At 36.4% G+C, this 274,877-nt stretch overlaps 37 protein-coding genes, 1 long non-coding RNA gene, 4 other non-coding genes and 1 pseudogene across 67 annotated transcripts in view; 19 read left to right on the forward strand and 24 right to left on the reverse strand.

Annotated features, from left to right (window-relative positions):
• The first annotated feature begins 4,752 nt into the window (after window positions 1–4,752).
• Window positions 4,753–11,576, forward strand: LOC111793045 (transcription factor LHW-like). Its single transcript, XM_023674734.1, has 10 exons — window positions 4,753–5,519; window positions 5,800–5,997; window positions 6,081–6,162; window positions 6,283–6,324; window positions 6,415–6,474; window positions 7,614–9,320; window positions 9,395–9,496; window positions 9,624–9,764; window positions 9,864–9,989; window positions 10,964–11,576. The coding sequence occupies exons 1-10, from the start codon at window positions 5,425–5,427 to the stop codon at window positions 11,141–11,143; spliced, it is 2,733 nt and encodes a 910-aa protein (XP_023530502.1). The 5' UTR covers window positions 4,753–5,424; the 3' UTR covers window positions 11,144–11,576.
• A 6,649-nt stretch (window positions 11,577–18,225) lies between these two features.
• Window positions 18,226–21,832, forward strand: LOC111793972 (aluminum-activated malate transporter 2-like). The gene is made up of 6 exons (XM_023676066.1): window positions 18,226–18,505; window positions 19,404–19,544; window positions 20,003–20,275; window positions 20,673–20,770; window positions 20,846–20,992; window positions 21,310–21,832. The coding sequence occupies exons 1-6, from the start codon at window positions 18,226–18,228 to the stop codon at window positions 21,718–21,720; spliced, it is 1,350 nt and encodes a 449-aa protein (XP_023531834.1). The 3' UTR covers window positions 21,721–21,832.
• A 3,453-nt stretch (window positions 21,833–25,285) lies between these two features.
• On the forward strand, window positions 25,286–28,737 carry LOC111792951 (aluminum-activated malate transporter 2-like). The gene is made up of 6 exons (XM_023674585.1): window positions 25,286–25,559; window positions 26,251–26,391; window positions 26,511–26,783; window positions 26,887–26,993; window positions 28,082–28,228; window positions 28,327–28,737. The coding sequence occupies exons 1-6, from the start codon at window positions 25,286–25,288 to the stop codon at window positions 28,735–28,737; spliced, it is 1,353 nt and encodes a 450-aa protein (XP_023530353.1).
• Window positions 28,738–29,725: 988 nt separating this feature from the next.
• On the forward strand, window positions 29,726–31,679 carry LOC111793485 (chlorophyll a-b binding protein 8, chloroplastic). The gene is made up of 3 exons (XM_023675389.1): window positions 29,726–29,976; window positions 30,057–30,118; window positions 30,921–31,679. Exons 1-3 carry the CDS (start codon window positions 29,830–29,832, stop codon window positions 31,534–31,536), a joined length of 825 nt encoding a protein of 274 aa, XP_023531157.1. The 5' UTR covers window positions 29,726–29,829; the 3' UTR covers window positions 31,537–31,679.
• A 955-nt stretch (window positions 31,680–32,634) lies between these two features.
• Window positions 32,635–33,414, forward strand: LOC111793813. Its single transcript, XM_023675861.1, has one exon. It carries the CDS (start codon window positions 32,686–32,688, stop codon window positions 33,166–33,168), a length of 483 nt encoding a protein of 160 aa, XP_023531629.1. The 5' UTR covers window positions 32,635–32,685; the 3' UTR covers window positions 33,169–33,414.
• A 261-nt stretch (window positions 33,415–33,675) lies between these two features.
• TRNAG-UCC lies at window positions 33,676–33,747 on the reverse strand. The gene has a single exon. It is a non-coding gene; the product is annotated as a tRNA-Gly (tRNA).
• A 186-nt stretch (window positions 33,748–33,933) lies between these two features.
• On the reverse strand, window positions 33,934–34,005 carry TRNAG-UCC. The gene has a single exon. It is a non-coding gene; the product is annotated as a tRNA-Gly (tRNA).
• Window positions 34,006–36,865: 2,860 nt separating this feature from the next.
• On the forward strand, window positions 36,866–38,506 carry LOC111792118 (probable polyamine transporter At3g13620). The gene has a single exon (XM_023673452.1). It carries the CDS (start codon window positions 36,901–36,903, stop codon window positions 38,344–38,346), a length of 1,446 nt encoding a protein of 481 aa, XP_023529220.1. The 5' UTR covers window positions 36,866–36,900; the 3' UTR covers window positions 38,347–38,506.
• A 1,684-nt stretch (window positions 38,507–40,190) lies between these two features.
• LOC111793827 (glucan endo-1,3-beta-glucosidase 4-like) lies at window positions 40,191–45,070 on the reverse strand. 3 transcript variants are annotated; one of them, XR_002814980.1, is made up of 6 exons: window positions 44,845–45,070; window positions 43,672–43,843; window positions 42,166–43,410; window positions 40,896–40,923; window positions 40,523–40,783; window positions 40,191–40,436 (listed from the first exon to the last, which is right to left on the reverse strand). XR_002814980.1 is itself a non-coding variant. In XM_023675878.1 (5 exons), exons 2-5 carry the CDS (start codon window positions 43,733–43,735, stop codon window positions 40,633–40,635), a joined length of 1,488 nt encoding a protein of 495 aa, XP_023531646.1. In that variant the 5' UTR covers window positions 43,736–43,843; window positions 44,845–45,070; the 3' UTR covers window positions 40,242–40,632. The 3 variants fall into 3 exon arrangements, 2 of the variants coding, with proteins under 2 accessions (XP_023531646.1, XP_023531648.1); XM_023675878.1 differs by having other exon boundaries at window positions 40,242–40,783; XM_023675880.1 differs by lacking the exon at window positions 44,845–45,070 and adding an exon at window positions 44,682–44,838 and having other exon boundaries at window positions 40,242–40,783.
• Window positions 45,071–46,731: 1,661 nt separating this feature from the next.
• LOC111793736 (serine/arginine-rich SC35-like splicing factor SCL30A) lies at window positions 46,732–50,835 on the reverse strand. Of its 2 annotated transcripts, none has more exons than XM_023675763.1 (6): window positions 50,576–50,835; window positions 50,200–50,389; window positions 48,911–48,988; window positions 47,940–48,104; window positions 47,462–47,623; window positions 46,732–47,342 (listed from the first exon to the last, which is right to left on the reverse strand). In XM_023675763.1, the coding sequence occupies exons 2-6, from the start codon at window positions 50,343–50,345 to the stop codon at window positions 47,042–47,044; spliced, it is 852 nt and encodes a 283-aa protein (XP_023531531.1). In that variant the 5' UTR covers window positions 50,346–50,389; window positions 50,576–50,835; the 3' UTR covers window positions 46,732–47,041. The 2 variants fall into 2 exon arrangements, with proteins under 2 accessions (XP_023531531.1, XP_023531530.1); XM_023675762.1 differs by having other exon boundaries at window positions 50,200–50,395.
• Window positions 50,836–57,857: 7,022 nt separating this feature from the next.
• LOC111793445 (IQ domain-containing protein IQM2-like) lies at window positions 57,858–61,369 on the forward strand. The gene is made up of 9 exons (XM_023675325.1): window positions 57,858–58,039; window positions 58,601–59,118; window positions 59,194–59,308; window positions 59,399–59,464; window positions 59,563–59,651; window positions 59,733–59,823; window positions 59,918–60,157; window positions 60,246–60,347; window positions 60,431–61,369. Exons 2-9 carry the CDS (start codon window positions 58,649–58,651, stop codon window positions 61,142–61,144), a joined length of 1,887 nt encoding a protein of 628 aa, XP_023531093.1. The 5' UTR covers window positions 57,858–58,039; window positions 58,601–58,648; the 3' UTR covers window positions 61,145–61,369.
• A 1,241-nt stretch (window positions 61,370–62,610) lies between these two features.
• LOC111793446 lies at window positions 62,611–66,662 on the forward strand (annotated as a pseudogene).
• Window positions 66,663–67,206: 544 nt separating this feature from the next.
• LOC111793450 (succinate dehydrogenase subunit 6, mitochondrial-like) lies at window positions 67,207–69,618 on the forward strand. The gene is made up of 3 exons (XM_023675332.1): window positions 67,207–67,514; window positions 68,558–68,660; window positions 69,158–69,618. Exons 1-3 carry the CDS (start codon window positions 67,329–67,331, stop codon window positions 69,310–69,312), a joined length of 444 nt encoding a protein of 147 aa, XP_023531100.1. The 5' UTR covers window positions 67,207–67,328; the 3' UTR covers window positions 69,313–69,618.
• Window positions 69,619–70,642: 1,024 nt separating this feature from the next.
• Window positions 70,643–77,623, reverse strand: LOC111793447 (fasciclin-like arabinogalactan protein 17). 2 transcript variants are annotated; one of them, XM_023675326.1, is made up of 4 exons: window positions 77,006–77,623; window positions 72,492–73,341; window positions 71,303–71,408; window positions 70,643–70,726 (listed from the first exon to the last, which is right to left on the reverse strand). In XM_023675326.1, the coding sequence occupies exons 1-3, from the start codon at window positions 77,480–77,482 to the stop codon at window positions 71,335–71,337; spliced, it is 1,401 nt and encodes a 466-aa protein (XP_023531094.1). In that variant the 5' UTR covers window positions 77,483–77,623; the 3' UTR covers window positions 70,643–70,726; window positions 71,303–71,334. The 2 variants fall into 2 exon arrangements, with proteins under 2 accessions (XP_023531094.1, XP_023531095.1); XM_023675327.1 differs by lacking the exons at window positions 70,643–70,726; window positions 71,303–71,408; window positions 72,492–73,341 and adding an exon at window positions 74,780–75,072 and having other exon boundaries at window positions 76,156–77,623.
• Window positions 77,624–81,032: 3,409 nt separating this feature from the next.
• LOC111793448 (E3 ubiquitin-protein ligase RHF2A-like) lies at window positions 81,033–87,571 on the reverse strand. Of its 4 annotated transcripts, XM_023675329.1 has the most exons (9): window positions 86,967–87,103; window positions 86,637–86,777; window positions 86,509–86,555; window positions 83,688–83,750; window positions 83,492–83,600; window positions 83,023–83,405; window positions 82,792–82,956; window positions 82,334–82,689; window positions 81,033–81,312 (listed from the first exon to the last, which is right to left on the reverse strand). In XM_023675329.1, the coding sequence occupies exons 1-8, from the start codon at window positions 86,976–86,978 to the stop codon at window positions 82,377–82,379; spliced, it is 1,233 nt and encodes a 410-aa protein (XP_023531097.1). In that variant the 5' UTR covers window positions 86,979–87,103; the 3' UTR covers window positions 81,033–81,312; window positions 82,334–82,376. The 4 variants fall into 4 exon arrangements, with proteins under 4 accessions (XP_023531097.1, XP_023531098.1, XP_023531096.1 ...); XM_023675330.1 differs by lacking the exons at window positions 81,033–81,312; window positions 86,967–87,103 and adding an exon at window positions 87,361–87,571 and having other exon boundaries at window positions 82,254–82,689; XM_023675328.1 differs by lacking the exon at window positions 81,033–81,312 and having other exon boundaries at window positions 82,254–82,689; window positions 86,967–87,102.
• Window positions 87,572–89,285: 1,714 nt separating this feature from the next.
• On the forward strand, window positions 89,286–92,860 carry LOC111793764 (tubulin beta-6 chain-like). 2 transcript variants are annotated; one of them, XM_023675798.1, is made up of 4 exons: window positions 89,286–89,429; window positions 89,852–90,252; window positions 91,199–91,468; window positions 91,879–92,860. In XM_023675798.1, exons 2-4 carry the CDS (start codon window positions 89,859–89,861, stop codon window positions 92,553–92,555), a joined length of 1,341 nt encoding a protein of 446 aa, XP_023531566.1. In that variant the 5' UTR covers window positions 89,286–89,429; window positions 89,852–89,858; the 3' UTR covers window positions 92,556–92,860. The 2 variants fall into 2 exon arrangements, with proteins under 2 accessions (XP_023531566.1, XP_023531567.1); XM_023675799.1 differs by lacking the exon at window positions 89,286–89,429 and adding an exon at window positions 89,480–89,733.
• Window positions 92,861–97,557: 4,697 nt separating this feature from the next.
• LOC111793850 (heat stress transcription factor B-4b-like) lies at window positions 97,558–98,985 on the forward strand. Its single transcript, XM_023675912.1, has 2 exons — window positions 97,558–97,811; window positions 98,401–98,985. The coding sequence occupies exons 1-2, from the start codon at window positions 97,593–97,595 to the stop codon at window positions 98,890–98,892; spliced, it is 711 nt and encodes a 236-aa protein (XP_023531680.1). The 5' UTR covers window positions 97,558–97,592; the 3' UTR covers window positions 98,893–98,985.
• Window positions 98,986–99,639: 654 nt separating this feature from the next.
• On the reverse strand, window positions 99,640–112,656 carry LOC111793444 (histone deacetylase 15). 7 transcript variants are annotated; one of them, XM_023675320.1, is made up of 18 exons: window positions 112,549–112,656; window positions 109,749–110,055; window positions 109,476–109,661; window positions 109,274–109,385; window positions 108,044–108,120; window positions 106,969–107,044; window positions 106,724–106,788; window positions 106,037–106,092; window positions 105,090–105,213; window positions 104,851–104,976; window positions 104,689–104,739; window positions 104,256–104,324; window positions 103,245–103,353; window positions 101,783–101,862; window positions 101,559–101,641; window positions 101,413–101,458; window positions 101,024–101,192; window positions 99,640–99,976 (listed from the first exon to the last, which is right to left on the reverse strand). In XM_023675320.1, exons 2-18 carry the CDS (start codon window positions 109,989–109,991, stop codon window positions 99,855–99,857), a joined length of 1,794 nt encoding a protein of 597 aa, XP_023531088.1. In that variant the 5' UTR covers window positions 109,992–110,055; window positions 112,549–112,656; the 3' UTR covers window positions 99,640–99,854. The 7 variants fall into 7 exon arrangements, with proteins under 7 accessions (XP_023531088.1, XP_023531085.1, XP_023531090.1 ...); XM_023675317.1 differs by having other exon boundaries at window positions 109,476–109,664; XM_023675322.1 differs by having other exon boundaries at window positions 109,476–109,664; window positions 109,749–109,981; window positions 112,549–112,655.
• Window positions 112,657–113,148: 492 nt separating this feature from the next.
• On the reverse strand, window positions 113,149–113,220 carry TRNAD-GUC. The gene has a single exon. It is a non-coding gene; the product is annotated as a tRNA-Asp (tRNA).
• An 8,605-nt stretch (window positions 113,221–121,825) lies between these two features.
• On the reverse strand, window positions 121,826–126,508 carry LOC111793872 (pentatricopeptide repeat-containing protein At1g62350). 2 transcript variants are annotated; one of them, XM_023675938.1, is made up of 3 exons: window positions 126,053–126,508; window positions 123,255–123,688; window positions 121,826–122,743 (listed from the first exon to the last, which is right to left on the reverse strand). In XM_023675938.1, the coding sequence occupies exons 1-2, from the start codon at window positions 126,404–126,406 to the stop codon at window positions 123,275–123,277; spliced, it is 768 nt and encodes a 255-aa protein (XP_023531706.1). In that variant the 5' UTR covers window positions 126,407–126,508; the 3' UTR covers window positions 121,826–122,743; window positions 123,255–123,274. The 2 variants fall into 2 exon arrangements, with proteins under 2 accessions (XP_023531706.1, XP_023531705.1); XM_023675937.1 differs by having other exon boundaries at window positions 121,826–122,205; window positions 126,053–126,502.
• A 3,087-nt stretch (window positions 126,509–129,595) lies between these two features.
• On the forward strand, window positions 129,596–145,761 carry LOC111793115 (rho GTPase-activating protein 7-like). The gene is made up of 22 exons (XM_023674849.1): window positions 129,596–130,205; window positions 132,447–132,483; window positions 133,029–133,105; window positions 133,644–133,714; window positions 133,795–133,873; window positions 133,975–134,119; window positions 134,244–134,363; window positions 135,698–135,775; window positions 135,858–135,913; window positions 135,999–136,068; window positions 136,313–136,400; window positions 137,188–137,431; window positions 137,843–138,064; window positions 138,495–138,824; window positions 140,085–140,134; window positions 140,928–140,988; window positions 141,072–141,155; window positions 142,681–142,794; window positions 142,889–143,058; window positions 144,160–144,229; window positions 144,937–145,140; window positions 145,257–145,761. Exons 1-22 carry the CDS (start codon window positions 130,152–130,154, stop codon window positions 145,443–145,445), a joined length of 2,613 nt encoding a protein of 870 aa, XP_023530617.1. The 5' UTR covers window positions 129,596–130,151; the 3' UTR covers window positions 145,446–145,761.
• A 1,375-nt stretch (window positions 145,762–147,136) lies between these two features.
• On the forward strand, window positions 147,137–153,971 carry LOC111793983 (protein SMG7-like). Its single transcript, XM_023676077.1, has 8 exons — window positions 147,137–147,292; window positions 148,695–148,809; window positions 149,054–149,653; window positions 149,789–149,911; window positions 150,629–150,852; window positions 150,953–152,901; window positions 153,010–153,140; window positions 153,311–153,971. The coding sequence occupies exons 2-6, from the start codon at window positions 148,747–148,749 to the stop codon at window positions 152,877–152,879; spliced, it is 2,937 nt and encodes a 978-aa protein (XP_023531845.1). The 5' UTR covers window positions 147,137–147,292; window positions 148,695–148,746; the 3' UTR covers window positions 152,880–152,901; window positions 153,010–153,140; window positions 153,311–153,971.
• An 8,355-nt stretch (window positions 153,972–162,326) lies between these two features.
• Window positions 162,327–164,323, reverse strand: LOC111793984. Its single transcript, XM_023676078.1, has one exon. It carries the CDS (start codon window positions 164,051–164,053, stop codon window positions 162,731–162,733), a length of 1,323 nt encoding a protein of 440 aa, XP_023531846.1. The 5' UTR covers window positions 164,054–164,323; the 3' UTR covers window positions 162,327–162,730.
• A 1,970-nt stretch (window positions 164,324–166,293) lies between these two features.
• LOC111793985 (protein LATERAL ROOT PRIMORDIUM 1-like) lies at window positions 166,294–168,040 on the reverse strand. Of its 2 annotated transcripts, none has more exons than XM_023676080.1 (2): window positions 167,046–168,040; window positions 166,294–166,754 (listed from the first exon to the last, which is right to left on the reverse strand). In XM_023676080.1, exons 1-2 carry the CDS (start codon window positions 167,638–167,640, stop codon window positions 166,408–166,410), a joined length of 942 nt encoding a protein of 313 aa, XP_023531848.1. In that variant the 5' UTR covers window positions 167,641–168,040; the 3' UTR covers window positions 166,294–166,407. The 2 variants fall into 2 exon arrangements, with proteins under 2 accessions (XP_023531848.1, XP_023531847.1); XM_023676079.1 differs by having other exon boundaries at window positions 166,294–166,760.
• An 8,932-nt stretch (window positions 168,041–176,972) lies between these two features.
• Window positions 176,973–184,750, reverse strand: LOC111793926 (signal recognition particle subunit SRP68-like). Of its 2 annotated transcripts, none has more exons than XM_023676004.1 (14): window positions 184,584–184,750; window positions 184,320–184,416; window positions 184,084–184,150; window positions 183,814–183,924; window positions 183,298–183,493; window positions 183,064–183,149; window positions 182,060–182,255; window positions 180,981–181,092; window positions 179,969–180,093; window positions 179,661–179,867; window positions 179,413–179,522; window positions 178,098–178,227; window positions 177,845–177,991; window positions 176,973–177,562 (listed from the first exon to the last, which is right to left on the reverse strand). In XM_023676004.1, exons 2-14 carry the CDS (start codon window positions 184,390–184,392, stop codon window positions 177,341–177,343), a joined length of 1,782 nt encoding a protein of 593 aa, XP_023531772.1. In that variant the 5' UTR covers window positions 184,393–184,416; window positions 184,584–184,750; the 3' UTR covers window positions 176,973–177,340. The 2 variants fall into 2 exon arrangements, with proteins under 2 accessions (XP_023531772.1, XP_023531771.1); XM_023676003.1 differs by having other exon boundaries at window positions 177,845–177,994.
• A 2,584-nt stretch (window positions 184,751–187,334) lies between these two features.
• On the reverse strand, window positions 187,335–187,955 carry LOC111792952. Its single transcript, XM_023674586.1, has one exon. The coding sequence runs from the start codon at window positions 187,953–187,955 to the stop codon at window positions 187,335–187,337; it is 621 nt and encodes a 206-aa protein (XP_023530354.1).
• Window positions 187,956–189,545: 1,590 nt separating this feature from the next.
• LOC111794064 (olee1-like protein) lies at window positions 189,546–190,273 on the reverse strand. Its single transcript, XM_023676184.1, has 2 exons — window positions 190,114–190,273; window positions 189,546–190,023 (listed from the first exon to the last, which is right to left on the reverse strand). The coding sequence occupies exons 1-2, from the start codon at window positions 190,271–190,273 to the stop codon at window positions 189,680–189,682; spliced, it is 504 nt and encodes a 167-aa protein (XP_023531952.1). The 3' UTR covers window positions 189,546–189,679.
• A 1,734-nt stretch (window positions 190,274–192,007) lies between these two features.
• Window positions 192,008–192,691, reverse strand: LOC111794048 (olee1-like protein). The gene is made up of 2 exons (XM_023676162.1): window positions 192,535–192,691; window positions 192,008–192,449 (listed from the first exon to the last, which is right to left on the reverse strand). The coding sequence occupies exons 1-2, from the start codon at window positions 192,689–192,691 to the stop codon at window positions 192,106–192,108; spliced, it is 501 nt and encodes a 166-aa protein (XP_023531930.1). The 3' UTR covers window positions 192,008–192,105.
• A 3,177-nt stretch (window positions 192,692–195,868) lies between these two features.
• On the reverse strand, window positions 195,869–196,480 carry LOC111792953. The gene has a single exon (XM_023674587.1). It carries the CDS (start codon window positions 196,478–196,480, stop codon window positions 195,869–195,871), a length of 612 nt encoding a protein of 203 aa, XP_023530355.1.
• Window positions 196,481–199,569: 3,089 nt separating this feature from the next.
• On the forward strand, window positions 199,570–199,675 carry LOC111794158. Its single transcript, XR_002815049.1, has one exon. It is a non-coding gene; the product is annotated as a U6 spliceosomal RNA (small nuclear RNA).
• A 293-nt stretch (window positions 199,676–199,968) lies between these two features.
• LOC111793292 (pentatricopeptide repeat-containing protein At5g01110) lies at window positions 199,969–204,424 on the reverse strand. Of its 4 annotated transcripts, none has more exons than XR_002814915.1 (4): window positions 202,043–204,424; window positions 201,786–201,879; window positions 200,853–201,453; window positions 199,969–200,267 (listed from the first exon to the last, which is right to left on the reverse strand). XR_002814915.1 is itself a non-coding variant. In XM_023675116.1 (2 exons), the coding sequence occupies exon 1, from the start codon at window positions 204,351–204,353 to the stop codon at window positions 202,086–202,088; it is 2,268 nt and encodes a 755-aa protein (XP_023530884.1). In that variant the 5' UTR covers window positions 204,354–204,424; the 3' UTR covers window positions 201,785–201,879; window positions 202,043–202,085. The 4 variants fall into 4 exon arrangements, 1 of the variants encoding a protein (XP_023530884.1); XR_002814916.1 differs by lacking the exon at window positions 199,969–200,267 and adding an exon at window positions 200,712–200,729; XR_002814917.1 differs by lacking the exon at window positions 199,969–200,267 and having other exon boundaries at window positions 200,747–201,453; window positions 202,043–203,955; window positions 204,075–204,155.
• Window positions 204,425–205,131: 707 nt separating this feature from the next.
• LOC111793294 (PH, RCC1 and FYVE domains-containing protein 1-like) lies at window positions 205,132–217,557 on the forward strand. Its single transcript, XM_023675117.1, has 9 exons — window positions 205,132–205,786; window positions 209,994–210,080; window positions 210,945–211,034; window positions 212,484–212,564; window positions 212,651–212,845; window positions 212,925–215,063; window positions 215,545–215,691; window positions 215,946–216,325; window positions 217,119–217,557. The coding sequence occupies exons 1-9, from the start codon at window positions 205,727–205,729 to the stop codon at window positions 217,249–217,251; spliced, it is 3,312 nt and encodes a 1,103-aa protein (XP_023530885.1). The 5' UTR covers window positions 205,132–205,726; the 3' UTR covers window positions 217,252–217,557.
• A 938-nt stretch (window positions 217,558–218,495) lies between these two features.
• Window positions 218,496–221,800, reverse strand: LOC111793295 (protein PATRONUS 1-like). Of its 3 annotated transcripts, none has more exons than XM_023675118.1 (5): window positions 221,715–221,800; window positions 220,418–220,546; window positions 219,923–220,180; window positions 219,674–219,717; window positions 218,496–219,077 (listed from the first exon to the last, which is right to left on the reverse strand). In XM_023675118.1, exons 2-5 carry the CDS (start codon window positions 220,482–220,484, stop codon window positions 218,892–218,894), a joined length of 555 nt encoding a protein of 184 aa, XP_023530886.1. In that variant the 5' UTR covers window positions 220,485–220,546; window positions 221,715–221,800; the 3' UTR covers window positions 218,496–218,891. The 3 variants fall into 3 exon arrangements, with proteins under 3 accessions (XP_023530886.1, XP_023530889.1, XP_023530888.1); XM_023675121.1 differs by having other exon boundaries at window positions 220,418–220,518; window positions 221,715–221,779; XM_023675120.1 differs by having other exon boundaries at window positions 221,680–221,759.
• Window positions 221,801–221,987: 187 nt separating this feature from the next.
• Window positions 221,988–227,195, forward strand: LOC111793296 (integrator complex subunit 3 homolog). 3 transcript variants are annotated; one of them, XM_023675123.1, is made up of 4 exons: window positions 221,988–225,665; window positions 225,946–226,089; window positions 226,185–226,294; window positions 226,661–227,195. In XM_023675123.1, the coding sequence occupies exon 1, from the start codon at window positions 222,627–222,629 to the stop codon at window positions 225,639–225,641; it is 3,015 nt and encodes a 1,004-aa protein (XP_023530891.1). In that variant the 5' UTR covers window positions 221,988–222,626; the 3' UTR covers window positions 225,642–225,665; window positions 225,946–226,089; window positions 226,185–226,294; window positions 226,661–227,195. The 3 variants fall into 3 exon arrangements, with proteins under 3 accessions (XP_023530891.1, XP_023530890.1, XP_023530892.1); XM_023675122.1 differs by having other exon boundaries at window positions 226,708–227,195; XM_023675124.1 differs by lacking the exons at window positions 225,946–226,089; window positions 226,185–226,294; window positions 226,661–227,195 and having other exon boundaries at window positions 221,988–225,324; window positions 225,408–225,545.
• Window positions 227,196–227,624: 429 nt separating this feature from the next.
• LOC111793297 (annexin D8) lies at window positions 227,625–230,628 on the forward strand. Its single transcript, XM_023675125.1, has 6 exons — window positions 227,625–227,873; window positions 228,038–228,183; window positions 228,279–228,497; window positions 229,178–229,390; window positions 229,484–229,573; window positions 230,320–230,628. Exons 1-6 carry the CDS (start codon window positions 227,801–227,803, stop codon window positions 230,539–230,541), a joined length of 963 nt encoding a protein of 320 aa, XP_023530893.1. The 5' UTR covers window positions 227,625–227,800; the 3' UTR covers window positions 230,542–230,628.
• A 352-nt stretch (window positions 230,629–230,980) lies between these two features.
• LOC111793298 (probable magnesium transporter NIPA6) lies at window positions 230,981–235,858 on the reverse strand. The gene is made up of 10 exons (XM_023675126.1): window positions 235,770–235,858; window positions 235,220–235,669; window positions 235,057–235,113; window positions 234,720–234,810; window positions 234,454–234,614; window positions 234,240–234,367; window positions 233,715–233,852; window positions 232,074–232,166; window positions 231,657–231,777; window positions 230,981–231,572 (listed from the first exon to the last, which is right to left on the reverse strand). The coding sequence occupies exons 2-10, from the start codon at window positions 235,347–235,349 to the stop codon at window positions 231,442–231,444; spliced, it is 1,050 nt and encodes a 349-aa protein (XP_023530894.1). The 5' UTR covers window positions 235,350–235,669; window positions 235,770–235,858; the 3' UTR covers window positions 230,981–231,441.
• A 1,366-nt stretch (window positions 235,859–237,224) lies between these two features.
• Window positions 237,225–238,911, reverse strand: LOC111793092 (F-box protein At4g18380-like). The gene has a single exon (XM_023674823.1). It carries the CDS (start codon window positions 238,685–238,687, stop codon window positions 237,530–237,532), a length of 1,158 nt encoding a protein of 385 aa, XP_023530591.1. The 5' UTR covers window positions 238,688–238,911; the 3' UTR covers window positions 237,225–237,529.
• Window positions 238,912–241,580: 2,669 nt separating this feature from the next.
• On the forward strand, window positions 241,581–247,484 carry LOC111793091 (serine--glyoxylate aminotransferase). Of its 2 annotated transcripts, none has more exons than XM_023674822.1 (6): window positions 241,581–241,671; window positions 245,716–245,951; window positions 246,038–246,322; window positions 246,439–246,805; window positions 246,870–247,080; window positions 247,222–247,484. In XM_023674822.1, the coding sequence occupies exons 2-6, from the start codon at window positions 245,747–245,749 to the stop codon at window positions 247,357–247,359; spliced, it is 1,206 nt and encodes a 401-aa protein (XP_023530590.1). In that variant the 5' UTR covers window positions 241,581–241,671; window positions 245,716–245,746; the 3' UTR covers window positions 247,360–247,484. The 2 variants fall into 2 exon arrangements, with proteins under 2 accessions (XP_023530590.1, XP_023530589.1); XM_023674821.1 differs by lacking the exon at window positions 241,581–241,671 and adding an exon at window positions 244,561–244,708.
• Window positions 245,550–246,063, reverse strand: LOC111793094. Its single transcript, XR_002814874.1, has 2 exons — window positions 245,961–246,063; window positions 245,550–245,867 (listed from the first exon to the last, which is right to left on the reverse strand). It is a non-coding gene; the product is annotated as an uncharacterized LOC111793094 (long non-coding RNA).
• Window positions 247,485–248,420: 936 nt separating the features above from the next.
• LOC111793093 (uncharacterized protein At2g37660, chloroplastic) lies at window positions 248,421–254,241 on the reverse strand. Its single transcript, XM_023674824.1, has 10 exons — window positions 253,901–254,241; window positions 253,461–253,573; window positions 253,105–253,158; window positions 251,765–251,849; window positions 251,436–251,541; window positions 250,811–250,897; window positions 250,579–250,676; window positions 250,036–250,145; window positions 249,281–249,722; window positions 248,421–248,711 (listed from the first exon to the last, which is right to left on the reverse strand). Exons 1-9 carry the CDS (start codon window positions 254,187–254,189, stop codon window positions 249,660–249,662), a joined length of 1,005 nt encoding a protein of 334 aa, XP_023530592.1. The 5' UTR covers window positions 254,190–254,241; the 3' UTR covers window positions 248,421–248,711; window positions 249,281–249,659.
• Window positions 254,242–257,922: 3,681 nt separating this feature from the next.
• LOC111793090 (scarecrow-like protein 3) lies at window positions 257,923–260,282 on the forward strand. The gene has a single exon (XM_023674820.1). It carries the CDS (start codon window positions 258,637–258,639, stop codon window positions 260,050–260,052), a length of 1,416 nt encoding a protein of 471 aa, XP_023530588.1. The 5' UTR covers window positions 257,923–258,636; the 3' UTR covers window positions 260,053–260,282.
• Window positions 260,283–263,455: 3,173 nt separating this feature from the next.
• On the reverse strand, window positions 263,456–272,144 carry LOC111793089 (DDT domain-containing protein PTM). The gene is made up of 9 exons (XM_023674819.1): window positions 269,984–272,144; window positions 269,227–269,841; window positions 267,709–268,645; window positions 267,063–267,348; window positions 266,833–266,957; window positions 266,146–266,600; window positions 264,911–264,939; window positions 264,001–264,654; window positions 263,456–263,871 (listed from the first exon to the last, which is right to left on the reverse strand). Exons 1-9 carry the CDS (start codon window positions 271,729–271,731, stop codon window positions 263,669–263,671), a joined length of 5,052 nt encoding a protein of 1,683 aa, XP_023530587.1. The 5' UTR covers window positions 271,732–272,144; the 3' UTR covers window positions 263,456–263,668.
• A 1,450-nt stretch (window positions 272,145–273,594) lies between these two features.
• Window positions 273,595–274,877, reverse strand: part of LOC111793337 (nuclear cap-binding protein subunit 1-like) — a 12,688-nt gene continuing 11,405 nt past the window's right edge. Inside the window, exons 17-19 of the mRNA XM_023675175.1 lie at window positions 274,813–274,877; window positions 274,111–274,219; window positions 273,595–273,955 (exon numbers count right to left, since the gene is read on the reverse strand). The exon at window positions 274,813–274,877 is cut by the window's right edge and continues 120 nt beyond it. Of these exons, the coding sequence (XP_023530943.1) occupies window positions 273,842–273,955; window positions 274,111–274,219; window positions 274,813–274,877 (288 nt within the window). The 3' untranslated portion in view covers window positions 273,595–273,841. The remainder of the gene's footprint in view (window positions 273,956–274,110; window positions 274,220–274,812) is intronic.

Below are 274,877 nucleotides of genomic sequence, written 5' to 3' on the forward strand. Positions count from 1 at the left end.
TAATCGACGATGTTCGTCCCCTAAATTATATTATGAATAATTACCAAAGTTCTTTCCATTATATTATTTATTTCACTAATGGCCCCTAACTTAAATCTCGCTATAGTGGCTTAGAAACCTACCCTCAACATGATATATTGTCGTTCTAGACTTGAATATCGACTCAAGTGATTAGAAATTAGTGTCTCTTACCTAAGAAAGACTTAGCATTGAAAGTTATTACCTATACCAACGAGGTGCACCTTCCTTTTGTGTATGTGTTTGCTGAATCATAGGAACTTTGTAATTAAGCATGTTTTGGTTAGAGTACTACTATATTGGGTAATCTCCTAGAAATTTGCTTAGAATTCATGTGAGTGAAGACAAAACATGTAGGAAGGACCTTATCGGAGACACGAATGTTGATCAGATGCCAAATATGGATTCCAAATTTTGATTCGAATCCTAAACATGGGTCGTTACAACTGTATTCACAAAATAATGTTCGAGTTGACACATGACTATCCCTTAACGAATTTTAGATTCAAATATTCTCTCAGACCCACGAGGCTGGAGCTGTTCTCGATCCAGCACTTGCAAGTTTTCATTGGTTATGTTGGATGATGAAAGTTCCACATCGGCTAATTTAGGGAATGATCATGGGTTTATAATCAAGGAATACTCTCTCCATTGTTATGAGGTCTTTTGGGAAGCACAAAGCAAAACCATGAGGGCTTATGCTGAAAGTGGACAATATCATACTATTGTGAAGAGTCGTGTTTTTCTAACAGGTTAGAACTGCCATACACGAGTAAGTGGGAGTTCGAACGAAAATTGAGATGTTGACAACCCAATTTACGATTTGAACCGAATGGTTTTGGATAAAGTCGATGAAAGAAGTGAGAAATTGACTTTTTTTTGGCAATGTTGTGGGGTCAAAAATGTAATAATTTTGGGTTTTTGTTCATCATATTGGTGTCTAAGACAAATGAATCAATGGTGGACCCATAATAGACTGTTGATAAAGAAGATATTGCAATATCCTCTACAATTTCAACCCTATGTATCATACCCTTTTCCGACCCCTGAATAAAGTACGCCTCGCCTTAATCGAGGTTCGGCTCCTTTTCTTTTGAAGTCTTCGAACAAACTACACCCTTTGTTCGATACTTCAGTCATTTTTTACAATGCCTTTGTTCGACAGTTGAGAATTCTATTGACGTGACTAAGTTTAGGGCATAACTCTGATACCATGTTAGTTGAACACGACTCTCCACAATGATTTGATATTGTCTACTTTGAACATAAGTTCTCGTGACTTTGCTTTGGGCTTTCCCAAAAGGTCTCGTACGAATAAAGATAAATTTTTTTTATTATAAACCTATGATCATTCCCTCAATTAGTCGAGACTTTCATCCCAGAGTTAGAAGATGCAAAATCAATGGGTATTGGAGCTGCTCGATATTGAAAACGTGTTCAATTCTTTGGTTCATTATGTAGAATAAAATTCAACGCTCTTAAACGCGTATTTTTAAAAAGTTTTAGAATGACAATTTGTTATTTATTAATTTATTTTTTCTTTTAAATGTTGAAAAAGTGAAATAAGAATCAATCTCTCATGTTTCTCCCAACTACTGTTAGGCTACTTCTTTTGATGACCATAAAATAAAATAATATAATTTATATATTTAAAAAATAATAATTAAATTAAACTGACCGGTCAGTCACTCACCAACCCAATAAAAAACAATCAGTGCAAGTCTGACCAGTGTCTTGGGAGTTTGCGAATCTCTCATGCGTCATCTCAGCCGTTGATTCTCAAAGTACATTACCAATCAACGCTCAAAAACTCACCTTCACTTTTCACTTTTCACCAACATGTCCAGTTTTAAGCTTCAAATAGAGATGCTGAGTTGGCAAAGGGGATTTTTTGGGCCTTGGGTAATTCTTTTTAAAATAAATTCTGGGGTTAATATTTCGAGATTTTTATATAAATGAAGTAAATAAAATTTTAAAGATAATTTAATTAAAAATTAGGTAATATTAAAAAAAAAAAATTAAAATACGACAACCATATTGTCTAGAATCAAATAGGGAATTAGAGCGGAAGAATGAGCTTTTAAACAAATACGTTGCAGGACAGAGAGACACTCGTTAGGGTTAGCACGTGAAAATCTAACAAGGTGTTCTTGGACGAGAGAGAATTTGAGCTCAATGTCACGGTCATGCTCGTCCAAGGCGTGTTGCCCATAGCTGCATGCCCATGACAGGCCTACCCTTTATATTTTTTCATATTCGATAGTTTTACTTTTGTATTTCTAGAAAGTATGACGTTTCAGAAATATTATGTCTAGGTCTGTCAAACATGAAATGCCTTAGAAGGTACTATAGGGAGATACGACTAGTTGTCAACTTCTCCCTACCCAAGGTTATATACTGTTAGTCGTTGTTATTTCTCTCTTGCTTGCTTATACAATGTCTCTTTCAAAAATCTCTCTCTGCCCTCGTTTTCTAAAACCTTCTCTTAAAACCGAGGCTAGAGGCTCGAGCATACGTCGCTTGGCCGTAGGCGATGCAAGAGCGAGTTGGAAAATGAGTGTCACACAATTGCAAGTCCGCTGCCATCAAAAGTACGATTGTGACACTCAGCGTGCATCCAGTTCTATCAACAATAAAGTATAAAACGAGTTTCTTAAATGAGCTTGAAAATTCCATTATCGTTCGGTCGAATATCTCTACTAAATTTAGTGCACTTAGAAAGTTGCGATATTGTCGCTTAAATAAGTGAATTTTATTAAATTAAAAAATTAATAATAAATGCCTTAAAAACAAAATATTTTAAATTTAATTTCAATTTTTGACATAATTTTTTTAAAAAAGTACAAAGGAAAATAATAAAATATATAATATGAAAAGGAGAGCTAAGATTAGGTTAAAATATAGGTGCAACATGAACATACTTGATTAGGGTCTAGGCACACAATTTTTAATATATATATATATATATATATATATATAGATTCTTATTAAAATATCTTTTATTTTTCGTGTTTGATTATTTGATTATGATTTATTTTATTTGTTGTATAAATACGTACATATTTGAAGTTACGTGGAGTAGGTTAAGTATGACTGCAAAGCGTCGACTGTAACAACCCGTGATGTTGTCGCATAACAAAAATACAAAAAGAAATAAAAGTCAAAGATCACCCGTTATGTCCTCCATCACGATCTCGAATAAAACTATCCTTAAAATCGTGTGCCGGTGCTACTATGATGATAGTTAAGAGTTACCGAGACGAATGTTCTGCATGAAAGTTCTCTATATTGCACCATATCACTGAACTACTATTTTTTACATTGTGGAACTCCATGCATATAATGTGACCAAATCAATCACGATTCTTTTGCTTTCCTTTCATTTCAGCTACATTTGACTGCATAAACGTACACATGTTCAAAGTCAGGTTTACGGAGCGTGAAAGCGATGCTTGGTTAGTAGATCTATGTGCATGTGCATGAGTTGGGTGTATGGATGTACTGCACATCAACCCATGTCGAGAATGTAAAGTAGAGCTCAAGAACAGTCATATCTTAGGTCCCACTAGCTATGTGTTTTTCTCTTTCAACGATGGCATTAGTGACGGGAAAATTTTAAAAATTTGAAGAAATAAATAATATAATATAATATATTTATGGTTAGGCAAATGTAATTATGTTTGGTTAAGAAACCCAAAACACCATTCATTCACTTTATAGGGAGAGGAGTGGAATTTATGGGCTCAAAACAAAGGTATGACTATAAAATAAAATAAATCCAATTATATCCGCTCTAAAATTAAGCAATTCTATGATACGTTACATTGTAGCACCGGACATGAAAGCTTTCTTTATCAACATTCACACGTGTTTCATTCTCTATCGGAAATAACTCAAACTCACTGCTCGCAGAACTTATCTGCTTTAACCTATTACGTCTTATATTCTTTATGTGAAATAACTCAAACTCACCGCTCGCAGAACTTATCTGCTTTAACCCATTACGTCTTTTTTTAAACGCGTTTGCTAGGAAGAAGTTTTGACACGAGAGCTAGAATCTCACGGTATCATTTTAGAATCTCAACTAAATAAAAATAGAATTAATAAAATAATGAAATGGTGAATATTTTACTTAAAATGCACAAAGAAGGAATATGATTGGTGACACGTGTCATTTTTCGGTTGCCCCGTTGGTTTTTCCTCGAAAGCAATAAAGTAAACAAAGTAAGGTTTCATGATAAAAAAAAAAAGAAAAAAAAAAGAAAATAGTTTTTTTTAGGGGAGGGGACATAAAGGGTAATTAAACTGAAAAGGTAAGGGCAATCTGGTAGCTGACGTCACCGCGACAGCAACACGCACTACATCACAGCCCAACCATACCCCACCACCTGTCCACACAACGACAGTTACCACTCCCTCCACCTCTTCGATACCGACAAATTTATATATTTTTTCCCATTATCTAATTTATAATTTTAGTTTTTTAATTTTTATTTTTTGTAATATATTTTTGACTATTTTTTAATTATTTTATTTATTTAGTTAATCTATTTGGTGTTTATAGAAAATGTAAAAAAAAAAAAAAAAAGCGACAATTTTGAGAGGTTAAAATTGTAATTTTAACACAAAAAAAAAAAAGCCGTAGTGGTACTTTATGTAAATAATGGGATTTCTGAGGCTATTTTGGGAAACTCACATTTTCTCCTTGTCTTCTTTTTATGGCGGACATCACCGGAGCTGCTGCGCTTTTCTCGCAGAGAGTGATTACGAGAGAAAATTTGCAGAGGCGAAGTGAAAGAGAAAGAAGAAAGAAGAACAGAACATACCCACTTCCATATCCTTAAACAAATCCCATTTTCATCTCATTTCACTGAAAAAGAACCCATCAGGACTCACTCACTCTCCGATTCACAAACGGGCTTCCCCTGTTCTTCTCGGAGTTTGATTCCCACTTCATTTTTCCGTCTCTGGAGCTCAGAAATGGAGCAGATCATGGCAGTCTACAAGATTCAGACCTGTGGGATAGTGTAGGTTTTTCAGCAGAAACCGGTTTTCGCTGGTTCTGCTCTGTTTCACTTTCATTACACCCTTTTCTCCCTTTCTCTCAAGCTTTCGGCTCGCCGGAGCATGGCTTGCCGTAGAAAAATTGTGGGAAATCTTGACCCAGAAAGGAAAAGAAGTGGTGGTTTGAGAACGAAGCAGGCGGGGAGAGGATCGTGCCGGGGAAGTTAGAAATTACGAATGAAAAAATCGAAAATAGCTTGGGAAATGTTCTATCTCTCCGGCGCTTGACCATTTTAACTTCTTGGTCTCTACTGTTTCGTGCATGTTTCTATCGGATTTGGAAGAAATTTTCAAAGCTTTGAAGATAACAAAAGATTGGGTTCGAGCTCTGTTTTTGTAGCTATGGGGTTTCTTCTTAAAGAGACACTCAAAGCTCTTTGTGGTTCGAATCAATGGTCTTATGCTGTGTTCTGGAAGATCGGCTGCCAAAACCCCAAGTAAGATTCATTCTCTTCAACCCCATGAAATCCCATCTTTCCCTTTTAAGAATGATGGGATCTGGGTTTGTCAATCCCTAAAAGTGGGATGTTCATTAATTAGCTTTGGATTTATGTTTCTTTCATAGCTTTGGAAGTAGAATGGTAGTTAACTAGCTAGATCCACATGATTGGTTGAAGCAGACTGTTAGATATCTGTTCTTGTTCGGTTGTCACTGACTGAAGCATCATTTTCTCTTGTTCTTCTATGAATTGATAGCCAATTATTTTGGAGTTGCAGGCTTCTGATATGGGAAGAATGCCATTACCAGCTCTTGCCCAGCTTTGAGTCTTCTGGTAATGGGAGTTCCAAATTATTACCCCTTGAGGACTGGGAAGGATGTTCATCCATGCAACAGGCGAATCAAGTGGAGGGCAAACTTTTTTCACTAATGAAACAAATGATGTGTAGTAAACAGATCAGTCTAGTAGGTGAAGGGTAAGAAGCTTGCAGATCTCAGTTACTTTTTCTTTCAGTTCTAGTTTTATATGAACATGGTATGCACATTTGTTCGTTTTCAGGATTGTCGGGCGAGCTGCGTTTACGGGAAAGCATCAGTGGATTCTGTCGAGCGATTCTACAAGAGATGCCTATCCACCAGAGGTATATTCATTGTCTTGCTGCATCATTTGCTGTTCATGAAGTCATTGGAATCATGCAGAAATGGGATTCTTGGCGATTTCTTGTTTTTTAGGTTTTGATTGTTTTGGTATGTGTTTCCAGGTTCTTAATGAGTTGCACCAACAATTTCTTGCTGGGATGCAGGTTTGATCATTTTGTTACATTATCCTTTCCCTGTGAATGAAACTGTTTCCTCTAGTAGTTCTATGAACAGCTTTTGTGTCTTGTTTGCAGACCATTGCTGTTATTCCTGTTCTTCCTCATGGAGTGGTGCAACTGGGCTCGTTCTTTGCTGTGAGTACCTTTACCAATGCGCATGTTACCAAATTTTATGTACATGGTTCTAATAGTTTGAGAATTTATGTGTAATGGCCCGAGCCTACTCCTAGAAGATCTTGTCCTCTTTTGAGTTTTCCCTTTTGGGCTTCTCCTAAAGGGTTTTAAAACGCGTCGGCTAAGGAAAGGTTTCTACACCTCGTATAAAGAATGTTTCGTTCTCCTCCCCAACCAATGTGGGATCTCACAATCCACCGCCCTTCGGGGTCCAGCCTCCTCACTGACACTCGTTCCCTTTTCCAATCATTGTAGGACCCCCCAATCCGCCTCTGCCTTGTGTCCACCCCCTTCAAGGCTCAGCTTCCTTGTTGACACACCGCCTTGTGTCCACCCCCTTCGAGGCTCAGCCTCCTCACTGGCACACCGCCTTATGTCCACCCCTTTTGGGGCTCATGGCACACCGTCTCGTGTCCACCTCCTTCGGGGCTCAGTGTCCTCGTTGGCACACTGCCTCGTGTCCACTCCCTTCGGGGTCTAGCGTCCTTGCTGGCACACTGCCTCATGTCCACCCCCTTCGAGGCTCAACCTCCTAGCTGACACACCGCTTTGTGTCCACCCCCTTCGAGACTCAGCCTCCTCGCTGGCACACTGCCTTATGTCCACCCCTTTTGGGGCTCATGGCACACCGTCTAGTGTGCACCCCCTTCGGGGCTCAGTGTCCTCGTTGGCACACTGCCTCGTGTCCACCCCCTTCGGGGCTCAGCATCCTCCCTAGCACACCGCCTCGTGTCCACCTCCTTCGGGGCTCAACCTCCTTGTTGGCACACCGCCTCGTGTCCACCTCCTTCGGGGCTTAGCCTCCTCATTGGCACATTGCCCGGTGTCTGGCTCTGATACCATTTATAACGGCCTAAGCCCACCATTAGCAGATATTGTCCTCTATGGGCCATTTGGACTTCCCCTCAAAGTTTTTAAAACGCGTATGCTAGAGAGAGGTTTCCACACCCTTATAAAGAATGCTTCGTTCTCCTCCCAACCGATGTAGGATCTCACATTATCAGTCTTTTTTATTACATCTCGTATTAGCTTAATGTTTGTGTGTTTTACTCATCATATTTCCAAGTTCCTTTACTGATTTGCTCTAATTGCTCCTTCAGATCATGGAGAACTTGATGTTTATAAACAAAGTGAAGAGTTTGATACTGCATTTAGGATCTGTACCTGGTGCTCTTCTTTCTGAGAATTATAATGGAAAAGATCCAGTTGAGAAAATAGGTGTGCCTGTGACTTTAGGAATGGCTGGACGTACAGACCCTTCTCAAAGTTGCAGTGTGATTAAACCCTTGTTGGTGAATGAGAATTGCAACCTGCCAAACAACTCATTGCTACCTTCTACGTCTGGTCCGCCTTCTAATTTTCTGTTACGAGAGAATTGGCCTAATCATCTTGCTGCTTCTTCAACACCACAAAATCCATACTCGACCCAAGCTTTCGCCGTGTCTCATCAAAATCTCAGTCTGCCAAACGTTACTCAAGTGATGAAGTCGAATCTCCCTTCAAGCGACAATTTGGAGTATGGACGTGCTCGAGCTGAAGTGATTCTCCCAAATCCCGAGGCACGGATGAACCAGCAGGCTTCTTCTACTTCTTTTTATAGCTCCCAACATGGTGTCATTCCATCATCTGCTGGCCATAGCAGCCTGAAACTAGTTGGAAATCCGAATCGTTCTGCTGTTTATGTTCAGCAAGGTGCTTATAACTGCTTAAATCCATCAAATAGTTGTAACTTGTCTCAACTGGTGGCACATGAAAATAGTTCTCTGACCACCAATCATCCGTTAGTCGAAAGCAGACGGTCCAACGAAAAGAAAAATAGTTCTTCAAAGCCATTTTCAGTTTGTAATGACCGCCGAGCAACTGAGAAAAGTGTATATGGAGTTGAGCAAGCTGGAATAGAGGTACAAAATGCTCTCAAATCCAAGACTGAGGAGGTTTCTAAATCGGGTCGGGTAGATCGTTCAGTTACAACCGAGCGACTGTCACTCGAGAAGCTAGCTCCATCAGAGTCAAATAGAGATAATGATTTATTCGAAGCGCTTAATACTACATGGACTCAACTAGAGACTGCCATGTCCTTGAATGAGTACATGCCTTGTCTTGCTAATGAGTACTCAAGCCATTTTATTAGTGGATTTGAGAGCCCAAAACTCCCACAAATTAAGAACAAACAAACATGTTCTTTACCTTCTTCAGGTGATGACTTGTTTGATATTCTAGGTGTGGAGTATAAGAACAAATTACTCACTGGCAACTGGAATGAAGACAGGAAGAACTCTGATGCATCTCAGATAATGAACGCGCTCGAGGCTGGATCAAGTTCAAACGTCTCGTCTATGTGTGAAAAGATATCAAAATCTGGAATCAATCCCATGACAGCCTCTGACCATCTCTTGGATGCTGTAGTATCCAGAGGCCACTCTGCAGATGATAGCACTTCTTGTAGGACGACATTGACTAAAATCAGTAGCTCCTCTGGTCCGAGTAGCTCGGTTTATGGACAGCCAAATGCATCCAATCTCATGCAGGGGGGAGTTTTTGGCGTCCCCAAGTCCTTAGATATGGCAAATTGCTCTCAAAGTTCTTCAGTATATGGATCTCAAATCAGTTCATGGGTTGAACCAGGCGATAACTTGAAGCGTGACAGTAGTGTGTCGACAGCCTATTCTAAGAGGCCTGATGAAGTTAACAAATCGAGTCGTAAAAGGCTTAAACCTGGAGAGAATCCTAGACCGAGGCCGAAAGATCGCCAGATGATACAAGATCGTGTAAAGGAGTTGCGGGAGATCGTGCCAAATGGAGCAAAAGTAAATCCTTTTACATATATATATCTGTGATTCTAATGAACTGTCACTAATTTTGTGTCAATTTCTTTCAACAGTGTAGCATAGATGCATTACTTGAAAAAACCATCAAGCATATGCTTTTCCTGCAAAGTGTTACAAAGCATGCTGATAAGTTGAAACAGACCGGAGAGTCGAAGGTATCGGTATTGTTAACCGTTCTCTTATCGCCCGATATTATATTTTGTTTCTCTATGGAAATATTTTGACAGTTTTTTAGTGAAGAGTGTTGAGAGCTTGTAATCATGGTTGAGAGTTTTGTTACAGATCACGAGCAAAGAAGGCGGACTCTTTCTTAAAGACAACTTTGAGGGTGGGGCAACGTGGGCGTTTGAGGTTGGTTCGCAAACTATGGTTTGTCCTATCATAGTCGAGGATTTGAATCCGCCACGTCAGATGCTTGTGGAGGTAGGCCTTCCATTTGAACTATATATAATGTTGAAGCTCTCCAGTTAGTTTGTAATTTGTATGGTTTATAATGACATGTTCATGTTGTTTTTGTGGCAGATGCTTTGTGAGGAGAGGGGTTTCTTTTTGGAAATAGCTGATTTGATCCGTGGAATGGGATTGACCATACTGAAGGGAGTGATGGAGACACGAGATGACAAGATATGGGCGCGGTTTGCTGTCGAGGTATGTCAAGAACATGGTATTGGTGTTGTAGTAGTTGTGAAGTAATCCTCTGGGAGGTCCCATATCGGTTGGAGAGGGGAACGAAGCATTCCTTATAAGGGTGTGGAAACCTCTCTCCAGTAGACGCGTTTTAAAACCGTGAGGCTGATGGCGATACGTAATGGGCCAAAGCAAACAATATTTGCTAGTAATGGGCTTGGGTTGTTACAAATGGTATTGGTCCAAACAACGGGCGGGGTGCTAGTGAGGATGCTGGGCCCCAAGGGGGGTGGATTGTGAGGTCCTACATCGGTTGGAGAGGGAACGAAACATTCCTTATAAGGGTGTGGAAATCTCTCCCTAGTAGACACGTTTTAAAACCGTGAGGCTAACGGCGATACGTAACGGGCCAAAACAAACAATATCTTTTAGTAGTGGGCTTGGGTTGTTACAAATAGCATCAGTCCAAACATTGGGCAGGGTGCTAGCGAGGACGCTGGGCCCCAAGGGGGGTGGATTGTGAGGTCCTACATCGGTTGGAGAAGGTAACGAAACATTTCTTATAAGGGTGTGGAAACCTCTCCCTAGTAGACATGTTTTTAAATCGTGAGGTTGACGGCGATACATAACGGGCCATAGGAGACAATATCTGCTAGTAGTGGGCTTGGACTGTTACAAATGGTATCATATTTGACATCGGGCGGTGTGCCATCGAGGACGCTAGGCCTGAAGGGAGGTGGGCTAGGCCTGAAGGGAGGTGGATTGTGAGGTCCCATATCGGTTGGAGAGGGGAACGAAACATTCCTTACAAGAGTGTAGAAACTTCTCTCTAGTAGACGCGTTTTAAAACTGTAAGACTACTAGCGATACGTAACGGATTAAAGCAGTCAATATCTGTTAACAATTTTTTACTAAAGGGAGAGAACATGATTGTGTATATAGACAGCTAAAATCTTTAGTCAAAATAACTGAGCCAATTTGCTTTACTTTTACAGGCTAACAGGGACGTGACTCGAATGGAGATATTCATGTCGCTCGTTCACCTGTTAGAGCAGACGCTTAAAGGCAACGTGTCGATGGCAAACGCGATAGATAACAGCCATATGATCGTCCACAACTCCTTCCCCCAGTCGACCCCAATCGCTGCAACTGGCAGGCCTGGTAGCTTGCAGTGAGCAGCTTGCTGCCTGCCCTTCAAGTTCTCGTGGGGACGTTGAGAGTGAGCGGCGATATCGCTCGCTATGACTAACATGTTTCCAGTGTTCCAAGGTCTGTGGTTGTTCTAACCTTTTGGCTTGATCTATCACTCAACAGTTATTAAATCATAGTTGTAATTTGGCACTGAACTCAGTATTAGAAGGGAAGATTTGTTTAGTTTATTTTAGGAGTGTGTTATTTTCTCCATGAATGTATAATTGTTTTGATCAAATTGGGGCTGCTGTTCGCTCTTTCAAGCCATCTAGTAGGGGTAGAGTATTAGTCCTTTTATCCACTTGAAATGTTAATTGTAAAAGGTCATAAATTATGTTGTGGTTGAAACTTAGTAACGTGGGTTAAGCAACCGAGTTACGAGACATTTTTTTATAAAAGTATGGAAACCTCTCTCTAGTGGATACGTTTGAAGACCGTGAGACTGACGGCGATATGTAATGGGTTAAAGCGGATAATATCTGTTAATGATGATCAGGAGCTGTTACGAGAGACTAGCGACCAATATTTTATTAAATGCATGTAGTTAATCAACATGATCTAACAGGACATTCAATTTACTAGTACAACAAAGCGTTTGAATATGACATGATATAGTTTACAAATAGTTGACACAAAATGACAAAGGGTTCATGTAAAGCGTAAATATGGGAGACCAAGACACAGATTTATCTTGTCCCTATAGCCTCGCCTTGACCGTTCCATCTAGACTTCATCTGAAAAGATTAAAATACCATGGATGAGTATAAAAATACTTAATAAGTAGGTTACTTTCATGGTAGCTGAAGGAAGCAGGGTGACATCCAAGGGTGCGATCACGATGAGTGGCGTGAATGTCGTAGGAGTTGAGTCCGAAGATTCAAGGGAGCACTGGAACAACTCGCTGGTTACTAAAGGAAGCAGGGTGACTTTCATGGGTGCGACCACGATTAATGATTGTGAATGTCGTAGGAGTGGAGTTAGAAGATTCAAGGGAACATTGGAACAACTCGCTGGTTGCTAAAGGAAGCAGGGTGACTTCCATGGGTGTGACTCAGAAGACTTAAGGGAGCGCTGAAACAACTCAAAACTTTGAGCTTTAGAGACTACATCTGCAAAACAGGGGGAGGAGTGAGAGCCATTTGAGAAGTAGAAAAAGTTGAATAATCGGTGCTGAGTCCACCAAGAAACCAGTGCACCTTATTAATGTCCTCGACGAGTCTGTCAATGCATGAAGTCCGTCACATATTGTTTAAAGGTACGGGCATACTCAACAACAAGTTTGGTGTCGCATTCATCAGCTGCAAGTCATCCTTAAGTCTCAGTTCACGGGCTTTTGAATGACGGCTAAACGTAGTCTCCAACGTGAGCCAAACGTCACGTGCAGTGGAGAGACCAACAGCGACAATGACTTCCTCGGTAAGAGAGGAGAGTAGGAGACAGAGAAGTTGTTGATTAGTTGCTTTCCACGCAAAATATGTGGTGTTGGGTGTTCGAGAGGCTTGTGGTTCAAAGCGAGGTGGTGAAATAAAGTTCCATTAACGTAGCCTAGCATGTCTCGACTCTGAGAGCAGTTGACTTGGTAAATTAAAGGAGCACTCGTACCATGAGAATATTTGCTAAAACTATCGCACCTAAATGGTGCTGAACGGAAAGTTCTCTATTTATAATCATTTGATATTAGCAATCAAATATGATAAATCATAATTGAAAACTAAATATCCTTAAGATATATCAACAACCCTTAGGACGTAGCCCATGATTAATACACTATTTTTATCTGTATTACTAAAAGTAAGTTATTTTGTGCACATCACGACATGTGCGTTCTTTGGATGAGTATCGATGCGACTCCTTAGACATTGCTTACATTTTGGTGCTACCTTGGCTGAATGGTGTCGTACACATCAATTTCTTTGGCTTCAAATAGGCTCGTTCGAATTTTATGTTTCCAGCTCCAACTTGAACTTGATTCGATGACGATTAGACTCTACAATCCAACAACAAAAAAGAAGATTCTCACAGTAAAATATTTGAAGATGGAAAAGACATAAAGTAAAATTAGATTAACCATGTTCATGCTTTACAGTCATATAGATTGTTCCAAAATGAATTACATGAGGACATAAAATCATCTGTCAAAGTAGAGGTACATATTCAATCCAAACATATCAACATATTCTACTTCCAATGCCCTATCCATTGCTAACACTACATGCACCTCTCATCTCAATTTCAAACTAACCTAAGCTTCATTCTTTATTTTTATCTTTTGATATCTTTTGAAACGATTTTGAACCGTTACATAATTAAGGCTACTTGCATCACGCTCTCGACATTTCAACAATAATATGATATACGTGTAAAAACTTTAGTAGGAAGGCAAGCGTGAGAAATTTTACCAGCCAACTGTTATATTTTACTGAATTCTCAAATTTTATAGGGTGTAAACTAGAGGAGAAGTTTTATTCTTCTTCGTTTTACGATATCAAACTTCAAAATTTTTATTCCCACTCGTTCCTTCTTGGCCTTTGCCTAAATCAACTAGTAAGAGTGTTTGTAGGTTAGGTCGAGATATTTTTAGACCCAACTCAACCCAACTATGAATTTTTTGGGTTAGACTGGTTCGGGTTATCCAGGTCATTTATTCAACCCAACCCTACCCATACGATTGTACAAACGTTATTAAGTTGGGTTGATCAGATTTTTTAACACTTCTATCGACGAGTCTTTTTAAAAACTAATTTGGGCATGCATTGAGCGTTGGTGAATCGAGAATAAAGAGAGATTTATGCCAATGAATTTGGGGTAGATATTACATTATGCAATGAAAAAAAAAAAGAATCAAAATAGATATTTGATATCGTAAAGAATAAACAGATCAACCCTGATAAGCATGGAGACACTTGAGGGAAGTGACATTGTGATGTAGAAAAGTAAGAATGGTTTAGAACAAAATCAAGAGATGTGAAAGTTTTAGAACATTTGAATGATGGGGTTTCCATTCAATGGTTTAGATTGCCAAAGATTAAATAGGGAAAATCTTTATAGTTGAGTTGTTTGTATCAACATGACATAGACCGACTAGGATCGTCACCAAATTTATGCTATCGTCGTTTTAGAACTCCGAGAAAAGCCTACCCGGATTATATATGTATACATACACAATAAAATGTAATGTAGATTGGAGAGACCTAAACCTATTCAAAATTGGGTCATCTAGCTTGTGTCTGTTCGTGTGAGATCCCATATCGGTTGGAGAGGGGAACAGAGTATTGCTTATAAGGGTGTGGAAACATCTCCCTAATAGACGCGTTTTAAAACTGTCAGGCTAACAGTGATACGTAATGGGCCAAAGCGTATCTGCTAGCGGTGAGCTTAAGCTCTTACAAATGGTACTAGAGTCAGACACTGGACGGTGTGCCAGTGAGGACGCTAGGTGTCACAATCGTGTTTTCAAGCATGACCGTGGCACTGGGCCCTCAAGGGAGTGGATTGTGAGATTCCACATTGGTTGGAGAGAGGAATGAAGCATTGCGCTTATAAGGGTGTGGAAACCTCTCCCTAACAGACGCATTTTGAAATTGTGAGGCTAACGGCGATACGTAACGAGCCAAAGCATATCTACTAGCGGTGGGCTTGAGCTATTATAAATGGTATCAGAGTTAGACACTGAGCAGTGCGTCGTCAGTGAGGACGCTAGGCTCTCAAGGGAGTGGATTATGAGATCTCACATCGGTTGTAGAAGAGAACGAAAACATTGCTTATAAGGGTATGGAAACCTCTCCCTAACAGACGCGCTTTAAAACCATGAGACTGACGACAATACGTAACGAACCAAAGTGGACTAGCAGTGGGTTTAGACTGTTAGAGTCCGAAATATTGAACAATACTTATTAGAGGTGAACTTAGGCTATTACCGTCCGAAATATGATCATCCGATCATCTAGCATGTAACGTACATGTCTTTGAATGTGGGACAAACATTGTTAATTAGGTATGCATTTGAGATTTAAAAGAAATTTGACATCGAGGTGTAGAGCCATAATAAGAACAAGTTTAGCCAACAGTTAAAATCTGGTCGAGAATGTTTCCTCGTACTTCTCTTCAACATGTTCCTAATAAGTTTTGTTTTAATATAATCTTATATGAACAAATGTATAGGACAAAGTACAAAAGTGGAATATATTGTTAATACATACCAAAACATTGCTTCATAATTCATAAACTTAGTGCTCTTTGTAGCAAAAAAAAAACATTGTTGCAGTGAAGCTCTTCCCTTTCTTATATAAAAAGTAATTCCAGAGCTTCAAAACATAATTTTTGCTATAACTTTCAAATGGCATATTTTTGTAAGCCCTTTTCAACAACGCATGTGAGAAGATATTGTAGCTTGTTTCTCATTTGGCATCTTATTATTCTTACAAAATTCCAAAAAGGGTTGTATATATAAATATTATGACATCCGAGTAAAAGAAAGATTACATGAATGAGCTAAGATCTTATCCAAATGAGAGCGATCCTAAGGATAGTGTGTCTAAGAAAGACTTAAAAGAATGGGAAGTTAATTACTACATGTACTAACAACGTATACCTTCCTTTTCGATGATTTAATCATAAGAACTCCGAAGTTAAGTGTTGTGAGATCCCACGTCGGTTTGAGAGAGGAACAAAGCATTCCTTACAAGGGCGTGAAAACTTCTCCCTAATAGACTTACTTTAAAAACCTTGAGGGAAAGTCCAAAATGGAAAGCTTAAAGAGGACAATATCTACTGGCGGTGGGCTTGAGCTGTTACAAATGGTATAAGAGCCAGGCACCGGGAGGTGTGCCAGTGTTAATGTTTGGCCTCCAAGTGGGGTGGATTGTGAGATCCCACATCGGTTGGAGAGGGGAAACGAAACATTTCTTATAAGGTTGTGGAAAAATCTCTCTAGTATTTTAAAAATCCAAAAGGGAAAGCTTAGAGAGTACAATATCTGCTAGCTAGCGGTGGGCTTGAGCTGTTATAAATGATATCAAAGCCAGGCACCCGGAGGTGTGCCAATGTTGACATTGGACCTCCAAGGGGAGTGGATTGTGAGATCCCACATTGGTTGGAGAGGGGAACGAAACATTCCTTATAACGGTGTGTTTTAAAAACTTGGAGAGAAAGTCCAAAGAGGACAATGAAAATTTTCTTAGCAAACATGTGAGTGAAGACAAAGCACAGTAACCATGTTACAGAGGATGCAAGGCAATGTCAGGACATACCGAAGCCGAGTTCTTATCCAAATCGTGAATCGTGAATGTGAGATGTTACATATATAATACACTGTTGTTATTTATTAAGTTATATTTGAAAAAACAATTCCCAAGTATCCTTAGATCAACAAGTTAAATGAATGAAATATTTGAGAAAAGAGAACCTTGAAGGACATTATATAGAAGATGGACGGCCAAAAACAAAACCAGCTAAAAAGGACATTAGGAAAATGTGAAGGGAGGCATATAGACAAAGCTGGTTGGCAAAAGCAGCTGAGTTTTTGATGCCTCACCAGATTTTGCAGAGGGCAACATGATCGATCACCAAGTTTCATGGAATCAGAATATGTCAAATGTTTGATTCTTTCTTGCAAACTTGTAATGATTTTTGTTCTCTTTTTTTCCCCTTTCAAGTTGGGATTCATCTGATTTCAAACCTCCTTTGTTCTATTAATTAATTTCCAACACAGAATATGAAAAAGTAATATGGGTTGGAAAGAAAACGGTACGATATTATTTTATCGAGTGTTTTTCTAGTTTCATTCCCAAAAACATTTGAGCTATACTCATGTTGATTGTTATAACGATTTAAATTAAGCTCAAGCTCACCACTAGTAGACTGCATCGATCCGTTATGTATCACCGTTAGTCTCATAGTTTTAAACGTGCTTGTTAGGAAAAAGTTTCTACATCTTTATAAAGAATGCTTTGTTTTCCTTTCCAACCAACGTGGGATTTCACAATCCACTCCCCTTAGAGACTCAACGTACTTGTTGGCACAGCACACAGTGTCTGACTCTGATACCATTTGTAACAGCCCAAGCTCAGTGCTCGTAGATATTGTCCGTTTTGACCTGTTACGTATCAATGTCAACCTCACAGTCTTAAAATGTACTTGTTCGGGAGAGGTTTTCACACCCTTATAAGAAATGTTTGGTTCCCCTCTCTAATCAATATGGGATCTTGCATAATCTCGCTCGAGTCGATATCAAACTCATAGACATAGAAATGTGAATGTGCTTACAATATCATTGCATTGAGACCCCTTTTCTATATATGTGTGAACCCCTCCAAATCTTAAAGCATTTTGTAAATGCTCAATGTTTTTGGGAATGAATATGGGTTGATCTGTGACTCTGATTGATTGGTCAGTTGTGTGATTAAAATAGATATGATCAACTTTATAAAAGTTGAGTTTCAATGGCTGAAATTGATACCATATGGTTAAGGAATATATGCAATTGAACATAACCCTATAACCAACAGGAAGAGCCCCTCACTAATGGCTACAAAAATCTTAACTTTAACTTTGCCTTTACCAGTCTAGTGAACAAATCTTCACATGTTCNAAAAAAAAAAAAAAAAAAAAAAAAAAAAAAACATATTTTTAAGTAAAACAATCCAAGCCCACCGCTAACAGACATTGTTCTCTTTAAAACTTTTCATTTCAGGCTTCCCCTTAAGATTGTTAAAATGTGTATGCTAGGAAGAGGTTTTCATACTCTTATAAAGAATATTTTCTTACGCTTATATACGCACTTAAAAAAGACATATCAAACACATACTCGATAACGAGACGTTTATGGATGACAACAGTCCCCGAGCTAATTTTCAAAATAACCTTTCAATTTTGTTTGTTGTTTTTTACTTTTTAGGGTACAAAAGGAAGGAGACAACATAATTTTTTTTTTTTTTTTTGTATGTTATTATAAATAAGAGATATGCTCCAACACACAGTTGCCACAAAGCCATTGATTTCCATCTCTGATTAGCCAACACTTGTGCTTTTTTGTCTCTCTCTCTCTCTCTCTCTCTCTCAACAAGGCATGGAAATGGGGTCTGATGAAAAAGTAGGGCTAATGAGAAAAGGGTTTGAATGGGTGAAGAAATGGGTGAAGGGGTTGGTGGCAAAGTTAGTGGAAGTTAGAAGCAAGGCAATAGCTTTGGGTAAAGATGATCCAAGAAGGGTTATTCATTCACTAAAACTAGGGCTTGCACTCACCATTGTCTCAATACTTTACTATTACAACCCACTTTATGCCAACTTTGGAGTTTCTGCAATGTGGGCTGTCATGACTGTTGTTGTTGTCTTTGAATTCTCTGTAGGTATGATCACTATTAAAACTTTTTCCTTTTTCACTCTCTTCTTCTTGTTCTTCGCTTTCAATTTTGGGCGAGTGTTATCTCTTTTTACACTTCTTTTCTGAGATCCCATATTGGTGGGAGGAGAACGAAGCATTTTTTTTTATAAGAGCGTGAAAATCTCTCCCTAATAGATGCGTGTGGGAGGAGAACGAAGCATTCTTTATAAGAGCGTGAAAACCTCTCCCTAATGGGAGGAGAATGAAGCATTTTTTATAAGGGTGTAGAAACCTCTCCCTAGTAGATGCGTGTGAGAGGAAAATGAAGCATTTTTTATAAGGGTGTGAGAGGAGAACGAAGTTTACCTAGTAGATGCGTTTTAAAAACCTTGAGAGAAAGCTCGAAAGAGAATGTCGAAAGAAGACAAAATCTCTTAGCGGTGGGCTTAAATTGTTAGGTATGAAGCTTAGCTATGTGGGAAGATTTTTTTTTTTACCACCAAGAAAAGCAAAATTCAAGAATCTCCCCCTATCTAGCTAGATTTTAATGGTCAAAAAGCAAGTTTTATTGGATTTGTTCTAGTTAGCACACAGGTAAGTTTTAGCTTTAGACACACTTTTCAAGAAGAAAACCTAAAAAGTTGTGTTTGGGCTCTCTATGATCAAAATGTTTTTGAAAATGGACGAGCACCTAACGTGAAGTTCTGTAACAGATGAAGCTCACGGTCAGTAGATATTGTTTTTTTTTTCCTTTAAAATTTTTAAAACGTGTCTACTAGAGAGAGATTTCCACTCTTATTAAGAATGTTTCGTTATTTTCCCCAACTGACATGGAATCTCACCGTTTCTAATTCTTTTTTAATGGATAATGACACGAAAATATTAGCCATGGAAGGTTGCTTATTATGATTCAAAATCCTCAGGGGCAACACTACGAAAAGGGTTGAATAGGACATTTGCAACACTATTTGCTGGTGCTTTAGGAGCTGGAGCTCATTATTTGGCTGCCTTATCCGGACATGTTGGCCAGCCAATCATAACCAGTATCTTTGTCTTTCTACTAGGTAAGAACACTAAAACATGACACAGCTAAAGAAATTGGACAAAAGTGTTTTTTATTTTACTTGTGTTTAAAGTGCTTAGGAACAACTAAAAGTGTTTTTATTTTAAAACATTGGTTAACTTTGATTAAAGGTGCTTTTCACCCATGAAAAACCCACTCCCTTTTCATCATTAATCATCTTTCAAAACCCTAATTCCCAAACTCATCCCTTTCCGAGATCCCACGTTAATTAGAGAGGAGAACGAAACATTTTTTTTATAAATAAGAGTGTGGAAACTTCTCTCTAACAGACACGTTTTAAAATCGTGAGGTTGATAGCAATATGTAACTGGCCAAAACGGACAATATCTTCCGGTGGGCTTGAGCTGTTATACTACTCTTTCATAACATTTGACATAGAGTACTTTCGGAGAGATTCGATCAAATTACAAAGACTAAATTGTTTTGTGTGTTGAACAGCGTGCATATTGACGTTTATGAGGTTCGTTCCGAGTATCAAAGCGAAATATGATTATGGAATGATGATAGGCATTTTAACATTTGCTTTGGTATCCATATCTGGCATTCAAGATGATGAAGTAGTTTTGCTTTTTGAGAAGAGGATTTCAACCATCTTCCTTGGTGTCTGCGTTTGTGTGCTTATTTCTATTTCCATTTCCCCAGTTTGGGCTGGTCAAGATCTCCACAATCGCATTGCTCTCAACATTGAAAACTTGGCCATCTTCTTGGAAGGTATATACTCATAATGTCTCAACGTAACAATGTGACACGATTTCTTAAGAATTCGAGAGAAAAATAGAAGAAATTAGTCTCGGGATTAGGGTTTTTATACAACCATAGGAATACTGTTTCCTCGTTAATCTCTCGTAGACATTATACTCATGATCAAAAAAATTTCTCCGAAAACCCAATTCTCTCTCTCAAAGAGAATTCCCGCTATGATCCTAACAAAAATAAATGAAAATTTTCGCAAAAACGAATATTGAAATAGAAGGCATAAACGGGGACGGGAATGGAGACAGAAAAAGCTTACCCGTCTCCATCTCGTAGACATATCTAAGCATGTCATTTTAGTTCAAAAAATGGTTTGAATAGCAAGTAGTGAAGAAACTTTTGGAATATTTGACAGGATATGGATCAGTTGAATGCTTAAAAAGCTTACAAGATGAACAATTCACTCAAGAATATAAAAGTATTCTCAAATCAAGTGGCATTGAAGAGACATTGGTATATGCCTCTCTCTCTCACTCTCTCTCTCATTTCTCATATGTATTTATGAACTCATAGTGTCATTTTTTACAGTATAATTCTGCGCGATGGGAGCCCGGTCACGGATGTTTCCAGTTTCGTCATCCATGGAATCAGTACCTTAAAATCGGAGCTTTAACGTCCCAATGTGCCTTTAGAATTGATGCCCTTTGTCGCAATCTCTCTTCTTCTAATATTCAAGTAATCTCTCGCTCCTTTCGTAACTATTCTTTCTTAAAATATCGTTACGTAAAATTTTTAAATAGAGATGTTCATGGGTTAGATTGAATCAAGTTGAATTGAGACATTTTTTTAGACTCAGCTCAGTTATTAGGTCTGTAAATTTTTTCAATTCAAATAAGTCCATAATTGAACCTAACTCAACTCAAATAAATTTATACAAGCCGTGCTTGTTAAATTGGGTTGAAGTTTATACAGACCGTACTAGTTAAATTGAGTTGATTAGGTATTTTTTGGTCATCGAGTTTTATATCTCACCAGAGGCGCGATTGTGGCAGGTATCACAAAAGATTCAAACAGAAATCCAAGAGACATGCATGGAGATGAGCATGGAATCAGGGAAAGCACTGAGGCAGCTGGTTTCATCCATAAGGGAATTAACTCAACCAACTCAAGCACAAATCTACACACAAAACTCAAAATCAGCTGCCAAAAGGCTCAAAACCTCACTCAGATCATCACACTTCTGGGAAGATTGTGATTTCTTGACCCTCGTCCCGGCCGCCACGGTCGGGTTGCTGCTCATCGACGTGGTCGAATGTACCGAGAAAATCTCAGAAGCTGTTCAAGAACTAGCCTCTTTGGCTCATTTCAAGAGTGGGAAGGCTGAGCCAATGCAAATTGAGAAGGAAAAAGTGCAGCCCAATATTGGTGTTTCTTTTGTTACAATACCAATTAGTAGTGTGTGAATTTGAGAGTTGTAATTAGATGGAAATGAAACTAACATTAATCAGCTTGGATGAAGTTGATTTTGTTGGTTGATCTTCAAACAGAAGTAGAATGTTGTGTCAATTATTTTAATTTAAAAGTTCTCATTAGCCTTTACGTGGAAAAATGTTAACGAAACGAGTGAGCATTTTTTAAAATGTTCAGTAAGTAGTCCCACTATTAGGATCGAAAAATGTAGATATGTACAACATTCAATATGATTGATGTGACCTAATTGCACGATTGGTTTTGAGCTCTACTTTTATTTTTGGGTATAATTGGATGCATAGTATTTTCTATACATGACCCATGTACGTGCACATAAACTCACTAGGTGAGCTCGAAACGTACCTTATAGGTCTGGTTATAAATGTACGCTTTCGTGCAATATATGATTGGAAAAGTAATCTATGACTACATGAACATCACTCCATTATAGACTTAGAATTGAACTTTTATGCTGACAATTTATGTTCATAATTATAACAGATCAAAGGTCTGTTTTACCTTATAGTTACATCTTTTCCTTGTGCCAGCATGAGGGTGGACACATTGTTCAAGTATCGAAACTACATGTCTACTTACCATATATATGATTAAGTGAAGTTCATCGAGTAAGATTATGTTTTTAGCTCCGTGTTTGGACAAGTTTTTAAAATGGTAGGTGATAAGATAAGGAAATCAACTACAAGGGGGGTAAGATTCGGATTACCTTGTTGATCGAATATCTCAAGGCAAGAACACTTGATTGAGATTCGAATCACTCCACAAGCAAGATCGATCATGTCTAGCTTGAATGACTCTTGTTGATCAAATATCTCAAACACTTGTTTGAGATTCGAATCACTCCACAAGCAAGATTGATCATGTCGAGCTTGAATGATTCTACATGCAATCTAAACTACATAGAATTGCAAAGAAACTTAGCCATTGGCTAAAGAAAAGCACAAATGCTTCTTTCTATATTTTCCAAGTCTACCTTACAAATACAACATACATGGCTTTATATAGCCTCAAAATGAAACTATTAAAGGCATTCCAAAAGTTGTAACATTCACACTTTATGGCCATAATTAGCCATTATGTAAATGTAACCGAAATTAAATAAAAAGTCTTAAAATACAATAACTCTAAATTACTCTAAATTATAACCCACCCAAAATTTACAACAATCAAACTTTATTCTTCTTCAATGTAGCATGAATTGAAACATATTTTGATAATTTTGACAACCTTTTCTTCACATCTTCATTGAAGTATATTGTATGATTGATGTCTCTCAGTTCATATCAGTAGGATTACTAAACCATTTACAAAAGTCATTCTCACTCATGCAGATCAAAGGACAAGCTATTACAGCAGTGGTTCATAACTCACTCACGATTTATCTTCTCAACTAACGAATTTATAAAACGAGATTAAATATTTCATGGTCTAGTCTTATCACATAGCTTGTCTAAAAAGCAATGGTTAACGTACCACCATAACTACACTTGATTTCTTAAATGTTAGCGTAAGCTTTTATTTTACCCCACAATTTTTTGTTAACCATGGTGTAAAGTTAGATATAAGACCACATTTATTATAAAACTATAGTGTATAGCTTACTTCTAGACCATCATTAATGAAAACTATGGTTTATAAATACGTGTATTTATTTTTAACCACGGTTAGATTAACTCGTATAACATTAGACATAATTTTTAATCTCTAGAGAAATTGAAATAGAGCAACTACTATATTCATGACATGACTGTTAAGTGCAGAAACATTTATTTAAAATAATTTAAAAAACGATGTCACGGACTTAAACGTTTGTAATAAAAGCTTAAAAAAAAAAAGATGAAAATAAATAACGTGAAATTTAAATAAAACAAAGAAAATAATAAAATAATTATGTGATCTAACCTTAACGTAGGCTCCATAGTTTTCATCATGACGCCGCCAGAGTCATCTATACGAAATGTGTTACCTTTACCTAAAATGCAAGACCAGCACGTTGCTTGAGTAAGATACTCAATAAGTCCGATATTTGTAAAAAGTATTAAATTTTGAATTTTTTTCATTAAAAAAGTTATTATGTCATGGTTTTCTATAGACGTTATTCTTGTTACTTAAAAATTAAGCATATTTTTGTTATTGACCTTATGTATTTATTACTTGCTTCAAATTGTTGGGCATACGACTCGTGAACATTTATTATGACACTCGACTAAAAAAAGAATATATAAATGCATCGAAATCACATCCGAATGAGAACGATCTTGAAGATAGGATGACTATGAAAAACTTACCGAAAATGAAAGTTATTACTTATACGAACAAGGTGCACTTCTTTTTCAGTGCCTCAATCATATGAATTCCAAAATTAAGTGTGTTTTTGTGAAATTTCTTAAAATACATGTGAACGAGAGGACTCGTGTTTGGTCTGTGGGAATAGTCTTCACTCTTAAAAGCGATAAGTAATAACATGACCACGTAGCAAGAGAAGCACGAGAATATTAAAGTGATTAGGTGTTTCAACCTCAATGGTGTGCATTGGTTAGTCAATGCTTGAGTTAATAATTGAAATTAATGAGTTCTTGGTGTTTTGGAAATTAATGCAATGGGATTGTTGAGCAAAATTAAATAAAAAGTAAAAATTACGACATTTATTTATGTATAGATTCTATATAGTTGAATTATGCTAAAAATGACACTTTTTTAGATGAATTAATAAAGTCTAATTTTAAAAAATTCACATACGTTCTCGTGATAGCTCAAAATTATTGCTTTTATGCTACGCGTTCATACATCTTTTTAACTCTTAAAAATAAATTAATGTCGGGTATATTTCAATTTTATAGGTTTGTTCTATACGTGGTGGAGCTTAAAAAAATATATAATTTTTATAAACGGTACTTTAATGCATGGTTGTTAGTACACTGTCATAAGAAGGAAGTAGTATTTTCACCGTCGTGAGAGGAACCAGTTTTAAGTTCGAGGGTAACTGCATTGGAGTTATCTCTAAGATAGTGTTTGATACCGAAAGCAAAGAGGTTAATCCAACAAGGAGTCTGAGCCATATTGGCTAGTGCCGTAGACATGAAAAGGAAGAAAAGTCCTTACCTGTAGTATCGGTGGTGAATGAATTTCTCGATGTGTTTCCGAAGGAAGGGGGTTTTTGCATAGAGCTCGAATTGGGTACTAGTCGTATCTCCAAGACCCCATATCGCATGGCATAGGTGCAACTGTACGATTTGTTGAACAAGGGTTTTCATCCATCTAGCATATCCCCTCCAGATGCACTCGTTATTACACCTTCGATCGAATAAAAACATATGAAAAACGGTACAGTTAATGTAAATGGATTGATAACGTGCGAAACAACAACCATTAAAACAATGTTGTCGATAATTCCATATCATTAAACATACATTTAATCATACATCAAATGGCATATGAGACATTTATTAAGAACAAGTTAAAAACATTTAGGTATAAAACCAAGAACATAAACCAACCAAAACCCACTTCCAAATCACCAAGCTCCATCTCTTTAAGATCATGGTGGAGGGATCTAAAGAGACCTTAGCCAATGATCACCATGGTTGGCTCAAAGCCAAAGCGTGGAAGTTGCAGCAAAAAATGGTTGAATTATCCAACAATACAACGAAGGTGGGGAAAGACGACCCCAGAAGAATAGTTCATTCTTTAAAGCTTGGATTAGCCATCACCACTGTCTCCTTGTTCTTCTATTTCGAGCCTCTCTACGATGGCTTGGGCACGTCTTCGATATGGGCTATCATTACCGTTGTAGTCGTCTTCGAGTTTTCTGTAGGTAAGTTCTCGTATCAAGTATAGAGAGCTTGAATGACTCGAATAGGATTCTCAACCTAACTCTCTCTTCTCGAGTTATTTTATTTTTTCTAATTATTTAGAAAAATTTTACTTATCCACTATAAATGTCACGTTAATAACTAAAATTTTATCAAGCATGTGTCAAGATCTATTATTCTTCGTAACAATATTAAAAGTAGGGTTGGGTTGTGAACTCTATTTTCAGGTTAACCGGGTTGAGCCAACAAAAAAAATCTCCAAATCGTGAACCAAACCAAATTTTCGATTTTTCAAAATTTCAACTCAACCCAACCCAACCCAACCCAAATTGAAAAAATCTAACCAAACCCAACTCAACTCTTATACAGTGGGTAGGGTAGTTCGAATTGTTCGAATCATCGAGTCGCATGAGCACTCTATTTTCCAATATTTAAAACAACATTCTTGTTTATTCATAAACACGTCATACCTAGTAAAAACACACAACTCGAATACTCATCTTGTAACGGCCCAAGCCCACTACTAGCAAATATTGTTCTCTTCGGGCTTTCCATTTCAGGCTTTCACTCAAGTTTTTAAAATATGTCTAATAGGGAGTGATTTCCACGACTTTATAAATGGTGTTTCGTTCTCCTCTCCAACTAATGTGGGATCTCACGGTTAAGTTTTTTACGGTGATTTCTGAACAACAGGAGCCACGCTTGGAAAAGGAATGAATAGAGCAATAGCAACATTAATAGCTGGAGCTATAGGATTTGGAGCTCATTACATCACAAGCTTTACAGGAAATATTTGGCATCCCATATTACTTGGGATCTTGATATACACAATATGTAATAATATTACATAAACCTCCATGCATTCAATTCTATATATATATATATATATATATATATATATATATATATTTCACCATTAACCATAAGAACAACACTTAAATTCTGTAATGCAGCTGCCACAGCCTCATATTGTCGATTCTTCCCCAAGCTGAAGGCCAAATATGATTATGGGCTTTTGATATTCATCTTGACATTCAATATGGTAGCATTGTCCGGTTTCAGAGATGATGAGATATTAAAACTTGCATGGCATAGGCTCGCCAACATTCTAGTGGGTGCCTTTATTGCTGTGGCTATTTGCATCTTTGTGCGACCTGTTTGGGCTGGTGCTGATCTTCATCAATTGGTTGCTACTAATATTGAAAACCTTGGGACATTCCTTGAAGGTGAATACGACTAGAACGATAATCTGAGACGATAGCTACGTTGTAACGATCGTGTCTGATGATTTTTTCGACTTTTTTGTTTGTTGATACTCGTCATTGGCAGGTTTTGGGATTGAGAATTTTGGAGCATGTCAAGGAGAGATGGTTGGAGGAGGGAGTGTGATGAAGTATAGAAGTGTTCTTTGTTCTAAACAAAATGAGGAAGCTTTGGTAAGTTTAGAAAAGATTTGTTAAGGTACTATTTTAAACCTAATTAATTATGATCTTAAGACTTTTTTAAGTTTTGAATCAACTTATTAATTGTTCTTAATGTTGAATTAAAAGTAGTTGACTTGATTAGTGTTTATCAAAAGAAAAAAAGAGTTGACTAAATTATTGTTTTATTTAGGTTAGGAAATAGTGAAAATAAAGTTGGGAACGAAGCATTGCCCGCTTTAGTCCGTTAGGTATCGTCGTCATGGTTTTAAAGAGGTTTTCATACCCTTATAAGAAATGTTTCGTTCCCCTCTCTAACCAAGGTGGGATCTCACAATCCACCTCCTTGGGGACCAGCGTCCTCGTTGGCATACCGCCGGGTGTCTGGCTCTGATACTGTAACGACTCAGGCCCACCGCTAGCAGATATTGTCCTCTTTGAGTTTTCCCTTTCGGACTTCCCCTCAAGGCTTTAAAACGTGTCTTTCAGAGTTTCCAGCCTTCTCGCTGTTCCCGAAGGGCACCGGACGATGTGCCAGTGAGGACGCTGGACCCCGAAGAGGGTTGGATTTAGAGGGGGTCCCACATCGATTGGAGAAAGGAACGAGTGCCAGCGAGGACGCTGGACCCCGAAGAGGGTTGGATTTAGAGGGGGTCCCACATCGATTGGAGAAAGGAACGAGTGCCAGCGAGGACGCTGGGCCCTGAAAGGAGTGGATTGTGATGTCCCACATTGGTTGGGGAGGAAAACAAAAACACCATTTACAAGGGTGTGGAACTGGCAGAAGCGTTTTAAAGCCTTGAGGGGAAGCCGGAAAGGGAAAACCCAAAGAGAACAATATCTGCTAGCGGTGGGCCTAGGTCGTTACAGATACTATTTGTAACACCACAAGCCGATCGCTAATAAATATTATTCACTTTGGCCCATTCAACATTACTTATAAGTATGTGCGATATGTAATCGATCAAAGCTATTTGCTAGCATTGAGCTTTAACTATTACACTTTCTTTTTTTCCCTCAAATCCCATGATTTTTTTTTTCGAAAAATTTACTCAAATTATAAGGACTAAATTTCGAGTTAACGAGTTAAATCTCGTGTGTAGGCTTACCAAGCTACATGGGAGCCTCCACATGGAAAATTCAGACTTTGTCATCCTTGGAAACAATATCGGAAGATTGGTACCTTATCAAGGGACTGTGCCTATTGCTTCGAAATTCTTAACCGCTACCTCAACACGGACCAGATTCAAGTACGTCGATTATTTGAAAAAATAAAGTTTTACTAAACTTTTAATTTCATTCAAATAATATCTAAGGTGAATGAGAGATAATTGTCCTCTTTCTATAGTTACCCTTAGAAATTCAAAGGCAATACCAAGAGCAATGCGTACAAGTATGCATTGAATCAAGTAAAGCTTTGAAGGCCATGGCTAAGGCATTAAGAGATATAGTTCCACCGGCCTTGGCCAAGTCCCACATCGAGATAGCAAAAAAGACGGCTGGTGAGCTCAAGCTTCTTATAGCGAGTAGCCACTTTCATGGCAATATGAATATGGTATCAACCACAACTTTGATTTTACTACTCATTGATTCCTTCTCTTGTGTGGAGAAGATTGTTGATTCTATTCATGAGTTGGTTTCGCTTGCTCGGATGAACACTGCGCTGCAGAAGTCCGATGTAACGTCGACCGACCAAAAGGGTTCGGGTGATAAGGCTTCGTCACAACCTCATCATATTGTTACCATTGCTCAAAGTTAATTTGCTGAGTAGGGAATGCGAAATTTAAGTGTTCTATCCGTTCTTGTTTATGATTTTTATTTTTTTGTTTTTGTAGAAATAAGTTTGTTGAATAGTTTTATGCATTAATCTTTACTAGTAAAATTATCTCGATTTGCTAGGACCCATATTTGGATATTAATTAAGAGTCTACAAGTAGACTCCTTCCTAAAAATCATTAATAATATGATGAAGTCTTATCACGAGAACCCTTTTGCTCAATCAGCATCACATCGGACTTCGCAATGTTCAGAGCCGAGCAAGCAAAACCAACTCATGAATAGAATCAACACACAAGAGAAGGTTAACATACAAGGAGATCATATTCAAAAAAGTAATCTAAAAGGTCTATACTAAATAGATAACGTTGAATTTCTCATCCCGATAACACTATTGATATGACTCGCTTTGTTATTGTTACAAATATTTGTATCAAATTGTTCCTATAAAGTATGTGAATGAGGTCTCGTATGCAATAAGTATGTATAAGACTCGACCACAAAAATTTGTTAATTAAGAACACGAGTTATAACTTTTTTCTACGTGGGCTAAGAGTAATTTTTTTGGAATTGATTTAATAAGTCTAATAAATCAAATAGAAAATTGAAAACATGATTTCACCGGATGAAATGAAGTTCTTTTAAGCACTAATTTTAGGATTTGTACGACGGGTCAAACCCTAAACCCGTAAAGAATCAACTTACACATATTTATAAACGGGACTTGTCATATAGTGCATAAGAGTGTAACTCTAGATTAAGGTAACTAAATTCCAATGGCCACGTGGAAAATGGAGGTGATAATTAAGAAAACACAGGAGTAGAGAAATGGATGACAATATCTCTTATCTGCAATCATGAGATCCACGTGGAGAGTTGTAATTGGGCAGTGAGATCCCAGCCCAATCCAAAACCTGGGACATGTCGAATCTGAACCAGAATTTAGATTCTAGCTCCCTTCTCTCTCCAACCAGTGGCTTATCTCTTTCCTTCCTATTTCCATTTTAGCCTTCTTCCCTCTCCTCTCGCATCACTCCACTGCCCATTTTGAAGCCTGCTTCTCTGCAACAAAGCTATGGCCACTCAGGCTCTTGTTTCATCCTCGTCTTTGACCTCTTCAGTGGGCGCTGCCAGACAGCGATTAGGACCAAAGCCCTCCCTTGGTTCCTCCAGAAAGGCAGCTTCTTTCGTTGTTAGAGCTGAAGCCACTCCTCCTGTTAAGGTAATGAATAAGATATTAATTACTTGTTCTTATTCGTCCGAGTTGGTTTAGTTGTGATCTAATGTTTGTTATCGTTGCAGCAAGGAGCTAACAGACAATTATGGTTCGCTTCTAAACAAAGTCTTACGTATTTGGATGGAAGGTATATTAAACCGTTGTTCGGAAAGAATCTTTGATTTCGGTGTGATTTAATAAACTTGACTTAGTAAAAGAAGTTTTTGACTCGAAAGAAAGTTTAGGAAATTTGTTAACGTCTTCTCTGATATAAATACTCGAGATGTATGCTCTTTTTACACCAACAAAGAGAATAAAGGCTTAAGATTTCTTTGTTTCAAAAGATCTCTCCCCTCTTATTTTATTGTTTTATTTGTTTCGACATATTTGGATCGTGGGTCGTATCTAACATTATTGTTTCTTATTCTTAGAAACATGATAAACGAGTGTCTTAAATTGTAAAATCTTCACGCAGTATGAAACTAAGTCATGTGATTTAAATTACTTGGTTTGATTGATAGTCTTTCGGGCGATTAAGGATTTGATCCATTGGGACTATCAGACCCTGTTCTTTTTGTTCTTTTGTTCGTTTTGACGTATTTTAATCATGGGTCATATCCAACATTCATGTCTCATGTTTTTAAAAACATGACAAACGAGTATCTTAAATGGTAAAAGCTTCACGGGATCTAAAACTAAGTCATGTGATTTGAATTATTTGGTTTGATTGATAGTCTTCTGGGCGATTAAGGATATGATCTATTGGGACTATCAGACTTTGTTTTTTTTGTTCTTATATTTGTTTCGACATATTTCGATCATGGATCATATCCAACATTCATGTCTCCTGTTCTTAGAAACATGACAAACGAGTGTCTTAAATAGTAAAAGCTTCCCAGGATATGAAACTAAGTCGTGTGATTTGAATTACTTGTTTTGATTGATTATAGTCTTCCGGGCGATTACGGGTTCGATCCATTGGGACTATCAGACCCCGAGGGCACAGGAGGGTTCATCGAGCCGAAATGGTTGGCATACGGCGAGGTGATCAACGGGAGGTTCGCGATGTTAGGAGCCGCTGGAGCCATTGCCCCAGAGATCTTTGGATCACTAGGGTTAATCCCACCAGAAACAGCCCTCCCATGGTTCAAAACTGGAGTGATCCCACCAGCAGGGACCTACAACTACTGGGCAGACCCCTACACACTGTTTGTGCTTGAGATGGCTCTAATGGGTTTTGCTGAACACAGAAGATTTCAAGATTGGTACAACCCAGGATCCATGGGAAAGCAATACTTTTTAGGGTTAGAGAAGTTCTTGGGTGGGTCAGGTGACCCTGCTTACCCAGGTGGCCCCTTGTTCAACCCTTTAGGGTTTGGGAAAGATGAGAAATCAATGAAGGAATTGAAGCTGAAGGAGATCAAGAATGGGAGGCTTGCAATGTTGGCTATCTTGGGTTACTTCATACAAGGCCTTGTCACTGGCGTTGGCCCTTACCAAAACCTTTTGGATCACTTGTCTGACCCTGTCAACAACAACGTTTTGACAAGCCTCAAGTTCCACTAGAATGGGATGTGTGATTTGTAATTTGTGTATTATAAACTTGTCTCCCACTCTCTATTGTAGCATGAATTGAGGATAAACTTTTCTGTGATACCCTTCTGATGTTCTTCATCGTAAGAATATTGCGAGATAGCTCGACTCATCGATTTCGTTTTCTTTTATTAGAGTTGATCGTATATATGCTACCTAATTCAATCATTCAAGACAAATATGAGTCTATGATAATAACAATTGAGGGCAATTCAATTATCGTTACATGCTCATAAGATAAATGCAATAAGAAAAGAATACTCGGATTAGAAAATTGTATGAGGCCTGTGTTATAGCGGAAGTGGAAGCAAGATCGATTGCACTCACACACCTACAAACATAAATTAATCAAAGAGACACAGATTTTACGTGGTTTAGAGAGAAGAAACTTCACTACATCGACGAGTAGCCTCACAGAAGGTTAAGAGTTTTCATTTTGAGGTTATATAATGTGTCATGCATGTTATTTTTGTAAGATAGACTTCGAAAATGTATTAAAAGAAGTATTTGTGCTCCCTTTAGCTAATGGCTAAGTTTCTTTCCAATTCTACGTAGGTTAGGTGGTATGTAGAATCATTCAAGCTCGACAAGATCAATCTTGCTTATGGAGTGATTCGAATCTCAAACTAAGTGTTTTTGCCTTGAGATATTCAATCAACAAAGTTAATTCGAATCTTACTTCCCTTTGAGTTGATTCCTTATTTTATCACCACCACTAGTAGATATTGTCTGTTTTAGCTCATTACTTATCGTCCTAAACCTCATGGTTTTAAAATGCTTCTACTTGCGAGAGGTTTTCACACTCGAATAATTCGTTCTCTTCTCCAACCGATGTGGGATCTCACAATCCACCCCCTTGTTGGCTCATCGATGAGTGTCTGGCTCTAATACCATTTTAAAATATGAAGAGATTTCTACACGTTTGAATCGGGATCCCGATTCAGGGGAATCTTCCCTTAGCTTCTTGAAACAAACAAGTAATTTCATTTCAATGAGGGCATAATGGAGGGTAAGACTTCCTTTAATTCCTTGAGTTTTCAAGTGCAAGAAGAAAGTTGAGCCTATAAAAGTTATTAGCGAAGAAAATTGTTGAACTCCGCCGCACCTCAAACCTCCCCATCAATGGCTTCCCTCTCCCGATTCTCACTTCTCCTTCTAATTCTCACCATTACCGCCCAAACCCATCTCGCCTCTTCCGTAAGGGACATCGCCCTCAACTCAACAGACATCCACGAGCTTTTGCCCCTTTACGGTTTTCCAAAGGGTCTCTTACCCAACAATGTCAAGTCCTACACGCTCTCTGCCGATGGTAGCTTCGAAATCGAACTCGAAAGCGAGTGTTATGTGAAGTTCGATCTGTTGGTGTATTACGATAAGATAGTGAAAGGGAAATTGAGGTATGGGTCTGTGGCGGATGTTTCTGGAATTGAAGCAAAGAAGCTGTTCTTGTGGGTCTCTGTTACAGGAATCGAGGCTAATCAGGGCTCTGGAACCATTGATTTTTATGTTGGGGTTTTGTCGGAGACTTTGCCGGCTCAACAGTTCCAGAAGATTCCTGCATGTACGCGGAAGGCTTGCCTTGGAGAAAGAACAGAGGCTATGTGAGGTAGTCTTGCTTCTTTCTTGGATTTGTCTGCTTTGATGAACACTTGTCCATGTTTGATCTGTTCTGTGATGAAATGATGTTTGATCTTTATGTGCTTACTTCTTTCATCACAAATTGGGTTTTTGGGAAGTGCAATTGTTGTCTGATTTTGTTGAGGAGATTTAAGTTCTTGTAGCATCATTCTGTATCCAAAATACTTGACAATTGGTTGTAGAAAAAGAAGTATAGTTAGCTTTGGTTGTTGTCAAGACTACAATGTCTTTGATGCGCCCATGAAACTGCCCGAGCTCCCCGCTAACCGATATTGTCCGCTTAGACATGTATGGTCCAATATTGTCTCTCATACCCATCATACCCATCTGCTAAGGAGGCTTCCACAGGAGCAGGTTCTTAGGTTTCCATGTCAAATGAGATGGTGGTTTGTTGCAGGGAGCTTGGAAGGCAATTATTCTCTGTGTTCTTTGTGGAACAAAAGTAAATTCGAATTGAGAGCTAGGAAGTAAGTTTGCGTTTGCCGGGAGTCAAACCCGAGTCTATTGCTTGGAAGGCAATTATCCTAACCATTGGACTACAAACGCCTTATTGTTTGTACTTTCGTAGTTAAGATCTCTCTGTGGAACAAAAGTAAGTTCGACTTTGACTCATACTTCTCAACTATTAAAAGGATATCACAAAAGAAAAGGTCAAACTCGAGTCTGATATTGATGCCTGATACGGAAGGTCGAGATGAAATGGAACCACAATTGAGAGCTAGGAGGTTAGTTTGCGTTTGCCGAGAGTCGAACCCAAGTCTATTGCTTGGAAGGCAATTATCCTAACCGTTGGACTACAAACGCCTTATTGTTTGAACTTTTGTAGTTAAGATCTCTCTATGGAACAAAAGTAAGTTCGACTTTGACTCCCGACAAACGTAAATTGCTATTAATGCATAGTTCAAAACTATTAAAATATCAAAGAAAAAGACAAACCCAAGTCACCTATCAACCCAACTAGATTAAAAAAAAATAGATTTTAGATTTTATATCTTATATTCAAGATTTGTGAGATTTTAGTAAAGCGTGCAGCGGATAAATAGATTTTTCTTAAATAATTAAAAAAAACAACTAGATAACAACCTAACGTGGAAACAGAGGGTATAGTTAAATTGGGTTGTGAACTCGGTGTCCAGGTTGCTCGGGTCACTAACCTAACCAATTCAAAATTTTGAATTGGCTCAACAGGGTCACGTTCTATGTTCTATTTTTGTTAGATGAATTAAAATGGACGAGTTTAAACTATTTTTCAAACTTTAGAAACTAAAAATATTATTTTAAAACTTTAGGCACCAAATAAATAGGAAACTATTTAACAAAAATGTTAAAAATAAATAAATAAAGTCAAAGTGTGTGTGTGCGGTTGATGTTTGAGGGGAACATATCGCACCGTATCCATTTTTAATTTGAATGCCAAGTGGATCCTTTATTTAATTTAATTTAATTTAATTTAATTTAATCCAATTTCTTGAAATTAAAAAATAATATATATATATATATATATATATATCAGCGTTGCGTAAAGCTACACACCGAACCCCATAAAGAAAGGAATAGAATTTTGGAATTTTCTTTTTTTTAAAATACATTTATTGCGTCAGCTCCAAAAGTGCTGACTTGGATTTTTCTATTTTTCTCTTTTTCCTTTTTTGCTCAACCTAAATATTTTTAAGAATTATTTTCATTTTTAATTATAAGTTTTTATCGAAAATTAAATAGTTTTAAAACTAAAAAAAAATTATAGAATTATTATTTTCAAAAATAAAAAACAATTCTTTGTTATTATTAATGTGTCATTTATTTGATTATTAATTAATTTGATTAAATGTATATTAATCTAAAATTAATTTCTTAGAAATAGAGTAGGTAATTAAAGAGTTTTTTTTTTTTTTCAAAAAAGGAAATATTTCATTTAATAATATGAAAAGAAATTCAATCCTTACATCATCAATAATTCTTTGGTTTTTAAAAATCATTCCGTTTTCTACCCATTTTTTTATTATTTTAAGAAAATATTTGGACTTTTAGTCAAATTTCAAAAATAAATATTATTTTATTAATTTATTAATTATAATAAAAGAAAAAAATATCTTTTAAGTAATAGTAGTACGCATAAATTTAGTTTTTTTTTAATAATCAAATAAAAAATTAAACAATCATGGAACAATTTTAATTATTTAAATTTTTTATTTAGGTTGCTTTTGAAATTAAAAAACTTTTATGGCTTTAATTACAATGAAGATCTAGAGTGCCTAATTCATTTATTNTATTTTTTTTTTTTTTTTTTTTTTTACTCTAAATTAAATATCTAATATTTTTAAAAATAAATTTATTAGGTTATTGGATTTTTAAAATATTTAATAAACTCATATTCTTTTATCTATAAAATATTTGACATTGCCTATTTATATGTCATTATAATTTTTTTAAATAATTTATTTAATCTTAGATTTAGTATTTAATAATTATATAAAATTTTAAAAATGTTGAATACGTCTATTAGAGGCATATTAACACAAATTTAAAAGTTCAAGAACGAGTAATTCTTTCTTGAAAAAAAAATTATAATTTCTTGTTATATTTATGAGTACAAACAAATTTTAATAGGGTCGAACTTATCATTAACCAATTTTAACCTAATTTCATTCTTTAAAATAAATTTTCGACCAATTTTAAAATTTTAGAAAATAATAATTTTAATAAATGTTAAAATATAAATAACCAAATCGAGTTTAGGGTTTATACTAAATTGAAAAAAAAAAACCATATTTATTTAAAATTATATATATACATAATAGGGTTTATATTAAATTTTCAATTCATTTTTAAAAAATGTAAAATATTTATTTGTTAAAAAATGTCTGAATATTTACATTTTATGGATATTTTTATAAACAATATATATATATATATATATTATAACAAAGCACAAGAGGAATGAATGAAAATGGTTACAAGTACACGTGTTAATGACGACAACGCCAATCGACACCCCATATTTGGGGTTGTAGAGTCACGATGTGGGCCACCACCTCATATCATCCAAATAATAATAATAATAATAATAATAAAATGCTACATAAATATTAAAATAGTACTAAATTTTCATAATTTTTTAAAACCATCATAAATTAAATTAAAAGAAAAAACTTTTAAAAAAATTCTTTAGAATATAGCAAAGAGTTAATATTTTGCTTTTAAAATAGTTTCAACAATAATTTTCTAATTTTTAAAATGGTTTAAAAAATATTCTCTAATTTTTTAATTAAACTTTAAAAATATTCTGAACGTCTAAAAAAATATTTAGAGATAATCTATAAAGGTAAAAAAATATTAATGTTATATTCACCGATAAAGATAAAATATTAATGTTTATAAGAATATATATATATATATATATATATATATATATATAATATATATATATATATATATTTTTAAAGTGAAGTATACTAAAAAAAATACTTTAAAATGTTTAAGTATATTTTAAAAAGAAAATAATAATAATTTCTATAAAAAAAATTAGTAAGGTAGATTAGTTTTTAAACAAATTTAAGAGTATTTTGATTAATTTAGTTTAATAATAATATTTCTTTTGNAAAAAATAAAAAAAAAAAAAAAAAAAAAAAAAAAAAAACTCTATTTGTAGATGCTTGCTCTGTTTCGTCTTCTCTGTTTGTTAGCTTCGCCCAATCAATCATGGCGGACAAAAAACAATCCCCGAACAAGTCCACCAACTCCCACCCCCTTGCTGATTCTTCTTCCCCTTCTCAAACCCTCCCCACCACCGCCGCCACCGCCACCTCCTCCGCCGCCGCCAGAAAGAAGCTCACTCTAATCCCCCTCATCTTCCTCATCTACTTCGAGGTCGCCGGCGGCCCCTATGGCGAAGAGCCGGCTGTTCAAGCTGCCGGCCCTCTCCTCGCCATCGTTGGCTTCATCGTTTTCCCTTTCATATGGAGTGTCCCAGAGGCCCTAATCACGGCGGAGCTTTCCACCGCCTTCCCCGGAGACGGCGGTTTCGTTATCTGGGCTGACAGAGCCTTCGGACCCTTCTGGGGATCTTTAATGGGTACCTGGAAACTCCTCAGCGGCGTCATCAATATCGCTGCCTTCCCTGTTCTCTGCATCGATTACGTCAAGAAAATCGTTCCGCCGCTCGAATCTGGCTGGCCCCGCCGCATCGCCGTCTTCAGCTCCACCCTTCTCCTCGCCCTCCTTAACTACGTTGGCCTCACCATCGTCGGATACGTCGCCGTCGTCTTAGCCTTCTTGTCTCTCTTACCCTTTATTTTAATGACGTTCATCGCTATCCCCAAAATTCACCCCCACCGGTGGCTCAGTTTCGGCGACAAAGGCGTCAAAAAAGACTGGAATCTCTACCTCAATACTCTGTTTTGGAACCTCAATTTCTGGGATAATGTCTCCACTCTCGCCGGAGAAGTCGAAAACCCACAAAAAACATTCCCAATGGCTCTGTTTGTATCCGTGATTTTCACTTGTGTTTCTTATCTTATCCCACTTCTGGCAGTCATCGGCGCCGTCGATGTGGAACAATCCGCTTGGGGGTCTGGATTTCACGCACAAGCCGCCGGAATCATCGCCGGAAAATGGCTCAAAATCCTCCTGGAAATCGGGTCGTGCTTGTCGGGGATTGGATTATTCGAAGCCCAATTGAGTAGCAGTGCGTATCAGATTCTGGGTATGGCAGAAATCGGGATTTTGCCCAAATTCTTCGCGAGCAGAGCCAAATGGTTCAACACTCCATGGATTGGGATTGTGATCTGCACGGCGATTTCGCTGGCGGTGTCGTACATGAACTTCACCGACATTGTTGCGTCGGCGAATTTCATATACAGCTTGGGAATGTTGCTGGAATTTTCGGCGTTCATTTGGTTGAGATGGAAGCATCCGGGGATCAAAAGGCCATTCCAGGTGCCGTTGAGGTTGCCGGCGTTGATTGTTATGTGTTTGATTCCGTCGGCGTTTCTGGTGGTTCTGATGGTTTTCACGCACAAAATGGTGCTCGTGGTGAGTGCTATAATGACGGCAGCCGGGATTGTCTGGTTTGGGCTCATGAAGGTTTGTAAGAACAAGAAGATCTTGGAGTTCAATCCTCCGCTTGACGCCATTGAAGAATCCTGAGAGCTCTGTAATTTTTGTTCCTCTGTTTTTTATTATTATGTAGCTCGCTTGCAGATTTGAATCAAGATCGTGTTTTTTTAATTGTGGGTTTGAATTTGTAGATATTTTAGTTTTGTTGTTTGAAGGAATTATTAGAATTTCGATCCTTTTTGATTCTCCACTCTGTTTTCATGTTTGTTTAATGTAATTGTTCACAATTCAGACCTTGAGTGACTGCCCGTAGATATTGTCTTTTTTGGCTCGTATAGCCGTCTCAATTTTAAAACTTAGACAAAGGTTCTCACACCTTTATAAAGAATACTTTGTTCTCCTCTCGGACGTGGGATCTCACAATCTACCCTTTTCTTTGGGGACCAGTGTCCTCACTGGTACACTATTCGCTATCTAGCTTTGATACCATTTGTAACACTCAAGCTCACCGCTAACAGGTATTAACTGTTTTGGCCTGTTACGTATTGTCGTCAGTCTCACGATTTTAGAACACATCTGTTAGAGAGAGTTTTCTACACTTTTACAAAGAACGTTTCGTTTCCCTTTTCAACCGATGTGGGATCTCGTATATCCACATGATAGGTTGTGAACCCTATTTGGATCGTTCAAGTCACCGTTCTAACCAACCCAAAATCTCATCTTTACCCAAAAGATTTCTTCGATCTAACTCATATACGACCCAATTAAACTCGAACAAAATTAATTTTAGCAAAATAAACAAAAAAGGAAGTAACATTTTGGGTATCAAGCTCATTTTCCAATGTGATAATCTTGGGATATAAACTGATAAAAAAGAAAGGAGAGAAAATTGAATAAACATTTTGAAAAAGTGCACTAAAAGATTTGTAAGGAAAATGATGGTTTGTTTGGAAAATGTGTTTAGAAATTAATACTTCTTTATTTTGTTTTTTAAAAAATACTTTTTTTTTTTTTTAAGTTTGTTCCAAATTTTGATTCGAATTAGGGTCGTAATTTATCATGGTTATCGTAATATTTGACTTTGTTATATCCATTTATTAACTTCAAGAAAAAAAAATTGCACAAATTGAAACACGTGATCGAACATTGAATAAATTTCTCGATACACGAAATTAGGGACCCACTCGGTAAGTTCTAAAGTGTCCCATATAAAATTTAAAATTTGGACACAAGGACCCGCTATGATTTGAAAGTTGAACTATCTTGGCAATTAAATCCTCCTTATTTGACTTCATACCTACTCTTTCCTTATTTGACTTCATATCTACGGTTTGACTCTAAATATCAAAAATAATACTTAGGTGTATGTTTTGTTTCGTGGGAATCCGAGATTTTCACGGGATGGATATGGGGAATTAGTCGGTTTGTTTTGAAGGTAGATACCTTGATATTTTAAGATCTTTGAATATCTTCAGATACCTATAGAGACTCTAAAGCTAAACGTGGAAACGTGCTTAGAAATCATGTGAATGAAGACAAAAGATGGTAAAATGACCCGTGATGATTTATGGGAATAGTGTAGGGATAGTTTTGCTCTTAAAGCACTTTTAAGACAAATAGGTAACGTAGTAATGTCAAAGACGATGCATGAATATGTTGGAGTAATCAGATGTCGAAGCGGAATTTAAAATTTAAGTATGAATCTAAGCCTGAGAATTTTGTTTAAGGAAATATCATATTGGACTATGAAATAGGTCACACGACCAAATCAGCCATTGAGCCAATCTAATAACCTGATCGTTCGACCTAGGCATAAACTCGAAGGGCTTAAAATAGTGTTTGAACTCATCTTAATGAAGTCGTGAATCAATGAATAACACTGAGAGTCATGTTGCTAAGAATCAAGACAACAAAATGAAATGTAACATTACGTGTGAAAATTTTTAGCTTCGAGTAGAGACAACGTCGAGCCTTAGACAATGAGAGTCACGAATACAAAAAAATATACATATAGACAACGTCTACGCCCCCCCCCCCGTAAAGTTGCGTCGAATACAAAGCAAACCCCAAGATTCTAGATACTAAGAAGAGCATGGATTGGATTGGTTCGCAAAAATGGGAAGAAATCATTTCAAGAATAATATGAATTAATCAAAAAGACTAAACCCAGTTACTAACACCTCAGAAGAACAAATTACAAAGAACAAAGAACAATAAACAAGAGCACCAAGAACTGAAGAACAAAGAACCACCCAGTTACTAAAACCTCAGAAGAACAAATTACAAAGAACAAAGAACAATAAACAAGAGCACCAAGAACTGAAGAACAAAGAACCATATGTGATCAATGAATTAGCAATCTGAAAATTTCACCTCTCATGTCAAAGAAACCATTAAAGCCCAAGAAAAGATTACCCAAATCAAGAGCTGATATGAAGAGACCTGCAGCTTTGAACTTGCACCAGGAAGCTGACCTGAAGGCCCCAATGCTGGAGGAGAAACTCCACCTCCACCACTTGAATTGGAGCTGTTTTTCAATATTTGAAACGATTAGAACTCATATATTGATATAAAAAAACAGATGATTTCTTGATTTCTTTAAGTTATTGAGAGTGTTTTTGGTGGAATCTTCCACTTACCTTCCTGTGTATATGCAAGAGCCATGACCTGCAAGAGATTGTGGAACAAGATGAGAGAAATTGGATTAGAAGGATGAGAGATTTTGTCAAAGTCGAGTCCCGTACGAAACCCGAATAGTTGATATCAGATGAAATCGTTCAAACAGGCATTAAGAACAAAATTAAGCAAAAGTTTAATGCTTGGCAGGGTATGCATGCAGCAGGGCGGACGAAACTTATGTGCGATATATACGAGCGATGTAACCGTGAATACAGGCTTTATAATAAATCAAATTGAGAAAAGAGATCAGAATCTTTATACAAAAAATATGACAAGCACAAAACTAGAGAACTGAAGACTAAGAGGAGAGCTTATGTTTGTAACATTCTGCAGAAAACGTTGCAGTACTCTGGGCTTTCGGAGAACTAGTTACCGACGAGATTAAGTGAGATCTCACATCAATTGGAGAGAGGAACAAGTGCTAGCGAGGATGCTAGGTCCTAAAGGGAGGTGGATTGTGAGATCCCATATTGTTTGGAGAGGGGAACAAAGTATTTTTTTAGAAGGGTGTGGAAACCTCTCCCTAGTAGACGCGTTTTAAAAACCCTTTGAGAGGAAGCCCAAAAAGAACAATATCTGCTAGCAGTAGGCTTAGATGGTTACAAATGGTATCAAAACTAGACACTGGGCGGTGTACCAACGAGGACGCTGCTCCGAAGGGGGCTTGGACACCAAGCGGTGTGCCAACGAGGAAGTTGGGACCCAAAAGAGGTGAATTGTGAGATTCCACATGGATTGGAGAGAGGAATGAGTGCCAACGAGGACCACGAGGACGCAGGGCCCCAAACGGAGGTGGATTGTGAGATCCCACATCGGTTGGAGAGGGGAACGAGACATTCTTTATAAGGGTGTGGAAACCTTTCCCTAGTAGATGCGTTATAAAAACCTTGAGAGGAAGCCCAAAAGGAAAAACTTAAAGAAGACAATATCGGCTAGCGGTGGGCTTGGGCTGTTACAAACCCATTGTACTCTACGGTCATCCGAAAAGTCTTGAAGATCAACCCCCTTGTTTTCGAAGGCCATTCTCCCTAGATGGTTGGTTCAACCAAGGATCAGTGGTGTTGCTCTAAGAATGAAAGTAGAACAAAGATGAACTTCTTCTTAAAGCTATAAAGTAAAATATATTTTTAGTCCATTGATATTCGATTCCGAAAACTCATAAAAAATATCTAAAGTAGGATAATTGAATAACTTGAAGGAACAAGGATAAAAACCGTTAAAAGAACTTACTAGGATCGATCGTCGTAAGTGTAGCAGTACCGTCAAAGTCGCACGTACCACCAGCAGTATGCATTTTCTGGTAGTAATCATTATAAGCATAAGAAGCATGGTCAGTAATGTTATTAGGGAGAAAGCATGGCCTGCCTTGCTGAATGGCAGCACAGTTTGCCCCTCCTTGTCCACAAGCCCAATTCAGACCGTCCTGCAACTTATCTTCATCAGCTCCATCTTTAGCCACACAATAAACCGTAGAAGAATTCGCGGTTGCACGGCCAGAAGCCAAACCCAAAGGATAAACAGTAGAGCCATTGGAGAAAAGTATACCCCAGTTTTTCTCCGAGACCGGGCCAGACCGCTTGTCTTCATTAAACAACTCGTAAATGTACGTGTTGATAGGTATGGTTGGCTGACTTGGTGGACCAGAATCATTAGAAACTCTCCTGATCAGATTATTAACATAGGTGCCAGCATTTTGAATTGTAGCATCAGGTTCATTTGCTCCACCAGACCATGGCCAGCCAGTCTCGGTAACCACGACGGGAATCCCAGAAAAATTGAAAGCATCGATCGAGTAGTAAGTTGCATCAACCATAGCATCAAACATACTATTATAGTGGAAAAGAGTGTTTGGGTCAACAATCTGCTTAATTGCAGGAAGTGATCGAAAAAGTGCATAATCGAGCGGAAAAATTCCATTCCCGCTAGTGTATCCCAAATAAGGATAGGCATTCAACATGTAGTAGGACTTCGTGTTCTTTAAGAACTGGAGAAGCTGATACATAGTAGCGTTCCATGAAGCGTTAAAGGTAGCGGTGGACGGGGGGAAAGGTCGGGGTATCATGTCCATTGATTGGGGAGTGGAAACCTTGACCAGATAGTTTAGATTGGCAGCAACCAAGGCCTTATGTAGGGAATACAAGGCTGGAACTAAGACTGGACCAACTTGAGGAATTGTAGAAAGGACCTCACTGCCAACAGCAATGGCCGTAATATTTGTTCCTGGCAAGTAAGCTGCAACGTTTTTATTAACCCAGGCTGCAGCGGCTGCAGGCGATTCACCGATCCTGAGAACTTCCTCGTTCGTGACACCAACAATTACCTCGATGCTACTGTTTGCTAAGGCCTTTAGCAGCTGAGCATCAGCATTATAAAGGCGAAGATGAGTAATATGATGGGATTTAAGAATTGCAACTATATCTGAAGCTGATGGAAGATTGGAGACGTCGGTCCCGAGGTTGACCCCCACAAACGCACCTATTAACGTCAAGAACACAGCTAAGTAACAAATAGATAATTGGCTATAAAACCAAACATTCTAGTTTTTTGTTAGGAAAAAGATCGATAGTAACTAATGACGTTCGTTTGAGGCCGTGTGATCAACCTTTATTATGAAGAGCACAGAAATGAAGTTCATAGACATTATCAAAATATTCGAACCAGACCGGATTCAGAACACGAAGTATGAAGGGCGCGAAAGTACTCGCGAAAGTACTCGAAGTTAGATAAATAAGATACCTAATGAATTGACACACATGCCAAATAGAAGCAAGATCACAATTCCATGACACCCTTCACGCATTTTCGAATCAATGGAAGCTTCAACGTTTCAGCTAGGTAGGATTAGAGCTTCCCGCTATTTGTCTCGAAAATCGAACTCCCGAAACTCAAACAAGCTAGCATGTACAATCTGCAATCAAGTCATATGAAAAGAAAAACATATATAGAAACAAATAAGAACAACAATTCAAGAGAAACATGTAAAAGTAATTGAATGCATGAAGAAAAAACTGCAATGACAGGAGAGTAATAGAAAACATAATTCAGTTCACGTCGGTTGGGGAGGAGAACAAAGCATTTCTTATAAGGGTGTGGAAACCTCTTCTTAGCAGATGCATTGTAAAAACCTTGAGGGGAAGCCCGAAAGAAAAAACTCAAAGATGACAATATCTACTAGTGGTGGGCTTGAGCCATTACAAATGTTATCAGAGTCAGGCACCGGGCAGTGTGTCAACGAGGACGCTAGGCCTCGGAGGAAGGTGGATTGTGAGATCCCACCTCGGTTGGGGAGGAGAACGAAACACCCTTTATAATGGTGTGTGGAAACCTCTTCCTAGCAGATGCGCTTTAAAAACCTTGAGGGAAAGCCCGGAAAGGAAAGCCCAAAGAGGACAATATCTTAGCGGTGGGCTTAGGCCGTTACAAAGGGTATCATACCAAGACGAAAAATAGCTTCCGACTCCCCTCACTTCCAACTTTTAATCAGTAAACATCTCATCCATTCTTGTTTGAAACGTTCAGAAGAAATTTAAGCTTCAAAGGAAGGAAATCAAAATGGAAATGCACCCACAAGTCTACGTTTGAAAGGTTAAGAATTAGGGGAAAACAAGCTCCAAACAAGCTCTTTCAGCGGATCCACAAACAGGAAACAAATGCAATAAAGCCATAAATATTCAGACAAAGCATTAACAAACAAAATGTAGCTTAGTTTACAAATGAAACTCTTAGCTTAGCTTAGCTTAGCTTACACGTATCATCAAAAAGAGAAACCCCTTTTTCTCATTCTATTCTGTAGACGATGAACTACTGTAAAATCAACTTGAGAAGCCTTGAGCACCAAAAACAAGCCACAAAACACGAAATAGCGAAGAACCCATCTGGGAAATCTAAAAACAAGAAGTGGGTAAGTACCCGATCTGGATAATGTATCAGTCTTGAACTCAGCTTCAGAACAGAATCAAAACCCTAAAGAGAGAGCAGAGCAAACACTTATGAACACAGATTAATGGAAGAAGGACAAAATAGAGAAGTGTAGAAGAGAGATTCTGAGCAGCCAAGAACACTAAAAGGCGTTCGAAACGAGAGTAAAAGACAGGAGCAAAAAACCAAACTCCCCACCAAGCAATAGTTACAAGTAAAAAGAAAATTAATCCCAAAACAAAACACACCCACGAGAAGAATCATACCCCACCATTTCCCAACGTATATATTTCGTACAAAACAGGATTAAGCCAAGCTTGTGAGATGTCCAGTGAAAAGAATATGAACTGGAGGTGTAAAAACTGACGGGCAATGCATATAAAAACTTTTATTGCTTGCCTTTTTATTCTCTCTTTTGAGGCATGAAAGGGGGCTTGGATTCTCGTGCTGAGAGGGTCCTGATCGTCGCCGTTCATTTTGGTTTGATGGGGTTTGGAATTTGAACAGAAAAAGACAATGAATTTGGGAGAATGAATGATCGAGTGAGGATGGGAGTGGGCTGTGTTGTTCTTTAATTTTAACCCAAAAGTCATGGGCTCTCGCAGTGCCGTAAAGGAGAAACGCTATTAAATTGAAGCTGATTGTTAAGTGGAACAGCAAAGCTAGCCATCAATGTGTGGAAAGAAACAACTTTTTTTCTTTTCTTTTGGAGTAATGATATTGGCATTTGCACGGAAATTTCCAATATCTTTGTCTAACCCCATGAATTTCTAAAGGATCGAAGATAGCTCAGCTCTTAGATGAAGAATCTTGTCGTATGAACACGACTTAAGTTGAAGTTCTTTTAACTAGTTATGTTAGCTAATTTCGAGCCTCTCAATTGAGGATATAATTTCTACGTAGATATGTTTATATCGATAATATTAATAATTTATATTTAAAAAAAAAAAAAGAATATTCAAAAGTGTATAATATAATCAAAATTATAAGGGGAAAAAGATCTCAAAAAAAAGAAAAAAAAAGTAATTTAAGGAAATTAATATGGAATATAAATTTGAAAGAATTGGTCGTGTGATTTTGTAAACAATAATTATTGGAAGAAAGTGTTAATTGAGTATGGAAGGAGTAGGGCCCACAAATAGAATCCAATAAATATTCGTAAGATGGACCCCACCTTCACACATGGGAAAAAGTTGCACGTGGGTCCACTTGCTTAGTTGTAGCCAATNTTTTTTTTTTTTTTTTTTTTTTTTTTTTTTTTTTTTTTTTTTTTTTTTTTTTTTTTTTTATAAACCGATGAATTTACAACCCATTTATTTAATGTTTGTACATGTTTAATTAAAAAGTTATACATTATTTAGTTTTCGAAAATTTTCCTACCCCGTTTTTTAAAACCTTCTTCTCACACTCTCTACTCGAAAAGCCTTTTTTTAAAACTTTCTTCTCATACTCTCTCTACTCTACTCGAAAGGTTATATGTTATTTAACCCGTTGTATTACTTTTTGTTGGTAATTATATCTTTCAAATCTTCTTCCATTCTTACTTTCAAACTCGCCTTCAAAAATCTATCAACCCCCCTTTTTAAAACCTTGTTCTCAAAATGAGAACAAATGCTTGAGCATACGTTGCCCGACCATATATAGAAGCAAAAACTCGAGCATATAGAAACTTGAGCATACGTTGCCTATAGAAACTTGAGCATACGTTGCCTGACCGTAGGCAACACCAATCTAAGAGTGAGTGCTCGTGGTGAGGGATACACAATCTCAATTGTTTTGACTCGCTTAGTGCTAAAAGTGAGGGCTACACAAACCCAAAGCCCGCTACCAAGAAGTACTATTCTCACAAAATAACAACAATAATCTGATGCTACTAAATTTGAATTCAGAAAAAAGTTTGAATTCTACTCCTTAGTCCTTGGTTTGGGACGTTACAATATGCCCAAAAGAACAATTTATGATGGAAGGGGTTGGAAGTACTTTGTAAAGCATCATCACACCACGAAAGAAAGCAAAGAAGTACGTACCAACAATCAATTTGATAACGCATAAATCCTAACAAGTAACAACAACAAAAAACGCTGCCCAACAATACAAACCAAAAGATGTCTCTAGCGGGAAATCTCAAACGAAATATGGCAATAGTACATTGTAGTTTTTCTTTCCCAACTTCTGAGCGGGATGGTTGTTACCGACTAGGGCTCCTACCTCCGCCATTCAGTTCACTTCTATACTCCTCTTCATGTCTAGGACTATGTCGTGGACTCCGGCTCCGGCTAATGCTTCTGCTCCTGCTCCTGCTCCTACTCAGCCTTCGGCCTCTCACGGGGCTTGGACTTCGACTTCCACCCCGTGGTGCTGGACTCTGACTTCTACTTCTTGCACCATCAAGTTGTGGGGATCGGGAGTATGACCTACCACGGCTTGGCTGTCGTGGGTAGGACCTCTCTCGACTATCCCGTCTGCCACGTGGAGACGGGGATATGGATCTGCATTGACATATTGAAAGACTTGAAGCTCAAAATGTAGTTACCAAATGGAATCATGGAAATTATACTAGCAAAAAAACAGAACTAGAGATCAAATAGCTAACAAATTGAAATCACACCTAGAGTACGCCCTTTGTCTTGGTGGGGGGGATGCATAATCATAACTGCGAGACCGAGACCTTGCATGGCATGGAGCTGGTGAAAAAGAACGCCTTGCATGGCGTTGAGGAGGAGAACGAGAATACCGTGGAGGAGATCTTCTACGATCATGAAACCGTCCACTGTTTGTACAACTGAAATATTAGTTTTGTTTCGGATAGATATGCAATATTAAACTTGGCAGTGTGAACTAATAGGATGAGTTCTTTCAGCCCATTAAAAGCAGTTTCCAATTTATATTATACAGTTACCATAGTTAAAAGTGATATCAAAGATTCCAAAAATACTAAGAAAAGAGCTTCCTTTCAAAAGCCAGCCCAAGCTCCCGTGAGCACAAGTGTTGGAAAACATAAGCAAATGCACAACATTATTTCACAGTTGAATGCAAGTATCCATGCCTATAAAGAATCATAAATATATTAGGAGGAAGCTTCATACCTTCCTCTCTCCCTTGCCCTCATATCAGATGGCTTCTTCCTGTTTTCCTCAGCAAATACCACAGTTATCTCCCGACCTTGAAGAACACAGCCATCCATCTGATGTTTAGCATCTGCAGCATCGGCAGGATCTACATATTGAACAAAACCAAAACCACGAGGCTCTCTGCAAAATTGTCAAACAAATAAATCAAAAGGAAAAAAAAGTTACAAAAAGGAAAATATAAAGCCACAGAATCAGGTCAGGTACTTCGCCTGCCCTAAACCTTTTCTAATAATAATGTCCATCATATCCCTTGCAATATGGAAGGTCTGTGATAATAAAGCAAGCACTTGGCTGCTGACCTTGCATGTGTCAGATTTAAGAGGACTTGAAATTCTTCAAGACTTGGAACATCTTCTATGTATTCAAATCCAACTTCCTTCCAATCTTCACTACCATTAACATCATCTTCAATAGAACTCTAATTACTTGATGTCTTCTTCAAAACATTAGTTTCACTGTTAAATCTTCAAACATTCAATACACAGACCTAATACGTGATAAGGAAAAACAAAAAAAACAAAAAAAAAAAAAAAAAAAAAAAGCAGAAAGAAAATATGCCCCCATCATCAAATGAATAATTTGAAAGATGAACATGAAGTAGGGCCTGCTTCACGAATTCATGAACATTGTTTTCCAAAGATTGAACTACAAACATTTTGTTCAAAAGATGCATGGAAATGATTGAAAAAATGATTTATTAGGTACCCTTGCCTCTGAACCAATACAACAAAGCAACATAGAAAATAACCACAATGTTAGAAACAAAGCAATAAATCAAACATTTGTTAGAAACAAAAGATATTGGGTAAAACTTAAACAATTTCTTTGAAAACCATAAGAGCGAGGTGCAAAATTTCCCTTCATCAATAAAAAATTAACATCAGTACCAAAGAACCACAAGCTACATACAGCTAAGAAACGCTCACCCAGTATAATAGTCCTTTGGTAGGTATACGTCCTTAATAGCACCAAACTGTCCAAATTGTCTACGAAGATCCTCAGGCCTGCATTAAAAGAAATAAATGAGTGCGCACAAGATTTCATCATATTTTACTAAAAATTTGATCAGTAAGCTAGGAAGAATAAAAGCATGGAGCAAAAGCATTTCTCTAAAAAATAATATGCAGTACAAAGTTCTAGAATAGTGATACAGCATTTCTATTCCTAATTACAAATCACGTAGAGATATATAAAGAAACTTGATAATCAGAACAAGAACATGCCACCACATAAAATTACATGAATATAAGTCCCACACAGAGATGATAAGTGGGAGAAAGAGTGAAACTGAAATATCTTACAGAATGAAAGACCCCACATCCACTGACCACAAGACTGCATCCTAGCACTCAAGTGAGCTTGAAAAGAATCAATAGTTTGGATAAAACTATGGCCATGCAGGAGAGTTTCTGATTCCGCTAAGGGCACAGTGAGAGAGAAGAAAATGAAAGGAAATCTACTATATTTCTATGACTTAGCTTTAGTCTTCTTAAAGAAAAAATACAATTTAAAGTGGTAAAACACACACAAACATGATGTAGTAAGGTGGCAACAATGTTTTTAAAGTGTCAAGCATGCTTGGGCAAAACAACCCTCCAAGGCTGTTAAGAAAAACTTATTTTGCTTAATGCGAAACAGAAACATTGACACAAAAAATAAATAGTATTTTGAACAACAATTACAGCTGAAAAAGAAATGGTAGATTTCCACAAGATTCGTTGAGATATAAAAATTAAAGTCAAACAAATCCGGAGCCACATCACAGCAAGCCTAATTGAGGGTTGGTGAATACCCAAACACAATGTGAGCGAACCTCAGGGCACCCTTAACCACATGTGGGAGGAGATACGAATGGGCCCTAGGTAAGCTAGGAAGAAATGGAAGTCTCTTAGAAGACAAAGAAAGAGATTAATCAAGGTTCTCTGGTCCAGGGCATTTTGCTTCTTTCCGACGCTGTCTAAATACGAATTCTCATCACTATTCTAATGTTCTAATACTCCAGGGAAAAGCCTCTTCAACTCCGTTATCTGGACAAAGTGGCTCGTTGTTACCCCTTCCTCTCCCCCTTTTTTTTTTTTTTTTTTTTTTTTTTTTCTTGATACTAAGATCTATCTCCTATCAAAGCAAAACAAAATTAAACGATCTCCATTCCTTCTCGAGACTTTCTATAGAACTTTTGAGGGCAAAAAAACAAACAAATTCATCAAGAACAAACCTGCAGTCATGGCGAAGATTACGAACTAGAAGGCTAGTGGGAAGGTCTCTCCCACGTCCACCACCATAGCGTCCCCTAGGGCTAGGGCTCCTGCCCCTCCTGCCATAACCCCTTGGCGGCGATGGAGTGTAACTCCTACCCCTCATTTGTACAGTAACCAATGACAGGGGCCGGCTGTCCAAGAATCTCGCTGTACCTAAGCAAGTGAACAAGAGTTAACCATCAAAGAGCATTTCAACATGTCATGACAAGTTCTCAACACAACTAAATTAATCCAGTAAACGAAGTACGCGACTACAACGTAACAATAAACCTTAACTTGATGGAATCCCACATGAATATACGAAATTAAAAGCCAGAATTTGGGGGAAATTACCTCAAAATAGTGAAGCGGGAACAGATCGATGCAAGATGCTCAGTGTTTATATAAATGCACTGGCCAAGATTTGGAAGTGTTGCGTGAATGTGAATGTGAATGCTTGAGAGAAAAAGTGAGGGAAACCTTGAAGATGGAGCAAATCGAGCGCAGCTGAAGAACAAATTAGGGCACGAAGATGAAATTGAAGTCTCCTACGAGAAACAGACGGCGGCCCTTCAGATTTGTAAGTTTAGGGCATAGTTTTCAGCTGAAGATTAAAAAAAATATATACAATAAATAAATAAATATATTGAAAAGAACGTGCCGCGCTGTTATATTAGAGATTTATCAATTTTATATATAAATAAATAAATTTAATTATCAATTTTAAGCTTCTATTAAAAATAAAATAGAATTGTTTAAAAATATTTATTATAATGGCAGGATTCGAACCTATGGTCGACCCGCCCCTGACCTGCTGGGTTGGGTGGCCGGGTTAGCACCCCTCGTCGCCTTTGTACCTGAAACAGATGCACTGCGCTAACCAGCGCGTAACCTTCTTTCCCCTACACCTCTTCTGGTTATGCCATTACCAATCGCGAGTAACCCCCAGGTCGGCTGCCCCTGACCTAATAAGAACCATTATCCTTATGACCAAACAAGGACTAGCTTACTTACTTCTCGAGTGGTCTTAGTTTTTTAATATTCAGACAATTAAAAAAAGCATTGAGACAGTTATGAATTCCATCGAGTTTCCCTTACTTGATCGAACAACCCAAACTTCAGTTATTTCAACTACATCAAATGATCTTTCAAATTGGTCAAGACTCTCCAGTTTATGGCCGCTTCTCTATGGTACCAGTTGTTGCTTCGTTGAATTCGCTTCATTAATAGGTTCACAAGAAACTGAGATATGATGGTGGCTTGAACCGAGTGTAGATCGAAGATGGAGGTGAGCACGAGAGAGACACGACAAGAGGAGCATGAAAACTTGATATTGGCTTACGAACGTGAGGCAATCTATAGTAGTGTCTTAAGTTAATCAATGGTGATATGCTTCGGCCATAGAAAGAGAGAAAATGACGAGAGAGAGTGACGATAACCAGATAAGGGAGATTAAGGAAACCAATAATCATGATAGAGATAGCATGGTCGAAAAAAGGCGGCTATAAAAGTGTTATATAAAAACTGNTTTTTTTTTTTTTTTTTTTTTTTAAATACCGGTAGCCTCACGGTGTAACAATTGAACTTGAACCAACTCGTAAATTAAAACACAAATTCTAGCTGTTCATCTTAACGATATAGCTAAATCCGTCATAAATATCAATCTTATACAAAAGTTCAATAGGACAGTATATAGATAAAAGCTCTTGAAGTATCTAAAATCCTAAAACTAAGACCTGAGGTTTGTTTGACCTAGAGAACGAGGAGAATATACATGAGGCATGATAGCATCAAACGCCTCGTCGCATATCGAGATATTGTTTTTTCATATAAAAAAAATGTGTTGGGTGAAGCAGCATCGAGAAGCTAATATCAAGGTTGATATGCTTCAAATGGATGAGGAATTGTGCACGTGTTTATAGAGTCGAGATGCTAGTGGATAATGTCGAGATGCTATCAACATTCAAGCATCAAGCACGATTCAGAATATTGAGCACGACATTGTTAATGAAAATTCAACATTGAGACGTTTCGTATCAGAGTCGAAACACTACCAATACAACTCCTAAGGCTTAATTTGAGCTTAATCTTCATTTCCTATTGACCCAGTTGTTCAATTTAGACCAAAATATCTCCATTTGTCTCTATTCATCCAAAACACTTCGATTCACTTAAAATCACTCATCCCTTACAAAATAGACAAATAAACACACGAACGAAACAACGCTCACGTGAGGTACGACAAATAATTCATTATAAGGCGTTATCATCAACATGTAGTAGTGATGAACGAGTCTCAATGATGTGCTAGATATAGAAATGGGTTATAGTGAAGCTTCTTGACACATACACGTTATAAGTTGACTCGATGGGTGTGGCAACTATATAAGTTGCCACTCCAATTTATTGATAACATACATTATTCATCATTAATGAGCTTAGAATTGGTAAAAATTTGCCACAATTTTTGGGTCAATGGGTATTAATTGCCCATAATCTTAATTGTCGCCATCTATTTTGTGGCCACTTCAAACTTCCGATATTCACATCCAAACCTAAAGTAATAATCGATTCCATAATGGTATGGTATTGTCCACTTTGAACATAAACTCTCATAATTTTGTTATCGGGTTCCTCCAAAATCCTTCACACCAATGGAGACAGTATTTCTTGATTATAAATTCATGATCAAACCTGAAAAATTAATACGAAAAACTATATATATATTAAAAACCAAATAAACACAGTTGAATTAAAATGATGAGAGCTTATGTGAAAATAATATCATTTTATTATATATAAATATTATAAAATAATTTATTATCGAAAATTAGAATATCAAAGTGTGAATGTACAATAATACCCTTTTGCGTTTTGGAAGGGATGTGGTAGGAGAAATGTGTCACCAAATTTGAACAATAATCTTACCTACTAACTCCACTTTCTTTTGTCATTGACGTGTAATTAAATTTTGAACTATAAAATCAAAATCAAAACATTTTAGGTGAAATTAAAAATAAATAATTTTTTAATTAATAATAAGTTCGCTTATTCATATTAAACTTTATTTTAGGTGAGTCCGCTAACGAGCGTAACCCATAAATTTTTTTATTTATTTAAACTTAATCCAAATAAGTTGAGGCTCGTTTCATTAAAAAAAGTTGTCCCATGACCTATGATGTAAAAGTCTGAGTCTACCGATAGTAGATATTGTCTTATATGATATTTTCTCTTTGAGCTTCCTCTTAAGGTTTTTAAAACGTTAGGGAGAGGATTACATACTCTTATAAACAAGGTTTCATTCTCCTCCCCAACTGACATGGAATCTTGCATACAACCACTCTCTTCTCATCAAAAAACGAAAAAACTACCCTTGAAAGTGGTCGTAGACCACGAGCCTCTAACTTATCTACGAGAAGGCTGCTTAAAATATGTACACACAGGTAAGAGAGAACGCACAATTAGTACGTTCAATAAGAGCAAATTATCCTATTTGCTATTACTGTATCGAAAGTGCTTAAACCTCTCTTGTTTCTATCAATTCACTGATAGACGAGAAAGTCACTCATTCAAACCTCCCGACCCGCTCGAGTGGGTAAAGTGCATTTTTAGAAAAGAATAATACAAAAAGTCACAATGTGCACTTTTCGACATACATAGGAAAAGGCAAAACAAGCGTCGGTGACTTAGCGGCAAAAATGCACAAATAAAACAACGCGTTCTATAGAGATCACTGCAATGTGAGTATTAGCTGTCACCTAATCCCGCCCTCTGACGGTTACTCCTGACAAATCCATGCGAAACCATACGACGTCGTTGACCAGTTCCCAACTCTCTCTCTCTCTCATTGGACTGTGACCTACCATCTACGTGTTTTTATAATAGCCCTCCACACCCTCCATCCTGCGGCGCCGGCACCACCAAATTCTCTTTTATGGGTATTTTCGTAAATTCACTCACCATTCACGTGCCACTCGTTCGTACGGGTCAAAAGTACACTGATCGCCACTCCATTTTTTTAATTAAAAAAATATATATATATTCTTTTTTTGCATGGGAGTTGCACGTGTGACAGTTGTAGCTCTGCCTCGCTTTTTGGAGTTCGGTGGTAAATAAGAAATTATCAATTAATAAAAATTATTTTAATAATAACAATAATATAAGTTTGACATTTAATATAAAATAAAATAAAATAAAATAGTTTTATTTATTTATTTATTTATTTACTAAATCGCGTAGCTTCCATTATGTTAAGTTCGTGGGATTATTTATTTGGAGAATCTTGACTATTTTTTTTACTATAGGTAAAATTACGGGTACGATTTTTTACCCAATAACGAAAACTAACATTCAGTCGGTGATACCATGCCTCATCTAACTTAGTACTTTAGTAACTGCAACAAATATTTTTTCCACGATATATGTCATTCATTTCAATACAGATAGTCCTACTAAGAAAATTTGTCGCTCGAACCAAAGTAAGTAGAGGAGGGAGGACAGGGAGGGAAAGTCGTGATATTTATTACACGTAGTACGAAACCAAACCAAACCAAATAAAACCACGCCTTTTATGGAGCTAGGTTTGACCTTTTTGTTTGCACACCGTCACAAAAACCCCTGACCAATTATTCTACAAGATTATTCTACAAGATTGAAACTATATGACCAATTATTCTATAACACACTACGTTTAAACCCTGTTTTCACTTATAAACCTTCGATTACGTGACTTTTTTTTTTTTTATATAAATATTTAATGAAATATAAATATTTAATAATATTTTTTTAGTGTTAAATTCTATATTATTTTAAAAATAATATTAATACGACGGACAATAAATAAATAAATAAAAGAATTTGAGTTCAAAACACGCTCTTTGACACAAGTTACACGTCATCATATAAAATTTTATATTTTCCATTAAAAAAAAAACAATGTGTGAACACATTTTTATATATTTATTTATATATTTATTTTGGATTTTTGGTATAAATAATTTTATATGCATGGTCATACTTGTCTACTTTCCGACAAATTTAATTATTTATTATAGCTTTTATATCATTTAATTGTTAAATAATTAATTAATATTTTTTAAACCAGGATTATAAATAAATTTAATTATAGATCATGATATTTTATTTTTATTTTTAAATATCAGTGAATAAATTAATTAATATGTTCAAATTATTAATTTTAGGATAATTTTTTTAATTTATTTTATAATATATTTATTTAAAAGAATGAAATGGATGCATTTAATTATTTGACATATTAATATATCCAATAATAATAAAAATGAGCACAGAATTAATAAATTACAAGAGGAAATTAAATTTGTCCAAAAATATAATAATTTAGAAAATAGTTGGTTGGCACGTGTTAGACCAATGGGGGACAGAGTACAGGCCATTCCACAGACCATAACAAATATATAGAGAAAAAATATTAAAAAATATATAAAATAAATAAATAAATAAATAAATGGCTGTCGAAAAAAATAAAGTCTTTTGAAAGATCAATTCAAATCCACTAGCTAATTTATTTGTTAAATCCAATTTTCCTTTGAAATGTTCTCAAGTTTATAAGTTTCAAACCCTAATTTGGATTTTTTAAGGAAAAAAATTGAATTATCGTTAAAAACTCGACCTTTTTAACTTGAATTTGCACTGGGTTTATCTTGTGGAGGGAAAACCCAAAATTGAGTTGTAGTAGTCTTGGGCCGTCTCGACGTATTCCTTCTCTCCCCGGCATCGTCCCACACAGAAAGAAAGAGTGCAAAGTCTCGACCCAACATATGGATCTGCTAATGTGTGAGGAGTTGAGTCTGAACAGATAAAACGAAGTCACTTTCGGAACCATACTTTCTGACAATATCATTGTCTTTAACCTAGATTGACCAAGTTCATAGTTTAGGATAAGTAGACATACACTTATCAATTGTACACGAAGACTCGGTCCTTATCGAATCTAGAATTATATAGTCCTACCATTTGTGAAGTTATAAATACATATCGAATCACGTATATGAATCCGACCCATTTAAAATCTTGAATTAGACAAACCTACCGAAATAAATACACATTAAATGATAGATTAACAAAGTTGGATCGAGTCCGTGAGTAGAGTAGATTAAGTTAGCCAAATTTGGCTAAAATGAAAACAACTCGTCAATGGTAGAATTTAATGGCACATCAAAAGCCTTTTCAATTGTTTAAGGAACCTTCCCCATAAGCTTCCTAATTTCTCACTCTCTCTCCAATTTAGATCGTAATCGATAATAAATGAGATAATCTCCGCTCATTTTCTTCTAGAAAGTATTTTAGTGTAGCGAATTTGAACGTAATTAAATGATTAAGACATCAGTAATATTACTTTATAGGTCAAACGTTCAAATTCTTAGTTCAGTATTTTAGCTATATACACACTATCGATAAATTTCTTACCACTAAAACAGAAGGTAAAAAAAGTTAAATTTTTTACTTTTCACGTTTTTTCAATTGTTTTTAGACCCGGTATGTTCAATGAGTTAATTTACTTTCCTTCCAAACCTCATATCGAAGTAATTTTAGTTCACAGTTTGAATAAAATAAAACGACCAAAATGATATCTTTATTATATCTACAAACCTAATCATTTGCACGATTCGAACATAGGCTATACAAATCTTATACCGTCGGATGAGATTCGATCTCTGTTTAGGTATTTTTAACAATATTACCGTGCAATATTTATATTATTATTATTTTTTTTTGTAGTTAAATCTATGAATATTTAAAAAAAAAAAAAAAATCAAATTTGTAAGTTTTTTCCTCAATACCTTGTGATTCAAGTTACAATGACCATAAACTAGTCAACCATGGTAGCTTCCCTTGATAGAGTGGCAATAAAATTTATTACAAATATTTATTATGGAAAAAAATCTTATAAAGCTATTTTTAATTTAATTAAAAAATTCTTAATTTACATTTAATAATACCCATATTTTCAATTCGAATATATTTTAATAGTAAACCACATATTATTAGTCACTAATAATTTTTGAAATTTTAGAACTATATATATATATATATATATATATTTATTTATTTATTTATTTTGAATTTTCTAGATCTATTTCCAATAAATTTATTTATTTATTGACCATTAAATAAGAGCAGGAAAAGAAAACTGTTTAATATATATTAATTTAAAAAGAAATGTCCCCGTCCCAAAAATTATATATTTTATTTATAATTATTAATAAAATAAATTGTTTTAACAAAATGAAAAGGGTAAAAGGATAAAATTAAAATTTTTTTTTCCTTTCAGTAAATCTAAATAATATAACATTTTTTTTTTCAGCTTAAACTTTAAATTATTTATATTTTACTTCATTAAAAATAATATTTATATGTTCTAAAATTTTAATAAGTTAAAAAACAATATAATATTGAGATAAAGAACAAGAAGAATCATAAGGATAGAATGACAATGATATTCCACCTCAGTTGGAGATGAGAACAAAACATTCGTTTTAAGGGTGTGAAAACCACTTTATAGCAGATATGTTTTAAAATCATGAAAAGGGCGGTGAGATGTAACAAATAAAAATGGATAATATGGTTTTGGTTGGAAAGTCGCGTACCAGCCGTCCTCTCTGCCCTGGTGGGAAAGTCCCTTTCACTCCCTCTTCCGCTTTTCTCTTCGATTCCTTTATAAATCCAAACTCGTCACCCATTTCGATTCCTCTCAACGATTCTCCCCAACACCTTACTCATTCATTCACATTCTTCACGAATCAAAATCCCCACCTCAAAACTTCCCTTCGATTTAAGGTATAAATCCGCCATTACAAGCTTTTCTTACATTACCCACCTGTTGTTTTGCTATTTTTTGTGTGTTTTCTGATCAAATGAGCTATTCCCAGTTCTTTGTTTCATTGATATTTGCTTCCATTGGAGTGTTCTACTAGTTTTTGTAGATGGGTCTGTGTGTAATGCTCGTTTTCTCTTTGTTTTGTTTCCCCTGAATCATTGTTGGTTACTTAGTTTTGAAGGTTGAGGTTGTTTGGTTCTTTTAGAATCTGGATTTCTAAATGAAATGAGTCTTTTACCTGTTCCTGAACCATAACACAGATCTATGATTCTAGAACAGGCTTGTTTGTTTGCTGCTGTTCTTGTTTTAATGGAGAACAGGCTTGTTGTTGGGCTTGAACATGAAGCATTTGTATGTTTTACTTCTTTGTTTTCTTTTAAAACATGTTTGTGGTTTGATTATGTGTGTCTTTTTTTAATCTTAAATTCAGTTTGTGTGTTAAGGGGTTGATTTTGTCCATTTTTTTCTGTTTGTTGTTGGATTTTTCATTCTCATTTCTGGGTGGTTTCTTGTTGTTACAGGAATACTGTTCGTTATCTTGGTGTTGCTGAGCTAATATTTTTGCAGAAATGGGGGCTTTCTTTTCCTGCCCTTTGGCTCAGTACATTGATGTAGAAAATTGGATAAAATCTATTGTAAAATCCATAAGTTTTGGAGATGATGAAGTGAGAACTTTGGTGCGATCCGTGAGTTTCAATAGCCGAGATTTGGAGAGTAAAATAATGAGATCGGTCGGGTCGGGGAGGATGGCATTAGAAACATCTGTTAGCTTCAAAGGTGGAGAGTTGGAGAAGATGGATTCAATGGAAGCTGCAGCTACTCGAAAGGATGAAGAATTGCACGTTATAGCTGATAGTCCCAAAAGTAAAGAGATAGAGAATCAAACACCTAGATCGGAGACTCGTGATGGGATCAAAACGACATGTCTCGATCCAACCAACCCAAAGCACATAGCAGCTATGAAATTGCAGAAAGTTTATAAAAGCTTCCGAACGAGGAGAAAGCTGGCTGATTGTGCAGTTCTTGTAGAGCAGAGTTGGTATGTTCTTGCTTGTGTCTTTGCTCTAAGATGGATCTATTTTATGCTTGTATATAATGGTGACCTTTGTTGCAGGTGGAAACTCTTGGATTTTGCTGAGCTCAAGAGGAGCTCCATATCGTTTTTCGGTATTGAGAAACACGAAACTGCGCTTTCACGGTGGGCTCGAGCAAGAACCAGAGCTGCCAAGGTAAATTTTTACATGTTTTTACCAGCTCTTGTCATGAACTTACCTACACCAGAAAAGTGTTTGACCATATGTTTTCAAACATCATTACAGGTTGGAAAGGGTCTGTCCAAAAATGAAAAAGGTCAAAAGCTTGCTTTACAGCATTGGCTCGAGGCGGTAAGTCTATTGAATTTGATAAATAAAGTGTTACCCAGTTCCTATTTTTGGTCACCAACTCGGTATCACTAACTTTATTTTTCTTTTTCTTTTGCCAGATCGATCCACGACATCGATACGGTCACAACCTACAGTTCTATTATGTTAAGTGGCTTCATTGTCAGAGTGGACAACCCTTTTTCTATTGGTAGGTATACTTTGACCAAAATTTCGAAGCATCAATACTAAAGTTCTGGTTTTCGAGTACTAAAAGCTGTGCGCGAATCAGGTTGGATATAGGAGAAGGGAAGGAAGTAAATCTTGTTGAACAATGCCCCAGAGTGAAACTTCAACAGCAGTGTATCAAGTACTTGGGTCCGGTGAGCCTCTAAAACTTGTATCGAATCGTTCTTTGTTCGCATAGTTTGTGTTGTTATATACGAAATATTGAATCATTCATGTGTTTCCTTTCAGCTGGAAAGAATAGCATATGAAGTTGTCGTGGAGGATGGGAAGTTCATGTACAAGGTATCCAGGGAACTCCTTCACACGACCGGAGTCGATAAGCACGTGAAGTGGATATTTGTTCTCAGCACTTCTAAAGCTTTGTATGTTGGCAAGAAACAGAAGGGTACATTTCAGCATTCGAGTTTCTTAGCTGGAGGAGCCACATCGGCTGCTGGAAGATTGGTTGTCGAAAATGGGACTCTAAAGGTAAAAGACAGAGCTTTTAGAAGATTCGTTCTTCTTTATATTCTCGAGTTCTTACGATTTAACAACGATTCATCGTCCTTTTTAACAGGCAGTTTGGCCTCATAGCGGTCATTATCGTCCCACGGAAGAAAACTTTCAGGAACTTATCTCCTTCCTTACAGAAAACAATGTCGACCTCACTGATGTAAAGGTGAGAAATGGAAAGCATGGATCTAAGATGTTGTTATGAAATGAGAACATAGGTTGACATGTTTTTCTTTTTATTCAATTCAGATGAGTCCAGATGACGAGGAAGACAATGGACTACAAATGCAAAAGAGCAGTCTTCATGTTCGACTCGGCTCGACCGAGGAGGATTGGGTTCAACAGTTGAGTCATGGTCCCGATGATTGCATAGCAGAGATCATGGCTGAAGAAATGACTGGCAATAAATCCGATTTGCCAGAGAAAGAAACATGGGGAACTACCAAACTATTTGAACCCAAGAGGTCAATCAATCTGAGTACAAAGTTAACCAATCTTCACATACCAGATAGGGTTAACCTGATCGAGAAACTCGAGATGGAAAACCAAGAAACGAGATCAGAGCTAGATATCGAAGCTCCAACGAAAAACTTGAGTTATGAGATAGAGATCATCCCGGACGATTCAATACTGAATAGAATAAACTCACACAAAGAAACAAAATCATATCAACTGGGCAGGCAGCTATCTTGCAAATGGACAACTGGTGCAGGCCCCCGAATTGGGTGTGTTCGTGACTATCCAGTCAAACTTCAGATCCGAGCATTGGAGCAGGTCAGCTTGTCGCCAAGAAAGACGGCTGTGCAGTCTGAATTTCATTGCTCGCCGAAGGTTGTCAGTATGCTCAGCCCGAGGGTGTCTAGGCCCATCGATATGATTCACCGGAGCAATACACAAACTTCTTCCCCTTTGTTCAAGGGAACATCAGCAGCAGCAGACTTGGTAATGACTGTTGATTCCTGATTATTCTATTCATTCATTGTTTGTGGATGGAAGAAAATATGATACAAATATTTGTTATTCATTCCTTTCTTTAAGTGTACAGATAAACGTTTGTACTATGATCAATCTTACTTGTGAGAAATGAGAAGAAACATGAAATTATACATAGAAGTAGATAGATACACACATGCAGATGGCTATAACTGGCCACTGATTGCACAATATGTATTGTTTCTCTTGAATGATATTATAATTTTGAGTTCCTCTTTTCCCTTAAGGGCTAAATTGTGTATAGATGATACGTATAGAAACCCTTTATGAGACCAATACTAGGGCAGGGTGGAGACGGTGTTAGGAATCACGACTCTCCACAATGGTATGATATTGTCCACTTTAAGCATAAGTTCTCATGGATTTGCTTTGGGCTTTCCCAAAAGGAGATAGTATTTTTCACTTATAAAGTGAGCCTCCCCTTAATCGAGGCTCACAATTCTTTGTTCGATATTTGAGGATTCTATTGACATGGTTAAGTTTAGGGCATGGCTCTGATACCATGTTAGGAATCACGACTCTCCACAATGGTATGATATTGTCCACTTTGAGCATAAGCTCTCATGGTTTTGCTTTGGGCTTTCCCAACAAGCCTCATACCAATGGAGATAATATTCCTCACTTATAAATCCATGATCTTCCACTAAATGAACCAATGTGGGACTCACTCCCAATAATCCTCAACAGATGGGGACTATGTAAGGGAAATGTCTAGGGTCCCTTGACAAGGGGACAAAGTGCGGGGTGCATCTGATGGTCCGGTTCAACTTGCTTGCCTAACGACATCTTGAGTTTTGTTGAGTCTCAAAAGAATAAAAAATAAAAAACATCTTTCACCCAGTTTAGCTAATGGGGAGAAATCTCTTTTTGCTGTCTCTCCCATTCTCCGCTCTATTCGTGGTGAATCCCACGAGTTAAATGGATATCTCCTTTGGGCTTTGTGGCTTATTCTTAAGCACACGTAGAGTGATAATGATAGACCTGCAACGGAATCAAGGAAAAAAAAATGAAAGGGGAAGAGCAACGAAGAAGAGGAGGAATCTTGGAAAGAGCGTTTTGTTGATGAGTATAATGAAAAAACTTGTAATTTTGAGTTACATAGAGATATTATATGTTCTTCGACACGATTGATATGGGAGAATCTTCATCTCAATCCTCGAATGGAAAACATACCTGTTTTTTTTTGCTGTTAATGCATTGTTGTGGGCTTGAAAATTAAGGGAAACTCTCCTTGGACTTCAAGTTTAGCATTTATATCTTGCACTTCTTTGTTTTCTTATAAAGTATCCTTGGGATTGATTGTGCGTTGGTCTTTTTGTAAGCATAAATTCTACTTGTTTGTTAAGAGATTGACTCTGTCTGTTCCTTGAAGATTTATCACTTCTTTTGTGTTCAATTTTTCATTCTCATTTCTGGGTTGCTTATTGTAGCTGGAATAGTGTTCATCTTAGCTTTGCTGAACCAGTTTTGCTAATATGGGGGCTTTCGTTTCGTGTCCGTTGGCCAAGCATATTGGTGTCGGAAATGGGGTTGAATCGGGGAGGACAGCATTAGAATCATCTGTTACCTTCAAAAGTAAAGATTTGAAGAAGATTACTGAGGAGGAAGAGTTGCATATTGTAGTGAATAGTCCGAAGAGCGAAGGCATGGAGAATCGATCTCCCATAGCCGAGAGTCGTGATGGGATCCAAATGATTATGGACCTTGGTCCCACGAACCGGGAGCATATGGCTGCAACGCAATTGCAGAGAGTTTATAAAAGCTTCAGAACCAGGAGAAGGCTGGCTGATTGTGCAGTTCTTGCAGAGAAGAGTTGGTATGTGTATGGGCTCATGTCTTTGTTCATAATCAAAATGGAAACATTATGAGTTTGTTCACAAAGGTTGTCTTTGTTTCAGGTGGACACTCCTGAATTTTGCTGAGCTCAGGAGGAGTTCCGTGTCGTTTTTTGACATTGAGAAACACAAAACTGCTGTTTCGCGATGGTCCCGAGCAAGAACCAGAGCTGCCACGGTAAATTTTCACCATGTTTTTTGAACCTACCAAACATCTTTTAAGGATCTAATCATGTGTTTTAAAACATCATTACAGGTTGGAAAGGGTTTGTCCAAAAATGAAAAAGCTCAAATGCTTGCTCTACAGCACTGGCTTGAGGCTGTTATGTCTATTGGTCTCGAGAACTAAATTGTTACATAGTCGTCCTTGTTTTCGATTATGAACGCGCTGTTTCTAATTAGATTTTCCTTTTCGTTTTTTCAGATCGATCCACGACATCGATATGGCCAGAACTTGCAGCTGTATTATGAAAAATGGCTTCATTGTCAGAGCCAACAACCCTTTTTCTATTGGTAAATATTCCTTTATCAAAATTTAAAGCTTCAACACTAGAATTCAGGGTTTCTGGAAACTAAAGATTTAGAGTATAATAGGCTGGATACTAAGTGTGAGATCCCACATCAGTTGGAGAGGGGAACGAAGCATTCTTTATAAGGGTGTGGAAACATCTTCTTAGCAGACGCGTTTTAAAACCTTGAGGGGAAGCCCGGAAGGGAAAGCCCAAAGAAGACAATATATGCTAGCGGTGGGCTTAAGCTATGACAAATGGTATCAGAGCCAGGTTCTGACAGTGCATTTGTAACGGCCCAAGCCCACCACTAGTATATATTGTCCTCTTTGAGTTTTCCCTTCCGGGCTTCCCCTCAAAGTCTTAAAACTCGTCTGCTAGGGAGAGGTTTCCACACCCTTATAAACAATGCTTCGTTCCCCTCTCCAATTAACGTGGGATCTCACAATCCACCCCCCTTCAGGACCCAGCTTCTTGGCTAACACTCGTTCTCTCTTAAATTGATTGTGAGATCCCACATCAATCCTCTCCCTAGGAGACGCATTTTAAAATCTTGAGGGGAAGCCCAAAAGGGAAAGCCCAAAAAGGACAATATCTGCTAGCGGTAGGCTTAGGCTGTTACACTAAGAAGTATGAATACGAAAACGAGATAAACACAACATGGATATAGTGCCACGTTGTGTTGTGAAATCTAAAACACAACACTTTTACTAAAATCTACTTCCTTTTCAGAACATATATAATTGATCCTCGAAGAAAGTATAAAGTTGACGTGCTTTAATGATGATTTTGATGTATTTTTCGCACTAAGAATTTAGTACTTATCATACTTAACAAGCATACGACATGCATACTCGTATTGCCTTTGTAAAATTAGCGTACATATTATATTGAACTATAGCAAGTATCCGACACGTGTCCGGAGGTGCTAGAGTGTTAGACGTGTTAGATGTCGAAACGTTACACAAACTAAAGCGCATATGCTTTTTAGGTTGGATATAGGAGAAGGGAAGGAATTAGATCTTGTTGAAGAGTGCCCCAGAGTGAAACTTCAGCAACAGTGTATCAAGTATTTGGGCCCAGTGAGCCTCTCATTCATTCTTTATCTGCATAATCTGTATTACATATGGAATGTTGAATCATCCACATGTTTTTCTTTCACAGTTGGAAAGAACAGCCTATGAAGTTGTTGTGAAGGATGGGAAGTTCGTTTACCAGCGATCTGGGGAACTTGTTCACACGACTAGAGTCGATAAGCACGAGAAGTGGATATTTGTTCTCAGTACCTCGAAAGTCTTGTATGTTGGAAAGAAGATGAAGGGCACGTTTCATCATTCGAGTTTCTTGGCTGGAGGAGCCACATTAGCTGCTGGGAGATTGGTTATCGAAAACGGCATCCTACAGGTACAAGTTTCTTTCTTCTCTTTTCTCGGGAGTTCTTACTATCTGAACTGTGAGATCCCACGTTGGTTGGAGAGGGGAACAAAGCATTCTTTATAAGTAGACACGTTTTAAAAACCTTGAGAGGAAGCCTGAAAGGAAAAACCCGAAGAGGACAATATCTGCTAGAGGTGGGCTTGGGCTGTTACAAATGGTATCAGAGCTAGACACTGAGCAGTGTGCTAACGAGAACGCTGGCCTCCAAAGGGGGTGGAATGTGGGATCCCACATCGATTTGAGAGAGGAACGAGTACTAGTGAGGACGCTTGACCCCTTATTGGATAGAGGAACGTCAGCAAGAACGTTGGGCCCCAAAGGGGGTGGATTATGAGATCCCACATCAGTTGGAGGGGGGAATGAAATTCTTTATAAGAGTGGAAACCTCTACTTAGTAGACGCGTTTTAAAAACCTTGAGGGTAAGGTCGAAAGGAAAAGCCCAAAAAGGACAATATCTACTAGCGGTGGGCTTGGACTGCTACAAATGGTATCAGAGCCGAACATCGGGCGGTGTGCCAGCAAAGACGCTAGGCCTCGAAGGAGGGTGGACTGTGAGGTCCCACATCGATTGGAGAGAGGAACGAGTGCCAGCAAGGACGCTTGATCGAGAGGAACGAGTGCCTGCAAGGACGTTGGGCTCTGAAAGAGGTGGATTGTGAGATCCCACATCGGTTGGAGAGGGGAGTGAAACATTCTTTATAAAGGTGTGGAAATCTCTCTCTAACAGACGCGTTTTAAAAACTTTGAGGTAAAACCCTATAGGGAGAGCCCAAAGAGGACAATATTTGCTAGCCGTGGTTTTGAGCTGTTACATAAACTGCATGTCTTGAACCTCGAGTGTCATTTAACGATAGTTTCTCGTCTTTGTATCAGGCAGTTTGGCCTCATAGTGGTCATTACCGTCCCACAGAGGAAAACTTTGAGGAATTTGTCTCCTTCCTTGCAGAAAACAATGTCGATCTCACACATGTAAAGGTGAGAACTGAAATCTTCTTTTCTAGTGAAACTGGAACATAGCTTAACATCTTTTTTTCAATTAAATTCAGATGAATCCAGACGATGAGGAAGACAACGTAGAACAAACGCGAACGAGCAGTTCATCCAAGGAGTCGAGTGCTGGTCTGGATGATGGAACTGTGGCCATTGTTGCTGAAGAAACGAGCAGCAATAAACCCGATTCGCCAGAGCAAGAACCATCGTCGACCGGAAGTTGTAAGGTAGAGATCATCCCTGATGAATCAATACTGAAAAGAATAAACTCACGCAAAGAAACAAAATCATATCAACTGGGAAAGCAGCTATCCTGCAAATGGACAACTGGTGCAGGCCCCCGAATCGGGTGCGTTCGAGACTATCCCGTCAAACTTCAGCTCCGAGCATTGGAGAAGGTCAGCTTGTAGCCAAGAAAGGCGACTGCTCGATCCAAATTTCGATCGTCGCCTCCAGTTTCCAGAACGCTGAGCTCAAAGGTGTCTAACCAAGTGCTATGTTTCACCAAAGTGATACACAATCTTCTTCATAGGCAGCAGACATTGTTAATGACAGTGGATTCCTAATTATTCCATTCCTTAAAAATTACAAATATTTGTCATTCTTCTCATACACACCTTTGTATGTGGCTATAACTGGCCTATGATTGAATGACACTTGGCAATCAAACAACCATGATTTGCATAGGCTAATGTTATTAGGCCGAACACTTTTAAGATCCTCTTGAGCGTAGGTTGTAGCATTGAGCTTTCGGATAATTATTGTCTTATCTGGTGAGACATGCTTGGATTTTGGTTTTTTAAGGAAAGGACAGAAGAGTTCTAAGACAACTTTGGCCAGTAGTAGTGGAAATTCTCCTGTTCACTTGTCAAAGACTTGGTTGGATGTGAGATCTACTCCACGAGGAGCAGTATAGACGTAGATGATACCATCATGACCTCTCTTTTTGTACTGCTAGGGATGCTTAATGCAACTTCGCCAACGGACATTACCTGCACTTTCGTCTCTCGTAGTGTGGTTAGCACTGGTTTGGATGAAATGTCACTATTACCCTTTTTACAAAAAAAAAAACCGAACTAACTTGAATTAAATGGACATCTCTATATTTTACCGGATTTATTTTTAAAATTAGTCGAAGAAATATCTTTTGGGCCGAAATGAAAATGGGCTTTAGAATTGGGCCAGAGCTGGGCCCAATTGTAGAGAAGTCCAGCAGCCTCGGCCTTCATTATTTCTCGTGACAGAAACAAAAAACGAAACAAAACAAAAGGAGCTTTCAAGAACGAGATTGCAGAGCTTGAAGAGAACAGCCATCGGCCATCGTGGGGTTCTTCTGCTTTCAATCGGATTAGTTTCTGTATTCTCAAATCGCCGCAACAATTATGGAAGATTCTTCCTCTCAATCCTTCTTCAGGAAGCACTGGGAGGGCTACAAGGAGTTTTGGTCCGAGAGATTCTCGATCCTCGACAACTATTCCCCTTTCGTCCAGCGCGAGAAGCCCCTTCCTTCCTGGTCTGACTCCGATGTCGAGGAGTTTATTGCTTCCGATCCCGTTCATGGCCCCGTTGTAAATCATCTTCCACTTTCCCTTTCTTTTACTTCCAGATTTATTAATTGTTCATTGGTGTATCTTAAATTAAATGCGGTCGTTCACTCTTTCTCCTTGATACTTGGTAAAACAGCTGGAGGTCAATGGAAATGATTGTTTTTACTTTGAGTTTGGGATAATCTATAATTTCTTAGCCCAATGATTGTTGATGCAAAATGGTTATGATCTTGCATTCCTTGTCTCCCTACCCTTGTTGTGCAGTATTGATTTGAAGATTGTTATACTTTTCAATCTTCTGGTGCGGTGTATAGTGTGATTATTAGTGGGGAACTGGACCAAATATTTCCTTTTAACATGCTTTTCATGATCAGCAGTTTATCACTAAGTGCTGCCCATTACAGGACTACTTAATTACTGTCTTTTGAAATCGTTTTGATCACAATAAGTGAAATAATACTTTGCCTTCTCTTTTCTTTCCCGTCATTGTAATTGGAATATCATCATTACAATCAAACTGATTTGTTTCATTTAACTCTTTTTCTTGGTTTGTTTAGATTCATTGTTCTATCATGATATATTGCAATCTTGTTTCACCGGGGTTGGAATCAATTGCTTTTTAGTAAAGTATTTGTGAACTGTATTGGTAGATGGTTGTCATCATTCTGATTAATGGAACCTTTTAGCGCACCTATTTCCCTGGTTTTTGTTTGATTTTTATATGCAAAAGTAATTTCCTGTTTATCTTTTGGTTATCATCTGGACTAATATCTATGCCTATAATGCTCTCTAGTTAGATCATGGATTCATTATGTAATCTCCCTTGCCTTCTTAAGGTGAACTACTTGGTCTGGGTGCATGCTCTACGTCGTTTTTCGCTTGCGTATTCCTACACGTTCTTCCTTATGAAATTCCAATAATTACTTAGGCAGCATGTCTCCTTAGAGACTAGCGGGTTAAGCATGGTTGACATCATGTTTCACATTTTACTAGGGGCTTTACTAGGAGCTCCTGTACATGCCCTTTGGATTCCTCATTTATAAGCTGCTCGTTATCTTTTTCAGTTGAAGACTGCCAGAGAAGCTGTAAACTTTGGTCTTACAGGAAGCCTTATTGGAGCTGTGTCAACTGCAGGCGTTGCCTGGAAATACTCTAGAAGTTTGCATGGTATTCAACCTTGTCTCTCCACTTAACTGCTTCATATTCATCAATGAATAGCAGTAGCATTCAAACTATCATTTATCTCTCATCAGTACTCATTTCTTAATTTCCATTTTCATGCAAGTCCAATATATTCCTCAACCAATGAAGAACATTTCATCATCAGCTAGAACCTTGAACGATACTTAATTATGTCCACAGCTTGATGAAGTCATGACTTTGGTTGAGATGAATGAATACTGGCTTAAAATAATTCCTATTTTTTGTTTTTATGAGGTGATATTTTAGAGTAGTTTAGGAGTCTCAAGTTGAAACGTGAAAGAGTTGAGGAGCTGGGTTTATATGTTCAGACCTTGGGAATCATTTCTCTATGTTTAAATCTGCTTCAAAGCAAGCCACAAGACACAATAAGTGTATCTAGCTTGTTAAAAGGTTGACCACGAGCGACGTGTAAAAGGGTTGTAAACATTTGGTTGCTTACCCTGTAGCTGTGTGTTTGACAGGTGCTGGGCTGTCGTTCCTTGCGGGAGGTGCATTCGGTTGGACTTTCGGCCATGAGATTGCGAATCATTGGTATCAACTCTACAGGGTGGACACCATGGGAGCACAAGTTAAGTTTATGGAGTGGTGGAGAAACAAGAGCGAGGGACGTTTTTAGGCTCTGATTTGCAGTTGAAGCAACAACACTCGCACTGCTGCTGCCATCTAAAATAAAAATGAAGTGCAACTTTGTTGAAATACAATGGTTGATTGGTTTGTTTTTATGAGTTTAGAAAAGGACTATCCTTTTATTTTTATCTTCTGGAAATGACTGGTTCTCTCATTTGTAAGCTTGTTACAAATGTACTCATCTTTACCAATAACTACATCCAATCCTGCCTTCTTTGTAGTACCCGACGGACAACGTGAGCTTTACTGCTTGGTTTTCGGCCTTCTTTCTTGATCCAACTTAATGATCCTTCGAGATTTGCATGTGCTTGGTTTAGAATATCCTCATTTTAAAGCTTTCTACTTGGGTGAAGAAAGGAAGACTTTAGATTACCCGACGATGACTTTACTTAAACAAGATCTGTTCCATACGTTGTTCCCATCTAACTGTGCTCCCCGAGTTCTAAGGATCTCGAATGTGAAGATTATTTTATGATTTTATTTATATTAAAAGGCCTCAAATTTTATTATGAGTTATATATGTTTATATGAAATATATAAATTAGCATCAAATTTTATTATGAGTTATATATGTTTATATGAAATATATAAATTAGCATTAAAAACTAGTTAACGACGAAAGCTAGAGGAACATTACAATAATGTTTGTAGATTTTCAAACTATGATATGGAAGTATCATAAATTTTATTTTATAACTTTAATAAAAACATTATATTGTGAATATTTTGACACGGTAAAATATATAATATTATTTCTATAAAAAAATCCGAGACACACCTTTTCTTTAATGTTATCAGGAAAGCTGAAAACAAAACTACGAGAGTTTATGTTGACAAAATATCATATTATTCTGATAACGTGGAAGACTAGTGAATAGAATCATGATAGATGAGTCACACTGCCCTAGACTCTAATATATTGAGTGACTAACGACATCATATTAAGATTATTTTTTTTTTAAAGTTGAAAATGATAATGTCTAGTGGTGATTTCTAATTCCAAACATTAAATCAAATTTATATCAGACCAACATGCCATACCTTAACTAATTTCGATGAACAAACATTTAATAGTACTACTAATATGGCATGAAACTGGTAGATTTTTAAATCATGGTCTAAATGACATAAACAATAAAGTTTAAAAAAGAAACATGCAGATTAAGGTCATGATTATATAATAAAACATTGAAGAAATGAGAACAGAAGAGGGGGAAAATACTGCTTTTATTGTATTGCACAAATTGCTGCTTTGAATTTATTATTGAATGGGGGAATATATTCAGAACAAGACACTCCTCCTCCACCCCTTCCCACCNAAAAAGAAGAGGATGAAGGCCATCCTCTCAAGTCCTTCCATTAAAGGATGGAGGGCTACATCTTCATGTAGGACACTTCTGCATCTGAATCAACAAACATAAATATCTGTATTAATGAATCTGTTTTCCACCTCTTCCATTCACTCTCAAATCTCACTGAACAAAAGTAAAAACTGCTTTAGATCCTCTTATTTCTTTGTTTTGAAGTTTCTACGTCGAGTTCAATAATAAGTGGGATAAAAGACTTGGACCTCTTAATTCTTAGTCTATATCTTTCTACGTCGGGTTCAATAGTAAGTGGGATATAAGACTTGAACCTCATAATTCTTAGTCTATATCTTTCTATGTCGAGTTCAATAATAAGTGGGATAAAAAACTTAGACTTCTTAATTCTTAGTCTATATCTTAATCAGTTGAGCTATAGTCAAACATGTCTTTGTTCGAATTTTAAAATTGTTAGTGAGTAGCAGATCTCTTTTCTAACCCGTCTTTGTTCGAATTTTAAAATTGTTTTGAAAATAGCGTACAACATAAAGAGGAAATGGATAGTATGCAGGCATGATTGGTAGAAAGTATCATCAAACCGACCAAAACAAGAAGCTCTACGCACACTTGCAGATAAATTATGAGAAAGCAAGAAATGAATAAACAAAAAGAAACCTGTCTCTTCGAGAATCGTCGGCGAAAACTGTTCATTGACAAGTTGTGAAATGAGAATCCTGGCCAAAGGCTCCTAGCATCCGACAAGCCACTTCAAGCAATTTCCCTGCCATTGTAATAACAAAAGAAATTTTTTAATTCTATTCACTGCCTCTGAAATTCAACACTTCTAAATTCTTTAATTCTCGATTGTTTTGTTTGGTTATAAACTTCGTATGAACAAACTGATGTATGTCATGTCAAGTTTATGCTAAATGATTTGTTGAAAATCAATCACAATGAATCAAATGAATCTTTATACAAAATGCATTGAATGTTTATAGATCAAAATAAATAAGAACAATTAGGTAAAGAGGAATATATAAAGGGTAGCTTAATGGGGAAAGCACAGGAGCTCTTTCTCTCTACCAGCTGCTGTTCTAATGGTTTTCTCTTCAAAAGGGTCCCATTTCTTAAAACCCCATAAGATATTCTGAGTTCACCAACCAAATTATTTATTTTGTTTGTTCCTCATACTTCACTTTTTTCCTGTTCATTTCTTACCTTTTCAGTTTGTAAGAGGAAGAATACTTTTAATTATTTTTCTACTCATTTGGGATTATGATAACTCAACAGCCACACCATTGATAATTCTAATCATGTTCAATCCAATTTGCATAAAGACAAACAAAACCCACATGCATAGTTGTAAAGAAAATCCAATGATCAATACTAAACAGAAGATCCAAGTGATAGTTTATGGCCACAAGGTCTTAAAGTCAAGCTACTTCTTCCTCTTCCCTTCAAGAAACCCCAACTAAGATTTTACTTTGAATTTTTGTTTCCATCAGATTATACAGATTCCAAGCAACACCATTGAAGAAACTCAGTCACTTTCTTCAAAAGTAAACTTCAACCAGAAAATTAGTTTCAGAAAAGGGCCATTTCAACGCATCAACTTTGCCACCAAATCCCCACATACCAAGCAATTGCTTCCACTTTTATTTATTTATTATTATTATATTTTATCTATCAGGAAATTCCCTTAATCAATCCGCCGTTGAAGACGGCCACCGGAGCTAGACAACTAGACCTAAAAACCGGCGTGAAAACCGACGCTACACTAACAAATCAAAGTCAAACAGAGCAATTGATTCATGGAAATTGAATTGTAAAAATGAATTGATGCTGAAATTTAACTGTCATGTACCTCTCCTTGGCTTGGAAACTACTTTCACGTGTTGAACTGTTTTTGCCGACAGTTTTGCCTCCGTCTCCTCCGGCGGGAATAGAACCCCGTCGATCCCCTGCACTGAGATACGGCCGTCGGTGTAAATGTCAGGGTCGAACAAATACGCTGAGCCATCTCCCTGACCGAACTTGACCGAACCGTCGGCCTCTTGCGCAACAACCTTATGCGGCAGTCTCAAGGTGTCGTATCGGACTTTTCCAAATCGGCGAACGGCATTGTACATACTCTCTTCCGTCTGATACTCCGGAATCAAATGGTAGTACATGATTTGCTCCGGTGCTCCAGGCTCGCTCAGTTGGTCTGTAGTAAGTTTCGCCATCGCTTCGTCGTTCGGCGCCAAAACGGTTAATACATAGCCTTCTGAAACTAACCTCCCCATTTCCGTGGCTAAGGACGTTAGATTCACTAATATGTCCGCCATTTCGTTGTAACCGCCGTAGTGAAGAAGAGTGTGAATGAAATCTTTCACTTGACGTTCCCCGTTGAAGTGGTGGTGAGGTCCGCCTGGTCCAGGCGCCGGAGCCGGAGCCAACGACGGTCCTGGAGCCATTGCGTCGTAGATTGGGAGTGCCGGGGGAGACCCCGGTTCGGCCGGTGGAGCCGGTTTCTTCAAGCGGTGAGTCCTCGGATCGACTTCCGGCGCTCCTTCCGGTTTCACAGCAGTTATAGCCAGGAGATTACGTCGGCGGTTGAAATCATCTTGTACAGACTGAGGAATGAGAAGCCGTTCGATCCCGTGGATGACACCGTCGGGCCGAGTAATGGCGTCAGGTTGAATGACCTTAGCGAGATCGACGGTTCGTTCACCNAAGGACTATCCTTTTATTTTTATCTTCTGGAAATGACTGGTTCTCTCATTTGTAAGCTTGTTACAAATGTACTCATCTTTACCAATAACTACATCCAATCCTGCCTTCTTTGTAGTACCCGACGGACAACGTGAGCTTTACTGCTTGGTTTTCGGCCTTCTTTCTTGATCCAACTTAATGATCCTTCGAGATTTGCATGTGCTTGGTTTAGAATATCCTCATTTTAAAGCTTTCTACTTGGGTGAAGAAAGGAAGACTTTAGATTACCCGACGATGACTTTACTTAAACAAGATCTGTTCCATACGTTGTTCCCATCTAACTGTGCTCCCCGAGTTCTAAGGATCTCGAATGTGAAGATTATTTTATGATTTTATTTATATTAAAAGGCCTCAAATTTTATTATGAGTTATATATGTTTATATGAAATATATAAATTAGCATCAAATTTTATTATGAGTTATATATGTTTATATGAAATATATAAATTAGCATTAAAAACTAGTTAACGACGAAAGCTAGAGGAACATTACAATAATGTTTGTAGATTTTCAAACTATGATATGGAAGTATCATAAATTTTATTTTATAACTTTAATAAAAACATTATATTGTGAATATTTTGACACGGTAAAATATATAATATTATTTCTATAAAAAAATCCGAGACACACCTTTTCTTTAATGTTATCAGGAAAGCTGAAAACAAAACTACGAGAGTTTATGTTGACAAAATATCATATTATTCTGATAACGTGGAAGACTAGTGAATAGAATCATGATAGATGAGTCACACTGCCCTAGACTCTAATATATTGAGTGACTAACGACATCATATTAAGATTATTTTTTTTTTAAAGTTGAAAATGATAATGTCTAGTGGTGATTTCTAATTCCAAACATTAAATCAAATTTATATCAGACCAACATGCCATACCTTAACTAATTTCGATGAACAAACATTTAATAGTACTACTAATATGGCATGAAACTGGTAGATTTTTAAATCATGGTCTAAATGACATAAACAATAAAGTTTAAAAAAGAAACATGCAGATTAAGGTCATGATTATATAATAAAACATTGAAGAAATGAGAACAGAAGAGGGGGAAAATACTGCTTTTATTGTATTGCACAAATTGCTGCTTTGAATTTATTATTGAATGGGGGAATATATTCAGAACAAGACACTCCTCCTCCACCCCTTCCCACCTTACTCATTACCATAANTCTATATCTTTCTACGTCGGGTTCAATAGTAAGTGGGATATAAGACTTGAACCTCATAATTCTTAGTCTATATCTTTCTATGTCGAGTTCAATAATAAGTGGGATAAAAAACTTAGACTTCTTAATTCTTAGTCTATATCTTAATCAGTTGAGCTATAGTCAAACATGTCTTTGTTCGAATTTTAAAATTGTTAGTGAGTAGCAGATCTCTTTTCTAACCCGTCTTTGTTCGAATTTTAAAATTGTTTTGAAAATAGCGTACAACATAAAGAGGAAATGGATAGTATGCAGGCATGATTGGTAGAAAGTATCATCAAACCGACCAAAACAAGAAGCTCTACGCACACTTGCAGATAAATTATGAGAAAGCAAGAAATGAATAAACAAAAAGAAACCTGTCTCTTCGAGAATCGTCGGCGAAAACTGTTCATTGACAAGTTGTGAAATGAGAATCCTGGCCAAAGGCTCCTAGCATCCGACAAGCCACTTCAAGCAATTTCCCTGCCATTGTAATAACAAAAGAAATTTTTTAATTCTATTCACTGCCTCTGAAATTCAACACTTCTAAATTCTTTAATTCTCGATTGTTTTGTTTGGTTATAAACTTCGTATGAACAAACTGATGTATGTCATGTCAAGTTTATGCTAAATGATTTGTTGAAAATCAATCACAATGAATCAAATGAATCTTTATACAAAATGCATTGAATGTTTATAGATCAAAATAAATAAGAACAATTAGGTAAAGAGGAATATATAAAGGGTAGCTTAATGGGGAAAGCACAGGAGCTCTTTCTCTCTACCAGCTGCTGTTCTAATGGTTTTCTCTTCAAAAGGGTCCCATTTCTTAAAACCCCATAAGATATTCTGAGTTCACCAACCAAATTATTTATTTTGTTTGTTCCTCATACTTCACTTTTTTCCTGTTCATTTCTTACCTTTTCAGTTTGTAAGAGGAAGAATACTTTTAATTATTTTTCTACTCATTTGGGATTATGATAACTCAACAGCCACACCATTGATAATTCTAATCATGTTCAATCCAATTTGCATAAAGACAAACAAAACCCACATGCATAGTTGTAAAGAAAATCCAATGATCAATACTAAACAGAAGATCCAAGTGATAGTTTATGGCCACAAGGTCTTAAAGTCAAGCTACTTCTTCCTCTTCCCTTCAAGAAACCCCAACTAAGATTTTACTTTGAATTTTTGTTTCCATCAGATTATACAGATTCCAAGCAACACCATTGAAGAAACTCAGTCACTTTCTTCAAAAGTAAACTTCAACCAGAAAATTAGTTTCAGAAAAGGGCCATTTCAACGCATCAACTTTGCCACCAAATCCCCACATACCAAGCAATTGCTTCCACTTTTATTTATTTATTATTATTATATTTTATCTATCAGGAAATTCCCTTAATCAATCCGCCGTTGAAGACGGCCACCGGAGCTAGACAACTAGACCTAAAAACCGGCGTGAAAACCGACGCTACACTAACAAATCAAAGTCAAACAGAGCAATTGATTCATGGAAATTGAATTGTAAAAATGAATTGATGCTGAAATTTAACTGTCATGTACCTCTCCTTGGCTTGGAAACTACTTTCACGTGTTGAACTGTTTTTGCCGACAGTTTTGCCTCCGTCTCCTCCGGCGGGAATAGAACCCCGTCGATCCCCTGCACTGAGATACGGCCGTCGGTGTAAATGTCAGGGTCGAACAAATACGCTGAGCCATCTCCCTGACCGAACTTGACCGAACCGTCGGCCTCTTGCGCAACAACCTTATGCGGCAGTCTCAAGGTGTCGTATCGGACTTTTCCAAATCGGCGAACGGCATTGTACATACTCTCTTCCGTCTGATACTCCGGAATCAAATGGTAGTACATGATTTGCTCCGGTGCTCCAGGCTCGCTCAGTTGGTCTGTAGTAAGTTTCGCCATCGCTTCGTCGTTCGGCGCCAAAACGGTTAATACATAGCCTTCTGAAACTAACCTCCCCATTTCCGTGGCTAAGGACGTTAGATTCACTAATATGTCCGCCATTTCGTTGTAACCGCCGTAGTGAAGAAGAGTGTGAATGAAATCTTTCACTTGACGTTCCCCGTTGAAGTGGTGGTGAGGTCCGCCTGGTCCAGGCGCCGGAGCCGGAGCCAACGACGGTCCTGGAGCCATTGCGTCGTAGATTGGGAGTGCCGGGGGAGACCCCGGTTCGGCCGGTGGAGCCGGTTTCTTCAAGCGGTGAGTCCTCGGATCGACTTCCGGCGCTCCTTCCGGTTTCACAGCAGTTATAGCCAGGAGATTACGTCGGCGGTTGAAATCATCTTGTACAGACTGAGGAATGAGAAGCCGTTCGATCCCGTGGATGACACCGTCGGGCCGAGTAATGGCGTCAGGTTGAATGACCTTAGCGAGATCGACGGTTCGTTCACCCGTGCGGTGGCTCGTCAATCGGAGGACATGATTCGACAGCGTCTGATGGCGAGTCGTCTCATTGTGAGTCGGCCACTCGCCCAATCCAATCCGAGTCGGAATGACATGAAACGTCAACAACGTCTGAAGCGACTTCAAATTACGCGGCTCGAGAAGAAACCGCTTGAACTCGGGGTCAAGATCGCGCTCCAGCGCTTCATTTCGCGGCGCGAAAATGGTGAGATTATGATTTCCAACAGCATCTTCAAGAATCTGCAGCAAAAGAGCCTTCTCGATTAGCTCCGCAAGCTCCGTGTAATGCGAGTCCAGTAGAGCGACGAGGACCGAGTTGGAGTTAATCTGGCCGGAGGAATTAGAGGAAATAGACGACAACCGAGGCTTCGAATATTCCGGCGCGGCAGAGGAAATGTGAAAGGAAAGAAGGAGAGAAGAGACGATGAAGGAGAGCTTGACGGCAGCGGAGACAGCGGAATCCATGGCGGCCGGCAAAGAAAAATGGAAAAGCTTCCTTCCAGAGCGCGCAGGTACAGCCACTGTTTTAGCTCGTGAGAGCAATTCTTTTACAAACCCTTTTTCTTTTATTATTTATTTATTTCCACACCTTTTTTTTTTTTTAATTTAATGATTATTTATATAATTTAAAAAAATATTCAACTTATATTTTTTAAAATTACCTTACATATTCTTGTTAATTACAAATTACCTAACATTATATTTTTAATTAATATTAAATAATAAAAAATAGGTACAAAGTCACCAAGTCATTTTCGATAATAAATTACAACAAACCAATGGTTACATCACTTAATTAATTTCAATTAAATTATCAATTTGGTCCCTACTAATTAAACTAAATAAATTTTACTAATTATCTCTCTCTATGAATATTGTAAAATTATATTAATTATAAGTATTTATTGGGAAAGAGAGAATTTTTTTTTTGGGTTTAGTCAAATTATTTATTAGCTAATATTTTTTAGTGGAATTATTTATTTCATAATAAATAATTTTAATGATATAAAAGGTTAATGAAAATATTATAATTCAATCTTAATTAATTAATTAATTAATTTTGACGGAATAAATATAAATAATAATAAATAAAAAAAAACAAAGAGTGTGTGTCGGGAAACGTGGTGGAGGAATAAACTGGTAGGAAATGTCGGCAATGGGCAAATATTTTTAGTACACGTGGCAGAATTTAATTGGACAAAAGCAATGGTAAAGGGTAGAATTGGGAGTAGGTGATCATTTTCTTTCCTCATTTGACCATAACATTATTTTTATTTTAAAAATATTCGTACTCTTAAATTTTTATTCATATTTTTTTTTATCGAATCAATATTTTTATATATTATAAAAATAATTTATCCAGACATCACTAAATATCTCAACGTTGTGTAGTATAGTTAGCTGCCTTTCATATGAGATCGTACATCGATTGGAGAGGGGAACTAAACATTCCTTACGATGGTATGGAAACATCTATCTAGTAGACGCATTTTAAAACCGTGAGACTGACGGCAATATGTAATGGGCTAAAGTAGACAATATCTGATAGCGGTGAGCTTGGGCTATTACATTTCACAATATTGAAGTATTTGAAGAATTATAATTTATAGATACGGCTCGAACTCGTTGGCTCTATGCAAAAGCTATCGGATCGGAATAATTAATAAAAATAAAGGAACCGAGTAAACTAAATAACAGTGAGAGAAGTCGTCTAGAAGAATTGATCGCTAATGCAAAGGTCAAGTAAAGGTTGATGCATGAGTTGTACCAAATCTAAGTTGAAATTAATATTCTTAATGCTTAAGGACACGCAGCATCATCTTGTTAGGTACGTTACATTATTAGAAGAGTTAAACTTTATAGAGAGCTTGTTGACATCTAATCCCACTTCGAGCGGTGCTCTCGTATATTTCGCTTCTCTTTTATTTATGTAGTGATCAGTATATGGGTGTTCGTGAGCTGGGTTCGGTCGTGTTGGTGCATTTTTTAGATTCAACCCAATTATTCGAGTCGTAAAATTTTTCAACCCAAATAAGTTTATAATTCAACACAAACGGAACATGTTAGGTTGTTGATTGAGTCTTCGGGTCATCGAATTTTTTGAACACCCTGGATCAGCATGATAGAACTTGACTAGAAACTACCCGTCACTTCTCAAATGCCTCTTGATTTTAGTAACGTCTAGTCTTTCCAATGCCTCCTTTCTTACCACCGTAAAAAGTACACAAGCGACCTTGCTTGCATTCTAAGCAGAGCAAGTTTTCATCGGCTATAACTTTTACTATTCTTTCTTTAGAATACACATGCACGGTGTTCGATGTAATGTACTTGTCCTACCTCGATCTTTTACGTATGACAATTTGTCATGTTCGGTTTCATCTCCTCATCCGACCTTACTCTTTTAAATATACACATTTACCGTAACTCAAAAACCTAGCGTGTTCATTCCAACTTTGAGCTCTCGAAACAAACATTATCCCATCTGATTTTTATATGTTAATTTTATTTTACGAAGCTATTTGAATTATAAATTGTAGTTTTGATTGTTCTAATATCACGTAGACATATAATATAAAGTAATCAAACAGAATAAATTAAACGAAATTATTTATTTATAATTTGATTGAAGTTCGTATATTTAATTAATTTAACGTGCAAAATTCAATCTCTCCTTACCTAAGAATTTGACTTAAAACAAATAAAATAAAATAAATTCAATTTTTTACCTTTAATTTTAAGAGATTAATATATTTGATTTTTGTTTTTAGTTTTAAAAAATTATTCTAATTTAACACTTTTTTGAAAACATTTTTAAAATGCTTTAAATAATAAATCTATTTGATTAAATTTATTAATAAAAAATATTTTTAAAAAATCTTTTAATTAATTCAACTTGCAAAATATATTTTTATTTATTAACATCTTTTTAAAAATAATTCTGATAATCTAAAAGTACTAAATAATTTTTTATAAATTAATTTTATTTAGAAAAAAATAAAAATATATTCCAAATACATTAGAAATTAAATTAGCTTGTCAAACTTTAAATAAAGCATTTGAGAGAATATTATATTAATATTAAAGTTTGGTGAAATAATAATTTTAATATTTATTAAGATTTTTCTTAAAAAATATTTAATTGCTAATTGGCAACGTGTGAAAATTTGGTTGGTCGATTTTTGTCGGTGGCTCTCCTCTCTTGAATCTCATTGGTAGTTGACTCTACCAACCAGTAGGAAATTACCAAAATGCCCTTAAACAAAGAAGTAGATGGTCATTAATGTGAGGGCATATTTGACCCATTGAAAGTATCAAAGATATGATAATAAGTTTTGCAACTTTTATGCCTAATTAAATGAATGCTTTTTGTTTTGGTTTTTATCAATCATTGAAGTATTGATCAAATTTGGGTTTTGTCTTGTTCCAATTGAGCAATCAATTATCGAAAAGTTAAATATATATTTTAAGCGCTAAAATTTAGCTAAATTTGAATTGTCATTGTTTAAAGTTTGTACGGTAACACAGTTAATTTAGTAATCTAACGATGATTTGACATGTTCGTTGAGTAAATGTTGTTTGTTTTGGCGTAACGTGACAAACAAATGAAAGTAATAACTGGAGTTATATGGTCCACAAAAGAAAAATAATGTGTTGACAAAGAGGAAACTGCATAAATTACTTCATCTCAATAATGACAAACAAATCGAAAGTGATATTGGTCATGAAATTGACTACGTCCTGTCCTTGATAAGTTCAACCCGAATGTTAGTTTGCTCAAATTTACAAGTCGTTTCTCACAAATGTCATTGTTATGTGAGGGGCTGACTCTCAAAAACGTCGTCGCTATATGGTGATTTGACATATTCATTGAATAAATATTGATTGTTTTGACGTAATGTGACAAACAAATGGAAGTAATAACTGCTTGTGAGTGTCGACTAAAAGAAAAGAGTAAACTGCATATGCTACTTCATTTCAATAACACTAAACAAATCGAAAGTGATATTGGTCATGAAATAGAATATGTGCCATCCTTGATAAGTTCAACCCAAATATTAGTTTGCTCAAATTTACAAGTCGTTGCTCACAAATGTCGTTTCTATGTGAGGGGCCGATTCTCATAACTGTCATTACTATGTGGGGCTTACATTTAGTGTTAAAAATCGAGCAATTCGATTTCGAATTGCTCGACTACTTTCACCCTTTGTATGACTAGGTTAAAAGAGGGGGTCACAATTGTAGTTGAGGAAGCCAAATCTCCTTGGTTATATTCTAAAAAATTCCATCGAGTCATTCTGTCAATAAAAAACATAGAAACAATGATGATAAGTTTTTGTCGTGGGCATCGAAGAACGGTAAAGTAAGAGGCAATGGTGAAATAAACACAATTGTCAAGTGTTGGACATAAGTTTATAACAATATATTGATACACTTCAAACCCATGCCTTATTGCCTCTATAGCCTAAAATAAAACACGACATTAAATAGTCGAATGTCCTGTAATAGTAAAACTATCGACGTTATCATGATAAAGTCAAGAAGAACAAAGGATATCAACTCGAGCATAGCCGTAGATAAAGCTCAATCAACCAAGATAATCAAAATTACTTGCATGAAGAGAAATTGACAAAATAGAATGTCATCAATCAGCCACCTAATGAGTGGGTTGTGCATGAAGAGAAATTGACAAAATAGAATGTCATCAATCAGCCATCTAATGAATGATTCAACCCACTAACTAATTAGTGGAAAATTAAGCACTCCAGAAGAATCTTCTCTTTAATGATATGGAAGAAAAGAGCATTATCAAAAAAGTTATAGAACTAGAGGCCTAAGTTATAGAACTAGAGGAACTCTTCCTTCTAGAAGGAAATATACGAGAAATACTCCAAAACACGTCTACAATAGTTTCTTTCTATTTACCTTTCAGTATTCTACCATAAGCGCACATTATAAATTCAACAAATAGCATGAGACCCCTATATTAAACCTAATGACATGTGAGATCCCACGTCAATTGGAAAAGAGAAGGAAACATTCCTTATAGATATAAAAGCTTCTAGTAGAGGCGTCTTAAATTCTTCCAACTATGACGGCGTCAATTTACAAGTAAATAAGCTATTTACTAGTTATAAATGATACACGGACTAATATTTAAATTGACTCTAACAAATTATAAAATAAACTAAAGCTCAGTCATTTTNGCTTTTTTTTTTTTTTTTTTTTTTTTTTCCATATTTTTTTTTTAAAACATCAGTCTACTACAGGCTATTTCTTGTAGTATGGAAGAAGGAAACAATCAATTGCAGTATTCACCTCTTATAAGATGGCCTTTGAGTGAAGCCAATTCTGAGAATGTTCAACTTGAACTGGATTCTGCAGGGCATGAACCTTTTTTATTTGAGACGCTCAAAGGATTGTTTCCTCCATTCTTTGGTGTCCGTCTATCATTTGATTCCGAAACCGGGTTGTTATCCCCTACATTACTGGACTCAGGACTGCTACTTTTTCTAGCATCTCTTGTTTCAAGACGTTCCATCATGCGCGATACCGTTGCTATCCCAACATTAACCTCTCTTCTAACCTCAGAGCCAATATCTGACATTGAAGTATTGCGAGAGAACAATTTCTCCTTCCAGCCTCTTGTGCTCTTTGCGATTGAATCTTTGTATCTGAAAAGAAAAGAATAATGGAGGTGCTAAAGTCATGAAAGAACAAAGTAATCAGAAATTACACTAGGAAAAATAAAAGCCATTAAGACATATATTACAAACCTCATTGACATTGCATTAAATCGAGACTTCAGTGAATCCGAGAGTGATTGCAATTCTGATGATGGTCCGGCTCTATCTTGACTACTTCGCACTGGTTGACTGGTGGATCTCCTAAGAACGGTGTGGGACAATAATATTAATACATGATCGATAAATTCCATGTAGCTGCATGCGAAGACACATTTCAATTAAATTAGCACCACCTCTATAAATCCAATGAATAATGAATACCTATCGCTCGAAGGAGATCCAAGTTGGCTGGCAGAACGTGGACTGTATTGAGGTGCTGATGGAGAAGACTGATCAGTTTGCACGGGAGATGCTGGAGCATTGAGTTGTGGAGACTCTTCTCCAGCAGGTTGAGGTGGTGATACAGTAGCTACCATGATTCTTGAGGCTGCTTCACCTTCCCGATTGTCACGAGGAAGTTGAGAGGTCGATGAAGAATTAGGAGGGGAAGAAAACACCAACAATTGGGGACGGCCATGAATTCCTGACCGATGTCTGTGGCCTTCCCTTCTGGCACTATGGCGAGCTTGTCCCATGGCAGCTGCAGCAGCTAGGTGTTGGAGTATACGCTCTTCAAGGTCAGCCTCATCAGCACCAGCTGGCAGCTGCATTGAGAAAAAATGTTCCCCAACTTAGATTTTGGTGTCCATGATTTAATGACTTTAGGGTAAGTATCATATTGGATACATACATGCTGTAACTCAAAGTCACCAAAAGTGGGATGTCGAAATATTGTTGAGTTTCTAACTGGATTAAGTCTAAAACTTCTCTCTTGTTCTACTGCTTCGAGCAACTCCTGACTGCAGAACAACCTCACATAAACAACCTTCATCTGCTTTCAAATTTAAATGAAAAAGTGATGATACAAAAATGGAATCAGTATAAACCTGGTTGGATCCTTCAGACTAACAGGTTGCCAACACATGGGGCATTGGGAGCTTCTCTGACACCTATTAAAAGATGGGACAAAATAAACATGCTTGAACCAATCAAATTTAAATTCCAGTCATAACCTCAAACTTCATTTTAATGCAGAAAATAATGCACAACTTCGGCAGAGCTGGGAGTATTGATCATGTTGTGGAGTAACTGGCTAAAGAGAGGTACTTGAGAAATTTCAGAATAATTTGCTTGATGAAGACGGGATTTCAATTTCTTTGCAGATTAATATCACGTTTCTGGTCTATGGCTTTTCAATTCAAAATGTTCTTCCCATTTTTTATTCACTGTGAAGCTTTATATAATTTCCAACCTTCTTAAAACTAATAATAATATGTTTTACATTTCTACTTAAAACAATAACCGCCTGAACTCTAGTCTAAGAAATTTGAAATTTGAACCTTCCCTAAAAAAACTATCATACAGTAGAACTGAAAGAAAACCACTCCCAACTGAGCCCTACCACCATAAAGCATCATGGCAAAAAATGAAAGAAATATATAAACATATTATAAACAACACAAACCCCTCAATCTAAAAGTAACAAAATATATGATTCATAGGATCAGAATCACAACAGAAGCAGCCTAAGAAGCAGATAATGGACTATCCAAGCCAACTTATTGTTAGTTAATAATCTAAGTAATTAGACAGCACGGTATTCTGAATGGAACTATGTTTAAATGATTTTTTGTTTAATGATGATTGGTTCACTCAATCAAAGCCCAAACCAATCTATTTTGTTTCACTTCAATATATGACCAAGACCAGATTTAAAAAAAGAACAATACAGGGGTGCCTCTTCTGGATCTTGTACTAAGTAATAATTCCTTCATGAGAAAACTGCCAAAGAAAGCACCAACTTTTTTAAAGAAAAACCGTCAGAGGAAGAAGCATAAAGTACCACCCAAAATAGAAGCCTCCCGTAAATCAGTTAATAGATATTTGGTTATAAAAGACACATATTATCACACTTCCAAAGTAGGTCTTCTCTATTTTAGGCCAAGGACACCAAAGTAGGTCTTCCTTGTTAGAAGACTTGAGGTTGCGAACAGTTCCATAAGATTGAGTACCCATGGTTGAAATCAGAGAATTTTTTTCCAAAAAGAAACGTCAAAAAATGGTTATGAGAATCCAGTGATCCTTAGCCTTTTCCAATGATAGAGCTTACAGAATAGGGTAGCAAACAACTACGGCTCATATTCAAGTCCAGGAAACGATCTTGCAATGGATACTACCCACAAAAACTCTCTTTCTTTTCTTTGTCAGAAGATAATCTCTCCTTTGAGATTCAATATGTTGAAATCACATACATTAGAGATCAATTGCTTGTAAAAAGTGATACGCAACAAACTCCTATGCAGAATAAGTGCAAACGCACATCAAAGAAATAGACGAGCATTCAAATAAAAAAATTTAGGCATCTGCAAAAAATATTTGAAAAACTCACAACTTGACATTGAAAGGCATATAAATATTTGCTATACAGGTCTGCTAAGATATTTTGCACTTAATTTCCAAATATGATCACATCAAAAGAAGTGTTGGTTTCAGAAGATAAGATGGAATGTCAAGATAAGCTTCAAAGAATCAGAGGTTGGGATTTTACAGGAATGATCATCAGGAAGGCTGTCTTGCCTTGAAGTCCATATCTGTTGGTTGCTTTTGAAAATCATATTTTTTGCAATTTGCAATTATATTTTATAAAATTCTTTTCTTTTCTTTTATTTTTTTATTTTTTTAGTTTTTTATCAACGTATAATACTATTAAGAGAATGAAAAAGCAATAAAAATAAGTATTCATGTATAGTTTAATCCTCACATGAATACATCATTTCTACCCAAAATCCTCTAGCCACCCAGTGTTTACTGTGTCAAATTTTTAATATTCCAAGCAGGCAATGCTGGGCATGGGTTAAAACCACGATCACTTGGTTAAATCCAAGAATCTTCAAAACAAAATCCAACTCTTGAAGTTAGCTTTCATCCTCACCATTTTCTTCAACCATCCAAGGAAAATGTCCACATGGCAAGAGGTCTGCTGACCTTTTTCTCTCGTCTCAACATTCTGGAGATGATATTAGAAAACTCAGGCACATCATACCTCGAAATACGAAGAACATCCAATTCCCACCATCTTTACCACTATAAGCTATCACCTAGATGTTAAATACATGTGATACTAACAATGAAGGTAGTAAGTCATATTGCTTACCAGCTTACAGCTCATACACACTTCCATCCCCACCAGTACATCATAGATTGGTAGTCTGGACACTAGTCAATAGAAGAACTGTCATAGCAACAGACCCAGATACTTTATTAAGTCTTACACCCCCGAGGTACCTAGCATGGTCTTTCAAATTTGGATTCATTTCTAGCACTGAGAAATCAACCGTCTCACAATTCAAATACGTAAGATTCTACTTATATGATGATCTACTAACCCTTTCAAAGTATTAGAACTTCCCTATAATTTTTTCTTTCTTTTTGGAGGAAAAAGGAAATAAGATACTTTTCATTGGCTGGTGAAAATTATAAAAGAAGGGAAATGCCCAAGAACCCCTGGTTGTTACAAATTGGTGCATCAAATGAACTTAATTGACGAAACTGTATAAATACAAAAAGAAGCCACAGTTAGAGGCAGGTATCTGGTAGTCTTCCAAACATCCACTGTCTTCGTAATCAAATCAATAGTAAAACAAGATGATCACGAGCAGATCTGATATCTCAAACAGATATTGAAAAAAAAAAAAAAAAAGAAATTACCATTCAAGAACGCACTGCAGATGAAACTCATGTTTGCAACTGGTCATCTGAACAAAATATAGCAACTGACTAAGTAGAACAGACCATCTGACTTCCAGTTAAAAATCAAATCACACTATAAGTACTACCGTTGAAGGATCATTGTCACAGAAGTTTTCAAGACATATACTGCAAGCGTCATCACAAGCATCCTGGATTCCACCTTCGACAAAAGCTGCAGCTGATGTCAAATGCGCTTCAGAATTCTTAGTTTCGTCCATCGTTGGAGACTACACGAATTTAAAAAAAAAAAAATCATCACCACCAAGAAAAACTTAAAAATATACAAGAAACACATGATCTATTGCGTGATATATAAGCAGCAACTAAACAAGGAAATGATAAACAAGTGCTAACAATTATAAATTAGCGACACGACACAAATTTGAAGTGAATTAAACCACGCACAAACAGCCTACCCAAACATCCATAAAGAATCAAAGAATTCAAAACCACAATTTCCAGAGCGAAAAGCAACAAGCAGCTAGTTCGAAGAGAACAGTAATAAAAGATCGCAAAAACTACATATAGAGAAAGCCAGAATGAAAATTCAAGAGGAAAGTACATTTGAAAAGGATAACAAAGCCATTCCTCTCCAGTTCCGATACTCAATGAAAACAAGATTAAAAAAAAGTAAAAGAATCCAGTAACAGAATAAATCCATCCGGTGAACAACAGCCAAGAAAAACGGAATCCGGAAAAAAGGAAGAAAAGTAGGCACAATAATATTCATCAAAGAGAGAATTAAAGATAGATAGAGACATGAAACGCAAAAAGAAGGAAGAGAGAAGAGATTTAGGGGAAGAAAGTTACCTCCATGAGAAACGACGATCAGCAGGAGAAGCTTGTGAGAGAACGGGTAAATAAGATTGGATTGGAACCAGTGGAACCCTAGGAGGAGGAGCAGGCGGAGGAGGAGGAGGAGGAGGAGGAGAATTGGCTCCGGCCTTGACTTGATAAAAGGCTGCTACTGAGTGCTGCGCTTGGGTCGGTCGTCGGGTCAGTGCGTATGAGCTATGATGGGCTTTAACTCGTGGCAGAGTTTTACTACTCGCGCCACTCGCTTCCGTACCAATGCCCCACGTCTATCCTTATTCATATTCCCCGGATTTTTATTTTTAATATTATTTACAATTATTTCAAATATTATAATTATTATTATCATTTACTTATAAGGTCATATGTGTCATTTCAGGAGTGTTCCTATGACTCGACGATCCAAACAATTTAAAATAATAATCCAAATTTAGATTTAGAATTTAGGTCCGGATGAGTTTTTAAAAATTCGAAAATAGATCCGTTCGGATTGCAATTTTTACTGTTGGGTCAACTCGACCAATCGAAAATAAGGTTCACAATCTTATTTTTCTTTTAAGATTCTTACAAAAATTAAGAATATTCGACCAACTCAAAAGTTTTAACGAGCGGGTCGCCTTATTCTGATTAAATATTATAAACTTATATGTACGAGTGATTTTAGTCAAATCGATGTTAATAAATATCTTAATTACTGTTAATAAATCTTAATTTGTCAAATTGATTTGATCGAGCGTTAACATATGAGATTAAAATGAAAAAAAGAATATATAATCGATTTCTTAACCGGACGAGACAAGTCATATACACATCTTATAATCAATTAAATTATATTTTTATTACATTAATTAAATTATATATATTACAATTAATTCATTAGTTAATGTATTAATTTCATCAAACGAATATAAACCTCATTTTTTTTAATAAAAATTTAAAACATCCTATTTAAAATATAATAAAAGGTTCTTGGACAGAAATTTAAAAACAATTTAACTAAACGACTCTAAAATTTAAATATTGAAGTCAAGAAAAATATCAAAAATATTGATAAAGTGTCGATAAATATAAAAATTATTTTTCCTAACGTAAATTTTAATTATATTTATATATTTTTGTTGGATGTTGGATGAAAGTCTCACATCGACTAATTTATGGAATGATCATAGTTTATAATTAAAGAATATTTTCTCCATTGGTTTGAAGCTTTTTGGGGAAGCCCAAAGCAAATCCACGAGAGGTTATATTCAAAGTGGACAATATCATATCATTGTGGAGAGTCGTGTTCATCTAACATGGTATCAGAGTCATGCTCCAAACTTAGTCATGTCAATAGAATCCTCAAATGTCGAATAAAGGACTCCACGATATCATACCATTGTGGAGAGTCGTATTCATCTAACATAGTATCAAAGTCATGCTCTAAACTTAGTTATGTCAATAGAGACTCCACAATATCATACCATTGTGGAGAGTCGTGTTCATCTAACATGGTATCAGAGTTATGCCCTAAACTTAGTCATGTCAATAGAATTCTCAAATGTCGAACAAAGAACTCCAAAAGAAAAAGGAGTCGAGGCTATATCATACCATTGTGGAGAGTCGATTAAGGAGGGCTATATCATACCATTGTGGAGAGTCGATTAAGGGGAGGTGTTGGATGTTGGATGAAAGTCACACATCGGCTTATATATCATTCCATTGTGGAGAGTATACTTTGTTCGAGGGGAAGTGTTGGATGTTGGATGAAAGTCTCGCATCAGCTTACAGAGAGTCGTGTTTATCTAATAATTTTAAAAAGTTTCAATTTTATTCTTAAATTTTAAAAAATTGTATATATTCACAATGAATTTTCCCTCAAAAAGAAAAAAAAAATTCAAGAAATTGTGGCCAAGATTTGACCTTCCACCGTTTGATGCAAAATCCTTACCCGCTCCAACTTCCATAAATTCTTATATAAGCCACTTCTCTCTCACTCCTCAATTCACTCTCTTCTTCGCTGCTCCCAGTAGCTGACGTACCACTCACTCCACCCCATTTCCCCCTGTATCACCGGAATCTTGCTGGTAAGATCCAATTTTCTCAGATCTGATTACTGCATTTGATTCTTTCGCTGTGGAAGTTGCGGAAATTTTCATATCGCTGTTTTTTCTTCTTGAAACTGCGAGTGATCGGGTTTATTTGAACTCTGCTTAGCTCTGTGGTCGTATTCTGGTACCGAAGTGTCATGATTCTGTGATTTGTGTTGTATGATTTGCTTGAGTTTCACTGCATTATATGAATTATTATTACCTTGTTTGGAAAGCTTCCGATCCAATGTCTATGATGATTTTGAAGTTAATGCATTCAATGCAGAGGAGTTGAGTTTCGGTGTGTTAATGATCTGATCTTGCTGATTTTAGGTTTTTTAGTACTTTTGTGTATGTGTTTTTCTAATTTTGATGTCAATCGAACTATGTGATTAACTTCGGAGTGTTGTTGATCGTAGTGAGAAGATGAGGGAGATCCTTCACGTTCAAGGAGGTCAGTGTGGTAACCAGATCGGATCCAAGTTTTGGGAAGTGTTGTGTGATGAACATGGCATAGATCCTACTGGCCGATACACTGGAACCTCCGATTTGCAACTTGAACGTGTGAATGTGTACTACAATGAGGCTTCTTGTGGACGTTATGTTCCTCGTGCTGTGCTCATGGATCTCGAGCCTGGTACCATGGACAGTGTGAGAACGGGTCCTTATGGACAAATCTTCAGGCCGGACAATTTCGTCTTTGGGCAATCTGGTGCTGGTAATAACTGGGCCAAGGGGCATTACACAGAAGGAGCAGAACTCATTGATTCTGTGCTTGATGTTGTCAGAAAAGAAGCCGAGAACTGTGATTGTCTTCAAGGTATAGTCTCTGTCTCAGATCATGCGCTTGATTAGATGGTATTGCTTGGATCTACCAAGTGTTAAGTTGAAGCTTTTAGATTTATAATTAGTTGTTTTGCTAATGAGCCCTTCATTTTTATTTTCGGATGTTCATGTGGGATGAGATCTTTTGACATGATTGAGAGTGTTAAACAATGGATCCAATATCGAAATGCCTTTTTCACACCCCACGTGCCTTGCATCTTTGTTTGAGTTATACAATATAGTATTAAACTCTTTCAAATACTATGGTCGAAACGACTTCCAAAGTGCCAAAAAGTATGTTCACGTCTTCTTTTGCTAATTCTCTTTTGCTTTTACTGTTGTTTTTTTTGAAAAAGTGCACTTGGGCGTGTGCCAAAGTGTTGATCCCTCCTTAGCGCATCTTCTTCATGTTCTTGCTTGTTGTAGGAAATGCCACGCACATGTCAAAGAGCTCCACTTTCATCAACTACTTAATTAATTTTGTACCCAAGACGACGATTTTTCTTGTTTTCCTTACACATAAGATCCCAAAACATTTTCTTCTTTATTAATGAGAGATCACTACGAACCGATACCTCAACAATTCTCATGTTGTTTGTATTAGAAATCACCGATCTTCACAATGGTATGATATTGTCCACTTTGAGCATAAACTCTCATGACTTTGCTTTTGGTTTCTCCAAAAGGCCTCGTACCAACGAAGATGTATCTTTTCCCAATAATCCTCAACAGTTTGTTTCTGTCGCAACTTTATCTAGAAGTAATAGGTTGCATCATTCATACTATAGAAAAAGTTATTTTTTCTTCCAATCATGGGATTTCTGATTCATCAAGTGGAAATTTACAGATTCCGATCATGGGATTTCTGATTCTTCAAGTGTTTTCATCTCAGTTTGTTTGCTTGGCATTTCTATTTCTTATTCGTTTTTGTGTTGTTACAGGTTTCCAAGTGTGCCATTCACTTGGTGGAGGCACTGGTTCTGGAATGGGGACTCTGCTGATTTCCAAAATCAGAGAAGAATATCCGGACAGGATGTTACTTACTTTCTCCGTCTTCCCTTCACCAAAAGTGTCAGATACTGTTGTAGAGCCGTACAATGCCACCCTTTCCGTTCACCAGCTTGTTGAGAATGCGGATGAGTGCATGGTGCTGGACAATGAAGCATTATATGATATTTGCTTCAGGACTCTCAAGTTAACTACTCCTAGCTGTAAGTATAACACGCATCATTGCTTGAAAACGAGGAAATCAAAATGGTGGAAGAATTTGATTCAGTATTTCAAGCAGTTCTAATCAATATGGGTAACTTAGTTATAAAAATTCACGATCAGACATACCAATTAGCATTAAATTCAACTTAATCAAGACTCCTGTGAAAATTTCCTGATCTCTGAAATTAAGATATGATTGCAATTGTTAGATAACTTTTCCTGTCATTGTCCAATTATTTAACCCGAATCCACTCTGTTTATTCTCTTTCAAAAATAGAGATTTGCACATGACACATGTTAAATGAGTTGTAAGATGCATATAGATGCGCCTATAGATAGTGATAACTTGAAACTTGTACTGTATCACTTTAATTTGTTTTGTTTTTTAACTTGTTTACTCTGGAAACAGTTGGAGATCTCAACCATTTAATTTCTGCTACAATGAGTGGAGTGACATGCTGTCTCAGATTTCCTGGTCAGCTTAACTCTGACCTCAGAAAACTTGCTGTGAATCTCATTCCTTTTCCTCGTCTACACTTCTTTATGGTGGGATTCGCTCCTCTTACCTCACGTGGGTCGCAGCTATATAGAGCGCTAACCGTCCCGGAGTTGACACAGCAAATGTGGGATTCTAAGAACATGATGTGCGCTGCAGACCCACGCCATGGCCGATACCTCACTGCCTCTGCCATGTTCAGGGGCAAGATGAGTACTAAAGAAGTTGATGAACAGATGATCAATGTTCAGAACAAAAATTCCTCATATTTCGTGGAATGGATTCCAAACAATGTTAAATCAAGCGTCTGTGACATTGCTCCTAAAGGACTCTCCATGGCATCAACCTTCATTGGAAACTCAACCTCCATTCAGGAAATGTTCAGACGTGTGAGCGAGCAGTTCACTGCCATGTTCAGAAGGAAGGCTTTCTTGCACTGGTACACTGGAGAAGGAATGGACGAAATGGAGTTCACGGAGGCAGAAAGCAACATGAATGATCTCGTTTCCGAGTATCAACAGTACCAGGACGCCACAGCTGATGAGTATTACGAAGATGAAGAAGAGGAGCCCGAAAGCGAAAACGAGTAACTTCGGTTTGCTGTGAGTAACCTATAGTGTATGATGATGTTCTATACATATATGTGTGTGCCATTAGTGTTTGATGACAAGTTGTATGCTTGCTGTGTTTCTTTTATTCTTCATTTGGTTTGTTTCAGTATGTGGTTTTGTAATGTTAGAGTTATCCCATCTTCACATCTAGAGTTGAAGTTGTCAAGTATTGTTATTGGGGAGAGATGAGGACTGAGGAGTATTTGTGTTTGCATGAGTTTCCACTTCGGAAACGTTCACGGATTGATCGATATGAAACCCCTAGCCAATCAGTTCCATGTTTATGTGCTTCATAGTTTAAGATTATGCTCTCGGTTTGCTCCACGATTATAGGGTATTCCCATTTTTTCGTGTCCTTGCATCTTATCGATGAAATGTTTCGTATAATTATAGAAATGGTGAATATATAAAGAACATAGGGCAATCATATTTCTAAGGGTTCGAACATTACATTTAGTAGCAACTCAATAGACACATGAGCACGAATCAAAGAATGTACAACCTTCTTCTTAACTGTGTCACAATCGCACTCTTTCAAGATGAGCGTGTGACCCTTGAGTCATCATTATATTCATGTCTTTGGACCTCACTTTTGAAAAGTGATTTTAGAACGAACAACGTATACTGAAGTCTTTGACTTTATTCTTAAAAAATAAGGTCCGATAAATAATGTAAAACAACAACATTGATAACACATTAACATGCCTTACCCTTACACCATATGACCTTCTTATTTGTTTGCAGCAGCAACGAAGGCAAGCGTCCTTGATCAACAGCAAGCCATGATGTGAACCACAACGGTGTTTCAGTGCCGGCGAGTCCCCTCTTTCTCTCTTGTACGCTCCATTAACCTCGCTGCCTCCACCTTCAAAGGCCGCCATTGACTTGCCATTGACTCCTTCTTCCTGCTGATGTATACCCGCCGTTGATTAAACACGTTCGGTCGTGCGTTGCCCTCCTCGATACTTGGACGATGGAGATTTTCGAACACCCACGGCCTGGTAACTCCTGATCATCTATTTAATGTTGCCCTCAGCCAAGAGTTTATGTATTTATCGCGTATCAGATTGATCTTAAAGAGTGACCCATAACTAAGTGTAGGTTTTATATCCTCTACCACATAATCACGTTACCTAGTAAAAGGTTGATACATGAATGAATCAAGACTAAGTCCCAATGAAATTCATCCTAAAAGCCCATTCATGATTGAAGTGGCAAATAAAATGATGAAATTGGAGAGATTATGTGTTTGAGTGTTTTATTGTAAGGACATAGCAATGAGTGGAATTTATATAATGGGTGTGGCAGATATTGACCCATTTTGTTTTTGTATTCATCAAATAATTTATTATTATTATTATTATTGGAAAATTAGGCCCTCCTGAATGAATGAAAATTGCAGAAAGGCCCTCATTTTCTCTCTCTTTCCATGAGAAACAATGATTTAGAAAAGGATCCAAGGAGAGAGAAAATTGCAGAAAGGCCCCTCATTTTCTACTCTCTTTTATTCTGTACCAAGAATTTTAGAAATGAAGTTATGATGTTCCAATAAACTTCCATTTCTTTTGTATCCCTTAGATCCTTTCCATGTGAAGCCTTCATCATTTTGCCCCACTTTTCCTCCTTTTTTGCTTTTCACACCCTTCTCTCTCTCTATCACTATATATCAACCATCTACATCAAATATATATACTTCATTATTACCTTTAAAAGTACTACTTTCCTTGCTTCCTTTTCTTCGTCTCGTGGATCTTTTACGAGTATTCTTGTCGCTCTTATACCTATATTAATGCTTTACGTATGTTTACTTAACTGTTCTTTTAGTTCGACGTTGGTGAGAAGATTTATATTGATATCTCGAAGTTTTAATGTGAGATCCCACGTGAGTTGGAGAGGGGAATGAAACATTCCTTGTAAGGGTGTGGAGACCTCTCTCTCTATCAGAATCGTTTTAAAACCATGAGGCTGATGGCGATATGTAACAGGACAAAGCGGACAATATTTGCTAGCGGTGTGCTTGGGGTATTACAAATAGTATCAGAGCCAGTCACCAAGCGGTGTGTCAGCGAGGATGCTAGGCTCCCAAGGGAGGTGGATTATGAGATCCCACGTTGGTTGGAGAGGGGAATAAAGTATTCCTTATAAGGGTGTGGAAACCTCTCTCCAACAGACTCGTTTTAAAACCGTGAGGCTGATGACAATATGTAACAGGGCAAAGTAGACTATCTGCTAGCGGTGAGCTTGAGGCATTACAAATGGTATCAAAGCTAGTCACTAGGTGATGTGCAAGTGAGGACGCTGGGCTCCCAAAGGGGGTGGATTGTGAGATCCCACATCTGCTGAAGAGGGGAATGAAGGACGTGAAACCTCTCGTGAGGCTGACATCGATACATAACGAACCACAGCGGACAATATCTAATAGCGATAGGCTTAAGGTGTTACATTTAAAATGGTAACTATCATTTTAATCAATTCACACACGATCATACTTATAATCATATCAGTCAATGTATAAAACTCTGTAACTTTCATAAACGAATCAATTCAGACTTTTCGTATCAAATAGAGGGTCGTCTGTATTTTTTAAGAAGCGTGCACACATGTGAGAATCCTTGCATGATCGGTTTTCAAATCGAGAGCGTAATAGCGATTAGTTTAAGCGATGACGTTGGAGTAGCAGTGAATCCAAAAGAGTAGAAGCATATAAGACAAAGGTTTGGATGTGTATGTGTTTAAAGAAAAGAAAGGGTTTTGTGGGTCAGAATCACATGGAGATGGAGAAAGGGCATGTGATTATAATACACAATGGATCCACAACCATTCATTCACAACCTCTGACCAAATTCAACACTTATTCTTTTGGAATAGAATCTTCTTCATTATTCAATTCCATTCCCTAACAAACAATCATCTTCTAACCCTATTTCTCTTTCTTTTCTTTCTCCTACACGTTCCTCGGTTCTCGATTTAGTTCTTAAACTGTAGTATATATAACCGTTTAGTCTCGACCCTTCTAGATTTATAACAAATTAGTCCTTGTAGTTTTGAGTTTTGTAACTATTTTGTAAGATTCCACATCAATTCGAGGGAGGAATGAGTACTAGTGAGGATGCTGGGCCTTGAAGGGGGTGGATTGTGAGATCCCACGTTGATTGAAGAGAATAACGAGGGTTAGTGAGGATGATGGGCCCCAAAGGAGGGTGGATTGTGAGAACCCACATGGATTGAAAAGAGGAACAAGTGTCAGTGTCCTCGCTGGACCCTGAAGGGAGGTGGATTGTGAGATCCCACGTTAATTGGAGAGATGAACGAGTGTCAGAGATGACGTTGGGCCCTAAAGGGAGGTGGATTGTAAAAACCCATATCGATTGGAGAGAGAGGACACTGGACCCTTAAGGGAGGTGGATTGTGAGAACTCACGTCGATTGGAGAGAGGAACAAGTGTCAGAGAGAACGTTGGGCCCTAAAGGGAGGTGGATTGTGAGAACCCACATCGATTGAGAGAGGAACAAGTGTTAGTGAAGACGATGGGCCCTAAAGGAGGGTAGATTGTGAGAACCCACATCGATTGGAGAGAGGAACGAGTGCCAGAGAAGACGCTGGACTCTAAAGGGAGGTGGATTGTAAGATCATACATCGGTTGGAGAGGGAAACGAAACATTTTTTATAAGGGTGTGGAAACCTCTCCAAGAGTAGAGACATGTTAAATACCTTGAGTAAAAGTCTAAAAAGAAAAGTCCAAAAAGAACAATATCTACTAGCGGTGGACTTTAGTTGTTACATATTCAACCCTACCTACGAGAAAACTTAAGAAACGTCCCATTTGAGGGGGTGGGGGCAAGTAATAGGAGCGAATGAGATGGCTGGATTTGTCCTAGAAACCAGAGAAAGGGTCTCAAAAGGGATAAAAAAAAACACAATATTCTTTTGAAGACAGTGATTCAGTGTCCTGATTAGCCAGTTTTTGACAGAAGAAGTAGGAAAAAAGAAGCATATACAATATCATTCTTCACTTCTCACTTATTATTAATATTATTACTCTTTTTTGTTGTATATCAATATGTCACGGGCATGCTTTGAGATGTACAAAGCTTAGGAATGTTCCTACCTCTTCCTTCCCTAGTCAAACAAAACAAAGGACATTAGAATTTTTGGGACCCTCTCTTTCATGTTCGTTCGTTTATGAATTGCTTTACATTTCTAACGTTTCGAAAATGTTAATACGATAGGAGATAACGTGAATATCGAGAGAGTTTGTGATAGGAAGTCGAATCGATATGATATTAGTTTGAGAAAGTGTGTGACGTGAATTTGGTGATGGAAGTAGAAAACTATGAGATATCTCACAATCCCCTCAAGGGAAAGTCCAAAGAAGAGTAACTCTGAAAGACGCATTTTGAAAACTGAAAACCGTGATGCTGACGATGATATGTAACGGGCCAAAGTGGACAATATCTGCTAACAATGGATTTTGGCGGTTACAAAAACTTAGTTTTTGAATCCTCTTGACCTCAGCTCAACCATAGTTTCTTTGGCCAGCGTTGAATTTTGTGATCGACCCTTTTGGATCGAACTAAAGTTCGTTCACGTGGGATTCTCTTGTACTTTTAAAATCACCTCTTGTTATCCACCATGCTCGATCTTCCTCAGCCGTAAAACTAATTAGTACTCATTTGGCATCGACCGATTCATTATCAAAATCATCGATCGACCCGCATCGAAGACCAACAAGCATGCCATTGATCTTTGTTTCTTATGCAAACAAGGGCAATAGGAAGGGAAATGAGATGATCCGTGGGCTAAGGACAAATAAAAAGACACTCAAATATTTTAGATGTGGAAGATCATGTGCTAAGAGAGAGAAGAAAAACAGAGCTTCACAAATTAATGACATAGTCATATGTTGTTGTTTGTTAAAGCAAAGCCAATTATAATAATGAGAGAGAGAAAAGGAAGAAAGTGGGTTTGAGTGGATGCATATAAAGAAGGAAGAACTGAGGAAGAACAGCTGCAAATATGGAGCAGATGATTGAAGGTGATAAGCCAAATCCAGCGCCATTTTTGACCAAAACCTATGATTTGGTGGATGATCCTCGCACTGATCATGTTGTTTCTTGGGGCCAATCTCATTCCACCTTTGTTGTTTGGAGCCCTCCTGAGTTTGCTACTCATGTTCTTCCCAACTACTTCAAACACAACAATTTCTCTAGCTTTGTTCGTCAACTCAACACTTATGTACGTATCTTTCTCATTATCTTGTTCTTGTTCTCGTTCTTGTTCTCGTTCTTGTTCTCTTGTCTCTTAGAGAGTTTGAACCTGTGGCTCGAGATGGTTTATGGGAATGAATAGTTCTCGTGTATAATTAACCATTTGGGTATGGGTCGACTTCCTCTTAATGGGATTCTTTAACTTAAAAGGGATGCGTGAGATGTTGTCAATCTAGATAGAATTTAAACATCAGGTCCATGAATGAAACGTCAGTGTCTAACTATTATGAACTATGCTCATATTAGCTTATTTTTTATCGGATTTAAACCTACGAGAGACCAGAGCATTTAATCGCCATCTAACTAGCTATAGAGATTCGTTATGAGATTCAAAGTTACTAACGCTCGAGAGCAAATATCAATGTCTAAACAGTTGAGTTATGCTTGGTATAGTGTTGTTATATATTGTTTGACGTTTTTTTCAATCCTTAGAACGAATGAAGCCAAAAACCATTCGATTGACGTTTTTTTCAAAGTAGAATTCAAACCCACGATTCGTTAATGTTAATTGGTTACGCTATGCTTGAGTTAGTGAATAATTTGATTGTGATTGACAGGGATTCAAGAAAGTAGTAGCAGAAAGATGGGAATTTGGGAACGAAAACTTCAAAAAAGGAGAGAAACAATTACTCTCACAGATTCACAGAAGAAAATCTCATAATTACAATAATAATAATAATAATACTAACAATCTCCAATTCTTCCATCTACACGGCGAGCTCTTCACCGCCACTTCCTCCTCCGATTCCGACGTGCTGGCGGCCCTGACGCAAGACAACCGGCGTCTACGACGAAGGAACTTCATGCTGCTATCGGAGCTGACCCAGATGAAGAATCTCTACTCGGACATCATATACTTCATCCAAAACCACGTGAAGCCATTTGATCAGAGAAACGGGAAATGGGTGGCGAAGTTGGTGGAGTTGGAGGCTCCGCCGCCGCAAGTAGCGGTGGCTGAGGCGGCGGGGGAATCAGAAGAGGTGAAGCTATTTGGGGTTCCGATTAGAGGGAAGAAGAGAGGAGCTTCAGATGAAGAGGATAGAGTTTGAAGCTTAGTTTTTTAGTGCAGTTTAGATTTCTTTTTGGTTGAGATTTTTGTACATAGATATTGATGGAATCATTGAGGATGTTTTTTTGGTTGGGAATGGCGATCATGATTATTCAAAATACAATAAAAAAAAATTTGTTTAAATCTATTTGGTTCTGTCCTTTTTCCTGCTTTATTTATTTTTATATATATTATTTATTATAAAATATTATTTGATTTATTAAGATAATTTACAATTTTGTAATAAATATTATATTGAAAAATGAAAAGTTATCTTTAAAAAAAAATTAAGGGTTCCCACCCTATTAAAAATGAATATAAAATTTCAGAATAATAACCGGGACAAAAAGTTTTTCATCCCCTCTCTGTCCTATGGACATCTCTAACAATAATAAAATGGGTGAAGTAATCATTTATTTTCGAAGTTCAAGTGTAGATAGTACTATTTGATAGCCACCACGGATCCTAGAGTGAATTTCGACTAGCCTCTACTAAATACATTCTATGAACTTTAGACAATTCTATGATCTGACATACTATTTCTTCGAAGAACAAAGAAAAAAGTCTTCATTCATCATCTGACATACTATTTCTTCAAAGAACAAAGAAAAAAGTCTTCATTCATCTTTGCTTCTAATCGAACGATGTAGACGACAGTAATCTGTTCGAGTTTTTTCTGTTTTTAACCCCTTTGGGTTATTTTCTTTTCCTTGTATGAGTTAATCCACCTATAAAATGGACAGTGGGATGGAGAAAGATAACAAGGGTGAAGTTGCATTTGGTGAACCAACAGTACATAAAAATTCTAAGCTTTCAACTGGCAACTCCTGTCAGAAATGTGCCACTAAACAATAACAAGAGCTACAAATATCCAGGGAATCCTGAGACTCAAGGGAATACAGAGATTAACAAAATTATGAGGAATGGAAGTGTTGATGAAAATGAAAAGCACAAAATAATACGTTAGAAACCCTTTCCTCTTACACGAAGTTGTCCTTTTAGTAGATGATACAACAGCTTCTTCCGACTCCATCGCCAACATAATGGAGGCACAACACCCCGTCCTCTCTTCTTCCGTGGTTTTCCTGCATATGAGAAGGCACGAGATCATAAAGCTTTAAGATCCACCAAGACAAGACAAGACAAGTGTCTGCCACAAAATGTTTGAGGTCGGAACAATTGATCCTAGACATGCAACCACTAATAAAACTAGAAACTCATAACTTTAATAACATTTGCTAACCTAAGTTCAACTCATAATATATCTACAACTAAAATACTAGAGGGTTATATCTGCAAAGGGAGTGGACACCGGGTGGTGTGCCAACGAGGACGCTGGGTCCTAAAAGGGGGTGGATTGTGAGATCCCATATCGGTTGGAGAGAGCAACAAGTACCAGCGAGGACCCTGAGCCCTAAAAGGGGGGTGTATTTTGAGATCCCACATTAATTGGAGAGAGGAACGAGTGCCAAGGAGGTCGCTGGGCTCCGAAGGAGGGCGTATTATGAGATCCCACGTAGGTTGGAGAGGGGAACGAATGCCAATGAGGACACTGGGATCTAAAGGAGGTGGATTGTGAGATCCCACATCGGTTGGAGAGGGGAACAAGTGCCAGCAAGGACGCTTGGCCTCGAAGGGAGGTGGATTGTGAGATCTCACAATGGTTGGAGAGAAAAACGAAATATTCTTTATAAGGGTGTAGAAACCTCCCCCTAGCAAATGCGTTTTAAAAACCTTGAGGAAAAGCCCTAGCAAACGCGTTTTAGAAACCTTGAGGGAAAGCCCGGAAAGGAAAGTCCAAAGAGGACATAACTCAAATAATCATATTATCATATTGGTGATTGGTAAACCCATGTCCACAGAAGTTGCAAGGTGGAATCTTTTCTAATCCTTCCTACCACTGCTTTCTGCTTCAATTGGAGAATTAGCCATAAATTTTCTTTACCCAAAATTCCAAATTAATTTCTAAGGCAAAGGAAAGGATAAACTTGGTTAAAATGGTTCTTTACTTCAAATTTACATCCAATCACTCAAGTTATCTACCTCAGCTCCAGCCTAGTTAAACCGATTACCGTAACAATCTTCCCCTACATGCAATGCACATGCAAGCAAAAGGAAGAGAAAGTCCTTACTTCTTTGCGTTGTATATATCTCGTACTGTGATTGTAATTGTGAAAAGCTAGATTCCAGCACGGGCCAAAAATTCTTTTGAATCGCAAGCACGTCTAGTACAGTTTTCATCCCAGCTCTGGAGGGTAAAGGATCGTCCAAATCGCATCCAGGACTTTCTCCCAGCAATACCTTTTTTATTGCCACAACAGAAACGTAAATAATTAATGAGGTAGAATAAGTTATATCCTAAGCACCCTGAAATATAAGCATGGAAATAGGCAGCATACATAATGCTTCAGCTTAACTAGAGATAAGAATTAGAGACAAGAAAATATTAGCAACTTCTAAGACAAAATAATAAATACTGCTCAATTTCAGTTTTCGTTTTTCCATTGTTTAGAAAAGGCACCTTGATTACTGCAGTAGCTGAAGATGATATGGAACGAAGATTATAGCTGCAAACAGAAATCTCAATCAACTTAGCACTAGGCAGGAGAAAATACATTTAACCAACTCTGAGCGCAAGCCACAAGGATCAAGAAATGAGGAACAGACCCGCCTTCTAAAATAACTAGCAACTTCCCACCGGAGACGATATTCAACAAGTAAGTCATCTGTGCATACCCAGCAGGAGTTACCTGGAATTTGAGAAGAAAAACGAAGTTGTTTAATATGAACCAGAAGTCATGATAGAACAGAACTCAAGAAATTTAAACTGTGAATCAAAATAGAGAAAATTGCCCAATAATATAACAATCATTCAATAAGAAAATCCTTACATCACACATTCCCAATGGATCACCCCTTGCAGCATCAAATCCTGCTGATATGATAGTGAGATCAGGGGCAAAAGCAGAAGCTGCAATGAGTCAAGATAAAAGTATATCAGAAATGAGGAGTTCAAATTAGTACTAGACAGCACCTTCAACATTTGAAAAATAAAGCTTAAAATTAGTGCTCTAGATATTTTTTAAAAATAGTGCTCTTCATTCCCATAAATAGACTTATAATGAGAATTATTACAAGGTCAAATTCAATATCTCTCACCTTTTCTTCCTTTTTTTCAATAATATGAAGATAATTGTAACGATGAGAAGAAGTAACAAATAAGAGAATTGCATATGTTCCAGAGGCCAAACCATATAACAACAAAGCTTCTCCGTTAAGCCATCATCAAAAGTATAGTCGTACAGGTTGGTGATTATAAAAAAAACCTCTAGTAACAAAATAAAACCATCGAAAAACATTAATTTTGACCCTAATCCAAAAGTCTTGAGAGTTTCTCTCCTTGTCACCAAAAAGTATACTGTGTTCTTCCAAATTTCTTGATAACATGGCCAAAATTGAAACTGAGACACCAGGTTTTACTTTCATTCTTGAAAGCCAGACAAATGGCAAGTTGAAAGACGAGGCCCTCGACATTCAGAGGGGCAACACAGCCATAACATAGTGCAGGATCAACAAATGGAAGATTGGAAATTTTGAACAAAAAGGTAATTTTTTTGCAGGCAGTTACGCAAATATTTTTCATCTCCTGTCCATGAGAAACACTTTCAACAAGAAACCAGTGGATGATATTCAAAATAACAATTTTCTGAAATAAAAGATTATTAAAGGAAGTAAAGAACCTTATATATCTTTTTCTCAAACCTCAACGGGTTCTTAAATGTTGTTTAGGGAGTATTAATTTTCAAATACCATCATTAAGATTCAGGATACATTCCTATGTCATACAAGAAAATGTCATCAAACCATTTAACAACTTAAAATATATATATATGTATATTCTGATGAGGTGATGTAGAAACAAGCAACAACTTATTTATCTAATTAATTATTTAGGGGGGACTGGAGAGGAACCCAGAGTAATAAATCAGAGTACGATACATATGGCTCTTCTTAAAAGAAAAACAAATAGAAAATTAAAAAATGAAAAGGTGAACAATTGGAGTTAAGATATCAAACTTAAAAACCGATGGGAGCAAACATGATCAAATTGAGAAATATCTGGAGATAAAATATAGCCACCATAAATGCATTAATGATAAAACTATTCATATCATCGGAAATCATATACACGGCCCAATTCAAACATCAATTTATCACTCCCTGTAATAGGAATGTTCTTTTCTAAAGGGATGATTATTGTTAGGTGCGATAGAAAATGTTCCACACTATTTCATTTTATATCCAGAAAATATTTTGACACAAGATTAAACAAGTAAAGGCAATGGAAATAACCTATGGGAAGCACAACTTGCTTAAATGCAAAAATGTAATCATTATCACCAACTCCCGACTGACTCCAAGGAACATTCACACAATATCCTTCTGCTCCCATCGTGCCAACCTAAAGAAGTGAATAGTTTTAAATAATTAATGTTCTCACAGTAGAAAGCCCACTCCAAGGCAGCAAGCATTTTGGTTGGTTGGAGACCAAAGTGCACAAGAAAAAAAGTTATACAGTGAAGCAAGGCACAGAGAAACAATTGTCATTTATAATTATACATACAATATAAGTAAAAGAACCAAAAAGAAAAATAAAATAAAATTTATATGGTAATAAATATGATTCTCTATTATTATCCAACTCTTTGCTAGATAAAAAATGAAAATAAAAATAAACAATGTGTTACTAAAAAATTGGACAGATAGAATATTGTCATTTCATTCCAATTTCACTAGTTAATTTTTTAGCAGATATGCTTAAAACTCGGACACTGCACGTCCATGTACAAAACCAACACTCCAATACTAGTTGAACACATATAGGAAACTTGTTAAAAATGTCAAATATGTTAAACACAACAGATAGATAATTAGGTGTTATGCACTTGCAAACATAAGTTGAACGATTATGTCACTTGAGCTAAAGTGTTTAAACTTTTTTTTCTTTTGGGACAAATTGGATATGTATCAAACACTTGCTAGGCCCATCCTCTGCGCAATCTAAACGGTTTCCTTGAAAAATCATGATTTCTCTCTTGCCATAAACACTGATAACAATAGTCCTAGTAAAAATAGATTGGAACAAAGGATCAACAACCCTAGCACATAATAAGCTCATCTTTCCATGCACTCCAACAAAGAAATATAAACTAATGCACTCCAACAAAGAAATATAAACTATGTTTGCAATTCTTCATTGCTAGAAAAAGTATCCAGGCCACAAATGATAGGGATGAAAACCACATGGTTAACTTAGCCCACACGATAAAGTGAGGTGCAGGATTTTAAAAGATAACCAGTTACCTCATCAGCAGCTCCAGTTCCAGGATAGAATCTACCGAATTCATGCCTATGTAAAGATATATACAAGACCTACAAAATTGGGTCAAAATTGTTATTGAAACTGTACAAAGTCCTGAAATGACTAGAAGGAAAATCACAAAGATAACCTCTGTTTGTACAAATATGTGAAACAGTAGAAGAAAACTCAAGTAAATGCATGTTAGAAAACCTACAGTAATAAATTAAGCAGTTTTGAAAAGGTCCCAATTCATCACAAGAATGTTCCAGACATTAATATAATAGATATATTCATGAACCCCAATACAGGCTTGTGATTAAAACTTACAACAGTGAAATCATCTTGTCAAGCAAATTTTTCCATCTTTTGCAAATAAGAGATCAGAAAAGGAAGGTAAACCACAAGGTAGAGAAGTTCTATTCATAAAGAGCATACCGATTTATTTTGCTCAAATATTTCCTGTGTTCCATTTCCATGATGAACATCCTAAAGTAGATAGAATTAGAATGAATAGAGAGAGAGAGAGAAAAAAAATTGTGAGAGAGAATTAAAACCAGTTGTAGGCCCTACAACTTGGGAGAAAAACATTGACCTTACCCAATCAACTATTAAAACCTTCTTAGCACCAGCAGCCTGAGCTGCCAATGCAGATACTGCCGCATTGTTATGGAGGCAAAACCCCATGGCTTGTTTAACACCTGCATGGTGACCAGGAGGACGAACCTGAGATTTAAAACACAGTCAGACAACATTATAAAGGAGCATTACAAAAAAATCCTTTTTCTTTTAATAACAATGAAATAAACTTGGGGATTCGAGCATGTTAACTTTCATACCAGAGCAAAACCATTTTTGGCACGACCAGAAAAAACTTCTGAAGCAAGATCAGCACATAAACCGGCTGCAAGCCTAGCAGCCTGTGCTGAATGCTTATTTGCATAAGTGTCAGGTGTGAAATAACTGCCATAAAAAATAAACCCACAATCAATCAGCAAACAGAACATCGTGAACATCATAGCCAATATCTCATAGAAAAAGCAATCAGCAAACAGAACATCGTGAACCCACTAAAGATGCCCAAGTATTCAACTTAGAGCGATCATGATTCACAGTTAATACCCATAATGGAGTTCCTTATATTAATCTTGAGACTCGACATCGCTTCAAAGAAGGAAGGTAACCTATTCAAATTAACAAAGTTACATCACTATAACAAAAGAATAGAGCATCGTCCATGAATGGGAGGTGCAAAAGGTGAAGTCTCTCCCTATAACTGCAAGGAAATCCTTAAAACAGCTCTTATCCCATTTGGTATAAACTAATCTACTTGGAACATCGACCACTCGAATAAAAAGAAAAGGAGAGAAAGAGACTACCTGCCTAAGACCTCTAGAGGTAAAAATCATCCCTCTCGACCTCCTTCACATTTCTGACGCAACTCGACATCCTAGACCTCCACACTTATAACCAAACCCCTTCTTCTCGAAAGCCTTATCCAAAAACATTTAGTCATGTAATCATAGGCCTTCTCAATTCAATCTTAAATACAATGCCTTTAAGGTTCCTCTTTCTATAAACCTCTATGGTTTCATTGTCCACAAGGACTGGGTCTACAATTAATTCTTTCCATTTGAGTCAGCATGAGTTACAAAAAGTTTATTTCATCATTCATACTTGAATATACAATAAACAAGGTCATATATAATCTAGTCAGATAGAAGCAACTGCATTTTATCATTCTATATAACAAACAATAGAGAGAGAATGGCCATTATGAACATACCAAGAAATAACATTGCTCGACACCTCAACAGCTTGAATATTCTCCGCGGAGTGAACCTTTATCCCAGTGTATAGTAAAATAAATAAATCACAAAATGATTCTCATAAAATAACGGTAAATCACAAAATGCTTCTCATAAGATAAATGAAGGGAAGTCATATTTAAGGAAAAAGTACCAGCATTACTATCAAGATATCTATGGACAAATCCACAAATTAAAATAATGAACATCGATTCACATGACACTTTTTTTCCTCCAATCATCAACATTTTGTCAATAATTCCCTTATCATCCATGATATTTCATTGATACAACATTTATGAAAATTGTTACCAGTAACCACATCATCAATTTTCATGCATATTCATTGATATATCAGTCAACATTAGTAAACAAATCTATACCACCCACCATTACTTGTCAATGTCTATATCAAAAAAATTTATGTCAAAATTTTAGAGTATGCTCATCATTCATTTTTCTTCTTTATATAAAACTTAGATTCCTCTTTATAGTTCATTTTTGTAATTGCCCAATTTCTATTATCATCATCCCTATTTGATTGGGTAGCTTTCCACCAGATGGCATTTACGAGGCTTTAGATTCCTTTTGGATACTTCATCTACCAATGAAATTAGTTCTCACCAAATTTAAAAGAATGCCTGAAAATAAATGTAGTTCCTTACCATCTCAAGTTCTTCTTTGGTAATTTCTCTCGCTGGGATAGGATAGCATCTTCCAGGAAAAATTCCTATACGCAATAAAAAATTTCCATTGCTTAGAATCCAATGATAAAAGATTGAAAGCAATAAACTATATAAAAACATATTAAATAGTAATCATTAACCCAAATATTTCCTACCTTAAAAACAAAAAACAAAAAAAAAACAAAACAAAACAAAAAACAAAAAAACGGTGAAGTAAAGATTACCAGCTGTAGCCAAGCTAGCAGCAATAGCTCTCAGACGATCTGGTCTTTCTGGGTGCGGGTGTGACTTCATTTCAACCTTCTCTAGCAAGAACACCACCAAACAGGAAGTAAAGTTCTAGAAAACCAACGACTTAAAAAAGTTTCCAACAACATAGTATGCAAAAATCATTTTCAATCTAAACCACAGACCCAGACAAGAGCATGGATATAACAAATAAGAACACAGTGACATGCCATTTGCATAAACAAATCGAAACAATAAAAATAAATTAAATTTAGATTTTAAAAAGGGAAAGAAAACGTTTTTATTAAAGAAGAGAAGATTAAATTAAATAAGAACACATTTAGACATGTTACATTTTTCTTTTTCTTTTTTTCTTTCCTTTTTTATACGAAAAAACATTTTTATTAAGGAAGAGAAGATTACAAAAAGGAGGGATAAGGACTTGCCCTCAAGGCCAAGGGAATTTAGAAACGGCTCCCAGTTGGCAACCATATTATAAAGTAAAAAAATCTTGACAGGAGGAAGCTAGAAATTTAACCAAATCCCAAAACTCATCCAAACTAGGGTAAAAAACCCCCAAAGTTCTTTGGTTTATTTTAAACTAAAGCCTCCAAAAGAGTGATCCATGACAACATTTGTCCAAATAACTTAAGTAGAAAAATGAGCATATATCAGCTGTATCAAAGCCATATTTAGCAATAGGAATGAACACTAGGATAAGCCTTAGAGATGGGTAGGAAGCTCTAGAACTTAGTTGCAATGAAGGAGAAGATGAATTTGGTCCTCTGTAACTTTATTGTAAAGGAAACACTATGTAGGAGCAAAGTGGATAACAGAAAACATATTTCACAACATGAGACTCTCCTCATATTGTAGCTTTAGCTTTCCGGACAGCCCCCTTATTTCACATGAAAAAGAAATTTGCAGTATAGAATTAAACCATGAGGTTTCCACGGGAGAACACAGGAGAAGACATGTGTTGCATCCACACATAGAGAAACAAAAGAAATGGAAAAAAAAATAGAATGCTTGAGAATCTAGAACATAAAAGTTTTAAACAAATTCCCATACTTCTGAATGCAGCAACATTCTCTCATCAAAGCCTATTGCCGTGGAACTATTAGACGTTGATACTTGTGAAACCATGCCTGCAAATACAGCATAAGAATAACTGCAGTTAGACTCTTGAAAGCAATAAATAACGACCAATGAAAGTAAAAAAAAGACATAAAAACAAGGACTACCAAGAAAAACTGAAATTACAAGCAGCAGACAACTATTGGTGACTGGAAAAGGGGATAATTACAAAATAGCTAAAGTTCCAACTAAAGAGAGACCTTAAAATGCGTCAAAACTCCAAAGCCTTCAAATACCTGTTATACCCAAGGCTCCTTCATTCAAATAGTGTAAAAACCGACTCGCAATGGAAAATGACCTTAATCCTTAAACAAAAGGTCCAACATAATTTTCTCCATCATATTAGTATCTTATAGATACTCAAAAGGATTCTTTTCCTTCTGGATTGGAGCTTTTTTCTTGTTCATTAGGCTAGTACTTATTTGTCTCCTTTTGGGCTATCGTCTTTGTAGGCCCATTTTTCATCTTCTGGCCAATGTTGGCCCTCTTGTGCCATTTCATTTCTTCTTAATGAAAGCTTGGTTTTCCAAGAGACAGAGAGAGGAGGAAACAAAACAAAAGACCCCTAGAAATGCCAACTCTCTATCAGAAGCCAACACCACACCATCAAAGAAAAAAATCTTCAAAGACACCCACGAACACAGCACACCAATGAAAACCAAGTAAAAGAAGAGATTTCTTAGGATTTGTCCAAGCTGTTAATACTCCCCAAAGCTAACCAGGAAAAAGCGTCAATTCTCCCTAAGATTTGCAACTTTCATAGTGTTGGAGAGATGTGTCAAATGGTTGACACAAAAGGGTCCAATATCTTAATACAAGAACTTATACAAACGTTGATTGAAAAATGATCACAGCACACGTATCAAATGACAGAGAGGAGAAAAGAAATAGCCGGGGAAATATAATACATCCAATTAAATTCAGAATATTATAACTTCACCACATATCCATACTGCCGTTATATCTGGTAATTTTTCAACGAAAACATCAGCCAGTTTTCTCATATATTAAAAAAATAAATAATACGAGATGACCAGAAATATGACCACCCATTCACCAAACGAATAAAATAAAAAAGAATACATGAATACATAGAGAAGAAGAAGGTTAAGGAATTAAAATGAAAGATAACACTACATGTCCAATAGCAAGAACATGACTCACCTTTGTCAGTTCTCGTTTCTAGCTCAGCCTCTAATAAAGTTGATTCGTGTAAAAATGAAGGAGCAAAAAACCCATGCTTCAATATTCCTGATTCTCTATGTTCTCCACATGACTGCAAGAGAAAATATGCACCTAAATATGCAGAACACAAAAGTTGACAGAAGAAAAAGGGAAATTATGTTGAAAAGGAGTACAAACAGACGTCACAATGTACGGCAACATCGAGGTTGGCCATGGTACAATTTGTACAGAACCACTTCATTATTTCCCTGAGTTTCTGTAAAGGTTCCCAGTCACTATCATCGTCGTCATCCTCATCATCATCCTCAAAGATGTCCAGGTTGTTACACATATCTTGGAATGTCATTTCTCTCTGCTGCCTTGCCTTCTTCTGAAGTAAAACCATATTGTATTTACACACAGTGCAGTAAAAGGACATAGTCATCAGTTACTAATGAAATCATGTTTTACTTACACGTAAAGTATCGGGTTGAATATCTATATTTACGCTGCTTGGTACATCCCTATAAGAAGCTATGCCAGTATTATCATCTCCACAGTTATAATCTAAACTAGGTCTAACACTACTTCTATCAGAGCCTGATTTTCCATGTCTTCCATTCAAAATTTGACTTGGGAGTTCGTTGCCTTGCTTCTGAAGATTTACTTCAGCCTCCCCATCCACTAGATGACTCTGTTGAAGTATTTCTGAAACCATTATGCCTTGTGTTCAGGAGTTGGGTGAAAATGTTCATCAGTTAATGTCATCAGCAAGACAATAACTACTAAAACCAAAGAACCAAAATAAGTATGTGGTAAATAAATCATGAAAGAGAGATGAAGATCCAACTGACGAGTACGAAACAGTCATTCCATCAACAAAAGTAATAATGATAAATAAACAATACAAACAAAAGAGCAGAGTGAGAAAGAGCAACAGATGGGCAAAGGACATGGAAATTGGTGACAACCTTTAGAGATTCAATATCCATGCATGAGGCTACTAAGAATCCAACTTTAAATTTAAGTTGTTTATTTGTAAGAAACTAGATTTTCTATAACAGTCCAAGCCCACCGCTAGCAGATATTGTCTTCTTTAGGCTTTCTCTTCTGGGCTTCCCCTCAAAGTTTTAAAACGCATCTGTTAAGGAGAGGTTTTCACACCCTTAAAAGAAATGTTTTGTTCTCCTCTCCAACCGATGTGAGATCTCACAATCCACTCCCCTTGGGAGCCCATCGTCGTCGGTGGCACGCCACCCGATGTCTGGCTCTGATACAATTTGTAACAACCCAAGCCCACCACTAACAGATATTATCCTCTTTGGGCTTTCCCTTCTGGACTTCCCCCCAAGGTTTTTTGGGTTGTTACACTTTCACTATAAAGATGGAGCAGAGTAGTCTCCACCAAGCCAAGGGATTACCCCAAAAAAAAAAAAAAAAAGCTTCCCAGTTAGCAATAATGTGAACACGCTAAATTTAAGTTTCAGCTACTGCCTTTAGCAACTTATAGGCCTTGTTCCACAAAGTCCCAAAATGGGTGCTCTTAAGTGCGCTGGATCATGTGCCTCAACCATATTCACATGCACTTCTCGCTTAGATGCAACAAATGTTTTAATAAACTATGGCTAAATCAGGTAAATAAGAGAAAACTTAAACAAAAACTAGTAGTTCTCCTTTGTTCAACATTCTCACCCGAAATGTGCCCTCTCACTCTCTCTAATAAATGCGAAGGAACATGAAATATGACTGAATTAAAAACATAAAATATGGAGGACTGTACTCTATTGATGAACAAAATTGGAAGGAAGAAATTACTCAGTGATGACAGGTTTAAATTTTTAGATCTCTGCGATTGATTGTGCGGTTTATTTGTAAGAAATCAAAACTCTGTCCTTAAACTTCATCAGTCTTCAAATTTTCAATCATATTTCACGCGGATTTTTAATATTCTTTGCTGAAAAATGTACACTTTATACATTGTGTACTTTGTCTCGTTGAGGCTCTTACTACTTTTGCATCTTGTGCCTAAAGGGTATATGCTTCACGCCGTTAAAGCCACTTACGCCCTCCTCACACTATAACAGGACTAAACAACTTGCTCTCTAGGACCTTTTGCACCTTTTCCCCTGAAATGGCTTCGAAGGGTATCATATCAATTGTCGTCGAATAGCTGTAACTACCTGTGAATTTCATGAGAGCAAGTGAATGTCCCAGCTACTACTAAACTACAACACATAGACACGAAACATGTATGTTTCAGATTCATACTCAACATCCCTGTTGGGATATCAGTTTGGTGATTAAATGTTGTACTACATTCTCACAGAGTATAGGAGTCAAACTTGTCATAACATCAATATAACTTGAGAGTCTCTACCCAACACTATCTCGTAGGTATACCATGAGATCTAATTGTCTCTATAGGTATAGTCCTAGCACGACAACATGGCATACGTCCTTTTCAAACGATCTACCATCACTAAAAATCATGGTGCACCTCCCACTATCTCTAGAGGTCTTGTCGTGACATTCACTACAACACGCCCCCCTTTCCAACCGGAATGCTTAAGGTTTGTAGTTAACCACCAAGTCTATGCCTCTTAGCTATCGTCTATCGATACATCAAACACTTCCTAGAAAACTGAGAACTTCTTCCTATATTCATTCATGACCCTCAAACACAAAAGAAAACTCTTCAAGATTGTTGTACCCCTCAGTACCACCAGAATGCATTACAAACGGTGGTTATGCGGCTTTCTTGACCGCTCTTTCTTGAGGAACTTCATTCCCCATTGCATATTTAAAATTTCAACTATTAAAACCCCACCCCCAACCCTACCTTGCACTACATAAATAGGTGGATACGCATGTTTAAACTAGCACTTGAAACTTGTAACAAACAAACTTTCATCACACCTAATCAATCATCTCCTCTCTTCAGAACCCTGTGGAGTGAAAATCCTGTACTCTCAAGTGAAACTTGGGTGAGCTACAACCCAGCATATACAGTCACTACAAAAATTCAACCAATACATGGGGAGAGAAATGTGAATTCTGAAAGACGGAACACAAAATTATAATAAGAACAAATAGAAACCCTAACTTCCAACAGAAACATTTAGAGAAGAACGATTCAAACGGGGCGTCCATCGGGATCGAATCAGTGAGATTTTCAAAACGAAACTGAAGAGAAGATTAGCGGGAAAGATAAAGAAGAAGAAGAAGAAGAAGAAGAAGAAGAAGAAGGAAGGAAGAAGAGTGATGAATAATCAAACCTGCGCTAAGCAAAGATGAGTCGCTTCAGCTCCATGGCCAAAGCACTAGTACGGCAGCGGGAGTCGCCCATCCATTTCCATTGTTGCAAATCGAGGTAAAAAGAAAATGACCCATTTTGCAAACGAGTCCTTTGACTTTAATGTAATTTCAGTTTGCGTCCATTTCAAATTTTCGTTGAGTTCCGTGCCTGAAAGCAAAACTAAATCTTTTTTTTTTTTTTCTTTTTTTTATGATAAAATAAATAAAAGTAAATAAATTATTTTTTTTAATTCTAAAAAATGTATAATTAAAGAAAATAAGGTTTAGCATGTCTATTAATACTCTTATAATTAAATTAAAACAATTTAATATTAATTAAAAATTGCCCAAAAATAATAGTTGTCATAATTAATTTAAACCATTTATATATTAATTAAAAATCACCAAAAATAATAGAAGTTATTTAATTGGTAAAAGTAAAATGAGAAAAAGAAACACACGCCGTTATAAGGGATCGAACGCGGGTGGACTAAAATAATAAAAATAATAGTTGTCTGTCATTTAGAGAATAAGTTATTTAATTAGTAAAAGAAAATAAAAGGGAAATTGTGAAAATTATACGCCGTTGCCGGGGATCGAACCCGGGTCACCCGCGTGACAGGCGGGAATACTTACCACTATACTACAACGACTTATTGATTTCGGAATAAAGAGTTTTTTAAAAAATCTATAATATTATAATACTAATTATTGCATCTTAATGCGCCATCCTAAACACGATACCCATATCTTTTTATTTTAAATTAAACGATGATACGATGATACAATATATTAAAATATTATATGATAATTCATCTACCATGACCATTGACATAAACCTGCCCAATGAATTATCAACATCAGAGATTTATGTTAAAAATGTTACCCAATAAATATATATATATATACTAAACTAGGAGTCGAGATTTGAAGATTACAAATGTGGATGATAAAATTGAGAAATGATACACCCCTTAAAAGCTAAATTACATATTCGGTTGATATAAAATTTACATGTTCGTAACCAATTGAGCTATCAAAATCATGACAGTTAAAACATACATATTCACCGGAGTCTTGTGTGAGAAGTTCAAGTCCATATCAATATACATCGTTGAACTAACAATAACCAGATCACAAAGATTGAATAATTTGCAATTCAACCAAGTTGGAAGTCATGATTCAAACATCTTTGATGAAACACAAAAGTTTTGAGTCCATTGGTGATGTTCATGAATTAGGATGGGTTCAAGGTACATTTTTTAACAAGAATTTAATTAAATTAAAGTTCACTCCTTTACATGTAACTTCTAAAGAAACCAATTTAAATATTTTATTCGAGGCACCTTTAAACAGCCCGATCATGACATCCAAACCAGTTAAATGCCATTTTTTCATTGACCGCTTATTAATATCGAAAGAATAAGGATGCTGTTGGAGTGAGTCCGACGTTGGTTAATTTAGTGGAAGATCATAGGTTTGTAAGTGATGAATACTATTCCATTGGTATGAGACATTTTGGGGAAGCCCAAAGCAAGGCCATGAGAGCGTGGACAATATCATACCATTGTGGAGATCCGTGATTCCTAACAGCTTCAACTTACCAATCCAAAATTTGCTCAACTGATATAAATTTAGACTGTATGAACCTCTCTATACCACAAAATTACGATCACTTAAAACGAGCAGACAGAACTCAAAAAGCCACTGCTACATTCAATTGTGTCCTATTTATACAGTACAGTACTTTTGAACTCTTCATGTTCGTTCTGTAATGAAAATTTGTTCTGTATTCCTGACGAGACCAAAATTCAAGGAGATTAAAGTGCATGAGGGAGGTTTAGATGTTTATCTCCAGCAAGAAATTCATCAGGACCATTGCTGAAGAAAGAAAAAAAAAAGGTAAAAATCAATGAATTGAAAAGAAAAACAATCAGTTGAAAGATGGGGTACCTTAGATGGCTCAGAGCTGACATTCTGTAAAGACATGTAAATACCAAAATATGCAACCCAATTGTATAGAAAAATACGAAAGTTCGGGCATACCTGAAAGAAGGTTAGTGTGTAAGCCAACTTATCCTTGATTCATGGTAACAAACAAATAAATTAGTACTATGTACAGATATGATCTATCCTACGTTTAACACCCCCTCAATCTGGACGATGTACTACTAAGTTCAGATTACGCCTAAAACTGCTAAAAGAAGGAGCTGACAGTGGCTTTGTCATGATATCGGCGAGCTTATCTTTGGAAGATATGAGTCGCACATCAAGCTGACGAGTCGATACTCGTTCATGAACGAAGTGATAATCAACCTCAACATGCTTCGTCCATCGATGAAAGATTGGATTGGCGGATGGATACGTGGGACCAATGTTGTCACACCACAGGCTAGGCGTTCGTGCTTGCGAGATCCCGAGCTCACACAAGAGGACTTGAATCCAGATTAATGCGGCAGTGGCATCAACAACCGCCTTATATTCGGCCTCCGTACTAGAACTAGAAATTGTCGATTGTTTCCTTGAACTCTAGGAGATAAGATTGCCACCAAAGAAGATCGCATAGCCTCCAGTGCTTCGACGATCATCAGGATTCCTGGCCCAATCAGCATCCGAAAAGGCACTCAGCAAATCAGTGCTGGACTTTGTAAGACACAAGCCCATATCAATAGTGTCATGTAGATAACGAAGAATTCGTTTGACTGCCGCCCAATGTACAGAAGTCGGGGATGACATGAACTGACACGCTCTGTTGACATAGAAGGATATATCAGGACGTGTCAGAGACAAATATTGGAGAGCACCAACGACACTCCGATAGCGAGTAGTATCCTCAGGCGAGAGCTTTTCACCTCCATCCAATAACAACTTCTCACTAGGAAGCATAAGTGTGGGCACACCTTTGGAAGTGAGCATATTGGTTCTGGACAATAAATCTTGAATGTAATTATGTTCGTCAGAACAAGTCTATTGGAAGTATGGCAGACCTCAATCCCAAGAAAATCAATGCCAAGATCCTTGATGGCAAAATCATCCCGAAGCTGGGTAAGAAGTTTCTCAGTAGCCGTAGAAGATGAGCTGATGATAATAATGTCATCAACATAGATGAGAATATACATATGAATGCCCGTCTTGTTAAAAATGAAAAGAGAGACATCATCCTTTGAAGGTGTAAAGCGAGAATACTAGACACGCGGAGCTTGTTTGAGGCCATAAAGCGACTTATCCAGCTTGCAGAGATAATCAGGATGTTGAAAATCAACAAATCTAGGGGCTGATTCATATAAACATCTTCATTAAGAAAGCCAGGAAGAAAAGCATTTTGAATATCAATCTACCGAATAGCCCAACCACGAGAAATAGCAAAAGATAATAAGAGCCGAAAGGTAGTGGGCTTAATAACTAGACTAAAGGTATCATCATAATCAACGTCATACTGTTGTTTAAACCCATTAGCAACCAAGCGTGCTTTGTAGCGATCAATAGAGCCATCTGGCTTTTGCTTGAGTTTGAAAACCCATTTACAATCAATAACGTTAAGACCAGCACAATGAGGAACTAAGTGCCATGTCTTATTTTTTAGAAGTGCCTGAAATTCATCATTCATTGTCTGACGCCAGAGGGGATGCTCCATAGCAGTAATATGTGAAGTAGGTTCAGAGGCAGAAGACCAAACTACAGAATATGTTACTATTCCATCTATACGCACCTTGGGTTTCTTGATATTGTGCTTCAATCGAGTACCATACGGATGAGTAGCAGGTACAGGATCCACAATTGAGTGGACAGCTGTACCAGTTGTTGCGAGGGGAGCAACCGGTGCTACAGCAGCCGGTTGACCAGTGGCTGAGGATCCGACCGGGTATTGTGTAATATCATTTGCTGGCGGAGGATCGAGGCCCCAATCATTCACGAAACATCCAACGCCGCTTCGCGCGACAGCGACGCGGAGGATTGCAGCGACAATTCCGAAGCTGATGTGGACACCAGATTTTCTGCATCCAAAGAGTTAGTAGGCACATATATATGCATATGATCATTATCCAAATTAGTACTGCTGCTACCCAAATGCAAGGTACACAAATTAGGGGCATTGTGCGTCGGCTGCAAGGTTGGGGAAGAATTGGGTGGGGCTCTCTTGAACGGAAAAACATTCACATCAAATATGAAATCTCTAGAAATATAGACACGACCAGAATCGGTGTCAAGACACTTATACCCTTTATGTAAAGAACTGTAGCCTAGAAAGACACATCCCTTGGATCGAAAAGAGAGTTTTTGTTTGTTATAAGGGCGAAGATGAGGCCAACAAGCACACCCAAAAACTTTTAATAAGGAGTAAGCTTGACAGGTCAGGTGCCCAGGTATGACGTCTCTAGAAATACCCAGGTCAGCACCAGCAGTGGTTGAGGAAGGGACCAACTTGGCAGGTGCGGCAATGGTGCCATCGACGTAGCCCATAAGCTTCGTACTTCGTAGGTAGGGGAGGAGCTGGGCGCGCCATATGATGAAGTTGTTTTTTGTGGGATGGATTGTGACAGCGTGGTGAAGAGGGATTGGGCCAAAGGTCGACGCCCTGGTAGTTGAGATCGTGTTGGAGATGGTGGATGGGGAGGAGGAAGAAGATATGATAGACATTGTGACAAGAGGGAATCATATTGCAATAATAGTAAGAATTTGTTATTCAACCAGATTAATGTCCTATGGGAAAAAGAAATCAATTCTCGATATCATCGATACAAAATAATGTCCTATCATAGAATAATTGCAATAATAGTAAGAATAAGAATAAATCTGCTCNTGCCCAGGTATGACGTCTCTAGAAATACCCAGGTCAGCACCAGCAGTGGTTGAGGAAGGGACCAACTTGGCAGGTGCGGCAATGGTGCCATCGACGTAGCCCATAAGCTTCGTACTTCGTAGGTAGGGGAGGAGCTGGGCGCGCCATATGATGAAGTTGTTTTTTGTGGGATGGATTGTGACAGCGTGGTGAAGAGGGATTGGGCCAAAGGTCGACGCCCTGGTAGTTGAGATCGTGTTGGAGATGGTGGATGGGGAGGAGGAAGAAGATATGATAGACATTGTGACAAGAGGGAATCATATTGCAATAATAGTAAGAATTTGTTATTCAACCAGATTAATGTCCTATGGGAAAAAGAAATCAATTCTCGATATCATCGATACAAAATAATGTCCTATCATAGAATAATTGCAATAATAGTAAGAATAAGAATAAATCTGCTCCATTGTGACAAGAGGGAATCATAGAAGCTTTTCCTTTATTAGATACTAACAAAACTAAGAACATTTTAATTTGATAGAATTTTCTATTTGAGTTTAAGAAGAAAATCTATGTATCCCCACAAAACTATTTCATCATATCTAATCGATATTGCCATTTACATTCTAAATATCTCATATATAGACTTGTTCAATTCCATTAACCCTACAGGAAAGGTACCTTTCTTTTATTGCATCTAATGCCTTCTGGTTTTCTTCTGCCAGACTGCGTTGCTTGATATCCACAATTTCCTTAATTTTCTCCTCCATCTAGACAACTAAAATAAGATTAACAGATGAAACGAGGAAGAGTGTAATGATTAACTACCTAATTTTTCCAGTGACCAATTTTAATTCTCTAAAATCAAGATTTGTTTGTATAATTTGAATGTGCTAGTCCTATTCAATTTCTTAATATATTTTTTACTGCATGAATCGGCTTGGTTGTTCTGCTGATTCCGTTTTCAATATGAAGAATACCAGGTGGAAGGTTTACTACTAGAATATTACTCTCTCAAGACTGACTAGCAGTATTAGTGATATGAACCAAGGGACCTCCACCAAGCTCAAAGTGTCCAACAATGGAATTGTGTCTAAACCTAAACCTTCGGTTGGTCAAAATTGATTTGAAGGTGTTGTGGTTTGGAAATTGATGAGAGAATATTCAATCCATTCCATAGTGTTATCGTATCATTTAGTTATATGGAAAAATGTCAATGTACTATTATCATCATTCATCACAGCATACAAAAAAAAAATGTAACCTGTTGCTCCAATTGCCGATTGCGCTCTTCAAGTCTTCTAATTGTGGCCTGCTGATTCTTTAAATGTGTTGCTTCAGTTCTAAACTCCTCAAGCTCAACTTTCATTTTCTTGTTCTCAGATTCTAATTCAGACAATTTCAAATCTTGTTCCTGCAAAGAGAACGTTGTGCAGCAAAATCTTTAAAAGACGACTAATAGCATAAAGCAACAGGGTTTAATACAAAACATATCAATATGGTTCTTCATTTCCATTACCCCATTGAGACGCAAGAAGACAGTGAATTCAGACTTCACGTGATCGTTCATAAGTTCAGTATATATTTATGGATTACTGAATACAGAACATGGAGAAACTTTTCTGAAACGTTCCACATTGTTCATCCTAGTACTTCGATATTTCTTCCTTTTTTTCTTTTGTCATAATATACTTCACACTCTACCAAATCAGGCTCACATCTGGTTGTACAACAAAAATATTTTCAAAGAGATTCCATACTATTAAGTAGGATTAAAGTATAATGAAAAAGAAAAATGTTCACAAGTTCAAATCACTGATGCTGCTTAAATGCAACACCCATATGAATGTCTTTGGCACTTACACCAATTGAAGCAAGAGCAGGATAAGGATCAGGAGCCTCATAAAGTTTCTGATAGATGTTAAGAAAAGAATTTTCTCCAAATTTTGCCCTCTTCGTGAGATTGTCAACTTCCTCTTGGTAACTTTTAAGTAGAGAATTATACAAGTTCAATTTATCCTCTGGTGAAGCCTTCTTGAAATCTGTCAGAGTTCCCAATTAAAATAATTTTAAAAATGAAAAGCGTTAGCAAAGATATTTTCAGAGGAAAAATTGTAAGAATAACAGAAGGGGACATGAGCAACAACCTCTTGTACTTTCTGCAAGCTTCCGACGATTTTTCTGGCTATTTTCTTGGTTTTCAGCTATCCTAAGTCCTTGTTCATCCAATGCACTTTTCTCCTCCTCTAAATCAAACTCTGCAAATAGGAAACCAATGACCATTTTGTGTTAGAAGAGGGTAAATTTTTCAAGGCAGTCTTAAATCAAAGAGACAGCAATTGATAGTCTTACTGGAACTTCATATCCAAAAGCACAAAATGCCTTTGATATTCGTTAGTACAATTTAACTCAACAATTCGCATTGCGACATACTACCTTTCTCCAATGGACAAGAACCTCTCAGTATAAAAATTCTAGTCTTCTTAAATAAAATTGAGCTCAAAATTCAAACTAACGCATAGAAATCAAGCATAATACCCGTAGTTAACAAATGAATGCCCCTGCTGTGAATCAGAACATAACATAGAATACGTAATTTTCTTAAGCTAGTAAGCACAAGAATTGAGAGAGAACACGATTTACAATTAGACTATTACCTTTCCAGAAACTGGAAACGACGGAGACGGGAGAAGTGGACGAGGAAGAGTCCGGCGGTTTATCCCTCTCGGATCCACCTTGCGGAGACTCCATGTATGGGAATGCGTAATTCAGATATGGCCGCTCAGCGAGTTCAAGAGTGCGATCACTTCAAAAAACTAGAATCACAGAGCTTCTACAGTAATTGTGAGATAGATGTAGAGATCAAGGAAGTAATACAGAAATCCCGGGAGCTTCAACACTTCTGGTATGGCGAATTGGACGTCTCATTCTTCTTCTTCTGTGTGAATTTGAAGAACCCGTTAAGGATGAGATAGAAAATATGATTAAAAAATATGATTGTCATTGACATTGATATCCTTTAAACATGATACAAAAAGTAAATATAAAATAGTTAAATACTGAGAATAAAATAAAATATACTCTAAATCAAATCATAAATAAAATAACAAGCAAGTGCGTTGAAGGTGAATGGCATCAGCAAGACCAACGGCTCTCTACGAGGCCAAAACCTTGTGCCGCTCGAACCATGATATCAGCTCAAGCAACGGTTCTTAGAAAATTATTAAAAAAATTAATACAAATAACAGCGTCGTTCCTGAAAACTAATTAATAATTCCATTTTTAATGAAAAAATAAATAAGTAAACCAAACATCAGAGTTTGAGTTTGTTCGTAAGTTGACATTTTTTTATTCGTGTCAACACGAAAATACAGTTATAATTCAACTCTACCTTACCCTATTTTTTAAATTATTATAAAAATTAAGAATATTTGACATTTGTAACCGAGGTTAGTGATACATTATGACTTGTGTATGTTTGATATTTAAATTTTATGAGATTCTAGATATTGACGTAACATTCTTGTAGATAATAAGATTTTTTTTTAATGATTAAAAAAAGAACAACCCGACAGCTAAATCTTCGAAAATAGAAGGCAGGGCTTAGTTGAGTTGTGAACTCTATTCGTATTGCTAAACACAATTAAACCTTAGTCTAATTTCTTTTTAATAAAGTAAGTTTTTTCCCTTTTATTTTCAAGTTTTATACGAAGTTCGATTTTAATTATTTTTAATTATCTCATCAATTTATGATTTATTGAGCATAAACATCTGCTTTATGTTTGTTTCAATTTTTTTTTTTTATTTTATCGAAGGTAAGTTAAGTTACTCATGCTACTACTCGAGCATGTATATTGAACAATTGCTAAATACTATAATGTTTCAAAAATCGAATATGAGAAATAGAAAATGAGAATTCAAAGTCAATATATATATTATATATATATTTGTGTGATGATTTTTTATATTTTTAAATATATTAAAAATAAATAAAATCTATTTTTTATGTTTTTTTTTTCTTCAATTTTACTTTTAATGGTGTATCACAAGCATATTGAAAATAGATTTGGTATATCAATTATATGACTTCTACATTTTATATTTTGTATTTAAATGACCAAATATAAATATAAAAGTATTCTAAATATATTATGGATATATACGTTGATACACAATTAAGATAAAATTAGAAAATAACAAGGAAAAAGTTATATATATTTTATATTTACAAATTGGAAAATATATTTTTTTTCCTAATATTGCAACTGTCATTAATTCATATAGCTAATATTCTATATAAAATATTATTGGTAGAATGTCACTTATTATTCATTTACAGTATTAACTTCTGTGCTTATAAATTAATAAGCTTTATTAAATATTTACAAAAAAAATAAATACTAATTATATTTATGATTTTCTTGTTTCGTCAGTCTATAATTTCAAAAACCTATTTAAATTGGTTATCAAATGGGAGCTAAGTAAATCGTTTTTTCCATTCAAATTTTAATTTCTAAAACTTACATTTTCTACGTCATTCGACATCTAATTATATGGTAGACACAAAGGTCGGATCCCACAAATTACAACCAAGTTTTTTTTACATAAATGAAAGGGCAACTGATAGAATCGAAAAGAAAAAAAAAAGTAAAGAGGAAAGAAAGTGAATAAGAGGAAAAGGAAAAGAAAGCCGGGACAATTCGTGGGAATAACGAAAGAGAAATCCGTCACATATCCTGTTTTTTACCGCTACGCCATCTCATACGCTACTCCAACTTTGCTCTCTCTTCTTATACTCCAAAATAATCAAAGAAAAATAGAACTGGGTACGCATAAATCAACTCGATCGGCTGTGAATCTGAAACATAAAAACGATAAGAAGTCTGCAAGAGGAAGTACCCACAAATGAACTTGATCCACTCTGAATCTAAAACATAAAAACGGAAGACAGGAAGTGTGCAGGGAAGAGGAAACCATAAATGAACTCAATCCACTATGAATTGAAAACATAAAAACGGTAGACAAGAAGCCTGCAGGGGCGACCTGAGAACACATATCGCGAGACACTAAGTGCAACGACATGTGGTCTCGGGCAGCCCCTATAGGATTCTTCTACCTCTAATAGCTTCTTCAATCTTGGTTTGCTCTCCATGCCTATGTGTTTTTATAGAAGGTGGATGGGGGAGGGGAAGCTTTTAGTTTGAGTACTACACCCTAAAATTGAGAAGGAAAATATGTACTACACTTCCTTTCTTCCTCTTGAGAAAATCTGTAGTACATTCCTTTACTTTGTACTTGCTCTCCTTTCATCCTCATTGTACTGCTTTACTTCATTTCTCGTGTACTATCATCATTGCTCTCTTATCTTCCTACCCGTATAGTATTCATAATTCCCCCTGTTTAAGAAAATTGTATAAAACAGCTTAGATTTTCATGTTTTCTATCTAATTTCATTCAAAATTTACCCAAATTGAAAAGTTACATTGTATTAAAAATGTAAAATTTCATAAAAATTACAAATATGGCAAAAATGAGCAATGATTTGAGACTGTATCTATCAGCAAAAGGATCACCGAACATAGTAGACGGGCGAGTATCCTATCGACCGATTACATGATCCCAACCTGTTAAACTACAAGTTCTTTCCGACCTTTCACAGACAAGGAGATTTCTCAAGTTTAAAAGTGACTCACAAACTTAATAAACACACAATTGGATTTAGTGTTGCTAAATCTCTCGTATCTAATAGTACAATGTATATTTTGTATCTAAAAGAAAGTTTAGAATCTTATTAGGCACTTTTAAAGTTCAGAGAGCTAACTCGATGCAATACCTAATAGATTTTTTTTGAAGTTTAAAAACCTATTAAATGCAACTCGAAGTATAAAAAGACTATAAAGAATCTACCGTATCAGCCATTTCCTCGATCATTTTACACTCTTGCACATATCTTCATCTTCCTCAAACAAGTCTTCAGGTGGGTCATAGACGATCATATCCGGGAAAAGCTCCAAGAAGTCATCTTTAACTTGTTCTCTCAATTCTGGGTATGGAACGAGCCCTTTCAAAATGACACGAAAAGGTAAAGATAATGGCCTATCAGGAGATTGCCTCATTTCACGATATATGTCCATGGCCTCCGAGGGCATTGCATTATCCAAGTATGCCCGCATGATATCTCCAAAAGTATGCTGATCAAATAGTACTCCCTCTCCTTTTAGATCCTCCCAAACTTGCTTCGTTTCTTCCACCCTTTTATTTTTCGCAAGCATCATGAGCATGTCCCTATAAAAGAACATGTCGGGACGGTACCATACTTCTTTACGAACCACGTTATACAACTGAAGGGGCAAGAAAGAGGTCAAAAAAGCAATCAATGGGTGTAAAAGCAAAGGTTTCTATCAACTTAAGAAGGGGCAATTTTAAAAAAAATATAAATGATGCCTTCGTAAAGTAACAAACTACAAGAGTTGGAGAATGTTATTCTCCAAGACAATAGAGTAGATTACCAAGACAAGAACAGAGTAAATGTTTTAGGATATAAGGGCCTAGGCATGCATCATTTTAAAAGAAATCTAAAAACAAACACCAAATTGTTTCCGACCATCTAATATTTTCAAACTTGTCGTTCAATATCGCTTCGACACAAAAGGGTGATAAAGTAATGTAGATTACTCAAATGCCTACAACGAAACACATAATTAAGCATAAGTAGATTTTATTTATTTATTATACTTAAAGGTCAATAAGTGGATTTTTATTTGTGAAAGTACTTTACTGTCACTAAAGGAGGTATACACGCCTAGTTATGTAATTCATCTTATGTCATGGTGTATTTCATCCCCAATTAATAATATAATATTATAATTTCTGTTTCTAATATATATCACTCATGGACACATTTTTATTCATGCCTCGCCTCCAGATAAACAAAGGACCACTGTTATAGTGTATGTTGTATATGAAAAAAGGCTAGCATACTTCCAATTTTTCTCCGCCAAATGTAACCCTCCTCCTGATCCTGTGACATCCAATAGTTTGGAAACTCGCAGTCTGAAAAACGGCAATGATATGAAACTACCTAAGCAGTTTGGTGGTTTTGGACTCTTGGCAATCTAAAAGAGAGAAACGTCTCTTTCTTGGTTACTGAACATGGAGATTTTTAAACAAAAGATCCTCTATTGAGAGGATGATTATTGCTAGCATATATGTTTCAGATCAGATATTGGAGCCTAAATCTAATTTAGCTAACAGAAATAGAGTTCGTGTCCATAATGGCAAGAATACTCTACTTTGGAGAACATTAGGAAAGTTGATTCACCTCTTTCATGTCTACTCTCCAGACTCTGCTTGCTCTCCTCAAAGGAGGTCCTCATTCATCAATGCTGGAATTTTACCTCCTCATTTTTGGATCTTGGCTTCCAAAGAAAATCTTAATGACAAATTAACTCTTGAATAACTATATATATCTAATGGAGTTGATCCCCCACTTCTCCCAAAGATCTAGTAGTTATTTTTGGTTTTGGCTTTGCAAAAATTCTTCGTCAAAAGCATTAGGCTCCAAGTAGGAATATTGCCACTATTGTTTTTCTAATAAGACGTTACAAAGCTTTAAGCTCCGTGCATCCAACTCCGTGCATTCAACTGATCTGTAAGACGTATGCTGAGCTATCTTCAAGACTAATCCCAAGCTAACTGAGGCTTATAAGAAGTGGGCATATTTTATCAATAAGCATACAATGTTAAGGGAAGAATTCTAGAGCTTCCCCTCTCTCCCACAAGAATCTCACACAAAATCATTACGCAAAAAGATATCCCTTCAGCTCTCTCCTGCACTCTACATACATAAACTCACTGCCCACTCATTTAAAGCTTCCTTTGGGCCCATTTCTAACAAACTTGTAACAACTTCCTTTTCCCCACTCTATTTCCTCATATGCCTTCTCTTTTATACATATCTAATAGGAGTCTATCACTACCCGACCCCAAAGAGCCACCCTATCCTCAAGGCATCCTCCAGCCCTACCCACTGAATGAGTCTTTCGAACTTGAAATCGTCATTAGTGGCTTATGCTATAGGCTATATCAGTCAATAACATCCTCGTTCACGGCCATAGTCTCAACTAACCTGTTGGGATTCAGCCTAATTTTTTGAAATCGTCCTTTAAGATTATATCTCCTATACACCCAACCAGTTGAGGGAACTATTCCTACCCTTATCTCGATGTATGAAACTTTTCTCCATGTCACAAGTCCATAGGCTGCCCAAGGCTAACACAGCAATTGTTCCTAATTCTATTTGACTTAAATGATGGTTTGCAAGTTATAGTGGGCTATCTATATTCTCCATCAATACTTCCACAACGTTCACCATAACTTTCTACCTCTTCAGAATGCAATCATCAAATACTTGAACGGGAAATTTTCCTACAAGCCCAGAGATGAATAAAAATCGAAGAAAAGCATACCCAATCTTAAACATGCCACGGTTCGACAAAATTCAAGATTATTCCTACATAAGTAATGCATCCAAACAACAAAATTCTTAATGAACTCAACACATTACAGCAATAGATTGATCGAATTCACGTTTCGCCGATGGAGCTTCAGAGAGAACCTTTCAACTTTATCTCCCTAGAAATTCATTGTATGTCATGGAAGGCAGGACAAGACAGATAGATTGAGAGAGCAAAAAGAGGGCATACCTTCATGCACAGAAAGACCTGGTTCTGCCTCTGAAGCTCGACGAGAACCGCAACAAGATCGGACTTGAGCAAGCGAGAGACATGGGAGGAAATGAATCGGTCGAGACGAATGAGATTGGACTGAATCCTCTTGAGCTCTTTGACTACAATCAACCCCTCCTTGCCCATTTCCTTCTTCCTCCTCCATACCGAGAGGCTAGGGCTCGAAGCGGAGCCAGTGATGAAGCGCAACAGCAATTGTTGCTGTGGCCGATGGTGTTCGAAGAACGTGCAATGGGTAAATCGATATAAATGGATCGTGGAAGTGGCACGGTTTGAGAATCTGCGAAGAAGATTTGGAGCAAATCGCAGCATCAAACTTCTGGAGGAACCTGGAAGCGATTCCGCCACAGCTATGCTCCTGTCGAAAGTGAAACTCACAAGAACTGGCCGGGGTTCGAATGCTTGAGGCGACAAAGAGCGGTTTTTTTTTTTTTTTTTTAATTGTAAAATAGTTTTAAAAGAGTTTTAAAAGTATTCCTATTAGTTTAATTAGCTAACAAATAAATAAATAAATAAATAATCAATATAATTTTTATTAATACTGTAAAACATTATAATAATTTCAATAATATTTTATAATTAAATATCACTAAATTCATTGGGTTAACGACAATAGCGTATAATTTCCGAGATTTGCTACATTAATTATATAATAATGTTTTAGGTGGTGAGTCTTTTTAATATTAAATTTGAATTTGTAATTTTTTTTTTAAAGAAATATCTTTTAAGTCGGAGTTTCGATTCTCTATCCTACATTAATTGAGCTTAGAAAAATACATCAATACGAAAACTAATTTGGTAAAGTCTATTAAAAAAACAACAAAATAAATAATAATATTTAATTTGTTCAGTGGAGTATCTAAAGTACCATTCTACTTATGAGTACGATGTCATAAATAACTCGAGAAATAATAAAATATTATTATTTCTTAAATTCACGTTAATGTTAACCAAAACACGAATACCCAAAATCAAGTTAATAACATTTTATCGATGGTAATAAATAATTTTGTTAAACATTATTTTTCAGTTGTAGCTATTTTTCTTGTTCTTAAGCAAGTTCTCAAAAGGGTTTGGCTCAATCCATGATTTATTTTGTCTTTCGATTCATTCTCGATTGTCTCACGAAATATATCGATCTACTAGTTATTTTATAATCGAGAAGTATGTATTCAGAGCCCTAATGTCTACACAAATCATGTACATGGATCAGTAGAAAACGTGCGAAAGTTATTTTTGTCTTGATCATCTTATGAGTCTATTTCTTTTTACGTATGACATCGCCTCGGAGAAATAACATAAAATGAAAATAAAAATAAATAAATGTTTTATGACATCAGTAAAAGGCAATCCAACGACCAAGATAAATGCAATTTTTATATAATTTTGTACAAAAAAATAAAAATAAAAAATTAAACGGCGGCAGCCTTAGTAGAGAGTGAGAAATAGTGAGTATTATTGCAATAATAATGAAACAGCGGTAACATTGTTCTTTACAGCTGGATCGTGCACAATACTAAATCCTCTGCTACCAATATATGTAGTAGTAATAATAATAATAATAATAGTAATAATTTATGTTGCATTTAAATGACCTTATAATATAATTCTCAAATAAATGCCCAATCAACTGGACCCTAACCCTGATCCTGTCCCACGCCACTTGATGCTTAGCTATTATCGATCCACAAAACGTCTTTGATTGAATCTTCACACCTGGTCCACTGTGCGAACGATAGTTCTGCTGTTGGCTGCGCGCATGGACGTCTCCCGCTCCTGCGTCGGGGTGTTAAGGGACGAGAGAATACGGATTAATGAATAATTTTATATTTAATTATTTACTTTGTCTTAGAATATCTAGGCGAAAATTTAATAACTAAAACTGATTAGCAAGAGATAAAATAAAAGGTAAAAAGGCTTACCTTTTTTAAAAGAAATTATTAAATTAAATAATAAAAAAGGTGTGAGAAAACCTAGGCGACAGGTAATAAGAACCGTAAAAGACAAAACGTCAAGGTAACTTTATCGCGTTGTAACCGAATTGGACAAGGAGTCCAGAGCGGCATTCGACCGGCCACCGGCCAAGCCAGTAGAAATTGCTCCGTCTCCGTGTGGGAGCCTTCTCCCTCACGTCGTTTTTCATCCCTTCGGCGACTGGGCCCCACGCAGATTTTCTCTTTGTCGTGAATCTCACCCGCCATAGTCCCGCGCGTGGTTTGTTTTTAGCCACTTCTATTTTCTCTTTTAATAATTAGCTCTTTTTATCTACTGCGGTGGTAATCCCGTGCATTTCGGTAGTACACTTATTTATAACAGAACCAGTAATATTCTGCCACGTCATTGAATTATTTTCTTTTAGGACTCCTAGCCTTTTTAGCCATTAAATGAACCAAGTGCACGGTTTGACCAAAGCACGGGATTAAATTAAATTGATATTTCGATTCGTTGGTTTTTTTTATTATTATTATTTTTAATTTTCTATTTTTTTTATATGCACGTCATCTTGTTTGGTTTAATTATTTTTAAAATCTCTGTTCCGTTTACAATAATAATAATAATAATAATAATAATAAATAAAAGACAGCAACAACCCAACGAAAATAAATAAATAAATAAAACAAAAAGCAATTATTATATCTCTGTTATTTATTGTATATTTATAAATGTTACATTTTGCAAATTATTTACATTAAATACGATAATTGTTGGGCAACTCCATTATTTTCTAACTATTAATTAAAAAAAATGCAAAAAAAAAAAAAAATACTCTTTTCATTAAACTTTTTTTATGAAAAACGTTAGAATTAATTTCAATAATACTTTCAAACTTCAATCAACATGGTAGACATTCTTATTTTTTATTTTTATATATTTACGGCTTATAAATCATTTTTATGATAAATTTGACTATTTCACTAATAACGGTAAAAAATATATGCCATTGTTTTTTATATTTTATTTAGTTTACCCTATTCTTTTTTTACTGGTGATGATAATTAAGAGAACCTTAACACAAATCTTTTAAAATGATATTTTGTCATTTTTACATTAATTATTTGACTAAATAATAAATGAAAGACGTGAAAAAATAAACAATAGGTGAATAATTTATTATTTGTATTTAAGTATGAAAGCTGACACTTCAATTTTTAAAAATATTTAAGGAATATAAAAAAAATTAAACATATTAAAAAAGGGTTTTTGAGAGTTGAAAAAAATAGTAAACTTAAATAAATATAAATTATTTTTTTTTTCCGTCCCTTTTCAGTGGCTTTTAAGAGTCAAAATAATGTGACAAATTTAATATATCGGCCTCTCAATAATAAGAATCCAAATTACCCCCATAATTGGAGCCTATATTCAAGGGCTTAATCTCAAGCGTACGTGGCTCATTTTGATTGGTTTTCAAATTTACTTTGACCGGAACTTGACTACACACGACCGCACCCTACAACTACCGCAACTCTCATGTCCAAATTCCTTCTCTTTCCATATCTCTCCTCACGGCCAAAATTAGGTGAAAGGCAAAGTAACTCTCCTTCTCTCTCTAAAATTCTCCATATTACTACCACAACCACTATTGTTCTATCTACCTAATCCAAATGCAAAATCGAAACCAAAATTGTGCGGCAAATTCTTGCTCTGAAGCGGACGAAATTGGATGATTACTGTCGCTTGGTGTCAGTTCGTTGCCTTCTCTGTTTATGTAATCGGAGGAGGAGGAAAATGGAGGGAAATTTGGAGATGAAATGAGGTGGTGGTTGGTTTTTGGTTGCGGTGCTCTGTTTTTGTGTTTGTATCCAAATCTCAGCCCTAGGGATCGGGTTTCTTTCAGTCTTGTTGTTGGATCTTACTGATTTATCGCCGGAGCTGCTCTCTGATCTGGCATTGTTGTTGTCTCTGCGGTGATTGATGCTGCCGAGTTGAGGCAGGTGGTTGGAGGGCTGAGGGAAGCTATTGGACTGGTTTTTTGAGTGAATGTTGAGTGGTTTGAGTGATTGTTATACTTGCATTGGATTTGCTCTCGATGCCGTAGGTTCAGTGTGAATCGGTGAGAATGTCTGCTTCGTTGACGGCTTTTGAGCGTCCCAGAGCTGGGGCTTCAAATACGGTAATTTTGTTTGTGGATTTCGGGAGTTTTTTTTTAAATGTATTTACTCTCCATGTTAGGGAATGATTTTAATAGTATCGAAGAAATGTATGGGGAGGATCATAGGTTTAGGTCCAATCCTGTGGTATTAATAATTTTTAAGAGCATACTATATGAAGGTTGGGGTTGAGGTGAAGGAACTCAACCATTTAGTGGTTTAAACCAAGCAATAGTAGCAAGTGCATGAAATAATTATTTAGATCAAATTTGGATTACTGTAATCAAGTTTGAACTAAATTTCTTATGTTTCTTCCTAATAGTCGTAGATTGTGAAAAAAATACATTCAGCTCTTTTATCAATGCATCTCTTCGATTTAACTTATCATATTGAACTTATCATACCAATCTTGATACACACAAAACGAAACCATTAACAGACCAATTAACTTGCTCAATATGTGGGTTTGAGTAGTAAAATTTGGAGTCATACCCATTGGCATGGAAATGACAATTCATTCATTCGATTGAAGTTTTTGTCTTCAATTCGTAATACTGTAGATGCTGTTGTTCATCCCCTTCCCCCTTATTTCCTTTGAACGAATTGGCAACGGCTTCTTTAGCCCTATACATGGCCTCATAAATATGATTCTTGCTCTCTTACCTAAGTGGGTGTGGAGGTTTCTTCCAAAGTTATCTGGAGAAGTATGGTTTGGACTGTACATGGCCTCAAAAGTTGACATTCCTTTTGCATAGTGTTAGCTGGAGAAGTATGTTTTGGACTCTTAACAGTCCGATATTTCTCATTTCAAGCTCAAGTATCCCTGGCTCACATTGGAAAATGTTGGAATTTGCTTAATTCGAATATTACTTTCAAAGGGAAACAGAGACAGTTTAGTTGTGTGAGATCTCTGGTAGGGATTTCTTATTTGCATGCGAGATACCCTACTATGTATTTTATAGCTACCTAGGGAAAACTACTGCAATATGGAATCAAAACTCAGAGGTTGGCACTTAGATTTTAGAAAGGACATTTATGATTGGAAGATCGAGGAGTGGGCTTCTATTTCTAATCTGTTCAAGGGTTTCTGTAAAGCATTCAACCAGATTATAGAGTGCAGAGAGTTGGCAGCAAAGACTGCAAGAGCATTTTATGACTCTTTCAGGAAACTATTTTGCTCTCTATATTAGGGGAGCCTGTACCTGAAGCATATCTTCATGGAACTTCTGTGGGAATTTATGTTGTAATTCTGGTTGTGTTTCATGTGAAATGGTTTTCTTCACAGAATGTTGCTGAATTTTTGTCTTGAATGGTCATTGGACAAGACCATTACTCTAAAAGAAATCCTTAAAGTTTGTCAAGAAGATTTTTTTAATCACTCGCCATCGCAGATACATTTCAGTTATAAAACTAATTTTGTAATCTTCACGTTGAAAGCATTTATATCCATACTGAGAAAGAACCATGGGTAATAAGGGCAAGAGAAAAGCTTAGTTCACAAACCATCAACGATCAAGGAGGGTTCTGCAGAAATAGAAATCAAAGGAAGACGTGCTAGCTTGTGAATAGATATGGGGTGATACTCTAAAGCTTTTTGAAAGGGCTAGAGTGTAGAAAAGCGGGAACCAGAAGGGAAGGGGTTTTGATCCAAGTCAAGGATTCTACTCGAATGTGTCACTGCCAATGCTATTTCCTTAGTCCTATTGAGAAGGCGGTAAAAGATTGAAAAATTGAAAAGCATAGAGGGATCAATTTCCATGGGTTCCGGAAGACCTTTGGAGGCTGAATCGAAATCCCAACCATTAGAATGTAACTCATTCTCCCCTTCCCGCCCCAATTTAATTCCCCATCCCTATGGGGGAATCCCAATCATTACAATTTCCCATTTAGTTTCTTTTTTAATCTAAGAAAAATTAAATGAATTAGTTATGGATTTTTTTTTATTAGAGATAATATTCGACACTTCCATCAAGCTAAGTAATAGATATCATTCATTCTCAATTTTATGGTGCAATGATTTAATGATCTGTTTCTTTTCTAAGGCTTTGCTTATGAGCCATTATGTAGGCTTCTTTTTCACTTTGGAAAGAAATACAGCTTTCGTATTGTTAGATGACCTTTGAGTTTTTCAATGCACAATACCTGATAACATAATACTTTTGAAAGATCCAATGACAATATCATGTTAAAAGTGCAGCTTCATGCTCAAGGAATATTTTCTTCATTATCCAGCTTTATTTCTAAACTATGCATCTATTTGACAGGTTTTCAAGAGTGGCCCGCTTTTCATATCATCCAAAGGTTGGTGCTCCTTTTCTTCCTTCTTTTTGTTGCTTGGAATCTGAGCTTCACTGGGGCTTCTCGAGCGTTCTTTATAATTACGTACAGGACATGTTGGTTAACTATACATATAAGCAAGTGATTATTTGTTACATTTTTTTTGTGCAAGATTGTGAACATTGCATCTTTTATATGAAGACCTCTTGATGTGTTATCGATTTCAATCTATTATTCTTAAATAACTTGAGCTTTCCTCCTGGTTTAGCTATTATGAACCTCTTCTATGATTGGACGCAATAGAGGAACACATGTTAACATTTACCATATCTTCCACCATGTCTCCCTTGATTTTAAATCTCTGAAATTTCCTTTGTTGAACTTGTGCTAATGTTCATGTCTTCAACCGTTGGCTTTATTTTCTACAATTAGTTCCTTCACTTTTTTTAGCTATTCTCCAGTACCTATGATGCGAAACTTTCAACTTGCTTGTTTATCTCTCTTGGAAAGGGTGTAACGTCAATCTCAGTGTTATTTCTTATGTTATTATCTATCTACCATTTGTGCAGGATTAGGCTGGAAATCTTGGAAGAAGCGCTGGTTCATCCTTACACGCACTTCCCTAGTTTTCTTTAAAAGTGACCCTGTTAGTATAACTAAATTTTCCACTTTCTTTTTTTCATCTTTATTTTTCATTTTGTTTATTGTTTTGGACACATTATGATTTGTTTCCTCTCCATCCATTCTATTTTGGATGATTACGAAATGACATGTTTATAATAGAGAAACATTATGAAATATTTTGGATGATCATGTAATGATTTGATAAATTTTATATGCCAGTTTGTAAAGTTGGAGATTTCTGCTCGATCAGCTTGGTATTAAAATGAACAAGTTTGTCAAGCTAGAGAATTTAGTTGGCCAGTATGTTAAGCTAGAGATATCTCCTTGTGCTGGTAGTTAATTTCTTGAGTCGGATGATTCAATGGATACTGTGGTTGGTGTGTTGGAAAATCTTTGATTCACAAAGATAGGGTCCCTTCAAGCTTCCATTAGTTAACATCAAGCAATTATCTTGTTAGGACAACCAATAATACAGCACAACCTTCAAAGTCAAACTTAGATAATAAAGTAGCATGATTAATTTATATCAACTGAACTATCTTTCCTTATTTTGAATTTAGAGTGCACTTCCTCAAAGAGGGGGTGAAGTGAATCTTACTTTGGGTGGCATAGACTTAAATAATTCAGGGAGGTACGTTTTTCTTTATGAACGTTAATTTTTAAATTTTAGTTGGTATTATTGAACTGAAGCATGCAACTTTATGTATGTAGTGTTGTTGTTAGAGAGGATAAGAAGCTCTTGACTGTATTGTTTCCTGATGGTCGTGATGGACGAGCTTTCACTCTCAAGGTACTCTAATTAGGCTACATCATTTGTGCAAAGAATATTCTTGTTTTCTACAAGTTTTTATTAATCCAATCTTTCTGTTCCTGTGCCTTACACATGAAAAGGCCGAGACCTCAGATGATTTATTTGAATGGAAAACCGTGCTTGAACAAGCCCTTGCACAAGCACCAAGTGCTGCCCTTGTCATGGGACACAATGGGATTTTTCGGAATGACAATAATGAAAAAATTGACAGCTCTTTCCATCCATGTTTGTATTCTGCTATCATTTTTCAATTATTTGTTAATTATAATGTTTGATTCTTTTTTTAATGCTTGGGGTATATGCATGGTATACTAGCTTAATCCATCAATATTCCCTTAATTATATCCAGGGAGAGAGAAGCGTCCTGTTAAATCTTTGGTGGTGGGAAGACCTATTTTACTTGCATTGGAAGATATTGACGGAGGTCCATCCTTTCTTGAGAAAGCACTTCGGTTTCTTGAAACATCTGGTAAGAGTTTATGTTAAAATTATGATGAAACTAGTGCTATTATTAAGTGGTTTCCGTTCCTTATAAAATAAAAAGTCAAATTAATGCTATTTTGACTCGGTGCCTTTTGGATTTCTTTTTCTTATTTTGTAGATTTGTGATATCAGGTCATAATGAATCCAAACTTTCTTTTAGCAATATTTTAGCTGTCCTTTTTTCTTATTATTAACGGTAATGGCTTGAGTTTTTTAGTACTCATTCATCTCATAATGCTTCGAGAAAGCATGATTTGATGCTATAATTTTGTGCTCATATTAAATTGAGATTGAGCTATATAGTTCTTTGGACAATTTTATTGCTTTTGGTCGACAGTGAGACCATTTTTTTTTTTGGCTTCAACCCCAAATGAAAAAAATTCAGAATTGATTCCAAAATCATTGTCTCCGACCAATTTTTTTGCATTCTATTCTACACCAATATTGAAAGTGTTGAACATATCTTCCTGATATGCCCTTTCATTTTTATCTTTTACCTTATAAGAAGTATTATGGTTCATAGTACTCTAAACCAACTCCCAGGCACCGTTTACACCCTGAAAAATCCTCGTATTTTGTCAAGCTAGACAACCCAAAAAATAATAAAAAAATTGGCCTGTCATAAAAGCTCCCGTTCTGACATAAAGGAAAATGTAGAACCTCTTCCATCATAGTCCTACATGAGGAACCCAAATCTTTCCGTAGGAACTCCAATTCACAGCAAAAGAGCATTTCTAGATAATCTGAATATGTGATCTATTTGCACGGCAAACACCAATGTGGGCTGAGCACCAAAGAATCTAGGAAGAAAGTTGAGGTGTTAATCCTCCCTGAAGAAACAAGTGAAGAGAGTCATCGATTTCAAAAGAGGAGGAGGAGGCCGATGAAGAAAGTCAGCAGTGTTAATCCTCCTTAAAAACATGGACAAGAGTCATTTCAAATAACCAAATTGATAAATTTGAAATTAGTAGAGCCAACATTATTAAGGTTATTTTGTTTTTTCCATCAATATTTTGATCAGTTATGTTATGCATGATAAGCAAAATTGCTTTTCTTTTATTTTACCTTTTTCCGGGAAACTAAATAACAATTTATAGAATGAGATACAAAAAAATGTATGCAGAATTGGAGTTACTAAATTAATAGAATGAGTCACGGAACAATATACATGTATTACGTCCTTAAACTGATGCTTAAAAAACAGCCTCCCTTCATGTAAAGAGATATTCTTGGCCGATTCTCATGCTGAATGATGTGCCAACTTGGTAATTACTTTTTATATTGTCGAATCACCCTTATATTTTTTTTACTCCTCTTTAGGCGCCAAGGTAGAAGGGATTTTGCGGCAGTCTGCAGATGTTGAAGAAGTTGACCGGAGAGTTCAAGAATATGAACAAGGTATTATTTAAATGTTTCTAATTGATGTGGGAACAAATAAGTAAACCACAAATTATGTGGATGACCCATTTATTACTTCTAGGCAAGACAGATTTCGGTTCTGATGAGGATGCTCATGTCATTGGTGATTGTATTAAGGTACTTCTCTTCACTATATAATGATACCTCAATATTTAATATATGTGTACAGTTTCAACTTCTTGACGAGTAATTTGAAATGTAGCACATTCTAAGAGAGCTTCCCTCATCACCAGTTCCAGCTTCATGCTGCACTGCACTGCTTGAGGCTTATAGTAAGTTCCCTATCCCCATTAATATTCTCTGAAACCCCTTAAATCCCTTATGTGTGCAAAAAAGGAAATTGTGGTGGTGCTAATCATAGGTTGTTTATAGAATGTGAGTGAATTTGTCATTAAAGTAGAGGATAATTTAACTACACATCGTAGGATCAGGGGTGATCACTTTTTGGCTTTTTTCTTTCTAATAATGTGAATGGATTGGCATTAATCATTTGAATTGTTGTTCTTATTGTTTAAGAAATTGATCGAAAAGAGGCGCGGATCAATGCCATGCGATCGTCTATATTGGAAACTTTTCCTGAACCAAACCGGCGTTTGTTACAAAGGTTCGTCATTCATCTACAATTGCATTTCTTTCAAAGTAACTTTTTGTATCTTTTGTTGCATCGATCCATATTGCAAAAATACTTATGAACATTGGTCAATCATCCTTTTTCTTTCTGGTTATTTTTAATCTTAATTTATGGTATGTCTCTTGGGGAATTTGGTACGTCCTATGTAGTAATGGAAATTGGAATTGTAAGAATAGAATAGTTGCTTTAAAAGATCTACATGTATTCAGTTTCTTAAACCTGAAATGATGTATGTTTTTGGTTACGAGTTTTCAGTTAATCTAGTACAGGTATTATTTTGCAAGCGATCTCACTCAGGCCTCAACTCAACTTGTTTTCATTGGTCCCCTTTTCCTTTGTCTTACATTTTTCATGGCCCTCGTCATCCTTCTTAACACCTAAAATTTCAATTATTTATTTTTCATTTTTACCTGTCTATGTTATAAAGATCACCACATCGGCATCTTTTAAATAAGAGAAATTAATGGTTGCACTTGATAACAGTACTTGTAAACAGTTGATCGTATGATGTGCATTCTAAAATATAATAACACTGTTCTAATTAACTTTTTTTTATTCTTTAATTTTTTTTCTCAATGAAAGCTGATTTTTCCATAAAAAAATAGTTATTTATTTTTGTAGTTCTAACCTTTCTGTATATGTTGTACTTTGGTAGGCTCGCTCGAATTATCTATCTTTAAATAGCGTTGAAAATTTTGGAACTTGCAATCATTGTTGCATTTCCCAATATGTCAATTTGATTTTTTCATTCTCATTCCAGAGTTTTAAAGATGATGCATACCATTTCTTCTCATGCTCACGAGAATCGGATGACTCCATCTGCTGTTGCTGCTTGCATGGCACCATTGCTGTTACGACCTTTATTAGCTGGTGAATGTGAGTTGGAAGATGAGTTTGATGTAAGTGGTGATAACTCTGCTCAGCTGCTAGCTGCTGCCAATGCAGCCAATAATGCTCAAGCAATCGTTACAACTCTTTTGGAAGAGTTTGAGAATATTTTTGATGTAAGATACTTGCCTTCTACCTGTTTTCTTATTGTTTGATAAAAGACTGCATATTTGCTTGGTTCTTGAAAAATTACATGGTAACTTGGTCCCTTAACGAGCTTGAAGTACTGTCATGTGAAATGATTTCAGCCAAATTGGAAGATGCTATCCACCTTTCTTTTCCCTTTTTCATTTTCCTTATTGTTTCTGTTCCTTCTGGGTTGGGCTGTATTCCCCGCTTATATGTCCTTTCATATTAAGTTTGTCATAAGAAAATAATGTTGAACACATAATCTTTTCATTCTGCTCGAGGGAAAACATTGGTAATGGCTGAATAACAATATTGACGAACACAGTCTAATTTCTATATTAATTGCATTTTTTTTTCTATGATTATGGATCTCTTTTGTTTTTGTGATTTCTTTCCAGGATGAGAATCTACACAGATGCTCAATTTCAGCAGATTCTCAGATTGAAAATAGTGGAAGTGAGGATTCCACTGATGACGAAAATCTTGATGTGAAAGGAAATGGCTATCACAATGTGGAAAATGGGGTTGATCCAGACACAGATGATGATCCTGAGCGTGTACTCAGTGGAAAATTGAGTGAAAGTAGTGGCTACGCGGGGAGTGATCTTTATGACTATAAGGTTCTTTGCGCGTGTGTTATGCATGGAGCATGCACTATCGGTCTCCTTACATTCTTTTATATTTTAAACATTGTGCATTTTTGTTGGTAAAATATGCTCGAATTTTCTTTTTATTTTGATTTTTTGTCGCTAATCCTTGTCAGCTCTATGGTCTTGAATAAAGCAAGATCATGATATTGTTGCACTTCCTCCGGTTAATTAGATGCTCCAGCTCTACCAGAAATGCCCAGTACCCTCTCTAGTGCTAGATCTGATAAATTACTGTACTTGTCATATATTATTCGTAATTTAAGTTAACACAGATATCAAATCAATGGAACTTTGTGCTGTTCTTTGTCAGGACTATTTGTTATTTTCTCTGCCTTGAATTATAATCCTTGTTGATGAATGAAATGATAATTAATATGTATTAATTTCTGTACATGAACAGCCATTTGGAGGTGATGACTCGGATGTTGGATCCCCAAGAGAAAATAATCATTTAGCTGAGAGTTCAAATTCATGTCTTGATCATCATAAGAACTCTGATGCAAATGCTCAACCGACTGGGGAACAAAGCAAACAAAAGAAAGGAAATGTGAACTCTTTGACTGAGATGGAAACTCCAAATATTTCACCTGCTGGAGAATCGTACCCATCAATGGGAGAGATCTTAAATTCAATGGATCCTGGAAATGAGTCAAGTTCTGGGAAGCCAGTGGGTAAAGTTTCAAGCTCTAATATTAGCGCTAAGAGAACAAATTTCTGGGGAAGGAGCAATGTAAGTTTTCATTTTTTTAGCTGAAGATCATTAAAGTAGACGTGAAACTATTCTCTTCTTTTTTCCTGTCTTGAAAAGTTTACAAGAATATATGCATAAATAGATTGCTGCATGAAATCCTTAAGGACTGACCTAAAACCGGATAAGGAATATAATTACTTTTTCTAAAATATAGTTACGATGAATGTGAGGTAGTGGATAAGGAAAGAAACTGATGTCATGGACTAATTCATGGAAAATTAAAGTAATAAGAATCCACTAAGAATGGTACTCCCTTACACTTGCTCAAACGTATCAACCATTACTATTTTTCATATGAAGCAACAAAGGATCATCTCGGTGAGCCTTTTTAATGATAATTTCCAACAAGAAAATCGAAGATTTTTTTCTTCTTTCTTAACATGCACTGTTATAAGCCTGTTCAAGAGTCTTTCTATGGGAGCTTCAAAAATGCTCTCTAGTTAACCTTTCGAAAATGATCAAGGAGGCCTGTACACATCACAAGCCAATTGCCATATGAAATGTGAGAAGTGACTAGCACTGATAGCCACTTCCTCACCTTCTGGGCAGGTTGAGGGTCTTGTAGCTCTCTCAGGATCATCTCGGTGAGCCTTTCTAAAGATATTTTCCAACAAGAAATCCAAGATATTTTATCTTCTAAGTTTCTTACCATGCACTGTTACATCTGATAAAAATCACAAAAGGGGAAAGCCTGTACAAGAGTCTGTCATGGGGAGCTACAAAAATTTCTCTAGTTAACCTTTCCAAAATGCTCAAGGAGGTCAGGATACATCACAAGCCAACTGCCATATGGAACGTGCGAATTGACTAGCAGTGATAGCCACTTCCTTATCTTCTGGGCAGGTTGAGAGTTTTGGGGATTTGGCATTCAAATACTGAGGCTTTTGGTTAGAATGTCTCTTCGAGTTTCTTAATATACAATATGTGAACATCTGTGGTATCCTTAGAGGACTAGTTGAGGTATTGCTGCATATACTCACGAGTTACAAAATTTAAAAATATTCTTTCATATTTTTCAATGAAACCTTGGTTTCTCGTAAAGAAATAAAAAAGAAAAAGAAAGCAAACCAAACAGCTTAACTGCTAGGACAAGGTTATTTGTTGTGCTTTTTTTATCATTGACACTGAGTACTGGCGAGTGATATTAATTCAGGCACTCTTGTTCTGCAGTCTGGAACTTAAAATGTTTGATTGGTTCATTAAATTAAAACCTGACCATCTTGATTATATTTGGTGCAGGCCAGAAAGACACCCTCAATTGAGTCAGTAGATTCTTCTGGAGAAGAAGAGTAAGATGTTCATTGGCTTTTTGCTTAATATATGAAATCTATCTGCGTGTTACGATCCTTATGAGCTCAATCTGAAAACAAATGTGTTTATTAGCTCATTATATGATTTATATGATGAGCTGATTAGCACATTTTTCTTACAGATATCAACGGTTCACATTCCTGGTCAAAAAGGGGAAAAAGTCATCATATATTTTAAATTTTCTTCCTAATTGAAGATGACAAATTCTGATATTGTTATAGAAGACGGTGAATTGGCATAGCAAAGGTGCCTAGGGCTTGTTTTGCAATTTCCACCTTTTGGACATTTTCTTAAAATAAAATAAAAGAAATCATTAAAGGACAAGATTTTCACGCTCAAAGTAATTGGAATAGAATAACAAACGTTTCTTATTTTTCTTTTAGTTGAATGACCCTCCGTTGGGAAAGGGACGACTTGCCCTTTCGTTGCTTAGATTTTTTGTTGGTTGGCTTCGTTCTTGCATGAGATATCTTGATCTATTCCTTGTAAAAAAGAAGAAGAAGAAGAAGAAGAAGAATAAGAAGAAGAAAAGAACTCTTTTTGGTTTTAAACCTTTTCCTTTTAGGGTAGTTCTCGAGTTGTACATTGGTCGCTTTTTGGACACTTGTTGAAGTGAAATATATAAATCTTTGAAGGTAATTGGACAATTGAAGTTATTGAAACAGGAATTTTCTTTAATACTTTTTGGTTGGTTCCTGGGTCTTTTTCCTCCCCCTCCACTTCACTATGAACTGAACCTTTGCCTAAAGACAAATTTCAACTATTTTGTAGACTTGCTATTCAGAGGCTTGAGATGACAAAAAATGACTTACAACAGAGGATTGCCAAGGAGGTGGTTCACCTTTCCAACCTTGTTATCCGAAGAACTGATATTTGATTGTAGTATTTACTGAACATCCATGTTATGTTGTGTAGGCTAGAGGTAATGCAATTTTACAAGCAAGCTTGGAAAGAAGGAAGCAAGCTTTGCATGAGCGGCGGTTGGCACTTGAACAAGATGTACGTTTGTGGGATGGTGAAAGTCGTACTTATTTATATTATAAATATTTGACTCAGTCAATTCCTATCCACATGATGGAAGGTTTTTTGAAATCAACCTTGAAAATCACCCCTTCGTCATTTCTTTGCCTATTGTCCTCGATGGCCTCATTGGCAAACAAAACTTGGTCCAATGCCTTCCAGCTACAAAGGCCCGTTGGGAGCTGGAAATAGTGCTTGGGAAGGACTTTCCCGCCGGGGTTTTGACAATAATCTTGTATAAGCTCGTAACGAATAGGCCTAAAATCTTTCACCTGGCCTTATCTTTCTTTAGGATCAGGCACACCAAAGTCTCAGTCATACCAGTGTCTGTAATGTCCCTCTCAAAAAATTTACCAAACACCCTCCACAAACCTTCTTATTACGGACCCAATTGTCTTGAAAAAAATAAAAGCCATAGTGAAGTCATCCAAACTAAGGGATTTCTCCCTATCAAAACCATAAACCACCTTGCGAATCTCCTCTAAAGTAGACGTGGCTTCCAACCTCTCCTTTTCCCTCTCTGAGATAGTACACTAGTCTAAACCTTCCACAAAAGGCATAGGGATAGGGTGATGGGCGTACAACTTAGAGAATAAAGACAACACCTCCTTTTCAATCTCCCTGTCCTTCCCCACCTCTCAATCATCTTTCTCTAAGAACTCGATCTAACACCCTAATTCTTTCCACGATCTTTGCCTTCCTCTTAAAATCTCCAAGAACCGTTAGATTCCACTCCTTCAAAACTCCTTTGAGGGTCTTAAGTTTCCTCAAGAAACGAAAACCTTCCCACTTCCGATCAACTCTCACACTCTACCCATGAGACCATGGACAACTTAAAGTCAGGATGTGATGGTCACTTCTCAAATTTAAAAGGGCTCGGCCCCAATAGATTCTCCTAGAGTTAGAGGCTAATGGTCAGAAGTAAACCTGAGACCAAGACTTGTCTAGGATTTGGGGGGAAAATCCACCCAACCCTTGGACTAGATGAATCTACCTAATCTTTTGTTCACCACCACCTCCCTCTCATTCTACCAAGTAAACTTCCCATTCCAATGAGGAGGATCAAACAAATCACTCTTCGATGATCCTGTCAAACTCTCTCATAGACTTCAAAACACTCCCCCCATTTGACATCTCTGACTGATGCCTTGTTACAATAAATTCCCGACCAGACACCAACACTCCCCATACAATCCAAGAGGCTTCCCAACTCCTCTCAAAACTTTTTCCTTCCCTTGGTAGTTGAGTGGCCGTAAACGAAATTAGGAACTACAAAGGCCGCAGAAATAGGGAAAAACCCCCCCTGACTATCTCAATGGCCTTGAAGAGGTTCCCATATCAAAGCACAAGAATACCCTCTGAAGCTCCCACAGAACTGAGAGCCCCCCACTCCACAAGCTTCTTATGAAAGCCCGACAACACTCCCTCACTTCGTCTCGTTTGTGCATTTAGATGCTTATTTGTTGTCTGATATTCACTTTTTGGCCTATGCATGACCATATAGGTTTCAAGATTGCAAGAGCAATTGCAAGCAGAAAGAGATCTTAGAGCTGCTTTGGAAGTTGGCCTAAGCATGTCTTCTGGACAGTTTAATAATTCTCGTGGCATGGATTTGAAGGTTTGTCTGCATGCTTTAGAATTTACTTTTTCTTCATGTCCATTATTGATTAGTCATATACATTCTCATGAGGCATGATTATGCTGATGTGAAGACAAGGGCTGAGCTTGAGGAGATTGCTCTTGCTGAGGCAGATGTGGCTCGGTTAAAGCAGAAAGTTGCTGAACTCCATCACCAGTTGAATCAGCAACGGCAGCACAACTATGGTTCTCTCTCTGATGCATCTGATCGATATCAGCATGTTCAGAATCATGGTTCTCAATTGTGAGTGCCTCGTGTTATGTTACCTTGTTGGTTCTTTAGTTTAAGGGTCAGGAGGTTATAGACCATGGTTAAACACTTCTTATGGCAGTTTGTGGCATCTTGTGGTCATTCAAAGTATCTTATTTTATAATTGTCTCTCTATTGAAAATTCTAGATGGCATAATTTTATTTTGGGCATCTTAGAACTGGAAATAAAATTTTAATTATCTTCAAATCTTATCCTCCGATTGGTTTTGTGCTAGCAGAAAATTCATTTATTATTTCTCTATGCTTTAGAGAAGTTTTACACAGAAGTAATGAAGAAAATAGTTAACTGCCGAATTTTTTATTGTGATTAAGAACAAGTGACTTTTGGCAACTCGAGGTATTAGCTTCGTAAATAGATCTACTTTTATCTTATGAGTATGTATAAACTCCATGATTTCAAATTAGAAATTAAAAGTTCAATTTGAACTTTCTGTTCAACTATAGATTATCTTGAGCATTCTCATAAGTTTCAATCATAATATTCTAAGCTATCCTTAAATATATAGTGACTTCCATAGGGTAAAGTGCCCTACAATCTTGCACAAGAGTGTGAATGAGTCTGTTTCATGGTTCATAGAGATAGTGAAAAATTTGACGATTGCATACAGTTATTATTATTATTTTTTTTATCACAGTTTCGGTCAACTTTTCAGCTGTTACTTGGTTCACTTGCAGTCAAATCTTAGGATTTCTTGTTTTCTTTGAAATGGTTCAATTCACGTAGCCTCCGTCCCCCTCTCATTTTCTGAAAAAATGGGCTGGTAGCCTATCTCGGTAGAATTCAGGGCTATTCGCATGATTAAATCCTCAAGGGTGTCTTAGAGAAAATGATTAGGCTTGTTGTTCTATAACTTGGAGCTAATTCCTCGCTCATAATAATTAATATATAGGTTATTTTGTGCAATGTTATAGCACTTCACTCCCCATGGTAGTGTCTGGTTGGGTAGGTTACTTTAATATGACATCGAATGTCTTGATAAATTTGTAGTGTTGAATATGTGAAAATCTCACTAAATTGTTTTTACTCCGAGAAAGTACTACTTCTTTTCTCCTCAATATTTTTAATTTCCGCAGGAGATTTCTTCAGCAAGATTTTGATTCGACCCTAGCTTTTGTTAATCATGAAAGGAAACAAAGGAGTGAGGTATCTCTCCTGTCACTATACTTCCTTGTGCATTGTCCTTCATAGTTAAATAAACGGTTTTTTTTTTTCTTTTCTGTAGTATGAGTAGCAAGTGATTATCATCATCTATGGTTCCAATTATGATTGGTTGTTCTCTGATATGAACTTTTTACATTGGCACAAAGTTCATCTTTAAACATTGAGAGAATAAAATTTTGAGCTGTTTACTGCCTTAGATGCATGAAATGCCGAGCTGTCTAGACGGCGTATCTGGTTGTCTAGTTCTGTATGTAAATTCTGTGTGATGTTAATGATAAGGTGGTCATGTACCTAGCGTTTTATATCTTATAATTTTTCTTGACAACCGTTAAGTTTAAACTCTTATAATTTTCTTTGAATCTCAAATGCGTTCGAAAAAGAAACTCAGTGAGGTATTATTTAATACAGGTAGTCATACAAAGGCATTTGGATTTACTACAATTTACTCTTCCAACGGCATTGGTAGACTAACTTATGGTGGCTGGTTGTCTATCTAGTTTATCACTTAGGAGATGATTAATAGCTAATATATTATTCCCATATTCTGGCTTCGTCTAGGAGAAGGATGATCTAATCCATCTGCAATTTAACATTTCATTTCCCTTATTATTTGATCTTCCTCGTCTCATGCATTAAACTGAAACCTGTTTCTGTTTATTTATTATTATTGTTTTTTTTTTTTGGTACAGGAGGGTATGATGGGAGGTGATTGGAGAAATATCAAAGGACAAGTATTAGGATCTTCAAATAGTAATAAACAAATTCCACGGAAGCTATTTGTGGATTCATTAAGCCCAAGTGACTCCAAAAGTACCGAGGTTTCTACTAGCATGTCTGTGGATGAACTTGGTGTTGATTCTGCTTCTTTCCCTTCTACCTCAAAAGCAGGAGAGGTGAACGAATCCGTCCTCTCGCCCTCTCATCGTAAACAAGTCCATTACTTAAATGATAAACTGCCTGGCTGAGGTCTAGAACATCATTTACATTCAAATTTAAACTTTGCTTCCAGGTTTCGGATCACTCAAGACACTTGATCGTGCCTTCCTCAACATTGGTAGAATTAACAACCCGACTCGACTTCTTCAAGGAGAGACGTTCTCAATTGATGGAACAGCTCCATAATCTCGATTTAAATTATGGTGCATCATCCTCACAAGACTTCATCTATAAACAACCGCCATCTCCGCCATGGAAATAGCAACGCCGAGCAGGCAAGTCTCTATCCATAATTAGTTCCGACCATCTATTCGTTGTATATCCTCGTCCTATAGCTATATTGAAAGCAAGTTCTTTGTGTGTGCCTTTCTAATATTTAAGTTTGGTCTTTCATCTTTAATTTCCTTCCTTTCTTTTTCCTTACTCCATTGAGGACTTTGGTGGGTTTTGTATCTTCTAATTCGCTTGTTGTGCATTGATTTTATTGAGGTTTAGACTGAGCGAAGGTGGCTCTTTTTAAAACAATAGTTAAGGCCTTGGCGTTGAACATATATAATATCATATTTAGTTTCTTTTTCCTTTTCCGGTATTTTCCCGGAAAATCTTTTATATTGTTGGATGATGAAAGTCCCACTTCGACTAATTTAGGGAATGATCATGAGTTTATAATCAAAGAATACTCTCTCCATTGACATGAGGCCTTTTGGGGAAGCCCAAAGCAAAGCCATGAGAGCTGATCAAAGTGGACAAGATCATATGATTGTGGAGAGTCGTGTTCGTCTAACATTGATGAGTATGTTAGAATATGACTTGGTCTCCTTTATTTCTTTATTTTATTTGAATTTATATTTTCTTTATTGAATTTATTTCAAAATTATGTTATTTGATAAAGTTAATATATTATAAATTATCATTCATCATTTTATTTTATTTTTTTTCATGTTTTTAAGAAGGTTATATTAACTCAAAATGTACTTAAATTTTTTTTCAATTTATAAAATATAATATATGGAGAACTATATATACACGCTCGTATTTGGGTTGACACAATGATAAGTCTATTTGTGCTAACCCAACGAGTCGTTTCAAATATGAATAAGTACGTGGTCCATGGGCTGCTCGCATCCAATCATCCAATTAATAAATGTACATGTCACCTTGGGGCAAGTTTGAATTGAGATGAAACTAGGCTTGATGGATCTGTAAGCTTTAAATTCATTAATGACCCTAAAACATATTATGTTGAAATCTAAATTTTACAGAGAAAGGTTTGATAATACCTATGCTTAAATGAGCAATATTCATCATGAAGTTTGGACTTCCATTTAGAAGATCATTTCTTTTAATAATTATGGTTCAAAGTTACCTTTAAATGAGAACAAAACGAGTTTCTAACTATATATATATATCACAAAAGTATATAATTCTAAAAATTAAAAGAACTAAATAAGAAGCAAATGGAATTTATTTATTTTGCATTTTAATATAAAAAAGAATAATAATATAATTACCACTTATAAGCATAATTTAGAGTTTTATTTTTTACAGAAAATTCTCCAAACGCTTAAACTACAAAATTTATATTGTTGCAATAATTATAGAAAAATTAAATTCAAGTCACGTTTCATTTATACGTATTAATTATGAATTTAATTATATACTTATTAATTATGAATTTAATTTTGATGGGATTACATTTACATTGAGATTTCACGCATATGATTATTTTAATTAATTTTGTATGAAGTCATTTAATTGTAATTAAATTAATTGATTGCATTTATTAAAATTAATTATAATAAATTCTACGTCATAATATGAAAATTGATCAATAGGAAGTGACACGGCGTCGTTTAGATGATGGATGAAAAATAGGTGGTATAGGCAAAAACAAAGAAAACGACGGAATCTCATTGGAAAAGGAAAAAAAAGAAAAAAAGAAAAAAAGGAAAAAGGAAAATTCCTAAAATCCCCCAAACCCAATCTCATCCTCTTCAAACCAAACAAACTCCATTTCTCCTCTTCTTCCAACCCTAAATCCACATTCTTCTTCTTCCTCCTCCTCTTTCTACAATTCTTTTTCACCGTCGATCCGATCATGCTCTTCAGGTACTCTTCGAATTTATTCGCAATGGTGATTTCCTTTTGTTTTTCTGTTTTTCTTTTTTGATTTCCGACTCTTTCTTTTTTGTCGGCTCTTCTCGGGTTGGGATTCTCCAGCTGATTGATCGTCATCGCGGTTTATTATTATTATTATTATTATTATTTTTTGTGGGTTTGTTCGATCTAGAGTCTTTGTTATGTTTTGTTTGACCTTTCTTTTTCTTTTGTCGTGCTTCTGAAGTCGAGGTTTCTTTCGGGGGTAGGCGCTTGATGGGTGTTTTTTTTTTGTTTTCTTTTTGGGTCGTGGAATTGAAATCTGAATTAAGTCAAGCTCGAATTTGGAGGTTAACTCGGAGGTATTTTGCAAAATATGTCTCGATTTTTTTATGAGAAAAGTTGTGTTCTTTAGAAATTTTAATTGGGTTTCTTTCTTGCGTTTGAATTTCCTTTTTTTTTTTTTTTTGGTAGACGACTATCGGTGGGTAAAGCTTCTTGTCCCGGGGAATGGGAATTGAATATTTGGGTCTGTTAGGGTTTAGGCCAATTCCATTATTGCATGAGTCTTAATAGGGTTCTTATCTCAATTTCGATTCAACCGTCTGTCTTGTTCGTTTTCTTGGATGAATCATGGAATTTGTGCTTTGTTGAAAGCATGGCTTCTCTTTGGAAGCATGCCTTTGGTTTTCTTTGTGCGTGTTAATATAATTTCCGTGTGAAGATTTTTCTGATCATGGTTAATAGATGAATGTGTCTAGTTGCTGTTTTTTCTTATGTGACCTTAAAGATAAGATTCATCTGGTTAATTATTTCAAGATTCCTACTAAGTTCGGAAATATGGATGAGTCTTCAAGTATATTGATGACTAAATGTTGATATTTGAATTTCTCTTTGGGGAATGATTTGATGGATTTTAGAAATTCGTATCGAAATTAAAATTTGTGGGTTTTTCCTACTTAGGTTGAGTTGCCGTATTTAGGTTGATGTGGTTATGGGTCTTGTGGGTTTTCCCTCACCAAGGCTGAAGGGCTGAGAACTTGTTATCTTCCCTTACCAATGGAAAATATAAACTGTATTTTTATCAGTGGGTAATTCCAACAACGTTTTTAAGTATGATTTGAGGTGACAGAATTCTGATTAAATTATTTTCAGCTTATGTTGCAGCTATTCTTGTGATCTTAACATTATTTTTAAAGCAGAGACCATTAGTTTTGCTACTTCTCTATCTTATTCTATCTATGATGCACTTGTATTTCAGACCTCTCTTTGCTAGTTTTGAATTCATCTTCTAAGTTATTCTAAACATACTCTTAGGGATACTTTGTAGATGTCTTTATGCCTTTCCTTCACTGTTTTTCTCCCTCTGCATTTCTGTTATTTATTATGTTAACGGTTTATGGTTTTCCTGCAGATATATGTGGTATGAATAAATTGAGCATAATTGATGGAAGATAAGTATACAGATGGCTAAAATGTCTGCTTCCGCTTCTGCATCATGGGAGCGGGCTCAACGCCTTTATGAAAAGGTAGTTTTTTTTATTTCTTTTTGTTCTGAAAATCATTTTTTAAAAGTCTGTAGTTTTGTTCACATAAAATGTGTTCACGCTTTAACCATCGAGGATCAGAGGTAAAACAAATTTTTGGTAGTGTGGATATTAGAATGAAATTAGTTTCGTGCATGTAAGATAGCTTGGATGATCTGGACTTATACAATATGTGTTTTGCGCATTTTTAAATTTGTCAATAATTTTGGCGTCTATCACTTAACAGAATATTGAGTTGGAGAATCGGTGTAGAAAGTCAGCTCAGGCTCGAATTCCTTCAGATTCCAATGCATGGCAACAAATACGGGAAAATTATGAAACAATAATCCTTGAGGATTATGCTTTCTCTGAACAGCACAATATTGAATATGCCTTGTGGCAACTGCATTACAAGCGAATTGAGGAGCTGAGAGCACATTTCAGTGCTGCTTTGGCTTCTGCTGGTTCTAACAATTCTCAAGGCGTGCCTACAAGGCTTGACAGAGTTCCAAAAATAAGATTGCAGTTCAAAACATTTCTTTCAGAAGCTACTGGATTTTACCATGATTTAATATTGAAAATCAGAGCAAAATATGGGCTTCCTTTGGGTTTTTTCTCGGAGGATGCAGACAACCGTATGGCTACAGATAAAGATGGAAAGAAGCCTGCTGACATAAAGAAAGGTCTCATTTCTTGTCATCGTTGTTTGATATACTTGGGTGATCTTGCACGCTACAAAGGGTTATATGGGGAAGGTGATTCAAAAAATCGGGAGTATACTGCAGCCTCAAGTTACTACCTGCAAGCAGCATCACTTTGTCCATCTAGTGGCAATCCTCATCATCAGGTTTTTATGAATATCTTGAGTATTAATCCTTTAGATTGATTTCTTTATTACTGTTTTTGTTTGCCGATTTTATATGCTTCTCATCTTCATCCTTCTGAGCTTTTTACTTATGATATAAGTGTTTCCAACTTTCAGCTTGCTATATTAGCTTCATACTCAGGAGATGAGCTGGTTGCTGTTTATCGATATTTCCGGAGTCTGGCAGTTGATTCTCCATTTTCTACTGCCAGAGATAATTTGATTGTTGCATTTGAGAAGGTATTTTCATTTGTATGCCACCTATTGCAGTCTATCTTATATATTTTCTTTTCTTGTCTTTTTCTTGCTCATGACGTGGATATAATTTTTAAAATGCTACTAGATATTGCTATACCATTCATAACTCAAGGCTGATTGTTCAAATAGAATTATGAAGACTCCATTCGATGACCATCTGGTTTATTTTTTGTTTTTGAAAATGAAGCTTACAAATACTACTTCCACCTTTTTGTTATCTACCCTCTAAAAATGTTTTAAATTCAAGTCAAGATTAAAAAAGAAAGTATCTTATTAAAAGACGTCATTTTGAAATTTGACTTGGAATACAAAATTTTCTGTAAGAAAGTTGAGAAGAAACCATTGTAAAGTAATTTTGAGGAAACCAACAATTTTTTTTAAAAAGAAAACTATTAGTGAGATGCTGATCAAATGGGGCTAATCTGTTTCGATTATGTATGCTGTTTAATACCATAAAGACTTTCCATTTCTGGGACTTTATCAACTTTAAATCTTGGTACCACGTTTCTAGCTTTTAGTATTTGCCTTGCCTATTACTTCCTAATTAACTTCACTGAAGTCTATAGGTATTTTGACCATTCCACTGATCTGTTGCGTCAAACAGTTTTCTCATTAGTGGTCCTAGAGCTGGGCAATTCAATATGGATACTGAACTATCTGAGCCATCCTTGGCTTTTTTTTTTCTTCTTCTTTTAACAGAACCGTCAGAGCTATTCTCAGCTGTCAGGGGCTGCTAAAGCTTCTGTGGTGAAGGAATCACCTATTCGATTTAGTGGAAAAGGACGGAAAGGAGAAGTGAAGCTTGCAACTAAAGATTCTAATGCTGAACCCCCAAAGGAGAGTGTGCTATCTCCACAGGAGCCATTTAAATCCTTTTGCATTAGATTTGTTCGTCTAAATGGAATTCTTTTCACGCGCACAAGGTAATTACTTCGTTATTTACTTGTTTTGTTCCTTTTCTTGTTTGGGGGTGGGTTCCAACATATATATATATCTCTGAATCTGATTCTTCTCCTCCTTCAGCCTAGAGACGTTTACAGAGGTTCTCTCATTGGTAAATAGTAGTTTCTCAGAACTTTTGTCTTCTGGACCTGAAGAGGAACTGCTTTTTGGAACAGTTGCTGCTGAGAATAGTCTCATCGTAGTTAGAATTGTTGCAATTCTTATATTCACAGTTCACAATGTGAATAAAGAAACTGAAGGTCAGACGTACTCAGAAATTGTACAACGGGCCGTTTTGATACAGAATGCACATATTGCAGTTTTTGAGTTGATGGGTTCTATTCTTGATAGATGTTCCCAGTTGTGTGATCCTTTATCAAGTTTTTTTCTGCCTGCTCTTCTAGTTCTTGTTGAATGGTTGGCATGTTGTCCGGAAATTGCAGCAAGCAGTGAAGTTGATGATAAACAGGCTACTGCTAGATCAAAATTTTGGAACCGTTGCATCTCCTTCTTCAATAAGCTTTTGTCTAGTGGTTGTGTGTCTTTAGATGATGAGGATGAAACTTGCTTTTTTAACCTCAGTAAGTATGAAGAGGGCGAAACTGATAATCGGCTTGCATTATGGGAGGATCTTGAATTAAGGGGATTCTTGCCACTTCTTCCTGCACAGACTATATTGGATTTTTCAAGGAAGCATTCTGGAAGTGATGGCAATAAAGAAAAAGTTGCTCGCGTTAAAAGGATTCTGGCTGCAGGGAAGGCTTTAGCTAATATAGTCAAGATCGATCAAGAACCAATATACTACAATTCAAAGGTGAAAAGGTTTTGTACTGGAATTGAACCTCAAGTGCCAAATGATTTTGTCATTCCATCGTCTTCTACCATGATGCCTGGTCCAGGCAATGCAATGCAAGGAACTCAAGTAGAGAAAACAAATAACTTGGCAGTTGGGAAGTCAAGTTCTCAGCTAGTTTTGGAAGGTGAAGAGGATGATGAAGTAATAGTCTTTAAGCCTCTAGTTGCTGAGAAGCGAATTGAAATGGCTGATGCATTGCGGTCAGGTTATGAGGGTTTGCAACTTGCGAGAAATTCTTCTGGGGGTGATCTGAGATCCTATGGTGGCATGACAACCTCTTCTGAGGATATTCACCTGTCAAGTGGTTTTGAGTCAAGTTCTCAAGCACCTATGGCTGCTGCTAATATTAACACTCTCCATTGGCAAACAATTCAGTCAAATGCTTCTAAGTGGCCTCTTGAACAGAAAGCTTGTCTTGTTGACAGCTTGCAAAGTTTGAGGTTATTGGAGAATGGGCATGGGATGAAATCTGATCTTCAGAATGATATAAGCATGTTTAATCCTGCAGTTCACTCGATGCCTGTCAAACAAACTGTTAGCATGAATAGTGATGTCTTTTACAATGACAAAAAGCCCCTAGGAGTTCAAGTACAATCTAGGAATGATGGTCCTGTCTCATTTGGAGGTGTTATCGACCCAATGACCACAGGTGTATTTTCTAGCCTTCAATCAGGGTTGAGAAAACATCCAGTAAGTCGACCAGTTAGGCATCTTGGACCTCCTCCTGGTTTCAATCACGTTACTACTAAGCATGCTAATGAATCCCTTCCTGGTTCAGAGTTTAGAAGTGAGAATCAGACCATGGATGATTATAGCTGGTTGGATGGGTATCAGCTGCCCTCTTCTACAAAAGACTCTGCTAATGCTACACATCTCACATCTCATATGAATGCTCAGCAAATTGGTGGTAGTAATGTATTGAGTGCGGCCATCAGCTTCCCTTTTCCTGGCAAACAAGTTCCAAACGTGCAGTCTCCGATAGGAAAACAGAAAGGCTGGCCTGATTTCCAGGTTCTTGAGAATCTAAAACAGCACAATGAACAACATCTGCAGCCACATCAACAGCTTGTGAATGGTGGTAGCCAACTCTTTACTCCACTGCCTGAGCAATATCCAGGACAGTCTATTTGGACAGGTCGTTACTTCATGTGATGTCAGTATGAGAGTATAGATGGTATGTCACTTATCTCTCTGAACTGTTGAATTGCTGAATTGTGATGATATTTGAATGGTTAACTTTATTAAAAAGATTTAATCTTAACATATTTCCTTGATTATTGAGGTCTTTGGGAATGATAATGGTGATTGTACCACATCCTGGTGCCAAATTGAACTCCACCTTTGCTGCTTGTTGAAAAATTTGTTGGAGCATTTCTGGCCTTGGATTTAAGCAGGCACTTGCTACCATAACAGGTACTTTACCTTCCACATCTACTTTTTTGCAAGTCTTTGTACTAGTGAACTAAAATTTGGGTAATTGGAGTAGCTTTTATCATATACATGGTGGTGGATGGTGGGACTGACACATTTGGTGAAATGAAAGACGACTTTACACATTCTGTATTTTTTTCTTTTTGTTGTAGCAAATTGGCCGAGCTCTCCAGCAAGAGGAAAAGGAATTTGGGAACATTTTTTCGATAAGCTGTTCGTATGGAAGTAAATGCCTTGTCAGGTTGCTTGGGTTGGTTAGAAGGTCTTTTACGTTGATCGATTTTGGGGCTTATCTCACAAGGGGTTGGTGGGATAAGTGGTGTACTCAGTAATCTCTACTTAACTGTCGAGTCTAGCTGTTGAAATTGCTTTTACTATCATCATCCGATGGCAGGTGATAATATCGTGCTGCTTGGCAAGTTCTTTCTCCGAAGACTTATTGGTATATTCTATGCGGGTAAGAATCTACATTACCTAAACTGGATGATGGTGGGGTTGGTTTCAAATCATATGTTGTTTAGTTTGGATGGATGACTACACTCTTTGATATGAATCACCCTTCCCTTGCTTTCAGTTGTGAAAGAAAGGGTGTTGGTTGTTATTATGCACACTATTATGTTACTACGAGTGAACTGGAATCTTTGGGAACTTTCTAGTTTTAAATGTCGTCGGGTCAGTCGGGTCAGTCGTTCTTTCTTTCTAGTATGGAAATAATTTGTCAAATGTGACAGACAGTTTGCTTGTTACTTATGTACTATGGTTTGTCCCATCATTTTGTGTATGTTTAAATGGTATGGTTTTATTATTGGTTCATATTCTTAGCATAATTTATTATTGTGGAGATGAAGATATGCACTCAATGTATGGTTGGTTGTGGCAAGGATTGGAAGGTTGGAACAATGATGAGATAAAAGTGTAGGATTAGAGGCGTTTTTGAGGAAAATGGGGAAAATTTGAAAGCTTCGATAGGAACCTAGTCCTAGGCTTGAATTGGCCATCAAGCTTTAAGGGCCCGTTGTAGAAGACGTTTTCCATATTATTATAAGAAATGTTTCGTTTCTCTCTTTAACTGCTTCGGTTTCCTCTCTCACCAATGTGAGATTTCACGATCCACTCTTCTAGGAGCACGCCACTTGTTGACTCATTTTGATACTATTTATAATATTCTACCATTACTATTAGTAATATTATCTTCACCGGGCTTTTATTAGTGGATATCTAGTCTCTTGAGCTTCCTCTCAAGCTTTTAAAACGTTTAGTGGATACCTCTTTGGACTTTCTCTCTTGAGCTTCATCTCAACATTTTAAAACCTCACGGTTTTAAAACGCATATGTTAGGGATAGACTTCTAGATTTCCACCTGAGTTCCATACCTTTTTTCAATGGGATCTCACAGTTAGATTGTGTATGAATAATTTGATATGATTCATATTGTGTTTGAGTGATTATATGATGAATGCGATGGTTGTAACATATATATATCAGATGTCATGTACGTGGAATTTCATGCATGTGTGTGAGTAACATGTCGATATATAAATGGTAAAAGTGTAATAATAATTAACTATATAATTTCATAAGATGCCATGACAAGCGACGTTTGATTATGCTAAGTAGATGTCAATTCCTAACGGTTAGGGGAAAGTCTCCCAAGATTTTCATTTAAGCACCACTAGATAATTGTACAATTTAACCGCTAATATTATAACATAAACATTAACCTAATAAATCTAAGAATAGAGTTGCTTGGATTTCAACATTATATTTATTTATTTATTTGAAAAAAAAAAAAAAAAGAAAGAAAAATGAAAGAAAAGAAACATGAACCCTTCGTTCCATTTCATCGAATTTATTTTAGGGTAAAACAGAAAAGAGAGACAGAGTGATTCTCTCTGACCTAAAACAGAGTCGAGTTCAAGCGGCGGAAGGCGGCGTTTTGGTCAGCTGAGGGAACTGCTCGGCGCCGGAAACCTCCTGGCTGGCGGCTGTTTTGGACCGTTGAATGGCAGTTGAGGCGGCGGCATTTGCAGCAGCAGCAGCAGCTTCAGGTGCTGCTTGATGGCGTTGGCCGGAAAAGGCTCCGGAAACAGACCGCCCGAAGTCCAAGATCTGCGAGGGATCCTCGCCGGAGATCAGCTCCGGCGGAAGTACTTGGGAGGGCTGACGGTGGTGTCGCGGACGAGGCATAATTTTCAGGGATGAGAACGGTTTGGATTTTGACGAATTTAAGAAGCTCCGCGACTCCAAGGGGAAACTTATACCACGCGCGCGTGACACAACCCTCCTAAATTTAATTCAAAACTAATAATTTAATACTCATATTTCTATTAATTATTTATTTTCTTTTTTTAATAAGACTTGAATAATTGTGTATCAGAGCATAAATTAAACATTACAAAAATTAGAGAATATAATGAAATAATTTCAATATTGAAAGTAATAAAAAGTGGTTAAAAAGCAAAAATAATTTAATGTATGGTTTATTAAATTTTAGAAGGATGTGACAAGGTTCCTTAAATATGTAATTTTTTACTCTTAACTTTATAAAGCATCGTCCAAACTTTATAATAAGACTTAAATTCGACGCAAGCAAATTCAATCTTGACATGCAGAGAGCGTTGAGTAGAACAGTGTGAAACTAGGATGTAACAGAACGATAAAAGAAATGAAACTGCTTCCATATCTAGTAAAAAAACGGCTCGATCGACAAAAAATAAGAGAGGAATCCCTAGAATCGAGCCGTGTTTCGTTCTTAGTGTGACCAATCATCCTCTTGATATCGAAAGGGTGAGTGAGTATAAAAAAAAATAAAATAAAAAAAATAAAAAATATATATAAAATAATATATTTTGGAGATAATTGTTATAAAAATAACATATGTATTAAATTATTTAGTAATTAAACAATGTCTGGAAATGGGGATATTGTATGAGGAGCATATCAAATCATTACTGATCGATAAATATTAAACTAAAGATTTAAATATGTAAATAAATTAATCTAAAAAATGTTATATTATCTTCTGTATTTATCTTTAAAAAAAAAAAAAAAACTTTATTTTATTTATTTTCTTATTATATTTTATATTTAACTCAAACTAATATATTATATTAGTAGAGATGTCCAACGACGAAGATAAGAAAGTCTTTTACGTCTCTGTCCCTACCGCCTATTTCAATTTATATCCCAAAAAATTATTAATTTATTTTTGTGAGAATGGGGTAGAAATTCACCTCAATTTTTTTCGTCCATTACAAATAAAATTTTAATGAATAATTTCTATTGAAAAAATATTTAATTTAATAATATTTCAAAAGTAAAAATATAATTTTATTAAATTTATTTTACTAAATAGAGAGACTTGTTCACGCTCTCTTTCCCATTTTTTACCTAGTTCAGAGTAGGTCTCTCCGAGTCTCGACTTCATAGGTTAAATAAATATTTCTATATTAGAATTTAGAGTCCTCTTTTAAAATTATCCGGATTAATAAAAAGACAATTAATAAAATTTGGATTAAACCATACGAACAAAATTAAATTAAATACCAACTATAGAGATAAAAAAAAAAAAAAAAACGTTTAAAATCATAAAAATTATCATTTTTTGCAATAAAGAATTTGCAACTATCATCACAATTTTTTTACCAAATAAAAAAAGAAAAAAAAGTTAAAGATTCTAACGGTAAAATCTAAAATTTAAAACAGGAAAAAGAAAAAAGAAAAAAAAAAAACAGTGCCACGTGGAGATAAGGTCCCTCAGATTTTGGAGGGTTTCTCCAATAATGTTGGTGGTGGAGTCAGTGTACGGCCAAACACATGGACCAAATGCACCCATCTAATNATTTATTTATTTATTTATTTATTTATTTATTTATTTATTTATGGGATGATAAGAACTAAATTGAAAAAATAATAAAATATTTAATTTTTTATTCCTCCCACAAAGATCTTTTTTTCTCTTACATTATCCTGTCTCTAAATAAATAAATAAATAATATATATATATATATATAATGTTTCAGAAGTGTTGTTCCTGAAAGTGTGCAAGATTCTTGGGTACATTCATTTTGGGGTGTATTCGTGAACCAAATTTGTATAATCTCAAAACAAAGGATATTATAATTTTCATTATGTTTGTGTTCGGGTTCGTGAATCTGCGACAATTTTATTTGATTCGAATCTCATGTGAAATTGAGGGAGTCTCCAAAGCGTAGGTGAGATGTTATATTTGAGCGTTTTAACAGTATGTTAAGACATCACTATACAGACTCATGTGACAAAAGACATTTTCTGTAATGGTCTCGAATCGTTACAAATTACTCTACTGTCTCTCTCTCCTCGACACTTACAAGTCTAAAATGTTTTTATATCACGCTTTAGTAATATTTGAAACTGCAATAATTTCAACTACTCGCTTTTTGGTCAATAATATATGTTTTAAGCAGCTAAATTAGATATAAGTTGGAGTTTAATTTCTGATCTTTTATCGATTATATATATCTTAACCAATTAAGTTATATTTCCATTGTTATCTAACACGTGTGAATGAGCAGAAAGGGAACAGGGCTCACACGTGCGAGTGATAGCCCAAAAAGTCAAGATCTGGGCCTAGGCAATTGGGTTTGTTGCTCAAGGCCCAAGCACCCTACTAGATAGCCCACTAAATAATTTTTAAATATATATATATATATATTTTTTTTCAATTTGTTTGTGTCTAAATCATTTTATTAAAAATATATATTTGTCATAACCATTAATTTTTCCAAATTTCAATCCATTTTAAATCTTTATACTTATATATATATATACCCGATGACTCAAAAAATCCAACCATCCTATATAGTTTGGGTTAGGTCAGTTAATAAAGAAAAACTTTATAGATCGGATTAGTTTATCTGTTCCTGGTTGCTAACTATATGTCTTATTATATTGATATGACATTATATGTTTTATTTGATGTATTATGCTTCTAAAAAAAAAAAAAAAAAACGTTTAAAATCATAAAAATTATCATTTTTTGCAATAAAGAATTTGCAACTATCATCACAATTTTTTTACCAAATAAAAAAAGAAAAAAAAGTTAAAGATTCTAACGGTAAAATCTAAAATTTAAAACAGGAAAAAGAAAAAAGAAAAAAAAAAAACAGTGCCACGTGGAGATAAGGTCCCTCAGATTTTGGAGGGTTTCTCCAATAATGTTGGTGGTGGAGTCAGTGTACGGCCAAACACATGGACCAAATGCACCCATCTAATATATCCTATTCCCTTTTATATTTATTATTCCTTTTATTATTTATTTTATTTATTTTTTCTTTTTGCATTATTCCATGTATCTACCCTACCATTATTTTTATATTCGTTGATATAAGGTTAGAGGTTTGAATTTTTTACTTTCACGTGCCATTGTATTTTTTTCAATTTAGTTCCTTATATTTTAATATTTTTAATTTAGTCCTTAGATTGTTGGTAAATATTAGAATTCACTAATGATGAGGTTTAACGACGTAATATCTACTAAATCGAAACACAAATTTCAAAGGTTATAAGATGAGAGATAAAGTGTCGTATTGCTTTTTGCAGCCTTATCTTTTTTGGAATCGTTTTTGGAAGTCAAAACGTCGAAACACTGATGGTCCATTGGAAGAGATAGTAACGATAGAGAGGTTGGATATTGGCACGAACCAAAGAATCTTTAAGATATGATGAAAAATGGTAAAAAAAACTTCGTGTAGCAGTTTCTCCACTCTATGTGGCGGTCTCGAAGTTATATATATATATATATATATATATATATATATATATATATATATATATATATATATATATATATATATATATTTATTTATTTATTTATTTATTTATTTATTTATTTATTTATGGGATGATAAGAACTAAATTGAAAAAATAATAAAATATTTAATTTTTTATTCCTCCCACAAAGATCTTTTTTTCTCTTACATTATCCTGTCTCTAAATAAATAAATAAATAATATATATATATATATATAATGTTTCAGAAGTGTTGTTCCTGAAAGTGTGCAAGATTCTTGGGTACATTCATTTTGGGGTGTATTCGTGAACCAAATTTGTATAATCTCAAAACAAAGGATATTATAATTTTCATTATGTTTGTGTTCGGGTTCGTGAATCTGCGACAATTTTATTTGATTCGAATCTCATGTGAAATTGAGGGAGTCTCCAAAGCGTAGGTGAGATGTTATATTTGAGCGTTTTAACAGTATGTTAAGACATCACTATACAGACTCATGTGACAAAAGACATTTTCTGTAATGGTCTCGAATCGTTACAAATTACTCTACTGTCTCTCTCTCCTCGACACTTACAAGTCTAAAATGTTTTTATATCACGCTTTAGTAATATTTGAAACTGCAATAATTTCAACTACTCGCTTTTTGGTCAATAATATATGTTTTAAGCAGCTAAATTAGATATAAGTTGGAGTTTAATTTCTGATCTTTTATCGATTATATATATCTTAACCAATTAAGTTATATTTCCATTGTTATCTAACACGTGTGAATGAGCAGAAAGGGAACAGGGCTCACACGTGCGAGTGATAGCCCAAAAAGTCAAGATCTGGGCCTAGGCAATTGGGTTTGTTGCTCAAGGCCCAAGCACCCTACTAGATAGCCCACTAAATAATTTTTAAATATATATATATATATATTTTTTTTCAATTTGTTTGTGTCTAAATCATTTTATTAAAAATATATATTTGTCATAACCATTAATTTTTCCAAATTTCAATCCATTTTAAATCTTTATACTTATATATATATATACCCGATGACTCAAAAAATCCAACCATCCTATATAGTTTGGGTTAGGTCAGTTAATAAAGAAAAACTTTATAGATCGGATTAGTTTATCTGTTCCTGGTTGCTAACTATATGTCTTATTATATTGATATGACATTATATGTTTTATTTGATGTATTATGCTTCCATGTATATAATTCTCATGACCGTGATGATATGACCATGTGTATGACTCTTGAGGCACCAGGAATTAAAATGTAAATGACAGAATTCGTGATTACATATATTAGCTTCGTAGAGGTCGTATGTCATGATATTATGGTAGTATTGTATGTACCATCCTACAAAACGACAATTTTTATGTGGGACCTCCTACATGTGTGTACATTGAGCATGGATTATAAGAATGATTTTGGGTCCTGTCTCTTCCCGGGATCGCTGTGTGAGAGTGCATAAGCTTATATGTAGACCTAGGGTTTACAAAAACGAGATATTCACCTAATGAAACATCATGTATGTGCATAAGTTATGTGTAGAGAAGTATCTTGTATCAAAATCCACCCACAAAATGAAATTTTAACCTAAAGTCATAAACTAGATTTTAGGTCTCATCAAAACATGAAATCATAGTTGAATAGGTTTGCATTTGTTTATCCCAACAGTGGAGTTACTTACTAAGTATTTTTAAATATTCATCTAAGAGTAGGAGACTTATATACGAATGACAGTATCTGTTGAGAAGACTATAGAATAAAGCCATAAATAGTGCTATCATAACATACAAGATCAACTTGAACATAGTTCAATGGCCGGAGTCTAATTCTAACGAAGAATCCATACCAAATTCAATTAAGGGATGGCCAAACCAGCCATGGGCCACTTGAGGTAGACGTTGGTGGGAGAGGAGGAAGAAGCCACAAACAAACAAATCAAAGAACAAAATGCACAGAGAAAAAGCAGCCCACAGTCAAGTTCACTTTTCCAAAAGGCATTGAGAGAGCCATGCTATGATGTTTCGTAACTCCAAAACAGTAGCTAAATTGCTTTGGATTCCTTTCTCTAATCTAACAATACAAACAATTAGTCACCTTTTCCATTGCACTTTCAAACATGAAAGCACTTTGTGTAGACAAAACATGGCCTCTACCTGCCCCACAACCCCACTCCAACGGCATAAATTTCAACAACCTTAATCATACCTTCTTTTAGCCTTTCTTCTTTTGTCTTCACTTCTCTAATGAGTGATTGGGTCAATGAGTCAATTAAGTTATGTTCGGGTTCTAAATACAACATGACTAAATCCAGTCAAGTTGACATCTCGAGGAAAAAAAAGGAAACCCTAGCCGGCTTTGTGTCTAATAATGGTTGAGTTTGGCTTGGCTTCCTTCACATAGAAGCCCCAGTTCCACTCAGTTCTCTTAGCTCAAGGCATCCCTTTGTGGAGCATTATTGGAGTCCCACATTGTCTAATTAAGAAGAAGATGGTGGGTATATAAGTAAGGAACACTATGAGACCTTTTGGAAAAACGAAAAGTAAAGCTATGAGAGCTTATGTTTACAATGGACAATATCATACCAGTGTGGAGGGTCGTTGTTCCTAATGTGGTATCAGAGTCATGCTCATATCTTAATTTAGTCATGTCAATAGAATTCTCAAGTGTCGAACAAAATGTGTACTTTGTTCGAGGGTTTCACAGGAGTCAAGCCTCAATTAAGAAGAGGTTGTTCAAAGAAGGCCTCGTGGGAGACTCTATGGTGTACTTTGAGGGGAGGGAGAGGATTGAGTAAGTTGGTCCCATCACCCCTGATTTCTCTTTGACTTCTGTTTAAACCACAACCTTTGGATACTTCCATCTCGTTTTGTCGCAGTGACAGCACCCGAGCACCTCGTGTCGCACCGTTCTTGAGTTAATGGTGTCGCTTGCCAATCTTTGATTTTCGCTGATGCCATTTGCATTGCAATGTCCTCATAGTTGTTGGATTTTTGCAATAGCCAATCATCGTGGACCTTAGCAGTGATCTTTCTTATTTTTATTTTTCTCTCTCTCTCCCTTGAGACTCACTCTTGGTCGCCCTTGCCCAGGACTCGCATCCCTCTCTCCAACAATAGTTTCTACATGCAGAGCCTCATGCATGTGTAATTTATTAGTCATAAGATATCTATACGATTTTTCCTTTTATTCTATACTTTTACGGGCCCTACAAACATGAAATCGATATATGTAGGGTCAATGTGCATGAAAATGATACCACTTACATATGAAAGTGATGTATACCCGACAAGGCCTAATGAGTATAAAAGTGATGCTCATCTAGTGAGTTCCTTATGCATAAAAGTGATATGCATAGAACTAAGTGTATGAAAGTGATGCACATCCTGAGTAAGTACAAAGAAAAAAAAACGGAAATTTAATGTCAAGTTTTAGGTCTCACTACAACCAAGATAGCCATGTTTGGATGGGTATGCATTTTTCGATCCTAGCAACGAAGCTACTTACAAATTAATAACAATACTCACACAGTGTTAGTACAGCTTGTTTGGATACAATCACCATGAAAAACTCTATACATTCTGCGAAAAGTAACTCATAACACATCGTAGCCAAGACTATGACAGATGATTTAGAACAGATATTAAGAACTAATACTCTCTTTAAGGAGAGTTGCATGCTAAAAAGATTAAAAAAATAGTATAGGAGATTAGTTATAAATACCATTTGATGTGAAGCCAGGGAAGTTTGAATAGCTCCCGATACCCTGATAGAAGTGTCAAATTTGCACCACCTATGATTATCAGAAGAACGCCCTGCTACCATAAAAAACTCGGGATCCGTCCTTTTTCTTTTGATCGGTTTCTGGTTTCGTATCGTGGTTTTGAATCACAACACCTTGGTGTTCATTCTCGGGCTTATTGAGATCCATTGGAAGTTTCATATTTGCCAAAGAATCTGTAAACGGCTGCCTACTCTTCATGTACATGTCCACAATTTGCTGCTGCATTGCAGACTGCTCAGTTTCAAGATTAATGTTCCCTAATGGAGCTGAAAGCACCCGACCATATTGAACAGAAGGGATATTTCCTTCCTTTTTTATGTTAATCTTGTCTTCCTTGTTTGAAAATTTTGATTCATTTTCCTCTGCTGCCCCGCCGCTCTTCCTTGAAATTGAAGTGTCCGGACAAGGACCAGAGACTCGATTTCCAGCCTCGGTAGTAACGGCAAAAGTATCGAAAGAATTCAACAATGCACCTGACAAACGTGCTTTCTTTTCGACAGAATCAGCAGAGTTTCTATCATCACTCAAACTCGTCGTCGTGGAGCTTAAGAAGCTAGAGTTTTGAATGCTGCTGTTGTTTGGTGAAACTGATCCAGCTGGGTGTTCTTTAGAAGAATTTGCAGTCATTTCAAAGTCATAGGCTGGTTGGGGAGGCGACACACCGAGACGAAGAAACGTGGAAATTCCAGGTCTCAAACGAGAACTATTTCTAGCCAAATCAAAGTACTCAGACACCATTTGTTTATTCTCCATCACCACATTAACATCAGGGAATTCGATCCTAGAATATTCTGCTGGATCCAACAACACAACTTCTGAAGATATCGACGAACATACAGGCACATCCGTTATCGAATTTGACTCATCAACAGGCAACGATTTATCCAAAGACAGACTCAACCGTACCGTCCCAGCAGGGGAATGGAATAGATCCGTGGAAGAGAGACTATAATTCTCAGTCACTTTCCCTTTACAAAGAACTTGTGAAAGAGGGACCAAAGCAAACCCCAAAAGCTGATCTTCCAAGTAGGTTCTAGCCTTACTAAGCATCCAAATCTCACATTTGAGAACAGAGTCAAACTGAGTGATTTTCATCCTCAAATTCTCATTGAAATCAGGATTCTTCCCACCTCCCTGAACGACTCTAGTGGACAAGGTCTGGTCAGGATTATAAGTGAGGGAAAACTTTGCATAAACATCCTGGTTTTCATATATGCATATATTGTGAATGTTCCTAGCATGATGAACATAAATTTCAAGAACCCTAGAAGACTCAGAATCATCCATGTTCCTCGAAAACATATCGTATTGTAACTCAGAAATCTCATCAAAAGAATTCATCACTTCTCCACACGAATCGAATCAACAAAACAACAGATCAATAACATACGAATCCATCACAAGACAAAGCGAATAAAAAATCGAGAATCTGAAGAAAACAGAGTCCATTTGGAATCCCACAAATTTCTCCAAAATCCATCAAAGAAATCGCAAAATCAGAGAGAAAGAGACACTTACATGAAAGGGAAAAGAGAGAGTAAATCGGAGGGAATGGTGATGATTGAGGGTTGTTGGTATGAACAGCTGTTGAAGGTTTTTGGTGAAAGGAAGGAGGGGTGGGTGAGCGATGGAGATTTTCGGTGTTTGGAGGTTTCGGGGCGTTTGTTCTTGCTTGACATTGCGGCTTCCACTTCCGGCGATAATTGGTTCCACTGAGGCAATTGGAGGCCCCCACTCGGTCCCAACTCCACTCGCTCTCGCAATGCTGCGCGGGTGAATCAAATCCCATGACCCTCACCTACTCCATTCTTAGCTCCGTGTTAGCCATTCATGGAAAAGATTGGTCTCCAACCACCATTTTTGCAACTTACATGGTTCCAATTTGAGTAGCTTCATGTGTTCTGTAGCATAAATGTTGAATCAATGAAGTCAATATTAAACGCTTGTTGAACACATGGTTCCCGTTTTGGTTTAACCATTGATCTCATCCAATCATCATAAGTTGGACATTGTTGCTCTCGCGATCAAAACTTATGCACAGTGCCACCCTCATGCTTCTTCACGACGTGTTGCTTATGTTCTAGACCCCTCTTACTTGGTTTCATGTTATATAGTTTTTTATTATTATTGTTATGTTAATATGGAGGTGTATGATCGGTCACTAAACTAAAATCATGTCTACACCAGACTAAAATGTCTCAAAATGTACTAACAGGGGATGTCACTAGTTGTCAGTTTTTCGGCTTATATGCTATCAAAGTTGTTGTTGTTACTTACTCGCTTTTAGTTTATAATATTGATTTCTTTAAATTTGTTTTCAACGTATTTTCTCGCTCTCGTTTTCTAAAATATTTCTCACAAACGTGACTCGACTCGACTCTATTAGCTTGGTACCGATTCCGATTAATAGGTGTAATGATGTCTTTTAGAACTCCTATTTATACACTACCATATAATTGGTATGTTCGAGGTTTGTTGATCACTCGACCACAAGAAAAGAAATGACATATTTATACGCCACAAGTTTAGATCCCACAAAGCTGTTGTATATTTTTGTTATGAGCGAGTGCATGTGATTTTTTCCAGGAAACCCCCAACGAAAAGTTACTCACTAAATATTTTTAATACTAACTTTTTTCATAATGTATTTAAATTTAAAAATACATTTCTCATTAGTTTTAGATGGCCACCGTTATTATTTGTTTCAAAAATATATTTGATTTTTCATTATTACCGTAACAACCCTAAATTTCTACCAACCTAAAGTCTGCTATCATATTCATAACATCATCTCTTATCTTAAAACCATTTTAAAACATTGCCATGAACTTACCTGTTTAAAAGTCTTTAAAGCAATCAAAATATTAAATAAAATAAACTAAATATTAAAATTGAAAAATGCTTTATACTAACAATTTAAATACAATTATCCTACGCATGTGCCATGATTCTTACTTGCGATGTCGTCGTCAATCGTACATGGGTGTCTTGCCTTACCTGAAAAATAGAAGTAGCACATGACTGAAGTATTTTATAAAATACTCAAGTAAGTGACCACACTATCGTCGGGGAATGCAAACACAAAATTGAAAAATTCCACCAACCCAACCTGTTCTGTTTGGGTTGGATTATGAACTTATCTGAATATGGTTGATTTAAATAAATGAAAATTTTCATGAGATGGGTTGATTTTAAATAAATTTTTTTATGGATTTGCTTGATTTATAGGTTTTACTACCGTTAGATTCGGTTAAACCTAACGACTTGAATTTAATTTTAAAATATACTTTTTTTTACTTAAAATATAGTTATATATACATATGTCTATTTTATTTTTTAAAGAATTTCGTAATAATTCTTTTTTGATAATTTATTCTTTAACTACTCACCTAATTTTTTCAAATATATATTGAAATTGAGTTTAGGGTTGTACTGAGTTCATTATTTAATAAAAATTATTTGGGTCGAAAATTTTAGAACGTAACTGAATAATAAATTAAAATGAATTTTAAAATTTTTAAAAATATTAATAGAATCTATTTATTTGTATGCAATGTAAATATACAAATAAAAATAAAGCATATAAGTAAAGGCTCCTATCTCTTATTTCCCCACTAAACAAATTCAAATGCTAAAACAAAACATCCAACATGTTTAAATATGGATCCAACCAACTCAACAAACACAAAAGTAACTCAACTTATTGGATTACCATAGCCGGAACCCCCAGCCAGTCCTCCACCGCGCCCGGCGGAGCTTCCATACACATCACTAGGATCGATGATCGGTGACGACGTCGAACCGCCATCTCCGCCTCCTCCCAGATGCAAATCCGACAACATTGGAAACCCTTCTCTAGCTTCCACTCCATGGTCGTATAAATAGCCTTTGAAAACATGGCCGCCGATCTTCACCACGGCTTGATATGCATATTCATTCCCGCCGCTACCGCCACCCTCCACCGCCGTCACCCGGACGCACTTGAACACTGCCGGCGCTCGTACTTGTTCCGGCAGCTTCTTCGCCCTTTTATAACTCATATCTGCAGATGCATTAAGACAAAGACCTCTTGTTTTATTTTCTACCCGAAACTCGCATGTTTTTAGAGGTCGTACATGATTTATCTGACTCTTAAAATTAGCGGATATCGTTTTTTTTTTATTAATGTAAATAGACATTCATGGAAGTTTATGAACGTAAATGATTAAATTATCGCAATTTAGGGATTAAAATATAATATTTGAAAATATCGGGATCGAAATGAAATAGTTTGAAAAATCGAGGGATGAAAATGCAATTTCGATCTAAAAAGGGTTTGGAGATTTGATATCACCTGAGCAAGTGTCGAAGCTTCGTGTTGGAGTATTGGAAGTGGAAGTGTGAGAATTGGTGGTTGTTTGTGATGCAATGAGCCTCGGCTTCTTCCCGCCGGAGGTGGATCCCGATGAAGTCCCACCAGTGGCGGCGGCAGCGGCGGCGGCGCTCAGTACTTGGCGTTCTCTCCGCCGGGCTGCTGGAACCCACGTGCTCTTCACGTGAGTAGCACAGTCAAAACCTCGGCTTTTACAGCAACTCCGGCACCGGCGGTGGTTGCAGTCTTTCTTAGCTTGGTTCCCACAGTCATGACAAGTCCCAACGCCGGAATTCAAGCTCGACCCACCTCCCAAAAACCCAAACCCATCAAAATTATTCCCATGAAATTGAACCCCACCACCTCCGCCGCCGCCATCGCCGCCGCCGCCGCGGCTGATCATCAAATTAGTCTCTTCAATTCCGACACTCGACGGCGCAAGACCAGTAAGAAGAGGCAAAACACTAAGGCCAACTCCATAGCCAGAGGCCATGAGACCCACCATGTCCGTCGGCGGTGGTGCCGTGTGGCCATACGCACCAGCAATAGGTCTGGAGGAGGAGGAGGAGGGCCACATCCTAGCAACCGGTACGGCAGCAGCGGAATTGAAACCGAGAGAAAGTTCATCATCGGCGGTGGGAGGAGCCACCCAATCGGCAAAGGCACCGGAATCGGAAGGAAGGCGGCGTGCGGCAGCCACAGCTGATAAATCTCCGGCGAGAAAAAAAAACCCTAATTGTAAGCAAAAACCTCTCCTAATCTAAAATTAAGATCTTAAAACGATCTAACAGGATGTTGGGTACTGATGAACTGACAGAAACATAGATTCTAAGCAGAAATATATGAATGTTTGTAGCTAAAAAGCTAGAAATTGAGAGAGAGAGAGAGAGAGAGAGAGAGAGAGAGAGAGAGAGAGAGAGAAGCAATTTTGGATTGAGAGATGAGAGGATGGGTGTTGGTTTATGGAGGCATTTGAATTTGTTTGTTGTGTAAAAAGTGGTATTGTTTTGAGAGTATGTGCTCCCATTAATGGCATCGCCGACTATTCTCTCTCCAAGTACTTGTATACTTGTACCACCACTCTACTACCCATTTCTTCACTACTTGCCTTAGGGTTTGAATATCATTTAGATGTCTATTTAATCCACGAGTATCTAATCCAATCGGGATTGATAATGAGAGAGGAAGCCTGGAGAAATTTCTTTCTATTAGCTAAATGTAACGGCTCAAGCCTCCGCTAACGGATATTGTCCTTTTTGACTTTTCTTTTTTGGACTTCTCCTCAAAGTTTTTAAAACGCGTCTACGAGGGAGGTTCCCACGCCTTTGTAAATAATGTTTCGTTCTCCTCCCTAACCGATGTGGGATCTCACACTAATAAGACCGAGATGGGTTATATCCAATTCTTGCTCCACCCCTATTGATATCTTGTAGTAGAGAGTAATGTCCACGAGTCATTCTTATTATAAAAAAACATGGTAATGGGATATGGGTTTTATGAATAATAGAGAAAAATGAAGTGGGTAGTTCTAAACGAGCCAAAAATGCTATTTATAAATTACGAGAGTTGGTTTGAGTCAGATTACCAATTTGAGCGACTATTGTCATATAATATGGTAACATTTTTTTTTGTATCTTAACCAATTTAAGTATAGGTCATCTGGTTGAACAAAAAATAATATATTTTATTATACTATATTGACATATCTGGTTTTAATTTTATCGACTATTCTTATTTAATGGGTTAAAATTAAAACTTTTTACTATGAATTTAAAATATTTTAAAATTAGATTTTGGATATTTAAATCAGTCCAACCATTGATATTTGTTTTGATTCCCATGTTACGAAGCTCAACATTTTACGTTTTCTCGAATTGACCTCTATCATTATTTTTTTTTTTCATTAATTGCTCCCTAAAAAAAACAAAATTGCCACATTGGTCCTTCAAGGGCCAAATACTGACGTGGCATTTTCATTAATAGCTCCCCAACAAAAAAAAATTGGTCAAAAGGGTCCTTGAAAAGACAAATGGTGACGTGGAAATGTTGATGTGGCCTTGTTTTTAAAATTCAAATTTAATGCTATTTTTTCTCATTACACTTCATAAATATATTTTCCTAAAATTTTCAAAAATTTCAAAAATATTAATATTTTTTTTAACTTTTTAAAAAATTAAAAAATACCCATTAAATTTAAAAAATAGTATTAACACTCTTAATCTTTTACGAGAAAAAGGTCATGGAAAGACAGAAACGGTCCAACGTCTCGTCTCATAAATCATCTACAAAATTTTTATTTTTTAAAGGTCATAAATATTTTTGAAACAGGGTACTAACCGTTCCATCAATATACGAATAATAAAAGTATTTTTAAACTTTTAAATAAAATTTCGATAGGTTTGAAGTTTTTAAAAAGTTATAAAATACGAAAATTTTCAAGAATATTTTTAAATTTTTTAAAAGTTGAAGCGTATTTTTTTAAATAAAATATTAACTATTTTCATGCCGACAGTAAAAATATAATTTTATTTTTTTAAAATTAACTTTCGAAATATATTTTTATTAATTTAAATAGGGCTCTCTCTCCTCTATCATTAGGTCTACCTGTCCTCTCTCTGAGTCAAACTCCATCCCTCTCTATAATTTTAAGGCCATTTATTATAATTTTCATAAATAATAATTATTGTAGTAAATAAATACACAATAATTGTGAGGAAAATAATATATGTTGGTAACTTTAAACTTATTTTGTGGACGTTGGATCATTAATTAAGAAATGATTCACTAAATAATTACTCAATCATTTATATTTTCTTTTAAACACTATTTATTATTTAATTCAAAATTCAAATATTTTCGAAATAATCAACAAAACATCGTAAATAATTTGTGAGAAAAAAACCAAGTTCTCGGGTGGTGGGTGGGTCTTCAAAAATCTTCAAGTTTATCGTGTTCTCATAACAACATATGGTGTGAAATGATTAATATAACCGCTAGTAGATACGGTCCGTTTTGACCCATTACTGTCCGTCTACTAGAGAGAGGTTTTCACACCCTTATAAGGAATGTTTCGTTCTGATCATCTCCAACTGATGTGGGATCGAGATAACTCTTCTTTTCACATTCTTTTCGTTTCAGGGTTTATTCTCTCCTTTTGTCTCGAATCAATCAAGGTAATAGTGATTTTGACTCAAGAATTTGACATGACCGATAAAGAAGTTGAGTCATTTCAAGACAACTAATCTTCGAATAGGTGAAGTGTCGATCGAACATTGTGGTTGATATGCATCCTATAGTGTCGGTCGAGAAACTTTAGTAACAAGTAAACATATATGAGCCATAGATGAAGGAATCATTGCAACATTATGTCTTGAAAAACTATAATGAATGAAGCATATAAAGCATGAATCAAATTACAAGATCCCCAATAAGATGGGACGAAGCAAAGATTGAAAAGGAAAAAGAATCTAAATATCCCATCTTTTTGTTTATAGCCATGTTCTACACATTCAAGCCATTCAATTTCATTTGAAAATTCCCTTTGATTCAAACTTTGAATTTTGTGAACAAGTTTCTTATACTTTCAATAATACCATGAATATGAAAATTCCCTTTTTTTGTTCTTCATTATTGTAGTCAAAAGCTATTATAGATACCTCGATTCAATTCATTCTTGTTCTAACGAGTATCAGTGTGAAAACCTCTCCTTAGCCGACGAATTTTAAAATTTTTGAGAGAAAGCTCGAGAGAGAACAATATCTACTAACAGTGGATTTGGGCTGTTACATCACATGTTTGTAGTGGTATCTTATCATATATTATCACAATATGTGTACTACTATTATGAACATTGAATGCGGAAATACTTCATTTAAACTTTCATAAAACGTCATCTTCATCTTAAAACACAGCCATGAACGTACGTGTTTCGAAAACACTTATAAATGATTAATTAGAAAATAAATGAATGTGACAAGAAGTTATTAAAAAAAAGAATAAAGGAGGTGGAGGGAACTAAGAACAAAACAATGCGTTTAACTTTAGGGGCAACGCAGGGACAACAAGACGGCATGCAGGTCGGCCATTTGGCTTATCAGCTCATCAACCGAGATATTCTCTTAATGCTGTTAATGCTCCCTAGTTATACAATATCAATATTGTTTTAATATCAATAACTTTCTCATTTCTAAATCCATGATAAAGTTTACGAGGTAAGTAATTTGTGCGACCGACAATCTAAATTTGAGTCGGTTGATTTATCTAAGGGTGAGAGTAAGTAGTGAACAACCTCTTCGTGGGTTTCGAAGAGGTGTGGTAGTGATGGTTGGTATTGGAGTTGAGTGGACTCGTAAAAATAGAATTAATAGGCTTGTTCGTGACTAAACAGTTGGGCAAGTCTCATAATAATCGATTGGTCAAAATCGAAGAGTAGATACTCTGTTTGTAAGAAGTCTGTGACAGTGTTCTATATTAAGAATCGAACTTGGATAGATTGCTATTGAATTTGACAAGATTGATAGAGTAGATGGCCACATAGACGAGATGTTGGTCTAAGAGTTGAGGTTGATGGTTGAGATTTTGGAAGACAAAGAACACAACTCTCCGTGGAAAACAGTCGCACTCTTTATCCTAAAATATCTAGATCTCTTTCCCCTAAAATCTCGGGGTATCTTTCCTAAAATCTCTACTCACATAAATATATCGTACAATTATTGGGCTTGACTCTATTGGGCTAGTGATGATATTTAAACAAAAGTCACATAATAATCTGGTGGCTTCATGTGTAGGGATAGCTCGACGAGTTCTGGTACTCACATGGAGGAGTGTGTCAAAGGGTTAGATAACTTCTAGATGAGAAACCAAATCCTAGTAGAGAATGTGGTTCAATTCAATAAGGTAAGGTCCTAGAGCTTAAACTCCAATGTGGGATTCGGTATGTGAAGAATTTTGAGAGATCGATGCATTTGATTATAAGACTTTCGAATTTCTATCGAGCCCTTTAGTCTCACCAATGCCCTAACTACCTTCTGCACTCGAATTTGTATCGAGCCCTAGTAGTTTCTTGCAACATTGTGGTTTGTAACCGAACGATGGAAGAACATCAAGTTTACTTACAACTTGTCTTTTGAAAAGTTAAAGGTAAATGAATTATATGTAACTGAGTGTGTGGAAAGATTGATAGGGAAGACAATAAGATCGAAGCCATATGAGACTAGAAGGTGACAACTTTAGCCACAAAGTTATGTTCTTTATTTAGATTAGCAAATTACTATCAATGATTCGTCGAAAGATTCTCGAAAAAGACAAGACCATCGACGGACCTGCGGAAGAAGAAGAATAGTTATTGTTGAATTCCAAAGGCTCAAACTACCTTTAAAGAGTGGACGAGGATAATAATGGATGAACCGACACTCAAAATTGCTGATGTGACCAAACCCTTTGAAGTAGAGACCGATGCATTTGATTTTTCCTCGGGTGACATCCTTCTTCAGGATGGTCATCCTATTGTGTACGAGAATCAACTTAATGATGCATAAAAAACGTATGTTGCCTCCAAAAAAAATGTTGACAATAATTCATTGTTCGAGGTGGGGCAACTAAGTACTTATGAAGCGAAAGCCAGAAGGTTTAGTTGAAGCCGACAAGGCATCATATAGAGTTCAATTTCCTTTTTAGATGAATATTCATCATGTCATCTAGACTCGGTTTAAAATTTTTACAATAATTTACTTTTTAAGAGTTCAACAATACGTGTGAGTGGAGAGATCGTAATCCCACGAAGGTGAGCCAACTCTAAAGACCCATCCTCAGATCCGATTGTAGGTTGCTACTAGCCCTAAACGTCTGACAACATGTTTCTAACCAATAGACCTAGTCGAGTTCACTTCATCAGTAACTCTACAATGCCCATGAATCGTGTACAAAGAGTAGCTACTATATTATCGGAGGTGAAACATTCGAACTTCTCACCTACAATACGAGTCGAGACGAGACTATGTGAACCCATGAAACTAGGTCTAGATGAGTTGGATAAATTTGTTCGGTAATGATGGGGTTGGTCGGAGAAAGAAAGAGAGCATGGATTATGGTAGTGAAGTGGTGTCGGGCACAAAACATTAGCAGAGTTCGAGGATAAGAAGAACATAAGCCCCAGAGACCATACTTCCAAATTCAAACTGTCTTTTTTTCTTTTCTCCTCAAACTTCCCAACTTCTTGTCTTTTTTACTTTTTTACCTTTTCTTTTTTTACCCATGGTAAATTCCCACTTTTCCAACTATATATATATATATATATATATATATATATATATATATATATATAATTCTTTTACATAAAAATAAATTATAATGGAATAAATTAGTGTGAGGGTTTATTCCATATTAATTAATAAACTCAATTATTTATTGAAAATAAATATATATTTTTTTTTTACCATTAATGCACGGTTAAAATTTATTTATTTTTATTTCAATTATTTAAATGAGTGTGGAATAATTCAAAATTCAAAATTATTGAGTAAACCAATGAAAAATGAATTTTTTAAAAAAAGGAAGAAAATTATTAAAACTTATTTTTAAAAATTAAACAAAAAGAAAAAGATAGTCAAAGGGATATAGTGGGTCCGGTCAAACCGGCCTATGACCAATGTAGCCCTGCCCAGCTACTACACGTAGATTTCAATAATTAATTTTTGTGATTTTATGAGAGATTTGAAAAGGAAAAAACAAAAATATATTAATTTTTCTTTTAACGGGTCTATTTTATTTTTAATTTTATCGAATTGAATCCGAAAAAATGAATATGAAATTAAAAGAAATTGCAATCGAGAGACTACTCGACTGATCTCGTCCACTTGAAAATTCATTTAAGAATTGACAAGAAATACATCAGAAGAAAAAAAAAAAAATTATTGGTTTTACCTCCTATTTTTTATGAAAAGAAAAGTCGGGTCGGAATCTCTCTGGGAATGATTTGACAGATTCACAATAAAATGTAATGATATTTGCTTCTACCGGCGTTTCGAGACCACCCTTAAACTTTTAGGAGTACCCCGTGGTTAAGAGTAATAGCTACATTATCCAACGGTTATTAGAGTAATAATCATATCATTTAATGAATCAATTATGTTGAATGTAAAGTTGATGAAGAAATAATTGCACTTTATTTAGTTGAGAAATAATTGAAGTTTGTACTGCCATGAAGATAGTAACTAATCTTCAAGAAGAGTCTCACTAAAAGATAATATTCACTAGGGGTATTAATGTCATTGCTACCCAAAGTTTCGTTCCGGTCTTATTTGGTCTCTGAACGGTTTAATGAATCAAGTAGGGATATTAATGTCATTATGACCTGAAGTTTCGTTTCAGTCTTATTTTGGACTCTTAATTGATAAAAATTTAGTTTCTAAACTTTAGTGAGTAACAAATTAACAGTAATTTTCATGATAAAGATTAAAGTGTTATATATTAAAGTCTAAAGCTAATTTCTACTAAATGAGAAATTTACGGACTAAATCATTACAAACTGTAGTTTAAAGATTAAATTGTTACTCCCTGACAGTTTAAAGATTAAAATGGTATTCTATTTCAGCCCTGTTCTTTGTTAACCGTGAAGAAAGATTCTATACATTATGCTTTAGAAATTAGATAATCTTAATTATACGACTAAACCTTTATGCTCCTCTAACTAGGACACTTACATGTATTAATTGATTAGACTTTCTAGCTATGAATGAGGGAATTTAGCCATCTTTTAAACTATGAAAAATAGACATGAAAATGAGTCAAGAATGCACTTATCATGTGTTCTAAAGCCGTAACACCTATAAAGCTATCCTATACATAAGTTCTTCGAGTCTCTGGCTTAATTTCAACTAAAAAAAAACGATGTAGTTGTGAGAAACACATGTAAACCTTAGAATCTTTCTTTTGGTTGCTCGTGATTTATACCAAGACTAGTTTGAATATAACCTGAATGGTTTAGACACTTTTACTCTCGTAAAAGATTTGTAGTTGAACCAAGTTGGATGACACTTTACAAGAAACCCCGTGAATAGCAAAGAAATAGATTGATTTGAGAACGTCTTTTTAGGAGACAATAATGAAAACTTCTTCGATTCTCGAAAACCATACAAACTTAAATTAAAATCACTTTTTAGAAAATATAACCAAAACACGTAAACGGTGGTGCGAACAACTTTTTAAAAAGTGGTTAGAGTAAAAAGGTCAAGTCAAACTCAGCATTGGACTCTAGTTGGTGCATCAACATCAGGGGTTGTAGGCTGGGGCCGAAGTGTTTGGGGTTCATCAGAGGTCATGGCATACATTTATGGGCACACATTTGTTCCAACAAGGCTAAGCCTTCCAATTTGTAGCCACTTAAAAAGCTTGTGGAGATAGATTTTGTTATAAGAGAAAGCAACTGTTCCTGTCCCACTTGACAAAGCTCAATCTTGACTCAATAAATTGTGGGAAGAATGGTCTAGTCTTTTTGAATGGAAGTTGGCTTACAAATTTGGCTAGGTGCTATATATATATATCGCTTTCCGTGGTCTAAAAGGCTATACGATTTTAAATGTTTAGTAGACATAAAATTTGCTCTGGGTACTAACTTGATAATGGCACGTAGTTCACAATCAAATGAATAAGACAAAGGAAACTGCCATGGAAAACACAAAGTGATCAAGGGTGTCCAAACTAATTTAGACCTGTGAAAGAGAGGTATATTAAAGATGGGACCCCATTCCGTCAAGAAAAATGAGACCTAAAGAGTAATTACAAAAAGGATTTTTCGTCGAAATAAAAAGAGAAACATGAACTTTAACAAGGGGCCAAATATCATTTATCAACCGTTCTTAAAAGTTTTATATTTTTCTCGTACATGGACCCTACAAAAACGGAAGACGCTTACTTGCCACGAAAACCTCCCTTTATCTGGATAGAGCAGAGATAGAGAAGGAACTCTTCTGTGAGATCCCACCCTTGAAGAGGGAAATGAGACATTTATTACAAGGGATATGAAAACCTCTCCCTCCCCCTAGTGTCACGGTCATGCTCGTCCAAGGCGTGTTGCCCATGGCCACATGCCCATGACAAGCAACCCTAAGCAACCCTTTATGTCTTTTCATATTCTAGTGTTTTACAAGGCGTGTTGCCCATGGCCACATGCCCATGACAAGCAACCCTAAGCAACCCTTTATGTCTTTTCATATTCTAGTGTTTTACATTAGTATTTCTAGGAAGTATGACGTTTCAGAAATATCATGTCTAGGACATGAAATGCCTCAGAATGTACTTTAGGGGGATAGACATTGTCAACTTCTCTCTACTCAAGGTTATATATCTCTTGCTTGCTTATATAACATCTCTTTCAAAAATCTCTCTCTGCCCTCGTTTTCTAAAACCTTATCTTAAAATCGAGGCCAATGGCTCGAGCATACGTCGCTTAGCCGTAGGCGACACAAGAACGAATTAGCTTAGTTCACTTGTCGTTGGAAATTGAGTGCCGCACAATCGCAAGTCCGCTGCCATTAAAAGTGCGATTGTGACACCTAACACGCGCGTTTTAAAAACCTTGAGGAGAAGCCTAAAAGGGAAAATCCAAAGAAGACAAACTAGCAAACCTTGAGGAAAACCCAAAAGAAAAAGTCTAAAGAAGACAGTATATGTGGACTTAGGCTATTACATCTTTCAAAACCAAACGCTTGAAAAAAAATACAGCCCCAAACCGTCGAAGCAAAAGGTGATCAACGGAGCTAGAGGCCATGCAGCATAGCAAAAAGAAACTATTGCTATCATTCTCCAATCAAAAGCTCACAAGGATTTTGTAGGTTTTTTTATGGCAGGGCATGGGACTGTCAGCTGATTAGCGAGACAAGGTGTTTGTAATGGTAGCTTAACATGGTCATATCAATTTAATCATATCCTCATAGGTGTGGTAAATAACTGTATCTTGACAGAATATTCGAATCAACGCCTAAAATATCCACAATGAACTCAAAATTATTAGCAAAAATCAGATACTAAACAATGTGTAATCTGCAACAGTCACAAGCAGGCTCTAACAAAAATCCTGAAAATTGGTCCTATATCTTTGCTACACATCCGAGAGAAACCAAGAAACAAACAGTCATTAGTTTTCAACCGTGACCCAAAATTCACAAGGGGGGCTGGGAAGTTGTTAAAGGATCAGTACCAAGTTCTGTCTCTATATTCATGTATCCACCAGCAAAACAAAAACTCAGGCAGCAAAGAAAACCAAAACTTGCCAAAGAAACTCATCCCCATAGCCTACTGATAAAGCCCTTTCTGTCCTTTTTCATTCTATTCTCAAGAGATGGGAAGTCAATGAAGTTAAAAGCAAGGTCCAGAACAATGGGATTCCGGGGGATCGCCTGAAAGGCGGGAGGAAAGGCTTCAATGCGTGGAGCACTCTTGGTATTCGAATTGGCGATCGCAGACTCATAGTTGTCGAGGCTCTGAAGGAGGTATTTGACCGGCTGCAACATTTTGAAGATGGATTTCATAGATGTTAGCATCCAGGAAGATGTAACTAATATAGAACATGTGCTCGCCAAAACATGACTTGGCTAGGAAGAAACAAGAATTTGGTGTATCTATAAAACAGGAAATCAATCAAAATGCTCAAAGATTTACTCATTGAAGACATGATTTTCTTCTACGAGCGAGTACTATTGCATCCAGGACCAAGCAATTCAAGTTCATTCAATCTGGTTCCAGCTTAAAAAGGAAAAGGCAAATAGAATGAACGCAATCAGTACCTTCTTCTCTGCTCCAGTTAATGACATGTTCGAGATCTTGTTCGATAGATTCTCCGGAGCCTTAATCTCCTCAATAATTCCAGTTGCATGCTCTATACAACTGTTAGCTCTGCATTCGTCAATCAATGTCTTCAACTCTTCGATAATCTTCTGTATCAAAAGGTTCAGTAGAAGTTCTTTCAAAATGTATACTTGCAAAAAGTCCAGACTCCTGACTAGTATGATACCAGACTATTCTATATGATACACATACCGGGTCACTGATATTTTCCGAACGGAATTTTTGTATGGCATCTTCGACAAGGGAGCGAGCATGGCAGTAAAGTACATGAGCTTCAGCTCTTTTTCCAGCCAGACTGTATGATTTTGCCAAGTAAAAGCACCTGAAAATACATAGAGGACGATCCATCATTTACAGTAAATTAGTGCCAGCAAACATCAATTAATCCACAATTGAGTGAGTAATGACAACTATCAAGAATAAAAGACAAAAATAATTTGATTATAAATGTGAAAGATCAGGGAATAAATAGGCAAACACACAATTGGTAGAGAAAAAAATAACTTTACATTGAAGAAGCAATTAAAACTCTTATCAATTTCATATATAAATCTGCCTACTTCAAATGTAACGATGAAAATGTGCACGTGGCAAGGAATGAAGTCCAGAATAACCAGACACCAGTTATGTCTCAAAATAAGCACTGGTTACAACCTTTGAAAACGAGAAGTGCGAACTAATTCTCTTTATCTTTTCGGTGGGGGGGGGGGGGTATACAAACTGTTATAGGTGCGCAATGGACTTTCAAAAAAATATGAAAATCCTTGCCCTTTATTGTATCATCCGTCTTTTCCAAATGAAATCCTTGTCTCTTTCCGTCTCTCTACTCAAACATGCTACATGTTTTCAAGGGTTGAATAAGTTTTAGCTGCATTAAGAGATTTGGGAGATCCTACATGCATAGAAACAACGGAATCCTCGAGGATACTTACAGAAACCCGGATTTGGGAGACTACTTTATTTTGTTTCTCTTTCGTCAAGATTACACACACAGATGTTTTGCAAACTTTTCCATTTTTGCAAACTTCCCCTCTCAATTGTTTGGAGAGGCCTGAACCCTTGCCTTTTATTGTATCACCCCATTCTTTTCAAATGAAACCTTTGTCTCTAACAAGTAATTTTTGAAAGACCATTGTCTTCAACAGAAATAACACTAATTAAAATAACAAATATAGAAATATATTAAAAGATCTATCTACAAAATGAAAATATGTCGATATGAGCCTGCAAAGAGATGTGGCCAAGGCATATCAACACTGGCATAATACCAACTGGGCAGGTTAAATAGAAAACAAGGGAATGTAAAACAAACAATGTGCAGGATACAGCTAAAAGCAAGGCGTTATGAGGTCAAGGAACATGGTTGGGAATCTAGCGCATTATGAGCAAATTTTCAATGATTACAAAGAACAGAACAGATAATTTAGAATGCAAATTGCTAGATTATGATGTAAATATGGAGGCTTTTCTGATCAGTAAAAAAGATAAAGAACTCAAGGGACGAAACCTTTCTCCACGAAAAGCTATACTTTTAAGTGAACACTCTTCAGCAAATGTCACTTCTTCTGGCTTCCTATCTCTTCCCGAACTGACTAAATCAGAAAGGTCAGCAATATTCTGCAAAAAAAATAATTAATAATAATCAATAAATAAATTGTAAAAGCTATTACTAACTCCTGAAAAACCTCTAATCGTGGTCGAGCATCCAATGACAGAAACACGAAAAAGAATATAAGAATACATAAAACTGCTTACTTGTAATAAAAGATCATACAAGCGAACAAGTTCCTCCGGCTTGGTAACTTTCTCATTTTTTTCATCGTGGCGCCTAACAAGCTTACTTTTTGCGATTTTCACCAATAACTGGTTGCGTTCAATTGTCCTTTGACCCAACACTGCACTAACAGCTTTATCAAGCCCACTTAAATCATCTTTGACATTTTCAGCATTTCCAGCGCTGACCTAAACAAACAGAACGGCAACATAAGTCTGGAAGATCATATTAGTAGAGATGCAAACTCTAGAACAATTCAAAGGAAGGCTAATGTCAATCTTCCACATACCAGATCACTGCGAATAGAGCTCCTTGCCTCATGGTATGCTGTAAAGATCTTATCAAAAATGGTCAATCTTTTTTCTGCTGGAAGTGAATCTGCTGAATCTTGCAAATCCTTTTCTAATTCCCGAGCTGGATAATTTCATGCAGACATAATTAGGAATTCTGGATGACAAAAGTGAAAATATGAACCTGATGGTAGGTGCATGCATTCGACAGATTCTAGCAAATACAACATAATAAGGAATAGGTTTCACAACATATTCCTTCATAACTTATCTAGCCAAACACTTCAGTGTAAGCAATATAAAACCAGAATCTAGATACCAGCACACGTCTGGAACATACATACATTGTAGCCAAGAAAAATAAAATGAGGATATCAGTGGGAGAAATCGCATGGGAAAGAAGAATAGATGACAGCAAACAAAAAGCCAATTAATTAAGAGAGAATACAGCAAAGTAGTAACTTTCATTAGATCAAGTAAATAACAAAAGTAAGCTATGCCTTTAGTATTCCTCTCGAACGTTCTCTTTCCCAATTTGAGGTATTAACTTCTGCCATACTAACATTCTCATTAAGATCCATATGTTCTTGGTTTAAATAGGCCGAAAGAGTAATACTATCTACCATTTTGAGTTAGTCTTCACCGTCCCCATCAACACTACATCCAGTCTAAAACCCAAACTGATTGCAATAGGGACACGAAATCCAAAGAGATATTAGTCAATAACCGAAAGGATTAAAGTAGTCATCTTATTCCAGATACATAGAAGTTTCTTCACTTAGAAAGTCATCTTTTTATCCTATCTTCAACTGTTCCCCAGACCCCTCTTTTCTAGAATTTCTACCAAAGGACAAACTAAATATTGCATCTATGAGTTTTGGAAACAAACCTCTTTGATTGGAGCATATAAGAAACAGACCATTAAATTTCTGGTTATTAGCATCTAAGTTCCTACACAATAAAATCATCATAAATCTCAATATTTAAACGATTGCTCAAACGAACAGCAACCTTTCAATATGGAAACTCTAGTTTTAGCATTGGATATTGGAAACCTATGACCAAGCCAATGAAACTCGGTCATGGAAACAGCCTGCTGAGATCTGGCCTCCGACATGACAGCCTACAAGCAAGAATGTACAAGATTATAACATAAACTAAGACCACTAATAGACTAAAAGAGTAAAAACATTATCAGATTAACCAAACAAAAAACAAGAGAAAATCAATGCCACGATTATGAAACTTTAATAGATCAAGCAGTAGGCAGTTGAAGGATATTCCTGTGGTTATCTGTTGTCTTATGTTTTCTATAACAAGCAATGTTCTTAGGTCTACGGTCTATCTAACAACAAATAGACAGACATCAAAAACAAGTATACTACAGTGAAAGATAACCTCTGTTTGAAATCCGCAATTAAATAAACTAGTCAATAGACTTCAACTACTGTAGATTACTGTCTGCTAACTACTGGGGAAAAAACCCGTGTCAGAATACCAAAATGAAGATACAAGGTTTTTTTTCATTTTTCCTTTTTCTCTTTTTATGAAAACCGAAGCTTCCATTGAGAAAATGAAGGTATAAGTTCTAACAACCACAGGTCCATCACCATTAACCACGAAGATCTATGCCTATACTGAAGTCTAAAAGAAAGGGAGATGAGAGAAATCTAGTCTAAAAACTCGAACTTGTCCTTGGGCGAAAACCTCTCCAAACTAAATCAAAGAAAAACTTTGTTGAAGCCAGAACACTTCTAAAGCAAAAAGTTGCTCTGGAATCAATTAAATCAAAACCAAAGTCTCAAATAACGCTTTCTTGAAAACTAATATATAACTTTATTGACAATAAAACAACTTTGCAGAAAAGGAAACACCGAAATCAACAAGAGAATTGAATTCTTATAAACTGTGAAAACCAATATGAGTCTGAGATTTTTGTTAGCTGACAGATCTCTTTCAGTCAAATTTTTTAATTTATGGTGCTCGTACATAAATACATTGTATATGCAATGCTTAAAAATCAAATAAATAAAAATCTGAACAAAAATGATAAATAAATAAACTTGAAAGTAAAAGGCAAGCAAACAGACCTCTAGTTTAGCTTTGAAAAGGTCGAGAGCAGGGCCTTCCATCTCCCCAATATGTAGAAGTTCAGAGGCCTGGATATTTGACTTGCCAATCTTGTGCAAGCAATATCTTATACTAGGTTCTAGCTCCTCCACACGTTCACGGCACAAAACTTGATTCTCTAGATCTCCTACTTTCCCAAGTTCCTCATAAACAGCTCTGAAAGGTAAACAAAATATTAGCTAATCATGTTATCTAAATCAAAATGAGATGATAAACAATGCAGGGCCTTTAAGAGATCAAGTGTGCTTTACAAATTTTTTTGCTATAAGATGTATCCTTCACAATTATTTGATTCTTTACAAATGGATAACAGTATACATCATAGATATGTAATTGTCTTCGCATTATCCTACGGTGATCTTCAACAGTATGAATAAGAATGCTAATCACCTTTTCCTCAGTTGCACTTACACACTGAAACTTTAATGATCCTGTTGCTGTCAGCTTAACCAACCTTCGAGGATCACCAAAGCCATTCATATTCTCCGTTTTGGTCAAAAGTTTCAAAGACAAGACGAGGACTTTTTCACTTAATGCTTCTAGGGCCATTTTTTGGGAAATTTGGTTGGAACAAAATAGAATTTTCAGTGAAAAGAAGAGGAGAGGGAAGAATTACGGGATGTCAACATAGTGTACCAGCCACCTAAATCAAAATAATTTATATGCAAATTTGTGGGAATTAAAGCTTGAATAGAGGTACTAAACCTAATTCTATCCCAAAGTCTCTTCTAAATGAGTCTTCCAGACTTTCCTAGTATGACAGTGGCATTATCTCTCAAAGGGATTTTTGACCTTTCTAATATAGAGGACAGAAAAATAAATAAATAAACAAAAATAGGTAGTAAAACATCCATAGAGCAAAAAATTTGCATAATGCATATTAACCCTTAAAGAGAAGGTAATGCAAGAATTAGTTGATCATTCTAACAAGGAATTTAAAGATCGAGAAAATACAAGGAAGCACCTAGATCTTTTGAAGTTCAATAATGCTATGTCCCAATTCCGATCTTGTTCAAACAACAAGTTCCCAGTCATATAAGATGCATAAGCCTACATATATGAACAAACAATTATCAGCTGAGAAACAAAAAAAAAAATGATGAAAATCACTCTTCATGAAGACGTAATTCTAAAATTTTGAAGTTAAAAGAGTATCATATACAACATATATTCCATAAGAAGAAAACTAGGACCAAACCTCTGCTTCCAAAGATGTTCTCGAGTCTCCCTTGCTTGCACACAATTGTGCGAAGAGAGTCGCCCATTTTACTGCCTTTCTGAGCCTACCAATCAAATAGATACGCTGACGTGCATTTGGACCATCTGGTAATTGCCTTTTTTCCATGGCATGACTCCATGCTCTCTCCGCCGTATAAAGAACCACATGGAGAAACCTATTTTAAATCCAGAAGGTTGATAGTTTCAAACTTTGTTGAATTAGTTAACACAGCCACAGACAATGCTCAAATAAATTAACACTTTGCCATCTTCTTTCCCTTCCTTGTTCCTTCCCCACTTCATTAGAATCAGTGTACATTAAGGGGAGACATCATTGACCATCTAGTTAACAATATCTAGAGTATTTTTCTAATCAGTAACAGAAGGAGACTGCTTTCAAGCTCAAATGAAAAAACGGCGAGTAAAGAAGCAACATGTAAATATTCGAAGAATCTACGCTACTCTCTGCATTACAAAATTATTAAATGGGACAAACCTGACTTCAGTAACAGTTGATTGAGTTATGGCTCGTTTGGTGTACTTTCCACGGCCATGAGTGAACTTCAGAGATTTATATAGCCTCCTTAGCCGAGCTGTGCAATATCTCCTACACATCAAAAAGATCAAATCTACCAAAAATCAACAGCCTACGCAATAAGGAGAAATTCATAACACTATCAACGCTAGTATAGTTGGAAGTAAGAAACTAAAACGGCATCAAAATTTATCAACTAAACCAAATTATACAAAACGCATTTGCACAAACCGATAGCGAGTATAATCTCCATGCCGTAACCCATGCTGCATCTGGGCAGATTTCAAGAGCTGCAATACTTCGAAAAACAAATAAAAACAACAGATAAACCACCATCAGCATCCAACAAGTTTAGTCTAACATGACGAATTTAGCCACAGCTGATAAAAATGGACAAAATGAACACACCAGGCGCAGTTTTAAAACCCAAAAAAGCTCAAACAACTTCAAAATTGACATGGGCATACCGTTAATGGAAAATCTAGGATTATCAGGGTCAGAAGCATTGGAATTAGCGCTGTCAATTTCCATGGACGCCATTTGGCTCTATTTCGCAACCAGAGCCTTAAAAAAACAAACGAAACGCACCCATCAGATTATGAAACTGATAAACAGTAGCCAATGAAAGAAGCGACATCCATGGATTCCGACTAGACCAGCAGGAAAACTGCTGAGACGGGAGTTGGGGATCGGAATCTGGCATACATTGGAGGGGTAATTAGGAAACTTACCCAATGAAGGTCTCTGCACAATTGCGCTGATGATCTGTGGGAAGTGGCAACGGCTGCTGCGTATCCTTGAATTGCCCTGTGATTCGCACTGTTCTCTAATTTGAAAGCCTCCAAAATCCAACGCCACACCAAAAATCAATGAAATTTGGAGAATGATCCAATGTAGCTGCTTTCCAAATCCCTAAATTAATCAAAATATCCCTAAATTTTATATNAAAAAAAAAAAAAAAAAAAAAAAAGTTTAGAATTTACATAAAATTGAAATAAAAAATTTAAGTAATTGAATAATATTACCATCATAAACTCAAAATCTTAGATATATTAGTAATTTGTAACAAAAAAAAATGTACATTTATTTATGTTTATATGTAAAATAAAATAAAAAATAAAAAATAGAGTCAAGGCGGAGAATTGGGCGGGGATGAGGACCGAGAATATACTTCTGCCCCTGACCCCAATTATCCAATGAGAAAAATCTCTTACTCCCTCTCCATCTTCGGTTTAATAAGAGATCTTTCGAGACTGTGGGATAAATGAATATCTCTGATTTTCTAGTACAATCGATGGAAAAGAATCTAGATTGAAAACGTCGATCATTATATTCTTCGTCAGTCGGAGGTCGATAATTACGACTACGAAACTTTTTTTTATATATAATTTCAGATAGATTTCAAAATTGTTAGTTAAAAGTGGTCGAGTCAAGAGCTCAAGTCACACACTCTTTAACGTTTATTTTAAGTTAGTGTCTTTCTCGAATGAAAAAAAGTCAATGTTAATGACATTCTTAGAGGTATAAATTACGAAATCTAATTTGACGAGTATTAACACCAAGTGGAGGCAGACATCGATTTGTGTAAATTGAGGATAAGTCAAATGTTGAAGGAAAATAAATAAATAAATATTTTACGAATAACTTTTTATTTTTATTAAAAATAAAAATTTAAAAATAAATTATGATTGAATTTATTATTTAATAAAGATTATTTGGATTGAAAATATTTATAACCAAACAATTGGATTGAGCCTAAAAAAAATGTCTCAATTCGACCTAACCCAACTCACGACGGTCTCGTTATTTTTTCTTATCTAATTTTTTAAAATCATTATTTCAAAACAAAACTACACTCATTAAATTTTTCCGTCATAAATATATATTAAAGAACTCATTTTAAATTATAAATTCAAGATTAAGACTTCCGACATTTTTCCTTGAAAAGTCAAAATCGTAGACTTTTGAGTCGGGTCAAAATTTTAGTTTATACAACTTGGTATTACATTTATTTTAAGTCGTATTTTTGAATAAGTATATATGATTGCACCAAGTGGACGATGTTGCTACCCAAATTAAAGATGAAGATATTGAATTGTGTGGGCAAGAATAAGTCAAATATGGACGGATAAGTGCGACAAAAATTATATTCTTGTGAGATCCCATATCGGTCGGACAAGAGAACGAAACATTCTTTATAAAAATGTGGAAACTTCGCCCGAGCAGAGACATTTTAAAATCTTGAAGAAAAGCCCGAAAATGAAAGCTCAAAAAGAATAATATCTACTAGCAGTAAGCTTGGTACTTTTGTTAACCGTTTGATTTTCTATTAAGTTATTTATTTCATACGTGTACCGTTTTAAGAAATTTTAACGCCCAAATTAAGGAGGGAAACATGAATTACCCGAGACAATATCTAAATGAAAGTGATCCTAAGTACATGAAATTACAAGAAAATGTCGGGATCATCCGATGACCTGAACAACTTGGACTATCCAACTCAAATTGTAAGAATTGGATTGGGTTGTTTTTTTTCCCGATTTGGGATAAGTTGAATTTTTTAAAGAGTTTATCCCGAACTCTACTTTTAAAATTTTTAGGATGATTCAAAATATTCAATGTTAGTGTTCGAAGGTCGATAATTATGATTTATAAAATAATTTTTTAAATGTCTAAGTAAGTTGTGTTCTTTCAGACGTTCAAATTTAATTTTTATATTTTTAATATATTTTTTAATTCAAATATAAATTGTACAAACTCGACTTGTCAAACGAACTTATATTCGATATTGCTACCCATCGTTAATTTTGTCAACTACATAAATCCACCTCTCGACTTCTACACGACCCAATCCGACCCAATTTACATACACCCTTATACAGTTAAAAAGGAACCTACTATTCAAACTTACCATTCCAAATCTGCAGATGTCCATTAAATCTATCTTATACAGCTCCAACATGTTGTGTTCGTTAGGTCGTGGATTTTAATGCTTATTTACGTGTTAAGTAATTTGAGAGATCTTATCTATTCAATTATCATGTTGGTAACTATTTGAAATTATCTATAAACAAACCATAGCGGGTCAAAGCCGACAATAGCTATTAGCCGTGGGTTCAAGCTGTTACAAATGGTATCAGAGCTAGATTACCGAGTGGTGTGTCAGTGGCGACTCTGGGCTCCCAAGGGAACAAAGCATACCTTATAAGGGCATGGAAACATCACCCTAACATGCGCGTTTTAAACTCGTGAGGCCGAAAACGATACGTAACGGGTCAAAACGAACAATATTTCTAATTGTTTTAATATTATATTTTCCGGGTTGATATTGATAATAAAACATTGCAATAAGAAAATTAAAAAAAAAAAATGTTAATATTTGTAAAATTGAAATTTTCTCTCTCTTTTTGTACAAATCAGAAGGACAAAAAAGGGAAAAAGAAAAAAGGAGTGAAATTACTTATTTAGCCTTTGGTATTTATTTAGCCTTCTTTTTGTTTAAGTTTAAACCCTACAAATTTATAGGGTGAATCCCTAATTTTATACTCCGAAATGCTCTCCAATTTGGGGGCCCAAACCGGTCCCTTCGATCCGACGAGTTGATCGTAATGTTTCTTCAACTCCGGCGTACTGCACAGAAATTGACCTCCTCCGCCGCCGTCCGCGCCCACCGGGGAAATTAGGCGAAGAATGAACTCCGGCGCGACCTTAATCAGAACTCTCCCATTTGCGTTTCGAACATACTCAAACGGACAAGGACCAGAAAATTTCACGGTCTTCGCCTTTTTAGCGCCGAGTGCTGCGAGCGACGATGTGGTGAGAACGTCGAAGGAGGCAAATAGATCGAGCGGGAGAATGAAGTAGGTCTCGCCGGCGATGAGTTTGTCGTCGGTGCCTAAGGAGGGGAGGGTGTGGCCGATGAAGAAGGAATCGGCGTGACAGATCATCGTGTTTGGGAATCGGAACATGATTTCACCGGCTATGTGGTGCTTACCGGGGAGGAGTCTAGTAAAGCCGTCGGAGAAGACGAGTTTGACGGCGGAGGAGCGGCGGCGGGAGACGGAAATTGATACATAACATGGAGAGGCGGCGGCATTGCCCATTGGAATTAGAGAGAGAAAAGAGAGGATTTAGAATGGGGAAGACGGAGGAGGAGGAGGAGGAGGAGGAGAGAGAGAGAGAGAAAAGGGGGATTTTATATCGCTTGATTTTAAAATTGGTGAAATTGTTTTTTTTAGGTTTTTGTTTATTTGGAGCCTTAATTATCTATATTTATATCCATTATTATTATTTATAATATATATCTATATATATATAAGGTTAATTATAAGTAAAATCCATAAATTTGGATATTAAATATTTATTTATTAGGCTAAATTAATAAAAATGTATATTTTATGTAAAAAAAAATATATTTTTTAAAACTATTACGAGTTTTAATAATATTCTTAATTTTTTAGAGTAACGTTTAAATATCTGATTGCATTAATACTTTATTTTAAAACTTTTGGAAAGAGATCCCAAAATACCCATTTTTTAACCTTAAAATATGTTTTACCCTTAAAACTTTTAAATGTCTCCATCCATAATTAATCTAGACCTAACTTTTGCATTTTTAATTTCAACAACTTTTGTATTTTGGGGCGGCCTTGTTGAATAGAAAAGGTTTAGTGGACTTCGAACACTTCACCGGACCATTCAATTGATAGGAGCGACAGGGTGTGTACAAAGGGTAGGGAGCTGATCACTCACTTATTTTGCGGAGTTAGAAGCAAGCGGAGTTAAAGACGAGTCAAACTCACATAAGAAAAAGGAGTCAAAGGTGGGTTAGACTCACATAAGCAAAGGGAGAACACGTTCATGGTTAGCGAGAACCTCTGCACATTCCTCGTGGGAGACTTCTGATTGTCTGCTCAAGCCTATTACGTATCATTGTCAGCCTCACAATTTCCTTCCACACTGTTCCCCTCTCCAACCGATGTGGGATCTCACACTCTCGCGTGCTTGTTGTCATAGGATAATCATTCCCCTCTCCAACCTGTTCCCCTCTCCAACCGATGTGGGATCTCACACTCTCGCGTGCTTGTTGTCATAGGATAATCATTCCCCTCTCCAACTCTCGCGTGCCCTGTTGTCATAGGATAATCATTCCCCTCTCCAACTGTCATAGGATAATCATTCCCCTCTCCAATTGATATGGGATCTTACGCTCTCGCATGCTTGTTGGCGACAATTGTAGACATCATGGGATAATCATTCCCCTCTCCAACCGATGTGGGATCTCACACTGTCATCATTGCTTATGGACCTGAGCCAAGGTAGTCCATCCATGACCAGGATGAAGTTCGGGAGAAATTCTAAACCGACTAATGTTGAAGAATCAATAGACGAGTTATGGTTATGGGTGAAATGTTGCTCGAATCAAACCTACTGAAATGCGTTGAGGAGCAACAATTGACTAGGAATCTAAAACATCTAGGGGTAAACACAAGTGAACAGTGAGCAACAATGATTGATGAAGTCTTTACCTCTAAAAATGAAAGGAACGTCGTGTCATCATCGATTGTTCAAAAGAACAAAAAATCATGGTGATTAACATGTACTTATAATTTTCGGCATTATTATTAAGTATCATCATTAACTCATCAAATATGATGCAAAGAAAAACGATTCGATGGAAAATTGCCAAACTAAAATTTTATTCAACTATTTATTTGACATCAATTGTCTTTAAATTAAAAATGTGCTTTAAAAGTTGGAAACTTTTAAGCATATATGCTATAAGAATGCATGTGGTTGACCAAGGAAGGCCCTTTGTGGCTTAGCTTCAAACGGGAAGACCAGCCTCATCGAACCCAAGCTCACGAAGAACCTCTTTGCATTGGGGAAGTGTCTCCTTCTTCATGAACCCAAGTGGGTTAGCTTGACGCACAGGGTTGGTGATGCCATCGTTGGCCGTGATGCTCACTCTCGCCCTATGCCCAAATCCATCGGTGGGAACCTCAGCACAGTCATCATCACTACTCTTCACCAAATTCACTTCACAAACCTCCTCCTCATGGTCCCCGTCCACCTTGATCGTGTACTCACCGTTCTTCCCGGTCTCAGCCTCGACAGCCAACGTCTCGCTTCCTCCTTCCTCCTCGCGGCATACCAACTTCACCTTAGCTCCTGATACATGAAAACATTATAAAGAAATGACATTACAGGAGTTTGAACATAAGACATAGAAGGAACGAAGGAACGAAGAAATTGTGTTACCATGCATCCATTTGCTGACACGGGTGAAGAATTGGATGCGGCACGTGTCACAATAAACCTTGCCCTCGACGACGAAGTGATCTTTTTTCGAGACGGAGACGTGGAGGATGGAGAGGAAGCAAAGGGCAGAAAGAAGAATGATAGCAAAGGATTTTGCCATTGTGGTTGTTGGGATAGATAGATGGAGAATTTTGAATGTAAGTGTGATTTGAAGGATGGGAAAGGAGGTTCTTTTATAGGACTAATTTGGTCGTTTGTTTGGGAGTTAGTTGAGTTTTTGTGGATGGGAGTCTTTTTTTCAGCTTTGGTGTTTACTAAACCTAAAAATAGCTATGTTTTTGGTATATCCAAATTTTTTTTTTTTTTTTTTTCCTTTTAAGTGCTTAATTTTAATCCTTAACCATTAAACTATATCCGCTGCATGCAATTATTGTATATAAATTGATATTGTGTAATAAAATGATTACCTGAAACGAAAATTATTATATATATTTTTTTATAAATATATATGTTTAAGCCTGTTCGTTGTGAGTTAAGCCTGTTCGTTGTGAGTTAAGCCTGTTCGTTGTGAGTTAAGCCTGTTCGTTGTGAGTTAAGCCTGTTCGTTGTGAGTTAAGCCTGTTCGTTGTGAGTTAAGCCTGTTCGTTCTTGCAAGTCCCAGTTTTCAAGAAGAAATTTTAAAAAACGAGGGCAGAGAGAGATTTAGCGACGCTCGCCTTTGGCTCCGATTCAAGAAGAAAGTTTGAAAACAAGATTTGAGCCCCGATTCAAGAAGAAAGTTTTCGAAAGAGAATTTTGATGAGATTAAAATTGGTATTATAGGGAAAGGTGTATACTAATTATTTTTTTTAATTTAGAAAAGAGGGCTAGTTTATCTTTTTAATTTTTATATAATATAGTAATTATTATTTTTTAATTTTTTAAATTTAGAAAAGAGACGGTGAGTAGACTAAATCATGAATCAATTTGACATTAATTAGAATTCTTTTAAATTTCTTTATATTATTAATTTACATCTATCAATGAGCCGGTTATCAAATCATTACAATTGACGAGCCCGAAGAAAAAGAAAGGATCTTTAAAGAGTGGGGTTTTATGATCCAATAAAAAATCAAACCTATAAGAGACATAAATTAAATGAATAAGTCATACGATTGTGCCCCAAATAATAGGCTAGAGCAGACAATTGTATTGTAGATTGTGTATTGTAGATTGTGTCCCTATGGCCTAAGCGAGCGTATAATAATGATATATTTAATGTGTATAATAAAATTAAATGACGTATATAATCTAAACCACCCCTTACCTTCTTATTTAATAGAAATGTTTCATTTGAACCGAAATGTATATTGCTTTAGGTAATTGGCAATGACGTGTTTGTGCTTTATTTAGGGATTGGGTTGAGTTGGACATTTTTTTTAACCTAATTATTCAAATACTTCTAAAACAATACACATTTCGGTTCAACAAATCCTTTTAATATTCGTATGAGCCACTAAAAGCCTCGTGGAACTTCAAATTATAAGCTTCAATTATACTTGCTTCGTAATTTCTATTCATTAACCCAATATCACTCGATCCCAGATGAGGGAACCCTAAGTGACCCATCCTACCTCTTCCCCTTTTACTTAGAAAAAATGAGTCATCGGTTCAAGTACAAGATACTATCAATATCGCATGAACAATTAGACATCCGTCCATCCGTCCCATAATCGAAACGACCAAATTGCAAGAACAAAGCTAGCCAAGTACCATTAATGCTTTAATGATGAATTTATTCATGATTAAATCATAACCTAGATTCATTTTGAATTACTAAGAAAAAAATAAACTCTTGAGCAACTACCTCATCTATTTCAACATTAANTCAACTATTTATTTGACATCAATTGTCTTTAAATTAAAAATGTGCTTTAAAAGTTGGAAACTTTTAAGCATATATGCTATAAGAATGCATGTGGTTGACCAAGGAAGGCCCTTTGTGGCTTAGCTTCAAACGGGAAGACCAGCCTCATCGAACCCAAGCTCACGAAGAACCTCTTTGCATTGGGGAAGTGTCTCCTTCTTCATGAACCCAAGTGGGTTAGCTTGACGCACAGGGTTGGTGATGCCATCGTTGGCCGTGATGCTCACTCTCGCCCTATGCCCAAATCCATCGGTGGGAACCTCAGCACAGTCATCATCACTACTCTTCACCAAATTCACTTCACAAACCTCCTCCTCATGGTCCCCGTCCACCTTGATCGTGTACTCACCGTTCTTCCCGGTCTCAGCCTCGACAGCTAACGTCTCGCTTCCTCCTTCCTCCTCGCGGCATACCAACTTCACCTTAGCTCCTGATACATGATACATTATAAAGAAATTACATTACAAGAGTTCGAACATAAGATACAGAAGGAACGAACGAAGAAATTATGTTACCATGCATCCATTTGCTGACACGGGTGAAGAATTGGATGCGGCACGTGTCACAGTAAACCTTGCCCTCGACGACGAAGTGATCTTTTTTAGAGACGGAAACGTCGAGGGTCGAGAGGAAGCAAAGGGCAAAAAGAATGATAGCAAAGGATTTTGCCATTTTTTTTCTCTTGTGGTGTGCTTGTGCTTGTGCTTGTGCTTGTTGGGATAGATGGATTGATTTGGAGGATGGGAAAGGAGCTTCATTTATAAGAGGGATTTAGTTGAGTTTTAGTGGATGGGAGTCTTTTTCTTACATTTGTTATATAAAAAATTTTACTTTCTTTTTCCTTTAATTTTAATGGTTGTAATCATTATTTTAAACCTATATTAGTGCAATTAATTTGGGGTGATTGAATCAATCAAAATGAGTTAAAAAAAACAAAACAAAACAAAACAAAAACCTTAATCCAAATAAGACATAATTTAAGTGAAAGAATAAAGTAGGTGTGTTCAAAAAATTCGATGACCTAAAAAACTGTGATGTCTTGTCACAATCGCACTTTGATGGCAGTGGACTTGCGATTGTGTGACACTCATTTCTCAGCAGCAAGTGAGTTAAGTCTATTCGTTCTTGTGTCACTTCTCAGCAGCAAGTGAGTTAAGTCTATTCGTTCTTGTGTCACTTCTCAACAGCGAGTGAGTTAAGCCTATTCGTTCTTGTGTCACTTCTTAGCAGCAAGTGAGTTAAATCTATTCGTTATTGTGTCACCTATGGCCCAACGACGTATACTCGAGCCTCTGGTCCCGATTCAAGAAGAAAGTTTTAGAAAACATTTCGAAAGAGAGTTTTGAAAGTAAGAGTTGAGAAATTGAAATTTGTTGTTATATGGGAATGTAGCAAGCATATAACTATCGAGTAGGGAGCCACATTGGTTGGGGAGGAGAACAAAACACCCTAGTGGAAACCTTCTCTAGTAGACCCGTTTTAAAGCTCAAAAGGGAAAGCTCAAAGTGGACATAATCCATTTAAATGAAAAAATAAAGCATGTAGGGGTGTTCAAAAAATTCGATGACCTAAAAAATTGCGATGTCCCACATTGGTTGTGGAGTACAACAAAACACTATTTATAAGGATGTGGAAACCTCCTCTAATAGATGCATTTTAAAGGCCGAAAGGGAAATCTCAGGGGACAATATTTGCTAACAGTGGACCTAGGTATTCAATGAATTTGGTTGTTTTAGGGTTTTGACTTTGCGGGTCAAACTTATTATGATCTTTACTAATTTAGGTCATTTTTTTTTTATTGAATTAGAATATTGTGTAATTTTGATATTGATGAAGTAGGGTATGGTAATGGTAAAAATTGAGCTTCCCAAGAAACCTTAAAATTTTCAAAGGGATGGTTCACATTTTTTATTTGGAGGATCAAATTGAAGAAAAATAATAATAATTTGTTTTGACCGGTCAAATTCAAGTAAATCATCTAAAGGTGATCGTGATAGTCTCGAATTTTAGTAGCTTATCAGAAAAAATTTTAGCTCGGAAAGGATACGAATCGAACCCCAGAACACATCCGAGTCGATAAGTAGTCATTTCAGACTTTCTTAAGATTTACTAGTAGAGATCTCTTGAAAATGCCTTCCAAAGTTAAAGATTACGTATCATTTTCAGCCTTAAGCAGAGGTTTCCACGCTATTATTTCAACTACTTTTATATAAATATTTAACGTTCATGGTAGTCGACCGCTCATGTTCAGCTGACCTTGTTGAGTTTGCTTTTCATACTTTGAACTTTTACTTTTGACGGACTTTCGGTAACAGATTAAGTCTACCATTAGTAGATATTGTCCATTTTGGCCCGTTACATATCGTCGTCAGCCTCATGGTTTCAAAACGTATCTACTAAAGAGAAGTTTCTACACTGGTATAAAGAATATTCTGTTCCCCTGTTATGAAAAAACAAAAACCGAACAAATTTTCAAACAACCTTAAAAGTTGCGAAGACTTTTATACAAAGATATTAGGTTTAGAGTGATGGGATGCATAGAAATTTTGAGTTGTGTGATGTAAATTGCTTGTCAAAAAGGGAACCATGAGCTGAAGCTTTCAACCAAATCATTGAATATAAACCACAAAAGCTTGAACAAGTATCTCCCTTCTTTAATTAATTATTATAAGTGATAAGATTTGGCCTATTCACAACTCTAACTCAATTGGTTCAACTAGCCGTAAGTTTATAATCTGTCAACGTTGTTGAAATTTTACTCGAGAATTAAGAAATAGAAATAAAATTACCTGTTAACTTGAGCGTAACTTCAATAGTTAAACGATGTTAGATTAAGCACGTCAATTAACCGTATTTTGAAACACGAAAAAAAAATAATGGGCTTATCAAATTATCTATCGAGCCATGAAAAAAAAAATTGCCAATAAACTAGGGTTAGTACCTGTGACACTGAGCCACTGCTAGCAGATATTGTCTGTTTTAGCCTGCTACGTATCGTCACCAGACTCATGGGTATAAAACGTGTCGGTTAGGGAGAAGTTTTTATACCCTTATAAGAAATGTTTTGTTCTCCTCTCCAACCGATGTGGAACCTCACAGGACCATTTCGAAGATATTTTTCTTACTTGGATTTAGAATCATGATTCGGCTATGCGATGTGACCATGTTATCTATATGTCTTAAACTACTTCGGAGAGTGAAGACTTTTTCCACATGTCAACACAGATTCTTGTNTTTTTTTTTTTTTTTTTTTTTTTTTTTTTTTTTTTTTTTTTTTTTTTTTTTTTGTCTCACTGACATGTTTCTTAAAAAAGATTCCGAGAGATCACCCAATAGAAATTGTTTCATTCCAAACTCGCTCAACTTTCGAGTTCTTATAGTTGAGTCACTGAAAAGAAATATGCATCTCGTTCGTATATGTAGTAACTATTAATTCTTTTAAGCATTTCTTAACCATATTTTCATTTACTCGGGTCACACTCATTTGGTTGTGATCACGGTTCATTTATATACCTCTCATTTATTCGAACGTCACACTTACAATATATATGAGAAAAAAAATTAGAATCATTGTTCCTCATATTTGGTTGAGCTTTTGCCCGAAAAAAACTTACATAGACATTTTGAAAACTAGGAACGTTCCCCGTAAGCTTCTTAACCCGACCGGGAAAGATGAAGACGATCAATGCGACTCGTAACAAACGAACACAATCGAAGATAAACAATCTCGAACTTCTACTAAAAATTGAAACTTTGATGTGTTCTTAAGAGCTGGCAGGCGTTGTGAAGCTCAAATATGCTTCATTCAGCTTTGTGGGTATGAATTGAATCAATTAGGGTTTGGTTTGATTACCCTTCTTTTTGTTTGACTTTAAACCCTACAAATTTACAAGGCGAATACCTAATTTTATACTCAGAAATACTCTCCAACTTCGGCGACCAAACTTGCCCTTTCGTCGACCCGACGAGCTGATCGTAATGCTTCTGCAACTCCGGCGTGCTACAAAGAAAGTTACCTCCACCGCTCTCGCCCGCTGCGGGAGAAATAAGCCGAACAAGAAACTCCGGTACGATCTTAATGACAATTCTTCCATTCGTGCCTCGAATGTATTCAAATGGACTTTGACCGGAGAATTTAGCATTTCCCGCTCCAATTGATGCGAGCGACGACGTTGAGAGAACGTCGAAGGAAGCGAATAAGTCGATCGGGATAACGAAATAGGTTTCGCCCGCAACGAGTTGGTCGTCGATAGCTAAGGAGGGAATCGGGTGGCCAATGAAGAAGGAATCAGCGTGGCATATCATCATGTCCGGGAATTGGAACATGATCTCGCCGGCGATGTGGTGGTTTCCGGTGAGGGATTTTGTGACGCCGTTGGAGAAGATGAGATTGACGGCGGAGGAGCGGCGGCGGCCGGTGGTGGAAATGGCATGAAGACATGGAGAGAGAGAATTTCCCATTGAAATTATGAAATTGGAGATTGGAAAGGAAGATGAAGAAGGTTGAGAAAGAGAAGGATTTTATATTGATCGGAGATTGACTTGGAAAAAGTCAAAGGGTGTTTTTTTTCCTAAGATGTCGGTGGTCAGAGATGTCGGCAATGAAAATCATATAGGTATAGGTAGGTATGTATATTAAAGTTATATTAATGGTTACGGATTACGAGACTTTAAGACATATAAAAACGCTTTAAAACTTTAATGTTGAAATTTACTAAACTTTGACAAATAGCTATGAACGGTTGTTAGTTGGAGACCAAAAGTGTTCAAAATCTTAACCTCGAACCTCACGAGTGAAGGGTGTTTCAGTTCGCAGTCAGGATCAAACTCGAACCCAAAACATGTCATAATCGAAATGGGTAGTGATTATTAATATGAGAAATGTTACTACTTCATCGTTCACACGTTGTCGTGAAGTCTGTGACTCGAGCACAAGATGCTCGAGAAGAAGAAGGTAGCCTTTTGTCGTATCTTAGAATATATATTATAAAATTTAGTTTTTTTATAATTAAATATAATTTTGATAATTTTATTTAAAATATAACCATTTTCGTTATATAAAAAATTCGAAGTTATTAATTTAATGTTAAATAATATGAATTGGCGTACCAGATAATTATATTATTTAATAATCATAGTATTTAAATTTTTAAATGTGTCGTCACACTCTTAACAAACATCTTTGAAGTTCTTTTTTTTAATAAATTTAAGCACGTGTTAAATATGACAATAATTGCAATTTCAGACCACACTTAAAATGTGACAGTTGTTTGACATAACTAAACTGTCAAAAGACGGGAACAGACACTCCTTAAATATAAATTTTGAATTAACAAATTACATGATCCATGACTAAAATACCGCCATCATTGGTTGCCAGAGTCAATAAATATTTTCTACTGATACTTATTGTTAACTCTAATAATGTTTTTATTTTTTTCCATTTATTTTCCTCAATAATTTTTAAAAATAATTATACAAAATATTAAATATTTACATTTTCTATATAATTTTCCTATCTTTAAAATAAAAAAATTATATTAAAAGATTTTAGATTCACTCAATTATATTTCAAAATAAATTGGTTTAATTCAATTGTTTTATATCGAATAAATTGTTTGATATATTTAAAAACTATTTAATCTTTTAAATATAAATATTAAAATTTTTAATTCAAAATAAATTTGGATTCATGTGAAATAGTTAATAAAATTTTAATAATTCCTAAAAAATTATTTTATATCTAATAAATTTGATTAATTAAAAATAAATATTAAAAATTTAAAGTCAATTATTTATTAAATTGAAATTAAATTGAAATTTTAGGTGTATATTAGATATAAAAAAATTAAATATTTAAATTTTATAAAATACTTTTTAAAGTTTAAACTTGAATTAGATATAAAATCAATAATTTAAAATATTTTTCATCTTGTTTAATTTGATGGCTTTATGAATAATAAAAAAAAACCAATAAAAAGATGTTATTATTGTTAACTCCAATAATAAAAATAATATATGTATTTAATTTTGTAACACATATTTACTATTTTGTAAGTGCTTTAAAGTCAAAATATGAAAAATGATTACTTGGTTTGACTATTACTTGGTCAAATCCGTTCGAATGTACTGTGACCAAGACTCAAATCTGAGTCTTTTTTATCATCAGCTGATCTCCATGCGGTCGATCTTTTTACCATTGGTTGAACTTGTAGGGATTGGCATCAATGATCATGATTGACACTATGGGACCAGTCTCAATCGTTGTCAGCGCTCGTGATGGTGGCCTCACAAGCTCCGCTGGCATTCTTTGAATTTTCTTTTCAATGTTTGAACTTTTACTTTCGCCTTAGTTCATAATTCTAGCCTTAATCATAGTAATTTCGATATGCATTAACTTAATAGACGCGCTACAAACTTAAATTTGAATCAATAATAGGAACAGTTCAACCCAACCTAAAAAAACTTACCGTTTATTATTTAATAAAAATGGAGTTAGATTTTTTTTTTTTTTTTTTTTTTTTTNTTTTTTTTTTTTTTTTTTTTTTTTTTTTTTTTTTTTTTTTTTTTTTTTTTTTTTTTATAAAATAATAAAAATGAATTTTTTTAAATGAAAAAAAAAATGTCAACATGGCCAATCAACCAATCAGGTTAACGTCACAGCGTGTCTGTCACGTAGGAGATATGTAACCATCGGTGACTGTTTAATATCCTTCTTTATAAATATTAAAATGGTTGACTTTGACCACTTCATAATTCTCAATTTCTTTATAAATTATTTAAGAAAAAAAAAAGTTCCAAATATTATAATTAAATTATTTTATCATTATTTTTTTAAATTGAAAACTATATTTATGTGTTTTAAAAATCATTTAAAATAATATTAAATCCAATCTATAAATAGTTTTTTTCATTTTTTTTTCAGTTAGTTAAGATGGCTTTTTCTCCACGTTTTAAATGCAACAATTCTATGAGGCCTTTTCTCCACGTTTTAAATGCAACAATTCTACTATGGCCTTTTCCCCACGTTTTAAATGCACCCATTCTACTGAAGTTTGTCATTTCATAATATTGTTGGTATATATATATATATATATATATATATATGAAGTTGAAATGCGACTTGTTTAATTTAATCATTCAAGGTATAATAGTTATATTATTTGACATAAGATGATCTCGAAATCCTCGATGATCTCGAAATCCTCTATACCCTTTTCGATATGACTACATTACTTACTTATTTTAAACTGCTTTTAAGAGTGAAAATTATTCATAATGCGAGTTATTTTAACATGTTTTTCGTAAAAAATATCCTAGAAAGTTAGTCCAAATTGCATCAAGTTAAGTACGTTTAACTTTGGAGCTCATATGATTGAGTCAGTAAAAAGAAACGTGCATTTCTTAACCATTATTATATCATGATGATCAATTTCACTTAAATGTGGTCTTGATTCATTTATATACCCTCTTTAACTTGAGCATCATGTGCCTACCAACCATATCTTATTGGAAGAGGTTCCACTCCGATACTATTTGTAATGCTTCATGCCTAGGACGAGAGGACATCCTATAAAATTTGAACGATACAAAGAAGATTAACATGATCCATATGCAAGGTTGACATGTACCTATCGAAAAGTAGTCTAATTTTTCAAGTGAAATTTGAATAAATGAGTGATACTTGAATAAACTGATATCATAATCAACTGTGAAAAATGTGTCGTTAAATAGAAACAATCCACATATGTCATTGTAGGCTAATAATAGGCTATGATAACGGGCATTGTTTGGCATTAAAGAACATTTGTCATTTGTCATCATAACCTATGACACGGTCAAGTTTTAATATCAATTAGTGTTTGCACAATAAACGTTCGTCATTACATATCGATTTAGAATGTCATCGTGTTCATAACTTTATTATTTTTACACAACAATGAACTCAATTAACATAACTTAAAAGTTGATAAAATATGTAATCCAAATAAGGAAATTAACAAATCATGTAACTAATAATGTATCAAATAATGTCAAATCTGTAACAGCTATCCTACAGGAAGAAAGAGGCTGCAAAAGGAAAAGTGACTTGGAGAAGATAGAGAGCCCAAAATCAATGGCATTAAGAGAAGTACAAGTGCAAAAAAGTGCTTACAAAACAGCTCTTCAATATATTTATTGTTGAAGCATTGCCCATTTTGTATTCCTACAGAGAGATCAAGTTGCCATCACAAACCAGCCAAGGAGCCTGAAATATTGGGGTCAGTGTCATTTTCCCATGTCATGAATCATGCAGCCTGCCTTTCAAATGGGTCAAAAAGGGCTGCTTTGGCAGCATCTCAACCTCCAAACCTCATTTGGAGGTTCTAAGTGCTGACCTTGGAGTAGGCGTTACTTCGAGATCACATGCCTTAGCCAACGGGCTGAGCACGAGCATCTGTGTTTGAAGAATTTTCTTCTACTATAAAAATTGTAATGGCCTAAGCTCCCCACTAGTAGATATTGCCTTGAAGGGGGTAGACACGAGGCAGTATGTCAGTAAGGACGCTGGGCTCTGAAGGGGGGTGGATTTCGTGGGGGTACCACATCGATTGGAGAAAAGAACGAGTGCTAACGAAGACGCGGGCCCCAAAGAGGGTGGATTGTGAGAATCCCACGTTGGTTGGGGAGGAGAACGAAACACCCTTTATAAGGGTGTGGAAACATTTCCCTAGCAGACGCGTTTTAAACACTTGAGGGGAAGTCCGAAAGGGAAAGCCCAAAGAGGACAATATCGGCTAGCGGTGAGCTTGGGCCGTTACAAAAATGATATAAGATTTTCTGAAATGCGTACCTTAATAAGCGTGTCCTTATTGTCTCCATGTTCTAGATTTTTACAAAATGATGTGTCATCACCATATCCGTGTCGTATCTCTGGCTCTTTCGCTCGAAGAAGAGGAAACGGGTCTGGGAGTGTCCAACACTCCGTGACCATGGCAAACAATTTCCTTCATTGAGCTTGTGAATGGGAATAGAAATGTGGTGCGCCCTTACTAGGAGTGACCAAGTAATTGTGCAGCCATGCCTTCTTTTCGCTTAGCTTTTCCTTTTTGCGGGGTTTTTCGCCTAATCGGGCATGGTGAAGCAACAAGTTGACTGGTTTCTCCTTATGACAACAAAAGTGAAATGTGTTCTATACCATATTCTGGTTGGCAGCTGACAAATAGGCCACAAGATCTACAAGAAAGATAACTTCAATGGTAAAGTAAAACTAAGGGAAAAGGTACTCTTTGGGGAAAGTTGGATTAACTTCTATCTCTTTTGCTCTCTACACTTCATCCCTCAATACAGCAACAATATGGTTTTGGCTGACAGTATCAAATGGCTCCTTTACAATTCGATCGCTTTGCAATAATCTACTCAACTCTCCCACACCAGTTTGCTCACCTCTTGAACTGAAATGGTAAATAACCCAAAGAAATCAAGCTCTTCTTCTAGAAAATGGGGACTCAACCAGCAAGCTTAAACAATTAGGACAAGACGCGAAAGCGACTCCATGGCTCCCCATTCCTAGAATGGCGTCCTCTTCGCAAAAAGGAGCATAGAAACTCGAAGCCACGTCTTTATCTACTGTTCTTTTGCTGGTAACTCCTAAAAGTTTAACTTGGGGCCTGGCTTTACTCCCCACTATTGCAATTTCATTTCATCTATGAGGCATTTCTTATCAAAAAGGAAGAAATAGAGACAGAGAGATGGAGAAAAGTAACAAGTAAAGATGATTCAAAACCTGAGAGGATCAGAACTTCAATTCTCAGTAATTGAAGAGACAACATCAATGTAAAAGCATCAGCATCCAGTTTTGGATCAGAAATTAAGTATCCCTGCATGAAAGATTAAGTTGGTTCTGTAAACATTGAACCGAGCTAGAATGATGAATATATTCAGTATGAGTACGAAAATGGCACTCTCAAGAGAGAAAAGATAAATGCAGTAGCATACAGGAGTATGTCTAAATGCACACACAAGAGAGAAAGAGACCTCTACCTTAATTGTATATATTCTGATGTGCATCCAATGAAACCCAAAACTAAAATCTATCATCAGGCACAAGTCCTCTTTGTAGCATTTCGTCGTGGAAACGAAACGCATCCTTCATATTGTCTTGGCTGACATGACCATTTATCAGAGAAGAATATGTGGCTCTGTCAGGATTTACACCATTCTCAATCATTTTCCTTAACACCTGCTCAGCCTCTAGCATTCTTCCTTCTGCACAGTATCCGTTCAAAATCAAATTATACGTAATAACATCAAGTTTGAGCCCTTGCTTTTCCATCTCATTAATCATAACAAAAGCTTTTCCTAGGTTCTCGTCTTTTAAATATCCATCGATGAGGGTATTATATGAGATGCGATCGGGAATTATTCCATTTGATATCATTTTGCTCAAGCATTCATGGGCCTTCAGCATATCAGCAGACCGGCAGTAGCCTTTGATTAAAGTATTGTAAGTGACAAGATTCGGTTTGATACCCCGTTCAACCATCTGGTCACACAAATGCAATGCCTCGGATAAATAGCCTGAACTACAAAAACCATTTATTACAGTTCCGTAGGAAACGTGGTTAGGGACAATATCTTTCCTGATCATATCATCCCACAAGTCCTTCGCCTTTTTCATATCACCTACTTTGCAAAAGCCATCAATCAATGTGTTGTATGTCACGATGTCTGGCTTGAGGTTTGTGCGAACCATTCTTCCGAACAAATTCAGTGCTCGATCCATATTTCCATCTTTGCAATATCCATGAATGAGCGTGGTGAAAGTATAAAAGTCCGGAAACACGCCCCTTTCAATCATTTCATTGAATAGCATATCTGCATCAACAAGCATCTTCTTCTTACATAACCCATTCAAAATAGTATTGTATGCAACCACATCCACAAGACAACCCTGAGCAAGCATCTCATCCCGCATTTTCAAAGCATCTGAAATAGCACCGTTTCGACAAAACCCATCAATAAGAATAGTATAAATTACATTATCAGGCACGAGACCAATACTTTTCATATTTCTAAAATACGTAAGAGCCAAATCAAGATCCCCATTCCTAGCAAGCACACTAATCAGAGAACTAAAACTAATCAAATCAGGGAGAACACCATGACGTGACATTTCATCAAATATCTCTTCAGCTTCTGAAATATTATCTCGTCGACAAATCTCAACCAGCAATGTGTTATATGTAGCGGCATCAGGCTTTAACCCAAGTTGCGACATCTGATTCAAAACGTCCTTTGCCCTGTTATACTTACCTATCTTACATAGGCCATTTATGATAGCATTATAAGTTAGAAGGCCCGGTTCCATACCCTTACTAGAGATTGAATTCAACAGTTCAAAGGCTTCTTCAACAAGCCCCTCACGACAGTAAGCACTAATTAGAGTATTATATGTCACAATGTCAGGAAAAACTCCTTTCTTTTCCATATCTGATAAGAACAAATTCACATTTGCAATTCTGCCATCTTTACACAGAGCATTGACCATTATGTTCAGTGTATAAACATTCAATTCAGTGCCCCCTCTCACAACTTCCCCAAATATTTCCCAAGCTAAATCCACCCAGCCAATCTTCACAAGACCACCAAGGAGACTGTTACAAGCATTTATAGATACAGAAACTCCTTTGCTCCTCAAAATTCGAAATGCTTCAGATCCTTCCCTTAACTTTCTAGCTTGCACATAAGTCCTTACTAACAAATCAGAAACCAAACCAATCGACCCAAAATTACCACACGTTGAAACTATAGATTCAACGACCTCAACTCGTGATACGCCACTCTTCCTTACCATCCTAAGAATGCAAACTTGGGCTTCTGACAGCCTCCTGCCGCGCACTAAAAAATGAACCATTGCACTCAAAGAAATTGACGAGTGCTTCAAATTCGGGCAACTAGAAGAAATTAAATCAATAAATTTTAATCCCAAATGTAAATTTTCGCGACATCCATACAGAACTTCAACTAACGCTGAGGGATTCAGGCGGAAAAGAGAATTGGACAAAGAACTTACATTATTTTGCTTCAAGCTGAACAAAATCTTTTCCACTAGAAACGAATTCGAGGCAGAAACTGAAGAAGAAACAGGATCGTGATTAGAAGATCCTGCAGCTTCATCATGAATAGAATGAAATTTGGGGAGCGAATAGAACAAGTGAAATGTGAAAGAGATGAAATTAGCACGAAGTAAAGGCGTTGCATATGTGAAAGTTGGTGCGAGAATTCTGGTTCTGAAAGTAGGTTTCGGGAGAGGAAGTCGATGAGCAGCCATTGGAGGACAGCTCGAGCTCATCCATGGAGAATCTCAGGAAGTGTGCTTCCAAAGGGAAGAAGCGACATCGCGGGACGAGGGATTCCTGGAAGCCGTCGGAACGGTGCAGTTTTTAAAAATATAAAGTTTAATTATATATATTTTCTTTTATTATTAATTAAAAAAAAAAAAAAAAAAAAAAAAAATGTTTGTTTCCCATTTTGCCCCTGTCAAACTTGTTAAGGGCATTTAACCCAATCATCCTCTAATCTGTTGGTTGTTGGATGATGTAAGTCTCATATCGACTAATTTAGGGAATAATCATGAGTTTATAAACAAAAATACTCTCTCCATTAACATGAGGCCTTTTGGGCTAAAATGCATGAAAACTTATACTCAAAGTGGACAATATCATACCATTGTGGAGAGTCGTGTTCGTCTAACATGGTATCAGAGCTATGCCCTAAACTTAGTCATGCCAACAAATTGGCAAATCCTCAAAACGTTCGTCTAACATGGTATCAAAGCCATGCCTTAAACTTAGTCATGCCAACAGATTGGTAAATCCTCAAAACTGGAGGGGAGGTGTTGGATGATGTAAGTCCCACATCGGCTAATTTAGGAAATGATCATGTTTTTATAAACAAAGAAGGTGGACAATATCATATCAACTGCTCTGCGCAGAGCCATAATTATATATTTTTTTATTATTAATTAAGCAAAAGAAAAAAAAAAAAAAATTGTTTGTTTCCCATTTTGTCCCCGTCAAACTTGTTAAAGGGCATTTAACCCAATCATCCTCTAATCTGTGCTCTGTTGATGAGACACCATTTCTGCTTTACTTTTTATTCCGAATTTTCGATTCACAGTCTCTCGACCGCACTGCCATTGGTTCTCTTCTCCAATTTCATGGAATTGGATTTGGATAATCTGTTTTCTTTGCTTGTTTCTCCCACATTGTTTCTTGTTTTCTTGCTCAGAAGATTTTTCGAGCTCCACGACGAGTTCACCATCTGATTGCGTGAAGTTTCGTTGCATTTTTCGATCAATTGGCGTTTGCAGAACGATTAAAGAAAAGGGAGCAGCTGGTTTTTTTGATATGCTTTAGTGCAAGCCTCAACAGTCTTCACCGTGTTAGTTTCGTTTCTTGCTTCAGTGTAGAGAGCTAGTGCAGTCAATTTTGTTTCTAGCTGGACGAACTTCACGCGGACTGAGGGAGTGGTGGTTGTGATTGTTGATTGATGGAGTTTTAGCTTAGTTTCAGTGTGGATTTGAGAGGACTTGTCGGAGAGTGATCGAGTGACTGAACGGGTTCATGAATGGAAGGTTTTCGTTTCGAAAATGGATGAGCTGTTAGAGATTGATTAGTGCTTAGATTTAGAAATTTGCAAAGGGACGGCATTTTCTTGTCTAGGATGGATAGGATGGCTCAGGATCTTAGTAGGACTGGCGCCGGCGAGAGAGATGTCGAGCAGGTACTTTTTCACATCTTCAATCCTTTTGTTATGTTTCCACGCAGTTATATGTTTATTTCGAGATTCAGAAAAAGAACTAGAAAAAAAACGTATATTGTGTGCTTCAATCTTGATCTTGAGCTTATTTTGCTATCTATTGCATCCTTAACCTCCTGTTTCCTTGATTATCAAGTCAGATGCTCACGTTGGTCACATTTTTGTTTTGGTTTTTACCTTTTCCGCTAGTTCTTTCAAATGATAATCTTGCATCAGAATATGATCAAAGGAATTTGGTTGGGTGTGTATACATATCTAGGAAGCATGAGGGTGTGTTTATCCTGAACTCTTGTAATCCTTTTTTGAAGTTCTATTTTAGTCTCTAACATTACTAAAATTAGGTAGGGTTAGATTTATCCTAAATACTATTTTACAATCTTAGCATTCTCTTGAGCATTTGGAAGATCTTTTGCAATATTATGGCTTGGGGTTCTTCCTTTTCCCTGCTGTTGTAAATTCATTCGTCAACGAATTTATCTTTTCTCTATAAAGCAAAAGTGTTATGAAGAGAATTTTGACATCACTAACGGGTTAGTGCCCATGGTACAAAGTAGAAATACCGAGGGCCGTTACGTGGGAGAGAAAAAGATGATCAGTTCTTATTGGTTTGGAGTATCATAAGCCCTCAGTCTTGATTGTTTAAATTCTGAGGGATGAAGAATAGTATTATTGAGATTAGATGGAGAATAGTATTATTGCGATTTTCTTGTGGGTTGAGGTAAGGTCCATATCTATCATCTTTGATTTTGTAAAGACACCTTGCTCTTCTTGGTCCAACTCTATAATACAACTGCCAAGTGTTTAAATTGGTGAAGGATTTAGCTTCAATGTTCAAACTCAGGATTAATCTTCTTGTTAAAGGAATGACCTTAATTTAAGGAATATCTTGTAACTCCCAGCCTTAATTTATTATTTTTGTAATACCATTTAATAGTTACCTAGTGTTTAGGAATTTATTTTTCTTGTACTTTTACCTAGTATCTAAGTATTTTATACTAAGTATTTAATTAGATTTATTTTATGTATTGTTTCCTAGTATCTAGAGATTTAGTTAGTTTTTTTTTGTAGTATGAAAGATACAAAGACACATATATCTTTCTAGAAATTAATAAAAAAGTGAGTTAAGATAATTTTCACTTACAACATAGTATCAGAGTCATTCTATTATGAGAGGTCTAATTAATCAATATAGCCTTTATAGTTACCAATCTTCTACCTCGACCGAAATTTATTCGGAGTATTCATAGCTACCGATCTTCCACTTTGAGCCCCATTCGAGGAAGTCAACAATCCCATTTTTGCTCGACAACCCATTTTCCAATGTGAGAATGTATATATATTTTTTCTTTTGTAGAATACTTGAAGGAAGGGTGACCACTTATTGGCCTTTTTTTCTTGGCTCATTTCAAGCCCATTTTTTGCCCAATAACAAATCCGAAGCAAGGAAAATGTATGAGCGGCGTTGGCTCGAGCCCACTATTTTTCCATTTTTCTTCACTAAAGTTTTCTGTTCAGCATTTGCTTGAAGAGGAGGCCCATTTTTCTTTGAGAGATAGTCAGGAGAATCAAAATTTTTGTCACTAGTTGAAGAAATTCCTATAGACAAATATGATAATGAATCACTCTTAAGGGAAAGTAAGATTCTGATTACCTTGTTGATCAAATATCTCAAGGCAAGAGCATTTGATTGAGATCTGAATTACTCCACAAGCAAGATCAATTATGTCAAGCTTGAAAGATTGTACACTTGCAATCTAAACTACATAAAATTGCAAAGAAATGTAGCCCTTGGCTAAAGGAAAGCAAAAATGCTCTTTTTACTACATTTTTCAAGTCTCCTTTGCGAAGATAACATACATGGCTTTATATAGCCTCAAAATGAAACCCTTTACCTTCCATGAGCCATTTCAAGAGTTTGTAACCTTCATAACCATAATTAGCCTTATGTAAATGTAACCTAAAAATAAATAAAATGTCTTAAAACTTAATATATATTAATGAAACACCATAAATCTAGATTTTAATCATCCATCATAAACTTTTAACCATCTAAGAATAAATTGAAGCCATATTTGAAGTATCTTTAAGCCCTTGTTGCATAATTGAGACTTGATTCTTCTTAACGTGTAACTGATTGCAACTTGAGTTCAACTTTAATAGAACTTGACTTTATCTTGTGGTAATTTGAACAACATTATTCACAACTTCCTTCAAGTTCATTGCATGATTGAGATGCAATCAATTATATCACAATGTCCGAAGAAAGATGATATTCAACCCATTCGATTTTCATATTGACTCAATAGAGAAAAAGAAAATCTTAAATGGTCTTAAATTGTGTGGACATACCTTTAAGGAAATGAAATTTTTTGACATTTCATTGGACCAAGACCAGCAAAGACGTACCCAGGATTTGTTGCATGGGATGAGAATGACTCCATACGAATGTTATGGCTTGATCGAGTTCATGTACAAATCATTGAAGAAGAGGAAACAAGATCTCTAGAAGAAACTGCTTTCCTACTTGGGCAAATGAAGTCTTTTGCTTGATGAACGACCTAGTTTAGATGCATCGACCTAAAGAAAGAAACAATAGAAGAGACAACCAATGGAAGAGTAATAAAGACAATTTATGGTGTACTCACGGCAAGAAACTATGACACATGAAGGAGAGTTGTTGGAAGATGAACGGAAAACCTCCCGTCCGTGAATGGGAAAAACGGGGAGGCTCATAGAATCATGGTTGGAGAAACAAGGAAGAAATGTTGAATGCACGAGCTTACATTGCAGAGGAACCAATTCAGAATAGAAATCATCAATCGTGAGGCTCACAAAATCATGGTTGGAGGAACTAGGGAGAAATTTCGAAGGAACGGACGTACACCAAAGAGGAATCTAAATGAGAACAAAAGTCACCAATCGTAGAAACTAGTGGATTCTATAATGAAGCGATTGAGAGATTGAGGGTGTTTTTGGACTCTCTCAACAAGCCATCAAATTCTAGTGTTTTGACAATCTCAAGTAAGTCTTCATTCATCTTTTGTATAAATCCTTTAGAGATAGTTAGATTAACTTTTGGATTATAGACTTTGGTGCAACTGATCACATGACCCTCACTCACAATGTTTAAAACATATAAACCTTGTTTGAGGAATAAAAAAATTGCAGGCAAATGGAATTAGTGCAACTGTTGCAAGAATAGGCGATGTATCTTTCTCTCAAACCCTTACACTAAAACATGTCCTACATGTTTCAAAACTATCTAATAGTCTCATTTCTATACAACAACTTACTCACGGATGCCACTGTAGTGTTTCTTTCTACTCGTCATGTTGTGTTTTTGAGGACCAGGTCTCGAGACGGTAGATTGGACTTTCTAAGGAATTGAAGGACCTATACTACTTGCAACTACCTAAGAAAACAACAAGTCATTTCCTTGTTCAGTTCTTAGTTCCTCAAATAAAGATGCGATTTGGTTACATCACCTTCACATGGGTCGTCTCTCATTTAGAGTCTTGAAAATTATGTTTCCAGAATTGTTTCAAGGATTTCAAGGTTTTGAGTTTCATTGTGATATAATGTGAATTTTCCAAACATACGCGTGTATCGTTCTCTCAATTAAAATAAAAGATCTACGCCTTTTCATTTAATTCATAGTGATATATGGGGACCCTCAACTGTTACAAGCCATTCCACCGGTGCCCATTGGTTTCTCACATTAATTGACAATTTTGTGAGCCCCATGATTGGTGCTTGTGTAGCTACATTAGCGTACTTTTTATTATTTCATTCACATCAATGACATTGTCTCTTATCTAAATATAGAACTTTACTTATGGTGCTTCCATTATTAAATCTTTGACTTTTTCCTTTATCTTTGTGTTTATATTTTTCGTACTCTTTATTATACATTAAGTAGGTGGACGAGAAGAGCTAGTGCCATGCTTGAACATATCAATATCTTTTCCATATTACTGTGAAAGCCCATTTCTACGCTTTGCTTGGTTGATCTAATTCTGGTTATTTATTTATTTATTTATTTTAATTCCTATGTAGACAAGCACACAAACATTTTAGGATAGATTCCCCGAGCTTTATGTTAGCCTTTTAAGTCTATTTCTGTAATCATGCTGAGTACAGTATTTCTGCCTCTTCATCATTCTTATCATAGGCCATTACTGCTTTGAAGAAAGGAGCCTATTTGCTCAAGTATGGGAGAAGGGGGAAGCCAAAGTTTTGTCCTTTCCGCATTTCCAATGTGAGTACGGTCTTGTTTCTCCAGATGAAAAAGGAATACAAGCACATATTTTCTAAGTGCATAGCTTTGTAACTACTTCTGTATGTATTATAATTTATTTCTTATATAGTGAAGGTGTGTACAAACTAGCTNAAAAAAAAAAAAAAAAAAAAAAAAAAAAAAAAAAAAAAAAAAAAAAAAAAAAGAAGAGTAATCCTGCGGGTTTATCTTCTTGTTTATTTTCTACATGTTTTGGGTATATAAGCATGCTTTGATCTGATAATTTGTCGTGCAATCAGATTTGATTATGATTTTGATATAACTATCCATGATTTTGAAAATGGACATATTTGTTAAGATATATATTTTATCAAATATATATCATTTTTTATACCAGAAGAAAATTCAAAGTCACTAAGTTTATGCATTTATATGCTTAGAGAAACTAGTTTGATGATGCATTTCCCTCTAAAAGTTTATTATTTTTGTTCTATATTATTACATGTCTATTTCATATATTTCACAAGTGTTTGATATGTATCTTACAAATGTCGGTCTTATATTGACTTTGTACAATTAGTGTTTAAGACCATGTGTATTGTGCTAACCAAGTGTTCCATACAAGTGGGAGAAACACACAGTCACGCTAGCCAAACTAAAGTGTCCGTACTTCTTAATTTTTCATATTAGTATGTGTGCTTATTCATATAATTCTATGCAGAATGTATAATTTTCAAAAAATATTTTTTGTAATTAAGCATATAATTTTTTTTTCTGCGTGTGGTTTTAATGGGTAGATATTGGATTAGCCATCTTTTAGCTTGTCTCTGTATTTCACTTGCACTTTCATTGCAAAGATTCTGAGTAATATCTTTATGGTTTCAGGATGAGTCTGTTTTGATATGGTTCTCGGGGAAAGAGGAGAAGCATCTTAAGCTCAGCCATGTCTCTAGAATTATTTCTGGGCAACGGACTGTAAGCCTCCAATTCAAAATAATTATAATTTCCGAGTATCCAATTCAAAATAACTATTATTAGGGAGTACCGAATTCAATATGGTTATCATTTGCGGATATTTCCCATGATAGAGCTTAATGGTCCACTAGTTCAACGTTAAGGTGTATTTGAGTGAAGAAGGTAGCCTTGTGCCATGTTTAACTTTTTCTTTGATGCAATCTTCTTTCATTTTATTATTTGGATATTAAAAATGCTTATAGCGACAAATTTGCATTTTCATTTTTTAAGAGAAACAAATTTCATTTATGAATGAAATATAGGAGTAAAAACTCCAAACACCTATTTACGAGTACATAAATACTCCCCAATTGGAGATTAAAGAGGAAAGACTATAATTACTAAATGAGTGTTTGCATTTACACCAAAATAAAGTAGGAAACCGAATAAAATTCATAAAACAACCAAAAATAGAGTAAATATCCTTAAACATTCTTCCATTCCTTTAGCCTCAGAGAAACTAGAAAAAGACTCTCATTAGAGCAAGCCATAAAATCTTATTTTGAGATTATGGTTAAAAGTTCAGGATGCTAATTCTTTGTCATTTTCATGTCATTCTTAGACAAGAAGCCATTTCGTTAAAAGTAATTAAATTAAAAAGGATTCAAAAGAAGTTCATGAATACTGTCCAGTTGGAAATTGAAATCTATACATGATGGAAATTTTCTCGTACCTAGTGAAGGTTTTGATTAGATCCGAAAGAAATTTAAAGATTCTTTTTTCTCAACAATCTTAGATTCGATGCTTCAATAGTACAATCCCATTCCTTATCTATTAAGTTGGGCAAAAGTCCTAGCTTCCAGATTAAAGAAGGTGTTACTATTGTCAATTCAGTCAGTATCCATTTTTAGTAGACAAGTTGTTGACTCATTTTTAACTGCTAATGAAGTGTCAGNAAAAAAAAAAAAAAAAAAAAAAAAAAAAAAAAAAAAAAAAAGGATGGATAGTGAAGCTCAAATTTGAAAAAGCTTATGCTACAATAGACTGGAATTGCTCCATAGAAAAGAGTTTGGCAGAAGAAGCATCTTGTGAATTGGAGGTTGTATTTCAAACAATTCTTTCTCAGTCCTTGTAAATCGCAAGCTTACAGGTCTTATTAAGGCTTCTAGAGGCATAGGCAAGGAAATCCCCTTTCCCCAATTTTTTTTTGGTAGTTGTAGAAGTGTTTAAGAGCATTCTCTATAAGAGGATTTGTGAAAGGTTTCTTGATTGGTAAAGATACATCCACACCAACCACCTCCGTGTGACAGCCTAAGATACTCTCCATATATGACCCTTTGTATTCTTAAAGGAATGATGAAGGTCGCCTCTATACCAGTGACCTCCTTAAATAAAAGCCCATTTCTATAGGGCAAGTAATAAGTTGTATTCCTGATATGTACTAATTAATTGTGGTTCTAATTTTTTCAGCCAATCTTTCATAGATATCCACGGCCTGAGAAGGAATGCCAATCATTTTCTCTGATATATAACGAGAGATCACTTGATTTGGTGAGCGATTCTTTCACTTATTTACAGTAGTACTAAACTTTTTCTTGTTTTGATACTCCATAGTGTTTTTATTTATGATATACTAGATATGCAAGGATAAAGATGAAACTGAGGTTTGGTTTAGTGGCTTAAAAACATTAATTTCGCGTATCCATCATCGAAAATGGAGAACTGAATCACGGAGTGATGGGATGCTGTCTGAAGTTAATAGTCCTAGAACATTTACTCGAAGAAGTTCTCCCCTGCATTCCCCATTTAGCAGCAATGACAGCTTGCAAAAGGTATATATTTCTTTAGTTTTCAACTCTCTCAGCATTGTAAAATCAAGTTAAAGTGATATATCATTACATAAACTTTCAGGAAGGTGGAGAGCACATTAGACTTCACAGTCCTTATGGAAGTCCACCAAAATATGGTCTGGATAAGGCATTATCAGATGTAATGTCGTATAATATTCCACCTAAAGGTTTTTTCCACTCAGATTCTGCAAGTGGTTCAATTCACTCTTTGTCATCCGGAGGCTCAGACAGCATGCATGGCCACATGAAAGCAGTTCAAATGGATGCTTTTAGGGTTAGTCTATCTAGTGCTGTCAGCTCATCAAGCCAAGGTTCAGGAAATGATGATTGTGATGCCTTGGGGGATGTTTTTATTTGGGGGGAAGGAACTGGTGAAGGTGTCCTCGGTGGTGGAACTCGTCGAGTTGGTAGTTCTTCTGATTCCAAAATGGATTCTTTGCTGCCAAAAGCCTTAGAGTCTGTAGTTGTGCTTGATGTCCAAAACATTGCCTGTGGTAATCGCCATGCTGCCTTGGTGACCAAGCAAGGTGAAGTTTTCTCCTGGGGCGAGGAGTACAGAGGCAGGCTTGGGCATGGAGGAGATTCTGATGCTCTTCATCCAAAGCTTATTGACGCCCTCAGTAATTTAAACATTGAGCTAGTAGCATGTGGTGAATATCATACGTGTGCTGTCACACTTTCTGGTGATCTGTATACATGGGGTGATGGAACCTATACTTCTGGCCTTCTTGGGCATGGAAAAGAAGTAAGCCACTGGGTTCCAAAACGAGTAACTGGGCCCTTACAGGGTTTACACGTATCATCTATCTCTTGTGGACCTTGGCATACAGCACTGGTGACATCTGCTGGAAAATTATTTACTTTTGGTGATGGTACATTCGGTGTTCTGGGTCATGGAAATCGAGACAGCATTTCAATACCTAGAGAAGTGGAATCTCTCAGAGGTCTACGAACTGTCAGAGCTGCTTGTGGTGTTTGGCATACTGCTGCAGTTGTAGAAGTTATAATTGGAAATCCAGGTTCGAATAACAGCTCTTCAGGGAAACTGTTTACTTGGGGGGATGGAGATAAAGGTCGGCTTGGGCATGGTGACAAAGAGGCAAAACTTGTGCCTACTTGTGTTGCTGCTCTTGTTGAACCGAACTTTTGTCAAGTTGCTTGTGGACATAGTTTAACTGTAGCACTTACAAACACTGGCCATGTCTACACTATGGGAAGCCCTGTTTATGGTCAGCTAGGGAGTCCTCAAGCTGATGGAAAACTCCCGATACGTGTTGAAGGAAAACTCTCAAAAAGCTTTGTGGAGGAGCTGGCTTGTGGTGCATATCATGTTGCTGTTTTAACTTCTAGAACTGAGGTTTACACGTGGGGCAAGGGGGCGAATGGTCGTTTAGGTCATGGCAGCACTGATGATAGAAGTACTCCGACATTAGTTGAGGCTCTTAAGGATAAGCAAGTTAAAAGCATTGCTTGTGGCACCAATTTTACTGCAGCTATTTGCCTTCATAAGTGGGTTTCAGGTGTTGATCAATCCATGTGTTCTGGTTGCCGCCTACCCTTCAACTTTAAAAGGAAACGCCACAACTGTTATAATTGTGGTCTTGTGTTTTGTCACTCTTGCAGCAGTAAGAAGTCTCTCAAGGCTTCAATGGCACCAAACCCCAACAAAGCTTATCGGGTTTGTGATAATTGCTATCATAAGCTTAAAAAGTTTATTGAAATGGACGCTTCTTCCCAGTCTTCACTGAGCAGAAGAGGAAGCATGAATCAGGGATCAACTGAACTTGTGAATAAAAATGATAAGCTGGACTTGAAATCTCGGGCTCAACTTTCTAGGCTTCATTCTGTTGAATCATTCAAGCAGGTGGAAAGTCAGGCTTCAAAGAAAAACAAAAAACTAGAATTTAGCAGCAGCAGGGTCTCTCCAATTCCAAGTGGAGGCTCTCAGCGGGGAGCTCCTAATATTTCTAAATCTTTTAACCCGGTCTTTGGATCTTCAAAAAAGTTCTTTGCTGCATCTCTTCCTGGATCAAGAATTGTTTCTCGAGCAACATCACCAATATCTAGGCGTCCCAGCCCTCCACGTTCAACTACTCCCACTCCTACTCTTGGAGGACTTACCTCTCCAAGGATTGCGGTCAATGATGCTAAAAGCACAAACAACAGACTTAGCCAGGAAGTTATTAGATTAAGGGCTCAGGTAATTTCTTTTTTTCATTTTTTTTTTCTGCTTTTAATCCTTTAATGACACTTATGTGATTTGATTAGTCAAAACTGTAATGATGTTTAGGAAGTGTCAGTGTACTTTTCTCGTTATAATTTGTGTAGATACTTATTCCTCAGAGACCACGAACCTTAGCCGATGGGGCCACCCTATTCGTATTCCGTGCTCCTCTTTTTTGTTCTTTTATTATTTTCTTTAATTAGGTTGCTTCCTTATCAAGAATAGTTTGTACATGAATAGTTTACAAAAGAGGAATATACTTATTATCTTCTGGGTGGATTTGTCTTTGGTATGTGGTTATTTCATCTTCTACCCGACGCCCTATTATGTTCATTCCTCTTCTGCTTCTTTGTTCGGCTTTATCCATGACAGTCTTATCTAATAAAACTTTACGGGAAGTAATAGACTATACTTATCGTGTTGGAGAATAAGTATGCTTAACCGAATACTCTCTCAGGTTGAAAACCTTACACGCAAAGCACAACTTCAAGAAGTTGAGCTAGAAAGAACAAGTAAGCAGTTAAAGGAAGCAATATCAATAGCAACTGAGGAGGCTGCAAGATGCAATGCAGCCAAAGAAGTGATCAAGTCACTAACTGCGCAAGTAAGATGGTTTTTAATGACTACTTCATGTTTTCCTTTTTATGACTACATAAATAACTATTATAGTTTGGTTGGTTATGTTGTGCTCGTACATTGGAGACTCTCAAATGATTGTCTTAAGCATTTGGTCAATTTTAATTTATACCCAAAATTTATTTTGATGCCCGGAATATGTTGCACGATTGTTTTATCCTAGAGTTCAATGCAAATTTTACCTAGTGACTGCTAAGTCTCTTTCAATCGGATGGTGAACAGCTGAAGGAAATGGCTGAAAGGCTGCCAGTTGGAGCTGCTCGTAACATGAAATCAACTCTTGCCTCTTTAAGCTCCGGCACAACCTTCAATCATTTGATCAACACTTCTATTGACCAATTAAGTGCTCAAGCAACATCCTTAGAGACAGACTCTAATTGTTCAAGTGTCCAGTTGTTTTCTAATGGGTCGGGTACCCCGAATAACCAGTCTTCAACTCAAAGCAAATTGAGTCAATTGGATTCAGCAAAGAATGGAAATAGAATCAAAGAAAGTGAATCTCGCCAAGAAGCAGAATGGGTTGAGCAAGATGAGCCTGGTGTATATATTACACTCACCTCACAACCTGGAGGTGCCAAGGATCTTAAGCGAGTTCGTTTCAGGTATTCACGTTTTTACCCAATTATATACCCAGTTTTCATAAAATACTGTTGCACTTATCCATCGTATGTCCTATTGGTAGAAACTCATGATAGCCAAGTATTTTTTGTTCTCACAGCAGTACATTTCTTGGTTGTGAATAATTGCTGGTTGTTTGAAAATTATTTCTTCTTCATTTTAGCTAACATTTCAAAAGTTTTTTCACAAAATAAAAAAGAAGAAAATTAAATAGGTTGTTTACTAGAAGCAGTGTTTTTATTTTGAGAAAGTTTCCTTGTGGTACCATTTCAAGTGTGGAGTATCAATTACAGTTTACAACATAGTGGTGCCTTAGCAACTACAAATTCTTTTGTAACTATCCGATGTCGATGATCATTCATCATGATAAGTTCTTGTAATTAGCTTCGTTTGGATGGGGTAATCTCTCCCCCTGCCTTTAGGTTGACGTTTGCTTTGCCTTAGTAATACACTCATAGGTTTCTTATTAAAAAAAGTTTGGAATACCAAGTTTTGAATGCATACTCCTGCAATATTATTTCTTTTTTATTTCAAATTAATGGTTAATACTAAGTTCATAGTGTTGGAACTTTAGCTTTAGGCTTTTAGATATCGTAGTGATTTAAGAACACCTTGGTAGACTAGAAAGAACAAAAAATAATGGAAGGGAAATTGTTAACTAAGCGATTCTACTTTCATTTATTATGAGTTTGTTTGTTCATATTGTAAGCAATCGACTGCCTGATGTTCTTTTCTCCATGCAAAATTTTCTGAACTATCATCACTGGTTGATTGCAGTCGAAAGCGATTTACAGAGAAGCAAGCAGAGCAATGGTGGGCAGAGAACCGTGCACGAGTTTACGAACGATATAACGTACGTGTGATGGACAAGTCTAGTATTGGTATTGGAAATGAAGAGTTGACTCATTGATTTGTGCAAACAGCGAGACACCCAATCATTTGCCAACTATGATGATGATAGGTTTAAAGAAAGGGAAAACATTTGGTACAATTAGATGAAAAATTTAGATGGATTTGATGATTTGTTTTCGAATGTCGATTTCTTGTTTCTTTCAGGTTTAGTGTTTTTCTTATTTGGTTTTCTTTTCTCTTTCTTTTCCATTCTTCCTGTGTATGATTGTGTGGGTGGGGGTTATGAGAAATGTAAATACTACTACTTGCTGTCTATTGATGAAATGAGCTTCAATATAATTCCAAAAACATCTTGCCCCTCTTACCCCCCTTTTTCTTGCATATTCTAAATCTTCATTATTTATATTTGTTCCTTTTCGTACACGAATGATTCTTCCTTTTCGTATATTAAAACGAATGATTCTGTAGTGAAATTGTTTGTTCAGATTTGTTTAAAATTTTAGAAATTTGGGTTGACAACTCTTTGTTGGAAACATTCGGACTCTTATAGAAACTACTACATTATTTTGTGCTTTGGTTAGTACATTATTTTGTGCTTCATAGGGTGAAGAGGAATTTATAGGGCTTGGTTACTACATTATTTTGTTGTGCTTCATACGGTGAAGGTGAAGAGGAATTTATAGGGCAGAGAGAAATTTACAGACTAGAAATGTATTTATAGCATAGATTCCTAAAATATTTAAATCTTTATTTTTAAGATATCTAAATCATTTTCTTAAAATAAATATACAAATATACCATTGGCTCATGCAATTAATATTTGACCTCGGGCAGTGATGATATTTTAACACTATTAACCAATATCCAATGAAAATCTATACAAATACATTGGATTCATACAATTATTGTGTTTGACCATATCAGACTAGTGATGATATTTTAGCACCATTAACCAATATCCAATGAGAACATGCTAGGACTTCTAGTATTTGGCATCTCGGAGCTTCTAAACATGCTTATTCGAAGTCAATTCGAAGTCAATTGACAGCCAATTGAGTAGTAAAAAAGAGTACCAACTACTCATTTGAATTTCAAGTTTACTACAAAAACGAATTCTAGTTCATCGCACATATATGAAATTTAATTTGCACATTCAAATTCATCGAAAAATTAGATTCTAAGATTTGGAACTTCTCAACAACCCTACAAAAAAAGGTTTCAAGAGATGATAGTAGGGAATAGCCATGAAAATAAGTAATAAACCATGGAAGAGAACCTATGATAGCCACATTTGAGGAAGGGTTTAAAAGCTATTCAATTAGTTTTCAAAGAGATCCACTTTCTAAAATTAGCAAGGTTGTCTCCAAAGCAAGAGTCGTGCTTTGCTTCTACAAACAGTTCATCGATGCATAGGTGCAGAAAAAAAAAGTCTTAGTCTATACAACTAACCAAAATGGACACTACAAGTTCAAGCACATTGCTGGTCAATTTATGTTGATTAAGAGTCTCAGCTGTCAGAAAAAAAGTACTACCGATCAGTCATAAAATCAGACTTTCCTCCATTCTAAGCGAGAGAAGGGCTTTCTCGCTAATCATATAGATGAATCACTTGAATCAGTCGACTACTTTCTTACGAACGCTTTCTGACTATGGGAAGATAAGAAAACTTCAATCCTCGTGTGAATTCTCATCGTTTCATCATTCATGCGTAAGCACAAAGTTGAGTTCCTCAAATTGGCAAGAAAATGAAGTTGACGGAAAATCCCAACGCAATGGGGAGCGTGGGGGTGATTGTTGCTTGGCCAAATACTTTGACCAATTAGGAAGCTCAGGCATGAACAATTCATCCGGGTCAGGGTAACAATGTGGGGCATCAACATCAATCTATAGCATAAAGAGATTCACGACTCAGGATTAAAAACATAAAAACATAAGGACAAATTGACATAAAGATTGAAACATAGTAACTAGGAATATACTTTTTAAGTTTCGACTCATTTGTGTATTATCAATTTTATCAAAATTAAAAACTTCTCATATTCCTAGCTAATGGCAATACTTTCATTCTCAATGAATGAAAATAGGAGAATATTCTTGAGTTTGAGACACTTTTCTCAAGAAAAAAGTATATGTTTAATTAAAGGGAAGAGAAGAAACACATCAAGAAAAATCATATTATATCAATTGATCGATATCAATGTCTTTATATAACCCATAATTTCTCTCAGCCTACACACATCTACCTTAGATCATCTCCTCAAACCATAGTATTTAGATTCAAGAAAATCCCAACACATTAATATTCGAAGTAACTTGGAATTTATGACTAAAACACGTTTGAATTTTACAATTTCCTCCTATAAGCATCGAGTCAATCTATAGTGATGAATACGTATGTCCTTTTTTATGGTAACAACAGGACAAAGAATAAAAAAAATAAGTAGAGAATAATAATTTGAAAGTAGTTTAAGAAGAATTACCTTTGCTTGATCGGACGTATGACATCCAACTTTGGACAATGAGTCTGCATATGAAAATATGGGCTTTAAATCTCATATAAAGATGACGGTAAAATGATAAATTACTGGAGATATTTTACCATTCAGGACTTTCTTAATGAACATAGTAATAAAAGTAATCACAGAAGATTTCACAAAAGCAGTAATCGTTAGCAGACTTAGTTATTATCAAATTGCAAGCAATTTTATCCTCGGCATTCAACAGCTTACCATGTCCAGGAAGAACAAGATCCAAGTAAAAGGGAGACATAGTGGCTTTTCGTGCATCAACGCATTTATCATGATCATGCAAAAATCTTTCACCAGCTACATCAATTTCTTCCTTTGCTCTTTCCTGCTTCCTCAATGGAGCCTCCTGGCGACAGGTTGATTTGTTTGTAATGTCATTTAGAGCTTTACGCCCTGACCCTGCTATCCCTTTCTTGTGAATTATCTTTGAGCTTTTTCCATTTCCATCAGCAGAAAATTCTGTAGAAAATTTATAGAACTTAACAAGAACATAATAGAGAATACTACAGGATGAACTGCTAAATGATGTTCTATGTTATATGAGAAATGCATGAACATGAAACTTCAAGCCATGGTTTACAGGATCTTTTCACATTAGATCTTCACTGACCAGCTTGACAATGCTCATTGGCCAAACAGATTTCAACCAAAACTAATGGCTTTCATGCAATGATGAAAAACAATTTGGAGGCTTACTCTTTTGAGTCATGCCCAAGTTTTCATTTGGGATAATCAGCCGCCCTGGGGTAACACGACTTGTCATTGTTGTTATTATCTTCTCTTCGGTGAATAGTGGCCTGGATAGTGATTGTGCAGTTTAATAATCTGAAGAAAATAAAAAAAAAATCTTAAAACGAAGCAAATGGGGAATAATACAAATGTATACATTAAGCATAAATTGCACCTTCATCTTCGTTATAAGAATAAGAAATTAAGTAGTGTGGAATTAATATGTAATATGCAGAGTAGGGCAAGTGGTAGACCAAAGCATTTTTCCTGCGTCCTAATTGTTTACCACACAGTTAGGAAAGAGCTTTAAGAGGGCAATGAAAATGCTTCAAACCTGTGGGTAACGGTCAAACCCACCGCTAGCAGATATTGTTCTCTTTAGGCTTTTTCTTCCGAGTTTTCCTTCAAGGTTTTTAAAACGCGTCTGCAAGGGAGAGGTTTCCACGCCCTTATAAAGAATGTTTCTTTCTCCTCCCAACCGATGTGGGATCTCACAATCCATCCCCCTTCGGGGCCAGCATCTTCGCTAACACTCGCTCCCTTTCTCCAATCGATGTGGGACCCCCCAATCCACTCCCCCTTCGGGACTCAGCGTCCTTGCTGGCACACCGCCTCATGTCCACCCCCTTCAGTCTTAACCTCCTCGCTGGCACATCGCCCGGTGTATACCATTTGTAACGGCCCAAGCCCACCGCTAGCAGATATTGTCCTCTTTGAGCTTTCCCTTTCGAGCTTCCCCTCAAGGTTTTTAAAACGCGTATGCTAGGGAGAGGTTTTCACACCTTTCTAAAGAATGTTTTGTTCTCCTCCCAACCGACTTGGGATCTTATAAGATCTTGTTCACATTAAATTTATTCTAGATTTTTTCTTTTTTTAAAGTAAAATTCAAAGGTAATCAACGGAAGTAATGAAATTAGTCAAAATGAACTTCCTTGAAACTAGTACAACACTAAAATATACCACAAATTCTCAAGGAAAACCTCTACTTAAGCCCTAGCAAGCAGTATAATCACATAAAACTCCTACGAACTTGGAAAGCTATAAACCAAAACGAAATTCCACCAAGAAACACCGACACCAATAATAATAGAAACGAGATTAACCGAAAAACTCAAAATTCAACGATGCCTGATTGAAACTCCAGCATAAACATCATAATCAAACCCCGAACACAACAATCGAGAAAGAAAGGGGAAACGAATGGCAATTGTTAAAAGAAAACTACGCGCGATTTACTCGAATGATGTATAGAAAGCGGAGAGACCTGTGATCTTCTCGACAATGGAACTGAACTCTGCGTAGAAATGGCAGCCCAAAGAAGATGGCGCCTTCTCCCTATTTTGAAATTTTATGATTAAAATATATATATATATATTTATATATATTTATATAAAATACAAAATTTTGAAGAATTTTTATTAAATTAGTCTATTAAAAATTAAAAAATTTTGATTTTTTTTTTTTTTTTTTTTTTTTTTTTTTTTAATAAAAAAAACGAAGTCGAATTATACGTTAAACAAAATTGTTACGTGGTCGACTTCCATCTTTTTGATAAGTTTTTGCCGCCATTTCCGAACATTGATATATGAGGATTTCTTGTTTGCGAGCCCACTTGATTCTGTTCTTTCTTCTCTAATTCACGAAATCTGAGAACGAGGTATTGTTTTTGATTTCTTCTTCCTTCCTCAGTAGCAGAAGCGAGTTATTGGCGATTCGTTGAACCCTAACATTCCGCTTTTGGAATATTGAGTGTGGAAATTGAATCTAGTTGTGCTCTGAATCAATAGAAAAGTTGTTTGTGGTATCAGTGATGATCGCCGAACAGGCACTAGATTTTTCCTTAATTTGTTTTGATATTTTTGGTTTGGAGTATGTCTTTGATTGGGTTTGTGATGGTTAGCTTTTATTCAAAGTACTGGCTTGTTCTGCTATGGCTTTTGACTGTGGAGCTATATCTCGCTGATGTTCTTTTAACATAACTTTTAGTTGCTAGGGAAGTTCGTTAGGACTTTCCATACCAATCTGCTCAGTTTCAAATGCCTGAGTTCTATGCTCCGCCTTTTCCAAACTAGGTGCTCGATCTCCGAATTACCATTTGTTAGCTGCTTTGCTGAAAGGTCAATTAGTGACTCCCTTTTTTCTTCCCCCTGTATCTCATCATATTGTTATACAATAGATGACTTCCAAACTCATTCACGTGGCTTCGTATGAAGCTGAAAATCATTTTGAGCTCTCTTTGAGACAAGCTTTCAATCTTCTTGAACCAAAATTGAGACCTCCATTTTGCTTAAAGATCCCAAATCCACAAGAATACTTGGAGCTGAATCAAGCTATTCTCTATGGGATTTTATGTGAACCACTTTTTGCTAAAACTCATATCAAGCATTTGCATGCAATAGTCATCGATGGTTATGGTTTGATTGTTTATCTGCTTCGGAAGGTTGTTATTGAACTATATCTTAAACTCATTGGTTCAGCAAAAAGTCAGATACTTTTTGTAACTGAGGAAATGATAGATGTATGTGCTGTAGGGGTTGATGGTGTTTTGATATCCCTGTTGAGGCAAATTGTTGGTGGGGATTTTGGTGAAGGGAATTTATGGTTGTGTTTTGAAATGGTGAATCTATTTTTGAACAAGTGGAGTTGTTTGTTGGAAGAATTTCCAGAGGTTATACCAAGTGCATTATATACCTTTCTACGGTTATTAGCTGATCACTGCAGATTATCTAGTGCAAAATTGGAGTCTCTGAAGCAATTAGAGATTAAGTTTTGCATTAAAGTAATAAGGGAGCAATTTCATTTTTGCTTGAAGATAGGGAGAGATTTTATTAGACTCTTACAAGACCTAGTTTATGTACCTGAATTTAAAGCTGTATGGAAAGACTTGTTATCAAACCCGAGCAACTTTAAAACCCCTGGTTTTTTGGATATTTCAAATTTTTATTATACGAGAACTTCAAGTCGATACTTTTTGCTTTGTATTACTCCAGAAATGGAGGCCCAACTACGGTTTTTAATGACAAATGTGAAACTGGGCTCTCAAAATCGCTACCAAGTGTGGTTTGCCAAGAAATTTTTATGTGGATCTGAGAGGGAAACTGTCATTTCTGACATCGTTCGGTTTATATGTTGTGCACATCATCCTCCGAATGAAGTCATTCAGTCTGATATTATTCCAAGATGGGCTGTTATAGGATGGCTTTTGAAATGTTGTAAGAAGAATTATATTGAAGCCAATGCAAAACTTGCTCTATTTTATGATTGGCTTTTCTTTGATGATCAAACTGACAAAATTATGAACATTGAGCCTGCAATGCTGTTAATGATATTTTCTATACCTAGATACATTGATATGGTGCACACTCTTCTTGAATTTCTATTCCTTCTTGTGGACAACTATGATATCGAAAGGAAGGATAAAATAGCTTTGGGTGTCTCATCAGCTTTTAGTGCACTTGTTGAGAAAAGAGTAGTTTTTTCATTGGACGCTTTGATTTCTTTTGATGGCCTTTCTCCAATACTACGAGACAGGCTAAGGATACTTTCTTCAGATAGGAAGGTTCAAGTTCCAAAGGAATCACAATTATTTGGTGTACCTGATCACTCTATAAAGCCTCATTCTCCTCCAAGTAAATCTTGTGCAGAAACTGGCGTCATATATTCTGAAAGGCAACCTAGCAGCATTGTTGCCCTTGGAAGTGCTACATCTGTTGGTGCTTCTGTTCCTGTTGTGGTTGATGTATCTGCCTCTCATCATTCAGTTGTGATGGACGATGTATGTGCTTCTCATCATTCAGTTGTGGCAGTCGATGTACGTCAGTGTGACAATGTAGAGATTTTGGTGAAAAAACTTGGAGAAGTTATTAGGAAATCCTACAAAATGGGCCTCAAAACTCTGGAAGAACTTCTAGTTTTATTTCTCTCGCTTGATGACAATGCACAAGCTAGCAGAACAATAAGCACTGAAATATTGTCTTCCAGAATTGTAAATACCTATGAGTTGAGCGGGTATAATCTATTTTCTGCTCTTGAACTACTTCCTAATGATCCCAGCTATGATGATGAAATAGGATCTGCCACTGCCTTAATAATCCGTACCTTCATCTTTGATCATGGAAAAAAGCTACAAGAATTACTTTTATTTTGTTCTAGGAATGGTTTGCCTGTGGGAGCCCGATTGTTGTCTTATGTATCTCGTCTAGCTTATGAGGTAAACAAAGCAGATCTTACAGGCAATTCAGAGATTAAGAACAGTGATGGTGCAGAAATTGATTCAAAGAACCAGTTTTTGATGTTTCATATGAATGGGTACTACTCTTTCAGGAATGGTATGAAAGAAAACCCTCAAGAAGCAGTTGTTTCGTTTTCTAAAATAGACAAGGAGGTGATTGCTGAGTTGGTAACAAATGCCTTTTCTGCTTATAGATCTTTCCTTGCTAATTCAAAAGATATTTTGTACAAAGACGCAGATGTATCTTTAACCAAGGTCTTCTATCTTGATTTGGTGTCCTGTGTGGAACGGAATGCTGGGAGGGCGAAACACTTATTTTGTTGCGTATTTGATCTTCTCTCAGATATATGCATATGCAAGGAGGAGATTGTAAAATTACTTGTTACCCAGTTAGATGACACTGATCTTGTGAATATGCAGTTTGAGATCATCAAAAAGAAATTTTCTGTGTTTGGTAAGGATGCTGAATCCATTTTTCTTTTAGTTAAAAGCTCTCTGAACTGGGGTTGTTTCGAACAACATAAACTCTGGGGCTTGATAAGGTCAGAGCTTATAGTCTCAAAGGTTCAGGTGGAGAGCATAGTTCTGAAGCTTTTCTGCTCCGGTGTAATAGATGGAAGCATGCATGCCATTGCCGTCGAAGGTCTTTTAAATTTATGCTGTTATAATGCACCATCACCTCAACTTGTTGAGGCTATCATGTTATTACCTAATGATGCATTTCAGGGCTTCTCTGCTGCTGTCTTGGCTGCCTGGGTTGTATCGAATGAGTCAATGCTATTTCATAGCTTGGTTGATTTTGCAGAGAAACTCAGCAAGATGAGTGAGAGTGAAATTGTGGTAAATCAGTCTGCAGTCTTATGGTTGGTGAATTATTTTAGTGCTCAAGGAATGAGCTACGAAACCATTTATAGCAACCTGTATGGAGGTTTCTTGGGTGGAAAAGAAAAACAGTCATGAAAATGTGCGGTTTTGTGTTAAAAGGTAAGTACGAGATGACTTTCCCAATTGTTTTTGGTTACTAATATCTTTTAAAGTTTCTTCGGGATTAGATTCACGATCAAAATCTAAGATGTTTGCCAATAATGGAGATAGAAGTTCATTCAGATTCTAAATAAATGACTATTTTTCTGATGAGTTGGTTTTCAAAGAGAACTTTCTCCCTAACTATTGAATCAATGACTAACTTTCTCCTTTCCCACTCGCTGCTTATAACCAAATACCACAACAAGCTCCCTAACTATTTGCTAATATACCCTTGTAGTGCCTCTAATATCCTCCAATGGCATTCCTGTCATAAACTTTTTGTGAGTTCACTAAATGATGGGGGGTTTGCATAGTGGGAGGATTCAACAAGCAGAGGGCGTTGCATTGGTGACATGGACCAAAACTTAAAAAGACCAAAACTGTAAGTGACCTCCATTTAGAAATATCTATCTTGTATGCTATTTGTAATTAAATGAGGAAGAGATATAATCTCACACATCCACAACTGGAAATCAGTTTCCATCCTACTTGCATGGTTGCACTTTATGGCTGAAAGGACTCATCTATTGTGCCGAGATTTCATGGAAATGTGGATGCTCTTTTTGGGGCCAAGTAAATAATAACAGGTTTGTTTTCTCTACTACCAGTACCATCAACATTCATGCTTTACAGTTGAATGTGGAATTCATTACTGATACCTTGAAGTAACTTCAATTACATCATGGACTTGTATAAAATGAGCTACATGACAAGCTCTATTATTTGTTAGGTCTCATTCTCTTTGATTGTAATTCATTGAGTTAGTCCTGGTTGGCCTCCTTTTAGGCCCTTAATTATTTGTTAGGTCTTATTCTCTTAGATCGTAATGCATTGAGCCAGCTTGTCTAGGTCCTTTTAGGGTGGTGTTTTTACAGTCCTTTTTTTGTTTTTTGTTTTGTTTTTTTTTTTTTGTTTTTTTTTTTTTTTGTTTTTTTTTGTTTTCTTTTTTGTAGCATTTTTTAATTCAAGAAAGAGGATTGGAATATTTGATTGAATGCAGTTCGAGCAGCTCTTTGGAACCTTCTCTCATGGTTAGGAAGAAATAGAAGGGTGTTTCTCAATACGGAGAGGAATGTGGACAACATATGGCAGTTTGATAGTTACAGTTCTTGATTCAATGATATAAAGGCACACACATCCGATCCTCCTGAACATTTTTGGTAAACAAACGAGGACATTAGTTTTTTCATTGCCAGTTCAAGGCAGTCAAAGATCAAAGCCAGTGAAGAGCAGGCCTTCCCTCTCTTTCTTCCCTTCCATTCAAGGAGAGAAGTTTCACAATTAGATTAGTTTGGTACTTTCTTTCTGAATTCACTCCGGATATGAAATACATAGAAGTCTATTAGTTTGTTGTGGATATTAATACTACATGAAATGTGAAGAAAATGGCAATAAATGATATTCATACAAATTGTATTCATTTAAAGTGAATTAGTATGTATTGTCATGCCTTTCTGAAGTGTTTATAGATGATCAAAAATTCTTTTAGTATTAATTTGTACCTTCTGGCTACATTTTAGAGGGGTAAAAACTGTTCTTTAGTTGATATTCATACAAGGTAATAGAGAGAAGCAATTATACCTAACGTGGAGGATTAAAATCTCTGACCTTTTGATTGGGAGTGCATGTTTTATGCCGGCTGAGCTATGCACATATTAGCTAGTGTATATGTCAACTCGAGTATAACTCGATTGGTTAGAACATTATACATTTTTCATAAGATCGAAGGGTTCAAATAGGACGGAAAAAAAATTACCGTCCACATTAGGAAGAAAAGAACTCCCTATGAAGGCATGTGTTTGAATGAATAATCTAAATTTTGTAGATCTAAACAAATCCTATGATCATAGCTTCAGATTTAATAAACTTTCTTCAAAGCTTTAACCATCTGAATTAAGTGATCCAATATGAAAGAGAAGAAATTAAATTCCATTTAGAGAGAGAACAATACGTTGGCAATTAAATGGACTGTTAAAAACATAAAAACAGCTACCGTTAAGCTCTTCTGGCCATTACAAAAGTGGCTGAAGTTGAGTATAACTTTCATCAACAAAGTTCTTCAAAACAAAATAAAGAAGAAAAAACTCGATCAAATGGCCACTCTTATTGCTCCCAAGTACTTCTCTCCTGTTGAAGATGCTGAGAATATCAAGAACTCTTGTTTAGGTATCTCTAATCTCTTCATATTTCATATGGGTTTTGAAAAAAACAACACTTCTTGAAAGAAAATTGGTCAAAACTTCCTCTAAAAGCACTTGAATTTGTTTGAAAGGCTTGCCAAAAGTGTTCATTGATGGGTTAGAGATTTGTATATATTATGTTCATTGAAGGTTGGGGAACAGATGAGAGGGCCATAATCTCCATTTTAGGCCACAGAAATGCAACTCAAAGGAAGCTTATAAGGTTGGCTTATGAAGAAATCTATAATGAGGATCTCATTCATCAACTCAACTCTGAGCTTTCTGGAGATTTTGAGGTATGTTTGTCTATATATATATATATGCTTTTGTTGTGCTAAAGCTTTTGTAATGAATTTTGATGGATGAGTTTGAATATGTTATGGTACGGTAGTGCGCTATATCTCAATGGACGCTTGATCCTGCTGATCGAGATGCTGTTTTGGCAAACAATGCATTGAAAGCGTCGACACCTGATTATCGTGTTATCGTCGAAATAGCATGTGTTCAATCTGCAGAAGATCTCTTGGCGGTAAAACGAGCTTATCGGTTTCGATTCAAACATTCCCTTGAGGAAGATGTTGCCTCTTCCACAACTGGGGATATCAGGAAAGTACGTCTTTAATTAAGCAAGTCGAGTTCTAAGTTGTGTAATATTTTCCTACCAAAAGTAGCTTATGAGATTACTAAATCGGGTTGTAACCGCCCAGGTCCACTGCTAGCAGTTATTGTTTCCACACCCTTATAAAAGATGTTTCGTTCTCCTCCCCAACCGATCCGGGAAAGGTTTTCACACCTTTATAAAAACTGTTTTATTCTCCTCCCCAACCGATGTGGGATCTCATAATCCACCCCCCTTCAGGGCCCAACGTCTTTACTAGCACACCGCCTCTTGTCTACCCCCTTCATTCCTTTCTCCAATCAATGTGGGACCCTCACCAAATCCACCCCTTTCAGGGCCTAGTGTCCTTACTAGCACACCGCCTCGTGTGTACCCCCCTTCAGGGAACAACCTCCTCGCTGGCACATTGCCCGATGTCTGACTCATACCATTTGTAATAGCCCAAGCCCACTTCTAGAAGATATTGTTCTCTTTGGGCTTTCCTTTCGGGCTTCCCCTCAAGGTTTTTAAAACACGTCTAGGGAAAGATTTCCACACCCTTATAAAGGGTGTTTCATTCTCCTCCCCAACCGATGTGGGATCTTACAATGAGCTAAATTTTAAACGAACAAAAGGGTAGCTAGAAGAATCCTTGACGATCAACCTTTAAGACAAAAAAATTGTGATTGCAGCTTCTTGTGGCAATAGTGAGTGCCTACAGATATGAAGGCGATGAGATTGATGAAAACACTGCCATTTTCGAAGCAAACATTCTTCATGATGCAGTAAAAGGCAAAGCATTCAACCATGAAGAGATTATCAGAGTCTTTAGCACAAGAAGTAAGCCACAGCTCATTGCAACTCTCAATCGCTATAGAGATATCCATGCCACATCCATTACCAAGGTAAGAACAATATTACACTAAAATGGGTGAAATTCTATGTTTCATTATATGATTCTCACTATAATCCATGTGGGTTTTGACATTAAACTTCAGGGTTTGATGGGAGACTCAGCTGATGAGTATCTTGCTGCATTAAGAACTGTTATCAGATGCATTAGAGATCCAAAAAAGTACTATGCAAAGGTACATATTATCATCAATCAACACATTAACGCATTTACAAAGTAACCAAATTTAATTGATTAGAAGTTGTAACTGTCCAAGCCCACTCACTGCTTGAGAGGGGAATGAAGCATTCTTTGAAAGGGTGTGAAAATGTCTTCCTAGTAGACACGTTTTAAAACCTTGAGGGGAAGCCCAAAGAGGACAATATCTGCTAGCGGTGGGCTTGGACTGTTATGTATGGTATCAGAGCCAGGCACCGAATGGTGTGATAGCGAGGATGCTGGGCCCCCAAGGGGGTGGATTGTGAGATCTCACATTGGTTGGAGAGGGGAATGAAGCATTCCTTATAAGGGTGTGAAAACCTCTTCCAAGTAGACGCGTTTTAAAACCTTGAGGGGAAGACCAAAGAGGACAATATTTGCTAGCGGTGGGCTTGGGCTGTTACAAATGGTATCAGAGCCAGGCACCGAACGGTTTGCCAGCGAGGATGCTTGCCACCAAGAGGATGGATTGTGAGATCCTATATTGGTTGGAGAGGGGAACAAAGCATTCCTTATAAGGGTGTGGAAACCTCTCCCTAGCATATATGTTTTAAAACCGTGAGGCTGACGACGATACATTATAGACCAAAGCGAACAATATTTGCTAGTGGAGGATTTGAGTTGTTACAAAAGCTGATCGTAATGACGTTGATAATGTATGTTCGTCTTTCTTACATTGACACCTTGATTTGACGAAACTAAAACTCGACCTACCATTTTTAGGTTCTGCGAAATGCGATGAACGCAGTCGGGATTGACCGAGATGCTCTTAGCAGAGTGATTGTGACAAGAGCAGAGAAAGATTTGAAGGAGATTATGGAACTGTATTTGAAGAGAAACAATATATCTCTTGAGGAAGCTGTGAACAAAGACATAGGAGGAGACTACAAAGCATTTATTCTAGCACTTTTGGGCAGTGATGAACCTATGGACCTTAAGGATTAAGCTCTAAAATAGTTTCATTCATTTTTTTTTCTCTACTTTTAGAATAAGTTTGATCAAACAACATAGGACACTTTGGATGAATTCTATGGTTATAATGGAAATTATTAATAAAAATTAAGTAGTACCGACTTCTAAGTGCTTTTTGTTTTTTTAGCTCAACAATATTTAGGGTCGAAGAATTTATTTTACTATTATAACATAATTTGTTAGGCTCTTCATTCCATTTTTCCCATCATTGTATCTTCTAGTGGTTGAAGGCTAACTCCCTCGTATAAAGATTTCTAATATCTCTAATAACTTTGACGACAGGAAAGGTCTTATGGACTCGAATGCATCTTTGTTCTTGTATGAATACAAAAATGTGGACCTAATTGCAAGGGCAGAGCTCGTTCAATCGTAACGGTTAAATTGAAATGATGTTATGATATAACGCCTAAACTAGGTTGCATGCCAAGGTTTGACAGGATAAACATTGATTGAACCCATCAGAGTTCTTTTGAACAGTACTTCCCAATGGAAGTTTGGATCCCTTAATTTATGCACTTAAAAGAATTTCCTATGTACAGAAGAATTGAATTTCTGTGCCAAATGTATATCCCATATGAAGCAGAGAAGACAGCAAAGCACAAAATATGAAGCTACACAAGGAACAATTTCTATGTTGGTCCTTCACCTTTTGGAAACTCAAGCTTCCTGTGTCTGAAACACAAATGTGTCTTCTGTGAGGACCCCCTGTCATGTGGAACAAGCTTCCTATGGATATCTCTACGACGTTTCAAACTAAGCAACGAAATTTCGACGTCCGTTCGGGCCTCGACAACCAGCTGACTGGTTTTTGATCATTTACAGGCACTCCATAATGTTGCTTTAAGAAGATATGTGTATCAGATGGAAGAAGAACTAGTATGATTCTTGTATTCTCAAGCATATTTCGTCCGAAGGCACGTCTTCATGATCACTATATTTCACTAGTTCGCCATTTCCGCTGCAAAGTCGTGTCGATAACGAAGGGGAACCCGGGGAATGATTGCCTGCATATGTATTTGTAACACCAAGATTTTGCATCAACAGATTTAAATATCATTTTATGATGCAACATTAAGATCTTCACACACCTCTAAAGGATGAGCTTCTTTCAAAATCTTTGGTTAGTTGCAGTAAGATGGTACCAGACAGCACAACAACAAAGCCACATATTTCAGATATGATTGTTCCTCCACTTTGGCCATCCCAATCCTGAAGTAAAAGATGTATTTTTCTAAGTATTAATATATTAAGCTTATGTCTGAACGACTCGAGATAAGAGCGAATGAAATGAAGCGAAGATATTGTCCTAACTCCTAGCAGACTTCCTCATCAATCAGCTCAGATAACAACATGAATCCAAGTTCAGAAGAATCTAAGATCTTTAGAAATAGTTTCGTTTCGTTTCGTTTGATATCGCATAAAATTTATATAATTGTAGTGACAATCTCGACGCATGCTTCAGCTATTCTTACACCATCTTACACACACAACTAGATTTTTCATACCTTGAACATTATGACACTTGCAAGGATTGTCAGTGTTGTAAACATAACGTAGTATATCGGCGAGACGATTGCAGTGTTGAATGTGTCGAGTGCCTGAAAAACACAAATAAGAGGCGTTTATTGATGTTTCGTAGATCGATTGTAAACCAACTTGATATCAACCATAATTGCAAACTGCCCGTTCTTGATGAACTTCAGATGAGAAAATATAGAATTTTATGTGCAAAGAATGAGCTTTTTTTGTTAGTTTCTACTCGCTTCTGATCCCATAAAACTACCCTCTAAGCCTACAACATCTGAGGTTGGAAAATATTAACATTTCAGCGTGAACTGAAGGGTTTGGAAGTGGCCATAGGTCTCCTCCACTAGCTTTGCTGTTGTTATTAACAAGAGTTCATGAGTAGATTATGACTTCCAGAGGCATTCATCAAAGGGTTCCCTTGTCTACCTTTCTTTGTTCATTGCTAACTGATTTCTTTCAGTTGCTTTCTTATGCATACGCTCTATTTTTGCTGGTTATAAAGTTGGTAGAGATGGAATTCATATCTACCATCTACGGTTTTCTTCTGACGTGATACTCCTATTTCCTTGGTAGGAGACCTATAATGTGAGATCCCACATCGGTTGGAGAGCGAAACAAAATATTCTTTATAAGAGTGTGGAAACCTCTCCCTAACAAACGTGTTTTAAAACCTTGAGGAGAAGCCCAGAAGAAAGTCCAAAAAGGATAATATATGCTAGCGGTGGGCTTGGACTGTTACAAATGGTATCAAAACTAGACATTAGGCGTTGTGCCAGCGAGGACGTTGGGTCCCCAAGGGGGGTGGATTGTGAGATCCCACATCGGTTGGAGAGTGGAACGAAGCATTCCTTATAAGGGTGTGGAAATCTCTCCCTAACAGACGAGCTTTAAAACCTCGAGAGGAAGCCCATAAAAGAAAGCCCAAAAAAGACAATATATGCTAGCGGTGGGCTTGGACTGTTACAAATGGCATCAAAGCTAGACATCAGGCGGTGTGCCAGCAAGAACGTTGGGTTCCCAAGGGGGGTGGATTGTGAGATCCCACATCGGTTGGAGAGTGAAACGAAGCATTCCTTATAAGGGTGTGGAAACCTCTCCCAAACCGACGCGCTTTAAAACCTCGAGGGGAAACCCATAAGAGAAAGTCCAAAGAGGACGATATCTACTAGCAGTGGGCTTGGGCTGTTACAAATGGTATCAGAGCCAGACACTAGGCAATGTGCCAACGAGGAGACTAAGCCCCGAAGGGGGGTGGACACGAGGCGGTGTGCCAGCAAGAATGCTGGGCCCCGAAGGGGGTTGGATTGGGGAGTCCCACATCAATTGGAGAAGAGAACTAGTGTCAGCGAGGACATTGGGCCCCGAAGGGGAGGTGGGTTCTAAGATCCCACATCATTCTTTGTAAGGGTGTGGAAACCTCTCCCTAGCAAACGCGTTTTAAAAACCTTAAGGGGAAGTCCGAAAGGGAAAGCCCAAAGAGAACAATATCTACTAGCGGTGGGCTTCAGTTGTTCCACACTTTCTTCATTTTGTGAGATAGAAAACTCAAACATGAACTTTCAAAGTTAAGCAACCACATGCCAATCTAAGAACAATAAAAGAGTAGTAGAATTGACAACCTTGTTGAGATAATTCATTTGAATAATGACGCAAGTTACAACCACCAACATGAAAAACCACGTCTCAGGGTATATTAATTGGTTCTTCCCCTCAAAGGTCAATTTCAACGATGTCCCAAGGGCTTTAACACTCATCACCTGCAAATATTCAGGATGGAAGTCAATCACACACAAAATCAATTAACAAATGAGAATGCAAACCTTTTATCCTTTCAACATAGTTTTGGAAAATCATGTGTAGGGAAGCTTGTAAAACAAATAGTAACTAGTTGTAATAAGGCAATTTAAATTAGACCATTGATTTTCGACGCCAACGTAAGCATAGCTCCGTGGATAAGGCATCTACTCCTTCCTACTAAAAAAACGACCATTGAGCTATGCGTTTTGCACATAAGATGCAATAAGTTGTTTGCAAGATCAGTTGCAATTCATGCCACGCTATCAAACAGTTAAACGCGGTAGTTTGGAACAATGAAATGCATCATAATTCAACTAAACTCGACGCTCTGGTGAGACGAGACGTACCGAGAGGGAACCCATGAGCGAACAAATTCCGGTAAACACCAACACGTTGGTATGGCCACATCGCGGGGAAAAATAGATGGCAAGAATAAAAACCAATACAATCACAGAGCCCATATATAGCAAGAAGGCTGAAAAACAAAATAGTATTAATCAGCAATGAAGCTCACGTACGACAAGGTAACGAACGAAACGAGTCACGAGCTAGACGTTTAACCTGGCTGTGTTGCCATATTCCATATTTCCTGTACAGAAGTAATAGGACGCTCACTTGGAGCATGAACAACTATAATGACTGAGCCTGCTATACACATCACACACCCCAAAATTCCAAGCTTGTGCAGCCTCTCCTTCAAGATAAAATGGGCCAACACAGCACTAGAAAATCCCATTCAGAGGACATCAGAGAAAACTCTGATAGCAAACATGGAGATAACTTTTAAACATAATTGAGAAAGAGCAAGCATAGCAGACACGAAATACCTGACGATTATGCTTAACGCACCGAGCGGCGTCACGAGAACTGCAGGGGCAAATGCATAAGCAATGAAGTTGGCAGCCTCACCAACAATCACTGGATTACAAACAATATGAACATTGATCAAATATGGAATTCAAAAGGGGCAAATGAATCATGTCCAGCAGATTACTAGAACTTTGAAGCAAGAATCAGCCAAATTTAAGTTCATCCATGAACACGGTGCACAATTTCAACATAGTCAAGAATCAAGATAAGAAAACATGTAAGAATCCATGATTATATGAACAACTTAAATGCAAAACAATCGAAGCCCCTTGAGAGGAAGAAAGAATATCTTACTTATAATCATGCCTATCCACCATAGAGGCTCCAAGAGGTAAGTATAGCCACCAACACCTGCAAAACGAAGAACAAAAACAAGGCCATCTGAATCAAAACAAGCCCCAGAAGAATCAACAAAGAAAAAGCCTAAATCAAGTGCATTCAGAATGAAAATCTTCACCAGCTCTGACCCCAGATGCTGCTGCTGCTCTTCTAAGCCCCTTTTTCTTGATAATAAAGCTTGCCCCTATGAACCCACTTGAAAGCAAAGCCAAAATAACGCCATTCAGATTGTCTTCACCAAAACCCATCACGAGAATTCGATCCTTCTTGTTCTTGTTCTTCGTTTCATCATCCAATTAATGCCCCATTAGAACCGTATCTACGACCCAGAATAATACCATCATCATCTTCTTCTTCTTCTTCTTCTTCTTCTTCTTCTTCTTCTTCTTCTTCTTCTTTCTCCAATGTAATCCGTTTTCCTTTTGGTTTTTGCTGCGAAATACGGTAGTCACATTGACGATGCTGATAATCAATCATCAGTACAGATAATTGCGTTTTGTCGCGTTGAGGATGGAAATTGCCCAATGGGATCCACGCCACGCCGCACGGGATTGACGGACAAGAAAAACTAGTGAATATTTTGTTAGAAAGTATTAAAATGTATTGGGTAAGTAAGTAAGGGAAGTCATAATATAATACAATAGAATCAAAGCCATACGATTAATTACCGTAAGGATCTTGACCTTCATCTTGAATATGAACAACTTTTGGTGGGGTTCTGAAATGAGAAGAATTCTTGGCCGACATCATCATCTATCAATTTTTGTGTGACCTAAACAAGCAAACTTTTTGTGTGTATTCATCGGTTGTGAGCATTGAACTGTTGACAGCGACGAGCCGTATGGAAGATGGAACAACTATTAGTGGCTTCAAATTCTTGTTCACAACTTTTGGTAGGATTAAGAATCATAAGCAATTAAATAAACCCAACTTAAAATTTTCATAAACTAGAAACTCTACAATCACTACCCGTGAGAGTTTGTCTTTTGATTTTCATTACTGAAAATGATTTTCGTAGCTGATTGAGTATGTTTATAATTTTAGAGACTTGACAAAATATGGAACTAGGAACAGTATCTTACTAGATGGAATGCACTTCTTCCCATATAAGGTAGGTAGATGAGTAGTTCGTTTAAATGTTGCTTCTGGAACTTGAAAGATATGGATCACTCTCTCACCAACTCTGAAGGACTTAGTTTATGATTAGATCATAAACAAATTGTTTATAAGATTATCAATGCTACTTACCGTACATAACGTAATTGTAAGGGTAAAATGAACTTTTGATCTAGTTGTTACTAGAAAAGCTTATAACGCATCAGTTTGCTTGTAATAATTATATTCATGGACACAACTTATTTTACACTAAATTTATAGTGAGGTAAACTTATAATTAAGGAATGAAAATTGATTAATTAAAGAATCTAATTAATTAATTTTGTATCACTTGAACTTAGAGTAATACTAAAAGTTCGTTTAATTGATTTTCTTATAAAAAATATTCAAATATTAAATATAAAAGAGAAAAATACATTTCAATGAATTAAAATTTGAAAGAAACACGGTCAGGGCTTTCACACGTACCTTATTCGTAGTTAAGGTTCAGCTTTGTTTGGTGTTGCTTGATTCTAGACTAGACTTACCTCGTGAAAGAATTATCCTCAAGTTTACCTTGTTCAATCAGGTTCAGGAGAAGGAATCTTTCGTTTCGTTTTGACTTCCAGTTTTTGATAATTAATATTTCTCTTTCCTTTCAACACTTTAAGGTTCAGGAGCGACCCCTCCGAGACCGAGATCGAGTACAGATAGGGCTTTGAGTTACTTCTAGTCTCTTCCGCACCTGATTCTCAAATTCAGGAGGTAACCCAAAAAATCCCAGCTAGTTTGGGCGGGCACTTTTCATTCCGAAATTCAGAGTAATAAAATTTTTGCATTTATCATCCAAAATTAAACCCAAAGTTATTATTAAAACGTGACTTATACATCAAAGATACTTTCTTTAATTTAGATGATCCTAGAACATTGTCCGAACAATACTCTTAAACGAATGTGGGCTATGTTCGATGAACTAAATATATATATATATATAGAATGATGATAGTATAGTAGGTAGTTAAATTATATATAAAAATAAATTATGTATATAATTAGAAGGCTTATGATGAGAAAACATTTGGAGGTACATGTGAAAAAGGCAAAAACCCTCTCTATTTCCTAACACATCACCAAATGTCAGCAACATTTACAACAAATCGAATCCCTAAATCTTTGATCCAAACGAAAAAACAAAAGGTTAGATGCCCAAAACGAATCTAAACCACAAACCTAACAGATTAAATAAAAGGCTTACCAAAATTTACACCAATTCTCTACTCGACAGCCCTAGAAAGTGGGAACAAGAATTCGTGATCGATGATGTTCTTGATAATCAGAAAGAATTTACCTCCAAGGTGTAGTTTCTTTTCAACTTCATCAATTTTCTCGCAGCTTCACCGTATGCTCCATGTTTCTCTGTTTCTTCTGCGTCAAATTCATCTCCCATTTTATCTAATCCATCTAAAGCCATACCTGTAGAACTAGGTCTGATCACGACGAGAGTCGCCGCCGTCATCACGGAGCCGGACGCTGGTAGGTCCAGCACCGGCACATGCCACATCTTCATGTGCAGATCTGGTATTACAGTCCTTTCTACTGGAGATTGATTTGATGTGGAGGATTTCATCGAGTCTCTGAGTTCTTTCAGTTGTTTCTCCTCCATACAGAGTCTTCCTTGTTTTGTTGAATCGGTTATCACCACGCTCTGTAGCATCGGGAAATCGGCTACCATCTGTTTGACCAAATAATGTCTCATGGAAGCAGCGATTAGAGATGAAATCGTCCATACAATTCGTAGTTTAAGTTCTTCGTCTCCCAATTCCGTTTCCGAATCTGCTTCTACTACGCGTTCTTCTTCTGTTTCTTTGGCCTCTGAATCAGAATGAACAATCGATTTCCGCCGCAAAGACGACGCTCCAAGAACGACGCAACTCTTCAATTCAGCACCGAACTCGGCCTTCCACTTAAGCAAGGGACCACCGCCATGAATAGAGCCGATTTCATCGCCACAGCAAGGAAGTTCCATATGAACGAACTTAATTCCTCTAAATTCCTTCAACGCAACACTCGGCCAGTAGTACCAATCGCCAAATCCAGAACTCGGCGGCGAAGTACGAGTAATCACACGCCGAATAAAACGAAAAGGCGTAAACACAAACTTACGAACAAAAAACCTAATCAAGGAATTCGGCGGCGATCGACGACCGACTCTCGATTTCCGCTTCGAATCAAGTACAGGACGAGGAATCGCAAGAAAAACAGTGTCGGATTGCGAAATGAGAGAAGCAAATCGCTTAGAGACGGCAAGGCATCGAATAAGAGAACGAGCATCGATCAATTTGTTGAAGATGAGATGAAGAATCGCATCAGGAAGAAGATCAAAATAGTCTAAATCATCATCATCATCTTCTTCATCTTCTTCTTCTACAACTAGTTGTTGCTGTTCTTGACCTCGATTTCGTATTTCAAATTGATTCTTGATCGGATCCATGGACACAATGATCTTGGTTCCGGATCTTGATCGTGGCTGTTGTTGGTATGGATTTGAGGCAAAAACGAGTGAAGATTTAAGGCATTAATTCGACGGTTTGTAGAGAGAGAAAAAGAGACTCCGTGGTTTTTGAGTTGTTCGTTTGACCATAGATTTGTAAGAACAGAGAAAAGACGCATAACACTTCATATTTTGCTGACTCTGCAAAAGGTGCGACCATATCCCTTCCCCTTTTTTCTTTTTTCTTTTTTTTTTTTTAATAAAAAAATTAAATAGATAAGACTTTGTATTTATTTTATATTTTAATTAAAGTGTCGGTTAGAATATAATTCAAGTGGTTGATCCAAGCTCGAGTTCGTAACGATATATATTTTTCTAAAGGTTTTATTCTCTTTCGATAAAGTAAAGATGCATATTGCTTAATTTCTAAAGTCGATCATTTTTTTATTATTTTATTTTATTTATTAATATAACATTCAAATTTATATTTCATCTTTTTTTTTCCCATTAAAATTGAATTTTTGAAATAATATTTGAATTTCTCTTTCTAAAACTTATTTATTAAATTATAAATCGAGTAATTAAATTCCAATTTCATTTATTGGAAAAAAAAAAGGCAAAATAATAATAATAATAATGTAACGTACATTTAATTAATAAATATTAAGGAATTAAAAAAAAAACACTAAAATTAAGAAATTAAGGAAGGGTTGACAAAGTCAAACGTAGGAAACTTCGAAGAAAAGGGCAAAGCGTGGCGTATGCGGATTGGACATTCATGCATGTGTCTTATTCTTTCAAAGTTGACTTCTTTCTTTTTTTAACCTTTTTTAATACCACGTGGATTGTCCCTCTTATGATTACCATCTTACACAAACTATATATTAATTTTAAATAGTTATCCTAAATTGAAATATCGCTTTAAGCGTACCCGGGTTGAGTTGGATTAGAAAGATCTCTTGGACTAATTCAAAATTTTGGATTTGCTAGATTGGTGACCCGAGTGATTCGAATAGAGTTTACAACCCTTTATTGAAAAACTTAGAATAAGGTCATGGGTCAATTATATTAACATTTTGGATTGGTTGGATCAGTGACCTGAATGATTCGAATAGAGTTTATAGCTATTTATTGCAAGACTTGAAATGAATTACTAAGTCGTGGTGTGGATGGACAGGTTAGATAATAAAAGTTGTTGACCCAACAATATTGATATTTTGGGTTAGTTGGATTGAAGACCCGAGTAATTTAAATAGAGTTTATAGCCCTTTGTTGTAAGGCTTGAATTGAATCACGAGTCATAGTTGCTATAGATGGACATTTTAGATAGTAAAGGTATGACCCAATGATATTAGTATTTTCGATTAGTTGGGTTGATGACTCGAGCAATGCCCTTCGAGCCAGGTTATGGGCCTATCATTGGGCCTTGGTTGCTTAGAATCCCTATTAATATTGATTTTGCATAAGTGGGGTTAAATTGTGACCAAATATCATACGCCTCAATTTGGAAGACATTATTGGAGTGATAGTTTGTTGGAATTATCAAATAATACAATGAAGATGAGAAGTCACGTCATGGGTATTTTAATTATTTTTTGTAATGTCCCATATGTGCATGTGAAATGTTGTATTGTATTCTATGACTATTATGCATGATAAAACATCATTTAAGAGACCGATTTCATACATGATATGATTGTTTCAATAAAAATAATTTTTTTTGTGGTAACTGCACGTTGTGTGATCAAGTAGTTAACCATTAAAGTCACTATTCGAATGACACTCAGTTTTGTTGCTTAGCTTTCGTAAAGGGAATTAGAATATTGTTTTGGACATCATGGACGATCCATAGTTTTTGGGAACTTGACATCGGCATATAAGTTGGATGATTAATGTATGTATGTGGCAGTTAGGGTCAGAGTTAGATAATTCTAATCTAAGATAGGTCCGGAGTGAATAACTCTGTTTAATTACCAGTAGTATTATATCCCCTTTTACTCTTGTAAAAATAATTAAAAAAAATTTATACCGTCAATATATAGACAAAAGCTGTCTATTGATATCTCATAAATGATCTCAAAATGCTTTTAATGTATTTTTAAAAGAACTATGAAAATTTCAAAAATTTTAAAAGTTAATTGAACGTTTAAATTTTACAATATATATATATATATTTAGAAATTAAATTTATAATTTAACCTAAGTTACTTCAAAATCAAGTGGAAAATAAAATTGATAATAATAATAATTAAAAATAATAATAATAATAATAATAATAATAATAATGTTATGTAATGTGTGGCTCAAAATTAAGAAAAGAAAACGAGAGAATGGTTGACACTCAAAACGGGAACATTATCACATTATCTTTGTTATATCTGTCTCAGCCTCAAGTTTTTTTTTTTTTTCCTGTGTTTTTTTTTTAAAAAAAATAATAATAATAAGCAATTATGTAACAGCAAGCAAATCTACTGTTAGTAGATATTGTCCATTTTGACCCGTTACATATTTTCGTCAGTCTCACAGTTTTAAAAGGGTCTAGTCCTACTCCGATCCCTGCTTCACACCATCCAATGACTGACTTTAATAGCATTTATAACAGTTAAAGTCTATCACTAATAGATATTATACACTTTGACCTGTTACGTCGTCAGGTTCACGATTTTAGAATGCGTTTGTGAGGGAGAAGTTTTTACCCTTTTGTAAGAAAGAAAAAAAAAAAAAAGGGGGTGGAATTACAGGATGTTCGGAGGCCATATAAAGGTTTGAAAGGGATAAGAGATATAATTGAAGTGAAGAAGCAAAGGCAGCCATGCAAATAATGAAAGGAACATATTTGGTGTGGGTGACGCCTAAGTGGAGCTCCCATCTTCCATTCTCTCTTATAACACACAAATTCTCACCTCTCTGCTCTTCTTTGTCATTTCCCACTTTCTCTCTGCTCCAACTTTCACGGAAATCATTCATTCTATTTCTCTCTCAAGGTTGCCTCTCTTTCTCTCTCTCTCTTTCTCTCTCTTTGTTCATCTTCATTTCATTTTGTTGCCTTTGATTGTTCATTTTCTGGGTTTTCTGTCNGTGACCAAATATCATACGCCTCAATTTGGAAGACATTATTGGAGTGATAGTTTGTTGGAATTATCAAATAATACAATGAAGATGAGAAGTCACGTCATGGGTATTTTAATTATTTTTTGTAATGTCCCATATGTGCATGTGAAATGTTGTATTGTATTCTATGACTATTATGCATGATAAAACATCATTTAAGAGACCGATTTCATACATGATATGATTGTTTCAATAAAAATAATTTTTTTTGTGGTAACTGCACGTTGTGTGATCAAGTAGTTAACCATTAAAGTCACTATTCGAATGACACTCAGTTTTGTTGCTTAGCTTTCGTAAAGGGAATTAGAATATTGTTTTGGACATCATGGACGATCCATAGTTTTTGGGAACTTGACATCGGCATATAAGTTGGATGATTAATGTATGTATGTGGCAGTTAGGGTCAGAGTTAGATAATTCTAATCTAAGATAGGTCCGGAGTGAATAACTCTGTTTAATTACCAGTAGTATTATATCCCCTTTTACTCTTGTAAAAATAATTAAAAAAAATTTATACCGTCAATATATAGACAAAAGCTGTCTATTGATATCTCATAAATGATCTCAAAATGCTTTTAATGTATTTTTAAAAGAACTATGAAAATTTCAAAAATTTTAAAAGTTAATTGAACGTTTAAATTTTACAATATATATATATATATTTAGAAATTAAATTTATAATTTAACCTAAGTTACTTCAAAATCAAGTGGAAAATAAAATTGATAATAATAATAATTAAAAATAATAATAATAATAATAATAATAATAATAATGTTATGTAATGTGTGGCTCAAAATTAAGAAAAGAAAACGAGAGAATGGTTGACACTCAAAACGGGAACATTATCACATTATCTTTGTTATATCTGTCTCAGCCTCAAGTTTTTTTTTTTTTTCCTGTGTTTTTTTTTTAAAAAAAATAATAATAATAAGCAATTATGTAACAGCAAGCAAATCTACTGTTAGTAGATATTGTCCATTTTGACCCGTTACATATTTTCGTCAGTCTCACAGTTTTAAAAGGGTCTAGTCCTACTCCGATCCCTGCTTCACACCATCCAATGACTGACTTTAATAGCATTTATAACAGTTAAAGTCTATCACTAATAGATATTATACACTTTGACCTGTTACGTCGTCAGGTTCACGATTTTAGAATGCGTTTGTGAGGGAGAAGTTTTTACCCTTTTGTAAGAAAGAAAAAAAAAAAAAAGGGGGTGGAATTACAGGATGTTCGGAGGCCATATAAAGGTTTGAAAGGGATAAGAGATATAATTGAAGTGAAGAAGCAAAGGCAGCCATGCAAATAATGAAAGGAACATATTTGGTGTGGGTGACGCCTAAGTGGAGCTCCCATCTTCCATTCTCTCTTATAACACACAAATTCTCACCTCTCTGCTCTTCTTTGTCATTTCCCACTTTCTCTCTGCTCCAACTTTCACGGAAATCATTCATTCTATTTCTCTCTCAAGGTTGCCTCTCTTTCTCTCTCTCTCTTTCTCTCTCTTTGTTCATCTTCATTTCATTTTGTTGCCTTTGATTGTTCATTTTCTGGGTTTTCTGTCTCTGTTTCTTTGTTTATTTATGTACTGAATCTTCATTTTGTGTTGAGATACTAATTTTGAAAGTTGGGATCTGATTCTGAAGCATGTTTAGACTTAATAGACAGTGTATGGATTAAACTTGTGATTTGGTGTTGAGTTTACTTGATGAAAACTTCATAATCCTCATTCAATAGCTTAGTGAAAAGAGCATTAGTTTCTGGTTCAGAGTTTGTGTAACGCTCAAACCCACTGCTAGTAGATATTGGGCTTTTCCTTTCACCCAAGTCCACCGCTATCAGATATTGTCTTCTCTAGCCTTTTCCTTTCGGGCTTCCTTGGTTTTTAAAATGCGTTTGCTAGAGGGAGGTTTCCATACCCCTATAAAAAGTATTTCGTTCTCCCCATCCGATGTGGGATCTCACAATTCACCCCCCTTCGAGGCCCAGCGTCCTCGCTGGTACTCGTTCCTTTCTCCAATCGATGTAGGCCCCCACCAAATCCACTCCCTTTGAGGCCCAACATCTTGCTGGTACATCGCCTCATATCCACCTCCCTTTGGGGCTCAGCCTCCTCGTTGGCACATCGCCCAATATCTAACTCTGATACCATTTGTAACGGCTCAAANAATAATTAAAAATAATAATAATAATAATAATAATAATAATAATGTTATGTAATGTGTGGCTCAAAATTAAGAAAAGAAAACGAGAGAATGGTTGACACTCAAAACGGGAACATTATCACATTATCTTTGTTATATCTGTCTCAGCCTCAAGTTTTTTTTTTTTTTCCTGTGTTTTTTTTTTAAAAAAAATAATAATAATAAGCAATTATGTAACAGCAAGCAAATCTACTGTTAGTAGATATTGTCCATTTTGACCCGTTACATATTTTCGTCAGTCTCACAGTTTTAAAAGGGTCTAGTCCTACTCCGATCCCTGCTTCACACCATCCAATGACTGACTTTAATAGCATTTATAACAGTTAAAGTCTATCACTAATAGATATTATACACTTTGACCTGTTACGTCGTCAGGTTCACGATTTTAGAATGCGTTTGTGAGGGAGAAGTTTTTACCCTTTTGTAAGAAAGAAAAAAAAAAAAAAGGGGGTGGAATTACAGGATGTTCGGAGGCCATATAAAGGTTTGAAAGGGATAAGAGATATAATTGAAGTGAAGAAGCAAAGGCAGCCATGCAAATAATGAAAGGAACATATTTGGTGTGGGTGACGCCTAAGTGGAGCTCCCATCTTCCATTCTCTCTTATAACACACAAATTCTCACCTCTCTGCTCTTCTTTGTCATTTCCCACTTTCTCTCTGCTCCAACTTTCACGGAAATCATTCATTCTATTTCTCTCTCAAGGTTGCCTCTCTTTCTCTCTCTCTCTTTCTCTCTCTTTGTTCATCTTCATTTCATTTTGTTGCCTTTGATTGTTCATTTTCTGGGTTTTCTGTCTCTGTTTCTTTGTTTATTTATGTACTGAATCTTCATTTTGTGTTGAGATACTAATTTTGAAAGTTGGGATCTGATTCTGAAGCATGTTTAGACTTAATAGACAGTGTATGGATTAAACTTGTGATTTGGTGTTGAGTTTACTTGATGAAAACTTCATAATCCTCATTCAATAGCTTAGTGAAAAGAGCATTAGTTTCTGGTTCAGAGTTTGTGTAACGCTCAAACCCACTGCTAGTAGATATTGGGCTTTTCCTTTCACCCAAGTCCACCGCTATCAGATATTGTCTTCTCTAGCCTTTTCCTTTCGGGCTTCCTTGGTTTTTAAAATGCGTTTGCTAGAGGGAGGTTTCCATACCCCTATAAAAAGTATTTCGTTCTCCCCATCCGATGTGGGATCTCACAATTCACCCCCCTTCGAGGCCCAGCGTCCTCGCTGGTACTCGTTCCTTTCTCCAATCGATGTAGGCCCCCACCAAATCCACTCCCTTTGAGGCCCAACATCTTGCTGGTACATCGCCTCATATCCACCTCCCTTTGGGGCTCAGCCTCCTCGTTGGCACATCGCCCAATATCTAACTCTGATACCATTTGTAACGGCTCAAACCCACCGCTAACAGATATTGTCCTCTTTGGACTTTCCTTTTCGGACTTTCCTTCAAGGTTTTTAAAACGTGTATGCTAGGGAGGGGTTTCCACCCCTTATAAAAATGTTTCATTTTTCTCCATGCAACACATCAACTAATATCCATAAATTACAATATATGTGATTTTGATTCCAATATATAAACATTGAAGCTTTTTGATAAGTTAGAACCAAGACCAAAAGTCTTTTAAGCTTTGGAGACAAAATTTGTAATTTAAAATGACAATCCATTTCCAACTCTCAAAAGAGTAACTTCTCTACTATTCTGTAGCTGATAAGGGAGAGAACTTTGAGAAGGAAAAATGGATTATGTTTACGCACCTGGAAAAAACCATCTCTTTGTCCCGGGGCCGGTGAACATACCCGAACCCGTTCTGCGGGCAATGAACCGAAACAATGAGGATTATCGTTCTCCTGCTATTCCTGCAATGACAAAAACTCTTCTTGAAGATGTGAAAAAGATTTTCAAATCAACTGCTGGAACCACGTTTCTGATTCCCACTACAGGTAACTTACCTTCCCTTTGAAAACACTCACCAGAACAACAACAACGACAACAACGTTGTATGTTGATCTTCATGTTTATGCCTCAGGTACTGGTGCTTGGGAAAGCGCTCTTACGAACACGCTTTCTCCTGGAGATAGGATTGTGTCCTTTCTGATTGGCCAGTTCAGCCTTCTCTGGATTGATCAGCAGCAACGCCTCAACTTCAACGTCGATGTCGTGGAGAGTGATTGGGGCCAGGGTGCCAATCTTGATGTCCTGGAATCTAAGCTTGCATCTGATGGTGCGCACACAATCAAGGCAATTTGCATTGTCCACAACGAGACAGCCACCGGTGTCACCAACGACTTGTCAAAAGTTCGGTTCCTACTCGGTAAGCAAGGAAGGAACAAAGAAAAAAGATCATATTTTAAGAAAATCATACAAAAACATGAAAATTTAAAGCTTCTCACTGCCTTATGATCTGTAATCTTCTGCTGAAAAACACAGATAAGTACAAGCATCCAGCTCTTTTACTAGTCGACGGAGTGTCGTCGATATGTGCACTTGATTTTCGGATGGATGAATGGGGAGTCGACGTCGCTTTAACCGGTTCCCAGAAGGCTCTGTCTCTCCCTACAGGAATTGGAATCATATGTGCCAGCCCCAAAGCATTAGAGGCATCCAAAACTTCAAAATCAGTGAAGGTCTTCTTTGACTGGAAAGACTATCTCAAGTTTTACAAACTAGGAACATACTGGCCATACACTCCTTCCATTCAGCTCTTGTATGGACTAAGAGCAGCTCTGGATCTACTTTTCGAGGAAGGTCTCGACAATGTGATCGCTCGACACAGCCGACTCGGCAAAGCAACAAGGTAAGGATACCAAAAGTGAGTTACCAGAAACTTCATTGCTCTGAGTTCTGAAATTGAAATGCAGGCTTGCTGTGGAGGCTTGGGGGTTGAAGAACTGTACACAAAAAGAGGAATGGTTCAGTGACACTGTGACGGCTGTGCTTGTTCCTTCTTACATTGATAGCTCAGAAATTGTGAGAAGGGCATGGAAAAGATACAATTTGAGCTTGGGACTTGGCCTGAACAAAGTTGCTGGCAAAGTTTTCAGAATTGGACACCTTGGAAACCTTAATGAGGTAAACTACAGCTAACTAGCCTGCCTTTTGTCGAACTCGTTTTCGATGTTTTTGAGAAGTTCATGGCAACAAAACGAATCGATCCATTGAGAAGATTTGTTGAGTTTTAACCATGTTTCATTGGGTTCTTATTATTTTCAGTTGCAACTGTTGGGATGTCTTGCTGGGGTGGAGATGATACTGAAGGATGTAGGGTACCCTGTTAAACTAGGGAGTGGAGTTGCTGCAGCTAGTGCATACTTGCAGAATAACATCCCTCTCATTCCTTCAAGGATTTAATGTATCTGCCATGCTCATGTAATTAATTTCCGTTCTCTTCACCTCCAATTCTCTGTAAAAACATCTCAATATGCTACTTCTGTTATACATTTCAATTTACTCTGCTATTTGTTTGATTACCCTGACAACTTACTACTAGATCTACCTTGAAAAGCTTAGGAGTATCTTTAAATTTTTAAAAGAGTTGTTGGCAGATATTATCCTCTTTGGGCTTTCTCTATCAGGTTTCCCTTCAAGGCTTTTACAATGCGTCTACTAAGGAGAGGTTCCCACACCCTTATAATGAATGTTTTATTCTCCTGTCCAACCGATGTGGGATCTCACAATCCACCTCCCTTCGGGGCCCAAAGTCCTCATTGGCACTCGTTATTTTCTCCAATCAATGAAGGACTCCCCCAATCCATCCCTTTCAAAGCCTAGCGTCCTTGTTGGCACACCACCTCATGTCCACATTAGTTGGGGAGGAGAACGAAGCATTCTTTATAAGGGGGTGAAAATGTCTCCCTAGCAAACGCGTTTTAAAAACCTTGATGGAAATTCCAAAAGGGAAAACCCAAAGAGGACAATATTTGCTAGCGGTGGGCTTGGGGCATTACAAATGGCATCAGAGCTATATACCGGGCGATGTGCCAGCGAGGAGATTGAGCCCCGAAGGGGGTGGACACGAGGCAGCGTGCTAGCAAGGACGGTGGCCCCAAAAAGGGGTGGATTGCGGGATCCCACATTGATTGGAGAAGGGAATGAGTGATAGCGAGGACGTTGGGCCCAGATGGGGTGGATTGTGAGATCCCACATCCGTTGAGGAGGAGAAGGAAGCATTCTTTACAAGGATGTGAAAATCTCTCCCTATCATACGCGTTTTAAAAACCTTAAGGGGAAGCCTGAATGAGAAAGCTCAAAGAGGACAATGTCTGCTAGCCGTCGGCTTGGACTATTACATGAAAGGTATTAAAGAAATTTTTGAAATGGGAGTATTTATTTTATTGAAAATGTAAGAGTATTTCAAGAATAGTTTTATTAATTTAACTAAATTTCAATGATGTAGTTAAAATATTCATCCCTATTCAAATATTCAGTCTGCATAAATTCGAGTAATCAAGTATACAAACCACAATATCCATATTATCATCTTAGCTTCAAACAACTTTTTCACTTGATTACACCAATTTTCCGGCTTGGGTTGATCCAGAATCCAGAATCCTATTTCTCCAGAACCTCAAACCCCAATGGTGGATCCAAAGAGACACAAAAATGGTTCGTCTTTTTATCCTTCTGCCTTCCCTTCAGCACTCTTCCATTTTCAATCAACTCTAGAAGTAAAAACAAGTGATAAAGAGCTTTCGTTCCAGTCACTGCAATTTCATATCAGAAATTTGTTCAATTCACTTAGGATGAAACCAAACTTCACACCCATCTCTTCCCCCACCCTTTACAGGTATAATGGGTTAATTCAATTGGTTCTATACTAGGGTCTTCTGCTTTTGTTTAACTTGAGCTTCTCTAATCTATTTTGCTTGCTTGTGCTTCAGAAAATTGGCTGTTCTTTTCTCCAGATTGGTATTTTTCTCTGTTATAGTGTAGTGTATGTGTAAGAACAGGGATGGTTTCTGCTGTGTTTGTTGCAACTAAAACTTTTTCTCCCCTGTTCTTCTGTGAGTTATGAAATTATGAGCTTTTTTCAGGGCTTTTAGTAAATTAAATTTAAATTGATTGAATTAAGATAATTAAGTTTTTTTTTTTTGGGTTAAAATTTTATGGTTTTTATGGTATTTATTTATTTATTCCAAGTTTAGATGTCCTAAGGCCATTCTCCTAAGTTCTTCTAAATCTTTCTTAAATGGAAACTAATTTGAAATTTGATTGAATTTCTGGAATCAAAAAATGCACAAAAGCAAAATAAAAATCTAATGCATCCCCATACCTTCTCCCTTTTGTTCAAGTCGCAGACGTCGACGACGAGCCCTTCTGGCGACGTTGACGACGTAGTGAAGACATGTCCCATGTACAGCATGTGACTGGTTTGGTAGCTCTCTCCCCTCGTGCATGACGCTTGTGCATTTTTTGTCTGTCTATCTTGGCTCTCCACTTTTCCTATCACTTATTTTCTTGTTTTACTTTTTCAGTTCTGAACTCATAGACAGATTTTGAAACATACAAAATCTATTTTGAATTTGTCATTAAACTTTTATATTACATTTAGGGAAGTGAGAGAGAGAGAGAGAGAGAGAGAGAGAGAGGCAAATCTCAAGTGAATAATTTACACTAAATGGAGGAGAGAGAGAGATACGTGGGGAACCAAATCACTGTGTTGCAGCTCTGAATAGTTCACTCCACTTCTGAGGATCATTCCCTGGACCCTCCCCCTGCAAAAGTTTCAAAGTTTTATTACTTTTTCAAAAGAGAGATAGAGAGATCTAACAAGAATCGACTAGTTGTAGCTTTCTATTTTTCGTTTTCAAAACTATTTTTAACAACAATAATCAGGTGATTTGTAAAGCAATACAAACGAACAGTCTTATTTGTTCTAAACATTATTTATGAAAATACAATAAAGGGGAAGAAGCAAGAGAAATGGCTTTTTAGAAATAATTATTCAACCAAGTTTTAAATTTGTTTATAAAACAGTTCTCAAAGAAGCTTTTATTCTCATAAACTGCAGCTATCTTGGAAGCTCACCTCAACTGAGTTAATTTCGTACGCCTGTCCTTCAGTGAAATCAATGTCCAGAGCCTGTATGCAAGCTTCAGCAACCACAATCCTGCTGGCCTCTCCAACAAGTTTGTCACCTGAGACCCACGAGAGGGAAAAAGAACGACATAATTTCAATGTGAACTCGAATATGTTAACTAACAAGAAAGGAACGAGAATATAATGACAAAAACGGAAAAAGATACTAATTGAAAATTGTATTAACATGTGTATACGATTGTAAATTTTCATACCTGGCTACTCACTTTAAAACTTTTTTTTTTTTTTTTGTTTTAAATTTTGGACCCGTTTAAGTTTAGTTTTCAAAAATAAAAAACCAAATAGTAATCAATCAGGTTATCTTATTTTCATTGTAAGTGATTAGAATTATGGAAAAGTATAGAAACAAGGCCATAAAATTAATCACTGGTAAAAAAGATTAAGGATAACGAAACTAACGGGTTCTCATACACCACATTCTATAGTGGCAATGCAACATTTGTCATTTTTACAAATTCTATAAAGTCGTACCTTGACCAAGGAGGACAGCACGCCGTTGCCCTGCTGTAGCTTTGAGCAAAGTATTAAGATCATATGAGGTGTATGGTCCATCAGTCAACCTACCAGCTCTGGAACACACAATTTTGTACAAAAAAGAGAGAGTGGGTGCTCAATGTTGAAAAACAGAGTTACATGTCTAGAGTAAACAAAAAAAAAAAGGTTAGCTCAGGTAAAATAAGAAGCTCATGCCAACTACACATACCTGATTATTGTAAAGGGAAGACCTGAGTCACGAAGAAATTCCTCCCCTTGCCTTTTGTATTTGAGAACACCAAAAAGGTTCATAATGCTAGGAAAAAAATGAAACCAATTAGTGGATTGAAAGCATAGTTTGTAAAGGAGTCAAAGAAACGTATGCAGTCACAGACTCGTCTGCTTCCTATACCAAGTTGTAAACAATAACAATAAAAGGTAAATGTGTGTATTCAAGCCTCGTGCTGATTGCTGAGAAATATAAATAATAAACCATCGAAGTTTATGCCGCATGATTATCAGTCTGATTAACCTTTTGGTATTTTGACGCAGTATATATTTACTGTTTTAATTAGGAGCAATGAGGTGATACAGATACGCAACATAAAATTGATACTTGTCTGAAGATGTCAATATAGTTGAACATTCTGAAGAAACAAACATCAGTTTGACGAACTAGAGAACACATCCTTAGACTCTATGGTTATAAGAGATGACAAATTTTAGTGGGTCTGATCTCTCCAAATGATGCAGGTTATGCTTTTTAGAAGAAACACTTTTAGCATGGACTCTAATAAACCAATCTTTATTATTTCCTAGAAGAATTATTCTCGACAGTGAAAAGAGTGACCTACCTCCATGGCAATTCATTGAATTTGGTTACACCTATTGATGAAACAAGAACTACTCTTTTTACTGATCGAGGAAGTGCTGATATAAGGTTTCTCACACCCTCCCAATCTACAGTCATAAGTTCATAGTCAGAAAGTGCCGAGAAGCATAGGTATAATAATAGGTGTGTTAGTGTGCTTACGAGTATTCGAAGATATGCAACTATAAATCTAGAGAATGGAAACAAAAACATTGTCCGATGTTTATATTGATTTCAACAAAGATCTATAGGTCTAAGTTTCTAGCCAAAACGCCAAAATGTAGCATCTGATATCAACAGTATAATCCTAACCTACTCGTTCAGGAGTGTTATCCCCATCCCATCGCTTTGAAGGGAAGGCTGTTGTTCCTGTGCAGCAAATCACATGCGTGACACCCTAACAGATGATTATCAGACAAATAAAAAAAGACATATTAAATTTATAAACAATTGATACTACCAAAAGTGTTCAGTTATAATATTTTAAAATAAGAAAGAACAATAAAAATCATATCTATCAATAGAGTTCTATGAAGAGAGAGAAAAAAAAAACTAAAATCAACAATTACAATCCAAAACGAGGACTACTTAATCTATTCCAATATAATTCAAAAAGGAATCTGANAAAAAAAAAAAAAAAAAAAAAAAAAAAAAAAAAAAAAAAAAAAAAAAAAAAAAAAAAAAAAAAAGTGAAGTCTGCGGTAATAATAGACGAGGGATCCAACTGTTAAGTCCAAGATCATAGCCCAACGCTAGCCTTCTTGAGAATGCGAGAACAACATGCCAATAGTATGGTTTATTATTTAGGTTCATATTTATTTCAATCTAATTTATATTGTAATTTTTGGTTTCTAGCTTGTTCTTATTATAATAACAATAACCATAATCATTAATCGTTTAACTTTAGGTTCACAATTTTTTCAATCTAATTTATATTGTAATTTTTGGCTTCTAGCTTGATCTTATTATAATAACAATAACAATAATTATTAAAATTTTAACTTTTTGTTTTCCGTCATTATCTATTTCAAAATTTGCATATAAAGAACCATGGAACCTTCACCTATCCCCACAATGGAATGACATTGTCCACTTTGAGTATGAACGCTCGTAGCTTTACTTTTGGTTTTCCCACAAAACCATATACCAATGAGAATAATTGTCCTCAGTTATATACCTATGATCAATCTCTTCCTATGATCAATCTCTTCCTAGTGAATGTGGGATTATGTTTGCACTCCTAACATGATACTTCCCTCTACATGAGTAAAGAGGCAATCTTCCCTCCTCACTTAATAAAAGTACGTTTCTCTCTTTCCCTTGGTTTTGTATCTCCATAGACAGGAGGAAAGAGCCATTTTTCACTATTCATGAGGAACAAGAGTTCATCCATGCCAAAAGTCTGATTCCTCATGAGAGGAGCTAGGGAGAAGAGAACAAACAGTACAATTTCAAGCAAGGTTAGTGTCAATATGAAAAGATTGAAAGTGGCTAAAAGCTGATAATTATAGGCAGTGCAGCCGTGCCAAAGGTGTGCCCGAGAAGAATCAAATGAGTTCAGGAGTTTTTCTACAATTAAAGCATTGTTAAGGAATTTGATACAGATACAAAATGGTAAGGTAATGTAATGTAATATAATCAAGATCACAAACCTCAAATATAGATGGATCTAGGTCGTCTGGGTTCCTTGTATCACCTTTGCGTACCTGTCAAATTTAAAACTCTCTGTAACAACAAAGACTACTTGAGAGTATGGTGAAACTTTTAAAAATCAACATATTTTCCAGACCACATAGGGCAATGAATAAGAAGTTGCATCAAACATTCTAACTTGTTCCTAATCACATCAATGGTAATAGAAATCGAAGCCAATCGATCAAAGTGACACAATAGCCTTTTAGATCCCAAGTCCTCTCTCTCTATATGCTATACTCAACCGAGCAAAATGGGGCACGAAACCATTAGCTACCGTGCCATGTCCTTGCACAACTAAGAGAGATCATAGTACCTGTAACATATCTTCGTCTTGTTCACCAAATAATGTAGTTGCTTTCTCGGGGTCTCGCAGTAACAGGCGTAATTTGACATTCCGGTCAAGCAAAGCTGCTGCCACCAACTGTCCTATAAAAGAAAGTGAAAACATCAAACCAAGCACATAAATCACCTAGCGGACAAAACAAATCCTCCAATATAGATCGTTGATTACTAGGACATAATCTCACCATGCAATAACTAGCAAGAATAACAGCTAAAAACTTTACCAAAATCACCACAACCTTCCTCACTAAGAACTACAACCGATACACTCAATTTTAAAAGATTCATGACGAGATTAACATTAAACTAACAACCTAACACAACCTGATTCAGTTTAACTTAATCAATTCATCATGTACGTCCATATATATTCTACGGAAAAATGCAGAGGAGAATTCAGATAGAACATACCGACGCCTCCGGAAGCGCCGACGACAAGGACGAGTTTAGAAGATGCAACAGGATCAGTTTTCGACTCGCGGATCGACTCTGAACTTGGAGATTGAACAACTTCCTGATTGATAACACGAATGGCTGCGGATCGTCCTCTACAGCTTGAAATGCTCTTCCGAATTTGGTTATCGGAAAACGAACACAACGGATGAAGGCCAAAGAGAGAAACTCTTTGAAATGTTTTGTGAAAATTACCAAGTGGAAGATGAAATTCCGGGATGAACGAGAGAGAGAGATTAGAAGCCATTGATGAGAACAGAGAAAACAAGCAGCAAGAGCAACAGTGAAGAAGAAACTGATTACCTGAAAATTAATAGGTATATGAAATTTACATATATGCTAAAAATAGTGTAATTATTATTGAAATTAATAACAATAACCTAATTTGAATTCTAAATTGTAAAAGTTATTCTAATCACACGTTTAATAACCGTGAGGCGGACCATAGGTAACGGGTCAAAGCGGACAATATCTACTAGCAATAGACTTGGGCTATTACAAATGATATTAGAGTCAGACACTGAGTTGTATGCCAGTGAGGACGTTGGACCCCTAAAAGAGTGGATTATGAGATTCCACATTGGTTGGAGCCGAGCGAAGCATTCCTTGGAAACAAGAGTGTGGAAACCTCTCCCTAGCTTACTTATTTTAAAAATTGTAAGGCTGATGACGATATATACCGGATTAAAACGGACAAAATCGACTAGCGATGAGCTTGGGCTGTTACACCAACAACTATTGAACTTCATCTTAAACAGTCATCTATTTGTTTAGCACTATTTTAGAAGACTACTCTACCATGAATCTTCACTACGACTATACTTATGAGGCTCACCCAGCCTTTCGAAGTTCACAACGAAATGAAACGAGTCTAAATTAAAAACTACACAATAATAAATAAACAATATCGAATTAATTTTTTTATTTTATTAAATTCGAACCTCTAACCTCTTAATCGATGAATATATCCATTATAATTGAGTTATATTCATTTTTGCTCGATTAATAATATTTACCTATTTAATTTGGAATAAAAGTAATTCCAATATCATCATTTTATTATGTATTTATCACAAAAAAAGGAGAATAATATATAATAAATAATATTTCAAAACACTAATAATAATTATTTATAATTTTCCTTTTCAAGAGAGGAAAAAAAAAACCTATAAACCACCATATTGGGCAGATATTTTAGAACTCATTTTGTGGTAAGATTTGGAGTTACTTTCTGTGGTCATGATCCTTCCACGTGGCTGGTTATATCCATTCCACCTCAGCTCCCCACCAAAAAAAAATATTTTTGTGATTTAAATTAATTACAACATTTAAAATTATATGGACCAAATTTATAATGCAGTAATTCAATAATAACATTAAGATATTTTAATTTAAATTTATAATTACACATAAAATTCTTTTGTAAGTATAATTTCTCGATAGTTATTAGTGATTGGCTCGAATATATCTCTTCTAAATGTTTCTTATAAAAAAAAGGTTTCCCTCCCTGTAACGGCTGTAACGACGTATTTGTGTGAATATAGGAATTTATTAATCTTCTGTCTTTTATTGTAATTTTGATGTTTTATGTAACACTACCTTCTAAATTCTTAATTTTGATCCAAATTCTAAACACGAGTCATTATAATAGCTATGAGAATCTCCTCTAAAGCATGTCAAGGGTATTTTGTAGCCAAGTCCGATCAAATAGACGTCCTAGTACGAGTTATAAAGACAGACTCCAACCCAACAAAATCCAACCAATACCATAGTTACAAAAGGTAAAATCGGCTTCACCACATGACGTGAGCCCCTCGATCTTATTGTACTCTATTTAAAAAACGGTAAGTATGAGCTCGATGATTCTTTTCTAAACCGTCAAGGCCTAGCCAATTGTAGGAGTTAGGAGTAAAATGTACAAACGAAGACAATGGTAGCTTTTGATCGATAATATTCCAAAAATGACACTATTTTTTAAAATGATTTATTATTGTCGTTGAAAAATCATAATTATTGATATGCTATTGACCTGTGCTACAATTATATATATTTGTCCAAGATTAGGATACAAAATAATATACGTAAATTATTGTTATGAAATAATAAACGTAACCACTTTCCGAAGTCTGGCCGTGATACCATTTGTAACCGTTCAAGCCCACCGCTAGTATATTGTCTATTTTTGCCCGGACATATGATACAATTTTAAAACGTGTCAGCTAAAGAGAAGTTTTCCACCTTTTGGTAAGAAATGCTTCGTACCCCTGTTCAAGGGACGTGGGATCTCACAATTCAATTTAGATCTCCAAAAATTTTAATTTTTTCGATTTCAATTTGGTCCTCTAATGATTGTAAAACATATTTTCCCTAAAATCACAGGGTGAAAATATAAATATAATATATAATCTAAGGGTGTTTATGGATTCCATTGATTGAGTTACAGACATTTTTAGATCAAACCCAATTGTTTGAACGGTAACTTTTTTTTTTTAACCCAAACAACATTATTATATAACGAACTCGGAATCATGTATTTAAATCTTCATTTATTTTCAAACATTGAGTTAATATTTTGAACCGAATTTCAATATATTCTATAAATAATCGAAAAGTAATTATTGAATTAAAAAAATATATAGCAAAAAAATTTGCAATAAATTTAAATTGGTTCGATTTCATCTAAATTAATTTTAAGATAATTCCCGAGCAAATCCAACCCAACCCAACCCAACCCACACCATACAGGCTGGATTAAATTGATCGGGTTTTTCAAGTGATCAAATTTTTTTTGAATCTTTAAAAGGAATAACTCGTACCTAAACTAAAATATTTAAAAGATAAAGGACTAAATTGAAAAGAAAAAAAAGAATTAAAAAATTGAATTAATGAAGAAGTGGGGGATGAATGTGGTTTTGGAAGGTAGCTTAACCACCATGTCCTTTTGTGTTAATAGAGGGGAAGATAATACAAAATGTATGGTCATTTTCACTTCAAGACAAAGCAAAACAAGACAATTTTGGGTTTTGGAAGCACATTGGTTCAACTCTTTCTTGCACTCTCTCCCCCACCACTTAGCCCCAACAATGGCTACCCTTTTGGACTTTTCTTTGTTTTGGGAATATTATAACCCCACCCCCTCCCCCATGGATTCCCTTTCCTCCCAACATCCAGACAAAACGCTTCTAACCTCGTTTCCTTTACCTACTCTTTTTAGATTTGAGAAGGAAACGAGTGCCAGTGAGAACGCTAGGCCTCGAAGGAGGATGGACTGTGAGATCCTACATCGGTTGAAGAGAAAGCTTAAATATGATAATATTTGCTAGTAGTGGATTTGGGTTGTTATGAGTGATATTAGAGCTTGACACTAAGTGGTGTGCATGTTGGACCCCGAAGGAGGTAGACTGTGAGATCCCGTATTGTTTGGAGACAGGAACGAATGTCAACGAGAATGTTGGGTAACGAGTGGATTGTGAGATACTACATCGGTTGGAGAGGGGAACGAAACATTCTTTATAAGAGTGTGGAAATCTTTCCCTATAAGTCACGTTTTAAAAACCTTGAGGGGAAACTAAAAAAAGAAAGCTCAAATAGGATAATATTTGCTAGTGGTGAATTTGGGCTGTTATAAATGATATTAGAGCCAGACACCACGCGGTGTGCATGTTGGACCCCGAAGGAGGTGGACTATAAGATCCCATATTGTTAGGAGACAGGAACGAATCCCAACGTTTGTGAGATACCACATCGGTTGGAGAGTGGAACGAAACATTTTTTCTATAAGGGTGTGGAAATCTCTCTCTAGTAAACGCATTTTAAAAACTTTGAAGGAAAACACGAAACAGACAATATTTGATAACGGTGGAGCCAATGGTGAGCGGATTTGAGAAAAGATAAGATTTGAAATGATGTTGCTCGTGTCTATCCAAGAGTGTAAAACTGGCGCAACGTTAACGTTGAAGTTTTTCCCTGGTTTTGTGCAGGAAGAAGAAAACAGGAGGCTAAGCTTCTCAGAAATTCCATATTCCCCACTTTAGAGTAAAGGACAAGAAATGAATGACGACAAAGCGATCATACCACCACGCTTTGTCGACAACGTAGTCATCTCATGGAGGACTGAGAGAGAGAGAGAGAGAGAGAAAGAAACAGAAGCCTTTTCAAAGCAGCGGAGGAGCTTTAATTGAATTGAATCGAACCAGACTGATGATGAAAACAGAGGAAACCCACCCACACTCGCAACCCTTTTCTGGACTCTGAAAGATTCAAGTACCGACACTTTTCGATTTTGGATTTTTCTTCCAGATTTCATCTGGGTTTTCGGTTCTTTACAAAACCCAATAACCCTTTCTCGATTCATCCATGTTCTTGTTCTTGTTCTTGTTCTTCCTGGTCGTTCTCTGCTCTGATGAACTGATGATTCGTGCTGCTTAACTAGTTTGTTTATTGTGATATTTCGATTGAAATCTTCTGTGTTTCCCTTTTGAGTTTTTGTTCTTGTCTCTCTTAATCATTCTCAGCAGCAAACCCTTTTTGTCTTTTGCCCTCTTATCTGTTCCATTTCTTGGATTGTACTATCTCCTATGAGTTCTTTGAGAAATGATCATGAAAACTGAGGATTTTGCTATCTTTTGTGTGCAATATCCGTAAGAACTTGCTGGTTTCTGTGAAACTGAGCCTCTGTTTCACTGCATTGAGCAATGTTTCAAGATGAAGGCACATCCTCCATAACTTCTTCCCCTCTCCAGTTCTTCACAATGATGTCTCTTTCTCCTAAACTGGGCTCTCCATATCCATGGCTTAGAGAGCTCAAATCTGAGGAGAGGGGCTTGTATTTGATCCATTTGTTGCTTACTTGTGCTAACCATGTGGCTGTTGGTAGCCTTGACAATGCTAATCTTGCTCTTGATCAGATATCCCATCTTGCTTCTGCTGATGGCGATACAATGCAGCGGATAGCAGCGTATTTCGCCGAGGCTCTCGCCGATCGAATCCTTAAAACTTGGCCTGGCCTTTATAAGGCCTTTAACTCCACAAAGATACCTGTGGTTTCAGAGGAGATTCTTGTTAAGAAGCTGTTTTTTGAGGTGTTTCCATTCCTCAAGGTGGCTATTGTGCTTACTAATCAGGCTATTGTTGAAGCCATGGAAGGGGAAAAGATGATTCATATCATTGATCTCAATGCCAATGAAACTGCTCAATGGCTTGCACTTTTGCAAGTTTTGAGTGTCAGGCCTGAAGGGCCTCCCCATTTGAGAATCACTGGGGTTCATCAACAGAAACAGGTTCTGGATCGAATGGCTCGTCGGCTGACCGAAGAAGCTGAAAAGTTTGATATCCCGTTTCGATTCGATTCGGTCGTGTGCCGATTAGAGGATCTTGATATGGAAAAGCTTCGTGTGAAAACAGGGGAGGCTCTGGCTATCAGCTCAGTTCTTCAGTTGCATACCCTTTTGGCAGCTGATAATGAAGTCCTGCAAAAGTCATCTCCATTAGCAGGAAAGAGTGCCAATGGAGTTCATTACTCGAGATACCAGCACCCGAACCAAACCGCCTTGAGTGAGTTACTCGAAAAGGATTCGGTTAACGGGTGCAGTCCGAGTCCCGATTCAGTATCTTCATCAGCATTATCTCAAGCCAACGTGACGAAGATCGACAGCTTCTTGAATGGATTGTGGAGTTTGACGCCGAAGGTGATGGTCGTAACCGAACAAGATTCTAACCATAATGGTGCAACACTTATGGAGAGATCACTAGAGGCTCTCCACACATATGCAGCAATCTTTGATTGCTTGGAATCTAATATGTCAAGAACATCCCTAGAGAGGTTGAAGTTGGAAAAGATGCTATTTGGGGAAGAGATTAAGAACATTATAGCTTGTGAGGGAGGTGAAAGGAAGGAACGACACGAGAAGCGTGAGAAATGGAGTCAACGGTTCGATCTCGCGGGGTTCAGGCATGTGCCTTTGAGTTATTATGGCATGTTGCAGGCAAGGAGCCTGCTGCAGGGGTATGGTTGTGATGGTTATAAGCTGAAGGAAGAGAATGGTTGTGTTATGATTTGTTGGCAAGATCGTTCGTTGTTCTCGGTATCGGCTTGGAGGTGTTGTAAGTAGCAATATTATCTGGTAGGCTAAAGAATTCTTCATTCCGATTAGATCAGTGTCGGAGAACGATTGTGATGTCGTCGGGTCTTCATGTCTGATGAAACTGTATCAGCACATTTGTTTTAGTTTTCTCATTCTATGTGTTGCTGAAGAGTACTGACGTTTGGTCTCATCATGGTTCATTTTTTGTATCAGAGGGAATTCAATATTAACTTGTTCTAGTTTGTACATTGAAACCATATTCAATCTCTCTGTCACATACACCAAATCCTCTTTCTTTCACGTTTAAAGCTTTTTTTTCCTACCTGATTTGCTACCATGGGTGCAACGGCCCAAGTCCACCGGTACCAGATATTGTTCTCTTTGAGCTTTCCCTCAAGGTTTTTAAAACGTGTTTGCTAGGGAGAGATTTCCACACATTTATAAAGAATGTTTCGTTCCTGTCTCTAACCAATGTGAGATCTCACAATTCACCCCCTTCGGGCCAGTCTCTTTGCTAACACTCGCTTCTCTCTCTAATCGATGTGGGATCTCACCATTCACCCCCTTCGAAGTCCAGCGTCCTCCCTGGCACACTACTCGATTTAGATTGTGAGATCTCACATTGGTTGGAAGTGGGAACGAAGCATTCTTTACAAAGATGTGGAAACCTCTCACTAGCAGACGCGTTTAAAAACCTTGAGGGGAAGCCCGAAAAGGAAACCCAAAAAGGGCAATATTTGTTAACAGTGGACTTGGGCCGTTACAATGGGTTTCTAGCTATGGACTTGAGCCGTTACAATCGGTATCAATGATTACCATACAAGACACATAATCCAATCCTTAACAGGACATCGTTTAAAAAGAATTGTGGCGAAGTAGCATCAAGACTTCATTGAAAATGTAAACAAAACCCGACTGTCAAAGAAACCGATCCTAAACTTTCAAAGAGGTGAATGGTAAGAACAATAGCAGTAACATGAACAGAGCCACAGAAAAATCTGAACAAACTATCAATCAGTATCCCAAAAACTGCAAAAATGAATCACATTCAAATTTTATTGGATGAAGTAGCAATTTCTATGGATTCACAATGGAGACCATTGTTACAGTCAGCCTCTCAGCCAGTAACTACGATCTTTCAATAAATCTATGCTACCTACGATATCTGCAATCCCCTTCAAATCCCGGATTGACTTCATGAAAAGTTTCCATCAGTATTTGTTCAATCAGGAACCAATTTCCCAGTTTCGATACACATTCGAAACCGAGCCTGCTATCTAAGAGATGGGTTAGTGCTAGACCAAGGGAGGGAGGGAGGGAGATTGCTATCTATATCTTGGCTAGCCTAATACAATGGATATTCATGTGGTTAGTTTATAACGACAATCATACTATCATCACTACATAATAAATGAATAAGTCACTCCGATGCCACCATAGATGTAAGTTCAAACATGTATGCAAAACAACCAAGCCAAAAGTTAAGACCTTGCGGAATCTGGCTGAGGAAGTTGGTCATTCAGGTCTTGATCTTCAATGAAGTAGATTGGCCCTTTTTAATGCAGTAGTTCTAAACCTGCGTTTATATAACAAGACATCAAGAGAATTCAGCACGATTTTGTATACATCATAAACAGTGATAACTTATAAAGCAGATAAGAAAAAGGTCCATGCTGATATCTCATTAGTGTTTATCAAAAATTGAATAAGGAACAAGATTTTCTGAAGACAGACAAAAAATGCACGTTAAGATATTGGTCCCTGTATGAGCGAATGCAATTTAAATTCATGTTCAGAGCACACAAGAGAAAAAAAAAAAGCAATTCAGAATGTCGAGGATGTCGTGTGCCATGTTCGAATAGATAGTATTTTACAAAGAACGGGTCCTGCAATGAAGGTGAAAGAGTAAGAGATTATAACCACAGATGGCAGAAAACTAAGAATCTTTTCCATCAATTCATTTTGTTCTATGAAGGGGAAGAGAAAGACCTGTAAATTTAGGAACAGAAATATGTACAGAAGAAACCGTGCAAAAAGATTAACACTCAGCAAACAGAGTGAAATTATTCAAACATATATATCTATTTTATACCGTTAATCACATACGGGACGGGTAGCACTTAACCACAGCTCTGACACATCTCTCCTAAGATTTCAGTATGCAACACCGCAATGACCATCAGCCTCATCTTTCTGAATGGCACCTTCCAGCTGGGTACTAAGTGCAGCTTTTCACTTCTCTCATTTTGTACAGTAAAATCTAAGTAATAGAGGTTCAAAGTGATAAAATGAAACAAACTCTAATCCATGTACTATGACGCTCCATCAAAATTTTCTGCAATCATCTTTTTGCTTCTATTCATCCAAATTCCAAAAAACTTTAATAGATCATACATGTCTTTCAGATTCATGAGAGATCCCCTCGAGTCGAGGGATGTGAAAGAAACAGCCAACAAGTATTCAATGAAGACAGGTTTGTATTTTTGGGACATCCCCTCAAGTCAAGCATGCTTATATAAGAACAAACTCAGATGCAAATAATGGAAGTAAGAATGCCTTCTGAGTAACTAATACACATCTGAGGCTGTCATATAATAAGTGGCTATCAAAGTGACTAAAAAGACGAAATAGAAAAAGGCTAAGTATGTAATACACCTACATATAAAGCATTGGCCACGTGGGAGAACAGAAGCAGAAAAGATAAAATCTGAGAGTTTAGAGTTAAAAATTCATTCTTTTCTAAATATCTAGTATGACTCGTTTTGTGGGGCTGCAGCCCCTTGTAATCTTTCAATTTTTCCTAGATGAAAGGGGAACTTTTAAAAAAAAAAAAAAAAAATCCAAGGCAGCAACAACAAAGAAAATTAATAGGGGCAGTCACAATGAGTTTTTAGCCAAGTGAGGTTATATTCAGGGGAAGTATATTTTCCTCATCTTAATGTTGTATAAGAACGCAAATATGTCGAAAGAAATAGCATAAAATGGAAGGGAACAGCAAGGTTTATTACCAAAGGTGGGAGAACAAACGTTTGATAGATAGATTTATAATCCCTGTAAATTTGCAGCCTTTGCCTAGGGGAGGAAGAGACCCTGGACCACATTTCCCTCACTGTAGTTTCATAAAGAAGGGCTACGACTTGCTCCTTAATATCTCTGGCCTATCAATATCTATCTCTAATCAAATTGATGATTGGTTGATGGAAGTACTCGACAAATGGACGCTTAAAGGTCAGGCTAAGATTTTAGGTGGCTAAGGGCCCTCTAGTGGGGTTTTGGGTTCAAAAAACATCACAGATTATGAAAAAAGATGAGTTCTTTAATCACAATACTTTTTGTAGCAATGTAAAAATTACTGCTCCCTATCGGTCGGGTTTCTTCTTAAAAAAAAAAAGAAAAAGAAGACAAGATAGATTACAACAATACGCAGAAGAAAGTAAACAGGACAGGCTAAAAACTACCAGTCACTGAATCATGAGAATCAACTAATCTCAAATTTCAATATAGTTTCAGTAAATACACTATAGACTAGAGAATAATTTCTCGGAATGTAGTTAAACTTCCTTGTCATTTGCTTTCGCTGTTTTTCTTTTCTTCCCATTAGAAACACAGTTATCTCTCTCCTACAATATTTGAGATATCACATTTATACATGGGAGGGCATGTGTTCCTCTGAACAATTAACCACAGTACTATTTTGTACCTCAGGAACCTCCAAAATATCAGACTTCTGATTCGTTTGATGCGGACAGACAGGAGGCATCCTTTTCCGACACGTATGACACCTAAATCCAATCAATTTATCTATTTTGGTCTGATCAAGTCCAAAAGCATCACCATGAAACCACGCTGCATAGCACCCAAAGGGAAAAAACATATTAGTTTAATGCATTTACACTACTTGCGCCTAAGCCAAGAGAAATCGTGTTTAAAGATTAGAAGAAGTTCCAATATGAGAGAAAAACAGAGGGAAATTACCTCCACAAATTTCACACGCAATATAATTCAAAAGAGAAGCATGTTCTGTTTCAGAACAAAGATTGCATTTTGGTTTTTCATGGTCCACGGAAATACTCTGAGATAGAGCGAGAAGCTTTTTCTCCCTAAAGTGCGACACGCGTTCGTCACCGGGCTTTGTAGAAAGGAAGAGGCCATTAAGCCAGAAGCTGTGACACGCCAGAGTTCTCTTCTTCTGCAAAGAAGTCTCTCTCTTGCGTTTATTTGGTGTTCCCTTCCTGGACTTAATCTTTTTCCTTTTGACACTTCCACCAATCTTCTTTTTATTTTGCTTTTTCTTCTGAAGTGATTGTTTTTTCTTCTGAAGTGATGAGAATGTAGCTTGTCTTTCTGAACGACGTAGAGGGATACCTGTCGGAACTTTGGACTTGCTTTTGGTCTGTACTTGTTTTCCAGCTCTCAACAATTTTTTTCTGTTTTTCAATCGTAGTGCACGTTGATCACTCGAAACTTTTTTATGTCTTTCCATGTGCAACTTCCCTCCTTTTACACCACTTTTCCCTCTTTTTCCACTAGTCTTCATAGACATACCATCCCAACAACTGTGGCAAGTATATGTACATTGAGCAGCAACGGATTCCACATACTTCTTCACATGCTTTTTGTGAAAAATTCCTGAAAGCAGTATAAGAATAAGTAGGAACCAAACAACAGCGTTCAATACTAGTTATTTTTTTCGAAAAGACAGAGAGAGAGACAAAAGGGAACCTAATCCTCACTTGAAAAGCTAAATGTATAGAAGAATAGAAGGTAAAACTACAGGTAATGTATCACAATCCTTATCTGAAAATCTGATATTAATATCTCAATAACTTGTGGTTCCCAAAGCAGCAAAACAAAAAGGTCGCGAAAAGAATGCCACGAAATTTACCTTGACAATATCGACAACTAACAGCATCCCTACAATGTAAAGAAAAGAGAATCAATAAAGTGAAAATATATAGATACACAGAAAATAATTCAACAAAGTTTCAGACCACATGTCATTGAGTAATGATATTAGTGACACCAAAGGCCTTTTCTATATCTACAGCATAGTAGTAATCATTCATCATCTTTTACATTCATTCAAAAGCCTAGTGTAGCATAAACCTTGAAATCAATCTAGCAGCCAAACTACATCATGATGTGATAAGGCTTGAACATCATAATCTTATCAAACGTAGAATAAAATGAAGCAACAGAGATGTTCATGAGAAAGTTAAAAGTACTTTAGTCAAATATTTTTTGAACTGAAAGTAACTAAAAAACAAAAGTAAAACACTATAAAGAATATATAAAGGCATTCCAATTTAGGCAAATATCTGATAATAAAAAATCACATGAAAAACTTGGACAAAGAACACCAAGATGAGGCCTTCAGATGGGATGCTTCAAAACAATCAATCCAAAGAAGATTCTTGATCTGAAAAATTCTTTGATTCCGTTTCATGGGTCGAAATTTTTTTTAGACCAACCTAAAATTTCGAACTGGTTGGGTTGGTGACTCAAATAGGGTTCACAACCAAACCCAACCCATCTCAACAGTCTATTTTCGGGTTTGGTCGTCAGATTTTTCATTCTTTTAAATTATTTTAAAAAATCCTACATATTCACGATACATGTCACATTAATAACTAAAATCTCATCAAACTCAAATATCAAATATTCACAAGACACAATACATCACTAACATCTATTATAAACATCAAATATTCTAAATTTTCATAACAATCTTAAAAGTAGGGTATTAGTTGAGTTAGTTTGGGTTGTGAACCTTATTTTCTTGTTGGTTGGGTTGACCCAACCAAAAAGGTTACAACTTGCTAATCGAACCAAATTTTCAGTTTACCAAGCCCAACTCAAACCGGAAAAAGAAATATGTCCCAACCCAACCCTTATGGTTTAAGCTACGTAGTCTAAGTTGTTCGGGTGAGTTTTCATCTTTAAAAAAAAAGGTCGTGGGGAGACATGGAATTGTACTGCTTTTGTTGGTTCTTCTCACATTCCCTTTCACTAATTTTGTAATTATTCAATTTCAGAGTGCGGAAACTAGATAAGCGATTAAATTTAAAATTCGAGCTATGAAGCACATTCAGTAAGAATGCAATAATGATTGTCAAATACCTGACAGGAACAACTTTGTTACAGCGGCCACATTGATACAACTCAGGTTTATCTGCTTTTGCAAACAAATATGCAAATCCCTTCTTCCTCGAGGATGACTTCACCGTACTCAATTCCACGTTCTTGGGCTTAACCTCATTTGTTTTGCGAGCAATTCTTTTCTCCTCGAAATTCTTCACCAGATGCAGAGGAACATAAATCCCATTTAGCCAATATCTCTTTTTATCGTTACTAGAATCCTCCAGCATTATCCCATGTTTCTTAACAATGTCAGGAATCACTCTTCTCTTTCCGAAGTCAAGGAGATATTTTGTCACGTCTCCTTCAACGGACTTACGGCGCACAATTACCTTCTTGAAAAGCCTGATTGATTTTCTTAATTCCTTTTCTAACGTAGGGAGAGGATGGGTGTTTTCAATGTCATCCCACAGAATGTTTGAATAAAATTCTCTAACCTGAAACAATTGAAGAACAAACATGTCACCAAAACTTGAAGGAAAAAAACATACTAATAAAACAACCTATCACGAACACAGGTCAAATTCATCAGCTAAAATTTACTGGATGACAAGAAACTGACATATTTTACGGCAGTTAAAATGATCGTTAAACAACAGGGAGGGGGGAAAACGGTAATAGCATGATAGAGGAAATAATATCATATAGGCAAAGATGCAAACTAAAAACCTGGAATGCAAGCTGCTCCACACTTGTTGATGCCTCTACAGCAGCTCGCCAGGCAATGCACTTGCTTCTTCTCGCACATTCTGAACCCTCAGGATATGCAATTCCTGGTATCTTTGTACATCCAGCTGCAGAATTTTAAACTTCAAAACAATTCAGAATGGCTATTCAGTTGACTTCATTGCAAATGATGTCAACTCAGCTTCAAAAAAGAATATTAACATATTACAAACCTTGTCGTGCAGCCTTGGAAACTAAGGAACGAGGCAAACCTTTCCAGTTAAACATGCGACGAGAAAGCTGGCCACCCCTCCACCAAAACATACTTAATCCACTAGAACCATACAAAGAGGCGTTTGACTCGATATCTGAAAACCTAGCTCTTTTTCTACTTATTCCATGTCTATTAGTACGTACTGAACTGGTAATGAAAAGGGAAGACGAACCCAAGGTGTTAACAGAGTCGACATACTTAAACCACTCAGTTGATAGAGCAGGCTGGCGTAAATTTGATTCTATCTGCAAAGGTTTTGTAAGAAGAAAAATTAGCCTTCATAAAGAATCAAGAACGGAGGCAGGAAAGAATCAATTCAAACTGTGAGGACCATGAGTACTTCTCAAATTTGCAACATTTACAACTCACAATTGAATGGAAGTTGAGACCAAAGATAGTCGTTACATAAAATGATAAATAATATTAGTTCAGTTATTCCTTTTCTTTCTCAATGTTGATGAGCATTTTGGATGATCTCCCCATCGTCCTTTTTCTGTTTTTTTTCATTTTTATCATCAAGTTCGCAAAACTATTTTATAAATTTATGAATAAAAAAAGTTAATAATAAGCCAAATTTGAAGTAAAAGATAATAATAATCAATTACCATTAATAATAGAGGCTTGATGGAGTTAAGGTCAAGTGCCACGAGACCTTCACGCCAAAGCTTAGAATAATGAGAATCCAGCCATGGACCTAAAAGTAACCCTCGCAAACGATTCTCAATCGAGATAATTTGACATACAACATCTCTGAGGTGGCCTTTTGCCTTCATTTTAAGTTGAAGATCAGGAACATGAACTGCCAAACCCTCCTCGATCTGGCTAATGTTCGTCTTAAACAAGCAGTCCGCCTCATCACTCGAAGATTTGCAAGGAAAGCACCATCCACATTTCTCTTTCTGCGTAGCTACGTTAAAATTTTGAATGAACGGCCAATAAAAGTTGCTTGTTTTCTTCAAAATTACCTTCATCTGCCCTGCAATTATTTCTTCTTCTGACATAGTAGACTTTTCTTTAATTTTGTCAGATGATTTACGCAAGAACTCATCAGCCACAGAAGAAGCTGTTTGTGCAAAACTATAGAAGTTAGAGTAACCATCATCATTCTCAACTCCAAGGAAATCCTCTTTTCCATCTAGGCAAGGACGTAGCGAAGACAGATTTCCTCCAGAAGAGAACTTCCCTGGAACTTTAGCCTGACTTATGAATTCATAACTGTTCTGAACGCTGGAGTTCATCTTACTGTCTAGAGCTGGTTCTTCAGCATTCATAGTTGAACCTTCCAGTATAGCCTCCACTTCAACCAAGTTTACCGACTTTGCACCTTCGTGGAAAGAATTGCTATGATATCCAATCGTACAGTCTAGAGAACCCATTTTACTCGTTTTTCCGTTTGAAGTAAAAGGAATCTTCCAGTGCTTGTAAATAGCCATTAGTATGTCACTGTACGATGAATCAGATGACCTAAGAGCTTCAATAACAACATCCAGATCATTCGTGTGGTAGTAACTAACAGAGGACTCCGTGTCACATGAATCAAACCTGCAAATATTTTCAATAAAAACAAAAGTATTTAAATGGATAATGAGAAATTAGATATAACCTAATCTAAATAAAAGAATAACAAACTCTTGGCCGTGTTTTTTTTCTATCAGACGCTGGCATTTTGCAAGGATACTTAATCCACCTCGCGAAAGGGTCGGAAAAAACATTTAAAAGAAAATCAACAAGAAGTTCCAACAGCTCCAAAAGTAAATGTGCCCCAGTTCATTCACTTAGATATTAGCTGGCATGAACAAAAAGGGCCTTTATCCACCATCTCTTTTCCATGGAGTTTCTCCATTATTATGCATGGAAGAATGTTGCAAGGAAGGACGTCCTTTGCAAAAAAAAAGGAGGGTGGGGAACTCAATGTGGTGACAGGCTACTCTAACTATTGCGGCTAATCACCGAATGTGCAACGGTTGAAAGAAGAAACTGAAGTAACAAAAGTATGCGACCTTGGGAAACTAGGAAATAAAAAGTTTAAGAAGCATGCCGCATCGATATCTCATATTTTAAAATTTGCAAAAGTAAGAAGGCAAAAATAATACCATTGCAGAGGAATAAATTATCGAACTTACACCAACAGGTACCCGCAGCTACTAAAGTACGTACGTCCATGAGGATCCATTCCTAAGAAATCAGCTCCCCGAAGTGATTTTGGCGTCTTCATCCAGGGCTTTTGCCTGTCAATAGCACACTCAGGGCAAAACCAGTCACCCTCTGGCAAGAGATCATTGGCTATGCCTACACACTTCAAATGATATGCAGCAGGACAGCCATCACAGCATATTAAGCTACCATCCATTTTGCACAGACAGCATTCATCACTATTCCAGTCTGTGGTGTCATCCATACCGTCCTCCGACAGACAAGAATTAATAGAGGCATTAGCTGAAATCTTCTTCTTTTTGTACACCTCCAACCTCGTACTTCTATCACGAATAATTTCGGGCTCAGCTGCCAAAGACCTTCTGTTAATCTCTGACCTAATGGCTTCCGCTTCAATCATATCATCACATAGACATCGAAGAATTTCGATCTTAATTCCCGTAGGTAGTTTGTAGCAATCATTTTTTAATAAATTCAGGTGACATAGATCAACGCCAGGTTTCAAACCTGAACCATGAATCAATAGATACTCAACCATAAAAATAGGCCACGTAATCAAGTCTAGCATATCCCAGTTAAGACTCCTGATCAAAATTTCAAAACAGAAAATATAACACATAATTATATATGCATTTAAGTAAATATATAATCAAATAAAAGATAATGCAAGGATATTAACTATAATTGAATTAGCAAATAAAAAGTAATAGGAGGAACAATTTCTACCTTAAACAACTCGAAGCAGATTCCGAACCTTCAGCAGAGAGATACTCCAAATGCTTTCTTAGAGTTTTCAGAACAGAGAGATGTATATTATCAAATAATATAGTAGGAGATTTGCAGTTCAGGGCTGCCACAAAATCATCCAACTCAAATGGGCTAAGAAACAATAGAGTACTAAATGATCTCAAACAGGAATAAATAGAGAACAAGTCAAGGATGGGAATATCGTCAAGATTCAAGTTTTTCGAAGAGGGTGGTAATTGCAACTTAAGAGGAAAGGCAACAGGCATGTCGGATTCTTTACAATCATAAGCTACCTGTTTTTCCTCGGTTACCACACTAGCTACAGGGGAAGATATATCAGATGATGCAATTGGGACGGTTTTCTGTACGGATCCTCTACGTGTACTTCTCCTCAAAACTGTATCTGGTGTATTTACACCATCCAAAACCTTTCGTTTCTTTCTTCTTCCACCACGCTGTTTGCATTGATCTTCAGAATTTCCTTGGAAACCATCAGTTGCTTGAGGACCAGCATCAGAGCTCACATCCTTCACTTCAATGTTGACCACGTTTCCATCGTTAACAGCCACATCTCCACCGGAACTATAGCTGTCTTTCGGCAATTCTTCCTTGATATCGACATGAACTTCTTGCAAATTGCCACTTTCATGCTCAGATTCCATAATTTTGTCTGGAGGTCCTTCGACGTTATCATAAACTTTGTCTATTACTGCTTCATCACAAACTTTTTCTACTACTACTTCATCACAAACTTGGTGTATTTCTGCTTCATCACAAACTTGGTCCATTACTGCTCCATCACGAACTTGGTCCATTACTGCTTCCTCACAAACTTCGTCTATTACTCCTTCTGTCGTCCCAGAAGAAGCAGCTTCTTCGCCGCCGTTATTGTTAGTATCCCCGTGTTCATCATTTACCTGTAAGTTCAAGTCAAAATCCCATTCCTTTTTCTTTATTTCCACCGGCGAACAACTTACAGCTCCCCCAGTAAGATTCTCATCAAAGTCAGCATTAACATACAGATTCAAATCAATGGAGCCCCTTCTCTCTAAGTTAGAATCTTTACTAGTACGAGCATGAACACCACTGCCGTCGATTAAATTGAACCACTCATTTGAGCTAGAACTCGCATTCAAATCTAACCCGTCTCTGAAATCTTCATTTCTACAAAGACTCCCATTGCCCGACCTATTTCCTACAAAACCCTTCTCAGATTCGCTTCTCCTTTCCAAAATATCTTCAAACCCATCACTGAGATCAGCATTCATATCCAAATTCTCATTTCCCTCGAGACTTCCATTCAAATTCCCACCAACCCCATCAGCTATTTGTACGTTTTTTTCAACTTCATCGTTCAAATTCAAATTCTCATTTAAATCCTTAACACAAACAACACTTACCTCGAAGGCCATTTCTAGGGTTTCATCTGAATTCCCTTTATCAGGCACCGAATTCCTCCCAGCATTTGCCGATGCATCGCCAATTTCACATGTGCTCTCAATTCTTCGACGTTTCTTGGGCTTCCGGCCACGGCAGGGCCTGTTTTCCACCGGTTGAGACTGATCCTCCAAGAGCAAAGAGACCTCCGACAAAGCCAATTCCTCCGAATCACCACCTTCGAACTCCACCTCGAAGAACCTAGAAGAGCTATTGAAGGATTTAACAACACCCAAATGAATTCCACGGCCTTTGAACTCTTTCTTCACAGCTCTGCCCACGAACTCCATCAAGGGTGTAAAAGAACACCCAATTAAGAGCCGGAACTGTGATCTACAACAAACACCAATTCAAAACCAAGGCTAATTAATTCCCACTGCTCCCGTTTCTCAAGTATTGTAGAAAATCGGCTTCTGGGTCTATGAGAAAGAGGGGAGAAGAGAACTTTCGCCGCTGAAAATGCTCAAGACATGCAAGACAGAAACGGGGTTTGTGTCAGTTGAACTAACAAGTCTTTTGAAGCGAAGCGGGGGTCGTGCCCTCAACAAGTGCTGGGAGAATGAAAGTAAGAGAAGAGTAACGTGAAGTGACACAAAAAATCAAAATAAAAATTATACTCTTCGATTCCAACAACTTTGCAATTGGACCGAAGAGGGGAATAAAGCAACCAACCAATCTACACCAGCGAAGGTGGGTCAGATCCGGGGGCGTGGGCGGTCAAGATTTGGCTGTGGCAATGGGAAACCACTCTTATTTACTTGGGCTGTTTAGTTTGTGGCTGCGGCAATGGGAAAGTATAGTTCGTTTAGCGTGCTTTTCTTACAACGAATAATTTCATGACTTCAACGGGATGGTTTGGGTCTTCTGGACGCATAAGATTTTCTTGTGGATTCATAGATTTGTCATGTTCTTGAAGAAATTTTCGCGGGTTTAAGGTGGTTTTTGGATTATTCCTACGATTGCTATCGGATTCAATAGGGATGATTTTAGTCTTAGAGTTTAGATTCTTCACTAGATTCGTGAATTCCTCACTTTCCATGAAAAGATTTCAATATTTAAGATTGTTCTTATATTATTGCTAGGATTGTCGTTTGACCCCGAAAGATTTTGTTCTTCCTAAGTCGTAAGATTATCCTTTGTATTCGTGGTTTTGTGACCTTTTTTGAGAAAATATCAAGATTCTAAGATGGTTCTTAGATTATCCCTACGATTGTCGTCTAAACACGTAAGGATGATGATTTCGATCTGCTTAGGGTGCAAGCTTCTCTACTAGATTTGTGATTTTGTCACTTTCCTCCCGAAAATATAATTCAAAGTGGTTTTTGAATTATCCTCATAATTGCTATAAAATCTCGAATCGACAATTTTGTTATAATTTTAATCATCATTGGATCAACTCTCTCTCCTTCGAGTGTTCGCAGGAACCATTGTTCCTCTATTATAAATGCAATTATCAAAAGATACCTTGATTGATTGAAAGATAGTCGTAAATTCATCTTAGATGTTGAGAAACTCTTTGATTGATTGAAAGATACCTCTATTATAAACGCAATTATCTATGATGGTTGACCATAACTTGAATCTTTTAACTTTTCGTTCATTCATAGATTCCAACAAAATAGTCATGGTGTTGTAGTTGGCCTCGGCCTCTTAGGCAACTCGAACTTAATATTTTTAACATTTTGTTCATTCATAGATTCCAACAAATTAGGCGTGGTGTTGTGGTTGGCCTCGACCTCGACCTCAACCTCTTAGACCCTAGTCAACCTCGTCCTTAGTTAATAGGTGTAACCATATTCATTTATACATATGTAGTATCAGAGAAAATAGTACACCGTTTATGTGGACATGAGTAACTGTTCTTCGATGGTCAGTTTGGAACTTACTAAGTTCTTTTTACCAGTTTGTTCGTTCATAAATTCCAACAAATTAGACGTGGTGTTGTGGTTGGCCTCGGCCTCTTAGGCTCTAGTCCAAATCGACGAGTACTCGAAATGAAAAGGTACGTACAAGAAGCTCTATTCTTTTAACCTCATTATCTCATTCCTTGGTTTCAATCATCCATCATCTAAAGTTCCATCCCTGTCAAGATCTGCACAATCCCATATCATAACTCTTTGCTTGGAAGATATGGAAAGAAAATTGTCATTTCGTGCCGAAATAAATGATTGTAATACCCGAGCAATTTAAGATAGATATTATGATACACGAATCCATGAACATAACTCGACAAGTACAATTAAACCGATATCTATAACGATTGGCTAGCCTAATATGCATTTTTCGTGTAGTCAAATGTTATGTAGTGATCTATCTATCTAATCTACAAAAAGAAAACAGAAGAAGGATTGAGGGGATAAATAGAAAATGTTTAATACTAAAACAAATCCGATTACACTGTTAGATCGAGTCCATAGATCGACGTAGGCTGCAGTAGACTGCTTTCCTGAAAAGCGGGTGTGCATCTTCTGCTAATAAGACTTCTGCATCCAACTTCTCGATGTGTGGCCATATCTGTGAATATCACGATAAATGGTTCGAGTAAATATTAGCGTTCGGGTCATGTTGTTCTGATAGTTTTTGATATAGACCATAATTGTTTTTGTATCATTATTAGTTTTTATGATTGGCAGTCCTCAAAGTATGGCGCTCTAAGAAACGGAAAGTACCTCGGAAGCGTATTGTCTCGAGAAGGCCTTGACGTATCCTAAGGTTGTTAAACACCATTGTTCATTTTCACCTACAGTGTAGGCATGCTCTGTCCCACCGTTCACTTGACTGCAAAATGAGAAAACATAGTAAACTTGTAACGACCCAAGTCCACCGCTAGTAGATATTGTCCTCTTTGGACTTTTCCTTTCAGACTTCCCCTCAAGGCTTTAAAACGTACATGCTAGGAGAAGGTTTTCACACTCTTATGAAGGGTGTTTTGTTATCCTCCCCAACCAATGTGGGACATCACAATCCACCCCCGTTCGAGGCCCAGCGTCTTCGCTGGCACTCTTTTCTTTCTCCAATCGATGAGGGACCAACTAAATCCACCCCTCTTTGGGGCCCAGCATCCTTACTGGCACACCACCTCGTCTCTACCCCCTTCGAGGAACAGCGAGAAGGCTGGCATATGGTTCGGTGTCTGGCTCTGATACCATTTGTAACGACTCAGATCCACCGCTAGCAGATATTGTCCTCTTTGGGCTTTCCCTTTCGGGCTTCCCCTCAAGGCTTTAAAACACGTCTGCTAGGGGAAGGTTTCCACACCCTTATGAAGGGTGTTTTGTCTCCTCCTCCCCAACCAATGTGCACAAAACTCATAATGGAAGAAAATGAGAAGGCAAAAATATAATGGATCATCATCTTCTTGACAAGAAAACCTTTTTTCAGGTCTTGAATCTTCATTGTCCATATCCATGGCTGCTGGTTCTTCTTCGAGGTCCAT

Source organism: Cucurbita pepo, chromosome LG04 (assembly GCF_002806865.2).
Source record: "Cucurbita pepo subsp. pepo cultivar mu-cu-16 chromosome LG04, ASM280686v2, whole genome shotgun sequence".
Classification (NCBI taxonomy): domain Eukaryota; kingdom Viridiplantae; phylum Streptophyta; class Magnoliopsida; order Cucurbitales; family Cucurbitaceae; genus Cucurbita; species Cucurbita pepo.

What these genes read in the sequence shown, in the direction of transcription:
- LOC111793296 (XM_023675123.1), top strand. Translation starts at nt 222,627, where the DNA reads ATGACTTCCAAACTCATTCACGTGGCTTCGTATGAAGCTGAAAATCAT.
- LOC111793972 (XM_023676066.1), top strand. Translation starts at nt 18,226, where the DNA reads ATGGAAATGGGGTCTGATGAAAAAGTAGGGCTAATGAGAAAAGGGTTT. An exon ending in CTTGGCCATCTTCTTGGAAG is followed by an intron (nt 20,276 to 20,672) that starts GTATATACTCAT and finishes AATATTTGACAG; the next exon opens with GATATGGATCAGTTGAATGC. An exon ending in TCTCTTCTTCTAATATTCAA is followed by an intron (nt 20,993 to 21,309) that starts GTAATCTCTCGC and finishes CGATTGTGGCAG; the next exon opens with GTATCACAAAAGATTCAAAC.
- LOC111792952 (XM_023674586.1), bottom strand. Translation starts at nt 187,955, where the DNA reads ATGGGCAATGCCGCCGCCTCTCCATGTTATGTATCAATTTCCGTCTCC.
- LOC111793983 (XM_023676077.1), top strand. Translation starts at nt 148,747, where the DNA reads ATGGCTAAAATGTCTGCTTCCGCTTCTGCATCATGGGAGCGGGCTCAA. An exon ending in TGATTGTTGCATTTGAGAAG is followed by an intron (nt 149,912 to 150,628) that starts GTATTTTCATTT and finishes TTCTTTTAACAG; the next exon opens with AACCGTCAGAGCTATTCTCA. An exon ending in ATTCTTTTCACGCGCACAAG is followed by an intron (nt 150,853 to 150,952) that starts GTAATTACTTCG and finishes CTCCTCCTTCAG; the next exon opens with CCTAGAGACGTTTACAGAGG.
- LOC111793090 (XM_023674820.1), top strand. Translation starts at nt 258,637, where the DNA reads ATGTTTCAAGATGAAGGCACATCCTCCATAACTTCTTCCCCTCTCCAG.
- LOC111793736 (XM_023675763.1), bottom strand. Translation starts at nt 50,345, where the DNA reads ATGAGGGGTAGGAGTTACACTCCATCGCCGCCAAGGGGTTATGGCAGG. An exon ending in AATCTTCGCCATGACTGCAG is followed by an intron (nt 48,989 to 50,199) that starts GTTTGTTCTTGA and finishes CTTTTAATGCAG; the next exon opens with GCCTGAGGATCTTCGTAGAC. An exon ending in CCAAAGGACTATTATACTGG is followed by an intron (nt 48,105 to 48,910) that starts GTGAGCGTTTCT and finishes ACAATTTTGCAG; the next exon opens with AGAGCCTCGTGGTTTTGGTT.
- LOC111793450 (XM_023675332.1), top strand. Translation starts at nt 67,329, where the DNA reads ATGGAAGATTCTTCCTCTCAATCCTTCTTCAGGAAGCACTGGGAGGGC. An exon ending in ATCCCGTTCATGGCCCCGTT is followed by an intron (nt 67,515 to 68,557) that starts GTAAATCATCTT and finishes TATCTTTTTCAG; the next exon opens with TTGAAGACTGCCAGAGAAGC. An exon ending in ATACTCTAGAAGTTTGCATG is followed by an intron (nt 68,661 to 69,157) that starts GTATTCAACCTT and finishes TGTGTTTGACAG; the next exon opens with GTGCTGGGCTGTCGTTCCTT.
- LOC111792118 (XM_023673452.1), top strand. Translation starts at nt 36,901, where the DNA reads ATGGCGGACAAAAAACAATCCCCGAACAAGTCCACCAACTCCCACCCC.
- LOC111793091 (XM_023674822.1), top strand. Translation starts at nt 245,747, where the DNA reads ATGGATTATGTTTACGCACCTGGAAAAAACCATCTCTTTGTCCCGGGG. An exon ending in AAAAGTTCGGTTCCTACTCG is followed by an intron (nt 246,323 to 246,438) that starts GTAAGCAAGGAA and finishes TGAAAAACACAG; the next exon opens with ATAAGTACAAGCATCCAGCT. An exon ending in ACCTTGGAAACCTTAATGAG is followed by an intron (nt 247,081 to 247,221) that starts GTAAACTACAGC and finishes TATTATTTTCAG; the next exon opens with TTGCAACTGTTGGGATGTCT.
- LOC111793045 (XM_023674734.1), top strand. Translation starts at nt 5,425, where the DNA reads ATGGGGTTTCTTCTTAAAGAGACACTCAAAGCTCTTTGTGGTTCGAAT. An exon ending in AACTGGGCTCGTTCTTTGCT is followed by an intron (nt 6,475 to 7,613) that starts GTGAGTACCTTT and finishes TTGCTCCTTCAG; the next exon opens with ATCATGGAGAACTTGATGTT. An exon ending in AACAGACCGGAGAGTCGAAG is followed by an intron (nt 9,497 to 9,623) that starts GTATCGGTATTG and finishes GTTTTGTTACAG; the next exon opens with ATCACGAGCAAAGAAGGCGG.
- LOC111793827 (XM_023675878.1), bottom strand. Translation starts at nt 43,735, where the DNA reads ATGCGTGAAGGGTGTCATGGAATTGTGATCTTGCTTCTATTTGGCATG. An exon ending in CATGTGTGTCAATTCATTAG is followed by an intron (nt 43,411 to 43,671) that starts GTATCTTATTTA and finishes TGACGTTAATAG; the next exon opens with GTGCGTTTGTGGGGGTCAAC. An exon ending in TCTTGCATATACACAGGAAG is followed by an intron (nt 40,784 to 40,895) that starts GTAAGTGGAAGA and finishes ATTGAAAAACAG; the next exon opens with CTCCAATTCAAGTGGTGGAG.
- LOC111793447 (XM_023675326.1), bottom strand. Translation starts at nt 77,482, where the DNA reads ATGGATTCCGCTGTCTCCGCTGCCGTCAAGCTCTCCTTCATCGTCTCT. An exon ending in AGTTTCCAAGCCAAGGAGAG is followed by an intron (nt 71,409 to 72,491) that starts GTACATGACAGT and finishes TTACAATGGCAG; the next exon opens with GGAAATTGCTTGAAGTGGCT.
- LOC111793926 (XM_023676003.1), bottom strand. Translation starts at nt 184,392, where the DNA reads ATGGCGTCCATGGAAATTGACAGCGCTAATTCCAATGCTTCTGACCCT. An exon ending in GGAGATTATACTCGCTATCG is followed by an intron (nt 183,925 to 184,083) that starts GTTTGTGCAAAT and finishes TTTGATGTGTAG; the next exon opens with GAGATATTGCACAGCTCGGC. An exon ending in TAACTGGAGCAGAGAAGAAG is followed by an intron (nt 177,563 to 177,844) that starts GTACTGATTGCG and finishes AAAATGTTGCAG; the next exon opens with CCGGTCAAATACCTCCTTCA.
- LOC111793294 (XM_023675117.1), top strand. Translation starts at nt 205,727, where the DNA reads ATGGATAGGATGGCTCAGGATCTTAGTAGGACTGGCGCCGGCGAGAGA. An exon ending in ACGAGAGATCACTTGATTTG is followed by an intron (nt 212,565 to 212,650) that starts GTGAGCGATTCT and finishes ATGATATACTAG; the next exon opens with ATATGCAAGGATAAAGATGA. An exon ending in GCAATGACAGCTTGCAAAAG is followed by an intron (nt 212,846 to 212,924) that starts GTATATATTTCT and finishes ATAAACTTTCAG; the next exon opens with GAAGGTGGAGAGCACATTAG.
- LOC111794048 (XM_023676162.1), bottom strand. Translation starts at nt 192,691, where the DNA reads ATGGCAAAATCCTTTGCTATCATTCTTTTTGCCCTTTGCTTCCTCTCG. An exon ending in TGTCAGCAAATGGATGCATG is followed by an intron (nt 192,450 to 192,534) that starts GTAACATAATTT and finishes ATCATGTATCAG; the next exon opens with GAGCTAAGGTGAAGTTGGTA.
- LOC111792951 (XM_023674585.1), top strand. Translation starts at nt 25,286, where the DNA reads ATGGTGGAGGGATCTAAAGAGACCTTAGCCAATGATCACCATGGTTGG. An exon ending in CCTTGGGACATTCCTTGAAG is followed by an intron (nt 26,784 to 26,886) that starts GTGAATACGACT and finishes CGTCATTGGCAG; the next exon opens with GTTTTGGGATTGAGAATTTT. An exon ending in AACAAAATGAGGAAGCTTTG is followed by an intron (nt 26,994 to 28,081) that starts GTAAGTTTAGAA and finishes TCTCGTGTGTAG; the next exon opens with GCTTACCAAGCTACATGGGA.
- LOC111792953 (XM_023674587.1), bottom strand. Translation starts at nt 196,480, where the DNA reads ATGGGAAATTCTCTCTCTCCATGTCTTCATGCCATTTCCACCACCGGC.
- LOC111793813 (XM_023675861.1), top strand. Translation starts at nt 32,686, where the DNA reads ATGGCTTCCCTCTCCCGATTCTCACTTCTCCTTCTAATTCTCACCATT.
- LOC111793872 (XM_023675938.1), bottom strand. Translation starts at nt 126,406, where the DNA reads ATGCTGCGATTTGCTCCAAATCTTCTTCGCAGATTCTCAAACCGTGCC. An exon ending in AGGTCTTTCTGTGCATGAAG is followed by an intron (nt 123,689 to 126,052) that starts GTATGCCCTCTT and finishes TTGCCCCTTCAG; the next exon opens with TTGTATAACGTGGTTCGTAA.
- LOC111793093 (XM_023674824.1), bottom strand. Translation starts at nt 254,189, where the DNA reads ATGGCTTCTAATCTCTCTCTCTCGTTCATCCCGGAATTTCATCTTCCA. An exon ending in TTCAATGAATTGCCATGGAG is followed by an intron (nt 250,898 to 251,435) that starts GTAGGTCACTCT and finishes TTTTTTTCCTAG; the next exon opens with CATTATGAACCTTTTTGGTG. An exon ending in ACGAAATTAACTCAGTTGAG is followed by an intron (nt 249,723 to 250,035) that starts GTGAGCTTCCAA and finishes AAACTTTTGCAG; the next exon opens with GGGGAGGGTCCAGGGAATGA.
- LOC111793297 (XM_023675125.1), top strand. Translation starts at nt 227,801, where the DNA reads ATGGCCACTCTTATTGCTCCCAAGTACTTCTCTCCTGTTGAAGATGCT. An exon ending in ATGCCACATCCATTACCAAG is followed by an intron (nt 229,391 to 229,483) that starts GTAAGAACAATA and finishes ATTAAACTTCAG; the next exon opens with GGTTTGATGGGAGACTCAGC. An exon ending in CAAAAAAGTACTATGCAAAG is followed by an intron (nt 229,574 to 230,319) that starts GTACATATTATC and finishes TACCATTTTTAG; the next exon opens with GTTCTGCGAAATGCGATGAA.
- LOC111793984 (XM_023676078.1), bottom strand. Translation starts at nt 164,053, where the DNA reads ATGAATTCTTTTGATGAGATTTCTGAGTTACAATACGATATGTTTTCG.
- LOC111793985 (XM_023676079.1), bottom strand. Translation starts at nt 167,640, where the DNA reads ATGTGGCCCTCCTCCTCCTCCTCCAGACCTATTGCTGGTGCGTATGGC. An exon ending in AAGCTTCGACACTTGCTCAG is followed by an intron (nt 166,761 to 167,045) that starts GTGATATCAAAT and finishes GTCTTAATGCAT; the next exon opens with CTGCAGATATGAGTTATAAA.
- LOC111793444 (XM_023675317.1), bottom strand. Translation starts at nt 109,991, where the DNA reads ATGGTTTCAGAAATACTTCAACAGAGTCATCTAGTGGATGGGGAGGCT. An exon ending in CCAAAGAAGAACTTGAGATG is followed by an intron (nt 106,093 to 106,723) that starts GTAAGGAACTAC and finishes ACTGGGATAAAG; the next exon opens with GTTCACTCCGCGGAGAATAT. An exon ending in CCAAAAATGGTTTTGCTCTG is followed by an intron (nt 104,977 to 105,089) that starts GTATGAAAGTTA and finishes TTTAAATCTCAG; the next exon opens with GTTCGTCCTCCTGGTCACCA.
- LOC111793764 (XM_023675798.1), top strand. Translation starts at nt 89,859, where the DNA reads ATGAGGGAGATCCTTCACGTTCAAGGAGGTCAGTGTGGTAACCAGATC. An exon ending in GAACTGTGATTGTCTTCAAG is followed by an intron (nt 90,253 to 91,198) that starts GTATAGTCTCTG and finishes GTGTTGTTACAG; the next exon opens with GTTTCCAAGTGTGCCATTCA. An exon ending in CAAGTTAACTACTCCTAGCT is followed by an intron (nt 91,469 to 91,878) that starts GTAAGTATAACA and finishes CTCTGGAAACAG; the next exon opens with TTGGAGATCTCAACCATTTA.
- LOC111793089 (XM_023674819.1), bottom strand. Translation starts at nt 271,731, where the DNA reads ATGGAGTTCGTGGGCAGAGCTGTGAAGAAAGAGTTCAAAGGCCGTGGA. An exon ending in AACAAAGTTGTTCCTGTCAG is followed by an intron (nt 264,940 to 266,145) that starts GTATTTGACAAT and finishes TTTACATTGTAG; the next exon opens with GGATGCTGTTAGTTGTCGAT. An exon ending in TGCGTGTGAAATTTGTGGAG is followed by an intron (nt 263,872 to 264,000) that starts GTAATTTCCCTC and finishes GGTGCTATGCAG; the next exon opens with CGTGGTTTCATGGTGATGCT.
- LOC111793115 (XM_023674849.1), top strand. Translation starts at nt 130,152, where the DNA reads ATGTCTGCTTCGTTGACGGCTTTTGAGCGTCCCAGAGCTGGGGCTTCA. An exon ending in TTTTCTTTAAAAGTGACCCT is followed by an intron (nt 133,106 to 133,643) that starts GTTAGTATAACT and finishes TTTTGAATTTAG; the next exon opens with AGTGCACTTCCTCAAAGAGG. An exon ending in TCGGTTTCTTGAAACATCTG is followed by an intron (nt 134,364 to 135,697) that starts GTAAGAGTTTAT and finishes ACTCCTCTTTAG; the next exon opens with GCGCCAAGGTAGAAGGGATT.
- LOC111793295 (XM_023675118.1), bottom strand. Translation starts at nt 220,484, where the DNA reads ATGACAAGTCGTGTTACCCCAGGGCGGCTGATTATCCCAAATGAAAAC. An exon ending in CTTGGGCATGACTCAAAAGA is followed by an intron (nt 220,181 to 220,417) that starts GTAAGCCTCCAA and finishes AATTTTCTACAG; the next exon opens with AATTTTCTGCTGATGGAAAT. An exon ending in TCTTGTTCTTCCTGGACATG is followed by an intron (nt 219,718 to 219,922) that starts GTAAGCTGTTGA and finishes TTTCATATGCAG; the next exon opens with ACTCATTGTCCAAAGTTGGA.
- LOC111793292 (XM_023675116.1), bottom strand. Translation starts at nt 204,353, where the DNA reads ATGAGCTCGAGCTGTCCTCCAATGGCTGCTCATCGACTTCCTCTCCCG.
- LOC111793485 (XM_023675389.1), top strand. Translation starts at nt 29,830, where the DNA reads ATGGCCACTCAGGCTCTTGTTTCATCCTCGTCTTTGACCTCTTCAGTG. An exon ending in AAGCCACTCCTCCTGTTAAG is followed by an intron (nt 29,977 to 30,056) that starts GTAATGAATAAG and finishes TTATCGTTGCAG; the next exon opens with CAAGGAGCTAACAGACAATT. An exon ending in CTTACGTATTTGGATGGAAG is followed by an intron (nt 30,119 to 30,920) that starts GTATATTAAACC and finishes GATTGATTATAG; the next exon opens with TCTTCCGGGCGATTACGGGT.
- LOC111794064 (XM_023676184.1), bottom strand. Translation starts at nt 190,273, where the DNA reads ATGGCAAAATCCTTTGCTATCATTCTTCTTTCTGCCCTTTGCTTCCTC. An exon ending in TGTCAGCAAATGGATGCATG is followed by an intron (nt 190,024 to 190,113) that starts GTAACACAATTT and finishes TTCATGTATCAG; the next exon opens with GAGCTAAGGTGAAGTTGGTA.
- LOC111793445 (XM_023675325.1), top strand. Translation starts at nt 58,649, where the DNA reads ATGGGGGCTTTCTTTTCCTGCCCTTTGGCTCAGTACATTGATGTAGAA. An exon ending in GGACAACCCTTTTTCTATTG is followed by an intron (nt 59,652 to 59,732) that starts GTAGGTATACTT and finishes TGCGCGAATCAG; the next exon opens with GTTGGATATAGGAGAAGGGA. An exon ending in TCGACCTCACTGATGTAAAG is followed by an intron (nt 60,348 to 60,430) that starts GTGAGAAATGGA and finishes TATTCAATTCAG; the next exon opens with ATGAGTCCAGATGACGAGGA.
- LOC111793092 (XM_023674823.1), bottom strand. Translation starts at nt 238,687, where the DNA reads ATGGATCCGATCAAGAATCAATTTGAAATACGAAATCGAGGTCAAGAA.
- LOC111793850 (XM_023675912.1), top strand. Translation starts at nt 97,593, where the DNA reads ATGGAGCAGATGATTGAAGGTGATAAGCCAAATCCAGCGCCATTTTTG. An exon ending in TTCGTCAACTCAACACTTAT is followed by an intron (nt 97,812 to 98,400) that starts GTACGTATCTTT and finishes TGTGATTGACAG; the next exon opens with GGATTCAAGAAAGTAGTAGC.
- LOC111793448 (XM_023675329.1), bottom strand. An exon ending in GTGACAATGATCCTTCAACG is followed by an intron (nt 86,556 to 86,636) that starts GTAGTACTTATA and finishes TATTTTGTTCAG; the next exon opens with ATGACCAGTTGCAAACATGA. An exon ending in CTGCAGTGCGTTCTTGAATG is followed by an intron (nt 83,751 to 86,508) that starts GTAATTTCTTTT and finishes ATCTTTTAATAG; the next exon opens with GTGTCAGAGAAGCTCCCAAT.
- LOC111793298 (XM_023675126.1), bottom strand. Translation starts at nt 235,349, where the DNA reads ATGGGTTTTGGTGAAGACAATCTGAATGGCGTTATTTTGGCTTTGCTT. An exon ending in GTGGATAGGCATGATTATAA is followed by an intron (nt 234,811 to 235,056) that starts GTAAGATATTCT and finishes TTTGTAATCCAG; the next exon opens with TGATTGTTGGTGAGGCTGCC. An exon ending in AAGAAGCTCATCCTTTAGAG is followed by an intron (nt 231,573 to 231,656) that starts GTGTGTGAAGAT and finishes ATACATATGCAG; the next exon opens with GCAATCATTCCCCGGGTTCC.